Source organism: Meles meles, chromosome 1, assembly GCF_922984935.1.
Source record: "Meles meles chromosome 1, mMelMel3.1 paternal haplotype, whole genome shotgun sequence".
Taxonomy (NCBI): Eukaryota; Metazoa; Chordata; class Mammalia; order Carnivora; family Mustelidae; genus Meles; species Meles meles.
The window spans coordinates 6903128-7191485 of NC_060066.1; the positions used below are offsets into that span (position 1 = coordinate 6903128).

General features: G+C 44.2%; 1 protein-coding gene and 1 long non-coding RNA gene across 5 annotated transcripts; one reads left to right on the top strand and one right to left on the bottom strand.

Moving 5' to 3' along the window:
- Nucleotides 1–15987: 15987 nt before the first annotated feature.
- KHDRBS3 (KH RNA binding domain containing, signal transduction associated 3) lies at nt 15988–210342 on the bottom strand. 4 transcript variants are annotated; one of them, XR_006820274.1, is made up of 11 exons: nt 209800–210342; nt 145826–145944; nt 124745–124861; nt 118277–118423; nt 105225–105364; nt 91151–91346; nt 65520–65602; nt 27149–27207; nt 25132–25281; nt 23650–23708; nt 16512–16584 (listed from the first exon to the last, which is right to left on the bottom strand). XR_006820274.1 is itself a non-coding variant. In XM_046018882.1 (10 exons), the coding sequence occupies exons 1-10, from the start codon at nt 209885–209887 to the stop codon at nt 16521–16523; spliced, it is 1026 nt and encodes a 341-aa protein (XP_045874838.1). In that variant the 5' UTR covers nt 209888–210342; the 3' UTR covers nt 15988–16520. The 4 variants fall into 4 exon arrangements, 3 of the variants coding, with proteins under 3 accessions (XP_045874838.1, XP_045874826.1, XP_045874848.1); XM_046018882.1 differs by lacking the exon at nt 91151–91346 and having other exon boundaries at nt 15988–16584; XM_046018870.1 differs by lacking the exons at nt 16512–16584; nt 23650–23708 and having other exon boundaries at nt 24979–25281.
- Nucleotides 210343–214671: 4329 nt separating this feature from the next.
- LOC123953118 lies at nt 214672–223308 on the top strand. Its single transcript, XR_006820807.1, has 3 exons — nt 214672–214808; nt 219330–219513; nt 222538–223308. It is a non-coding gene; the product is annotated as an uncharacterized LOC123953118 (long non-coding RNA).
- Nucleotides 223309–288358: the final 65050 nt, after the last annotated feature.

The following is a 288358-nucleotide window of genomic DNA, read 5'->3' on the forward strand; positions in this document are numbered from 1 at the left end:
GACACTACCTCTGGCTCACTGCCGCCCCCGGGGTCAGCCTTCCTCGTGGTAGCCTGGTGGTCCTGCCCTCGGAAGCCTGACCTGGAAGCTTCTGAAAGGAGCTGGACTCAGGGTTTCTGGATTGATCCCAAGGCCCTGGCTGTTCTTTCTCATCAGAAAAAAGCCTGCATGACACCAAGCCCGCCTTTCTTAAGATGCAAGATGTGTGGATGATGACGAATCAGGGCTTGAGCCCAGGCTTACCTGGTCTGTGCCCCTTCGTAGCCTGGAATGGGGCCATGGCCCCGGTCCATGCATCCCGCCCTGACCTCCTGGCTGGGCCCTGGGCGAGGGGCACATGGGACAAGGCAGGTGTCCCCCATCTCCATCCAGTACGTGACAGGCCAGGGAGGGCAGGACCGTGGGTCATCGGGTTGGGGACAGGGACTTGGGGATGGGTCCACTTCCTCCCTTGCCAGCTCTGGGCCCTCAGCGTCTCACAGATCAAAGAAGATGATGGTTATCGGAACTCATAGAATCATCGGGATTAACTGAGGTAACTCAAGGAAAGCTCTTGGCCCAGTGCTAGGCTCATAGCCAGGACCAAACAAGTTTATCTAAAAAAGAAAACCAGATTCGGTGCCCACGTAGGTGAGAGGCCTGTGGTGAATATGGCCACCAACCTGTCTCCCTTTTGCCTCTTTTCTGGAAGCAGGTGATGCACACCCTTTCCAAGACTGGACGGACTCACCAAAGTTACCTCCTGGGGGTTCTCAGCACTGGCTGCAGTGATTCTCAGCCTGACACTGTGTCAGAGTCACCGAGGGAGCGTTGGGGAAATTCCCCGGACCTACGAATCAGAGCCTTCAAGGCAGAGCCCAGGTGTGTGCATTGGAAACCTCTACACTGTCAGTCCTGCTGGGGTGCCCGGACTGAGGACCCCAGGCTGGAGGCTCAGATGGGAGTTCTATGGCTTAACCCTGACCATGATCTGGGCCAGAAGGGCAGGCGTCCCTGATCTGTCATCCAGTTGCTGTCTCGGAAGCCTGGGAAGTTCTTTGGCCCTAGACCTTCCAGTCCTCTCCTTCCAAATATGGGTTTCCAGCTGCCCCACAGGTGTGAGGAGGCTCCAGACACTGTTGAAGCGCAAGCCAAGTGGCTGACCCAGGGGGATGGCTCCTGCCCTGCCCCTCCCCTTGCCCAGAATGGACAGCGTGGAGTCCAGCAAGGAGAGTGGATTGAAGGCCTAGGGTAGTTCCCCTGGAACATAATTGTCATCCTCACATTCTAGAAGCATTGTCAGTCAGAGAAGAGGTTGATGGGTTTTTTTATGCCTAAAAGTCAATGAGTAGAAGCAATAAAAAAGCAAGTTTTAGATCAATATGAGAAAGTACTACTTTCCCCCCTTCCCTACCTCTTTGCTCTCCTTACATAATGGAAGGAGAGCCTTACTTCCGTCTACATATGTGGGATGACTGGGTACTGCATGCCCAGCATGGTGCTGATGGCTGGACGTACTGGTGAGATACACTCCCTACACTCCAGAAGCCCCCTGTCCAGCCGAGGATGACAGAGCTCCCCCCCACCCCACTCCGGTCCCTCTAGCTCTTGTCCCAGCTTCTGTCTTGACACTTCCCACACTGTCTTGCCAACACTGTGCAACAAGGAACAAACTGCCTTGGTAGATAGTGAGTTCCCCGTCGGTGGGGGTGTGCAAGCCAAGCAGAACAGATTGTCAGTGCTGTTTTTGGAGGAGGGGTGAGAGAGGGGTGACAGTCTTACGGTGAAGGGTGGGCAGGATGATCACTCCTAAACGTGGAGGGCTTTGGTCAAAGGAAGGCGACATTCCCTGTACCTTCACACATCCCCGCTGTGGCCCGGGCTGCTGACCAGCAAGGAGTCCTGGCCTCCCATGACTGGGAGAGCTCCTCCACTGCTCCTCATTCCATGACCCTTTATCCCCTCTTCATGGATTCCTAAGGGTCCCCACACTTTCCCTTCAGCTGTGTGGCTCAGTCCCACCGGCAGGAGTCACTCCTGTAGCGCTTGGAGACCATTACTCGCCATCCCTCTCTCCTCTCCCCTCCCTGGCTCCTCTCCGGCCCCTCCCCATCCCAGATGCTCTGGAGGCCCAAAGCTGTGCATTTGGGAATGGGCTATTGCGACAGCTCCCCAGTGACCAGCACCCAGGGACACAGAGGAATGGCTTTGCCAGGCCTCAGAAGACCCTTTCCACCCTTTCTGCGGGCCGCCCGTGCCCATCAAAGGGGCCATCCACCGGGCTCTTGTCCAAACTACAGACCCGCTCAGACAAATGCCGCCACCTGCTCCAATGAACAGCCCTCCACCTGCCTCTGGTGACCAGCTACGGCCGTGTTCCCAATGCCATTCGCAATTATTTTAACAAAGAAAAAAAAAAATAAAAGCACATGTGGGTGATGTCACGATCCTCCCGCGTCCCCTGTGCAGAGCTGGCTGCAGATGTGAGCGGCGACGGGCAGGGTGGCGGCGGGGAGGGGACCGGACTGCGTGCGCCATCTCCAGCAGGCTCCGGGAGCCAAGCAGCCGGAGCAGTAAATGCACGGCCCCTCCCTCTTCTTTTTCTTTTTTAGGTTGTACAGTGTGATGATTTTTTTTAATTGAGACATAGTTTACATATATTAGTTTCAGGTGTACAACCTAAGTGATTAGACAATTCTGTATGTAACAACATGTTCCCTGTGATAAGTGTGGCGGCCATCTGTCACCACACGGAATTATTACCATAGTATTGACTCTATTCCCTGTGCTGTACTTTTCATCCCTGTGACAGATTCATTTTGTAACTGGAGGTTTGCACCTCTTCATCCCCCGCACCTAGTTTACCCAGTTTACCCATCCCCCCGCGGCGCCCCAGCCTGTGGCAACGCCCAGTTTGTTCTCTGTATTTATGAGTGTCTCTACTGTCTATTTTATTGTTGTTGGTTCATTTGTTTTGTTTCTAGATTCCCCATATGAGTGAAATCGTATGGTGTTTGTCTTTCTCTGTCTGTCTCCTCTCCCTGAGCAGAAGAGCCTCAGGATCCATCCCTGTTGTCGGGGACAGCGATGTCCCCTCCCTCCCTGCCCCCCCAGGCACCTGGGAGCTCAAGGAAGGGCTCAGAGGCAGGAACGACTTTTCAGCCCAAGTACCTGTTACATATATTTTTCTCTGCTGATTTTAAATTGCCTTTATTTTGTGTAGGGTGTTTTATTTTTTTTTTTTTTTTTGCTTCTTTTATATGTGTTTTAATATTGTAAGACTCCTCAAATCCTTTCCAGGGGTAGACAGAATATAAACGATAAATGAATAAACACATAAATAAGTAACAAGGATACAAATGTCTTTTCCAAACCAGTTTTTCACTCCTCCTTGGGTGTTTGCCATTCAAGGTAAGTGCCCTGCTCATGACTGTGCCCGGACAGTTTACCCCTTGCTGGCCTTTGCCCACCCAGCATGTATGAAGCACCTACTATGTGCGGACACGTGCTGGGCCCTGGGGGGACACGGAGGAGAGGAGAGGGTTCCTGCAGAGCATGCTCTCCGGGCCCTGGGAAGGAAGCAGCTCCCATTCATCATCAGCTACCCCCTGGAGCGTGGGCACGTGTGGTGTATGGGGCAAGTTGTTCCTAACTGAGCCTCTCGTGGAAAGATTAGGGATGTCTGGGAACCTGAGATGGCCAAGCCTGTGTTCCACTAACCTCCTCCACCATCAAGATGCCCAAGGCCCAGGGACACCAGATGAAGACAGAGGCAACTGGGCTCCCACCTCTCACCCCAGAGCTGGACACTAAGCCTGCGAGCCGGACTCAATTAACTAGTTAGAGGCTGAAGAGCAGACTAGAGGGCCATATTAAGGCTTTGCCTTTCTTCCTAATTGGTTTTTGCGTGAATGGGGCAGGATGAGGAGACTGTGTCCCTCAAGCTGAAGGGGCTATACAATGGGGCTGAGAACCCCAGTACCAACAGGGGCTGGCAGGGCATGGTGGAGGCTGTGGCCTAAAACCCTTACCTTCTTGTGGGAAGGAGACATAACACCTCTGAGACCACCCAACCCCAATGCTGTGCTCACTGTGTCCTTGGCCTTGAACTAGCCTCTAGGTACCAGGAGGAGTCCTGAGCTTCCCCTGGAGTCTTATCCCTAAGAACATTCCATGTGGCAATAGGGAATTCCCAGATGCAAAGTTGAGCCCGGAGACATCCTCTAAGTGTAATCAGGGCACCTCATGATAGAACCTTCCAGAAAGCTAGGAGGCCTCTACCTGAAGTTGAGGAAAAACAAAACAAAACAAAACACTCTATGGTGACCCACCCTTAGAGTCACTGGGCCTCATGGAGGAAGGCGCCTCCAAGGTTGTCTGATGCCCTGGTTTTCCAGCACTGTTCACGCAGCCTGGGCTTCCCAAGTGTGAGCACAGGAGAGTAGCCCGATGGGCTCCAGCGCATGGTCTTAGCCAGTGCGGTTCCTACTTCGGGGCTTGTTCACGTGGATAAGATTCTGCTTGGAGAAATGTAGGAATCCCTTCCCCGAACAGAGGAAGCGTCCAGCAGCTGTCTGAACCGCTGTGTAGTCCAGGCCCAGAGTCAGAACCAACCAAGAACTTGTAGGTCAGGTGAGTGGAGATTAAAATGGCACCTTCTATTACTTGTTGCAGAGGCTGGAGGTTGTCACACACTGTTCTTTCTCTCCTTCTTCCTTCATAGCATTATTTCATGCACGCTGTTAAAAGACTCCATTCCGGCCAGGATTGCTAAGTACTGGACAAGAAGATAGGAAGCAAAATGCTGTGTCAGGTTTCCAAAACAGTCGTGTAAGAGGAGCTGCCCTCACTGGGACAGATACCCCTTTAGTCCTTTCTCCTTCTGTTGCCAGCATGGAATGTAAAGGTAATGGCTAGAACTCTAGCAGCCACGTGGGCCTGTGAGGTGACCCTTAAGATGGAAAGTCTGTACCTCAGTGGAGACTGAGTGGAGGAGAGAAAGGTCAGAAGCCTGATGGCCCTGTAGTCATTGTACCAACCCTACGTTACCTTGCTTATTTGAGGACATCTTTTATGAGAAAGAAACCAACTTCTCTTGTGTTTGAATCAGTTATTTGGGGTTTTCTAGTATATACAATGAAATAACGGTTCCTCGTGAGTAAGCTTGATGTGGCTAAACGGACTTGTCAATACTTTTGCCTCCCGGATGATCTAAGTCTGGAACTCAGGATGGTCCCCTCTCTCCCGAGGGGAGTCTGGTTCTACATTGATGGCATATTCTCTCAGATCACGACTCCCACTGGTCCTGCCCATGGAATGTAGAGAAGAGAGAGTATCCCAGTGTGCACAGGAGTCTAAAAATGAGCCCCCAGCTGAGAAGGTGTAGGGGAGCTCCTTCTCATAGGGTTATAAAGGGGGGAACACAAGTTCCACTAGCAGACACCCCTCCCTTCCTCTTGGGAAACCAAATCTTTCTGCCACTGGCAAATTGACTGCTGGAAGGTTCCTTATCATACTGAGCTGGGAAATCATTCCGGAGAGGGTGATGCCTGCTGGGGATAAGCTCTGCCCGCATCCACACAGACAAGCGTAATCTCTCTTGGAAGGCCTGGGGATGCTTTAGAATGAATGGAGAACCTAACTGTAGCGTTGTCCGATGAACCAAAGGGCATCCAGTGAAATCTGAGTTTCAGATAAAGAAGGAAATTTTTTTTTTCCGGTAAATTATGTCCCAAATATTGCCAAGGTCATGCTTGTGTTTGAAGACTTTTTTGTTGCCTATTAGAAATTCAAATTGTACATGGCATCCTTTATTTTCATTTGCTAAATCAGACAGCCCTGGCCTAGAGGCACCCAATTTCCAGACACTCAGATGGGCACGCTCCAGTGCTGGAGAAAGGATATCATGTGAAGAAGAATGGAAAGGCAGCTTCTCTGTGACTCCCACCTGCCCTGCTCTCCTCTCCCCTGCCCATGGTCCTTCAGGCTGAGGCAAAGCCTGCCTTGCCCAGAAATCTGAGCCTTCCCTGTCCACCGTAGCCCACAGCAAACCCACCTTGGACGGTCACCCCCAGATACCCACCCGTTTATGGCAATCGTATCCCAATTTTGCCTTCCCTCTTACCTCCCATGCCCAAGAGCAGACAGACTCAGAGCCAATCAGATTCCTCATTCCGGGGGTTGGCAACATGGGACCCAAGTCTGTCCAGCAAGTGATGGCGGAGTTTTGGCTGGGTAAGGGTGGCCCGCATCTTGCCTGGAAGGATACTGAGCGCCCTGAGCCCTGAGGACCGGCCAGTCCAGAACCAGCCCCAAGAGACCATCTCGTTCTCCCCTCTGGACTTTTCTGCTTCCTGGAATCAGGAATTCCCTTTTGACGGAAAGCCAGGTTGTTCTGGATTTTCCGGACTCGTCCCAACAAAGGGGCCCTGATACAGATCTCAAAAATCTGCTTGAGATTCCAGAGCTCTGTCCTATCCATAGGTAAAACGCTGGTACATTGCTGCCTCTCAAAGGTTTGGGATCCCTCACCCCTTCTGCGGTTCCCAGCGTGCTCCCACGTCACCCTAGCAAAGCTCTGCGAGAGATCCCCACTGCAATAATCAGAGAGATATCCATAAGAGTAGCCGCTGGCATCGGATCTGCACCCCAATTCTGAATTGGGTACTGTGTAGTCTACAGAGGAGGAGACGCGACCTCACCTGCCCCTGGCAACATGCATAGACCGGAGGTGAAGGTGGGGTTTTCCTGGACGGTTCCAGAGCCTGTGCTCCTTGTCACAAGGGGCCCCTGTTCTCATTATAGGCATTTCGAGCAGTAACAGAAGCCACCAGCTAGGACTGTGGGCAAAGCGCTGCTCTGGAAGTCCTAGGGGAGGGTCATGTCCTGGCCCTGGCCCTCTCAGGCCCAGAAAGGTCCGCCTGCCCCCCTCTCCTCACCTCTGTGCGCTCATCTCCCCTTTAGGGACCTGAAAGCCCCTCTTCCCTGGATTGGCAGGGTTTGGTGTATGGGGAAGAGGAGGAGGGGCAGGTAGGTTAGGGATGGTGATTACTCCTTGCTGCCCTGTGCTCAGGGGCAGGAGAAGGAGCCCCATGAGTGGAGCCAGTTTGGGAGCACACAAGTGGGTTGGCCTGTCTTAGTGAAGCACCTCTGGCCCCCTGTAGACAGCAAGGAGGTGGGGGAAGATGCTCCTTTAGCCACGGGGAGACCCGCTCCTATGGACAGAGCCTCCTGGGTGCCAGGTGGCAGCAGTGGCTGGGGCTGAGGTGGGAGGGTCTCTGGGCAGCCCAGGCTTTCTGAACTGGCCACTGCTGGCCAAAGTGTCCTTCCACATTGCCAGAACACCCTGGGCTCCCTCTGCTGCCTGGGTCTCCAAGAAGCAGGCTGAGTCAGGAGGGCTGAAGACTGGGGATGGGGCGAACCTTGGCTTCAGGGGGTCCTTGCATCTCTCTCCTTTCTGATTCGCTGTGTAGCCTGGAGTGGGAGACGGGGCGGAGACCAAGCTTTGGATTCAAACAGGTGTTCTCTCTCCCAGGATTCTTGCTGGAGCCCTGGGCGGTCTCCAGGCGGCCTGCCATTCCCTTCCACAAGGCAGTTGGCTGCTACGAAAATATGCATCTCAGGTGCCACTCCCCAAACTAAACCCCCAGGGGCCCTTCACTGCTTCAGAGTCAAATTCTAGCTCCCCAGCAAGGCAGCACAGTGTTCCTGGACTTCTCAACAGTGACCCCCGTACCCCTCCCACCTCCTACCTGCCGCCTCCCAGTCTCACGGCCCCCCTCCAGCAACTCCGACGGGCTTGCACCAGCTGCGCACACTCTCCGGTTCTGCCCACCGTGTTCTGCTCACGCTGCTCTTGGCCTTCCTCCCCCAGCCACACTATCCCAACCCGTAAGATGAAGTTCAAGCATTTCCTCTTCCAGGAAGGCTTCCTGGTCCCACCTTGTTGCCTTCTGCACCTGAACCTCCCCGCTGCCCCTGTCCCCCGGCTGATGGAGGCTGCTGTGTGTTCTCCCTGAGGGTCGTACCAAGGTCGTACCTTGGTCCCTTGAGCCTTTGCAGTTAGCCTCATTCAATGCTTTTTGCTTTGGCTGCTGGGATGCTCAGGAGCCCATCTCAGGCTTTACAGGGTGCACGTTCCTCTCCAATCACACCCTCCTCTGGCTGTAGCTCATTATCTCAAGTCCACTGGTCTCCCACCCCCCCCACCACCACCATTTTCTCAACTTCTCCTTTTCTGGTCTGGTACAGCACACGCAGGAAACCATCCCCAACCCCTTCTACGTGGAAAGACACCGGCGCCCAAACAAGGCCACAGAAATTACAAAACTCCCCCCGACTTCTATGAATCCAATTACGTAACTAATGAGAGCAATACGTTTCTCGGGAGAGGCAATGAGATAGCATGTCTTCTCACAGAATAGAAAGTGCTGGTGGTATTTAAGGGAAAGGAAAAAGAAATCGCTCCTGTTCCTTCCCGATGCCCACCTCCTGCTGAGTCTTTTCCTAAGCAACCTTCGAAACCCGTCCGAAAGTCGGAATTGAGAGGTCGCCTGAGTCACCCCACACCTCCTGGCTCGTTAGAGGAGCAGGTTGCCCCCCCGCAAAACCTTGAGCATGTTCGAGCACAGTCCGGGGGCACGGGAAGGGCCTCCGAGCTGCGCGTCTGTGTCCTGAGCCTCCGGAACAAGTCACTGAAACACGGGGACACACACAGCAGACTTACGGTCTGAAAGCTCCGGGTTAGGCTCTCGCCGGGTCTCGCTGGGCTAAAGTCGGGGTCTTGGTAGAGCCCCCAATCAAGTTCTCCAGTGGAGAAGCCGTTTCCTCGCCCGTTCTTGCTTCTGCGGGGACCAGCTGACTCCCGGCCTTTCTGGCCGCACTCACTGCCATTCTGATAAAACTCGGCAAGCGATGACTTTTGTCCGGTGAATGCCCTCGAAGTGGCCCCAGAGAAGGGGGCACAGCTTGGGTAGCGCTCGGGACCCCCACCTCTGACGTGTTCCCAGCTCTTCTCTGCAGGGGTGTTCCTGGAGGCAGAGGGAGCGGGGCCCCAGGCCCTGCAGGGGCTGCCCCCCACCCACACCCACCAGCTGTTCTGTCCAGCGTCAGTCTACAAAGCAGGTCAAAGAGAGCACAGCTGTCTCGAAACAGAAAGCCACTATGAGCAGACAAGTGTCTGTGCTTGTCCTGGGAGAGCTGGGACAGCTTCTGTCTTCCTTCTCTGCTTCCCTGCCCTGCCCCCCTCCTTCGGGTCCCACCCCCCCACGGGCTGGGGACCTGGGCCAGCTGTACCCAGGTTTCGCTTTGATTCTCGCAACCAGCCCCGTGAGGCTGGGCCATCACTCCGGTTTGACAGCCGAGGAACCCGCATCTCAGAGGGTATGGGACTGTCCCCAAATCTGGAAGCCAGGAGGTGGCAGAACTGAGAGGGGAAGTGGGTGGGTCTCAGGGGGGTGTCCTCACACCGCACACACCACGTCATGCCCACCGGGGCACCATGTGGAGACAAGTGCTACGGGCCCTGGCTTCTTGAAGAGATGCGAGGACGGCTGGGGTCCCTTTCCCAGGGAGCCAGTCCCAGGGCAGCGTGGCCCTAGGTTGCTCCCAAGCTGAGCTCAGAGCTCTGAGCAACCCCTCCCTCAAAGTCGGCTTGACACAGCTGGGTTTCACAGGCACCGGCCCTCCTCCCCCTGCAGTGGCCGTGGCCTTGGCCCTTACAGGGAGGACAGCCATGCACTTGTGTACCAGGGGCCCAGCACAGGCCCTGTGGGATCTGAAGTATGCGGAGTCCTCCCTTCACAGCTCTCCCTCCTCCCAGCCTCTTCCGTTCCTTCTCAGGCCCTGAGGACCTACTCCTGGAAACCGACAAGGACACTGGCTGGTCTCTGACTCTACATTCCGGCTGCTTCCCTTTCAGGGGTCCAGGCCATGTGGGGATCTGTGGTGCGACCTCACCGTGATGAGCCTCTCCGTTCTGGATTCCAGCCTCCTCCCAGCCAAGCGTGCTATGAGCTCCTGCCAGGGGCTGGGGTGGAGCCCTTCAGCAGTGAATCGGGAAGTGAGCTCTCCGGGATGGGGGATTGTCTCTGGTGCCTTCTGGGAACAAAGCCATATAGGAAGCCGTAGGCACTGATTGGCAAAGGGGTCCCCGCCTTGGTCCAGGAGGTCCTGCCTCCACGGAAGCACTGGCCAGGACAGCTATAAAGCAAGGATAGGAATGAGAACCTGCTCACTTGACAGAAGGCCCCTGGGTGCCAGAGAGGCTGGATGTGGGGGAGGCAGGGTGCTCAGCGGCGCTGGCAGGGGTGGGGAGGGGAGGGGAGGTCCGATTTGGCTCTTTGGCGGCAGTATCTCTCCTGCCACTGATCTGGAGCCCTGTGGCAGGGCCCCTCCTTTCTCCGCTGCAGGGGCTGCTGTTGCTATGTGTCCCTGACAGGCTTCCAGGCTTGGGGGCTGTCAGGCAGTCAGCGAGGGGAGGGCAGGCGTTCCCCCGGGGAATGGGGATGGGCACCACTCCCTTCCCACATCCTGTGCTGCCAGGAACCCAGAACACGGGCACAAGGAAGGCATGTGTGTGGTTGAGTGGTTCAAGTCACCATCGGACTGTGGTACAGGCAGGGGACAGAGTTGCCACTCTTTCTGGCTAACTTGACTTCCTCCCGCCACGGGACAGTGAGTCCTGAAGATGTTTCGCTGCCGGGCCCCGATGCCAAATGCAAAGGAGGCGGAGTGGTTACCAGCCCCCGCTGCAGCGGGCTGGGTCCACAGGGAAGGGGGACTGGGCCACACCGCGGTTTGTGCGGACCGGGGGCCGTGTGGAAAGCGGTCTGAGGCTCTGGATCATCCGCTTTCTCTTACAAAGCCAGACGTTTAGGGATTTGTGGGGAGATGGCTGGGAACCGGTGAAGTCAGCCAGAGGACTGTGTGAGCAGAGGAAGCTTGCTGGTGGGCAGGAGCGGAGACACGGGCATCTCATTTAATATTATTTAATGAAAAGAAAAATTTCTCTGGAGCATCTACAGTTTGACCTCAATTATTCAGTATTATAGATTTGCAGGAAAAAAGGTCTGAGGGAAATAAATATTCTGTAATACGATTGCACCGTTTGGTTTAAGATGGAGACATTGAGTCGTAGAGGAAACATCACCTCAGTCAAGCCTGTGTAGTCTTTGGGTTGATTAATGTAACATGTGTTTTTTCACTATGAAAATAGGTTCTGGAGGCCCGTTAGGAGTGTTGGAGCCCTCCCAATCTGGAGAGTTCAGGCCAAGAGCCCTACACCACTTCTCCCTCCTAGAACTTTCTGGATTTAAACCTCGTGTACAGATGCGGACACAAACAGCGCTGCGGCCACAGGACCCAGACGTGTGGTCTTGGACTCCGCTGCCCCAGCTTTGCTGGCCTTGGGCTTCCCCCTTGTGAGGAGTTTGGATCTTGCGTCTGTGATCATCTTCTGACGTTTCGGAAATCATGAATCTCCTGCCAGAAAAGGGAAGCAGATCCAGTTCCCTTTGTCTGCACGGTTGTGTCACTGGGATGCTGGCTCTTTGGGTGTTGACACTGATTTTCCCTCAGCAGCCGCAGGCTGCTGCCCTGGGGCTTGGCGTTGGGAGAATGAATGAGCACATCACAGCCTGCTGGTGCGGACAGCCTCCTGCCTTTTGTTCACCAGAAACATCGAGTGAGGCCAGAGATTTGAACTGTTCTCTGGATTCTGGTTTTTGCAGAATGTGTGTGTGACCCTCCAGCCACCTTCTCATCTCTCCTCAGTCCGTGAGTTACCCAAGGGCAAGCATATCCTCTCTTCCTAGAGTGGGGGGACCCAGCCCGGCAGCCAGACAGCAGGTGCTCAGCCCTCGCTGAGTGAATAAACCCCAGTGACACTTTCCTTCGTCCTGCCTGGGGCCCATCTGTCTTCACCAGCACCAAGCTTCTGAGGGTCTCTCAAAAACATTCCAGGGCCATCCTCAAGAATGTCCATTTTACAGATGAAAGCACTAAGACTTGGGAACAGTTCTCCCCGCATCACTCAGCTGATGGGGAAGGAGGGAAGGCGGAAACACACACCTGGCTCTTGAGGGCCAATCTGGTGAGAGGACATCAGGGGCTACGAGATGTGGCACCCTGCCCGAAACCCAGGTGGTCTGATCTGGAAGAAATGGGCAGAAGAGCTGCTCGCTCAGCCTCTTGCTTCCAGTGGGCCCAATGGTTGGAGGCAGGGCCCAGCAAGTGTCTCCAAGATGGGGGTCCCCTGACAGAAGAGAGCCAAGAGGAGAGCTAGGGTTTGGGGGTGGGCGGTCGACGGCTCTGGAACCATTGCAGTGGGAGATGGAGGATGAGCAGGGAAACGAAGGCCAAGTCCCCTGGGGGGCCGCAGGGGTTAAGGGGGAGGCTGTGAGCCTGGGCGGGCAGAGCGAAAGGCTGAACCCTGCACACCAAGTACGGAGCATGTGGTGGCCGGCAGCATCAAGGCTCCACCGGCCGGTGGGAGGGAAGGGGCTGCCAAGGCTCCCCAAGGTGGAGGACCCGGCCTTCACCTGGCAGGCCTTTCCCTGGGCGCCTGCTTGTATGCAGAGCCTGGGTCATGTGGGGAGGGCGGACCCTCAGGAGGTCACTGTTCTAGGAGGGGACGTGGCGTGATGGCTGAGGGTTTTCACACCCGCAGAATCAGGGGACGGCTTCTATGTTGGAAGTGCACGTGTATGAGGGCGTGTGTGCGTGTGCATGTGCGTGTTTGCACGCGCAGGGGGGTGTCTCCACAATAGCTAACAACTAATTTGTATCACGTGCTTACAAGGTGCTGGGCCTCACTCTGACAACCCCCTGGAGGGAGGCGCGGCGCTACCCTCCCCATTTTGTAGGTAAGGACATAAGGCACAGAGATGGAAAGTGACCTGCCAGGCATGGTGGAGGGGTGGTTTCCAGCACCCCCCCCCAGATCCTTGCCTCCTGGCGTTTGCCCCCAGCTGTGTGCAGTCACCCCATACTGGAGCGGGGGTGCCTTTGCCCAGGAGCCTGCTGGGGAGGAGATGCTATGTTACATCTGGGATTCGGGTATGAAAGCCTGTGGCTCTGTCTCGTGTGTTCTCTCTCATGGACTCTCCCTCTTGGACCACTTGCTCTGGGGAAGCCAGCTGCCATGCTGTGGGGACACGGAGGCGGCCGGTGGAGAGGCCCGTGGGGACCCCTGGCCAACAGCCCGGGAACGGCTCCATGAGTGGCCCCCGCAGCCCCAGCGGACACTCGGCCATCCCGTGAGAAACTCCAAGCCAGAATGTGACCCAGACTCCTGACCCGCAAAAAACACGGGACATTGTAAATGTTTGCCCTTGCAAACCTCTGAAAGTCTGGGCTAGTTCGTTCGGCAGGAATTGATAACCGAGACACTGGGTGTCCACTCTGGTCAGCACCGGACTCCAAAGGCCACGCTCTGACTCGCCGTGCTGGGCTCTTGCCAGGAGCCCCAACGAGGGCCGCTTTGGAGGAAGGGCGTCTTGGGTCAAGGGCAGAGCAGTGGAAAAGCGCCATGTGGGGCAGGCTGCGTGGGAAGGGCCCACGCATACGTTCCAGTGTGTGGACAGGCCACCGAGGTGGACCCGGGCCATCGGAACAGAGGTCAGAGCCGGACATTCAGCAAAGGGTCTGCAGGGAATGAAACCCCGGAGGTCACTGCTGAGCAGGGCCACGGAGGAGGGGCTGTCCGCTTCCCACAGAAGCACCTTTTTCTTAGAGATTCCAATGGGTCAGTGCTACAGCCCCTGGCCCAGGTCGCCCTGCAGAAGACGCTCAGACCACGTCGCAGCCAGGGTTACGGGGACAGCTCCGTGGAGGAACCTCTTTAAAAGGCTGGCTTCAGGATCGAATACGAATGTGTTGAAAAACCCATCGGCTGTTATTTTTAAGACCATGAGAAGTCACTGGGATCCTTTACAGTCAGATGCTGGAGTGGTTCTTTCAGGCTGCCCTGCCGGGAAGGCTGCTAGGGGCCGCGGAGGAGACGTGGAGGAGGGAGCTCAGCTGTCTGACACGGACCAAAGGGAACTCAGCTGGAGAAACGTCAAGTCATCAAGTCCTGTTTCGCATCCACAGGCTTCCTCTGCTCAGCAGCGCTCCTGTGCTCAGTGGGTCACTGGCTGACTCTCAGGCTTTCCCCCAGCTCCGAGGCGTATCTGTGGGGACACCCAAGGAGCCTTGGCCAGGTCGGGCCCTGGGCCGAGTAGGGAAAACAGTGCCCTGAGAGGAAGTCTGTCCTGTGGGCCAGAGCCCCCAGAGCAAGGGGGCCTGCACCCTTGGAGCCCTTGCTGGCCCCCGACTTCCCACCCTGCTCCCAGGGCGTCCCGTGCTGCTGGGGCCCAGCCTCCCCTGTGGGCCACTCCCCTGCATCCCTCCCGGCGCCTCCCACCCCCCTCACCTCAACTGCCCCCTCTCCAGCAACTTTTCTCGAATCTGCTCCCTGCTCTCACTCTGCGAAGACACCCAGGGTCACAAAGGCCTCTGTGTGTCCCCACCGCCAATCCCTAACATATCCCTACTCCTCCTGCGTTTTCCCATCACAGGGAGGGATTTATTTCCTCAGCGGCCCTGCACCAGGTCCGCTGTGCCGTCCACTGCCGCTGCCCTGCGCTCCACATCAGCCCATGGACAGGCTTAAGGGCTTTACTTCCCAGGCACGTCTGGAGCTTGGCAGGTCCCCAAACTTTGCACGGCTGCCCGCGGGGCCAGGCTAGCATTTCCTCTTCCCTTCACTGCCATGGCCTCTGGGGGGGCATCTCCAACTGGCTGCAGGACAGCCCATTCTCAAGGAGGCTGCCAAAGTGACTTAGAACACACGTTGGGTTACACCACTCCTCTGCTCAAAGCCTCCCGCACACGTTCCCTTTTAAATAAAGCTCTCAGGCACCTTCCATGCTCCAGATAGCCCCCGCCCCCGCCAGTTTCACTGTCCTCTTCCTTGCCCCTTGCTCGTGCCACCGCTTCGACACCAACACCCTCCCTGCTCCTCAAGCTTCCAAGCCTGTCCCCGCCTCAGCCCCTCTGCACTTGCTCGGGTCTTGGTGTGGCTCACGCGCTTCCTTTTCTGGGTGCTGCTAACCTGCTGCCTTATCAGTCTAACCCCCGCCTCCCCGATGATGCGCTCCTGTTCCTCCAGGGCACCAGCACCACTGGGCCCTCTCAGGGCTTGTGGCCAATGGCCTGCCCCCTCCGGGTGGAAAGTGAGCTCCCCGAGGACAGGCTCTCTGATCTGTTCTCCGCCGGCTCTAACTTGTAGGGCAGAGCCCAGCATGGAAGAAATTCTTGACAAGTATGGGTTTCGTGAGTTAAGTAAGGGAGGAGTGGGAGTGAGGAGAAGGGAACAGACGGGAGAGGACTTGGAGAGTTCGAGTCCCTGGGACTGTTGGTGAGTCTATGACTAGTGTCCCTGACTCCGTGGTGGAAAGACTGCAATGAGTAAGCTCAATTTTTTTTTTTTTTTTCCATTTGTAACAATCTGGCTTATGTTTTGAAGTTCCTGGTTGTTCAGTTAATTTCAAAGAAAGGGTCCCTGGAGCTGTCACTGTGCACAGCCCTCCTGACCGAGCACTGAGGGGCGGGTGCCCACTTGCTGCCCCTGCGGCCTGTGCTGCACCCTCTCCGACCCGGGTCTGTCCATCCTTGTGCTTCTGAGATGCACATCTGTGTGTGACAAGTGCAAAGGCATGATGGCCGAGTGGAGACTGTTTTTCGGATGCATCATGAGAGGATAAGGAAAAGCGAGCTTCTTACAAGTTACTTGGGGGTTAACACAATGCTCCCAATGTGGCACGCTGTCGAAGTGAATGTCTGAGAGGAAATGTGTCTTTGAGGTAGGAGAGTGACAATTTAACAATGCACAAGACTGTTCCTGAAATTCCAAGACTAGGAAACATGTTGTGTGAGCTTCCAGCAGAAGGAATAAAACATCCTCCTGGGGCATACCGAATTAAAGTCACAATGTACCAGTAAATGAAGAAAGGAGAACGAACAGAATAATACTGTCCACAGGGATTATGACCTTTATGTTCCATAACAAATTACAGAGAGGCATGAAAATCGGCTTTCTTTTCTGGCTGTACCACTCTGCTTCCTGCAAAAACCTTTATATTAAACTTTTACGTGACAGGATGCTTTTGTAAGAACACGTCCATATTTACTGGTCCATAACTGAGACACACAAATCATTTTCACATCTGGACTATGTATATAATCTGGACTTCTCTCAGTGAGTTTGCAGGCATAGATGGTTCTCGAGTGTGCAAAATTTAGAGCTTGTTGAAATAACAAGACTTTGTTTTTCTAGGTTTATAGTAAAGTGCAGGAGATTGAAATGGGCAGCTTTTATTAAGTAACACACAAATCATTTGTTTGTTTTTGTTAGGAGACCACAAAACAAGATCGATTTTCTTTCCTTTTTTAAAACAGGCTTTCCAAATTAAAAAAGCATATCATTTTATAAAACATTTCACAGGACATAAAATTGTGAAAAAAATTCAGATGATTTTTAAGCTCCCAAGTGAATTCATTTACTGACTAGGCACATTGGTGAGTCGACGAATTCTAAGCAGTCCGTAATTCGAAGGAAAGCCCCTGAAAGAGAAGAAAATGAAATACATTTGTATACATCAAGAAGCTAATAATTATTTATGCTCTGTTGGGGACTGCAGGATTTAGGCAGAGGAAGGAGGCAAGTAGAAACTTAACAGAAATAAGGATATTTATGGAAAACGAGGCAAAATAAGAATTATAGAAATTTAAGAACATAAAATATTTGTGTTCAGTAAGGCAGATGCCTGGTAAATTAGCGTGAGGAGGATCAAAATACTCTCCATTACAAGGCTTTTGGGTCTGATTTCAGAACGGCCCTTGTTTGACATGGAACCTCTAATACCAAAATGTGAAACGGGTCCCTGGGGGTACACACTGGACAGTCCTTGACATCCTGTCCTCTGAGATGAGACCCAACGTTTAGATGTATTTACAAGTTTTTATTAACTAACACCAAGGAATATATTTTAATGTGCTACAAAGAACATAACTGTTGTTTCAAAAACCCAATGGGCATCAAGAAGGAAGAAGAATGAACCCAATCAACGTGGAGAAGTGGCCGTCACGACACTTATTCCTCACGGCTCTGGTCACACACACCTGGTCCTGCGGGGACCTGTCAGCACCATACTGCTCGTGGTGCCCCATGACCTGGCCCCTCCCAGCTCCCTGGCACTGCCCCGTTCCTCTCCCGGCTCAGGTACCTGCTCAGGTCCCCCCACATGGCGCAGCTTCCTGTCCTGGTCAGCGCCCGCCTCGCTCACCTACACCAGCCTGGCCATGCCTGCCCTTCTCTGCGAAACCTTTTCCTGCCCCTCCTCCCGGGGTTCGCCCCCTTGCCCCATGGCTGCACCACCTCCGCCTTCACTTAGCCTCTGATCGCTGCACATGGCCCGAGACAGGGAGCCACGTCTCAGGAGCCATGTGGTGCCACCTGCGCGTGCTTCGGCGGCGGCGGGGGGGGGTGGCGGGGGGGTGTGCTGGGACCCATCGATGCCACTGCAACAGAAACGCTGATGCTGTAAAAGGTAAACATTGAATGAAGTAAATCTATTAATTGGGGTTTTGTTTAGTTCATCGATGGGTCCTTCCAGAACAGCCTGATGACTGTATCAGGGCACACAATGTGACGGACGCATTCCTGACCCGGAGGGGCTCTGGCTGGAAGCTCCAAATTAGGTGTTTGCCAATCGAGTGCAGCAGCCGGGACTCTCAGAGTGAACAGAAAAAAGGGTTCTTTGGCCAAAGAAGAGAGGGAAGATCTCAAAGCGTGGGCAGGATCTGGGGAACAAGAGCACAGGAAAAGCTGGGCGGGGACACTGTAAAGGAGCACCCCGGGCCCCCACCAAGCAAATCTGTTCAGGCTCGGGAGTGGGGGGAGCCTCACAGCAGGAAGGGCTCCAGGGTCGGCGTCTGTCAGCTGACCCTGTCTCCTAAGACACGGCCCGGGGGCTGCTCTGATGGGGTCCGATGCCCCCGCATGCCTCACTCGTCCACGCCAGGACCTGACCCACACCGTGCCAGCCCATGCCGGGCGCCCACTTGGAGGGGGGCACAGGTGCTAACAGCTGATAGTGAGGAATGCGTGCAGCATGTAGGGTTCGAATTTCCTCGGGAAAGCAATACAGTAATATTCACAAAAGATGGAAAGGTTCAACGACCCTACGTCAGAAATTGGTTCTTAAGTTGTATACAGACGTGTGCAATCGGAGACGGAGGGCTAGGCTTCCCAGCACTCGCACTGACGAGCGCAAATGCTGGGGGTGGACTTCATGTCCATCAATACTCGTTTGAAGTACAAGCCACATAACTCTTATTCAGTCAATAAATAGAAAAAGGTAGGCTTACAGTATAGAATGGTAGAAAATGAACTTTAAGATGCCCTCTAAAGTGAAACAAAGGGGGTAGAAAACAGTGTACTGTTTCGTATGCGAAATGGTAATAGTTTGAAAAGAAACATGTGCTTTGCTTATGCACAGACTATTGCTGGAAAAATATACAAAAACCAATGCCAACAGCTTCTTGGGGGCGTGGGGGTTCCATCATATACCCCTGGAGTTTTTGGATTTTGTACCAAGCACATGTATTACCTATTAAATAAAGGACATCTTTTGGCTTCCCAGCTTCCCATTTCCTCCCACTAAAAAAGTCAGTCGTCACAGAAGTAACTATCTTATTTCCACTAAGAAACCAAACTAATATTGCAAAGTGCTCAGGGCTGGCATTTTAAGAATTACAAGGTTGTTGGCTCATTCATTCCCTTCCTCTTGTGTTCCACACTGAACACCTCATCAGCCCCCATTGTGTGCCAGGCATGATGCTGGCATCTGGGTGGACCAGTCAAGAAAGACACGATTCCACGTTCAAAAAGCCTCGTCTTGTAGTTGGTGAGAAAGACACGTCAATGAGCGGAGCAGAGATCCAGCCCGGAGACAACGCCTCCGGCTCCAGCCCGGCTCACTTCACACGGCGTCTGCCCGTTTCTTCTCTCTCCCCATTTCTGGGCCTGTCAGAGATGAGGCCGCAGATATGGACACATGAGTAAGGCCGGGGTCTTGCCAGCAGTGGTGGTCAAATGAGACTTTTCGGTATCTCTGTCTACACCTGAATGGCCACATTTAAGAACCTGCCAAATTCTCTGCAAGTTCAAGGATGACTCTAACTCCACCTGGTAAGGCCAAGGACGTCCCAGTCCACTCTCCTCTGCTGTGGAGACACTGAGCCACCTCATTCATTTCACTCACTCGCATATTCAACTGTGCGTACATGGGTCCTTTCCGGGCATAAGCACGGCATAAGCATGGGGCACACACTAGAGGTTTCTACGCTGGTGGGGGTGGGTGGAGAGGTGCATGAACGATCCGTTGAGGGACAGTTGTTGCAGAATTCAGGCAACTCCAAGGAAAGCTTCCGGGACAAGGGGAAGCTTCCAGGCTCACTCTGAAGCTGGACAGACCTCAATGACTCACTGGGCCGAGAGCTGGCTGAGAGGGGTAAGGAAACGTGATTTCAGGCAGAGGACAACCCAGACAAGAAAGCACCGAGAGGGACGTCCAGTGGTAAAGGTGGTGCAGCTGCGAGGCTGGAACACAATCATGCTGGGCTTTGGGTTCAAAGCCAAGAGCCTGAGCTCTACGCTGCACGCCAGAGTGTGAGTGGGGGGTGGGGGACGGGGCGGGCAGTGAGGGGCTCATCACACTACGGTCTGAAACAATTTTGGCGCTAGGTGCCAATCAATGAAATCGAATTCCGCTGAGAATCAACCTCAGTTGGATGGGATTTTCCATTAGATAAGAGGAGGATGCAATTCAGATCTGAAAACGTTCTACAGCCTTTCTGAAAGATGGACACAGAATCAAGACAAAGTAGATTTCATGATTTTCAATATAATCATAGGGTTTTTTTCCCCTTTCTATCTGTACAAGACACTGAATATCATTGCAAATAGATCTTATTTGCATAGAAAATAACAAACTTTATTATTTATATTCATTACCTAAACCCTATAAAGTGGCTTCTATTTTGGCTAATTGGACTCTTGATGACATTTTTATTTTTTTCTCCAAATTATTGGTTTTAGACTCTGGGATTCATTTCTCTGTACACAATGACCAGAAGCACTAATTTTGAGTTAAACCAATGGAGCTAGACCTTCTGAATTATAATCCTGTGGACATGAGTAGGGTTTTTGTTTTTGTTGGGGTATTTTTTGGTCTCTGCTAACTATTCCCAAGTGCCCCTAACACTGTCTGCAGGGAATCCTATTGATCCACTGACAAAGTCACTCTCTCATAGTCATTGACTTGCTGAACACTTACGCTGCTGAGAGGAGACTGAGAGGATGAAAGGTTAGAGCCCTATTTTTTAAGACACTCTGTGTCTGGATATCAGATCAATAGCCAGTGCAAACAGAGATTGGTACAAAGTTCTTGTTGAAGCGGAGACTTACAAGGCCCTCCTCTGCCCAGGGGGAGGGAGCGGGCAAGCCGAGAGGTGAGGAGGATGTTACAAGGGAAAAATGGGGTCACTGTGTCTAAGCTTCTTAGAGGGACGTGTGCGACCCTTCATTCTGTGCTCCCTGCCGCCCAGACAGCACATCTGTTGCCTTCTCTGATTACTTCATAGAGCCGCCGTCTCCCGGATAGTCGTGCTTTCTTACCATTCCACGCATTCACGTTAAGCAACAAACGAGCAAATCCCTACATCAGTGTCGCACGTGTTTCTAATCCTTCCACAGTAACACCGAGGCAGCCAGCATTCCTGGGCCATTTTCTGGGTGGGACACTGCCATCTCGACTGCAGTCCCGAGAGGTCAGGTAATTAAGCAAGGTCATCAAGCTGGTAAACGACAGAGCGGGGATACGCATGCTTCCCAGAACACCTTCCCCTCTGTGCTGGGGTGATCTCCTACTGGCGCTCACGCCCCTGCTGGCACCCGCCTGGCAGACAGGTCTCTCCTCCACGCGCCTGCACGTGTCCTACGGACTCCTTCCTTGCCCATCTCCCCAACAGGCTGTCGCGTCTTCAAGGACAGGACTATGTCATGGGCACTGAACTTCCAGGATCTGTAGCACAACGTATCTGCGTGGACACGGATACTGATTCAAGCTGGACGTCCTGATCAGAAGACGATTCAGAACCTAAATACTGTCCAAGAACTTCTCCCGAAGGAATCTGGTGCGGGGGCAGAAGAGACAGGGAAGGGACTACAGGACAACAGCTGTGTGCTGATGGCGCTCGGGGCCCTGGGGGTTACAGGCAACATGTAGACGAGCCCCTGCACTCAAAGAGATGATGGGGGAGTCCGTGCTAGTCCAGAGCTTGGCCAACAACAGAGACTCTGGATTAAAGTTTAAAATTGGCTCTACCAGTTGCTGGGTGTGAGTTTTTTACCTAAATGATTTCACGTTTTGAAGCTGAAGTGTCTTCCTCTGTAAAATGGAGGCCACACTTACCTTTTTATAGTTGTGAGGATTCAGTGAAATCATTTACTGAGAATGACAAGCTTATGCTTGGTCCTAATGGCAACATGTGACCAACCTACATTACTAACATGAGTATAAACTCAGCGTGCTACTTCAGGAGGGCACTGGGCCAAGTCCTGAGGAGCGGGCACGATTTCTGTAGGTGAAGGAACAGGGGCGAGCACGCTTCCTTTCCATCCTGAATTACCGCTGTCTGAGGAAGGCCCACGTCTTAAAGATCTTTACGTTCCCGGTGCCTCTTCTGTGTCTAGTACAGAACTCAAGCTTAGTACATACTGTAAAATGAGGAGAGAAACTAATCCCAGGAGGGTAGATGAAGGTTAGAGGAAGGATCTGGGAACAGTGCAACGTGCTCTGAGGGGTGGGGAAGACCGAGTGTCTACAGCAGAGTCTTCATGTGGAAACTGGAAGCAAAAAGGCTCGGCAGACTATGTGCTAAAAATGGGAAGCCCTTGGAAGCCAAGCAGGAGGATTCTTGTCCAAAAGTATTCCTGCTGGTTCCTGACCTTTCTGGTTCACGATCCCTTTTTATAGTCAGTGGGGCTATGGGTTCTCTATAAAATGAAAATAAACATAACACTGAACAATAATTCCTATGAATTAGCTCTGAAGACCATCTGGGGGTTTACCTTCTAGGGACCTATCTATAATCGCTCACTTAAGAAACCTACATTATTATTCAATATGCTAATCCCCCCTCCAAAATTACTTACTAAGGAGGAAAGAGTGAAAAATTCCAATATTAAAACCACACATTGAAAAAACGCATGATGAGTCACATTCCCTTTCTATGCAAGAAAAGTCCCCCTACCCCACCCCCCCAAAACCCCCTCAAAACCAAAAATCTTATTTTGGTCCATGAGAATAAAGAGACCTATTCTCTTCCCAACAGTTAAGGTAATTATTTCAGGTGAATTTTGGCTATTGGAGGGGAAAAAGGCTCAGCTATTTCCCATACACATTAAATACGGGCATTCAACTTGACAATTAAACTTCACATTTACTGTAATACTTTTTAGGTTACAAAACACTCACAATATCAGCTCAAACACTCACAGTATTAGCTCACTCAATTCTTAGCAACAACTACATGCATTAAGCATCATTCTCCTTGTGCTGATGTCCAAAGGCACATAGTCAGGGGCAGAGCTAAAATACAACTACTTTTAAAAAGCAAGACACTCGGGGCACCTGGGTGGCTGAGTGGGTTAAAGCCTCTGCCTTTGGCTCGGGTCATGATCTCAGGGTCCTGGGATCAAGCCCCACATCGGGTTCTCTGCTTAGCAGGGAGACTGCTTCTTCCTCTTTCTCTGCCTGCCTCTCTGCCTACTTGTGATCTCTGTCTGTCAAATAAATAAATAAATAAAATCTTAAACAAAAAAAAAATTTAAAAAAATTAAAAAAAAAAAAAAGGCAAGACACTCGGTGATGTCAGGGCCTAAGTAGTGTTTTTGATGGTTTAGAAAAACAAAACAAAACAGACAAAAAACAAGAATACCCTGAAACCAAACTAATGATGCATTTTCCTTACAGATCCCTAACTTAAAAAAAAAAAATACAAAATAATTTTATAAAACAACTGTTATGTTACTTGTCTTATACAAATAATAACTTGTTTTGCAAAATTCAAAAAGGACAGAAACATGCACACACAAAATCATACCTTCACAAGCCTAAGATAATTATTGTCAAAAATCTGGAGCATACCAGCATAATTTTTTACCTACAAATATATAGCAGGTACACATAGTCAGTTTTTAAAAAAAATAAAATTGGGGTCGTATTATACGTTAGGCTTGATGAACTGCTTTTTTGCCTTAATAGTTTGGACATTTTTTCATGTTACTGCCTGGGCTTCGATTTCTTATTGAAGAAAGCAACCCAAGTATTAACTGCTGTGACGACTTACGCCTCTGCCTTCCGTGGCACCAGCAAGGCTGGCTGGGTCTGACTTGTTTATATTCAGGGAGCTTCTGTTCTGACTGGAGGAGTTAATTTGCCGTAATCACCAGTGCTGGTAATAGGAACGAACGTGGGATATTTTCCATGGGACTTTACATAAGCATGAAATTGTCTTCATCTTCCATAACACATCACAATAATTGGAACAAAAGGCACTCACCTTTGTTTGCTCCTTGGGCACAACCAGTTCCTCTGACTTCCCAAGATGGCTGACATTTCCTAACAAAAGAAAAGACTTTTTTACTCAAAGAGAAGGAAATCTCTTAAGAAACAAAAATTAAACATTTTACATCATCTACAATTAAAAAAACAAACAAAAAAAAACCAAAAGAACAAAACTTAAGCCAAATGATTAAAGAATAACTTTATTAAATATTTGTCAGTTTTAAGAAGTGCCCTCAATTACTAACCAAAGAATGTATTACAAACAACTAGTTATGAGGTTTTACATTTGTTTAATAGGGAATAATTGGCCCCAATTAAACTGACTGAACTAAGGCTTTTTAGATTACTAAAACAAATTAAACTTTTTAAAATGAGAATTTAGGTGATCTTAAAACCTCTCTAAAATGGATAATGAAACTTGCTAAGTTGTAATCTCCCTGGTTTTATTAGTTATATTAAGATAAATTAAGTGAGATTAAAATCTTATTTGATTTATTTACCTTTGACAATGAAGACCGTTTAAGGGTTACACATCCTCAGCCTTGGCGAGTGCGACCTCAATTAGTCAAGTCAGATTGTCTTTAAAAGCTTTGTGCTTATTGCTTCCAGCATGGAGCGAGGTGTTCATTAAGGTACCAAAATTCTCATAAAAAATCCAAAGTTGCACTAGTGAAAAAACGCTCAACAAGATGAAAACTGATCACATCTTTTTCAGAAAATCAGTAGTTATTTTAAAACCAGTTTTTAAACAAGATTTGGTTTTGCGTCGTTTTAACGTGCTACTCACGCAGCTTAACACCATGTGGACTCTTTAAACAGCATTTAAATCTACGGTGAGTATAGAATGGTACATTTAATTTTATACCATTTTTTAAGTCAGTTGTACAATGTTTAGTGTGACCCTTTTATGACAAGCGTTGTTAAATGAACTCTTTCCCTGTTTACAACTATTTATGAAGGCCTTTTTAAATAAGAGAAACATGAAATTGTTAGCTCACACACACGGAATTTCTTTCAAAAGTTTATTTAGTATCAAGCAAGAGGAGACTTTGCTCAACACTACAGAACATTTCAAGACTTGAGTTACAAAAGAATACCACATTATTTGCACTTGTAATTGGCTTCCCTTTTTACGCATGTTGGCAAGAGAAAAAAACTAGCATATGGCTGAAAGATAAAATAACTAATTGCTATGGAAACCTTTAAAATGAAAGGTGAGGCTTATGTTAAAAGGATGGATTAACATATTTAGTAAACCTAGTTTTTTGTTTAACACTAGTTAATCAAAGTTATTTTTTTCCTTTTGATGACCTATTTTTTTCATATACAGACTGGAAATAACAAAATTTTACATGTCTTTTTTTTTTTTTTTTCTGCCCAGGTTGATGTTTCCACAAAGTAGTTTTAAACTTCCATCCATTCAGATTTTAAGCATTTTGATTTATTTAAAAAGGGATTGTTCATAGAAAAACATTACTTTGAACAGTACACAGGACTGGTGGAGACTGGCTATTTCACAACACCAGACAGTACAATCAGTATCTCCCGTAGGGCTGGTCTCTGTAGACGCCCTTTGCGGTCCTCGCTGCAGGTGCCTTGTGTCTCGAGTTAGTCCAGTCCTCTTGCCCTAAAATCAGTAAGATATCGAATCACAATTAGATCATTGCCACGGATCCCGCTGGCTTCATTTTTCAGAATCTACCTTAACCCTGAACCAGTGGTAGATGTCATATTGAAGACAGATAGCCCTGAGGTACTAGGGGTAAAAAACAGAAACAAAAACAAGGGTAATTACTTAGAGAAAAATTACAAACACAATAGAAAATGGTTGCTCCACTAACAATACCTATCAGTATGGGGGAAAAAAAAATGATTTTTGTGTCTTAAATGGAAACCGACTTTGTAAGAACTTTCCTTTTGGTCAGTCACTTTTAACAAAAGCTCACACACTCAAACAGCAAACTGAACTAACTGCCTTTTGCTAAACATTAAGACATTTATGAATGGGAAAGAGAATGGGAAGAGGATCACTCAGACTTCTTTTGACGGCAAAAACAAAGACAACACATAAAGATTTGTGCAGGCAAAAGTAGAGGAACACAATGAGCAGTGTGGGGGCGGGCAGGGTGGGAGGGAGTCCTGGGTCCTGACACCGACAGAGTGAACTGAAGTCCTGTTCAGGGGAAATGTAGCCTCAATAGTACTTTCCGAATATGAAATAAACTCGAAGACAGAATGTCAAATCTCTCTCATCATAATACTAAATCCATACCAGACAAGTGTACAAATAACAAAAGGCATTCCATCATCTCGATCTCCTGAAATTAAACACCTGTTCCATCCCAGCGCTCTCAACGAGTCATCTACAAGTCTCCGACAACAAACAGTTAACATCTCTGTGGCAACATACAGCAATTTAAAAGCCATGTGTCCACTGAGACCAATCTGAAAAGGCTGTGAAGGAAAAATACTTAAAATGACCTCTTCTTTTGATACAAACATGCAATCAACGTCATTCCCTCAAGCTAACTTGCATCCATTTAAGTAGACAGCATTCAGCAAACCAAGGTATTTCTCTTAAGTGTTTGTTACAAAAAAAAAAAAAAAAAATCCAAGGTGAGGTCATCACGGCTTGGGGCAGGTGATATAACAAAATGCACTTCAAAAGGAGCACCGGAAAATGGTTTTTTAGTTATGTTCAGAGAAATGTCAGAACATCCATTAATCAGAATCCTGATTCACTTGCACTGGGTACCGGAGGCATTTATCAGAGCTTTGCAACTGATTGAAGCTTCCTGTTCTCTGATCTCTTTGCCCTCCGGCAAAGGAGCTTCTTACAATCATTAGGTTGCTGCCGCCAATTCTTTTAATTAAACCTGTCCTCCTTCTGCATAGAGACTTTGGACCTGGATTCCCCAGCATCTCTACCAGCGCTCACTGAATTAAGTGGGGTTTAGCTGTCTCCTCATAAGACAGAGAGCACCTTATGGCCCCCCACCCCCTGCTCAGTGCTTTTGTAACCTTTATGGAATAACTCCCACTGTAATGTTTTTCGAGGGTTTGGGATCAGAGATGCATTAGAATACGAGGATGGGGGTGGGACAATCCTTTGGGAGCTACAGTCTCCAGGGCTTCGTTTTCCTTCACTGTCAAGAAGCAAAGATACTTCAAAAAGTCCCGAGCTATCAAGTGTCTGCAGTCTGGCAAACGACTCTATAAATGAGAAAATCAGCACATGGCAATCAACCCAAACAGAAAATCTAAGTTGAGAATGTGAATGTAGGCAATTTTCTTTGAGTTTTTAGTCCTCTTTAAATATTAAATTTAAATCTTAAAGGAGCTGAAAATAGCTAGATATGCACAGATGAACTGAAAGGGAAGCTGCTGTTTCAGTGAAAATGTCCTTACGGATTTCTCCTCAGTTCCGGTCTGGAAGGTGTTTCTGGGACCACTCTACCCGCTCTATTTCTGGTTCGTGTCAGCCAGTTACTCACCGTAGGAATCATAGGTCTCTTCACTGAGTCCATGTCCATAATCATAGTAATCAGCACCACTGTATTGAACGAAAGACGCCAAAAAAAAAAAAAAAGGTGAAAACAGGATAAAATAACTTGACCGAGCTTAAATCATATTTAGTGAAGTATTCTAAAACTTAAAGATAAGCAATCGAGGGCAGGGCTACACACTGAAAAAAAGAATTCCCACTGAGATGGCAGAGATCCAGCAGGGAAACTTTAGACCTCAAGATCAAAGATTTCCAGCTGTAATACCTGATAAAGGTGCCTGGAACTTTAGCCACAGACATCGGCCAATGAGCACCATGTGAGAGTCTCCGTGCACGACGGATACACAGCCTGTGTGTCCTGGAAGGGCAGGGTCCACACACAGGACGGGTGTGCCGCGGACAGAGCACTACTCCTGGCCGGGCCCCATTGCCCTGGAGAGGACGGAGAACCACAGGTCCAACAGAAGGAAGGCAAGGATGTTCCCTCCTCTCTAACTCCTGCCTACCAGAAAACCCGACGCTGCGCGATCTGTGGGCTTCACAGCACTTTATAACCGGGCCTGAGGTCCAATGTTCTGTTTCACCCGCACTGTGGCATCACTGTCAGGAAGTCGGTGTGACGACTGTGTTTTGAAGGACAGCAGGGTGACTCCACGCCCTCTGGTCATGGTCCCCTTGCAATGTCCGTGAGGATGGAGGCGGAGCATCTTTGCACAGCACCGGCACATCTATGTTCTAACGTAGGGCATCCTTGAGATACTGGGGGAGGGGCGGAGGGAGCCTGTTATCAGGGCCATTGTGCAGATAATGCGAAACGGGCTACAGATACACAATGTATTTGAACCAGGCATAATTTTTTATAGGAACAAACCTATGGAAAACCTAGATTACTAAGCCATGGCAGATATAAGTAGTTTATGATGCTATTCTGAGGATCCAGGGAGGAGCTTCCACTCACCCTCTCAGGCCTTGTGCTTTCCCACTCTACTTAATTTTGTAGGGAAACAATCGTCCTGAATTTGTTATCCTGGACTGTCATGGAAATAAACACTCTCATTATTCCAACCTCATGCAATCAAGTAAGAAGTTCTAATCAAAATAGAAAATGATCCAGCTCAGCTGCTTAACACCTTAGGAAGTTGCAAGATGAATAAAAAAATCTGTGGAGTGAGTGTTGCTGAGTGCCAGCTGCCGAGGTCCCACGGAGTCCCCACAGCAGCCCCGGAGGTGCGTGGGGCTGTCATACCCATTTTAGAGATAAGGAAGGATGCTGCTGCAGATCGGAAAGCCAGGATGCCAGCCAGAATCTCAGAGAACAGACAAGTGATCAAACCCACACCTGGCGCTCTTTCCACGCATCCTGTCAGGTGAGCGGCTCCAGAGACTCAGCCACTCTGATGGCTGCGGCACAGCAGGGCGATCCTAGGATGAAGCGGTGAGCAAGGGAAACAAGCCTCAAGCATGTGCGGATGGCTCTTCACCTCTGCTCCTCTGCCAGAAACGTTCTTCTCTGCTCTCCTAATCTACCTGCTGCTCAGTCTGTAGCCCAAATGCTACCTCCTTGGAAAACCTTCCCAGTTTCCCAGGGGCTGGCTCCCCGAGACGGCACACTTTCCTTGTCCCGCCTGCCCGCCCCCCCCCCCCCCACCCCAGCCCCAGGACCTCCCTCTAGATGGACTGAGGCGGCGCCTCACCAGCGGCTGCATCACAGGGCTTCCCAGAGAACGTAATGCTAGAGCAGTTCTGAGCCACTCTCCCGGCTGAGGAAGGGATGCAGAGAAGGCACCGACAGGGGGACGGCGGCAGGGGCCTTCCAGGCAGCGCCAGCTGCACACGTAAGGCACAGATGCACGAAAAAGCCTGAATAATCCGAGTGTCTACAAGTACCTCCATCACACAGAGCTAATAAGCACTGATAAAACGCCGGGGCTAGACTATTCCTCAGTATAAAATGCTTCCTCCACGTGCAAAATATAGGTCAGATCTTGATATCCTGGTTTAATCACATCCTCTAGTTAATTACACACAGTGTAACATACTGGTTATGATGGGAGCTCTCCGGAACAGGACATAAGCGCTCTGCAATGTGCCGTGTTAAGAAGCTCCACGGCTTTTTAAATGTTGCCCAGGAAGAGAACAGTCGCTCCTACAACTGACCTATTACACCACGTGGCAACGTGCAGCTTTTCTGAGGAAGGGCACATGGTGACAGAGTTTTATAAAAAGGTCTTCAGGCTGAGAGCCGAAACTCCTAGAGGACGTGGGAGAATGGCAGGGTGAGGGAGGACGGGCGCGCTGCTTAGTGAGACCCCTTCACTGACCACGTCTCCATGTGCATAATTGCACTTAATCTCCCTAAAATCACTGTCCTTGAAGACAGAGCGGCCGAGGCTCAGGGAGGCTGGGCCACCTGCCCAGAGTCACACAGCTCAGAAGGGACAGCGCCCACATCACGTGCTGAAGACCCACACCAGTTGCGGACTGTGCTCGCCGTGGGGCCACCTTACACTAGTGGGGGGTGGGGAGTTCCCTGTCCACTCTGACCTGCTCTGTCACTCTTCCAGGGTGTCTGACTTGCCCCCTCTGGGGCATCCAGGATCCCTCCTCATGCTCGGAAATAGAAGGAATAACACAGAACTCATTGCCGTAGGATCGTGGTGAATTATCACTGCCTTCTCTGTCTGGTCTCAAATTCCCTCTCTCCCTTTCAGTAGCCCTCACTTCCTCTCGAGGCAACAAATTTATCTATGGTGAGAAGCAAACGGGAGGAACTAGCAAACATTTATATTAAAAAACAAAAATTCAGCAACAACAAGCAATATAAGAAGTAATATTGTTTTCCTACCTCTTAAGGTTTTATAGTTTTAAATATGAGAATTGCCTTTAGAGTATTTTCTTTTTTTTTCCATCTTGAGTTCAGAAATTCAGAAACTAACCCCTGGACACTGGAGTCTGAACTGGGGCCCCCACCTGCCGTGCTCCCTGGGAGATCTGTCCTACTCGCTGCCTTTGTGCTCCATCCGTCAAACCATGGGCCTGTTCTAGAAGCTACGCAGACCCCGGGCTGCTCTGACATTCTCGATGGCTCACGCACAGCATTTGGCCACAAAGCAGTCAAAATAACTTCTCGTTTTGTTGCAAATAAATTGGCTAATGTTTCATAGAAACTCAGCACTAAATTAAATGAACTTCAATCCTCTTTCCAAAGGTCAGAAGTTACACCATAATGGCTCCTTAGACAAATAAAACCCTGATGTTCTTGAGAATTCTATCTGTTGCACAAAGTGAGTTACGTCTTCACAGGCCTAAGAGAATATGCTTTACAGAGGTCCCCTCAGCGCACCTCGAAGTTATAAATAGCAGGCACTGAAGCTCACCAACAGAGAGGTCGAGCAGTTGCTTTTTGACCCAACCAAGTCTTGATTAAACGGACTGAACAGTAATGCACATCAGTTTAGACTGGACATCAGTCTGTGACGTGCCCTAAAATTGTTCAGCATAGAAAAGTCTGGGGCGAAGAACGTTTCCAATGAACAGTAGGATGAGAGGGAGCACAATTTGCTGCTCCGCAATGGTTTGGTGATAAGACCATCGCGGTTTTGACAAGTGAAAACTTTAAACTGACATTTGCTATCATTCCACCCACTTTCTGATTATTTATTGCAAAACTGTCACTGAGCCAGGAAGCTGAGAGCAGCTGAGCCCCATTCTCAGACCTGTCAGTTCCACTGAATTGCTTTGCCAGTCCTTCGGCACGTGCCCCTCAAATGTCTACTGACCAAAGATGTGTCCTATTTCCCAAGGATAAACTCAACACCCAACATATGACAAAAGGAAAAAGACACGAAGAATCTCTTCACTTATGCACACGACATTATAACATAACATTAATAATAGATTAGAAAACACATTAGGCCACGTAAGCCTCAACTCCATCACAAGGGATCCATGGAGCTGGTCCTTGAACGGATCAAGAGCTGTTCCTGCTGGTACTAAGGCCATGTCTGCCCAGGGCCTTTTATTCCCCCCACATTCTACTCCATCCCCGTGGCCGAAGGAAGTATGAGGATGCGGCCTAACTCCTGGCTTTCCTGGAGGTTCTTGGTTCCATCAACCAGAGTCAAGAAACAGACAACAGAGGGGTCAGGGAGCAAACTGCAGCCCTGGGACCAAGCCCACCACTCTCTAGACCTTCTATTCTCCATTGACAGGGGACAAGAGGACGACAGAAACTGAGACCCCATATCACCTTGGCCCTGTGGGATCAAGAAGACAATCCCGACATTTATATTTATGTCTCCTGCCCTTTCAACCTCTTCAAGACTCTCCACCAATTTCTACTTTAAAGTCACTGAAACCAATCTCACGAAGCCCCTTCCTTGTATTTACGTCAGCTCAGCAAGTCCTAGACCACGAGATGCTCTTACCCATAGGCCTCAAAGTCCTGCCCACCTGTTGCTGTCTGTCCTCAGCTCCTACCCAGCTCTGCAATCCTTTCTCTGTGCCCCCTGGAATTCATGGCCCACTGCTGGCAAAACTCCCTATATAGTCAGTTTCCAGTGTCCTCAGGGCAAAAAAAAAAGTTGTGTAGTCATTCTTTTCACCAGCCATTCCCTTTGCCTGGAATGCTCTGACCTCTAGGTATCTGTGTGGTTAACTTCATCTTTCTCAAGACTTTGCTCAAATGAGGCTGTCTCAACAAGGTCCACTCATTACGACTGCAACCCCCCTGCTCCGGCAACCCTCACCCCCAGGACTCTGCTCTATTTTCTCCTACAGCATGTGTCGCTTTCTCTCGTGCTTGGTACTCATTTATTATACGTACTGTTTCCTCTCAGCAGAATGAGAATATATGCTCTTCAGGGAGGGACTTGGGCTGTTTTATTCGATGACATACCTCAAGCTCCTTCAGAATAATACCTAGTACAAGGCAGATACGCTGTAAAATTTATTAACATCACCAAGGCAGTGCAAGAAAGACAAAGCGTTATCAGTGAACAAAGGTGAATAAGACACTACTCCTCTCGCCTCACTTCTAAAGGTACAAAATAAAAGGACTTAAAGGATTTAATATTTTTGGATGTGGAATAAACTTGGAAAATACGGTGCGATCATTACTCTCCAGAAGCTAACGAAGATGAACAAGTACATTTCCACAGAAGAGGGTACAGGAGTGTCTGAGCACAGAAGGGTGGCCAAAACACCCTGGGATCAGAGTCTCATTACAGTGGGAGGTGAGAGGAAGGTAGGAAGGTGACATGGACTGGCTGAGGGACTGAATGAGGAGGGAAGAGGCAACAGGTGAGTCAGGGTCAGGCTACAAAGAAATTCACGAACTCTCAAAAAAAGGGGAATCACTCCACTAGGTCAGCTGGTATACACAGGGGCACAGAAAGTGTGCACCCATGTGTATTTTTTCTCATTTAACTTCATGACAAATTGATGGAAGTAGATATTATTCTATCACTTTAATAAAATTTGAAGCTCTGAAAGTTACCTAAACTATCCAAGGACGATCATGAACGCGTAAGGCCCAAAGCTGTTAAGTCAGGTCTGTCTTGCACCACAGCTGATGTTTATCCGTGAGGAGCTGCCCTCTCCTCTTCTGTAATGCTAGAAAGTCTGAAGTTAATCCTTTCAACAGGAAAGTTAGGGCAGTCTGTTCATCCCTGGCATTAATTCTTTCCTCATCTCACGTGAGAGTCACAGCTCTCTGCACACTTGGTACGCCCTTCGATGTATGTAATAACTTGCGTCTTCAACTTCTCAATTTTTTGAAATTCTCTCTTTCCCTTAATCTTATTTTTTTCCGTCCTGGTAATGCCAGTGAGGTTCCTTTTGAAGTTTTGGGTTCTATCTTCCATCCAGCTTTTCTATCCTACTTGGTGACTCTTTATCCTTTGGTGATACTCAAAGGCCTTTCTGTTGACTTTAAATCCCAGGCCCCCTAACTGGTTTGGCCTTTGTGGCTTCCGTGTCCTCTGACCCATATGAAGATTTAACTACTTACTTCAGAATTCCTTCTACTCTTTGAACTCTATTCTGTCCCAGTGTTAGTTTTTCAGTTTGCTGAGTGTGTGTGTGTGTGTGTGTGTGTGTGTGTGTGTGTGTGTTTAACGCTGGATGTTTTTGATTTGAGATTTTCAGTTTGTTTGTCTAGGGATGTTACCTCTTATTTACTTATTATTATTTTTTTTAAATACTGAACAGGGCTTTTTTTATTAACATATAATGTATTTTTAGCCCCAGGGGTAGAGGTCTGTGAATCGCCAGGTTTACACACTTCACAGCACTCACCATAGCACACACCGTCCCCAATGTCCATAACCCCACCCCCCTCTCTCTGCCCCCCTCCCCCCACTAACCCTCAGTTTGTTTTGTGAGATTAAGAGTCTCTTATGGTTTGTCTCCTTCCCAATCCCATTTTGTTTCATTTATTCTTTTCCTATCTCCAAACCCCCCACATTGCATCTCCACTTCCTCATATCAGGGAGATCATGTGATAGTTGTCTTTCTCCGATTGACTTATTTCGCTGAGCATAATACCCTCTAGTTCCATCCATGTCGTCACAAATGGCAAGATTTCATTTCTTTTGATGGCTGCATATGTTACCTCTTATTTAAAATAGCTTTCTTCTGGCGGTTGTGGAAAGGGGAAAGTATACTATCGGGTGGGATACATAAGTAATTTGTCTCCTGTGCCTGGGGCTCTGGGTTGCCCTACCGGGTGGCACAGTCAACTTTCGCTTTGCATGGCCACAACAGTCATCTGGGAAGAAACACTACCACTCAGCACTGCTGAGCGCCTCCCAGTGGCCAGACTAGCCTGGCTACTCCAAATGCAGCTCTCCAGTCAATTCTCTTGGTGCCCCGTGTTGACAGCCACTGGTGTGGGGTTGCGTCTGCCCTAAACCCCCCACCACAGCAGCACACTTCTCTGCCAGGGCTGGGCTTTGTTTCATTTTGCTTTCTCACAGATTGCCTTCCATTTGCTTTCCCTCCCTCAGGAATCTTTCAAAACTTGATTCTGTCACTTTCTGGATTCTGAAAGGGGAGGATGGGTGGATCAGGTATGTGTTCTCAGCCCATCCTCCTGACTCAATCTTCCTGTCTCTTTTTAAATCCTTTTTTAGCTTTATAATGCATTACAGATTATCCCTTAATCCTCAAAGCCCCTGTCTGAAGCAGACATTTTTAATTTTACAGGTGAAAAATATGAGGTCAGAAGATGGGAACCTGTCTAATTCGTAACTGTCTTCCGTAGAGATCAGAGGAAGACTGATATCAACACTAGGACTGAACCCTGTCCATGTCTCAATCAAGAGTCTAAGATAAGGATATCTTGTTGTGATGGTTTTGGAAATTTTGGGGGGTGGGGAGGTGAATCTGGAATTCATCCCAGAATTGATCTTTAGTAGATCTCTTCCAAAGTTAAATTAGTAAATTCTGCGCTGTTGAAATTTAACATAAAAGAGTTGGTGTTTTTCTGGATTGTCTTGGCTCATTCCTTTGAGAAAAAAATTTAACTATAATCCTTTGATAAAAATTAATATTTGAGCAGGCATTTAGTGAAAATTCATTATCTGACGGGAAAAACTACAGGATGGGGCACATGTGGCCCAGGCAACAGCTCTAGTCTGGCGGCCCCCAGGCCAGTGCTTCCATTCTGCTCGGAGCCTGGGATCCTCACGCAACCATTAAGAATTTTTATAGATACAGCAGAACAGATTAAAAGTCATATTTAAAATGAAATTCTGGGACTACTCTCATTTTTCCATTATGGCAGATAACTGAAAGATCTGGAATTTCTTTAGGGTAAGTGACTAAAAAAAGTCCAATATGCTCTCAGTAAGAGCCCTACTTCTCGAATAGTTCTTTCATAATATTTAATAATATTTTCCAGGAAAGATGCTGAATAAATACGCTTCAAACTGGGTTGCACAGGTCAGATGGGAGAAGTCTAGTCATTTGCTCACTGCTCTGCTACCTTTGGACCTTCCAAATCTGCTTGGTCACTCCAGCTCCTACTGGGGCTGCTCTCTGAACTGAACCACTGCCCTATGAGATGGGAGAGGGCAAAGCATGACTTATTCCTATCTTCTGTGTTCTGCTAAATGTGCTGCAGATCTAAATGCAAGGCTGTTCATCTTCTGCCCCTCTTCCCCTGAGGACTGCAAATTTGGACAATGTAGCTTTGATGTGGGAGGGAGGCAAGGGCCAGCTGCTCTTCCTAGACATACTTGGGGTTCACAGCATCCCACTGTGGGACAGGCACCCAATAGAAATATGTCTGCCCTCAGGGAGCTTATGGTGTGAGGACAATGCACTGAATGGGAAGGCTGCACAAGGCTTACCCTGATTTAGAGAACTTGCTTCATCCCTCTCTTGGTGGTGGATCCATCTCTGAGAGCTCTCCTAGAGCATTAATAGTCTGCATCTCCAAAATTGGAGGGGGAGATGAACCAGGAGAGACTGTGGACTCTGAGAAACAAAACTGAGGGTTTTGGAGGGGCGGGGAGTCGGGGGATGGGTGAGCCTGGTGGTTGGTATTAGGGAGGGCACGTACCGCATGGAGCACTGGGTGTGGTGCATAAACAATGAATCTTAGAACACTGAAAAAATAAAACAAATAAAGTATGGGCTGTGGACTCCTAGGAGCCCCTGCCATTCTATAGGGGGCCCACCAAGTCAAACTATTCTTGTGAAAACAAGCTAATGCTGTTCATCTTTTTCACTGTGCTCACATTTCAAGCAATGTGGTGGGTAAAATTTTCAGTGTTTTGGGAAGAACCAAGGCAGTGGCATCAAACTATGCTAACAGTTAAATTAAGAAAAGTACTATCATTTAAAAATATCTTGTAAAGCAGTAAGAACTGCTAATCTTAATAAATCTCAATTGTTAAGTCCAAGCCTTTTCATGATTCTGCGTGAGGATGTGAAGTGTGCTTACGGGAGCTCTGCTGCTGAGTGCAGGATAGGCTGAGTTCAGGCTCTGCTCACAGCACCCCTTTCTACTCGCAGGAATGAAGCACACCAGACCATGGCTATGCAGACTTACATATGTGGCTGGTGTGTTCTCAAAAATGAATGAAGTGGGGGAGGAGTCAAGATGGCGGAGAAGTAGCAGCCTGAGACTACATCAGGTAGCAGGAGATCAGCTCGATAGCTTATCTAAACATTGCAAACACCTACAAATCCAACGGTAGAGCGAAGAGAAGAAGAACAGCAACTCTAGAAACAGAAAATCAACCACTTTCTGAAAGGTAGGACTGGCGGAGAAGTGAATCTAAAACGACGGGAAGATAGACCGCGGGGGGAGGGGCCGGCTCCCGGCAAGCGGCGGAGGAACGGAGCACAAAATCAGGACTTTTAAAAGTCTGTTCCACTGAGGGACATTGCTCCAGAGGCTAAACCGGGGTGAAGCCCACGCGGGGCCAGCGTGGCCCCAGGCCCCGCAGGGTCACAGAAGGATCGGGGGTGTCGGAGTGTCGGAGAGCTCGCAGGTATTAGAACGGAGAAGCCGGCTGCAGAGACAGAGCCGAAGACTGAACTCTCAGCTCGGGGTTACCTTGAACTGGTCGCGGGCTGGGTGAGCTCGGAGCGTGGCTAGAGGCTGGGGATACGGGAGTGATTGGGTGCTGTCCTCTGGGGGCGCACTGAGGAGTGGGGCCCCAGGCTCTCGGCTCCTCCGGGCCGGAGACTGGGAGGCCGCCATTTTCATTCCCGTCCTCCGGAACTCTACGGAAAGCGTTCAGGGAACAGAAGCTCCCAAAAGCGAACCCGAGCCAATTACTTAGTCCGGCCGCTGGTAAGGGCGGTGCAATCCCGCCTGGGGCAAAGACACTTGAGAGTCACTACAACAGGCCCCTCCCCCAGAAGATCAGCAAAATATCCAGCCAGGACGAAGTTCATCTATCAAGGAGAAAGCAGATTCAATTCCTAAGACAACAGAGCAATTCCAGAGGAGGAGAAAGCAAAGCACGGAACTCATGGCTTTCTCCCCATGATTCTTTAGTCATGCGGCTACTTCAAAATTTTTTTTTTCTTTTTTCAATTTTTTTTTCTTTTTTCAATTTTTTTTTCTTTTTTCTTTTTTCTTCTTCTGCTAAATTTTTTAAAACTTTTACCCTTTTCTTTTTTAACGTTTTTTGACTAGTTCATCTAAATATATATATTTTTTCTTTCTTTTTTATATTTTTTTGTTTTATTTTTTAAATTTTTTTCTTTTTTTTTTTTCTTTTTTTTTCAGAACCTGTTTTTATCCCCTTTCTCCCCCCCACAATTTGGGGTCTCTTCTGATTTGGTTACAGCGCATTTTTCCGGGGTCTTTGCCACCCTTTTAGTAGTTTATTTGCTCCTTCATATCCTCTTATCTGGACAAAATGACAAGGCGGAAAAAATCACCACAAACAAAAGAACAAGAGACAGTACCGAAGGCTAGGGACCTAATCAACACAGACATGGGTAATATGTCAGATCAAGAGTTCAGAATGACGATTCTGAACGTTCTAGCCGGGCTCGAAAAAGGCATGGAAGATATTAGAGAAACCCTCTCTGGAGATATTAAAGCCCTTTCTGGAGAAATTAAAGAACTAAAATCTAACCAAGTTGAAATCAAAAAAGCTATTAATGAGGTGCAATCAAAAATGGAGGCTCTCACTGCTAGGATAAATGAGGCAGAAGAAAGAATTAGTGATATAGAAGACCAAATGACAGAGAATAAGGAAGCCGAGCAAAAGAGGGACAAACAGCTACTGGACCATGAGGGGAGAATTCGAGAGATAAGTGACACCATAAGACGAAACAACATTAGAATAATTGGGATTCCAGAAGAAGAAGAAACAGAGAGGGGAGCAGAAGGTCTATTGGAGAGAATCATTGGAGAGAATTTCCCTAATATGGCAAAGGGAACAAGCATCAAAATCCAGGAGATGCAGAGAACCCCCCTCAAAGTCAACAAGAATAGGTCCACACCCCGTCACCTAATAGTAAAATTTACAAGTCTTAGTGACAAAGAGAAAATCCTGAAAGCAGCCCGAGAAAAGAAGTCTGTAACATACAATGGTAAAAATATTAGATTGGCGGCAGACTTATCCACAGAGACCTGGCAGGCCAGAAAGAGCTGGCATGATATATTCAGAGCACTCAACGAGAAAAACATGCAGCCAAGAATACTCTATCCAGCTAGGCTATCATTGAAAATAGAAGGAGAGATCAAAAGCTTCCAGGACAAACAAAAACTGAAAGAATTTGCAAACACCAAACCAGCTCTACAGGAAATATTGAAAGGGGTCCTCTAAGCCAAGAGAGAGCCTAAAAGTAGTAGATCAGAAAGGTACAGAGACAATATACAGTAACAGTCACCTTACAGGCTAATAATCGCACTAAATTCATATCTCTCAATAGTTACCCTGAATGTTAATGGGCTAAATGCCCCAATCAAAAGACACAGGGTATCAGAATGGATAAAAAAACAAAACCCATCAGTATGTTGCCTACAAGAAACTCATTTTAGACGCGAAGACACCTCCAGATTTAAAGTGAGGGGGTGGAAAACAATTTACCATGCTAATGGGCATGAGAAGAAAGCTGGGGTGGCAATCCTTATATCAGATCAATTAGATTTTAAGCCAAAGACTATAATAAGAGATGAGGAAGGACACTATATCCTACTCAAAGGGTCTGTCCAACAAGAAGATCTAACCATTTTAAATATCTATGCCCCTAACGTGGGAGCAGCCAACTATATCAACCAATTAATAACAAAATCAAAGAAACACATCAATAATAATACAATAATAGTAGGGGACTTTAACACTCCCCTCACTGAAATGGACAGATCATCCAAGCAAAAGATCAACAAGGAAATAAAGGCCTTAAATGACACACTGGACCAGATGGACATCACAGATATATTCAGAACATTTCATCCCAAAGCAACAGAATACACATTCTTCTCTAGTGCACATGGAACCTTCTGCAGAATAGATCACATCCTGGGTCACAAATCAGGTCTCAACGGGTATCAAAAGATTAGGATCATTCCCTGCATATTTTCAGACCACAATGCTCTGAAGCTAGAACTCAATCACAAGAGGAAAGCTGGAAAGAACCCAAATACATGGAGACTAAACAGCATCCTTCTAAAGAATGAATGGGTTAACCAGGAAATTAAAGAAGAATTGAAAAAATTCATGGAAACAAATGATAATGAAAACACAACAGTTCAAAATCTGTGGGACACAGCAAAGGCAGTCCTGAGAGGAAAATATATAGCGGTACAAGCCTTTCTCAAGAAACAAGAAAGGTCTCAAGTACACAACCTAACCCTACGCGTAAAGGAGCTGGAGAAAGAACAAGAAAGAAACCCTAAACCCAGCAGGAGAAGAGAAATCATAAAGATCAGAGCAGAAATCAATGAAATAGAAACCAAAAAAACAATAGAAAAAATCAATGAAACTAGGAGCTGGTTCTTTGAAAGAATCAATAGGATTGATAAACCCCTGGCCAGACTCATCAAAAAGAAAAGAGAAAGGACCCAAATCAATAAAATCATGAATGAAAGAGGAGAGATCACAACTAACACCAAAGAAATACAGACAATTATAAGAACATACTATGAGCAACTCTACGCCAACAAATTGGACAATCTGGAAGAAATGGATGCATTCCTAGAGACATATAAACTACCACAACTGAACCAGGAAGAAATAGAAAACCTGAACAGGCCCATAACCAGTAAGGAGATTGAAACAGTCATCAAAAATCTCCAAACAAACAAAAGCCCAGGGCCAGACGGCTTCCCAGGGGAATTCTACCAAACATTTAAAGAAGAACTCATTCCTAGTCTCCTGAAACTGTTCCAAAAAATAGAAATGGAAGGAAAACTTCCAAACTCATTTTATGAGGCCAGCATCACCTTGATCCCAAAACCAGACAAGGATCCCACCAAAAAAGAGAACTACAGACCAATATCCTTGATGAACACAGACGCAAAAATTCTCGCCAAAATACTAGCCAATAGGATTCAACAGTACATTAAAAGGATTATTCACCACGATCAAGTGGGATTTATTCCAGGGCTGCAGGGTTGGTTCAGCATCCGCAAATCAATCAATGTGATAGAACACATTAATAAAAGAAAGAACAAGAACCATATGATACTCTCAATAGATGCTGAAAAAGCATTTGACAAAGTACAGCATCCCTTCCTGATCAAAACTCTTCAAAGTGTGGGGATAGAGGGCACATACCTCAATATTATCAAAGCCATCTATGAAAAACCCACCGCAAATATCATTCTCAATGGAGAAAAACTGAAAGCTTTTCCGTTAAGGTCAGGAACACGGCAGGGATGTCCATTATCACCACTGCTATTCAACATAGTATTAGAAGTCCTAGCCTCAGCAATCAGACAACAAAAGGAAATTAAAGGCATCCAAATTGGCAAAGAAGAAGTCAAACTATCACTCTTCACAGATGATATGATACTATATGTGGAAAACCCAAAAGACTCCACTCCAAAACTGCTAGAACTTGTACAGGAATTCAGTAAAGTGTCAGGATATAAAATCAATGCACAGAAATCAGTTGCATTTCTGTACACCAACAACAAGACTGAAGAAAGAGAAATTAAGGAGTCAATCCCATTTACAATTGTACCCAAAACTATAAGATACCTAGGAATAAACCTAACCAAAGAGACTAAGAATCTATACACAGAAAATTATAAAGTACTCATGAAAGAAATTGAGGAAGACACAAAAAAATGGAAAAATGTTCCATGCTCCTGGATTGGAAGAATAAATATTGTGAAAATGTCTATGCTACCTAAAGCAATCTACACATTTAATGCAATCCCTATCAAAATACCATCCATTTTTTCCAAAGAAATGGAACAAATAATCCTAAAATTTATATGGAACCAGAAAAGACCTCGAATAGCCAAAGGAATATTGAAGAACAAAGCCAAAGTTGGTGGCATCACAATTCCGGACTTCAAGCTCTATTACAAAGCTGTCATCATCAAGACAGCATGGTACTGGCACAAAAACAGACACATAGATCAGTGGAACAGAATAGAGAGCCCCGAAATCGACCCTCAACTCTATGGTCAACTAATCTTCGACAAAGCAGGAAAGAATGTCCAATGGAAAAAAGACAGCCTCTTCAATAAATGGTGCTGGGAAAATTGGACAGCCACATGCAGAAAAATGAAATTGGACCACTTCCTTACACCACACACGAAAATAGACTCCAAATGGATGAAGGACCTCAATGTGAGAAAGGAATCCATCCAAATCCTTGAGGAGAATGCAGGCAGCAACCTCTTCGACCTCAGCCGTAGCAACATCTTCCTAGGAACAACGGCAAAGGCAAGGGAAGCAAGGGCAAAAATGAACTATTGGGATTTCATCAAGATCAAACACAGCAAAGGAAACAGTTCACAAAACCAAAAGACAACTGACAGAATGGGAGAAGATATTTGCAAACGACATATCAGATAAAGGGCTAGTATCCAAAATCTATAAGGAACTTAGCAAACTCAACACCCAAAGAACAAACAATCCAGTCAAGAAATGGGCAGACACACATGAACAGACATTTCTGCAAATAAGACATCCGGATGGCCAACAGACACATGAAAAAGTGCTCCACGTCACTCGGCATCAGGGAAATACAAATCAAAACCACAATGAGATATCACCTCACACCAGTCAGAATGGCTAAAATGAACAAGTCAGGAAATGACAGATGCTGGAGAGGATGTGGAGAAAGGGGAACCCTCCTCCACTGTTGGTGGGAATGCAAGCTGGTGCAACCACTCTGGAAAACAGCATGGAGGTTCCTCAAAAGGTTGAAAATAGAACTACCCTATGACCCAGCAATTGCACTACTGGGTATTTACCCTAAAGATACAAACATAGTGATCCGAAGGGACACGTGCACCCGAATGTTTATAGCAGTAATGTCTACAATAGCCAGACTATGGAAAGAACCTAGATGTCCATCAACAGATGAATGGATAAAGAAGAGGTGGTATATATACACAATGGAATACTATGCAGCCATCAAAAGAAATGAAATCTTGCCATTTGCGACGACGTGGATGGAACTAGAGCGTATCATGCTTAGTGAAATAAGTCAATCGGAGAAAGACAACTATCATATGATCTCCCTGATATGAGGACATGGAGAAGCGACATGGGGGGGTAGGGGGATAGGAGAAGAATAAATGAAACAAGATGGGATTGGGAGGGAGACAAACCATAAATGACTCTTAATCTCACAAAACAAACTGGGGGTTGCTGGGGGGAGGTGGGATTGGGAGAGGGGGAGCGGGCTATGGACATTGGGGAGGGGAGGCGAACCATAAGAGACTATGGACTCTGAAAAACAACCTGAGGGTTTTGAAGGGTCAGGGGTGGGAGGTTGGGGCAACCTGAGGGTTTTGAAGGGTCAGGGGTGGGAGGTTGGGCGAACAGGTGGTGGGTAATGGGGAGGGCACGTTTTGCATGGAGCACTGGGTGTTGTGCAAAAATAATGAATACTGTTACGCTGAAAAAATAAAATGGAAAAAAAAATGAAGTGAGTTTGTCGCTTCAAGAAAAAATGACAGTATTTGTTAACAATGATAAAATTCAAGATTGCAGGTATGAACTACAAATCTGAAAAATTATTTACCCCTGTAAACTGAGAGCAAGCCAGTACTTAAAGACTTCTCTATTGAGACAGGTGGTGGTAACAACGAATATAATTTTTTTGATATTGCACAAGGAAATGTGTCACAGCATTGTGAAAATATGCACCACTCAGTGAACCAGGACTTTTTAAATGTTTCCAAATCCACCAAGGATAAATGGACCAAGATATTTTAACATAACTGAGTATGAAAAGTTTATGGACATGGTTTCAGAATCCATATTAAAACTAACCTTTAAGAAACTAGCACCTGCCAAGTTTTGGTGGACTATCAAAGACTAGCCACAGTTATACGAAATGCTGTCAAAATGCTTTTCTCTTTTCCAGCTACGTATTTGTTATCCCAACTACTTTAACCAAAACAACATATAACATCAAACTGAATGCAGAGGCAGATACAAGAATCTAGCTAGCTTCTGTTAAGCCAGACATTAAAGAGACATGCAAAATATAAATCAACGTCAAAATTCTTACTGATCTTTTTTTGTCTTAGAAAATAGTGATTTTCCATAAAAATAGACTTAATTTTAACATGCAATGTCTTGACTCCTGTTATATATTTCATGATTAATAACTATTTTTAAATGTTTCTGTTTTAATTTCAAATATGGTAGATGTTAACAGATATAAGCCACACATGCCAAAACACAGTGTGACTCTAATTTTTGAGAGTATAACATAGAACGGAGTCTTGAGGTACAGGATGCTTGTTGGAAGGAAGTGTGAGGAAGGTAGAGTGACTATTACATATTTGCCTGAAGAATGATTCTTTTATCTGGAAAAATGTCTCACTGCCCATGTAATGATGGGGAGGAAAGGCTCACTCACAGAGCTATTCTGGTGGACAGAGCTCAATGTCACAACTGCCTGACCCCAGATCTCACACACACCAGGATTAAAAATCTAGATATTATGGGGCAGATAGGCAAAAAGAGTCAAAGGAAACTTAGACTTCTTATAAGCGACTTCCGGCCCTCGGGTCCCGCCTCCTGCTGCTGTGCCGCCCTTTACTGAAGCCAATGCTGCGAGCCAAGCGCTTGAGGCTGCATTCATCCGTTCACTCATGGCCTCAGTTAAAGCTTCTGTTATAAAGTGAGGGACAGACAAGAGCAGTTTGTATGTTAACACTGTGAGAATCAGAACAGGCAGAACGGCCCGCCGAGAGCTGTTCCTTCACAGCCACCCCGAGAACCGGCTTTCACGGTGTTCTGCGAGCAGCAAGGACGGAGGAGCAGCCAGCGCCTGCGGGGGCAGGGTCCCAGCAGCGGGCTGTCGGGTGGAGAGGGTGGGCACGTTCTTGGTCCACGCGGGGCCAGAAGGGCAGTGCGGCCAGCACAGAGCGCCGGGGCGGGGAGGGGGTCCGACAGTCGGAAGAAGACAGAGCTCCCAGTCCTACAAACCTCGGATGAGGTGGAAGTTACTGGAAGATTCCCACTAACCAGATCGGGCCAGGGGTGATCCGGGGGCGGGCCTGGGACCCGCCAGGTTGGAGAGGCCTCTCTGACTTGTGGGACGGGGAAGCCACAGTCGGGAGACAGGGATGCAGGCACCGCAGACACAAATCTGGAGTCCTCGCCAAGCAAACGGCCCTTAAAACCCGGAGAGGAAGAGAGCACTGGGGGACCGCACGCAAAGGCAGGGAGCGCAGATTTGGGATTGAGAAGGTTCCCTGGGTTTTGAGGCCTGTCCTTGCATTCGGAAGTAGTGTCATATTGGGCAGAAAGCTTGAGTTTCAGGGCTAGAAGAGTCTGAAAACAACAGGTGCTCCATTAGAACACTGCAGGAAGGAATGAGGAAGTGTCTGGCTCACAGCCACTGTCCAGGAAGGGACAGAGCAGCTGGGGCTCTGGGCAGAGGGTGGTAACGGATGAGTAATAATTAAGTGCGCTCATGTCCACAAAACACTTGTCACGGGCTTGCCACGTTGTACAAAATAAACGGTGACTATTATTCTTAACCCTATTGTTGTAATTACATCTGCAAAGCCTCATTTCAGATGTAACAATTGCTTTGTCAAATAAAAAGATTTCAAAGGTTAACACAGGTTCGCCACAGAATCAGAGACTGAGTTCGCCATTTATGGCTGATGTTCCACTTCTCCACTGTGAAATACTTGAGAATTTGCCCTCACTACAAAGTGCAGGAACTTATAGGTACTTTGCTGAATCAAAGGGAAGAAATCGACCTTGAGAGACCACGTGGCCCACCCCCCGCCTTCAGGCTAAATTGTCTTAATCCTCTGAGAGAAATAATTCTCTCTCCACTTTCCAAGACTTCCAGAAATGAAGCCTGAGTAACCTGCCACAGTAACACACTTGAGAAGCCCTGACAGAAAGTACTTGTTTTATGTTTAACCTTAATCTCTCATGAGACACTCAGAATCCTTTTGCTTTCCTTCTGTTCTCCACAGAGGTGGAAAGTACCACCTTCTGTGTAAGACGGCTCAGGAAGACAGATTTGCACAGAAGAAGCGGCCAAGAAGCCTGTGCCCTCCAAGTGCCTGGCAAGCCTGATTTACAGAGGACCTACTTCAACAACCAGGAGCAGCCGATGCTCACCTTTGGGGGCCAGACCTGCGAAGATTCAACGTAGCAGTAAGAGCAGACAACACTTACCAAATGCCTACTATGAGCCATGATCATGCTAGGTACGCCCCACAAAGGATCTTTCATCTTTAGAACAAATTTACAATTGGGTATTATCTCTGTTTTAAAAGTTTAGATTAAAAATAGTAACACTTTTCCACTCTTTAAGAAGAGACTCTTACTTGTTACACTATTTCTTGAGAAAGATGGTCTTAGTAGAAGTTAATGAGATTCAGGTATCTTCACTGAACATTGTTCAGCAGATATTATGGAACAGAAGCTATGTCCCAGACACTGGAGATGCATCAGTGAAAAATATTTGGTCTTTGGGTATTTTCTGTTTGTTTTTTAAGATCTTATTTATTCATTTATTTATGTTTATTTTTATTTGAGATAGAGAGTGTGAGTGAACGAGAGAGAGAAGGAGCAGGGAGAAGGACAGAAGGAGAAGGAGAAGCAGGCTCCCCACTGAAAAGGAAGCCCAATGCAGGGCTCAATCCCATGACCCCAGGATCATGACCTGAGCCAAAGGCAGAGGCTTAACCAACTGAGCCACCCCAAGATTTGTTTTTTGTGATAAAACTCGCTTGGTCTGGTGTGCAAATCAGACAGCGTTAAGTGGGCAAAGGGAATAATGTGACAAATGAGACACCCAGAGCTCTAAAGGAACTCAGAGGTAGGGTGTCTGAATCAGTCTTGGGGGATACGAGCGAGCTTCCTGGAGGAGGAAAGGTCTAAGCTAACTCCAGAGGGAAGAGCTAGACAAGAAGAAAGGAGTTCCAAGCAGAACCACAACATTCTATCTGGCTTGAGAGAAAGTAGCCAGTCAGAGACAGAAAGGGACTTCTCTAAAGTCAGGTGTCTACGGCGCCATGGAGTCAGGGGTAAGTCTAATTACCATCATCTCCCAGACAGATTCTTTCCATACCACTAACCTTGCACCACTATCTAAGAACTGTCTCATCGTATACTCGGAAAAATAGGAAATATGTTTGGGTACTTTTTTTTTTTTTTTTTTTTTTTTAAGCCACGTAATTCTGGGAGACCAAGAGACAATGGGGATTAGCTATCCCAGAGCCAAAAGCAAAAGAGAGCTCTGGGGTGCCAGACATGTCTTCCTGGTTGCAGGGGTGCACACACAGGTAAGCAGCCACAGAATCACACACTTTGGGCAGGTGTGAATTTATGTGCTTTGCTGTATATACATTATGTCTTGTTCAAAAGAAGAAAGTCTTAGAGAACAAAAAAACCCTAATTTATGTGCTAAAAGGTAAGGTCATTTGTTGTCTGTTTAGCACACTTTTCCTTTCTTTCTTACCAGAAGACTCCTTATAAGACGGGGGTGTGGTGCTAGTGATAAGGCATCAGTCCCCAAAACTTCCTTTCTTAGATACTTCTGCAGGCGACACAGAAGCCAACTCACGTAGTGAAACTTCTGGGAAGTTTCCTAACAGAAGGCTGACCCAGCCAGGAGGTATGGCATTCTCCTCTTCCTCCTCCTCCTTTCTGCCCAAGCCCCATTGTGATGGTTGACATGTCAACAGCCATATCGAGACTGGGAGGAGCCTCAGGACACAGGGTGGAGAAACAGGAAAGAAGGGCCTGGCACTTAGGAACTATAAAGATGTGTCCCAGAAATCTACAGTTGCTTACACTCTTGCATGAGAGAAAAGAAAACTCTCATTTGTTTCAGTTTATGGGTAATTCAGAGCTCATCTTAGTCCTAAAAGATAGAGCACTACATTCTGAAATAAGGGATGTTGAGTATCTTTTTCTGATGCAGAAACATCCAACTATGCTTTCTTATTTGAACATCAAACCCCTCTGTTGTGCTACTTCTTCCTATCAAAACCCTGCTTAAAAGGTTGTAGATGGTTCTCCATCACTTAAAAAAAACAAACAATGAATTTTGATTAGATTCTAGGGAAAAGGGAAGAGTAAAAAGGAAAGAATTTGTTTATAAGAGTATCTTTAGTTCACATTGTGCCTTTTTTCTTCCTCCAGCAGCCCTGAGCCATGCCTGTAAGCAAGTCTCAGTGATGCCGTGTGCCTGTTTCCCAGCCCCACACACTGATCCTTGTGGTACGATGTCCATGCACAGCTAACATGACTTTATTTGACAGGGATCACAAGTAGGCAGAAAGGCAGACAGAGAGAGAAGAGGAAGCACGTTCCCCGCAGAGCAGAGAGCCCGACGCGGGGCTCCTCCTGGGATCAGGATGAGCCAAAGGCAGAGGCTTTAAGCCACTAAGCCACCCAGGTGCCCCGTCATACTTTCATTTTTTAAGCAGGTTTCTTTTCTTACTGTCATCGTTTTGGAAGACAGCCTAGAATTAACAGTTATGAACCAGGCTTTGGAGTTGAATAAAGGTATTATCAGAAGCCATGCTCCAGCATTTACTGTGTATATAAACTGAGGCAAAGTTAATCCAATTTTCTCACCTGGAGGCAAGTTTTAAAACTAAATCTTTCAGGGGCATCTGGGTGGCTCAGTTGGTTAAGGGTCTGCCTTTGGCTCAAGTCATGATCTCAGAGTCCTAGGATCGAGCCCCACATCTGACTCCCTGCTCAGCAGTGAGTCTGCTTCTTCCTCTTCCTCCCCCCGTTTGTGCTCTCTCTTTCAAATAAATAAAATCTTAAAAAACAAAACAAAACAAAAAGCTAAATCTTTCATAAGATTGCTGTAAAGTTCATATAAAATAATGTGGTGCATATATACCTCAAGGACAGTCATTATTAGTATTATTAAAGTAGACGTTCTTCCTAAACAAGTATTATTTTTCTCAGAGTTCCTATTTTGATGTTATATCATTTATTTCTGCTTAGAAAGAGAGGAGGGACCTCACCTTCCGTGATACAAATCTAACGACAACAAAAATAACCCAACAGCTAATGGTTTGCTTCTGTTTGCACAGTTCTCCACAATTTCATAACCTTATTTAAGTTTCCAGAGGTAAGTACTGTTTTGTCCGCTCACTTTATCAATTAAATATAAGGTTTCATGAGGCTTACTGCCGGCTGGCTCCATTCGCACAACAGAAGACAAAGCGGGGTTCAGTCAGACCTGCCTTTTAATCACACTTCAGTATTTGTACCACAGCTGTCAACTGCAACAATGAATTCATTTCCCAGAAACACAAACATTTAGAATGAAGATTTCTTATGAAAAAACACAAGGAAACAGATCTGTTTTTTATAACTTTTCTCTGTATGAAGCAGCAAGACTGTGGATTAGAATGTGATGGAATATAACTCTCAAGACAGATGGGAGTTTGGGGGGGGGGGGCGTGAAGGCAAAGGGTCAGAGATGGGCCCCCAAGTGACGAGGTTGGGAAGGCTGCTGAGAAGTTATTTCAGAAGAATCAAATATGTACCTACAAGTTTAAAAAATATAAGAAGATATTTTGGACAGAGAACAAAATGAGGGTTGGGTTGATGAGCCTATTTACTTGTATCTGTGAAGACCCATGTCCAACTACATTGCGTGCCAAGGCACATAATCTCTCCATACTGGTTCCTTTGGCTCTTTCCATCGCATTCAAAATGGTCTATCAACATTTTATGAGCAATTTGCAGTATTTCATGGAATTGTTTGTTAATGGGAGTGTTCATGGGATCTTGAATTTGTTTTTGTAGCCAGTGCTTCCACCTGCTCTATGGAGGTATCTTCTGGAAGAGATTTTGGACCCATCTGATAGTGGGATATCAAAGCCATTTATGTCTTACTTTTAAAGAAATTTGATTGTGATCAGCCGTATCTATGCATGTGAAATATTACGTGAGTATGGAAGGAACCTCCTTTGACTTTTTGCGGATTGTCAGCATCCTTGTGAGACAATGCAGGACTAGCAAATGGTTTTCAGTGTTTCTGGAGAAGCTGGTAGACACTAACTTGCGTCAATGCGTCAATGTGCATATCAAATCATTTAGTCTCACTCTTCAAATATGTAGAATTAAGATAATTTCAGCTGTACCACCCATAGCAATTGTTTTTAAATTCAAATCCGACATTAAGAAGTTCAAATCATATACCTACTCTGTTCTAAAATTACTGATGTGAAGTTAAATTCTCTACCTTCCCATTTTAGTCAATAAACATTTATTGAACATTTTCTGTTTTAGGTGCTATGTTAGGCACTGGTGGAGGGGATGGTATGAAGGTGAAAAAAACTTCAAGCAGACAGACACTGATCAGAGAAATTAGTTCAGTATAAAATTGCAGTTATGAAGGAAAGTTGCTTAATATCACGAGAAAATATAATCACAGCACACTTGAAAAAAATCATTCAGCTGCAGTACAGAGAAATGACAGGAAAGTGGTGAAAGTGGTCACAAGAGGAGGTGGGGCAAACAGCACAGAGGCTACTAGTATTCTAGAAGCAAGCAGGATGACGCAGGCTTGGACCAGCATGGTGGTGGTGGGTGTGGAGCACACCTTGGTTGAAAAGAATCAAAAAACCATGTCAAATCCTTGAGCCTGGTATTCAGGTCCACCACAAACCAGCCTCTACCGATCTTTCTCTGGACACTTTCTGCGCCCTCCTGAGGCACTCGAGGCCTAAGCCTCGCTGAGGACAACTTATTACCAGCACACACCAAGTCAGTGCCTTCACTGCACTGTTCCACTGGTTTGCTCCCTTCTCCCCATTCTGGATTGCCAGATGCCCGGTAACATGACCATCTATGATCAGCGGCAGTTAAGTAGATGACGACTCAACACCAACTCAGACTGGGAGCTTTGTAGCGAGTACTTTTTACAAGTTTTCTTAGTTTCATCCATGTTACTGCAACCGCCATGATTCTGTTCCTTTTCACTACTAAGCAGTGTTCCATGGTCTGAAGACATTACGGCTTATCCCTTTGTGGAAGGGCATCTGGGCTGTTTACAGATTCTGGCTCTCAGAAATAAAATCACTTTGAACACTGTTAAATAAAGCTTTTTCTCAATACATATTCTTATTTCTCTGGGATAAAATTATTAGGAGTAGAATTACTGCTATATAGGGTACATATATGTTCAACATTTTTAAAGAAACTGCCAAACTTCTCATCGTTGTGCTGCTCTTTCATGTATGAGTTTTTTAGTTGCCCAATCACCTTGTCAACATTTGATGTTGTTAATTTTTATTTTAGCCATTCGACTGCAAGTATAGTGATATCTCACCGAGGTTTTAATCTGTATTTGCACTTCCTCCATGACCTGTGACTCTGAGCATTTTTGCATATTCTTCATGGCTATTTGAATATCTACTTCTGTAAAATTTCTGCTCTAGGTTTTCTTATAAAAACTGGGTTATGTTTTTCTTCATGAGTTGTATAGTTTCTTTATATCGTATAGACAGAAGTCCTTTGTCAGATGTATGTGTTGCAAAGATATTTTCCCTGACTGTGGCTTATTTATGTTTTAATGATGTCCTCTGATTAGAAGATGTTTTAAATTTTGATGAAGTCAAATTTCTAAGTCTTTTCTTGATTTCTATTGTTTCAATATTTTCTTCTACAAGCTTTATGAATTTAACCTGAAATCTCGAACCATCTTAAATCAACATTTGTAAACGTATGAGGGGTGTGTGTGTGTGTGTGTGTGTGTGTGTGTGTGAAATCAAAGCTTTCCCCATCTACACAAATACCTGTCACAGCATTACTTACAGAAAACATAATTCTTTATCCACTGAATTGCTCTGGTGCCCTCGAAAGCAATTATGTGCGAGTGCACTCCTGGATATCCACTGGCCTGTTACTACCCCTTCCACAGCACCGCCCTGGCTTCACTACTGGGGTTTCATGCACCGGAAAAGTCAGTATTCCAGACTTGTTCTTCATTATTGACTACTTTGGCTATTCTAGGTCCTCTGAATTTCATGTATTTTAGAACCATCTTATCATTTTGCACCAAAAAGAAACAAACAAAACCCCAAAACAAACGAAAAAACAAACCAAATCAAACAAAAACAACAAAAAAAAAACCTGTAGGGGTTTAGATTGGAATTGTACATAATTTACAGAAAATTTTAGGGAGAATCAGTGTCTTTATCAATACTGAGTCTTCCAATGCAAAAACATGTGGTATGTATCGCCATTTAGTTTGGCCTTTGTTACTTTCGATAAGCAACATTTTAGTAACGGTTGTCAGTATAGAGATCTTGCACATTTTTGTTTAATTATCCTTAAGAATCCTCACACATCACTGGTAGAAATTTAAAATGATAGAATCACTTTGAAGAACCAGTTGGGCAGTTTCTTAAAAGGTCAAACATAAAATTACCACTTGAGTCAGCAATTCCACTCTTAAGTATCTACTCAAGGGAAATGAAAACATGAGCTCACAGGCTTGCACGTAAATGTTCATAGTAGCATCACTCATAAGAGCTAAGAAGCGAAAACAACGGTATCAGTCACCTAGTAAAAGTATAAACAAAATGCAGTGTATCTGTAAATGGAATACCATTTGGTAATAAAACAGGAATAAAATACCAATAAATGCTGTGATGGGGATGGACCTCAGAAACATAACGCTAAGTGAAAAATACCAATATAAAAGATCATATATTTTTTTTAAATATTTTATTTATTTATTTGACAAAGAGGTCACAAGTAGGCAGAGAGGCAGGCAGAGAGAGAGGGAGAAACAGGCTCCCCGTTGAGCAGAGAGCCCGATGTGGGGCTCGATCCCAGGACCCTGAGATCATGACCTGAGCCGAAGGCAGAGGCTTAAACCACTGAGCCACCCAGGCGCCCCTAAAAGATCATATATTTTGATTACATCTAAATGAAATGCTCAGAGAAGGCAAATCTATAAAAACAAAAATGAGATTAATGGTGGGCTGGGGCTAGGAAAGGGATTAACTGCAACAGGGATGAGGGAATTTATTGCAGTGATGAAAAAGAAAAAAGAAAAAAAAAGTTCCCAAATGGGATTATGGTGACAATCACACAACTTTATAAATTTACTAAAAGTAGTAAGTTTTTAACTTAAATGGTGAATTTTATAGCATGTAAAAATATGTCAATAAGGCTGTTTAAAAATGATCCCTAAGTATTTTATGTTTTTGACGCTATTGCACGTGGTGTCTCTCGGGGTTGTCTTCCACTTGCTAACTGCTGTGGATGTCGAGTCTGTGGAAATACAGGACTTGTATACTGGCTGCATTACAACTGACAAACGGACTGAATAGACTGAGTAGTTTTTTAGTGGGTCCCTTAGGATTTTCAACTACCTGATCATGTTATCAGTGAATAAGAACAGTTTACTTCTTCCTTTTCAATCTCTATGCCTACTGTTCCTTTTCACTCGCCTTCCTGCCCAGATCAGGCCTCTCAGCACAACAGAGTTCAACTGGAGTGTGGGCAAACCTGCTTTGTCCCTATCTTAGCAGGAAAGCATGGAATATTTCAGTAAAGAATGATGTTAGCTTGATGTGTGTGTGTGTGTGTGTGTGTGTGTGTGTGTGTGTGTGTGTGTGTGTGTGTTCTCTTGTAGATGTCTTCTATCAAGCTGGGGAAAACATTCTCATTATTTTCAGTTTGCTCAGACCTCTATTTGTTATTAATCATCAATATATGTTAAATTTTGTCAAACATTTTTCCTGCATTTATGGAAACAATCACACAATTCTCCATTAGTTAATGTGGAGAATTATGATTTACTTTCATGTATTATGTAAATACTGCATTGCTGAGAGAAACTCTGTTTGATCATGTTAAAGTAACCGATTTTTTTTTATTAATTTATTTATTTGACAGAAATCTCAAGTAGGCAGAGAGGCAGGCAGAGAGAGAGGAGGAAGCAGGCCCTGCGCGGGACTCGATCCCAGGACCCTGAGATCATGACCCGGGCCAAAGGCAGAGGCTTTAACCCACTAAGCCACCCAGGCGCCCCCCGATTTTTGATCTGCTAACATATTTTGGTGAATGAATGTGTGGTTATGATCATGAGGGATAATCTCCCCATCTTAAGATCCTCAATCACATCAGCAAAGTCCCCTCTGCCATCCAAGGGAACATAACTCTAGGTCCTGCAGTGAGATTGTGGGTGTTTTGGGGAGCCATTATCCACAAGCCAAGGCCATCACAGCCAAGACAACAGTCTCATCTTTAAGTTTGCAAGCTCCGTCAATCATGCTGAGACTCATAGACAGGAAGAATTATTACAACATATTCTTGGACATTAAAACATTTTGTTCCAAATTATTCAAAAATATCTTATTCCAAAGGGAAAGCTGAAGCTTCCTATTAAAAACTTAGAATTACAGGGGAACAAAAAGACAAATAAAAGGGTCCTTGCTACTGAGAGCCTCTCTGTATAAAAAGGAGACGGAGTCTCAGTAGTCTAGTAGGCACTACTGGAAAATGGAGGCGAGGAGAGTATTTTGAAAACAGAGAAGATCGGCTCAGTGCTTAACAGCACATGGAAGGAAGGGGACATGCCGTGAAGAGCGGGTTGGGGGTAGCTCGCTGGATGGCAAAACCCCTGATTCAAGGAGCTGCTGCTCCACTGCAAGCAATTTGGCAAGGAAGAAAAGGCAAATCAAAACAAATCATCTTGTTTGTGCTTTCTTAGAAAAGTCTAAAAAAAAAAATAACCTCTTCGATATCAGCCACTGCAACTTCTTTCAAGATATGTCTCCAAAGACAAAGGAAACAAGAGCGAAAATGAACTTTGGGACTTCATCAAGATCAAAAGCTTCTGCACAGCAAAGGAAACAGTCAACAAAACAAAAAGGCAACCCACGGAATGGGAGAAGATATTTGCAAATGACAGTACAGACAAAAGGTTGATATCCAGGATCTATAAAGAACTCCTCAAACTCAACACACACAAAACAGATAATCATATCAAAAAATGGGCAGAAGATATAAACAGACACTTCTCCAATGAAGACATACAAATGGCTATCAGACACATGAAAACATGCTCATCATCACTAGCCATCAGGGAGATTCAAATTAAAACCACATTGAGATATCACCAGTTAGAATGGCCAAAATTAGCAAGAAGGAAACAATGTGTGTTAGAGACTATGTGGAGAAAGGGGAACCCTCTTACACTGTTGATGGGAATGCAAGTTAGTGCAGCCACTTTGGAGAACAGTGTGGAGATTCCTCAAGAAATTAAGAATAGAGCTTCCCTATGACCCTGCAATTGCACTGCTGGGTATTTACCTCAAAGATACAGATGTAGTGAAAAGAAGAGCCATCTGTACCCCAATGTTTATTGCAGCAATGGCCACAGTCGCCAAACTGTGGAAAGAACCAAGATGCCCTTCAACAGACGAATGGATAAGGAAGATGTGGTCCATATACACCATGGAGTATTATGCCTCCATCAGAAAGGATGAATACCCAACTTTTGTAGCAACATGGATGGGACTGGAAGAGATTATGCTGAGCGAAATAAGTCAAGCAGAGAGAGCCAAGTATCATATGGTTTCACTTATTTGTGGAGCATAACAAATAACATGGAGGGCATGGGGAGATGGAGAGGAGAGGGAGTTGAGGGAAACTGGAAGGGGAGATGAACCATGAGAGACTATGGACTCTGAAAAACAACCTGAGGGTTTTGAAGGGGTGGGGGTGGGAGGTTGGGGAACCAGGTGGTAGGTAATAGGGAGGGCACGTATTGCATGGAGCACTGGGTGTGGTGCAAAAACAATGAATACTGTTACGCTGAAAATAAATAAATTAAAAAAAAATACACGTAATGTTTATAGAAAAACATAGCCACAATGTCTTTAAAGGGTATGTGTGAAGAAATAATTGAAGGAGCCACAAAGGAATTACATTTACTGTCCTACTTCATGCTCTGACATCTACTGCATGAGGAATCGAGCAAATTGCCCACAATTCAATGTAAGGTTAGAGCATCTGGGGCTGACCTGACATGAGGCTACAGACAAAAATCGGGGCCAAATCAAGAGAGGCCTGGACCCCATAATGGCTCCTACTGGACAGGAGGGTCCCTTCCCTATCCTTTAGTCCATCCTCTTTAAAAATTAATTGCTAGCGTTGACAAAATTACTATATTGGTAATATTACAAACTGCCAAGACTGAACACCACGCCCTCTTCAGAAATCTCCTTGTTTTTCAATTTGCCATACATGCCTTTCCCCTCTCTGTAGTTACATTTTCTTTGATCATAAACTTCAAATAACCCAAGGGGTAATCGCTCTCCTGGAGAAGCACAAGCAGACTCTACCATATGGTATGTAACCGTACTGTCTCCCTGAATTCAGAAATTCTGAATCTCAGACTCTTAGCCCCAAGGATTTTAGATAATTACAGTAATGATGGCTAATGATAGCATGTACAGTGTGCCAGAGCTGTTCAAAGAGCTTTCTGTCTATTAACTCATTTAACTCTGTAACAATCCTACGAGGTGCTTACTGTTACCATCACCCACGGTTTCCAGATGCGGAACCTGAAGGGCATATTCTGTACTGGGACCTCAGCCACAGTGCGGGTCAGTGCCGAGCCAGGGTTCAAATCCAGGAGACTGGCCCTCTGCCCTCACTGACCAAGCCCTGACTCAGCCTTCCTTAAGGCACTGTTTGACCTGTTATTTGGCCGAGGTGACATGGATAGGTTTCCTTCCCGTATCTAAAATGTCATATCTCTTTCCCTAAACTTTGCCCAAACTGTTGATTCATTTTAAAGAGCTTTTAAACATACTTACTTACACTGTTGGCTACTCACTGTACAGTAAGCTCAGGCATGTACCATGCAAATGCTGAGTCAAGGGTTACAAACACTTCTGAGGTTCCTGATGAACACTTGTAAATTACTTTCCAAAACGAACATATCCCTTCATGATGACAAACAGAAGGGGGAAATACAATTTATACCACGTCTGAATTATTTCAGCCGCTAAAATCGTGAATCCAATAAATGAGGTTTGACTAGATTTTGAGAAATTCAAGCACCCTGACGTTCGCTATTATAAATCATTCTTCACAAGTAACCTTAAGCTTTGACCTCAAGTCTGTGCTTCCAAACATGTTATGATTCTAAACAATCTAAATTAAATGAAGCCTTCAATAACTCTCTACTTCACAAATGAGGAATCAAAATGGCATGGATAATTTGATTCAGATTATTTATTTGTTGGGATTTTACTGACAGGAGTCTTCCTCAGAAAAAGACTGTACAAGTTTCTAGACGCAGAGACTACACTCTTAACAGGCGCATGGAGAGGAGTAGAGCAGAGTGCTCAGACCATCTGGGCTACATAGGAGCTCCAGCACTCACCTTCCACGTCCTATAAGGTCTGTGCCTCAATTTCCGCATCTATAAAGTAGGCTAACAGCAGCAGCCTACCGTATAAGGCTGTACGGTGCTCAGTCTGCGATGTGGGCGAGCTGACTGAGCTGCTCTTTACATCACATCGGCCATTCCATACAATCTGTCTTCTAAGTCAGATATTGTCATTTCACAGATGAGCAAAGACTGGAGCAAGTTACATCATGTGGCCCAAATCATCCAGCTAAGGAAGTGATGGGGCTGGGGTTCAAACCCAGATATGTCTGGTTTTATAGCCCACAGTCTTTTAAACTAAATCACATCACAATGTAACTAAATCATATAGGATTTGTCGGGAAAATTCTTCTAAACATCAATAAAAGCACATTTTAACGATGTGTGAGACATGAGGAAAGGAAACATGGGGAGAGTCAGAGCAGATCGCTTTCTCTAACAGACCTTAATACTTGGTAGTGAAGGTTTAAGATCAGGGTTTGAAAAGCAACACCCCGACTTTTGGGCACCCTGTCGCACAGTCCACGTTTCGGCAGTGCCCGTCCTCCCCTGCGCGCTCCGTGGCATCTGTCGCTGCTCTGAACGGCTGATCATAAGCACCGCTTTAGTCTTCTCAACGCCATTAAGCAGATGGCAGCGCTAAATCGGAATGATGTAGTACATCTCCCCGGTGCACTGTGTTTTCACATGCTGCCATTATTCTGCAATTCCTCAGTGATAAATCTCATGAGTTCTCAAGAACACGAAAGACTGAACTGACAGTGGCAACTGATTTACTACCACTAGCCTGCGTCTGCCCCGTCCCGTGTTCCCATGGACTCGTCTGCTTCACGCATGAAGATTCCACATGGCTGGCACGGGAGGTGGGTACTTTCCACGTGGAGAGGGACAGGTTTGTCCACTTGTTGCCTCCAAGGGGAGCAGAAGAACAGGGGCTTGGGCTCTCAGAGAGCTGCATGCCTTCGGTCAGGCTCACGTTCTCTGAGCATCCGCTTCCTTCCTGATGAACTTACAGGTTTGTTCTACCCCCAAAATATCCCTATTTTGGGGACAAAACAAAATGGCAGGCATCAGAGCCTCTGATAGGGTAATGAACGCTTTCCAAGTCCTCAAGTGATACTTGACTTCTTCAAACTGTGCTCGTGTAATAAATCTGGAAACTTTTCCTTGATTTTTCACTTATTTAATTCTAAGGAATTTCCTGCTGAAGCTGTAAAACTTCTTGGCTTGCTCTCAGTATAGTCAGGGTATTGAGTTTAGTAACTCCAAGGGAGGCCTGATCATGGCCCTGGCTCACTGACCACCCCTCCCACCTCAGCAGTGGCACACCGCAGGGGACCAGGCCCCAGAAAATGAACCCAGCGCAGTGTTGGTCACACTGCAGTCCCTCCTGGATGGCTGTCAGGACCACTCATCCTCCCAGTGACTGAACAGTACTCTCTGTATGGACTCTGATTTCGCCTCCATGTGTCAGAACTGAATTATAGCGATATTCACAAAATCGTGTGCTTGACATGCTAAGTACATTTTCCCAATAATCTATCATGAGAACTGTAAAAAGAGGTCTGCCTGTGTGCCATCTGAAATCGTGTTGTGAAATATCAGTGGTATGTGAACTACTCTCGGAAAAACACTCTTATAATAAAAAGAAAATGGGCTGAAATCAAGAGTCACCAAGTGAGTAACTTATTAAATCTTTCTCTGGGTCTGTGTGCCCAAGAACAAGCTGGGGGTGATCATTTGCACCTGTTTAACAGGTTAAACTTCACACCAGAGGAGACAGACACCACATGCACGTATCTCTCGGAGTGTAACCCGCACTCTGCAGGGCCGGTCAGCGTGCTGTGATGGTCCTCAGAGCAATTCTCAATTCTGCCAACACTTCAGCCTGGTCTGTCCTTCCCTCCTCCCTTCTAGGTGCTGGCTTCCCCTTCTCACAATAGCCCCCCTCCTTTCTTACTACAGAGTCCTTGGCTGAGAATTAAGGAATTTATGGGTTTATGGTATAATCTGGGCTGGTATCTCTGCTTTTCGCCAACGTCTACACAACACAGGAGGGACGTACTTGTTCGTCGACAGCTCCCACTGCCTAGTCTGTGCTCAGAGGCATCGTCGGTAGCCGTGCAGCAAGCAGAGCACGACCCGGGGAGCCGGCCACGTGAGAGCACACTTGACAGAAATCTGGCCAGGCAGAGTGAACAAACTCTAACCCACACTAAACCATTCATTACTGCCTTTAAAAAAAGTCCTCCACAGGCAAACACGACACCACACACACGACGATTATCTTGATTATCTTCTGAAAAACAGTTTCACTGACGTTGACGTGGTTACAACTTAAGCTAAACAACAGGTCCTTGTTTCCAAGTGAAAATCGCAAATCCTTCTCCGACCTCCACGGTAGGCTCTTGAGAAGGCATTGCTGGACATGCCGTCCCTCCGGCCACCAAGAGCAGCAGCAGCAACTGGGCGCCGGGCATATGGCGACATGAATTTTTGTCTCACTGCTTTCCTTGGAATTGGTATTTGAAAACAAACTCAGAGTGTGCACAGCTTCTAGCAGCTTCCGTCAGCCTGCCTGTCCGGATAGAGGGCATAGCTGCTGTTTTACAGACAAGTCAATACGATTCTACATTTTCAAAAATTTTTCTTAGCTGGATAATGGTTCTTGGCATTAGACAAAAACCCAGGCTCCTCCAGCAGGTCTCAGCTGTGTGTTCTTGGGAAAGTTGCTAAACACTGCTCTCCCCAACTTCTGCGTGCGGGACACTCACCACGTGGGGCCACTGAAAATCGGAGATACTGCGTGTGAAGAACATAAATGCTGAGTGCTAGAATCAAGAGAGCCTCCAAAACGGGCAGCTATTACTCCTAATTCCTTCTTTCAGAAATTTTAAGTGCTTTCACAGAGATTTTGGAGGATGGAATGAAATATGTACTTGAAAGTACGGTCAAACCACAAAGCTCTTGGGAAACTGGAATGTCCTATTAAACTCATCCAGAAACTCACTATTCTTACCACACAGCCATCCACTAACACTTTTCTGAAACTTTTTGTTCTACTTTCTTTATGATCACAATAGGAATCAAATATTCTTTTGAGAATTTACAATTACTAGATACACAATCGAAGATACCTTGATATTTTTAATAAACGTGATGACTTGATTTACAAATTTATAGCAAGATAATTATTACAGTAAAGCTCTTAACATATTCTCTCCTCACACTGTTGTTGCCTTCTTGTGTGTAAGAAGCCTGCAATCTACTCTCCCAGCAAACTTCCTGAGTCCGATAGTGTTATTAACTGTGGTCATCGTGTTTTACACCGCAATTATTTTAGGATAAGTAAAATATTCAATAAAGAATGAATTATTTAGTTTAGAATTTTAGTTTAGAATGAGATGGATATATTTTCAAGTGATTTCTCAGAGTCAGAATCAGGACTTTTGTGAAGTCTCGAGTCATGTGAGGGGAGGGGCGTGTCTGAGGGCCGAGGCCATCCATCACCAGCTCTTTCTCTGCACCACTGGGGCTCAGGAGGGTGTCTAAAGAAGTCCATCAGTAACTATTTTTGAGCCAATGTATATTAGAACAATTCCAGTACTATAAAGAATAGTTCATATTTCTCTTCACAGTAATTGTGTGGACAGCTTGTCACTCATTAAATGTGGGACATTAGAGAAACAATGCCTTGTTTTATACTACAGTATGAGCACTATCAAGGTCATTACAAAAATCAGTAGGGAAATGTAGCTGGACTATACTGAATTTTCTATCACCCTGCAGGGGTTCTCGCTCGTACTCTAATTTTAGTACAAGGTATTTGAAAATCGGGAGAAAATGATTCCTAGTTTGTAAAACCTCCTGAGAGAAACTGTTGTTTCTACAGCAAAATGGTGTCATGAAATGATTACAGCTTATGAAGTTTAAATGTCATTAGTGAAAGGGACCCTTCTGCTCAGCAGGTAAAAACACCCAGCGGCCACCCAGATGAGCCTGCTGTCTTGCTCTATTTTCTTTTCGAGTGGGTTCTAGTTGCTCAGTTCTAGCTAATCCCAGTTTATGTTAAATACCGATAGTGACCATCCCAGGGGGAGTAGCCCTCCAAAAGGCCCCCACTCTCTTCTCATTTTCCCTGTAAATCATTGACTCTCACAATCCTTCCAGATTTTCTAGTACCTTCCCTATGTGAAATGAGATGCAGAAAAATCTAGAACTGGGAAAGGAGGGCAGCACCCAAGAATTTCTCAGCGCAATGTGCTAACTGCCTTACACCGTGCCTAACTGCCGTACACAGATTACCTCATTAATTCTCTCACAGAAAAGACACTGTGGATGACATGATTTCTCCCTACCCCCCAACAATTCCCACAGACTGTAGGCTTTCCTGTCTCATTCAGCTTGCAGGCTGACCATCTACAGAAGAAACAGAGCTATACCTTCCACAAGCTGACGCTTAGAGAGGTCAAGTAACTTGCCCAAAGTCACAGAGCCAGCAAATACTGAAGTAGGGTCTAAATACAGGTCGGCCAGACTCTAACCACTATGGCTCAGATCTCCAGAAGCTTTTGATAACACATCTGTTATCAGAAAGAAAACCACTTTCGATCTTATAACTGTAACTGTTTTTGTGTAACACGTGAACTAGAGTATTAAACGGTTATATTTACACATAACACGAAACATTAAAATGGAAATTTTGAAAGTATGAATACGAGTTGACCCTCCCTAATTCTCTTTCTGCACTTGGTGAGCTGACTTGCTTCCCAGAAGGGTGTGGGCCCTAATCTGGAGATGCTACACTGCGTGCCAGAGAGACAGAGTGAGCCAGTCTTTAACTCTGCATTATCCAAGAGAAATCTGTAATTTAAAGTTCTTTAGTAGCCACATTAGAAAGAAGAGGAAGAGCAAGAGGAGAGGAAGAGGAAGAAGAAGGAGGAGGAGGAGGAGGAGGAGCAGGAAGAGGAGGAGGAGGAGGAGGAGCAGGAGGAGGAGGAGAGAAACAGGTAAAATAAATTTTAGTAATACATTTATTTTATATACTTTATTTCATGCTAAGTTTAGGACTCTGGTGTACGTCCTACATTTCCAGCACAGCCCCATCTGCACCAGCCCCTTTTCAAGGTACACCGGCCACATGAGCTAGTGGCCAGCGTGGTGGACAGTGCAGGCGAACCTCTGCTCATGCTTTCTTCCACACCATGATGTGCCAAGGAACATTTCAGAACAGCTCTGTCATCTCAAAGCAGATCAGGTGAAGGATTCCGAGTCATACTGAACCTTACAACTACAGCACAGAAGGGGCTTTCAAATTCTGATTGAGAGGATTACTGAAGTACGAAATTAATTTTACAGACCCTGAAGTGTCAAATCCAAGGAACTGCAGACTACAGGTTGTCGGTGTTACCCGGTGTCGCCTATTAGTGAACATTAAGGCCGTGTGCTCCCGAGAGCGGTGGCACTGAATGCTATTTGCTGAAAGGATCGAATGTAAAACTGGAAAAATAAGACCCTTCATTTCATGAGCCCTGGTGTGCGACACTAATATACAGCATAAATGGAATTTTAGGTGCGATTAAGGTAGTCCAAGTCTGATAAGGAAACACCTCCCGTTCTGATGGAGGCCTGATTCCTGCGGGATTCGAAAGCCCCACTAAGTATTAGATTACTGAATAGTGCATATGGGAAATACTAACAGGAATTCATTCCAGCCGCTGAAATCAAAGCCATGACAAGGGGAGAATGGAGGCAAGAGGACACAGGACCAAGAGGACGCTGTGCGGCCAAGCTGGGTCTGGACCACAGCTTAGGCTTCTGAGTGTGGAGGGGTCACTTCACCTCTCGGAACCGGTATGGAGGGGATGACGTGAGTTGTATGAGCAATACTTTAGGGCGTGCTGAGAGCGGAGAGAGGACGGAGAGGACAGGTACAGAGGAAAGGCCCAACAGCTGGAGACAGCGGTGGTGGCGATTTCCTTGTGAGTACTCACTGTCTGATCCTGGGAGGGTTTGAAAGCTGTTCTGAGTCTGACCCACAGGCTGCTGTGCTTAAAGCGCTGTCACCACATGTCCTGTATGGGCCGGACCATGTCCCCCGCCCGAAGCGTATGCTGAAGCCCCCAGCCCAGTACCTCCGAATGGCACTGGAGTCAGAGACAGGCCCTCGAAGAGGCGATTCAGTTCAAATGAGGCCCTCTGTGGGTCCTAAGCCAATGTGACCAGTACCATCAGAAGAGAAGAAACGCAGACGCACACGGACACACCAGGGATGCACGTGCACAGGGAAGGACCATGCAAGGCCACAGCGAGGAGGTGGCCACCTGCGAGCTGAAGGAAGAAGCCTCAGGAAACACCAAATCCCCCCACACCCAGACCTTGGACTTCCAGCCTCTCTAACCACGAGGAAATGAAATTCTGTTGCTTAAGCCGCCTGGAGTGTGGAAATTTGTTAGAGTGACTCTAGCAAACTCCTACAGTGCATGAAACCATCTTTCCATCCCACCCCACAGTACAGCTGCTTCCCCTGGGTTTATAGGACGGAGCTGTCCTGTCGGGCCTGCGATGCTGCAGGGACGACGCGTGTGGCACGGGCCCCGGTGCAAAGCCTGCTCCACTGCTTGTAAGCTGCGTGATCCCAGGCAAGTCCCCTCGTTCCTGGAAATCACAGTCTCCTTCTTCTATAAAAGGGCTCACGTCTATGTCACAGGTCATGAGGATTAAACGAATACTCAGATTACCTAACAGAGAGTGGCTTCTACATTTGTCAGTGTGGGCGATTCGCATACAATTCTCTGTCCTCCTTCAGGTGTGATGAGTTGCAACACTGAAAAGATCACTTCAAAGAAGGCAGACTGGCTGTCAAGCCAGATGTCTCTATAAGTGAGTCTTCCATGACATTTAAAGGCCTTATAATGCATCAGCCTCTTAATTGGTCTCTGCCTCTAGGCTCACCACCTGTCAGTCCAGCCCCTCCGCTGCCACGGAATGACACTGAATCCAAGTGGAAAAGCACCGTCCCAGCGTGTAACTCTACGGGCTACGGGCTCCCCACTGCCTGCCGCCTGCAGCGCGGAGCCCCAGCACCCTGCAGGGAGTCGCGGCCTCCCACCTCATCACCCTCCCCGCAGACAAGTGCAGCTCCAGATACCACTTACCCCGCCAAGTCCCGGGCCCTGCTATTCCAGCTCTGTGAAATGCCCTTCCCTGCTGGTACCCCAGTGACTCTCCCTCCCACTTCCCCTTTCGCAGGGAAATGTCCTCAGCATTCTCACGCAGACTCTAGCGCTGCCTGCTTCCGGAAATACTGAATTTCCCCTCAGACCTCTCATAATGACGGTCACATCACACTGCTCTTGAGTATTTTGTTTTTGTTGTTTCCTTCTAGACTGTGAGCTTTTCAAAAAAACGGTCTCTGTCTCAATAATCTTTGTATTCCAAGCATCGGGCACAGAGCCCAAGACACATGGACATTCGATACATGTGGAGTGAATAAACGACTGAAGGAGTGAATGCTTGTGACCCACCATACTAATAATGTTACCATCCTCACTATGATCACTGTCCCAGCTTAAAGTGGAAAGGCAATATGCTTTCTAAATCTGGGCTCACATTCTGGATTGGTCAGTGACTCCTCTGAGCCCTCATCTCATCATCTGTAAAGCAGATCCAGTAACTCCTGCTGTCACCATGCAGATTAAATGAGACATAGCACATGACTCAGTCGTCCCTCTCTATAGTGGGAACAGGGCCACACGCTTGATACAGTTGCTGGGACACTAACAGGAGGTACCGTATGTAAAGTCCTGGTTAGCACCTACCAGGGCCAGTCCCCCAGGCTGTGCCAAACCTCTCAAGGACACGAGCACAGTGCACCAGGCTCCTACTCAAAAAGACCCGTTGAAACTGCAAGTCTGAAGGCTCTTAACTATTATAAGTTATATGAGAAAAAAAATCTGACATGAGCCAAAAAGAGGAAAGAACTTTCTATCCATGTCAACCTCAGTGCCAGAGCTCAGGAATAACAGGACCAACCTGTTCAAAGTTGCCCGGCACTACATGAGTTCATCGAAACAACCACATAGTCCTTATTTTTTCATGCTTCACAAAGCCAATACTTTGGATATATGTCTATCGTTGTACTCCACTAAGAATTTTAAACAAAAACCAAAAGGTTCCTAGGCATTTAAGAAAATATTCTGAATAGGAATAAACGGATTTCGTATATCAATGAACATAAAGGTATATTATATCACAAGAGGTAACTATAAAGCTCTGTTTTGCCTCAGATAACATTTACTTATTTCTGGGTAAATACCTCTTTAGAAAATGAATTGGAGCTACCTCATTATTCACAAATAGGAATCTGAAGTTGTTAGAAAATAGGATCACTGCTGCTAAGAAACAGAAACGTCATGTGAATGGCAAACAAAACTTCTGGGTCTTTCTACCACAGGCACTGACAATGTAGGGTATTTACACACTGCTGATGTGGTTTTAAGCCTTAGGACTTGCACAGCCACAGACTTTGTAGACACTCTTCCTCCTCAGAATATACCGAACACCTAAGTTAAATTTTTAGAGTAAAAAAAATTCCCATTTTTATTTTCAAGCCTATTGCTTTAGCACTATGATAAATTTGGGAGGAGTAAACATGCTAGTCAGTAGGATAGAGAGTTCTTCTCCAATGAAAACAAACAAAAAACAAAGGATGCCAAGTCACGGTACCCTTGCTGTCCGATCATCCCCGTTTCCCAGAATGTACATATGCAGACAGAGAAAAGTGTCTGTTAATGGGGGTCTAATCAGAGATGGACTCTTACCTCTGGGCAGGGGTGCTATAGCTGTTATCATAGGAATCATAACTCTGTTCGTCATAAGCGGTGCCGTACCCATCATCATAGTCCTGAAATAAAACAGGAGAAGTATTAAAAAAGGTCAGAAAAGTTTCTGGAAAAAAAAAAAACCACTCTGCTTTTAGTAACTTTTTATTAATTTAGCTAACATTTAAATATGTATGTAGGTATGGTACAAAGAAAAATGTAAGAGTGACATCAGTGAAAATGATGAGTAAAAACCTCCAAAAATTTTCTCTACAAAAGCCAAAAGAAACGGGACAAATTCTCAGAATCAACATTTTCAAAAGTCTGAAAATTAACAAAAGGTTTGCAGAGATCTAAGGAGCATTTATTTCTAAAAACTTGGCTGAATCTTGGTACAAGCAGTGAGCTCTGTGATGTTTTAATGAGTCCCTTTCCAACCCACCATTCCCAGCTCTGCAGGAGCCTTGAAAACCAAAAGCTATAACCACAGTGGACACCAGCAGTCGGGGGACCACTGGAGGAAGCAGAAAAGGGTGAGGTTCTTCAAAACCTCATTTCCAGAGTATTGTATTTGACCTGACTTGGAGCTCATCCAGTGCAAAATGCCTTTTCCCTGGGGGTATTCAAAGAAAATAATTAGAGGCAATTATATAAGATTTTAGCTGCTTGAGGTAGTGGAACAAACAGCAGTCTAATCAAAAGCCAGCAAGAGAAGTGGGAGGACAAGATATTTGTCCTCTGAATAGCTCTGACACACTCCTGGCAATCTAGAACATTACATGTCTGCAGAGTACCATGTAGAAGCCCAGGAAAGACCTGGGAAGGTCCTGAGCTCTTCTCTCCAGATGATCTGCAGGTTTAGCACAAGAAAGAAAGGCAAAGCCAAGGAAGGAGTTAGTTGTAAATCAACTGGCTAAGTCTTAATGACTTATTCCAATATGTTAGGGACTTAGTTTCCAGGCATTCATTAAAATCTCTGCCCAATCATTAGCTGACCACTAAGGTAACAGGAGATACTTCAGTAACAACACATAATAAATCTCACAATATTAGTTTGTAAAAGTCATTAAATAAAAAAGGAAAACAAAAAATACCGGAAGAAGGAGCATTTAATTTCCACAGTTGGCACATTAAGTTACATCTCTAGTTTTATTTTTTATTTTAGATCTTATTTATTTATTTGAGAGAGAGAGAGAGAAGCAGACTCCCCACTGAGCAGGGAGCCTGATGTGGAACTCGATCCCAGCACCCTGGAATCATGACCTGAGCTGAAGGTTGGTTAAGTGTCTACTTAACCAACTGAGCCAACCAGGAGCCCCTAAATCTCTAGTTTTAAAAAGGAATTAGGTGATATGCAAAGAAACATGAAGGTATGGTTCACATAGAAGAAATAAATAATCAACAGAAACTGTCCCTGAAGAAGCTGAGACACTGGACTTACCAGACAAAGACAAATAAGTTATTTGAAATATATTCAAGAAAATAAAGGATACTCTGTGTCTGAAGAACTGAAGTATGAGAACAATGCCTCACCAAATATAGAGTATTAATATAAATATAGAAAATAATATGGAATCCAAAGAAATTTTTGGGTTGTAAAGTATAAAAAGTGAAATGGAAAAATCACCAGAGAGGTCCAACAGCAGATATAACTAGGCAGAAGAGAGAATAAGTGAACCTGAAGGTAGATCAATTGAGATTATCCAGTATGAGGAAGACGATATAAAAAGATAAGGAAACAAGGTCTCAGAGACATGTGGGATACCATCAAACATGAATGTATGCATAATGTGGTACCCCAAAGGAGAGGAAAGCAAGGAGAAAAACATTATATAGAAAAATAATGGCTAAAAACTTCCCAAATTTGATGAAAAACGTTAATCTACCAATCTACCAAGAAGCTCAAAAGATTCCAAGTAGGGTAAGCTCAAAGAGACCCATATGCCTACGTACAACATCATCAAAATGTTAAAAGACAAAGAGAGGATCTTAAAACAGCAAGGGAGAAGCCACTCATCATGTGAAAGAGATTCACAATAAGATCAAAAGCTGATTTCTCAAGAAAGACCAAGGAGGCCAGAAGATGACGGGATTCCACATTCCAAGTACTACAAGGAAAAGACTGTCAACTAAGAATTCTATACCCAGCAAAACTATCCATCAAAAATAGAAAAATTAATGTATTCTCAGGAAATAAAAACAGAGAATTCATCAACAGCAGATATGTTCTACACAAAATAATAAAAGGAGTCCTTAAGGTAAAGTGAAAAGTCATTAAAAAGTAACTTGAATCCACATGAAAAAAATACAAGTAACACTGATACAGGTATCTACTTAAAGAAATACTTAACTATAAATGTGTTTTTGTTGTAATTCCTTTTTTCTCTTGTTTGATTTAAAAAACAACTGAATGAAGAACTAACTACAGTTCTGTGTTGATGGGCACACAATGTACGAAGCTACAACTTGTATGACAGTAACAACACAAAAGTGGGCAGGTAAGGACATAGCTAAAGAGGAGCAAAGCTTTTGTGTACTATTAAAATTAAGTTGATGTAATTTTGAAAAAGACTGACATAAGTTAAAAAGTAAATTGTACTCTCCAGGGCAGACTAATAAAATAAGAAACAAGAAAAGAGAGGAGCCTGGGTGGCTCAGTTGACTCAGCATCTGACTCTTGGTTTCATTCTGGGTCATGATCTCGGGGTTATGACACTGAGTCTGCATGAGGCTCTGCTTGAGATTCTCTCTCCCTCTCCCACTCCCTCCCCCTTTGCCCCTAATCAGTCTACACATGCATGTGCACTCTCTCTAAAAATAAATCAATAAAATCTTAAAAAAAAAAAACCAAAAACAAAAACAAGAAGGGGCGCCTGGGTGGCTCAGTGGGTTAAAGCCCCTGCCTTCGGCTTGGATCCTGATTCCAGGGTCCTGGGATCGAGCCCCACATCTGGTCCTCTGCTCAGTGGGGAGCCGCTTCCTCCTGTCTCTCTGCCTGCCTCTCTGCCTGCCTCTCTGCCTGCTTGTGATCTCTGTCAAATAAATAAATAAATAAAAATCTTAAAAAAATAAAAAACAAAAAAATGACAATGCAGTTAAAGTGATCCAATTAAAAAATCTACAACAGAAAGAGATAGTAAGGTACAAAAAAAGACATAAGACACAGGGAAAAAATAGCAAAATGGCAGATCTAAAACAAACTTTATCAGTAATTACACTAAATATAAATGGATTAAATAGAATAAAAAACAGAAATTGGCATCAATGTTTATGAGATCCAACCACTTGCTGTCTACAAGTGATACACTTTAGATTCAAAGATAAAAAATACATTGAAAAAAAAAGGACGGAAGAAGATATACCATGGAAATACAAATCAAAAGAGGACTACCATAGCTGCACTAATATCAGACAAAATAGACTTGTTAAGATAAGAATTGTTACCAGAATAAAAGCGCATTTACTTATACTGATAGAAGAGTCAGTCTATCAAGTTGGTAATTATAAAAATGCATGCGCATATATATACGTGTGTATATAACAATAGAGCTCAAAATATATGAGGCAAAAACTGACAAAATTTTAGGAAGAAAAAGATAATCCAACAGTAATAGCTGGGAACTTCAACATTGCACTTCAATAATAAAAAGAACACTTAAATAAAAGATAAAAAAAGAAATAGAAGATTTGAACAATACAATCTAATTATACCTAACAGACAGCTATTTAACAGTCAGTCCAATGAGGGTGAAATACACATTCTTCTCAATACACATGGGACATTCCCCAGGATAGATCATACATTCTCCCAATTCAAAATTCACTACAAAGCTAAGTAATCAAAACAGTGAGGTACTGGTAGAGATGCAGATCAACAGAACAGAACTGAGCGTATAGAAATAATCCCTTACAGCTATGGTCAACTCACTAGCAACAGAGTGCCAAGACAACTCAATGGTGAACAGAACAATCTTCTCAGTATATGGTGTAGGAACAACTGGATACCCACACGCAAAAGAATAAAGCTGTCCTGTTACCTCACACCGTATACAAAAACAAATACAAAATGCATCATACATCTAAGTATATAAGCTAAAATTATACAACTTTTAGAAGACATCATAGGTGTAAATCATCATAATTTTGGAACAGTTATGAGTTTCTTAGATATGCCAGCAAAAGCATAAACAGCCAATGAAATATAGACAAAAATAGACTTCATCAAAATTAAAAACGTTTGCATCAAAGGACATTAGAAAGACAGTGAAAAGCCTGTCCACAGGATGGGAGAAAATATTTCCAAACCACATATCTGATAATGGTCTCATATTCAGAACATAAGAAGAGCTCTTACAACTCAACAATAAAACAACAGTAACAACAACAATGAGAGCAAAAGCCATCCTCCTAGTGCTACTGGAGACAGGCTTCAAACTGAGGACATTCTGCAGATATAAAAACAAGCACATTGTGGTTATTTGAAAAGCACTGTGGAAGTAAAAAAGGTCCAGAGAAATTACCATTTTATAAAATCAAATTAGAGATATTATAATGACATTTATGTTCATGAACATATGAATCCTACCCTGAAACTGATCACCAAGTTTCTGGCATTAGTCAATTATACAGTGACCTGGATTAATTGCTATATACTTAATATTTAAATGAGCCTGAAAAAAACACCTCTTTTGGAACATCGGTCTTACCAGTGTTAATCAGTTTAGTGATTGCCACCAGATCTCTTGAAGTAGAGAAATGTGGTCAAGGGGTGAGAGAAAGGATCTGGAATTAGATGAGCTTCCATAAGTTACCATCAATGATTTTAGGCAGGCTCATTCCCATATCGAAATCTGTTTCTTTACCTGTAAATTGTGAATCCCTTAAATATTCTGAAGGGAGGAGAAATTATATATACACACATATGTACAGATTATAGCAAAGCGCGCACCATGTATTAAGAACTTTATGAAGGGCAGCTTATATAATTAATTATTACATTAAAGCGTTACTCAAAAAGACCTCTCTCCTGTATTTCCCAAACAATATAGCTAACAGATACAGATACAGAACATCAGAAGCTACTACGTGCAAGGGTATGAGCCAAATAACTCAGTTTATTCTCTCTTAAAAAGCATCTATTAAGATGTGGTATATATACACAATGGAATACTATGCAGCCATCAAAAGACATGAAATCTTGCCATTTGCGACGACGTGGATGGAACTAGAGGGTATCATGCTTAGTGAAATAAGTCAATCAGAGAAAGACAACTATCATATGATCTCACTGATATGAGGACATGGAGAAGCAACATGGGGGGTTAGGGGGATCGGGAGGGAGACAAACCATAAATGACTCTTAATCTCACAAAACAAACTGGGGGTTGCTGGGGGGAGGTGCGGTTGGGAGAGGGGGAGGGGGTTATGGACATTGGGGAGGGTATGTGCTATCGTGAGTGCTGTGGAGTGCGTAAACCTGGTGATTCACAGACCTGTACCCCTGGGAATAAAAATACATTATATGTTTATTAAAAAAAAAAAAAAAGAAAGAAAAAAAATTGCATTTATGAGTAAAAAGAAGCCTGCCCTAGATGGCTTCAATAGTAAATTCTGTGAAACATTTCATAAGGAATAATCCATTCCTATACAAGCCTTTCAGACAACAGAGGAAAGGAGAATTGTGCCTACTCACTTCGTGAAAAAGCATTGCCCTGACAGCGAAACCAGCAAACTATATGAGAGAAAGAAAGAAAGAGATAGAGAGAGAGAGGAAGGGAGGGAGGGAGGAAGGGAGGAAGGGAGAAAAAAAAGGAAGTTACAGGCCAATTGCTTTGAGTGATATTAAAAGGACACTTTGCGGGGCGCCTGGGTGGCTCAGTGGGTTAAAGCATCTGCCTTCAGCTCAGGTCATGATCCCAGGGTCCTGGGATCGAGTCCCACATCAGGCTCCCTGCTGAGCAGGGAGCCTGCTTCCCCCCTCTCTCTCTGCCTACATGTGATCTTTCTCTGTCAAATAAATAAATAATATCTTTAAAAAAAAAAAAAAAAAGGACACTTTGCCCAAACAATGTTTTATCTTATCCTTCTGTTAAATATTCAGATTTAACGTTCTCAGGGCAGTGCACCAAAGTAAGATTCTGGATGGATGAAGAGCAGGTGAGAAAAAATCAATACAATTTTAGGAAACGGTCTGTGTAGAAGTTCATGATTAGGAAACTGATGGATTTAAAATTCATGGTACCTCTGATGTACTAATTTTGTAATCAAACTGAACTGCTAGTAATACTGTACAATCTGCCCTGTTGCTTCAACATGGTTTAAAGATTCTTCAGAAAGGGGATTCAGGCTCCTAGGACTCTCTTCTGCTCTGCCTTTTACTTGGTTTACAACTGTGTTTTATTTACATTTCATTTCAACTAGACTTTTGCTCCCCAATATAATAAGTGCAGAGATCATTTTATTTAAAAATCTCTATTCTAATGTATCTTGAAATATTTATGATAGTTGTTATTGTTAGTTCATGTAGGCATGAGAATACTGTACCCAGATGACTAGATGATTATCTGATCATGCTGTAGAACACTGTGGCATCTGCCTCCAATAAAAGTTTCATGCAAAGTAAAAAAAAAAAGCATCTATTAAATATTAGACCTTAATTTACTTGGCTTAGGTAATCACAAGTATCTAAAAAGTTATAATGATTTCCATTTTGTAAAACAACCATCCACACGAAGAGGCAGTACTCTCTCTGTCGGAGGCTCAAACATTTTGCACAAGATCACTTATTTTTCTTTTAGATTTTTTTTTCACAAAGGAGGAACTTAGTATTTGTTGAAGAGCTGCATGTCTAGTACTTTGGGCACAAGACAGAATAAAATATAAAATGAAAACTCAGTAAGTAGGGGCAGAGGAAAAATAAAAGTGAAGAATACACTTATCACACAATATATAAACCACAGTGTTCCTCACAGTCGCAAAAGGCAGATTACTCATTTGGTGATCTTCCAAAGACCAATGCAAGAAGGAGAGAGCTATCAGACAAGATCTAAGCAGAGAACACAACAACAAAACTGATGGGATTTTAATAACGCAGTAAGTCACATAAATGCAGATATTACTGATAATCCTGGTGAGTTCATAAATTAAAAGAAGCTGGTGTTCCTAATGGGAAGAGTAATATTAAGTTAAATTAAAAAACAGCAACAACAAACCAAAGCCCTTCCACTTGCCTCCTACCCTGTTCCTGGCACTCAGTTAGACGTGACGACTGAAACAGGAGCGTCATCGTTTACTCCGGTGTGGTGCGAGGGAGACGACGGACCACTAAAGAGACAATGATAACACCGCGGGTCAGGTGCTGTGGCAAAGGTGAGCACTGAGGTGGCACAAAGTTGCCCAAAGGGGAAGGGGAATGGAGAAGACAACCCCGAAGAGCCAATGCTAGCACTTCGTTTCAAAAGCCGAGAAAAGCAAAAGCAGCTGTTGAAATGATTAAAAATAAAAACCAGGCAGAATGAACAGTGGGTGCCACACAGTAGAGGTACAGAAATCTGAGAACCCTCACATCCGGAAACCCAGCAGTCTGTTGGGCACACCCTGTGAAGAGCAGAGAGCAATGAAACTGAGAAACCCATAAGCCACAGCACGGATTTGAGTTCTGAGTGACATGATCCACCTTGCGGCTTAGGCACGCAGGGAACAGGGTGTGGACACAGAAATCAGGGTGAATCCGGAGGGCTGGACTGGTCATTAGGTCTTGGCACTGCACAGTGTGGCAATGTGAAGCTCAGGGTTCTCCAGGAACACGTTAGGAGCCTAAAGAGTATGGCTTCACCAGGAGAATTCCACTGCTCTGTTTATTTAAAGGATCAAGATTGTAAATGAGTGGAACTTTCTTAAATAACTACAATGTTTAGTGCTATACTATTTTAGCCCTATAGTTACGTCATTCATTCCTTGTTCAATTATTCTGTCAGATATTCCAAGGCTAGAAATGTACTTGCATTTTCAAATTGTTTAGGTCACTGAATTACTGACTTCCATGTTTTTACACTGAAGATTTTAAAGGATTAAAATTGCAATTCTCACATTTCTTTCATGATGATTTCACAGATGGATTTGGCCATGGGGGGCAGAGCTCCTCCCATGACAAAAATTGTCGGTTCGTTGGACGACACTTGAAAAATGCAGGGAAGTGTGAAGAACAACGTGACTGGAGAGAAGGAAGAAAAGCTGAGTGTAGGTGCAAATACGTGTGTAAGTTTCTAGGAAGGAGTAGAGGGGTTCTTGTTGATCACTGGCCATCTTACTGCAAGGCAGGAGAGGAGGTCACTGGCAGACAATCCGGGATTTATTCAGAAAGGATTCAAGGTCGTTACCATGAGGAAGGGCGGCAGGCAGAGTGAGTGAGAGCCCTTAGCATTAGGTTTCTTTGAGAACCAATCTGGGCATCAGCAGCGCACTCTCTCTTTTTTTGAATGCTCTTAGTGTTTCCAACTACTGCTTGCTGGTTTTCTTATTTATTTAATTTGATATTAAGAAATTCCTCTTTGGATTTTTCTGAGGCCAGAGCAGGGATTTTAACAAATAGGGAATATGTTATTTGTTACAGGTTAACATGTAATTGGGTAGAAATCATACATCTAGTAGAGACGGGGCATCACAGACTTGGTTCAATCACACAGCTAAGCTGAGAATCTACTCTAAAAAGCCTTCCAGAACCTGGGGTGGGGGACATCTATGTCCCTGTTGGCAGTGCTCAGACGTGTTGAACAATTTTCTTTACACTTGAAATCTTCAGGTAACTTCCCACATTTCTATATTTTCTCCGAGAGAACATTCTCCTTTGTGACATGGCCTAGTCAATATGTCAGCCTCATTTTCTGCCCTATGTCCTGAGCTGCTCCCAACAAGCCTCTGCATCCCCACCTTCTGCCAGGGGAATTTTTCACTGTGAGGCTTGAAGGACTCTCCTCTCCTGCTGTATCTGCTCAGTCCCAAGGCACCGTGTGATGCAGCGACCGAGCAGATACGCACGTCTCCATTCCTGGGTGGGAAGGAGTGGGCCTTGGCCTCCCCCACTGTTACCAACACGGTAGTGTCTTGTTTACTCTTCTACACAGAGGAGGAGAGTGCCTGGAGCCTAGGAAGGGCTGCTCGATACATCAATGCTCATTCGATTGCCGGACGAGTGCCTGCACAGGAAAAAGCATGCAGATGCCCCCCCCCCCCCCCCGCCAGGTCCTGTCTCCTGCCCCTGAGCATGGGCCTTACAAACTTGCTTATTCCAAGAACCTACTGAATTCCCTCAGAATTCCTTTCAGAAGGAAGCTGAAGAGAGCTCCCTGACTTTATTCAAATGCAGTGCAGAGATGTTTTATCCCCTCTGCCGCCCTTATAAAACAGGGTCCTGTACCCGTGAGTGGGATGGCACAGGAGATACACATGCCTGAAAAAATGCTGAGAATCCACTGGTCTCCACAAAGCTCTCTGAAGGCACCTTCATCTGGGCAGAGTCAGTGCCTGGGACTTCCCCCTCCCCCCAGGATCCCCCCGGCAGGAAGTCTTCAGCTACCTCCATGCCATTTCTGCATCCCCATGATGACTGCGGTACAATCGCCCAGAAGTTCTCAGCTGGACTCGTACGATATTCTAACTCATCTCCCTGGAAATGCTCCCTTCTCTAAACCTGCCTCCAGAAGTAGCCACTAAAATGTGGGTCTGAGCTTGCTGCCTCCCTGCTTACAAATCTCCACTCCCCACCTGTCCTGTTCCTACAAAAGAAAGCACATCTTGCCAAGCCTCGCGCGGGCTCACCACAGCATCCTGCCCAGAGACAGCGCAGGGCGTGCCATAGCACCTCTAGAAGCTTCACCGTTTCATGCTGTAAATGCTCCGCACCTGCCGCTCCCTCTGCTACCCCCTTTTTAGGTGTTCCACCAGAAGACCTCAGGCTTAAATTTCACACCCTCCTTTGTGCTTCCACGATAACCGATAACTCGCTAATACAAGGGACCTGGAATTATCCCTCTGCCTCCCTTCTTCCCCCCGAGTCTGCAAGGTCCTCATGGGTAAGACCCAAGCCTTGCTTGTTCTCATACACTCAACGTCTGCCATGTTAGAGGCTCACGGTGACCCTGTTGAATGAATGATGACGAAAACTAAGTAAGGACCAAGTGGCAGGAAGCAGACAAAAACTTCTTGTAATGAGACCTCGCCCGAATTCTTCTGTCAAACATTACGTACCGGTCTTACATTGCCTGTCCTCAGCAAAAGTTCCCTTTTAAAACTCTGTATGCTATTTCTGAAAGTCAGAACAATATGAAAAACAGCAAACAAACGTGGACAAGAAATAAATGTATATTGATATAAAGTCTTGCCTTATTAACAAAGAGTTACTGATTCAACAGGTTATACCTCTGAGTTTTCGTCTTTGACAGTGAAGACGTCTATGTGGAATTTAACCGAGAGGGTGACCTGAACACTTGCTAGACGCCAGGGCTATATGAGGAGAAACATGTTCTCACATAGGTAGAGATTCTCCGTTTGCCATTCCCGACCTAGAAAACTCCAACCGACACATGGCCAAATACCAAAGAAATCTTGCTTTGAAAAGAGATTTTTCCGAGATAAAGGAAACAGCATGACCTATTTTTAATTCTATTTCTGTCACAAGTAAAATCAAGCATAACATTGAAGCTGGGAAAAGCCATTTTAAACAGAAGAATTTATAAAAGACTTGGATTTTAAAAATAATGTTTCAGTTTTATGTCCTTTTAAAAGGAAACAATTACCCTATATAACACCTCACTTTAATTAGGGTGATATCTGGTCATTTTGAAATGCAAGAAGTTTTAATTTATAATACAGCACTAAAACATATTAAAATCTATAGTCTTGGGGTGACTGGGTAGCTCAGTCAGTTAAGTGTCTGCCTTTGGCTCAGGTCACGATCCTGGGGATCGATCGAGCCCCACGTCAGGCTCCCTGCTCAGCGGAGACTCACTTCTCCCTCTCCCTCTGTCTCCCCCAACATGAGTTTTCTCTCAAATGAATAAAATCTTATAAAACATCTATAATCTTATAATGATAATTTTGACTTTATAAGATAAACATTAAGCTAACAACAGTCTTTTCAAAAACGCATTTTCCCGAGGTTCTGAGTAATAATATCCCTGTCAAGTATTTCCAATGACCATGAACACATCACATAACTAAGTTGATTTATAATTAAGGACAAAAATCACAATATTAATAATTCTAAATAAGAATCTTTTCCATAATCATTTAAATATCATTAATTCAACAATCAAATCCCATCCCTAGGTATTGTTTACGGCTAGGAGGAATATACTATACACAGCTTCTAGACTATACAAATTCTTCCTAGCAGCCTTTGGAGTCTGATGCTGTGTTCAAATTCTAGCTCTAACTGTGAAGCTTTGGGAATGTAACCTAACCTCCTCAAACCTCAATTTTATAATTTGCCAAATGGGAATCGTGATCCGTTTTATGGTTATTTCCAACGGTTGTAGATAGATGAACCAGAAAGTATATATGCAACCTGCTTGACACAGTACTTGCCCAATAAAGGTAGATTTATTTAAGGATCTATCCCTTTTAACATTCTCAAACTCTTAAGCCAGAGAAACAGCAGAGCTATCCATGGATTTGTCTTTTATAGAATGTGATAAATTCTTAGAACTTTGTCTAAAACTGCAATGTCTGCGTGTCCATTCAGCAAATACTGGTGCCGCCATGGTTCTGGATGAAGCAGCAGCTGCCCACAACCAGCTGTGATCCTCTCCACAAGTGAACCCAGCTTGGGAAAGCAGAGCTACGCCAGTCATTCACAGAACTATTTCTCTCCTCTCAGCTCATACCTAACAGGCACAATTAGATCTGTTTGGATTTGACAAGGTGTTCAAAAATACAATAAAGGAAAATTAGATAACAAAGAGGTTAACCCAGCGATTCCACAAACAAGGGAAGGGAAAACTGTACACAGAATATTAAAGAAAACCAAATTAAACCAGGAATCCCATGAGGACGGAAGAAAGGGGAATTACTAAATTGCATTAAGGCCACATTATGCACATCATGCCGAAGGTTTTTACATCTTTTTCTGCTTTCAATTTGTTGAATGCCTACTACTTGCCGGGCATCTCTCCAAGCACGGGGGACACTGTACCAAACAAACAAAACCAGAATGCGTCCTTGTCCCTGGGGGGCTGACATTCTGGTGGGGTGGCAGACAGAGAAAACCGAGCATCCCAAAGATGGCACTGGGGAGGTGGGGGAGGCAGCCAGAGAAGCCTTAAGGACTCCAGTACAGGTGTGAAGGGAGTGAGGAGCTGCTTATGCAGATTTGTTTAAGTGGGTGGGGGGGTAGATTTCAGGCAGGATGAACAACTAGCACAGAGGTCCTGAAGTAGAGTCAGCCAGTTGAGTGAGCCAGAGCAAGGACAGGAGCCAGGTCATCTGGGGCCTGCAGGACTTGATGTGAGGGAGGTGGCCACCAGAGGTGGCCTCATGAGAGTTCCTGCGTTGTCTGGGAATTGTCTTTCTGCTTCATTTGACTTGACTTCCTCAACATTATTTCTTCCTTCATCTGCATCTAATCTGCTAAAAACCATTTACTTAGTTCTTTTTTTTTTTTTTTTTTGGTATTTTACAGTTCTAGAATATCTGCTTTCTGTATTTCTATATTTTCCAGTTCTCTGCTTAAACCATCAATCTCATCTTTTAATTCCTAGATGACACAGAACACAGAGTTATTTTAAAGTTTATATATCTGGTATCTGAATTTGCTATCTCTTTTTTTTCCTTTGTTTTTTATTATGGTGACTTCACCTTGTATTTATATATGAAAAATTACAGAAAAAATTTAAAGTCTACGCTACATATTTCTCCAGAGAGAATTTATATTTGCTTTGGGTGGGAGGATGGGAGAATTAGCAATTCCAGCTTAGCCTTAGCCCAGAGGCACTGGGACCTCCAAAGACCCTTCCCGCATAAGTGCTTCTTTGAACTCCAATGCAAAGCCTATGGGGTTATCAACCCTCTGCACCCAAACCTGGGGGGCCTTAAATTCCAATTTTTTTTTAAACCTTTCCAAACTCCAGGTTTTCTAAAGCTCAATTACTCCTCAGCTACCTCTTCAGGAACTGGCAGAAGACCCCCCAGGGGTTCTCAAGCAGGGTTCTACCAGAGAATAAAGCCTGATATCCCATGCCCACTGTGTACAAAGTGAATTCACTTCTTTCTCATGCATCTAGAAAGGCAGTACTTTCTTAGCTCCATTTGCTACAGCCCATGATTGAGATGAGGAAGCCCAGTTGAGAAAGGCTGCCCCAAGGGAAAACCCGCTCAGAAAGGCTGAGCTCACCTCGCTGGCATTCATCAAGAGGCTGGCCGGTAGTTGTTTTGTTTGTATTTTGCTAGCTCTTATACCTCCAAAGATGTTTTCTTTGTTGCTTCTGTTTCACCCCTCCCAGCAGCTCTCGGCAAGGTCTGGGACAGACTCTCATGAATGGGGTCTCCCTGTCTTTTGGGCCACCATGTTCTCTAAGTCCCGACAGGAGGCAGCATTCGTTAAGTCCTTTCTGAATCAGTGGGTCAATAATGAATGACCAACAGCTGTGGATTCATTCACTCACTCTTCCCAGTGAGAAGACAGCTCCTGTGCGAACGACAGCTGGCCAGGAGGGAGGCACCAAGTGACTCCAGCGTCACCAGGAAGAAGGGCCTCCTGGAACACAGAAATGCACACCTACTGCACAGTGCAGAGCTTCCTCCACAAAGAAACCGAAGCCGCAGACTATCAGAGTTTACACCATTAGCCCTAAGACTGCTCCGTGCTTAGCTTCCAGGCAGAGAAACCTTTGGGTTACCACCTGGTCTAAGGGCAGATAGGCCTGCAGGAAGTCGTGCTGTTGTGTGATGGACCAGAGTATTGGGTCTGTCTGGTATAGCATTCTTCAGACACAAATTGGTCATATTTTAAAACCATTTATCCAAGTATACAACAAGGCGTAAAAAGGTACAAACTCCAAGTGAGCTGCTCAGTGAGTGTGCAGGGGGTACGCACAGCAGGTAACCAGCACTGGGATCAAGAACCGGAACCCCCCAGCCCCCGCTGCGAGGCCGTCCCCGTCCCCGTCCTCAGTTACTACCCCCCCCCCCCCCCCCCCCCCCCCCCCCCCCCCCCCCCGGCAGTAACCATCAAGCGAGCTTGAGCTTTCTATCCGTGGAATCCGGGTAACTACCACTCTGCAGCACAGTGCCGTGAGATCTGTCCTTGTCGTCAGAGGGAGCTTCAGCGGCTGGTTCCTTTCTCGCTGCCTGAAAACACGGATCTGTATCGTCACACTGCGGCTGGTTTATCCACTGTTGTTCTGATCGGTATTTGGCTTCTTTCTAGTTTTTGCCTACGTGGCTTTTGCACAAGCGTTGTGTGCGTCCTCGTACGTTCCCAGGAGCAGCACCGCGGGGTCTCAGGGAAGCACGTGTGCAGCTTTCGCGGGGGCGTCAAATAGGTTTCCGAAGTAGCGCTATCCGCCTACGTTTCCACAGCAGCAGAGGAGAACTCCTATTGTGCCCCGTTCCATTTAAAACTGGAAATTATCTTTTTAACTCTTTTCGTAGGTGTGAACAGCACTGGGTATTATGCTTATCAAAAACAGTAATCCCCACTTATCCAAGATTTCGCATTCTGAGGTTGTGGTTTCCTATGGTCCACCACAGGCCAGGAGCAGATGGTCCTCCTTGTGACGCCCCGTCAGAAGGCCAACAGCAGCCTCCCGCTACGTCACGGGCCTGTGTCACTCCCCTCGCTCCAGCTGGCCACGGGGGCCTTTTATCGCCTCACATCCTCCCAAGAAGAAGGGTGCACAGCACAGTAAGATGCTTTGAGAGAGAGACCGCATTCACATAGCCTTCATTACAGTATATGGCGGTAACTACTCTCTTATTGTTGTTGTTAATCTCCTACTGGGCCTCATTCATACATTAAGCTTTATCATGGGTGTGTGAGCAGGAAAAAACAGTAACTGTATCATTGAATAGTACCTGGGGCTTCAGGCATGCCCGGGGGGCCTGGGACAACACCCCCCCCCCACCCCACCCCCCACCCCCCCCACCCCCCCCCCCCCCGCAGTTAAGGAGGGACTGCTGTATCATTGTCTTGGGCACAGTTAGCAAGGGTCTGGCAGGAAAGACAGAGCTACTAGGTAAACTGAAGAACTGAGATTTCTGAGCCCAAATCAAAATGACTTATATACTACTTTTTGCGTGCCCGGCACTATTTTAAGTACATTTTTTCAAAGCTTTATGTATGTGAGATAGAGTGAGAAAGAGCAAGAGCAGGGGAGAAGGGCAGAGGGAGAAAGACTCCCCTAGCAGCTCCCTGCTGAGCACGGCAGGCCCACTGGGAGAGCGGGGGGGGGGGGGGGGGGTCTCCCCAGGCTCCAGCCCACAATCAGGAGGTCATGACCTGAGCGGAAGCTAAGAGCCAGCTGTTTAACCCATCCAGCCACCGGGTGCCCCTAGATACTTTCTATATGTTTATGTGTCTAATCTTCATAACACTATGTGTTAAATAAGTACTAATATTTCCACTTAAGAATCAGGGACTGAGGGATAGAGCAGATAAGAAATTAAACCAAATTACACAGCAATTAAAGACACGGCAAAGATGTGAATCTAGTCAGTCTGACTCCAGCCTTTGCTTGTAACTATGGCGATAAACACAGGGCTCATCCCCATAAAACAGAGGATCAGACCCTGTACTACAATCAGCTCCCCGGGATGGGGCCGCACTCCGACGACACATCTGGATGGCCAGCCGGACTTCGCGCGCTACCCAACCTGAGAGTGTACTTTAGCCCTGAAATACACCTTTCAGAGTTCCATGTCCCATTATGACCTCACACTCTGCGAACTGGATGAAAGCAAAAGGATAAAGATAAAGATGATAATAAACCTCATCAGTCAGATGGCACCACCACGCGTCTGCTGGCCGCGCCTCTGCTGGCCGCCCCAACATCCACCGGCGCCTCCCGTGGGTCTCTGCCTGCCTGAATGCTGCTAGCGCCCTTCTCTGTTTGGTCCGCTGTCTCCAGAAGTCTTTCCAAGTTCCATCAAGCAGCAGTCTTCCCTGACTGGTCCTCCTGAAATACTCTGTATGTGTGTGTGTTTTCTTTTCTGTGTTAAGAAATCAAACATTGATCACTACGTGCTGGGCACTATGGATAAAAGCCATGGCGTCTATCATCAGTAACTTGAAATGTAAGGAAAATAATGATATAAGTGAAGGGAATGATCACATTGTTCTAAGAAAGTATCTTAAGTAGGGTGTTCACACATGGACATGACAGAGAACCAGCACCTGAGACAGACAGGGTCATGGGGGGGTTCAAAGCGTGAATACTAACAGTGTGTCTTCCTAGACCCTGATCTGCTTGACCACAGGGATGGAGTTTGATGAATGCTGGTTAATGCGCGAAGAAAATGACAAAACTAAGATGGCAGGTTCTTCTAGGGGATCCATTATAACAGAGGGTTCTCAAGCCCCTCCCTGCCGCAGCCCTAATTCACTTGAGGGGCATGACACCTCCATCCTGGTAGCTCAGATACAACCATCATTGCTCGCTCACTTCAATGGGGAAGCCCTCATTGCAGAGGCAAAAAGTGTTCTCCATGCCCTAGAGACACTGTCATTCCAGAGTTCTCCATGCCCTTAAAATGCTTTTCTGGTTGGTTTGTTTAAAATACAGAGAAGAAAAAACAACCGACATGGAGAAGCAACATGGGGGGGTAGGGGGATAGGAGAAGAATAAATGAAACAAGATGGGATTGGGAGGGAGACAAACCATAAATGACTCTTAATCTCACAAAACAAACTGGGGGTTGCTGGGGGGAGGTGGGATTGGGAGAGGGGGAGCGGGCTATGGACATTGGGGAGGGGAGGCGAACCATAAGAGACTATGGACTCTGAAAAACAACCTGAGGGTTTTGAAGGGTCAGGGGTGGGAGGTTGGGGGAACAGGTGGTGGGTGATGGGGAGGGCACGTTTTGCATGGAGCACTGGGTGTTGTGCAAAAAGAATGAATACTGTTACGCTGAAAAAATTAATAAAAAGGGAAAAAAAATACAAAAAAAAAAAAAAAAGAAAAAACAACCTCTAAATACATAAAATTTAAAATCTGAAATCATTTCTCAAAGTTCTGAGTTTCTAAAATAGGTCAACCTTTCCAACAATTTAGGAAAGAGATCAACTTATGAAGGTCCTGATAGACATTTCAAGTAAATTGCACGTGGCTCTTGCTTCCGGTAAAATGAATGTAGAAAATTACAGAACCTTCATCTTTTTATCTAAAATAAAAAGGTGTCCCTAGGCTTTTCAATTCACATTTAAAATGCATTTTCATAAATAACCTTTTCACAATCTGTACTGTTTTAATTAAATTTCTCACTATGGAAAACAAGATAATTGAAACAATTTAGAGATTAGTTAACTGTTAAAAAATTATGCCAGTAGTCACTGCACAGGGAAAATTTGCCAACGGTACAACGTTCTTCTGTAACTAAAGTCCCCAAACTAGTCATGTAATCAAAACATCAGGTGAGTTCACAAACCAAAGAGGACAATGGCTTCACTGAGTCTTCAGAACAAAATCTACATCACAGACTTACACGTACGTTCAAACACTGTATTTGGTTTTACACGGATGTTTCCAGTCACCAAAAATTTGGAAGAGTTTATCCCCCTGGCAAAAGAGCCCGTGGCAGTCCCTGCGTGGCCTGGTGTTGGAGGGGACACCGACTATGGCAGGAGCAGGCAGCCTGCTTCAAGCCAGCTTCATCTGCCGCGGCGTCACTGCACCGTGATGTGGGAAAACAGGAGGAAGAGGCGTGTCTGCTTGTGCAACCCACGGTTCAGATTTCTGCTCTCATTCAAAACTGCCTCTGACTTTTTAAACCTGGATTAAGTGAACAAACGGCAGATGTCCTGTGAGGAAATGCCCCCAAAGAGCTGCACAAGACAGTCCTGAGAAGCCCCATCCCCATGGGGCAGAGCACAGGCTCCGGGAGGGCCCTCTGTGTGCCGGCTGTCCTTCGCCTCTTGCAAGTAGGCACGACTGCACCCCATGGGGGAGGCATCGCAGAGGGATAATCAGAGCATATCAAGTACCCGCAGAGCTTCCATATTCTGAAGAAGTTGTAGGACTTCTAGAATGCCCTACCATGTTTATGTTTAAAGGGGATCAACCCATCAGCTCAGCCTCCAAAGCCTACAGCGATTCACATGAAGATATCGGGGACATCACTGACTGGCATGTACTTCCTATGAAGAAATAGATGGGTGACATGGGCATAATTAAGTGGTTAGAAAGGAACATGATTAAAGTTTCTAAGATGATTCGAGTTTGTACATCTTGAATGGTGAGTATGCATTTGAAAAGAAGTCTCATTTTTAAAACATTTTTCAAAACTTCTGTTCTAGAATTCAAGAGACTCAGAGCCACTCACTCACTTTCCACTTTCAGCTTGTTACTCCCATTAAAATTTAGTTTGCTGTGTTTGTTCTCTGACTTTCTTTTCAGTACCAAGATTTCTAGCTGATGAAAATGTAGTTCCTTATTAGAAGCAGCATCTCTGGGTGACAGAACGAAGAAAGCTTCAGAAAACAACCAATTACAAATTTTCAAGTTGGAAAATAAGTTAGGACAGTGTCTGGCCTAACCTGCTGGTTCCTTGGGTGAAGTACCATGACCTGCACTTTGTAGTCACAGAAACCAGAGTCCAAAAGGGTTACACAATTTGCATACGAAACAATGGTGACACTGATCAGAAGGGAGCTAAGAAACCAAGTATTTCCCTCACCGAGTAACGTTCTCTTTATTAAATTGTATTGTCTTCCACGTGTATTAGTTCACTAAATGAGCCATGTTATGTTGCTAAAATTGGTCCCAGATACTTAATTTTACTTCACCACTAAGTATATTTAAGAGTGCACATGAGACATGGAATGACACCACTCGTTGGCAGTAACAAAGACCACCCTCCACGTTCCACGTTAACGTGTGATCTCTAAACTGTCAGGCCTGTGGCCGGCTTTGGGCAAACTCAGAGGAGAGGAGAGAGAAGAGAGGAGAAGAGAGGAGAGGGGAGGGTGGGGAGGGAAGAGGAAAGGGGGGAAGAGGATGGGGAGAGGAGGCCGGGGGAGGGGAGAGGAGAGGACTGACGGAGAGCTGGTGGCAGGTGAGACACGGGGACAAGCATTACAGACAGGCACAGACTGGGAGAAGCGCAGGTGCTCCTGGAGGACATGGTCACAGCACGTGAGCGGGATGCTGCGAGGGAGGGGTGTCTCCTGAGGAGAGCAAGCGCCTTAACTAAAGCTGAGGTGACATGAGGAGCTGGGGACCAAACAGCGATGCAGATGTGAAAAGACTCGGTTTGCTGTCTGCTTACAGGGAACGAGAGGAGGCACGGGTGAGCCCCTGCCACCTGGATACGGCGGCGCCGTCCATCCTCACCAGCCTCTGATATGGCGGTGCCGTCCACCCTCACCAGCCTTTGTGAGCCCAGGGGGCTGGCCCAGGCCTCAGCTTTGACAGCGCCGTGTGGCACTCGGGGACAGAAGGACAGAGGAGGTGGGCACTGGCGGGCACGTGAGGGAGAGGCGAGAGTTGGAGGTTTAGATCTAGTAGTTATAAACAAGCGGTGCTTTTTGTTGTTGTTGTTTTTTAAAAGATCTATTTATTTGACAGAGAGAGAGCACAAGTAGGCAGAGAGGCAGGCAGAGAAGGGAAAGCAGGCTCCCGCCGAGCAGAGAGTCCGATGCGTGGCTCAATCCCAGGACCTGGAGACCATGATCCAAGCCGAAGGCAGAGGCTTAACCCACTGAACCCCCCAGGTGCCCCACAAACATGCAGTGTTAGGTGAAATCATGGAAACGGACATTTTTCATCAACAATAAAAGATAGTGAGTGTTTAAAGAACATGGATCTATTTTGATTGTGTGTTTTCTCTGCATGTGGAGCCTAAAGTGATTTATCAAAACTGGTTTCATTTTAGAAATTCATATGTAAATTGGGCTCTGCCAGGAAGCATCAAACATGTCTTTCTATGCAATTACACCAACATTTTGAATTGTCAAAGTGCTCTCATTGAATGTATTCTGGGTTATGTTAATTACTTTGTCAGTTATTTAATTATTTGGACACAAGTAATGAATCAATGTCATTTTGGGGAAGAGGTACTTCTTGTTCTCAAAAAGAGATGAGAAGTTACAGTAATTATGTCTAATTTTACTAAGTTAAAAGTGGAGCAGAAGGTCCCAAATTTATTCGCAAATGGTTGAAAACATATTCATTATCTGTTTTCTTCTCTCCTGGAAAAAAAAAAAAAGCTAATTATGTTGAATTGTCTTGTTTCCTTAGAGTTATTCTTAAAAGACAAGCGTTCACTGACGGGAGGGTCTGTTCTCCCCGATGGCGAGTCTGTTCCTCACGTGCGGCCATTGCCTGTCACCTGCCCTCTCCTCACACTCATCTCCTCACAGAGCAGCAGACTGATTTGCTAACAGATGTTCTTCTCAAGGACACATGCTCAGGGAGCATTTTGTGACAGTGTGATGAAGAACAGTTGGCCCCGGTGACATTATAAATGATCAAGTATCTTCGCACACACACCTTGAGAAAAATCAGTCCAATTTTAATAGGCACATCTTGACAAGGAAATACCTTCAAATTATCAAGCTTTCTCACTGGGGCTAATCAAGCATATTCTTAAAACGGGCCACTGTAACGCTCACCACTGGCTGAGTGTTGGAGCCTAGTGCTACGCGGGGATCCCTTCAGGCTAGCGCACGTACTCTGAAGAATACAGAGTATTTTAAGGACTGAAACGTACGCTTTCTCAAAAAAGCAGCAGCTGTGGCAGGATAGGAAGGAATAGGATGTTACACCCTTTTTGGTTTAAATAAGCAACTGATATAATTTTTTGTCTTTTAATGATTTTTTTTGTCTTTTATTCTGGAAATAATATCCTCAGATAATAAATGTTAAGTGGAAGTTAAAATGAAAAGCAAATTGAATTGGTTGGGTAGAACCAAACAAGTTCATAGAAATAAAACATTTATCACTATGGATGTACTTCAAGGCAGATCTTTAAAAATCACATTTCTGAGTTCCAAAGGAATGGCACGTCTTTTTGAGAGTTACAGATGCTCTGAAACTCTTAAAGAAAAAGCTGGGGTTTTTTGCTAGTAAATACAACATTATTGTCTTTTGTTATTTTTAAAATTCCTAAACCCATCTTGTTTTTCCTAATTATTCTATTTCCATTTATCTAGTTAAGGTAGCTTAACACAAGTGGCTGATTACACGGCCAGGCCACAGGGGCCATCTGACACAATCTCTTGTCACCTGGCCCACAGTCCTGGGGAAGCAAGACGAGATAGTCGCTGCATTTTCTCCAAAGAGGAGAGGAGCCTATAGTCTCATCTACTAGAGCACGGTTCTTCATAAAGCACTGACTGTTCGAGACAGAAAGCCCCTGAGTCCTGAATCCCGCACCTGCTCCTTCGTTATCTGCCACGCAGCTTTAGGGAGACACTTAACTTCTCACTTGCACAACAGGATCATAACATCTCACTGAGTGGCTATGAGAAGAACATGACAGAACATACATGAAAATGCCCTGTGGAGAGTAGCTTCTCATTAAATATTACATCGTCTGGAAAGTTTATTCTTATACTGAAATAAGAATTATGTGACTCTGCGACTTTCAGGAGCTACACAGAATTAGTCTTATCTCTTTGTAACCTGTAACTGCCCTTTGAACACCAGGGATAGGGATAACTAAGGCAAGATGTTTTTTTCAAATGCCAACTCTCACACTGCTTCCCATTGGATGGTTACAGTAATGACTTGGAAAAGATCAATGGTAACCTTCATTAGGAAAACTTATCAGGTCTCTAATCCAGTAAAGATTTACTAAGTGCATACAATGTGCCGGAAACTATGCTACAGGCGAGAGAGTGTTTTTCCCTAGAAGTTTATAATCTGCTGAGAAACAGATGTATACTAATGACTGCACTATACAGCTCTATGCCAACAGTGAAGAGAGAGAGAGAGACAGCATGAGCAGGGGGAGCAGAACAGGGAGAGGGAGAAGCAGGCTTCCTGCTGAGTGGGGAGCCCGACCCGGGACTCGATGCCAAGCCTCTGGGATCCTGACCTGAGCCAACAGACTCAACAGACTGAGCCACCCAGGTATCCCTTAAAACTCAGTCTTGAGAACAGTCACTCATTCAGCAAACACTTAGTAAAGACCGTCCATGTGCCAGACAGCATCCTAGGTGATGGGAGTATAAACGAAGGTGAATGGCAAGCGAGGGATCCATATTCTCAAGGAGTTTAGAAATGACTTTATATTCATTCCAGTTCAATGGGATGATTATTTTAAAGATCAACTCCAACTTTCCCACTTGCCGCATGAATGAAGAACTATTTGGGGGGTTATAGGATCTCAAGCTTTCTAAGTTGGATAATGTTTAGGATACCCACCTCTTCTAACATCTTACAAACAAACAAACACATTTCTAAATTTTCTTTAATTCTGGGCATTTCCTCCTTCCCATGTTCCAAAGCTAAGCATGTTGTGTGAATAATCTTCAGGATTTCAAATAGTTAGGACCAATGGCCAATGTCTGGGAATATACCAGACACCGCAAAGCTGTATTTAGAAGGGCTAGAAGTAAAAAGTTAAATTCAAGTTGGGTCAGGAAACGGTATGAGGTCAAAAGAACACACCTGAGAGGCAGGGCTACTAGGGCGCGCTGCGGCGGTGAGGGGACTGTGTCTCCTCCCCACACCAGCTCCCAACATTGTTGGCTGTGTACAGTGTTCCGCTACTGAAGCTTTCAGTATATAACAGCGTAAAAGACTTGCAAAATGTGAGGTAAAATGGGGAAAATCCTTGTTCTTGGCTATTAACTTCCGTAAGTGTCTCCAGGAGTAACAGATACAAATCAAGAGGGAAAGGTATGGCACATAATCCAAACTCTTCAGGATAGTAATTCAGCTTGGGGAAGCAACTGTACTCACGACAGTACAGCTGACCCTTGAACAATGCGGGGTTAGGAGCCTGACTCCCATGCAGTTGAAAATCTGTGTATAACATTTGCTGCCAAAAACCCAAGTACTAAGATAGCCTACTGCTGACCTGAAGCCTTCCCAATAACATAAATAGTTGATTAACACATGTCCTGTACGTTGCATGTATGAAATACTGTACTCTTATAATAAACTAACTCCGAGAAAATATTAAGGAAATCATAAGGAAGACAAAATACATCTATAGTACTGTACCGTTATTTTCAGGAAAATCCACATACGAGTGGACCCAGGCAGTTGGAACCCGTGTTGTTCAAGAGTCAGCCATCTTCCTTTTGTGTGTGTGTCCTACTCCAGCACCTAGAGCACATTCGGAAAGCAGTCGCGTGCAAGAGCTGTTGTGTGAACGTGACAGAATTGCCGATGCCGCACTCCAGGTAAGTTCAGATGAGGGCGGGAAACACGGCCGTCGGTTAACTGGGAGAGGAAGAGGCCGCCACCCTGCAACTGTGGCCGCAGCCACAGTTAGTGCCTGGAGGAGCGCCAGGTGAGTGGGGGACCCGAACAGTGAAAGCTCCCTTTCTCCCCGAAGCTCTTGAACCCCGCCTGCTCCTGGAAGGACACACGGATTCTTCCGCTTGGCCACTGTCGCATTATCCACGGTAGACAGTGGGAAGGGCAGTAAATTAACTCAACCGAATACTTCTCAAATCAATTGTTTTAACGCCTTTTCTCCCCTGGACTTGAACTTTTCCAGAAAAGTTTATTTGTATTCATCTAATTTCATTCTGGATTCACTAGAGTGTGCACGTGTGTCCTGTTCAGACAGTGGGAACTCAATCCATCTGAGTGGAAAGGTGAATTAATGTATGGGGAGGAGGCAACAGCTCTTTCTGAAATGTGACTGTAAAGCCCGACAAGCAGCTTGTCTGACTCAGACAATACTGACAGCACCAGGGGCCGAGGATCCAGGCTTTCCACACCTTCTGTCTGAGGGTCTGGCGACACCATCTAGCCACACCTATATTAATCCAAACCTAAGAGAAAGCTCAGGTGGAAAACAACAAGCAGCGAACAGCACTTTCCCCCTCTGCAGACTTTGCTATTCTCAGGAGACGCCGCATCTGGGGAAGAGCTCGAGGCATGATTATTATTGTCAGTTTGGTCAGAATATTAGGACACAGGAGCATGTCAAACTGTGAGAAAAATAAGGAGACGAGATAGAGGTCATAACCTTTCCCAACTGAATAGCAAAATGGTGAAAGTGTTATGGGGTTTATTTGTTAAATTCACTGAGTTCCCAGGATCCATTCTCTGCCGCTCATAGATACAAGCCAAACATCCTTGCCCCTCCAGAAGTCCCAGTGTAGGTGGGAGAGAGACGTGTGACTCCAGCAGTAATGCTTAATACGGCAGCTCCTCCCTCCTCTGACTTTCCCTAAGGACAGCTGACCTGGGTTTACAAGGACAAACAGGAAGCATGAGATTCCAAGCAGAGAGAGCAGCACCAACAAAGGTCTGGAAGCCCAAGAGGACGCAGCACACCGAGGGAAAGACACAAAATTCAGTACATCCCGGACGAAGACTTTGATCTTTCCAGTGGCTGCTGATGCAGCCAAAGATGTCCCAGAGAATGAACGCAGCCTTCCAGACACCACGCAGAGAGCCACCGAGCGCCCAGCAAGAGCTCTCCCTGACATGAAACATGAAAACCCATCGGTTCTTGTACTTCAGCCCCATCACCCGCCATTGCTTCTCTTTGACAACAGCTCATGTACTGTTTCTTTAAGACTTTCAATCACTAACATGAAGCATCCATCCACCACTTATTTTCTTTATTTATATTAAACTCGGAAGTCACAGAAGAATCCCAGGGGGCTTGTATTCTTGTTGAAGAACTCTGTCCTGCCCCTCTACTCAGTTTCCATGGATATATTTTCTTTCTCTTATGTTCAGTAAGTCTATGAACCGTATCAAAGAATTATTGAGTGGTAATGGAAACACACACTGATTTGCATTAATATAAAAAATTGGGAACTTTTGTTTTCTTCACTGAAAAAAATTTCAACTAAGAATCCATATTCAACAGCAGCACTTAAGAGGAAACACTTCAGGGTAAAAAGAACTCGGTATATGTAGGTGATTCTTTTTTAAATGACTGAATTACTCAGAGGCAACCTGTAGTGGAACATGAATGAATGTTACATTAAAATCCGTAAGAGCTTGATGGCATGTCTCCTTGATCCTGGGCTTGAACCTCCCCACCACCCAAATTCATCTTCCCTATCACAGATGTAAGCTACTTGACAAAAGAGGCTATTTCCTTCTCATTTCTTACACTGCTAGTATCACATCTCATTTGGCACTCAGTAAACGTTTGCTGAACTAAGGTAGGGTTTTCGAGGACTACAGCAAGCGAGGGTGGGCACTTGGTTACAACAGCCAATGCTGCGTGTGGCTGGCTCGGTCAGATCAGCACAGCTGCTGCATGACCCCTTCACTTACATAATCTCCATACGTCTCTTGTGTTGGGGGTGGTGGCGGAGGTCGGTACCCAGTTGGGGGAACTCCTCTTGCTCTGGGAGTGAGAAGTCCTCTTCCCCGACTCACTGGCCCTCGGGTGGAAAGAACTCCCCTGGAAGCTGGCGTCCCTCGTGGTACACCAACTCCAACTGGCCGGGCTGTGACTCCTCCCCTTCCCCTGCAAGCAAGAGGGGCAAGTTAGCAATAGTCATCATTTCTCTACCAGTCCATGGTTCACATGCATTTACATCTCAGGAAAATCAACATTCCATACTACTGTAAAAAGAAACAAGGAAATCAAATGCAAAGTGAAGACTAGAGCAAACGAGAAACAACTACATACCGAAAGGAAGTTAAGTCATTTGAGGCTTATCCAGCAGTCATGAATATTATAGCATCAAAGAAACCCCAAGACTCAATTTCTGGCTAAGACACAGAGGAGGAAGCGAGGACATGTGGGAAGGCTGCATCTACTGAGGACGTCCCTGTGACGCCAGGCCAGGGTCACATCCCACCTGCATGCCTACATCATGACGTGGGCCATATTCTACTTGTCTACCAACAAGGAAACTGAGGCTAGAAAGATCGTCAAACTGAGAACACAAGTATACATCAGAATTCGATGAAAGAGAAAATGAAATGTAACTTCCCAAATAATGTATTCAACACACGGTAATTTAAAATACCATTCTTAAGTTAAATAAACACAGGTATTTTCTGAAGTAGAATTCAACTTATTTATGTATGTCTAACATAAAATATGAGATTCCAAGTCAGAGAGGACAGAAAAAACAAGCTATATCAAGAATAGCTCAACATAAGCAAAACTTGAGAAAACATTCAAACTCTGATGAAATAAATCAAAGAAGAAATATCCCATGTTAATGAGTGTTACACTCAATACTATTCAGTTGCCAATCCTTCCCATCTTGACCTATATCATATACTCAATATAATCCAGTAAAATTCCTGAGAACTACTTTGTAGACTGACAAACACATTCTGGAGAATATATAGAAAGGCAAAAGACCCGAACAGATATCACAATACCGAAGAAGAAAATTTTGGATGATCACAGTATCTGATTTCAAGACTTATTATAAAGTTATAATAATCAAGGAGTAAGTATTGATGGAAAAATAGATACACAGAACAGTGGGACAAAAGAGACAGACCTGAAATTGATCCACAGAAATAGAGTCAAGTGACTAATGACAAAGTTGCAAAGACAATTCAATGAAAAACTTTTAAACAAATAGTACTCAAGCAAATGGACACCTACATGCTACAAAAAAAAAAAAAAAGAAAAAGAAAGAAAGAGAAAAGAACATAGAGACATCTTTCATAAAAATTAATTCAAAATGGACTTTAGACCTCACATAAAATATAAAACTTATAGAAGAAAATTCAGAAGAAATCAAGAAATCAGTGTGATTTCTTGGGTTTGATGATGAGTTTTTAGAAACAGTATGAAAAACATAATCTGTGAAATAAAAATTAGTAAGATGAACTTTCATAAAATTAAAAACTTCTCCTCTGAGAAGGACACTGTTAAGAAATGAAGAGACAAGTCACATAAAAGGAGAGAATATCTACAAAACATGTATCTGATAAAAAAACACAGTGTCCAAAATATACAAAGAACTTCTGAAACTCAACAAGAAATAAAATCCAATTAAAAAATGGGCAAAAGAAGAAACAGCTCACTGAAGAAGTTATACAGATGGCAAATAACCAAAGGGGGAAAAAAATGTTCTATATCATTTGACATCAGGGAATTGCACATTAAAACAAACCTATTAGAACTAAAATCAAAAGAAACTGAATATACCAACTGATGTTGAGGATGTGAAGAACGAGTGCTCTCATTCATTGCCAGTGGCCATGCAAGAGTAGGGTCACTCAGGAGGACAGTTTGGCACGTCCTTATGAAGTCAACACGGTATTATCATATAACCCGGCACCTGTATTCCTAGGTATTTACCCACCTGATTTGAAAACTTGCTTCCACACAAAAACCTGCACATTAATGTTTACTGAAGCTTTACTCATAGTGCTAAAACAACCAAGATGCCCTTTAATGGGGGGATAGATAAGCAAGCTGGGGTGCACACACAAAAGGAATATTATTTGGTCATGAAGAAAAATGAGCTCACAAACCAGGAAAAGCTATGGATGAACCTAAAATGTATGTTTCTAACTAAATGAAGCCAAGGCTACGTATGGTATGACTCCAATGATAGGAAACACTGGAAAAGAAAAAAAATAGTGATGAGTTAAAAAAACAAACAAACAAGAACCAGTGGTTGCCGCAGGTTAAGGGGAGGAGGGAAGGCTGAACAGGTGAAGCCATAGGAACACTATAGGGGGCTGAAACTATTCTGCAGGATGCTGACATGCTGGATACGTGACACAGAGCATTTGTCAACACCCACAGAACCTTATAGCATGAAGAGTGAACTGTAACGCACTGAGCCACCCAGGCGTCCCCAAGAGTGAACTTTAACATATGCAAACTATATATCATATATATCTGCGCGTATATATATATATATATATATATATATATATATATATAAAATTTAGGAAATTGAGGGCTTCTAAGATGGAATGCTAAATGTGACAGAATATTTTAACTACACTAAAAACATACAAAACACCTTTATGAAGTTGAGAAGCAAAATAAATTTAGAAATGAGTGAAGCTTGTAAGACTAAAGGCAAAAGAAAATGCTCGTAAGCACTGCTCTAGGTGACAGGCTTATTTCCCATGAGGAGGGATGCAGGTACAGATAATGATTCTGATATACTCTGTACGTACACTGGACTCAAGCAATTAAATGGACGGTGGATAATGGAAGCTACACTTCTTGTGCGGGAGTGAAGGTTATAGGTGAGCAAGCGGAAGAGGCTAGAGTGAACGCTATGGTAATGGGCTGGAATCGGAGACATCAGTATCAACTCTTGATTCATTTACTATGGGTACAAGCAGTCATACACAGAAACACACACAGATGTGTATACATACATGGGCTAGTAGCATACATATGTTTCCTCGCTCTGTCAGCCGACAGGGCCTGGAAGCAAGGACCTACCAGCAGCAAGAAACAGAACCAGCACCCAGATCTTGGTCTCTCACACCATTCCCCAATAAAAGGAACCGGGGCTCCTTGGAGAAATGGCCGATTCCAGGGCTAGAGCAGGAAGTATGCAAGATGAGGCTGGAGCAACTTGTGGACAGAAGGCAAGGACGTACTCAAAAATAAACAAAGGTATGCACGTACGTACATATTATAACCAATAAAAAAACTATGAGGGTATATGAGAAGAGTAGAGAAGCCAACTGAAAGAACACCCACAGGCCAAAGCTAAGACAATGTGAGTAAAACAAATAAAGCAGTATTGGATTTTAACACAATGTATAAAACATAAATATCCATAAGTCCACACTAATATAAACAACTGACTGAAATAACAAACTGGAGAGAAGAAGAAAATCTTGCAATAATTTATGTAGGTCTTCTACCCTTCATGGGGGAAAAAAGTAACTTTAAGTGGGGAAACCCAACAACTATGACCTTTGCCCAGTTACCAAGGCAACATCAGCAGCACAAAGTCATGTGGACAGTAGACACCACTGTTAGGATATGATGAAAATGATACTTCACCTTCGTTGTTTTTGTTCCCTAAACCCGTAACCCCAGGCTTATCTTGAGAATAACACTAGACCCATTCAAGATGAGGGACATCTTCAAAGAACCTGACCAGTACTTCTCAAAACGTTAAAGCCATTGAAAAGATGCAAAACGTTAAGACTTTCACCCTTAGGTTACTTGTATTATTCCTTTTGTAAGTATTATATAAATTAGGTCTGTTTTGGTTCATCCTAGGCCACACAAATTGGCACAGTTAGAGTGGTGGTCAAGAGAAAGGACACGGGAGTCAGACCTGAATTCAATTATAGATTATGTTTACTGTCTTAAGTTCTGCTTTCCAGTTAATATTCAAACAAATCAACTCTGAATTTTCCATGCCAGTTACTCCACTGTGAACTGGATTACACAACCCATTTCTTAGTGTGTGCAGGAAAACGACACAGGACACAGAAAGTACCTACCACATCTCCTACTCAATCAAGATCAACAATTTATGTACATTTCAATCACTCTGAATTACAATGACAGACACTGTAAATGCTTGTCTTACTTGTATTTTTATCTCCAGGATATATTTAGAAACATCTTCAATATGATTAGAGAAAAGAGTAGTTTCTAATTACAGCAGATCGAATTCCTGTGTGGTATTTCAGTTAATCTGTGTTTATCCAAACTAAGGCTCCTGCTTCCTTATCTATCCCCATCCCTGCCATCCAAGGTACCGTATGGACCACAAAATATTCAACATCGTTTCTCAGCCTATAAATGTAAGTGTTCCATTAAATTGACAGACATAAATTTATATACTCAAAAGGCTCACAATTCTTCCCCAGCATCATCAACACTGTTTGGTTATGTGCCCTCTGGGTATATGGATTCACACTAAACTACCTGTTACAGAATTTCAGACAAGTCATTTGATATATGTAGCTCTGGATACTTATCTAGGAAAGACCCTTTGAAGATTCATTTTTATGTGTTTGCAATTCCATGAGAACTGCGTGAAGCAGCACAGCTGCTTCAAAGGAAACTCTGGTGAGACGAAGACATGCAGGAAGCAGCGGCTAACATAAAGATCCTATGCAGCATGTCCCCCGAATGCGACAAACGAAATTCAGGTTTAACAGCTGGGCTGATAACATAGGGATAAGAAGAGGAAAAAAGTGTCTGTTAAATGAGATAATAATCATCAGTGGGAATTTATCATTTTTTTTACTTGAAAAATTGATTCAAATTGATAAAATTAGGTTGCCACACTGTTCAGAATGAGGCTAATAAGAAAGAAGATCACACCTCTGAACAGAAAGCTTTGTAAGCTGAGGAATCGGTGTGATGGTCACAGTTCTTTCTGTTTGTGTTCTTCAGCAGTGAGACCCTGGTTCCTGGTTTGAAACTCAGATGTGGAAATAATCTAGAAAAGTCTGTGAACAGGTACTTTCACGGGAACAATGCTTTGAATGACTAATCAGGAACTAATTATTTATAGACTGGCAGGCGTTTTAGCATGTGATGAAAGAGTACATGCTTTCAGTTCCAGCATTCCCATCCTCAAATCTGCTCTGTCCCTTAGTTGCTGAGCCTCCGTTTTGTACCTGTAAAATGGCCTCAATAATACCTAGCTCTCACAGACAGTCGTGGGAGCTAAACACAGGAGGTATAAAGTGCCTAACCTGAGACAGTCACTTAGTAAGTCGTAATTATTACGCAGTCTTCCACCTGGAATCTGCCCTGACACCTTCCTTGGGCCACTACCAGAGGACAAGGGGAGAACAAAAGAGAAGGTATCGATCACATCAGTTAGCAACAGCACCTTTACGTACACTCTACCCTTTTCACAGCAGTATGGTGTGCAGTGTGGGAGAGAAAGAGTATAAACATATACGATTACACTGTTTGGCCTTTGTCTATAAATTTTATGAGGAGGAAAAAGCACTGGGTAAAACAACGACTTTGGCGGCGGAAGCCCTGACTGCTCAAGTCAGCCCCGGCATTACTGACTGGGCAGGACCCACAGCTGATCCCAAGCTGGGTGCCTGAGGGAGCCGAGGGCAGGTCTTAGCTTGGTACCACCAGTATCACTGCGGGAAGCTAACCTTCCCAGGGCACTGCCTGAGGCCCATGCCCTGGTGCACTAACCACCTAAGGGGCAATTTATTTCTCCCACAGAACCCCTAACAAACTCACGGACTTGTCTTTATCTCTGCAGTTTTCTGAGAGGGAAACTTAATTATTCTGAGACTTTCCCTTCTTGCCAGAGGTTGACAAGTGAATGCGAGGCTAGATAAGAGCAAACAGGGAACACAACCCAAGGTTATAATCCCTCAGAACATGCAAAAGAAATTGTCAAGGCTAGTGACTACTGAAGCTTCCAGACCCTCTGGCACCCTTCCTCTTAGCATCTTTACAGATGATCTGAAATGTGGTTCTACAGCAGCATGTCCACACTTCTTGTGCATCCTCATCACCCACTGAGGACCTGAGTCGGGAGCCAGGAGGTCTGGAGTTTCATTTCCAACAAACTCTTGCTGCTCCTGGGTTGGACCCAGAACACACAGACCTGTTCTTCATTCTGGGATCCATCCCATTTCCAACACAATTAAAAAATAAAAAATTCATGAGCAACTGTTTCATCCTATATTGTACAGAGTACAAAATAAATCTAAGGCAATTTGCTTCTTCCTCAAGAAGTTACCAACTAGCTATTAGTAAAATTACCGACCATATAAGACACTGTGAGAAACACAACCTCTTATAAAGTGCAAGAAATGCATTTATCTTCTCTTTCCCACCAGTGATGTATCCCCCTGAAGACAGACAGCTCATCACTTACTTCGAAGCCTGTCACTGTCTTCCAATTCTGTAAGCATGCCTGTACCTTTCTTTATCTAAAAATAAAAATTGCAAAAGTCTTTATCATTTCTAATTAACAGCCCTATTTCTGCCTTTGCAACTTTGAGGACAAGTCTTCGTCCTCTCTGGTAACAGTGAATTAATAGTAAAGGAGATTAAGAGAGATGCATACTTTGCCCAAGGTCTTCTATAAGAATTCAAGTTGTGATGTGGGATCATTTTGTGTAATCGGAAAAGGAATCATGGAACAGTTGGGCTTGAACAAATTAAGCCCACAGACATGATAAAAATTAAGCAGCGTTTGGATTAGCATGTGCTCAGTGTTCTAGCTCCATTTTACAGCTGAGGAAACCAGGGCTTAGCTTCGGGAGAGACCTGAGGAGGCCCTACAGCTCCAAAGAGCCAGGGGACTGATTTTCCCAGAGTCACACCCAAATTCCAAGCACAGTCCCCATCTTTTCTGCTTTCTAGTCTCTGCTCCTCTGCTTGGGATGACTTCCCTCTGGCACTCTCCTGCCTTATACCCATATTCCCCATTCAAAGTTATTTGTACCCAATGGGGCACCTGGGTGGCTCAGTCAATTAAGCATCTGCCTTTGGCTCAAGTCATGATCTGGGGATCTTGGGATTGAGCCCCACACTCCCTCCCCTCCCCACTCCTGTGCTCCCTTTTCAAATGAATACAATATTTTGAATAATTATTTGCCCCCTCATTTCTATTTCCATTCCACTTGTTTTTATATCTCCCATCCCCTTTTTACACTATTTTGCCATAATTACTTGTTTCTCTGACTTCCACTTCTGAAACTCCCTGAAGTCAAAATGACGACTTAGCCATCTCTGTAACTTCAATACTGTCACAGAAAGAGCTCGAAGAAACGCTGTGACATTAGACGACCTAACAGCAGGAACAGACTGACTGATTTTCAAAGAGGAAGAAATATGTTAAAGCTTCTGAACAACCAGGGTGTGGTGAGAGGAGAGTCCCACTGCACACCAACACTCTGCGGTTCCATCTGCCTCCATCTGTCTCAGCTTATCAGCAGAACTTGGTTAACGTTATTGTAGGGAAAAATCAGGCGGCAAATTGGGTGTCAAAAACCTTCCTCCAGTTGGCACTGACGCTTACCGGGGGCCTGAGAACATTCACCTGACTGTATGCTGCACTTGACACGTGTGTGGTCGACCTCACCGTGGCCAGGAGAACCGTGCTTTGCTGCCGTTCTAACCTGCCTGCCCCTGGCTGGCTTCGGAATTACAAGCTCTTGCACCAAGTTCTCACGGTCCTTATAACACTATTTGTCATGGATTTTGTCTTCCCAAAGCCTATTAAAATGATTTTAAAAGAAACCACACATTTTTCATTTTCTCCTTTTATTTCCCCTTAATCCACTCCAGTATGGCCACTCAATAATACGCCCCCAGGGACCGCCGGAACGGAAAGCAAGTGGATACTGAGGAAGGAGGAAGCAGCTCAGGAGGAGAAATCCATGAACCTTATGGCAAGAAAAGAAGAGAAACTCACTTCCCAGGGAAGTCCTCTACTACGCTCTGCCTGGGAAGTGCGGCATACATGTCATGTACGAATACCTAGGTTTTTATGAAATCAGAAGGAAGGACAAGAGGGTGAGTTCTGACAGTTTGGTGGCAGAATGTCCTGAGAAGGTCAGTCCAACAGAAAATCAAATAATTTAAGTTATATCCCAAGGAAGTGTTGTTATTTTTTAATAGAAAATGTCTATCAATAATGTGGACTAGTAGAAAAAGAAGTATATTCTCATTTTCCTCTATCTACCCTTTCCTTATTAAAAAAAAAAAAAAAGACCTTTTAATATAGATTGGTAGATTAACACAAATCTTATCATATACTGGCGAAATATTTATGACTCTTACATTAACTATTCAGCGCTCCTGATAACATTTCTCATAACTTCATACACTATGGGAGAAAGTATATCATTTTCAATCACTAAAACAATCATCAGCATCTATGATATCATTCATGATGGATTTAAAAAACAGTGAAATCACATGGAAATGAACGTGAAAGAGGACATGTGAGTGCCTGTGTCCCATCCAACCCCATATTTAAGAGGTTATGTAGTGTTCTACAGAACTGTGGCTACTTGTTTGCTCAACACAGCGACTGCCGAACACTGGTTTTCCAGAGATAAGACATCAGTGGGGCACAATCTAATGTTGAAACTATAAATAACTCCCTTACACTGAGAGCTCAAGCGCTGCCCACGAGATGCTGAGGACTGCAGAATCCCGGGGAATGCCGCAGCACCCCAGCACCTTGGCAGAGAGTTTGGGAAATGCCATCCAAAGATTTACTGTGGAACTTCAGTCCATGAAAGGAAAGAGGAAGGGGCAGGTAAAAAATGATAGAAACCAGAGTTGAAAATTTCCCCAATTTAATGAAAGCTTATAAAAAGCCTTGAGTCAGCTTTGTGTCCTGGGTCCAAACCACCACATTCAGCCCCCAGTGCTGATGAACATGATTCAGTACTCAGAAAGACAGGCTTCATCTGCTTGGTCCACCCTTCTTCCTCCTGTTTCTGGTCTCAAATGCAGGGAGCTAAGACTGCCTACTACCTGGGAGGAAGGGCCAGCTGGCCAGAGTAAAGGTCAGCGGGAAAGCAGCACAGAACAAGCCAGCTGTTTCGAAGAAGGGGTGAAAGGAGCATCCCCACAGGTCCAGGACAGACTGGCCCAGACCACTGGGCAGCAGGTCAGGGTGAAGGAAAGGACCTGCCCAAAGTGTGCTGCCTGCAGTGGCCCCCTCTCCAGCTTCCCTCTCTTCGGGGTCTGCGGAAGGGCCAGGCAGGCCACACTTCACAGCAGCGGCCCTGGAGGCATGCACAGGACAGACCGGAAGTGAGGAAACTTAAGTTTCCTCACATTTGAAACTGAAATAAAAGGTTTATTTAGAGTTTATTAAAACTTCCCACTGCAGGATTTAATTTTAGGTCATTTACATCTTTCAGCAGAAAAGTATCCTGAAGTGATAAGAATGGGGAACATTCATGAAGCCTCCAGTCATGACTTGTTCCACTCTGAAATTCCAACACGGTGACAGCCACATGACCATTCCCACAAAGCTAATCCCCTAGTGCATTCAGTCATGGGACAGCGAACTACATCAACACAAAACACTGTAAATGACTGACACTTGATCAGCAAGAGCCTAAAGGATTTGCTATTGTCCCGCACTTACTTAACAATTATTTACTAAGTGATTCCTTTATGCCAGGTCCTAGGGACACAAGAGCCTTTATGGGTTTACATTATAATGAAGAGAAGCAAATGAAAATGTGAACAAAAAAGGTAGAATTCAGTGTGATAAATGCTACTAAGGGACCCCCGCTTTGGGACTGGGGAACGATGACTCTCAAGAAGGTGCTCGGTAAGGCTTCCTAGGCATGGACCTTTGTCTGCCTCCCATATGATGCCTGGACAAAGCATCCCAAGGTGAGGTCAGTGGGGGCAGTGAGTGCAAAGGGCCTGGGAAGGAAATAAGCTTGGCCAGTTTGCCAGAAAGTTAGGAGACCAGTCTGACCACAGTGCAGAAAACCACAAGGTCAGAAAGGGCAAGGAGATCGCCAGGTGATGAGTATGTCCTCGAGCACAGCAGGAAGTTTGGACGTTCTCCTAGAGGCAAAGGGAGCCACCCAAGAAACTGAGGCAGGGAGAAGACAAAATCTACTTTAACAGGTCATTGAAGACTGCAAATGAAAAGGGGAAGAGCAGTGTGGCTAGACTGAGGTGGGGAGGAGGAGGTGATTAATGAAAACCAGACTTAAGGTTTATTTTAGAGGTAAAAATCAAAATGGCGTACTGAGGGATTGGATACAGCAAAGGCCTACTAAGACTGTGCACTGGGAATAATTCTCACAGGTCTCATGACCTGAAGGCCCTGGGCTTCGAGGAGTATGTTTGTCTTCTGTTTTATTACTCTTTTAGACCCTGAAACAGTGCAATTCCATGACCACGTCTTCCTCAGCTTTGGCTCCAAGGAAACTCAAAGCATAAATCGAAGACCAACTCTGCGACACACTCCTGTGTGCTAACCTCACCCTTGGGGTGTGGTAACCTTCTGTCCTAATTCCCACATCCATTTCCTTTTTATTCTGTGAGAGGCGCATACTAGTTTGGCAAGTTACTAGATGTGATTTAATGAGAAAGTAGTAAAAAACATAAAACTATTTCCACCATAGCTGTATTAAAGGTGCCATCATGAGCTACGATAAAAGTGCAGTGAAGGGGACAGAAACAAAGCTCTATGGAGGAAATGCAGCGGCAGAATGGATGGAGGAAAGCCTGGCTCCAGGTGAAACGCAAGGGAGGGCCAAAGAGAGGAGAGAGGCGTGGAGGGTGGAACCAGGGTCTACAAATCTTGGGCATGTCATCACCTCCCTCCCTTGAGGAATGGTGAGTTAACACACCAGTGGCCCCTCATAGGGCTGTTATGAGGCGTAACCTGGTTAATACCTGTAAATGCTTAGAAAAGTACTCGATCGGTAGTAGATGAAATAGAAGCATTAAAATAAGCTTTGGTGTGAGACACAAAGAAAAGCAGGATGTAAAGAGGTGAGGGGCTGGGAAGGGATGCGGAACTGTGGGCAGAGGAATAATGTTCACGAAGGTATGGGAAGGACATGAGAACCAACTTCATGAAATAAGCAGTTTCCAGCGGGGGGGGGGGGGGGGTGGAACACAGGAAATATGGCAAAGTAATCGGTAAAGACTAAACAGAGTGAGGCCTCAAGAAAGAATACAGGAGGACTCTGAGCACCTCTTCGGGGAATAGAAAAGCAGAGTATTTGAAAGATCTGGTACCGAGGAAGCCCACAGTCAAACGGAGGAAAGAAGGTAGGGGGCGTGTGAGGCGCTCTGCCCAGTGCGGAGTGCGAACCAGCCACACCTGCCACGGGAACGGTGTTCACTGCCAACACGATGGAAAGGCTGTCAGTGGCAAGCCATGGACATGTGTCATCAAAAGGAATAATTTTTCATCTGGGTAGATGGAGGGGTTTCTGCAGATACTATACTCAAAACACCAAAAACTTTCTGCCTTCCTCGTCTTTTTAATCTTAATTTAAAACCTGACAGTGAGCAATGCCTACGGCTCAATTGGTGAAGCATCTGCCTCGGTTCGGGTCCTGGGATGGAGTCCTATATCAGGCTCCCTGCTCGGAGGGGAAAAAAATCTTAAAAAACAAAACTAAAAAACCTGGCAGTGAAATTAGAACTTATCTTCAATCAAAATTACAGATCTGGTTTAAGGAACGCAGCATCCCCTAAAAAGTGCCCTCAACAGTGACACTGAGTGTGCTCTCTTCCCTTCGCCTCCATCCGGGAGGTTCATTCCGTGAATGTTGCCTCCTTTAGATAAAGGGCGTTTGCAGAGTGATTATCAGGGGAGCATCTCGGGAAGGAAGGAGTACTCTGAATCGCCCAGGGGGCCCTAAATGCTAACACGGGGAAGAGGGAAGCAAATGGAGATGACAGACAGACATGACAGAAATCAACATGCAGAGACCAGAGTGATAAGGCCACAAGGGAAGGGATGTTGGCAGGCACCCGCAGCCCCAACGGGCAAGGGCAAGGAAAGGATTTCCCGCTAGAGGGGAGCCACCACCAACACCTTGACTGTGGTCTGCCCAACACTGATTTTGGACATCTAGTCCCCAGAACTGCTAAGTCTCCATTGTTTAAAGCCACCAAATTTGTGGTCATTCCTCACAGCAGCCACAGGAAACTGATGCAGCGAGTACAGCTGACCCTGGAACACCACGGGTTTGAACTGCACACGGATCTTTTTACAATGAATACAGTAGTGTAGATGCATTTTCTCCTCATGAATTCCTTGTTAATATTTTCTCTCATCTAGCTTATCTTATTGCAGTAATACAGTATTTAACACTTACACAAAATATGTGTTCATCGACTACGTTATGGGCAAGGCTTCTAGTCAACAGTAGCTCATTAGTAGTAAGTTTTCAGGGAGTGAAAAGTTATACACAGATTTTCGACTATGCAAGAGGTCAGTACCACTATTCTCCCACAATGATCAAGGGTCAGCTGGAATTTCTTATGATTTAAAGTAAATTTAATGGTAGAAGAAATGAAAATGAGAGGGATTTACCATTTACTGAACACCTACATAAATTATTTCATGAAACCATCAACAGCGATCCATTATTAGCCTTTTTTTATAGAGCAAACCCACTTGGTACCATGAGCAGATGTGTTTATTTTACACTGCAAGAACACCTGTTTGTAATTGCTCTCTTTGACCATACCCTGATCAGCAACACTCAATAAGAAAACTGACGTTTTATTCTCCTAAATAAGCTGGAGATATACGAATGCTGTTTGAAATTATTTCATGCAAAATTGATCTGAAAAAATATATATCTAGTCACCAGTGAAAAATCTGTTACTTCTTTCTACTGAGTTCTTTTGTATGCAAAGATTAAAAAATTAAAAATACTTTTAAATAAATCTGAGATACATCTCAATATATGGTTTTGCTTAAACTGTCTTATGAATTCATTAAAACATTTTATTTTTTATTTTTCATTATGTTCGGTTAGCTAACATAAAGCACATCATAAGCTTTTGTTGTAGTGTTCAACAATTCCTTAGTTGCGTATAACACCCAGTGCTCATGCCAACACATGCTTTCCTTAATACCCACCACCCAGTCACCCCACACCCGCACACCCCTCCCCTCCATAACCCTCAGTTTGTTTTCTGGAGTCCAGTCTCTCTCACGGTTTGTCTCTCTGATTTCATTTTACATATTAAAAGTAGTCATCAGTCCAAAGACATAAAAAAAATTCTGTGCACCTGGACCAGCTGAGGAGTTTCCAGATACTACAATGCATTCACAGTGAATAAAATGACAACAGGCTTCTGGATACTCACTTGGTGCCTGACATGGTGCTCAACACCAAAGATGTGGCAAAGAACTGGCCTAATCTGCACTCAACAGGGAAGGCACATGCTTCCAAGACTTCAATTTGCATATCAATATTATTATTTTAAAACAAGCCTCGTTTTAAAATATTTTAAAAAATTAATATTAGGGGCACTGAGTGGCTCAGTAGTTAGTTATCTGCTTACTCAATGGGTCATGATCCTGGGGTCCTGGGATGGAGCCCCGCATTGGGTTCCCTGCTCAGCAGGAAGCCTGCTTCTCCCTCTCCCACTCCCCCTGCTTGTGTTCCCTCTCTCACTGTGTCTCTGTCAAATAAATAAATAAAATCTTTAAAAAAAAAATTAATGTTAGAGTGATAAATAAACTTGCGTATAGTCATCAGCCAGTAAGTGGTACAGGTTCTATTTAAACCTAGGAATATCTCACTCCAAGCAAAGTGAATCCCCTTCATTACAACATCATAATGTCTGAATATATTCTTGCAGGCTTTGTAAGGATATACTCTTAGAGCTGTTTGACTATTAATAAAGGAGACATTAAAACGGTTGCCATGGTACCCTATTCTAATGACAAAAAAAAGTAAGTCAATTAATTACACCTACCTGGTTATTGATGGGGTGGGAACACCTCTTGTACGCAAGGTAGGTTTCCCTCGAACAACTGGTACATCCGCATTTTCTGAACCACCGTTCAAATATGTTAATTCTTGGAGCTGTGCTTGCCTGATTTCATCATTATAGTCCTACACAGAAGACAGAAGACAGCATAACTCAGCTCATGTGAAAAATACAAAAGTATTTAGGACAAGAATAAAACAATTTTAATAGAAGGGCAAGGAAATAGCTGAATTCATAAAGTTCAACCTTTATTCATAGATGGCATAACCCTGTATACAGAAATCAATATTTTTCCCAAACTAAAATTTTCTACAATCAGCCATTATTCCTTCTGCTGGGCCTACTTTCCAAGTAAGATATTTATAAGCAAATTAAAATACCATATACAGACACATGGCACTGTTATTTACAACTCAGTTCAACTAGCAGTTACTGCGATCTGTGAAGGATCACTAACAGAGCTAGAGAAGGAAGCCTGGCTCCCTACAGCCAAGAAGCTCACAATCTAACAAAGGAGGAGGACATACATACACCAGGATAGCTTTACTGAAATTAAGAACCACGTGTACACATTCTTCTTGTACACTTCCATTTGGATATTACACTAGAAAAACACACCATTTTCAAAGCTGAGTACATCTTATTCTTGGAGACTTGCCCTTCTTTATCTTACAACTGTTTAAATATTCAACTGAGAAACCCTGGGAGTCATCCTTGATTACTCCTTTCCTGAATATCTTCAACCCCATTCAAGGATCATCAAGAAGTGTGATCTGTTTCACAATAAAATGAAAGTTCAGGTCTAAACTGTCAAAAAGGAAAGTCCTGTAACTCAGCTGTGGGCAATAAGAGCAGGTTCACAAAAGAAGTATCATCTAAGGATGAGTGTGAACTAACTTCCAGAAGAGGGGCACTGCAGTACTGTAGTTGGAGGTAAAAGCACATTTTAAGACCTAAAGAAATGGTGTCCAGGGAACATGAAGAAGTGCCATACGGCTGAATTACAAGATCAACTTGGGGTGTGTTTTTTTGGGGAGGGGGCCTGGTCTCAAAGTGGAGAGGAAAGCAGAAACCAAATTAAACAAAGTCTTCAGTCATTTTAAATATAACTTTAAAGGTTTAAAATTAAGGATACTAGAAAGCACTTTAGAGATTTAAGGAAGAAAGTTGCATATTTAGGTTTGTTTTTTAGAAATATTATGAACAATTGGAGGCCATCAAATTAGGTAACTAAGATGACAGAAAGACATGGATTTCTATAAAGACACAAATTAACAAAACTGACTCAAGAAGAAATGGGAAATATGACAGATAAGCCAAGAGACTAAAGTAGTACTCATTTAGTGTCCTGCAAAGAAAAGCCTAGGCCCACAGTCTTTAATGGTGAATTCTACAAATAATTAATAAAGAATTAATGCTAATCCTTCACAAACTTCAAATGAAAGTAGAGGGAATATTTCCTCACTGTTTCTATAAAGCCAGTGCTGTCGGGGTGCCACAATAGACAAAGACATTGCAAGAAAAGAAACCTATAAATGAATATCCTTATGAATACACGAACAAAGGCTCTCGAAAAAATTAGGAAGGCAAATCCAACAGCATAAACAAAATAAAAGGGGGAAATATACACAGGAATCAAGTAAAACTTATTCCAGAATTGCTAGTTGCTTTAATATTAAAAAAAAATCAATTAATGTAACACCATAATAATAGAATAAAGAACAAAAAATGATCATTTGAATACAAAGAAACCAAACCACTTGTGAGAAGAATCCAATACTTTAATGATAAAAACACTCAACAACTAGGAAATCCCAGAGTTAACACCGTATTTAATAGTAAAAACGTACAAGAATCATCCTAAGATGAGGAAGAAGATAAGGATGTCTACTCTTACCCCTTCTATCCAACATCCTCCTTGAGGTTCTAGTCAGGACAATAATGTAAGGAACAAATAAACAGTGTTCAAATCGGAAGGGAAGAACTAAACAGCCTTTATTCATAGATGGCATAACCCTGTATACAGAAATCAAAAGAATCCACAAAAACATTATTAAGTAATCACATTACAAAAGGTTTCAGGATATAATGAGATCAATATACCAAAATCAATTTTATTTCTTCTTTATGAACTATACAAAAATAAAATTAAGACAATAATTCCACTTAAAGTATCATCATAAAGAACAGCATAGGATTAAATTAACAAAATAAGAGCAAGATTTGTATACTGTACAACAAAATACTACTGGAAGAAATTTTCTTAAATCTAAGTAAATGGAAACATACCCAACGTTCATGGACAGGAGGACCTAATATTTTTATGATGAGAATATCTCTGCCTTACTCTCCCACCTCCCAGACTGATCTAGAGAGATGAGGAAATCCCTATCAAAATGCCAACTGGTTTCTTTGTTAAAATTTCTATGAAAATCCAAGGGACCTAGTATATCCAGAACAATTTTAAGAAAAAAAAAAATTGGAGGACTAATATAATCCCATTTCAAAACTTACTACAAAGCCATAGTAACAAAGTATAGTACTGGCTTAAAGGGTAGACATAAAGATCAGTGAAATAGAATTGGGAGCCCAGAAATAAGTTACTATAGATTGATGTTCAAACACTCTCTTTAACAAGTGGTACTATAATAACAAGGAGAACACTGAAGATAATGGAAGCCTTACACCTTGCTGGCAGCAATGAAAACTGGTCCAGCCACTTGGAACAACCAGTTAGCACTACCTCAAAAATGCTTTTTTTTTTTTTTTCCCTTAAAGATTTTATTTATTTATTTGACAGAGAGAGAGATCACAAGTAGGCAGAGAGGCAGGCAGAGAGAGGGGGGAAGCAGGATCCCCGCTGAGCAGGGAGCCAGATATGGGGCTCCATCCCAGGACCCTGAGATCATGACCTGAGCTGAAGGCAGATGCTTAACCCACTGAGCGATTCAAGTGCCCCTCAAAAATGTTAAACACAGAGCTACCATGAGACCTAATATTCCACTTCTGGGGCATACCCAAGAAAGTGAGAATATATATCCCTCCAAAAATCTGTACATGAATGTTCACAGCAACATTCATTCTTGATAATAGCCAGAAAGTACAAATAACCCCAATCGAAGTCCTTGACTAATAAAGAATGGACAAATAAAACATGGCATATCCGTACAATGGAATTTCATCCAGCAATGAAAAGCAGCTTCAATGAACCTTGAAAAGAGTACGCTAAATGAAAGAACGCAGGACTAAAGACTACACATACTGTTCTGTTTTACACAAAATGTCAAAAACAGGCAAGTCCATAGAGACAGATTACTGGTACTATGAGACAGAGAGGTGAGGGACAGCAGGGGACGGGAATGGGGATGCTTGCTCAAAGGTATGGGGTTGCTCTGAGGAATGATGAAAATCTAAATCAGATTGTGGTGATGGCTCCATAACTGTGAACGCACAACAATCCAGTGAACTGTGCCTTTAATGGGTGAATTGTAGGCATGTGAATTATATCTCCATAAAGGCTGCGTAAAATGCAAAAAAGTGAGTGAGTGGTTGACTAGGGAGGAAGAAGAATGGGAAGTCACTGTTCATTACGAGGTTTACTTGGGGGTAATAAAAATGGTCTTGGGTTACGGCGACAGCCACAGAACTCTATGAACACACGAAAAGCCACTGAATTGTATACGTTACAGGAGTGAATTTTATGTGATGTGATTTAGACCTCCATAAAGATATTAAGTGGAAAAAAGCACACCAGAGGCAGAAATTCCAGATGGAAGCTCATAATTCCAGTATGTGGTAAGGACAACCTGGAGTACGGCAGTGTCAGGCAGGATGAGGAAAGGTAGTTTTGGTGTTATTTATAATGTTTCATTTTTCTAAGAAATGGTAATATCCTAGATGGCAGAGGTATATCAGCAAAGTCAAGAATGTCAGTGGACATCTGGAAAATAAGAGGGATCAGTAACAAAGAAATGGTAATATCCTAGATGGCAGAGGTATATCAGCAAAGTCAAGAATGTCAGTGGACATCTGGAAAATAAGAGGGATCAGTAACAATGGTATCATGTTGTAATCGGTTTGGTCCAGCTTGACTCTGCACTGGCTTATGTATGACACATTAGTTCTGAGAAGTCCCATAACAATCAGACATAAAAACTAGAAATTTAGAAGTTACAGATACGGATACAGAAGTGGACAAGGAAGGGTTATTCAGGTGCTACACAGCACCGAGCAGGGCCTGTCGTCAAGGCGGGCCTGTGGCTGGCCCCAGAAGATAACCTCTAAGCCCACGGAGGGGAGGGGACTGCTTGCTAAGAGAGTTTCTGTACGCGTGGGTTTGAGGCCAAGCAGTACAGTGTGGCCAAAGGAGTCTGCCCTAGCAATGCGATCAGCGGGGAACCTTTGCTTTGGCTCAGGAAGTATCGTGGTGGTGCTGGACTGGGAGCAGCTGAGTTCAGACCAGGGGCGCCGTAGGCATACGTGATGGATCCCCAATAAAAACTGTGCACACGGGGTGCCTGGGTGGCTGAGTGGGTTAAGCCTCTGCCTTTGGCTCAGGTCATGATCGCAGAGTCCTGAGATATTGAGCACCGCATCGGGCTCTCTGCTCAGTGCGGAGCCTGCTTCCCCCCTTCTCTGCCTGCCTCTTAGCCTACTTGTGATCTCTGTCTCTGTCAAATAAATAAATAAGATCTTTAAAAAAATAAAAAATAAGAACCATGCACGCCATGGTGCAGGTGAGCCTCACTAGTTAGCAGCCCCTCAGGTGTGTTGTCACACATCACTGCTGGAAGCATCGAATGTGTCCTTGCGGAATTCCCCGCGAAGGGACACTTGGAAGCCTAGGCCAGACTTTTCCTCATTTTTTCCCTGTCTCCTTTCCTTACTGATATTGATCTGTATCCTTTTGAGGAAATAATCCATAATCACAGTGTATAACTGATTTTCTGAGTTCTATGGGTCCTTCTAGAGAATGAGCTTGTTGCGGGGATCTCTAGCAAGAAATCATCTGTATACAAATGTCAGCAATAAGCAGGATTGCTTAGGGCATGTTACTGGAGCAGGAGAAGGGCTCTGAACAGCTATGCACAGTAACAGAAGAAAAGCCACACAGGGGAGATGGATAAGGGGAGGCAAGCACCTGAGAGGGACACGGAGGTCGGCCTAGCATGAAAGCCACAGGAAGTGAGTGCTGCGTCCCATGGGATCCCACGGGATCCAAGAGTAAAGCCAACACTGATTTCAGCGAGGGTAGTGTTGGGAAGAGCGGAGCTGGAATCCATCTCAGGGGACGGGAGAGGGAGTGGAAGAAAGTCACAGACACAGAGCAGGCGGGCAGGTTTTCCAGCTGTGCGGCTCCATGAAGAGGAAGAAGAGGTACCGCCCCTGGAGCGAGGAATGGAGGCTCTTACCATAGAAGAAACAGGCTTTCCGAGTGTGAATAAAAGATTCAGGGGCAACAGTTTCCTGAATTATTTAGAGTTTAAAATATGAAATAGACTTCATACACTTATTTTGAAAAAATAATCTGCTATCTCTTCCTTACTTTTCAAAAGCAGGGTGTAAAAAATGACTTGAATCCTGTAGTGGAAGGCACTGTGGATTAGGAAAAGTAGTGTGAACACAAGTCGAAAGGAAGTCCAGAGAAAGCTGAAACCATAACAAGCAAACACTTGCAGAGGAGGGGGAAGGGAAGGGAAACGAAGGCAAATTCAACCTTCCATGATTAGTGGGACTGGCACACAACCAGGCGTCTAGGTTTTCTTGCAGACAGAGGTTCTTTCTCTAACTTATTTAGGGCACTATGATCTCAAAAGACTCATTTCAATCTATCATTATTTCACCCTCTCTAAAATAAGCCTTTTAATATGCTCCTTAACCATTTTACTAAAAATGTGTGAAGATTCATAAATTCTTTGTAAAGCACATGCTAAATAAAATGTGCTACATTAAATGCTAAATATTTGCCCTGTTGGAAAGTGCAAGGAGGTGTGACACAAAATTGTATGTGGTTCCAAAATAGGTTCATGGGAAAAGAACACGACATCCAAAAATACCAATACAAATTTTAAACGGAAAAAGAAATTGCCCTAAGTAAAGTGATTACAATGGTGTCACAAAAATTAGAATGAAAGCCCATTTTAGACATAATCTTTGTAAAAATACATTCTCAAGAAGACAAACTGTGTAGTCAGAAACAAATTATGGAATCTGAGTCAACACATCTGGGTTAAGCCTGAATTTAATGAAATGCACTCACCAGATTTGTGACGTTAGACAACTTTTTAAAATTTTAGGGAACTGTTTCTGTCAGATAGAACTATTGATAAAAATCATTGTAGTTATAATTTTCTTGGTCTGTAATGTCATGATTTGAAATCAGGTGGGAAACCAAGTGACGTATGTTAGCACACAGACTAAATGATAATCCTACATTTTAAACTAGTCATTAGTAAGTTATCATTTTAGCTTCCTATCAGAAAAATAAAATATTATCATATTAATTCAAACATGTCATCAATTGTGAAGAGTGGAAAAGTGATCAGAATTCTAATTACACAGGTACACATGGGATTTTACTGTCCAGTAAATTTAGAACACATTTAGATGTGTTAGCCTAGAGAATGGAAAAAACTTTTTAAATGAAATCATTAAAAATAATTCATTGAAATTTAGTGGATACTCAGCAACGAATGTTCTCTTCAGATATATTTGCCCAAACACACCAATGATTATGTCAAAGATTAATCCTGGGATCAATGTCTGTATTACAATCTATAGAAATAACATAAATGTTCATTATTTGAAGACTGAATACATACTTCTAGAACATGTATATGATGAAATATGCAGACACCAAAAAGAATGAAGGGAAATTTTACACATCCTCAAATGGATAGAGGTCCAAAATACTTTTAAGATTTAAAAAAATAAATGTAATGAAAGAATACAGGACTTGTAATTTAGCTAAATAAGCTTAGTAAATGCTTTCCATAAAAAGCAGCAATAAAAGCTGACCACACAGTTAAAATCAACCATTTCAGGGGCACCTGGGTGGCTCAGTTGTTAAGAATCTGCCTTCAGCTCAGGTCATGGTTCCAGGGTCCTGGGATCAAGCCCTGCATCAGGCTCCCTGCTCAATGGGAAGACTGCTTCTCCCTCTCCCACTCACCTGCTTATGTTCCCTCTCTTGCTGTCTCTCTCTCTCTCTCTTGCTCTATCAAATAAATAAATAAATAAAATCTTTTAAAAATTTTTCTATCTTAAAAAAAAAACAAAAACAAAAAACACCATTTCAGAACTCTGGGAACTGACCGAAGTTACATAAGAAAGTGAAAACACAGTAACATTATTAGTGTCAGGCATGAAACGTGGGAGTCTGGCATTTTGTCTGGGGATGCCGCCATCCCTTTTCCCCAGCCCAGATGACGTGTCAGTTCCACCACTGGGGAAGGACATGAAAACCAAGAGTTGGATGCAGGAGGAAGTTCACCTAATTTGGAAGAAAGTGTGTGTGTGTGTATGTGGGGAAACATGCCCAACAGCACTGTAAATACCAGTAACATACATAAAAGTCCAGTGAATCGGCAAGCCTAATATTCAGGTTTGGGGTGGGGCAAACAACAGACAGGCAGACTAGCCAGAAACTTAACAGCCATGGAGAGTCCTGATGTGTTCTCTGCACATCTCTGCTGAATATAAGGCCTGAAGAGAGCGTAAAGCTCCCCACACGTCCCTCCCCGACAGTGACTCTAGGCATGTGCAAAGGACATGCAAGGATCAAGACCTCTGTCACAAGTAAAGACCAGGGCTGTGACAACTGACCAGCCTATGGGTGCTCCCCCACAGCTCCATCAGCAGAGGCTGGAATCCTTATCAACACGGGAGTGTGAGCACGACCTCTGACTAACCGTCGTGACGTCTGAGTGATGCTGACGCCGAGGGCGCACCCAGTGGCCCAGGTTAGAATACAAGTGAGGAGAAAAATGAACCAAGCCATAAACCATGAAGTAGACAGACTGCACATTTAATCCAACTCAATCACTAGAAATGAAGGAAAAAAACCCACAACAACAATCCTGGAGACTAAAATGAATCAGAACGCAAATGTGCTATAATATGTTATCTGAAGTGTGGAGTTTTCAAAAAAGAAAAGAGACGTGCAAAGAAACAAGAAAATGTGACCCATATACAGAGAAAGGAAGAAAGAAAGAAAGAAATCAATCAAGCAAGCAAGCAAGCAAGCAGGCGAGCAGAAGAAAGAAGCTGTCTTGGAGAGGGTCCAGACGTTGGGGGAAAAAAAAGAGATAGAGAGAGAAAGATTTAAAGAAAAAAAAAAAAAAAAGAGAGAGAGAGAGAGAGAGAGAGAGAGAGAGAAAGTACAGCAACTACAATGAAATTTAACCAAAGGAGTTTAACAACAGATTTGAGATGGAAAAAGAATGAGTCTGCAAACTTGAAGATAAGCCAATTAAAATTACCCGGTCAGGGCACACAGAGAAGGAAGGATGAAGAGAAAGGAGCCTCAGAGATGTGTCAAACACCGTCAAGCGCACCAGAATATGAGTCAGGGGACTCCAGGACTGATGGGAGAAGAGGAGAAAGAAAAAGGCAAAAAAATCTTAAAGAAACAATGGCTGAAAACGTTCCACATTTCAAGAAAAATGTACACTTATGGATCCACAAAGCTTAATGAGTAAGAAGGATAAGCATACACAATTACAGTCAAATTAATGAAAATGAAAGACAAAATGTTGGCATCAGCAAGAGAAAAACAACAGATCATGTACCAAACAACAAAATCATTAAGGACTCTTCTCATCAAAAATAACGAAGGCCAGAAAGTACAGACTGGCATTCTACCACCTGAAAGATAGAACTGTCAGCAAGGAATTATATTAACTATCTTTTAGAGTACAGGCGAAATAAAGACGTTCTGAGAAAAACAAAACAATTTGGGGGTGTAGCAGATCAAAGACAAGAAAGACTAAAGGAAGTTCTTTGGGCTGAAAAGAGGTAGTACCAAATGGCGACTCTATCCACAGAAAGTAACAAAGGGCACCAGAAATGGTAAATGTGCGGGTTAATAAAAAGGTTATAGAAATACTGCACCACTAGCCAATATCCATCATGATGACAGAGGTAAAGATCCTCAGTAAACTACTAGTAAATCAATCCTAGCAACATGTAAAATGGCCAAGTGGGATTTCACCTAGGAATGCAAAGTTGGCTTAACAACTGAAAACCAACTAATGCAATACACTGTTATTTTTTTTTTTAAGACTTTATTTATTTATTTGACAGACAGAGATCACAAGTAGGCAGAAAGGCAGGCAGAGAGAGAGAGAGAAGCAGACTCCCCACTGAGCAGAGAGCCTGATGCGGGGCTCGATCCCAGGACCCTGAGACCATGACCCGAGCTGAAGGCAGAGGCTTAACCCACTGAGCCACCCAGGTGCCCCTACACTATTATTTAAAAAAAAAAAAAAAAAAAAGGAGATAAATCACATGACCATTTCAATGGGCAGAAAAAACAACTGGTAAAATTCAACACTCATCCATGATAAAATTCTCAACACCCAGGAACAGAAGAGAACTTCAACTTCCTCTGCAAGGTAAAAGGCAGCAAGGGAAACCTTACTGCTGATGTCATACTTAACAGTGAAAGACTAGGAGCAACAAGCGAAAATGTTCCACCTTCACCACTCCTGCTCAACAATGCATCCAAAGTTATAGTCAGTGTGATGAGGTAAAAATAAAATAAAAAATTAAAGACATTAATATTTCAAACGAAGAAATAAAACTTTTTCCATAGATAACATGATTCTGTATGTAGAAAATCCTAATGATTCCATAAAAGCCAAAAACAACAGACCAACATGGTCACAAGATACATAATCGGTGTATAAAAATCAACTGCATTTCCATATCCTGGTAACCATCTGAAAATGAAATGCTTTTTAAACATTTATTTACTTCTTTGAGAGACGGTTAAAGGGAACATGTGCGGGAGGGGCAGAGGGAGAGGAAGAGACAATCTCCAGCAGATTCCCTCACAAGCCTGGAGCCTGATGTGGGGCTCAATCCCAGGACCCTGATATCCTGACCTGAGCTGAAACCAAGAGTCAGACGCTCTAATACTGCACCACCCCAGTGCCCCTGAACATGACATTATTTTTAAGCTTTTATTTATTTATTTGACAGAGAGAGAGAGAGATCATAAGTAGACAGAGAGGCAGGCAGAGAGAGAGGAGGAAGCAGGCTCCCTGCTGAGCAGAGTGTCCGACACGGAGCTTGATCCCCAGACCCTGAGATCACGACCTGAGTTGAAGGCAGAGACGCAACCCACTGAGCCACCCAGAAGCCCCTGAACATGAAATTTTGAAAGCCCCATTCACAATAGCATCAACAAGTATAGAATACTTAGAAATAAATGTAATGAAAAGAAGTCTAAGACTGGCACCTCGAAGACTATAAAACACTGTGGAAGGAAACAAAAAATACCTGTTAAGTAGACACTTCACAGTCATGGTCTAGAAAACTAAGTATTATTAAGATGGAAATTATCCCCAAACTGAGCTACAGATTCAATACTCTATCAAAACCTTTGGAGGTGTTTGTTTGTTTGTTTGTCTGTTTGTTTTGCAGAAACTGACAAGCTAATCCGAAATATATGTAGAAATGCATAGGAACCGGAATAGCCAAACAATTTTGAGATAGAACTTTTTCTTTAAAAAAGAATCACCAAGCTGGGTTTCAAACACTCTGCTAGAAGGCTAAAGTAATTAAGAGCATGACGCCGGCATAGGACAGGTGTATAAATCAGTGGAACAAACTGAGAATGCAGACACAAATCCAGACATTTTTGTTCCGTGCATTTCAACAACGGTGTTGCACTTCAACAGGAAAAGGACTGTCTTTTCAACATATGGTGCTGGGATAACCAGCCAGGTATCAACACAGAAAAAGACAGACCCAGATCCTAGCTTCATACCATACATAAAAATTAACCTAAAATGGATCATAGGCTTAAATGAAAGAACTAATACTAAAAATATTAAGAAAACACAGCAGAAAAATTTTGTGACTCTGGGTTAAGCAAAGTTCTCCTGGTCAGCCCAGATTCAAGGGGAGAGAAGTCAGATCCATGTCCTGGTGGAGAAGTGTAAAGGGGATGGGGTGGGACATCCTGTGGCAGCCTACGTGGCTAGGTCAGCACTTCCTAGCCCACACTGAATGACCACTAAGACATTAAACTTCTTAGTCTTGTCAGAGTAGCAGTCTTATAACTGTTTATATGAATATCTGATTCTTCCCTGTCCTCCCATTATATAGACTCTATAGGGGCAGAAAAAAGAATGTCTTTTATTATTTCCCATGTATCTCTCCCATAGAAAGTACTAGAAACTCTGTTTCTACACTGAATGAACAGGGGAACCTGGGTGGCAGAGTCGGTTAAGCTTCTGACTCTTGATTTTGGCGCAGGTCACGATCTCAGGGTTGTGAGACTGAGCCCTGTGAGACTGGAGCCTGCTTAATATTGTCTTTCTCAAGGCACCTGGGTGGCTCAGTCAGTAAGTGTGTGCCTTCAGCTCAGGTCCTGATCCCAGAGTCCTGGGATTGAGCCCCACGTCAGACTCCCTGCTCCATGGGGAGCCTGCTTCTCCCTCTCCCACTCCCTCTGCTAGTGTTTCCCTTCTCATTGTCTTTCTCTGTCAAATAAATAAAAAAATCTTTAAAAAAAAAAATTCTCTCTCCCTCACCCTCTCTCTCCCTCCTCTCTAAAAAAATAAAACAAAATAAAAAACTAAATGAATACATGGATCTTCGTATTGGCTTGAGGGAATTAGGAAGTTGAACCATTTTCAGAGCCCAAGTAAAATAACTTATAGAATCCATGTCTCACCTTTTCCAAGGCAATCATGACTTAAAATTTCCTTTGCCTATAAATTCAACAGTTTTCCTCACAGATAATATAGTCCTGATACATGTGCTGTGTCTGTACATACAGTGTACGTAAGTCCACCCACTAGACCAGCCTGGGATTGCTGAAGTCAGTCCTACCTCAGGCAGCTGTGTGGCGATGGGACAGCTTCTCTAAATAAATTGTCTAAGGAACCAAAGTGTTCAATGTTCTAGTTTTTTTTTTTTTAATCTAGTACATGTAAATTATATAAAAAACCTAAATCAACTTTCCTAATAGAGGTATGGGTACGTTCTCTTTAAGTTATCACATTCTTAGCAATGCCGAAGTGTCTGGGAAGGGTTAAAACAGAAGAGCAATTGTTAAATTAACAAAGCACAAGGGGCGCCTGGGTGGCTCAGTCAGTTAGGCTTCTGCCTTCGGCTCAGGTCATGATCTCAGGGTCCTGGGATCGAGCCCTGCCATCCGTTCTCTGCTCAGCAGGGAGCCTACTTCTCCCTACCCCTCTGCGATCTCTCACTCTCTCGAATAAATAAAAATCCTAAAAACAAAAACAAAAAATGAAAAAGAAAACAAAGCATAAAACACTCGGCAGAAGCCAGCTAACTATCAGCACGGTGCCTTTCTTCTCCGCGCTCCTTATGTGTATGTCTGTGGTTATGCTGACCATGCTATACTGAGATCACTGGCTTAGGCTTTTCTCTTCCCCTATACTGCATCGCCCTGGAGGGGATGCCTCGGTCTTTTATGTATGTCTGCTGGTCCAACACCACACACAGCGCTTGCTCCATGGAAGGCACTAGTATGTTTATTTTGGAGAACAATGGATTTGTAGGTGATTTTAGTGTCACAAAAAGGCTTAGGAGGTGTGAGTTCCAAAACTTGAACTAGTGTTTATGCTCTTCAACCTTCTTGGCTATGTAGCCTTACCAGTATTATCTCATCTCTTTAAAAATGCCTTGCCTCATTTATGAATAAAGAAAAATGCCAATTCCCAGGGACACTTTTAACAAAGTGCTGTGCAAATAATACTTACTGATAGGAATTACCAGGGATTAAAATAAAGGAAGGACTTTCAAAGTACAAATTAACTATCAAGAAAAACTGTACTAACAGGAATGAGGAACTTTTTGATTTCTTCCAGTGCGTGTCCCATCCGGGCATATGCTTCCGCTGGTGGAGCGAAGACTTCAATGAGAACATGGAGGTCATCATTGAGGTGAAAGTACTTTGCCTCTCCACTTTTCCTCAACTCTTCTTCCTGAAGAAAGAAAAACCATGCTTAAAAGGGTGTCTGTGTAAGAAGAGACAAGGAACGCTACACAGCGCTGATTGAGCATGCAGCCATCACAGAAGGTTCACTCAAGGGCAAGCACCCGAAGGAGGAAGGATTAAAACATAAATCTGATCCTGTCATGCCTACCTTCCATGAAAACACCCAAGGCTTCAAGATTCTATTGGAATAAGTCTCAGCTCCTGCCTCTGGCCTAGAGGGAGACCCTCTGCCATGTGCTCCGGCTGCTTTGTCTCCTCCCGTCTCCCCCAGCCTGACACCTCTCCAGGGGCTGCTCAGACCCCCGGTCCAGCCAGCTCATCTCCTAAGCTCCCTCTACACTGGTTACGGTGAGTATCCATGATGCTGCCACAAACCATTTCCACCGTCAAATTACTGAAAATACCTATTGTTTACTTGATTATTATCTAATTTTCCTCACTGGAGGTGATCGCAAAAGAACAAAAACCTGATTGTCTTCTTTGACGCTCATTTTCCTTGTCTAGAAAAGTGCTTGCTATACAGCTGACACTCCACAACTATTTCTGAATAGGTAAACATTATTCATTGTTTCTATGTTCATATTCAAAAAAAAATTTCTATATGCCAGGCCCTGTATCTGAGGATAAACCGTGAAAAAAATAAATGAAAGATTTTATCACAGGATTTTACAAAATTATGATACACATTAAAAATAAAGGTTTTATGCCTTGAGAGAAACTTCCAGTCACAAGCTTTATAAAGTATCCCATCTTTGAGAAGGGGCCTTCAATCAATAACTCTTAATAATAGTCACATTTTGGGGGACATATCATGTGATAAGTGTTTTAAATGCATTTTTCACTGATTCCTTACACGAACTTTTAAAACAGATGGCGCAAATCCACAGCCCCTCCCCATACACAGTTCTAAAACTTAATAGATTTTGAAAATTGGTTTTTTGTTTTTATAATTTTGGACAATAAAGCCTGATTTCCACTAAATGTGAAACAAAAAAAAATAAATAAAGGTTTTTTTTGTTTGTTTGTTTACATAATGAAATTCAGGGGGAAAAAAGAGGAGGAATAAAACCTACACCAGTCAGCAAGAGACAAATGATTTTGGTCCATTATTTTCTCCTAACTAGCATTCATTATAGTGGCAAATGACAAAACCTGGGTCTTTTAAAAGTCTTTGTTTCCAACATTCAAATCATACAGACAGATTAAGATGAGTAGGTATCTACATCTAGAGTGATTTCCAAAACAGGGCAACCTCCCTAGCCTCTCTAAAATACCAAACCATGAGAAGGAGAACCTTAGAACTCCTGGCAACAACACCTTTTAATTCCACCACGGGCCAAGAGGTCAAAGAGGCACAAGCTCCCTTGACTTCTCCACTAAAGCCTTCAACTGGTGTTACTTCACTAATCTGATTGCTTTTAAAGAAAGAGAGATCTCCGTCTAGAGCATGACTAGGACATGGGGTTTTGAGTCAGATATGCCCAAAGCGTAGCCGTGCCAGACACCAGGTGTATCTGTTTAGACTGTCAAAATGCAATCCAACCCTTAATTTGAAAAATCAGGTTGGTGTTAACATAAGTGTATTAATACAGGACCACTGAGAAGAGTGAAAGGACCAACTTCCCATAAATGCCTAGTGAAGGAGATCACGTACGTACACCCAGCACCCTGCTTTACACACGCCACGGCTGAGTCTATGCCAGCTTCCTTCGCATTTACAGAAAGTAGGTCAGAAACTGAAGGAAAAATATTTGAAGCAAGGAGAGCGAATATAAGCTACCATAATATCCTCTGCATTTCCTTCACACTTGGTCACGCATAAGAAGAATGGTTCTTTTAGGCCAACTATAGACTATTTATTCTAATCAGAACACTTTCCATCCCTTGATCTGATACTCTGCCTTTCAGAGCTGTTTTTTGTTGTTGTTGTTGTTGTTTGTTTGTTTTTAAAAATTTTATTCATTTATTTGACAGACGGAGATCACAAGCAGGCAGAGAGGCAGGCAGAGAGAGAGGAGGAAGAAGGCTTCCTGCCGAGCAGAGAGCCCGATGCGGGGCTCGATCCCAGCACCCCGGGACCATGACCTGAGCCGAAGGCAGAGGCTTTAACCCACTGAGCCACCCAGGCGCCCCTCAGAGCTTAAGTTTTAAACTTCACAGAACCGAATTTTACGTTCAACAGTTCACTTCTGAAAAGCCTAAGCTGCTGACGTAAACACTGTTAACCTACTGGAATACGGCATCGCACTGGGACACTCACGAGAGTCTGTGACTGACTCACAGGGCAGCGCTCTGCCACTGCTGCCGCAGATGGAAACAGGAAGGCAGGCCTCCTTAGCCCAGCCTGCTGCCCTCATCTCCACACAGCGAGGGGCGTTACCGCTCCTTTCCTGGGTTAGCGGGGACAGGCACTATGGAGTTTGGGGAAGAACGCAGACTTTGTTTGGAGTTCTGCTTTCAAATCGCAGATTCAACATGGACTGTATAATTTTGGACAGGTTACTCTATCATCTTTGAAGAGGTGATTTTCAGTCAAGAGTAACAGTATAGTATCTGCTGCTCAGAGGGTTTTTGTAGTAATAAAGTTATCAGAATAGTAATTAGGAGTTATTAGTAATATACAGGCATTGTAGTAAAAAAGGAGTTTCATGTTTAAAGACATAAAAGTCTTTAGAACTATGCTTAGTACATAATAAACACTCAATAAATGATGACAGCAGTATTAATTATCCTATCATTCTAGAACACAGACAATAAGGGCAAAACAGCTAGCATGCTCTGCAAACTGAAGGCTCGACAGACCACAGCATTACAGTGATTATTATGCCACATAACCAACTGACACAAGTCAGTAGTGACTCCCAAAATTTCATCAATGTAGAAAATACAAGAATAAAATGAATTATGGTCTCATTAGAATTTAGATAGTGAACACTTTGAAAAGCTAAAAGATGAGATTTTAATAGTAATGGAAATCTCTTTAGCAATAAACATTAGTAACTGAGAACTTCTGCAGACTAAAAGGAACAACAGAAATCAGCATTCAAGAGTTCTGGCAGTGAGGATCCCCGTGGTCTCCGCTTCTGCAGCAAGCCTGTGACTTGAGTTATGACCTATGGTGACATCATTGAAATGCTTTGGAAGGTGTGACCGTTGGCCACGTGGGGCAGAGGACGGCCACAGTATGACGCGCAAAAGGAAAACAGGCAGGGGGAGTAGGTAAAAATGTACTGAAGAGTTCTAAAAAGAAAACGACTGACTCAAGACTTGACATGATGAGTTCAAGTCTGAAAGAGCCAGAAGTCTAGAGAGTTTACTGCTTATGGCCACAGGCTGACAGGAGCCAACAAGCAGAAGCAGAGTTGAAACCTGCTCCTGAAGGACAAGACAGACTGCCCGGCCCCTCTTCTGTGAGGTTTAGGAAAATGTCCGGAGAACACTGAAGATCTGAGAACTGGACTGGCAACATTTGGGAGGATTCGAACAATGCTTAGTGTTCAAATGAAAAGCCCAACTGAGCCTTCCGCAGGGGCAGAAGCCTGTCTGCTGAAATTTTTCCTACCTTGTTCTGAATAGCCAAGGTAGTTCCTTGAAAGGAAATGACAATTCTCAGGCTTTTTTTTTTTTTTTTAAGATTTTATTTATTTATTTGAAAGAGAGAGCAAGAGGAGAGAGCATGTACATAAATTGGGGGGAGGGCAGAAGAAGACAGAGAAGCAGGCTCCCCATAGAACAGGGGGCCAGACAAGTTCAGGACCCTAGGACTATGGCCTGAGCAGAAGGCAGCCACTTAACCAACTGAGCCACCCAGGTGCCCCCCTTTATTACTGTTTCTTGGTATGACCTCCTGGTCTAGGATCAGATCCTTGCTTGCCCCGGGGATGCAGAGAATAAGAAAGCTAATAATAACTGTGAACACCTCCTGTGTACATGTGACACTTCCTCCTTGTCTTCCCAACATGGACCAGGGGTCTTTTCCTAGAGTGACTATGCACTGAAAAGAAGAAATATCCAGAAAGCCTGAGGATTAACAAGCTTGACTCTGAGCACTCGCTGTTCCACTGAAGGCCACTGGTGATGGGGGGGGGGGGGGGTCTATGTGGTCGAGATATAAAGGACTTCTCATCCTGTCCCTTGACAGCAGCTCTGTTGGACTGTAAGCCCCAATGTATGCTACTTCCCAGTTCCTGGTTGTCCTGATGGAATGGAAATGATCAGCCACTTACGTTACAGAATCTCTATAAAGATTCTCAGACCAATGTGGTCAAGGACACAGAAATGAGAGGATTAGTAAAGTGCTGGTAAGTGGTCTAGGAAAGCAGCCTAGACCCGCTGAGTGTGTGAGAGAACAGGGTGCCCCACGCAATGAAGAGCGGGCGCTCAGTGACCAGGGAGACAAAGGGACTCATTTTAGTAGATGGCAAAGCACCTCATTCCCCAGCCACCTCAGTGCTACTCAAGGGACTCGAACAAAGTGTCTTTGGTGACACAGAGAGAGATTATATATCACTTCACAACACAGACTCCCCTTCAGAAAGGACTTGCCTACTGCACTCCTGAATGCCCGAACACCAACAGCACAGACAGCCCTTAAAACGACAACATAATATGGAACCACCACCAAGCCCTGAGAGCAAGGTGATGATATTTAGAATCCTTTTTATTACATGGCTAGCCACGCACTTGCTATTACTTGGACATACAATCTAGCTAGAGACGTGCCTTCCCGGCTTCCTTTGTACAGTAAAACTATCCGTGGATCCCTGACCGCTGCCACCGTCTGCCACAAAATGTTGCTTCTGACCAAAAAAACTCCCTTAACAGCAAACAAAATAAGCAGTATGTTCACGAATTTCCTTGGTCATATCATGTACTTGATGACCAGATGGCCTTACTGAAGACCTAATTAAGGTAGCAGCAAGGATGGGCTAGATTCCTACAAGTTGTACAAAACTTCTGACCAACTGACCAATATGGTTCCTTTCACTCCAGCTTCCAGAACAGATGAGTCAGGGAATCGAAGTAACATCATCTGTGACAGCAAGGCTTAGTAGGTAGTGAGCCTAACCTGGCCATGCATTAGAATCAGCTCAAACACCCACAGAAAATTCCTTTTGAGGTTCTATCCTTAAAAGTCTGTATGGGAATCTATATTTTAAAACCACACTCCATGTGAGTATGATATGTAGCCCTATTTTAATCAAATAATTCAATCAATTTTTAATTTAATATTTAATTTTTAATCAAATTAATATTTAATCAAATAATCAAATCAAACTTCGCTGATTAACCCAGATAATATACTCAGGTTCTCTAAATCTGTTTTTTTACATGTCATCTAAGGAAAATGTTATACATCTTCCATCATTTTTCTAGGGATAACACAGAGTAACACAATCACAGCAGCTGTCCGACAAACAAATGGCAGCCACTTTTTATTATAAAAGCCTTTGTCTAAATGGACTTTTTTGTGCATGCCAGGAGGCTGGATTTTGTCTAAATAACTTTCTTGCCTGACACAATCATTGTTCAACATTTCATGGAAAGTGACCACTGAATGTGGATTTGGTTTTCAGTAACATCAATCTTTCACAGCGACAGAGCAACAAAATTATAACAGAGAGCAATGTAAGTGATAACACATTATGAAATGTGAAAATTTCTTTCAGAAGTGGTATATTTAAGAAAGTGATCAATAAAAATAACTCAGTAATTTTAGGTTCCTACAAAAAAAAAAAAGCAGCAGTTAGCAGGAATAGAACCAACTAGAGCTACTGTGTGTGAGACTACAAAGCCACTTTTAAAACATTTAAAATCAATTTTAACTTGATAAAATGTATAGGGTATCAAACGGAGGGCAAAAAGAGCAAATCCAAGCATATTCTTTATAAATGCAACTATGTGAAATACAGGCATAGAAAAAAAGCCAGCAGGAACTCATCCAAGATGCAAACAGTGGCACGTAGACTGCAGTTAACTTTGATTTCTCTTTGTGGAAATTTCCGTATCGCTGTACTTTCTACGAGGTATTGCTTGTATGGTCAAAACCTCAGGCATTGCTACTGCATTTTACAAACGAATATAAGTTACAGACGTACATGTAGGACATCATATATTCTGAGACTGGCCCGAGTGACTCAGTTTTCTACACAGTATCAGAAACTCATCACTGTATACAACATTTTCATATAATTTCATTTGCAATCTTAGCTAGCTCTAATATAATTTGTATTAATCCAATGGATAACCTAATAGCGCATTATGTGACTTGTCTCCAAAGTAGCCATTTGTCTATGATGAATGTTACCTTTGCCTTGTCTCGCATGGAACCTTTCCCAAGGATGGACATTTTTGTCAAGGTTTCTTCTTGTAAACGCTTCAGAGAATTGCCACGGGGACCCAAAAGTTTCCCCACAAAGTTGAACTAGGGAAAAAACAAACAAACCAAAATTGTAACATTCAAATCTGAAAGTAATTTATTAATCTTAAATGTCAGTAAACACTACAATATGCTATACATCACTAATCAATGCCAAATAAATAAGTTCTTGCGATATGCCTTGCACTGTACAGTTTTCCATAAAGCACATATAATGGGGCTAAAAGTTGCAAAGTAAAAACCAATCATTTCAATGATGGCTAGATTTAACAAATTATAAATTAAGCTAATTCCCAGAAATCCTAGGTTGCTAACCCGACAATTTTAACACACATTTGACTTCAGCCGTGGGTGGGGAAGAGGTAAGGTGCTCTAGGCTGGTCACTGTGGAGGGTCTGGGTCCTTCCACCTAGTCAGCACCTGAGCTTGGTTAGTCAACCAGGGAGCGTGCTGGCCTAGGCAAGTTCTCAAGCATTCAGTGGCTCACAAAGCCTCAGGACAGAATCCATCTATCTCTTCTAAAATAACTAGCTATGAAAATGATGACAAATTATTTAGTCTTGATTCTTGGGTTCTTTATTTAATAAGCAGAGCAGAAGTGAATTCATTAACAGTATTGCCTCTGAGGCTACACTGCCATAGTTTTAAAACCTGGCCTTTCCATTTACCAGCTGAGTAACCCAGCTACTTAACTGGGTAACTTGACCTCTCTGTACGTTGGGTTCCTCGTATATAAAAGGAGAACGGTGAAAGACAACAGAACGTAGCCCCATAAGGCTGTTAGGAATATTAAAGGTGTCCATGTAAATGAATCAGAACAATGCTTAACAGAACCGATAATAAATATATCTTGAATGAAAGGATTATAATCAGGAATTTCATACAACTTTTATGCCTTACCATGATTAAGGTAAGTCAAGAATACTTCTTGTTCCCAGAAAGAAAGTTAGCCCTACTGACGGAGAGGGCAACTGTTCTTTGGCAAGATTCCCGATTACAAACAAACTCAAGCAGCTGCTGCTTTGGGATCAGCTCTCCGCCATGACCTGTGCCATTGCTGCGTTATGGCTGTTTTTAAGAGAGAATTGTTCCTCAATTTCCCTATAGTGATTGAAGTAATTTTCTTAAAGTATGTACTTTTAAAAAGTCAAAATGGTATTTTTTTTCTTGGCCTACTTTTAATTTTACTGGTCTTCAAAGAAAACTCAAACATCTACAGTATTTTTAACCTTCACACGTAAGTATTTTTTTGCTTTTTAAATTTAAGTCAATCACTTTTTAAAAATATAGAAATGTTACATATTAAGTTAAAAATATCAAATAATAAAACATGGGGGGAAAAATCAGTGTCTCCACCTACCCATCTCTACCTTATTCTTGGTCCCCCATTTACTCTGCTTCATCTTTCTGGAAATTCTACTATTTGGCTATTAGGATCTCCCGAGCTGGAACTCTAAATTTCTCTCTTATTTTTCTTCTTTTCCTCTCACCTTCTCTCTCTGTTTTACTTTCTGGGGGATTTAAGTACATTTCCTACATATCTATTGATTTTTCCATTTCTGCTATCAAATGTTTAACTACTAATAGTATTTTCTTTTATTTGTTCTTTTTTTTACAACATTTTAAAAACATTTTATGGAGGTGATATAAAGTCTCATATTTCTGAAGATATTAATGGCAGAGCCGCCCCCCCCACCCCCCCGCCCCGAGCTTATAGCATCTGCTTCCTCCAACAGATTCATATTTCCTGAATTGGTCTCTTTCTACAGTATGAGCTTTCCTCAAGTGACCAGTAATCCTCCGCTGCCTGTTCTTTTAGGCTCCAAAACAGTAGCTGAAGTCCTGCTTCCATCCACAGGATCTGACAATTGGACTTGACAATTCACTTTAAGACAGGAGGCCAGTATTTTCATCAAGAGTTACGCAAATATTAGTATCTGTGTTTCTCTGCTCTTGGCCTAGATAAGCATTACCCTGAATAGGAATTCCCCAATCTCCCAGAAGGAGGTATCAGCTTGGCTGCTGATTCCCACTGGGGAATGCTGGGATTCCCACTAGTAGGTATACACACCTTTATTTAAGGAAAATAATTTCCTCATTTTCAGTGTGGCATCTCTTGGCCTCAGTCATATCTCTCTGGGTCTTAGAGCCCAAGCCCTCTTTATTCAACCCCTTCAGGCAGTCTCTAGCCTGCTGCAGTTAAGACGGCAGATGCCTGGTTTTATCAGTGAGGAAGAGCATCAGTGGTCTAAACACTTCTCACCCAAACTTAGAACCTAGTCACTCCCTTCTTCAGTCCTGCCCATCAGTCCACTTTTTCAATAACTGGTGTCCAGGATTCCTCAGTCTTCTCAAGCTATTTCTGTACTAACACGCCTGTTTCCGGGACACTTTCTCTTGGCCTGTAAGCCCAAATTCTGCGTTCTCTTTTTGCCTAAGTGATTACCATGTGTCCATTTATTTTGAAGCCACAACTTCACTCCTATCGTTGGCCTGTTATTGCCTCAGCCTTCCATCCTTGTCTTTGAGGATTTATGCCTCTTTTCTTCATTTATATTCATTTTGGCAGGTTTCAAAGATGGCTTAAGACGAAATTTGTGGTTGAGAAGCCATACTTACATCACACCTTTAATAGCTAAATATTTCCCCACTAAAAAAAACTAAGACACCTTAGAAATCATCCAGTGCAAACATCTAATTTTATACTGATGAGGAAACTGACGTCCACAGAATGATATGACTTATTCAAGGTCACTTGCAGAACTCTATATAAGAAGGAAAAACATTTTTATAATTTTATATGCCTTTCGGAGTTTTCTTTCTGCATTTAATTTCTATTAACCTTTCGTTCAAAAAAGGACATAAATGAGCGTTTTGACAGTCAGAAACATGTTCACTCCCTTCTCTGTTCAAGCACGTATTATGCAGGAGTTACATGTCCCAGGTCAAGTCACAGTCATGAGTCCCAGACTTCATCTACAACACAAGGACTGTACAGCCTACTGACTAATAGATCAGTAAATATGAATTAAAGAGAGAAAGGTATAAAAAATCACCTAACAGAGCAACCAACAGACTGTGCATATTCCATGCCAAATTAGTAATAAATTGATGAATTCAACTATTATGGACATACATAAATTTATATGAACAATACCCACTGATTACCGGAAACTGACTCCCCCTCCATCCGCAAAGCTACCAAGGAAGCCAGCACACTGAAATGGCAGGACTGTGCCCAGGCCACCCAGGTGAGTCACGGAGTTGGCCTCTGACTGGAGGTCACGAGAGTCTGAGGTTTAGAACCGAGAGTGCGGACACTCATGTCCTTACTGCTGAGTCACAACGATGGCAATGCGCCCGGCTGCTCGGTGGTCGGGTTCTCAAGCCCTGAGTGCATCACCTCCCCAGGGAATCTGCAAATACTTAGCACTTCTGTTTTGTGGTCACGATGAAGTAGGCCAGTACTGGCATTTAGTGGGCAAAGGCCAAGGATATCACACACCGGAGACGGATGGAACTGCCCTTCGCAAGGAAGATGTGTCCTGTGTACAATGTCAGTTTTGTCCCTACTGAGAAACACCACTAGGGACAACAGTCACTGACTGGCTCCTCTCTCTTTCTTCAGCTTTAAGTCCCTGTTGCTGTCCTGCTTGCAGATTACGAGTTCCATTTCTCCATAGATTCCACTAGGCACCCTACATACTTGGAAAAACAAACCAAAACTTAAGCTAGCCCAGGTTCATACTTGCAGCAAGAAAAGGTCTGAGTGACACTGACTGAATATATGTTTTGGATTCCTCAGACAACATGAACAATACACAGATCAGGCGGATGGCTATCTCATTTGCTCTGAGTACTAGGACCATCCTCCTGGAGCTCCCGGGCCAGAGCCTTCTGAAGCACTGGGGTGTCCTCTTACCAGCAGTGTGACCAAGGCAGTTCCTCAGCCTTCCTGGTCCTCAGGAAGTCAAGTCATGGCTTATGAGAGACCTCACACTGAAGGGTTATCAGGAAAATTAAGGTGCATCAGGTCAGTGCTGAGCGCTGGGAGGATGCTGAATTTAACCCAACCCTGTGCTCCTGAATAAGAGTGACGACAAAGACAAGCTCAGGCCCTTTTCCATTTCTAGGAATGGCTCATTGCAATGAACTACTCCTCCCCAGGTGATTTAGGTAGGACTTGTCACTGTCCACCTACGACAAAGCCAGACAGAGACCCTTTAAATCCACATTCTCTGCCCCACCAAAGATTAGCTGACCTGTTTGTCCCCACTAATCAATCAGAAAATGTCCACTAACCTGACCTGATCAAACTTCAGGGAAGTTCTCCCTTTCCTCAGGCCCCTCAATATGACCCACCAGCAATCTAGGCCAGCATACAACCCCTGAAAGACACCCACCCCCCTTCAGGCGCCAGCCTCAAGGGGAACGTACTCCGATCTCCCTTCGTGCTGCCTCCACCCACTCCTCCCACTCCCCCCACCTTTGCCATCTGAGTGATCTCATGAGGCACAGATCTTCTCTTTATTACAAGGCCCCCGTCCTGCTCTTGTAATAATACTTTCAAATAAAGTCTTTCCTTAACTGAAGTCAGGATCTGATTTTTGACAACCATATTCTAAAAATGAGAATGTAACATATTTTAACTTTCAATTTTATTAACAATTTTATTTGTGATACAGATGTAGTGAAAAGAAGGGTCATATGCATCCCAATGCTCATAGCAGCAATACCCACAATTGCCAAACTGTGAAAAGAGCCAAGATGACCTTCAACAGATGAATGGATAAGATGTGGTCCATATATTCAATGGAGTATTACACAGCCATCAGAAAGGATGAATACCCAACTTCTGCATCAACATGAACAGAACTGGAGGAGATTACACTAAGTTAAGTAAGTCAAGTGGAGAAAGTCAATTATCATATGGTCTCACTTATTTGTGAGCATAAGGAATAGCATGGAGGACACTAGGAGAAGGGAAAAATGAAGGGATAGAAATTGGCATGGGAGACGAACCATGAGAGGCTATGGACTCTGAGAAAAATTCTGAGGGTTTTAGAGGGGAGGCAGGAGGGGTGATGGGTGAGCCTGGGGACGGGTATTAAGGAGGGCACCGACTGCATGGAGCACTGGGTGTTATCCGCAAACAATCAATTATAGAACATGACATCAAAAAACTAATGATGTACTGTATGGTGACTAACATAACATAATAAAAAATAAATAAATAAATAAATAATTTTATTTGTGTCTAGATTTGAATAAAAGGTGAAAGTGATATTTCCAAAGCAAATTATATTTTTCCAGATGTCAATTATTACATTATAAATATATTACCGTATTACAAGTGTTACAGTTGTAAATAGGAAACTTTTCAAAGATGGTAAACTAACTTAGAGTTTTCACTGCATAATGTATAAGGTCCCACCATTATGTTCTTTGTTGGAAAAGACTAAATGCTTTTCTGAACTGGCTTTAATTGGTTTAAACAACATTTGTGATGTGACACTGTTCCTCAGGGAGCAATTACACTTAAGCTGTCATTTCATAAACAACTAGGCCTCAAGAACATGTCACTATCTTCATCAAAAGGTCCCCTTAATTGGGTGCTCACCAAAAAGTCGGTTAGTCCAACAAAGGGCTGCTTTATTGACCTCCAACTCAACCCTACTGCTGAACTTGTAACCTGGGCCCACGCAGCATCAAACGTTGTGTTCCAGAGCTCCCGGGCCCAGGCAGCCGCCCTGCCGTAGGACCCTGACTCTAGCCAGGAACCTGACATTCACTCCGTGATGGCAGTGATGGGGCCTTTGGTGCCTACAGCTCCAACACCTGTGCAGAGGGAGCATTTCATAAATGCTCACTGGACCCATGAGAGCTCACCGGTTTCACCTCCTCGATGTCTCTCACAATCTACTTCACTGCAGTCACACCACAAGCTCCCAGCCCCGGCCACCATGCTCGCTCACCTCGGCTGCCGCAGAATCCTTTCACCGAATCCACCTCTGTCTCCTCAGTCAGCACAGAGCTCTTCACACGAAGCTCACCTGGATACATCTCTGATTCAAATACAACCCCCAGCCATCTTCAGGGTCATTTCCCAGTGTCCTGCCTCTGCTGAGCACGGCTCCTGCCCTCCTCTCTGGCTCCACTACTCTCCTGCTTTTGACTTCAGCCATTTCTGGTTCTCAAAACTACCAAGAACTACCCATTTCAGCTCAGATGCAGAGCTGAATAGAAGGTCCCTCTTGCCCTGTGAGTCAGGAAGAGAGCTGGACAGAATGCAGGTTAACTCCCAAGCCCCGGGGCAAACACCAAGTGGGTGTGGGGGCACCAAGGCAGAGTTCAGGTGCCTGCAGGGAGAAGAGAGCCTCCAGCATTTGCTTCTTTGCTTACCTGGGGTGGGTTCGCCTGAGAGCGCAGAAGCCCGAAAAGCTACAGAATTAGAGGAGTGGACACTTCCTTAAAGGTCTTTTGCACAGAAATTCCACACTCCTGCCCCAGCCTCCAAGTGTTCACAGGAAGATCAGAGGGCAGGAAGACTCCCGAGGCCACTCCCCTACATGCCATGTGGGCGAAGGAAGCAGCCACTGCTGAGATCTGCTCAGACCCATGCCCTCATAACCACCCCCCCCCCCAGAACAAAAGCTTTATCTGCAGGAGCAAGGACAAGACCACTTTACTCTGTTTTTTAAAAATATTGCCAAAGTCAACAAAGCATGTAGTTAGATCAGGTTCCAGCCCTCAGGAGGTGTTAGGACTACTACATGCTGGTGAAGAGGCAAGCACTTTCCAGGGGCCAAGTGGAAAAGAGAAAGAGCTGATGGACCTGCTCACACGGAGTTGCACGTCCAGCAATAAGAGCCCTGTGACAAGTACAGCTTACACAAAGACAACCACGCTGACGAGCTGGCAGGGAGCACCCAGGGCGGTGGATGAAAGCACCTGAGAATGTCCCGGTGCTCATGGAGGGCTGGCCCATGACAGCTGCACGGGAGCTGTGTGCTGAGCAAGGGTGTGGGTCACTGTTCCCTGCAATGTGACCAGCTAGTGCAAAAGCCCTGGGGCACAGCAGGGCTTCTGAGAACCAAGAAGCTGGCAGCCTGAGGGGAGCAGAGCGAGTCGGGGCTGGAAGGAAGAGGGTCAGAGACAGCCAGCAGGCCTCACAGGCCACTGTCAAGAATCCGGACTTAATTCTGAGTTTAAAATATAGATGGCAATCCGGATGGTTTCATTTTCTTTTTGCATTTTGGTCACTGCTTAACTGTTCTCTGTTGATAGGAACTCACTCCTAAGGATGCCAAACTCCACACTTGAGGGAAAGTGAGCGCCAGGGGACAAAGTACATGCCCGGCCACCTGCTAACGGCCAGTCCCTGCTAACGGCCAGTCCCTGCTCACAGCCCATCCCTGCTCACAGCATACTCCATCTCCCAGGCCCAGAGGGCTCCTGCTGTGGGGGCCTCCCAGCATCCTCCTTCTGCTCCTGCTTTCCCCTGTGACTTATCAAGCCAGATTTTAGGATACTGTCTTTTTATGTAGATTCCCGAGTGGAGGGAATGTATTTTACTCAACTCTGAAACAAACATCTTAATTCGCATCTCCACTCTCAAGACACTGCTACACAGAAGGGAGCCGTGCTTAAAAAAAAAAAAAAAAAAAAAAAAAGACAGGATCAACAAAAAGAAAAGAATAAGCTTGTGAGCCCTGGGACCAGAGCTCTAGTGTCCTGGTAACACTGTTTTATTCTGGGAAACCCACAGCTGTTACCAGCTGTATCACAAAACAGAAAGCACTCTTCGGCACAAGAGGAAGAGGTTCCAAGGGTCAGGTGCTGTCTGGGTGGAGTCCCTCCTGGTCACAGTGACGGAAATGCTCACAAGTGGTACGGGGCCTTCCCTGACTATAACTGAACTTTCTAATGCTCCCTGCACCTCTCCCGTTTTACTTAAACGCATTTTACTATTTCATCGCCAAAATGAAACCTGAGCTAACCCTGACACTTGCTAAAAGCAACCCCTTCGGTCCATGACGGCCCTTCTCCCCCTCATAGCCCTGCCACTCCACCCCTACAGCCCTGGCCTGCAGCCGACACATGCACACACAGGTCATCTCACACACCCGGCCTGACCTGGAAGCGAGAAAAGCACGCTTTAAAGCTATTTTGGTTATCTACAGCTACACTACAGCTACAAACTAACCCAAAACTTAATGGCTGTCAACAATAACCATTGATTTACTTGCTCACAATTCAGCAACCTGAGCCCCAGGCGGGGTTCTATGTGGCAACAGCCAGATCAGCCGGGGCAGGGAAGACCCACTCTCAAGATGGCTTTTTCCCATGTCCGTCACCACTGATGGTGGCTGTCAGCTGGGGTCCTCAGTTCTCCCTGTTTTCACTGATTCTACTCCACCTAGGTATCCCGGGTTCCCACTTACCCTCAAGTGGTCTCAAGCTGGCAGAGCTTCCTCCTGGCCTATGGCTCCCAAGATCAGAAAAGGAGAAGCTGCCCATTCCCCTTAAAGCACAGGCCAGAAGTCGGCATCACATTACTCTGCTGCAAGTTCTCACAGGAAGGCTGCTGCAAGGTCAGGGCAGACTCAAAGGAAGGGCAGGGAGTGATCGCTGGGAGCAGAGCACAGCACAGAGAACAAGGACAAAGCAGTCATTTATCAAAAAGTTAAGCTTTCATAGCCTCAAACATCAGTCTTTTCTAGGCCTAGTAATGTACCTGCCTACTTATTTTTCCCTAATGGGGGCAGAGGTTGTGACCCTCTGAGGGCAGAGAGCCTGTCTCATTCATCTGTGCAGCAACTCAACAACTGTGTACGACAGCACCTAGCTTCTAACAGGCAAGCAGTGTCTTGTCCATTCAAAGAGAATGATGAATGTCCATCAAAATTAATGCCCAGAGTGTAACAGTCACTACCCAGAGGTTTAACACAGTTTAGTTCGCTTAAAGAAAACCTAGAGTATGCCACACAAGCACAGATGGAAGGCAGATTTCTGGTATATGCGTCCTAAATGGCCAACAGCATCTTGTAATTGAGTGTCTTATAAAATCTAAAGTTCATTAAAATGCTTAAAAAGACAACTGAGAAAGACTACAAAATAATAGGGTAGCGCATCAGATAGACAGTATAGTCTAGTAATTCAGAGATGGGTCTGAAGTAGGACTGTGAAACAAAGGAGAGGATATAAAGAACTTTTTTAGATGCTTGGATACAGGAAGAAGTATATATCCCATTAATTTAAGTGCTAAGAAGATGTAACAGAGGAAGGAGGACAAAGGGAGCAGGTCACCAGTGATGGCGAATGCAAACGCACCCTTGGGCCTCTGCCTCAAGTATGGCAAGATCTTCCAGGACACAGCAAAGAACTATCCCCACAACTGGCTCCCACACCTCAAGGAGATACATAAATGTACACACACACACAACATGTATGTATGTGTGTACATGTGTGTATGTGTGTACATATGTGTATGTGTGTAGGCACTCATTTATTTTAAGATTCTGTATCTCTTCTATAATTGGTTAATGTTGCAAATACTTAGGGCGAAAGATTCATCATTAACCATACTGGTCACAGAGAAATAGTTCCAGTTTGAGAAGATTCTTCTTGTCATATCCAACTGGGTCACAGTTCTTTTTACTTTGTTGTAAGGCGGCGTGGACTAGGCATAGGGGAATGATCAGTGTTGCCATTTTTCTTGCTCATTTCAAATGTATTTGTAGACCTTTAATTCACAGTTTCTTTTGTAGTAATCTGTGCCCATTTAAAGGTAAATTTAACTAAAACTAGCTAATGTAGCCCACGAATCCATACCGAGGCACATAGTACAGCCTTATACCCTGATATGCTGAAAGAAAAGTAAGACCTAGAGAGACCTTCTACACCGTGGAACCCCCCACCTTACTGGAAGATGCGGCCTCCGTGTGCACAGAACTGCAGGCACTAACATGAACCCTGTAGTGGAATCCGCATTCACCTGGGTACTAAATACTAATATTAAGTTGAATTTTTTTAATAAAAGCATGGGCTCTGGAGCCAGATTTTTGGGATTCAAATGCTTGTTACTTAGTAACTGTGTAACCCTTAGCAAATTACTTCTCTATTCTTTTTTTTTTTTCCATATGTGAACAGATCATTCCTTCCTAAAGTTGTGAAGATTATTTACATGTAGTTAATATGTGTAAGATGCTGGAAAAGTGTTTGACACATAGAAAACCATAAGCTGGGCGCCTGGGTGACTCAGTGGGTTAAAGCCTCTGCCTTCGCTCAGATCATGATCCCAGGGTCCTGGGATCGAGCCCCACATCGGGCTCTCTGCTCGGCAGGGAGCCTGCTTCCCTTCCTCTCTCTCTGCCTGCCTCTCTGCCTGCTTGTGATCTCTCTGTCAAATAAATAAATAAAATCTTTAAAAAAAAAAAAAGAAAAAAAACCATAAGCTATATACATATACATTAAAATAGATGTTCTAGCAAGTGTTTCTAGCACCAAATATATTGTTGTGCATACATCCCACTTTGGAAAAATCACCCAAGCATCTGCTTTTACCTTACCCAGGAAAGAGAATTAAACCCTCAAGAAACACATTTTGTTCCTAATCTCCACACTCCTCTGATTCCCACCCAAGGGCAAGAATGGAAAGCAAAGAGTATATGAGATCTATCTTACATAACTGCCTTCGCTTGAAAGGAAAGACCAGATCACCACTTTTATTAGCTCTATGGGCCATTTTAGAGTCCAATAATGTAACCACTAACCCAACGGTTAGCAAAATAAATCCGTATTTTAGTTGATATTCAGAATACTCATCTTATTTGAATTAAACCAATGTCATAAATGCCAAACTCCAAACAACTTTAAACCTATTAACAGACTCGGAACCACGGTATCCACATGAAATGGAGTGGGTGCTACAGAAACAACATGCCTGTTTCTTAGCAGAGCTAGTGACTAAGTCGAGTTTTGGATTACTGACAGTAACTTCCATGATATCTCTACATAGATGAATTTCCCAAGAATAAAAGTCATGCCAAACTTGTTTAAACTTGTTTAAACATTCCAACCTTGTGTTTAAATCAATCATTCCTAAATTTTAAGAGGACTTTAAAGAGTAAGTTCTTTTAGAATACAGAACACCTTCCCCTATACATTCTAGTTTTGTGTCTCCGTTGGCATCAGTCTTCCAGGACTCCCTCCTGGCTACGTAAAATTCTGATGCCCAAGTACAGCACTGAAGGCTTTCCAGACTAGTTGTCATCACTCCAGTGATGGCTACAACCTACTATTTCCCATAATTAAATCATTCTGGCTCAATAGTTACTCTGCCTTCCCCTTTGATCTCTACTTATTTAACATCCTGAACTTACACTTAGCAACTAAATTTAATTCCATGTGCAATTCTTTCTCCAAAAATAGCTCTCTCTTACATGCTTAAATTCTTATAGTGTCTGTCTGCCTCTTATGTTAATTTAGTATTTACCCTATATTATTTAGTGAAATGTACTCTGTTTTTCCTATTAGAGTATCAATCCTTTGGGAGTAACTGGAACCCATAGTTGAGTCACCATTTTTCTTACATAAGAGTTTCTCAAGAAATACTTGTAGAATTAAAATTTACTTTATCCTGGGACAAATGGCACTAGTCAACACAGCTTTTATTGATTTTCTTTGCTGCAGAAATTATTGTGATCTAGTAAACCTACAGATAAAAATAATTATTTAAGTTTATTAATTTGCCAACCGCAAATCACTAAGTATTACTGGTAGTGAAGATTATTTGGTGCTGTTACAGTGATTGTAACTTTAACATAGTATTGACTTCTAAACGGCAAAGAGCTCAACTTATTTAGACATCAGCAACTCTAAAAATCAATGAAATATACAAAGAACTGCAGGAGATGATATGGGCAAAATCCATACATACAGGCATACAAAAATAATGTACAATATGAAATAATCTACATACTTTCCATCTCTATTCGCTCAAGGCTGGATTCTACTCCTTGGGTGGGCAGATGACAAAACAAATTAGAAAAAGCAAACTATCCAAAAATGAGTTTGAAATTTTAACCAGAAACTCCCAGACTTCAACATTCTGGCTGTGAGATTATGAATCTAAAGGCAAGAAACTGATCTGGACAAGAGTCTATTACATAAGATGGGTGAGGGACGACAGCATAAATTAAGGAGTAGTAATAGAATAAAAACATAGAGATGAATTGTAATTAATTGAGGAAGTAAAAATAATGGGTAAAAGTCATGGCATTTCAAGAGTGGACGGGGAGGAGGTAAATCAAGTAGAAGCTAGTAGACAAAAATCACACACCGATTTCAGGCCTGGGAACTTAGGTATGTATGTGTGTTGTCATTTAGTGAAATAAGAACACAGGAGAAGGTGTAGGTTTGCCAAAAAGAGGAGGAATTAAAGTCATAAAATTTGGTTATGCCTATGTTTCAGGAACATAAATAATGTTCTCCAAGAACACAGATTCTTTCAGGAGCCCTGTAATTTATGCCTGGCTGGTTTTGGAGTCCACTTACCAAATCTAAATCTAGGTTTAAGTGCTACTTTCCTGGCCAATAATCAAGAACTATAAAGAAAAATCAATCTATAAAGAATTAGAAAATTATTTAAAGCGAACAAAGGAAAAGTCACAGCATAAGATTTGAAATTTCTTAATATTTTTGAGTTGCTATCATATTTACAAATACCAATTTAAATAACTTTCTAATTATCATGATACCAAAATGTGTCACAAGATCACAATAGTGGGGAAAACAGGCTCTGCAGATGCACCCCTCCATCTCTACCTGTGACCGCACAGCTCTCGGCTCCCTGGGAGGTGTGGGCTGTTGAGATGGAGGGAGGTTGACCTGGATGGTTCATGGTCAAACAACAGCCTTACAGGTCAGCACATTCCCTGAGGTACTGGAGTCCAGAGTGGCCTTCCTACTTCATCATGGGGCCCCAAAGTTAATGCACAGCAGGAGGGAGACTAATAGCAACTTATCACAAATACATGTGTCCTGAAGTGATTATTTTTTAGTATCAGCCTTCCTTGATGCCAACAAGTTTCAAAATCCCCAATGGACACCAACATCAACTTTTGTAATGGTACCTAACATACATACATACAAGTACCACAATACAAGTATGCTATCACCTTATTTCTACAGCTAACCTACCAAATGGACACAAAAAATAAACATTATTTTCACATAAAGCCTCTGGAAAAATAGTATATGTCTCTGAAACTCAATTAGGAGTCACATAAAAGGCAAGTGTTAACCTACCAACATAACTGTCAAAATACTACTGTGGGAAATTTTTAAACCCATCAAGATTTCTATGAAATAGGTTTTTACCCTGTAGTAAATCCATGGACTTTTACTTGTCTGCAACGTGCTACATGCGAAAAATGCAAACCAACTTTTAAAAGAAAGTCTCTTTGAGCTTTAATTCAAAGTTCCAGGATGGAACATGTTTCTATAAGTACTTCTCTGTTCTCTCTCTCAAGACCCTTAGCCTAAGAGCTTCTGTGAAACAGGAAATAAATCAAATTCAAAATATGCTCATAATAGGAAGACACTCAATGTAATAAACCACGTTGATTAATATAATGTTACTTAAAAATAGTATACATATATTAGAATTAGTATTCATATATTAGAATAGATTAAACAACTAGCAAATTAAGGCCATTAATAAATCTAACTTAAACTTATAACTAAAAGTGACAGAATTTAACTCAGAACCCTAAATCTTAACAATCACCGTACAAAGGTCTCTCCCAAATTAACAATCGCAGGTCCATTTTTTCCCCAAAATGGAAATCTTTTTTATCCCAGTTACAAAAGTTGCACCAATTTGTTGAACATTAAAGTACAGATACGTAAAGCAGACCGCGGTTCACAGTCCTACCCTCTGCGTAGCATCTGCTCTAGAGTCAAGTGTCTTTTTTTTTCCCTAAATAACTGTCCACCTGGGATTGTTACCTGCTCTACACGTTGCCTCACCGTAGCAGACATCGGACCGCAGCAGCGCAGCATCGGGCTGTGCGATGCTGCACGGAGATGTAACCCACTTCCTCCGAGAGCCTGCTTTCCCGAACGCGCCCTGGAGTCCGCCGCCCCAGCACGACTCCGCGGGTTCCCAGCACGAGGCGCCTGGAGGAGCCCCGCATCCGCCCGCGCGGCTCACACGTCACTTCCTGTTGGGCCCCGCCCCCCTCGCTGGCCGGCCGGACCCCGCACTCCGCTCTCTGAACACTTTATCTATTACTACTCCATAAAAATCCGCACTTCTTACTGAAATTGCCCTGTTTAGCCAAATAAAATGGCTTATAACTTCACAACTGCTCTCTGCCCTGGGCCTCCCTGTCACGGCCGCCCCGCGACCTCGCCCCGTCTGACTTCCGACCCAGGCCCAGCTTCCTCAGAGACGGCGCGTCCCGGACGGCCTCTCCCAGTCAACAGGACCCTCCTCTGTCTGCCCGGAGCACGCGGCCCGTGAACCCCTCATGCTGCCTCACGGACACCAGGTTGTTCACATTAGGTGAATGGATGGATGGACGGATTCAGCGATGTGAAACGACAACCGCAACAACAGAACGGAAAATGGAATCCACAGAGGCCCTCTCGCTTCCGACGCTGACTTGGCACCCACGGTGCATCTAGCCGCTGCTCGGGACCCAGCGTAAGGGTTTCTCCACAGGAAGACGCTGGATAACAATTACTACAGCTTTAAGTCTTAAAAAACACCCCGTGAGACAGTGTTTGCTTTGAGTGTCCCACTTTACAAGCTCTGCCATACAACTCGAGGGTGAGTGTGTCTGAGCTCTGCATCCTAAACACTCACGTCCAGGGCTGCCCCCCGAAGAGCTGAAGTGGTTCACTGAGAGAAAAGAGTCAGCTAATGGAAATCCTTTCCCTGGATGGAGTCTCGCAAACAGCACTGCCCTCTTGCCCCAGCAGCTGAGGGTGCGTAGTCTCAGGTGACTGGGTGCCACACCACTCCGCCCACCATCTCCCCCTTCCTTCAGCTCGTCTACACACTGACACCAGCAGGAAAGCTTTTTCTTGGAACTGCTGCAAGTGCCAGATTAGCCTTCACAAAAGTCTGGCTTGAAACTCCCAGGCTCAATTTGGCGAAGCAGAAATATCTCTTCTCAGCGTTCTGGAAGCGGTGGAGTTCTAAGCAGCCTACTTCAGATATTGTATGTACTTGAAATAGACTCTGCTCTCTGTTAGACACAGAAATTATCATTTGTCTGCCCCCACTCTCATCAAGGCTGACAGTGAAAAACAATATTTGAGATTTTATTTCAGGTGCATTTACACCCATATTTTATTTCATACACTCGCTCATAATCACAAAGTATTAATTCCAGATTAATCAACTACCAGACTATGAACTATTTAAGGACACGAAGAGTGTCTGTTCATCTTTCTATCTACTGCATATTGTGCATATGGTGTGTCAAGCATAGTGGTCAATTTATAAGGTTTCCGTAAGCCAAGCTGTGTTTAGTAATGAATCTGCCTATGAAATGTTCACAACATAGTTTTCTCTTTTCTAAGAATATGTATCTTCAGTTCTGCAAGATGGCTCTGTAGGCGCCTAACAGGATGACCATTTATAGATAACAACTATAAATTCTTAAACTCCAGACAAAATACAAAAACCAATTGTCTGAAGCCTTTGGACAATGATCAAAAACAAGGGGATTCTGGAAGGGAGTCAAGACTTGGAAGACTGGGCCTGGACAAACTTACTGGTTTAGAGTTTTTAGCCTGGGTGGCAGAGTCTGAGGCAACCACAGTGCCGAAATGGGAGTGAGGGATACTAGGTAAGACAGAGTCAGAGACGGGGGGGGGGCGGGGGGGGGGCTCCAAATTTGTGTAAAAATCTGCCCAGATCTTGACCCCTAGGGCCCTGTTGCCAAAAGCAAAAGCAGAAGTCAAACTAAGAAAAGAACTGAACTGAGATGTGCACTTGACTCAACAAGTCTGCTGTCTGAATCCAAAGTCACCAACATTCCTCAAACAGCAGAACAGAATCCAGAGTCTTGACAACACAACACTCACTACCCCCAGGGTAAAATCCAAAATTACGTGACACACAAAAAACTGGAACACTATGCCTGACTATCAAGATAAGTTTATCAATTCAGGCCAAATCCAAGATGACTAGGATTTTAGAATTAGAGACTTTAAAGCACCTATTTTATCTGGACTCAATAACACAAAATAATGTAATGCCTATAATGAATAAAAAGCAGAAAATCACAGTAGAGAAAGAACATTTTTTACATACACATACTTGTATAGGAATCAAATAATAAATTCTGAAACAGATCGTTACAATACCTGATATAAAAATGTATCTGATGGGTTTAACAGGAAAATGAAGATAATGTAAGAGATAATCCACAAATTAAAGATACAGAAGTATAAGTTGATCTGAAGAATGGGGCAGGGAGAGGGGAACAGAGAAAAGAGATAGAGGAACCATTCTGAGAATATCAAAATGGTGACCATACGTGTAACTGGCTTCCAAAGGTGGAGAAAGAAAGGGGCATAAAAATATTTGAAAAAGTAATAGCTAAAATATTATGATGAAATAGATAAATCCCTTGTCAGGGGGTCGGAGGGGAGACCACAAAAGATGAAATGGAAATCTGATTAGCACCTGTGGAGGCCAAGAAAAACAAGGCCGTACCCACCTCGAGTCTAGCCCTGACATAAGTATAGCCATCTTGGCAAAGCAGAGGCTGGCACTTTGCACCCCCTCTCTACCCACTCCCCTCCCCTCCGTAGTATGTGTGACATTCCTCAGCCACCCCTGGCTGTCCTGGGGGAAAAGCAAATAGATAACTTGCAGAGATCACAATCCTGCAAGACAGGAGTCTCCCTCGGTTTACCAATGTCCTAGAGATTTACAAGAAAGAAGCTATCTTAACAACAGCACAATTTCCAGAGGCAAATAACTCAGTTCCTCAAGCCCTAAATAAAGTTAAATTTCTCCTAACCTAAATCTCACTAAGAAGGACACTTGATAGGAGAAATGTGAAACTTTATCTCTAAACCTCCAAGATAGTGTCAGCAATCATTCCCAAGCATATGACCCACTGATATACGTCCAAAGGGTCTCACAAGAAGATTTTTATTATTGGTAATGAATAACCCTTTCCCCAGACAACAGCTAGCCCCTCAAGGTCCTGGAGACCTCACTTCCAAAATTCCTTCGAGACTTATATCATCCATAACCCCCTTTGTCCTCACCCACCGCCGAATCCACACCTACTCTGCCTTTAAAAACTCTGACTGTAATCTGGTTCAGGGTCCAAGTCCCTGCTCCGCTGTGTTGGGTATACTTGGGCCCAAGCTTAAGCTTGTCAAATAAACCCTCGTGTGACTGCATCGGTGCTTGGCTCCTTGGGGGTCTCTCAGATGCGAAAACTCGGGCATAACACACCATGTCAATTAAAGACTTTGAATTCACTATCAAACTGAAGGCTCAAAGGTTTCAGTGGTGAATTCTATCAAATACTGAGGAAGAAACAGCATCAGACTGACATAAATTCTTTGGGGTTAAAAAAAAAAAGGAAAGGAACACTCCTCACTATATGAAACCAGCATAACACTAATATCAAAATCTGACAAATATGTTATATATGAAAAAAATATATATAGGCCAGTATTGCCCATGAACATACAGGCATTTGAACCCAACAATATATAAGAGATAATAATAAGTAGGGTTCAACCCACAAATCCAAAGTTGGTTTAATTTAGACAAATCAATCAATAAAATTCACTATACTAATAGTGTAAAGAAGTAACCTTCTATGTTCATTTCAATAGATACAGAAAAGGCCATTCAATGGAATTCACTACCCAGTCAGGATCAAATCTCTCAGCAAAACTGAGACAGAAGGGGAATTCCTCCACCTAACAAAGGGCATCTACAAAACCTCCTGGCTGTTACCACTCTCAATGCTTTCCATTCTGGGAACAAGGAAAGAAGACCTAATCTCACTGCTTGTACTCAAGCATTAGACAGAGATCCTAGCCAATACAATAATGTAAGGTAAATAAATAAAAAGCATAAAAATTGGAGGGAAAGAAGTAAAATGTTTTGTAGGTATAACAAGTATACACAGCATATCCTAAGTAATCTATAAAACAACTCATGAAAACAATTGAATTTGGCAAGGTAGCAGAATGTAAGATCCATACACAAAATTTTCTATTAGAAGGAAAAAAATAGAAAATAAAATTTTTTTTTAAAGATTTTATTTATTTATTTGACAGAGAGAGATCACAAGTAGACAGAGAGGCAGGCAGAGAGAGAGAGGGAAGCAGGCTCGCTGCTGAGCAGAGAGCCCGATGCGGGACTCGATCCCAGGACCCTGGGATCATGACCTGAGCCGAAGGCAGTGGCTTAACCCACTGAGCCACACAGGCGCCCAGAAAATAAAATTTTAAAATAGCCATTGTACAATAATATCAAAAAAACAAAAATATATAAGAATGAATTTAACAAGATGCAAGTAAGAGTTTTACCCTGAAAAGTATAAAATGCTAATAGCAATTTAAAAACCTATTAATGGAAAAAAATAAAAAATAAAAAAATAAAAATCTATTAATGGAAAGATACACCATGTCAAGGAAGAGAAGACTCGATGTTATTAAGATGTAGTATTTCCATAAATTAATCAATACAGTGCAACTGTAATCATTATCCCAGCAGAATATTTTGTGAAAGTTAATAAAATAATTCTTAAATTTGCATGGAATTGAAAAGGACCTCTATAAGTAGTCTTTTTTTTTTAATTAATTTATTTATTTTTATTTGCTTATTTACAGCATAACAGTGTTCATTGTTTTGGCATCACACCCAGTGCTCCATGCAGTACGTGCCCTCCCTATTACCCACCACCTGGTTCCTCAACCTCCCACCCCACCCCACCCCCTCCCGCCGCCCCTTCATAACCCTCTGGTTGTTTTTCAGAGTCCATAGTCTCTCATGGTTCATTTCCCCTTCCAGTTTCCCTCAACTCCCTCTCCTCTCCATCTCCCCATGTCCTCCATGTTATTTGTTATGCTCCACAAATAAGTGAGACCATATGATACTTGACTCTCTCTGCTTGACTTATTTCGCTCAGCATAATTTCTTCCAGTCCTGTCCATGTTGCTACAAAAGTTGGGTATTCGTCCTTTCTGATGGAGGCATAATACTCCATTGTGTATAAGTAGTCTTAAAAAAGAAAGGACAAAGTTGAAGGGACTGCATCACTCAACTTCATGCCTTATTATAAAAAGCTGCAGTAATGAAGATAGTATGGTAATGGCATACGGATCCACAAATAGATGAATGAAACAAAAAAGAATGTGCAAAAAATAGATCCCCGCTTACACAGTTATGTAATTTTCATCAAAGGTGCTAACACCATCAATGGGAAGAAAATATTTTTCAACAAAAGGTACTGGAAAAACTGGATATCCACATGGAGAGAAAATAAATTTTGAACCCTCTGCACCACAACATAAACAAAAAGCAATTTGCAATGTATCACAGACCTAAAAGTAAAAACTATAATGGTAAAGCTTTTAGAGAAACACAGGAGACTAGCTTTATAACTTATAAACAACTCTAGCATCTCTTTGAAGCTGGCAAAGATTTGTTAGTTGACAGAAGGTAATAATCATAAGAGGAAAGAAAACTTGGTATAGTAGACAGACATCAGGAAATTAAAAACTTCTACAGATCACAAGACACTATGAAGAAAATAAGAGGAAAGCCAGAGACTGAGCCAAATATTCACAAAATACATCTAACAAAGGACTTATTTTGGGACATTTAGAAAAGCTCCTACAACTCAATGACGAGGAGACATACAGACCATTTACAAATAGGCAAAGGACCTAAAAAGACACTTTGAAAACAGAAGATACAGGAGGGGCCAGTAAGTACATGAAATGAACACATTATTACTAATCAGGGAAATGCTAATAAACACCACAGGAAAATACCAACATACGATCCGAACGGTCAAAATTTCAACAGATTGAGAACATCAGACATTGATGCGGATATAGGGCCACTACAACTGGCTCGCACTGTTCCTGGAAAAGCTACAAGGTATGATCACTTTGGGAAAAAGTATGGTAATTTCTTGGAAAATGAAATACATAGCAAGTTAAATCTTACGTGTTTATTTACTCAAAAGAAATAAAAACATATCACAAAATGTACGAAAATTTGTATGAAAATATTCACGGTAATTTAATCTATAATAACCTGAAACTGAAAACTGCCCTGGTGAGTGAATGAATAAATTTATTGTTGCCTATTCAGATAATGGACTACTACTGAGCAGTCAAAAATAATGGACTATCAATGTACACAACAGTATGCATAAATCATGCCCACGAACACTCAGCAGAAAGAAAAACAAGACAGAGTATCAATGTATCAAGTCATGCCAAATCTAAAATGACCAAGATTTAGAATCAGATAGAAACTTTAAAGCACCTATTGTAATCATGTTCAATGACATAACACTTGCAATAAATGAGAAATAAATTTTTCTGGAACAGAGAAGTACAGTAGATAATATTTTGAACATTCACGTGCTTACACTCAACGCTAAGCATTTAATATGGATAATCTTATTTAATTCTTAACAATCCAACCTCATCTTACAAATTAAGAAATTAAAGTAGAAGTTACGTAGGTTATCCAAAGTCACATCGCTAGGATGATTCAGAAGCATAATTCTTTAGGGCTCCCTAACTCACATTAAAGTCAAACAGAAAAAGATAAGATCACTAAGTAAGTTTTAAATTTTTAATTAACTTTAAAACTGTGCCTGTGTTGGTGTGAGGTAGGGGAAACACCTCAAGAAAATATCAAACAGAACAGAAACTCAACATCTGCTCCCTTGTGATTAGGTTTGCCACAACCTGCAAACCTCGCTGTCTTACCTTAGGGAACTGCTTTACAGGGATTAACACTTTCTGTCCCAGCTTCATGTTCTTATTAATCACCACATCGATGTACTTTTCTTCATCCTTGCCTTCTCCTTTTTGAAACTTTTCTATTTCTGTGGAGGAAAAAAGATAACCATGAAGTGTCTGATTTAGAACCCCAGAGGTTGGAAGTTCTTGTTAGCATTACTGTGGCATGAAATCAAGTATAGAAATACAGACTATCCAATCAATAGGAGTTTTTCAAGTAATGGCGTATTTCCCATTTTATCAAACCTCCTTCACCAGCAGAAAAAAGCCACGTACCATGGTTCTGCAAAGTCAAATCTCAACAGCCCACACTAATGGAGGGAACAATGAACTCACTAAAAAACAGACACAAAAACAAGTTTCTTGGGGCCTTCTGGAATCCTAGTGAGAGGCTGCTCAAACCACTGAGAAGAGTCAGAAAACATTCTCCATTCAGTGTTACCAAGTACTGACAGCCCTATCCATTAGCTTCTGGTTCTCCGAGGCTTACACCACAGGAACTGATTCTTTACGATGGCATGAAAAGTCCTACACAACTTTGTGCGTTGACCTCCCCAACCAAATCTACCCTTCTCACAAGTGACCCGTATCAACTACACGTTCATGTCTTCACTAACGTTCTTTTCGCTGCCTGCAATGTTATTATTTCAATGTCATACACCTCCTTCAAGATTCGGCCACAATGAATACTATTTTTTAATGTGTGACAATCCCTGTCACCAATGAGGCAGGAAGGAAGGAATCAATCACTGCCACCTTGATGCTCAGAAAACACTTTATGTACAACTCTACTATGACTCCTCTTGAAAAGAAAATGTGGTGCCTCCAAGTTTATCTCTGTCACAGACAATGTTTGGAATCTCCCATTCACGGATTGAAATCCTAATCCCCAATGTGATGGTCTTAGGTGGGTGATTAGATCATGAGGTGATTAGGTCATGAGGTGATTAGGTCATGAGGGTGGAGCCCTCAGGAGAAGGTCTGGTGCCTTACGAAAGAAACCCTACGCGTGGAGCTCTTTCACCGCTTCTGCCACACGAGGACACAGGAAGAGACCTGCTGTCCACGAACCAGGAGATGGGCCCTCCCGTGACACCAAATCTGTAGGCATGTGAGTCTTAGACTTCCAGCCTCCAGAACTGTGAGAAATAAATTTCTGTTGTTCATCAGCTACTCCATCTCTGGTGTTCTGCGAGACCAGGCCGAGTAGACCAAAATACTCTCCCACCAGAACATAAATCTATCTCAGGTAAAAATCTGTCTCTTCATCCAGTAAACATCTGCCACTAAGCACACACCACGTGCACCCCCCAGCCCTTGGAACAGTTCAGATGCTGTTTCCTCACGCTGCTGGGTCCAGCATCTGGTCGTCCAAGACGTACACAAGCAGGTGTCTGAATGAGAGCTGAATGCATGTGTACACGCAGGGCTCCTTCCAGAAGGACCACAAGATACGCAGGTTCAAGGAAGGGAACCACAGCATGGAGAAGGCCCAAAGATGGCATCTGGTGTATAAAGGGGCAAACGTATTCACATGTTCTGCTTGTTGGGCTAGGAATACTTAAGAATTTAATATGTGCCACATTCATGACATAATCCAATCCTCACAAGAGATGGCAAACAGGAAGTTCTGAAAGGTTTCTTCACTGATAGCAGAGGCAGGATTCACCTCCAGTTTTGCCTGACGATAAAGACAGTGTGCCACTGCAGTCTCTCCCACCATTTTTTAGGTCTTGTAAGACAGAAAATAAGATTTTCATGGCACCGTAGGATACACGGAGGCTCTGCTGACAGCTGGAGACTTCAGTCACCACCAAGGAGCCCAATGGCATTGATGCCTCCCCTCCTCCGCCCCCTACCCCTCCCCATCTGCTCCTCAGAGCTAAACCCCCAACTGTCTTGCTTGTATTCAGAGCTGAACCTGATCTGTCTTCTCCACAGTGACCATCTTGACACCCATCATGATAGTCCCGAATAAAGTCTTCCTTACTATTTTAGCAAGTGTCAGAATATTTTTTTCATTAACAATGCATGGTAAAAAGTCAGGATATATGTGGGACATAATGGAAAATATATATTCAGTCTTTGTCCCAGGTTCCTGGCACAGATTTCCCAGAATCCTACGAGTTTCCTGAGAGACAGGAGTGCACTTTATCATTCCTAACAAGCCCCTTTCAACCATACAGGCCTTTATGCTAATGAGATGACTCTTGGAGGAAGAGGGAGTTGGCTGCCAGAAAAACCAACCATGTGAAAAACCAAGCAAGCGCCAAGCTGGCACGATCCGCACTCCCACCCGTGGAAAGAGAAGAGGAGCTAGGAGTTCAATCATCAATGACTTAGTCAATTGCGCCCACATAATGAAAACACCCTAAAACCCCAGCCCCGCATCCTTTCCCCAACACCTTGCCTCCACACCCCTCTTCTGTTTGGCTGTTTCTGACTTGTATTCTTTAGAGCAAAGCATAATGGGAAGGAGAGTGCTTTCCTGAGTCCGAGAGTCACTCTAGCGCATTCCTGAACCCGACGCTGAGTCGTGGAAGCCCCACGCTTGCAGCTCATCAGGTGGCAGTGTGGGCAGCCCGGGCACCCCATCCGCAGCTATGTCTGAAGTGAGGGCACTCTTGGGGGATGCAGCCCTCCTCCTTGGTGGGGGCGGGGGGGTCCTCCCCTAACTCCAGGAGCCACTGTCAGAACTGAACTGGATGGAGCTGCTGGACAGCCAGTTGGTGCTGGAGACCGGGCTGGTGTCAGGAGACACTACACAAAAGGGATTCCAAGTGTGGGGGAGAAAGATGGAGGCAAGCAGGAAAAGCCCGGAAGAGAACACTAAACTTCCAAATAAACTGATTCTTTTGTCTTTCTTGTATTATCCCAGATTTTCATCCAGAAAACGGATTCTAAAGAGAATCTCATTGGGAACAATGTACATGGAGATAGAAGAATGTGAAATGCAAAGATTTACTTAGATGATTCTTGTTACTGTTGTTGAAAACACTGTTAAGAGTACTTTGAATTTTGACTTTTTCCTATAAAAATGAAATATATACATGGTAAAAATTTAAAACAGTATAACAGGATACAAAATCAAAAGAAGAGGTTCCTCCCACACCCATACTCCAGAGGTAAGGACTGTAACCGTATCATACACTCTTCCAGAAGTTTTCCAGGAATACGTAAGCACACACTCGCATGTGCATGCACACACACACGGGGTTTAAACCAGGAGAACTAATGGTGTACGTGAGCTAAACTAGTTTCATTTTCCTCAGTAAAGAACAATAAGTCTCATGCCATCTGCTCCATCAGATGTAATAATTCATGACTTCAGCTTTAATTAGAAGAAAATTAATTCCACATTTTTATTTATGCATTTATGCTACAATTGGAAATGCCTTTAGCATATAAGATTCAACAAAATTAGATATAATTTGTAGAAAGAAAAAAAGAACTTTTTTTTTTTTTTTTAAGATTTATTTGACAGAGATCACGAGTAAGCAGAGAGGCAGGCAGAGACAGAGGAGGAAGCAGGCTCCCCGCTGAGCAGAGAGCCTGATGTGGGGCTCGATCCCAGGACCCTGAGATCATGACCTGAGCTGAAGGCAGAGGCTTAACCCACTGAGCCACCCAGGTGCCCCAGAACTTTTAACATACATAAATATTTGTTAAAATAGGTGTAATTAGCTATTTTCAGATAGCACTGCATTTTTATGATTTTGAGCACTTAATACGGACAACACACAACTTCAGAATTAGCATTCAAATGTTATTCCTAGTATCAGTGACAGTAAACATTTTAAGCAACACATAAAATCATAAAGATTAAAATATTAGAAAAATATGTATTTTATAATATATTACATTAAAGTTTGAGATACACCTATGATTTTGGAAGGGAAAATAAAAATTTTTTTAAAATATATAAAATATCTAATTTCCTCTCTACACCATCAACTTTGAAAATGTTCTGTTGCTAAAATATCTTTTTACTTTAAGTAAGCTTTGAATTATGTTAAAATAAAGTATTTCACTGTGTAAGATTTATTTGAAAATTGTGAAGGCCTGAGGCCATTCCACGAGCTTGCTGGCCTGCAAGGACTGGACCCAGCAGACCGCACAGCGGCAGTGGGAACCCCAGTCCCCGGGGGGGTCCAACACACCTGACTTAAATCATGGCTACTGTACTTTCCCCAGACCTTCCAGCTACCAAATTCAAAACTGGTCAAAACTTCAGTGGTCTTTTTAGGGACTATCATTCAATCAATAATTTTGTAATTTCCACCTGACTCAGGATTATAAGTAGTCTCATGTTTTCATTAAGTCCCATAAAATACAATGCAAAAAAAAAAAAAAAAACAGGGGGAGGGGCTTGTACAAAATGATGTATGAAATCATGGAACAGCTTTCTGGTATTTACGCCTCTCCCTTCCTGGGAGTTTCATTTTCCAAAGCCCATGTGACCACCTCTCTCATCTTGTATAGGGAAGGAAAGGTACTTGACCCCCTCCCCCCAAGGTGGATATGACCTCTTAGTTAACTGTAGCTAGTAAAGGCCAACCATAGAGAAAATCCAATCCAGTGTCTGAGGTCGAATGCATGAGGGATTTGACTTTTACTAATCCCCAGATTATATTTGTTACCACACAGTGCAGTGTACCAGTGACATCTCCCAGCTCAGAAATAATAAGCAAATGTGTGATTAGGTTTTAGATAATGTAGGGGATTATAATGTTATGCTGGCAAACCATGGACATCTTTTTTTTTTTAAGATTTTATTTATTTATTTGACAGAGACACGGCGAGAGAGGGAACACAACCAGGGGGAGTGGGAGAGGGAGAAGCAGGCTTTCCGGTGCTTTCCGGTGAGCAAAGAGGCCGATGCAGGGCTTGATTCCAGGATGCTGGGATCAGGACCTGAGCTAAAGGCAGATGCTTAACCACTCAAGCACCCCTGCAAACCATGGACATCATATTTCTGTCATCCCAGAAGTCTAGGGTCAGTTACAATGTCTTTTTTTTTTTTTTTTTACAATGTCTTTTTTATTTGTTCATTTCTGTTTTTGTTTTTGCCCTGGGTGACTACAGAGCTTCCTAAGCAATGGCCATTTACCTTTTTATTTTAGCCCATCAAATACAGTAAAGTCCACTAATCCTCTAAAAAAAAGCCAAATTACCTTTGGATTTACATGTGTTAAATTTTCAGTTATTCATTTAAAATATTAAATAATTTGAGAACTATAAATTTTCATTAAAAATGCTTACATTGAGGGCACCTAGGTGACTGTCAGTTAAGCATCTGACTCCTGATTTCAGCTCAGGTCATGATCTCAGGTCCTGGAATTAAGCCCTACAACAGGCTCCATGCTCCCTGGAGAGTCTGCTTGAGAGTTTCTCTCCTTCTCCCTACCCCTTGCTCTCTCTCCCCCTCAAGCACATTTAAATTGATATCTTCCTTTTTCCAAGCAACTCCATTTCTAAGATTTCACCCACAGACATGCTTAAATGTAAAATATTATGTACAAAGCTTCCAGCATTGTTTTTTAAAAGCAAAACACTGAAAATCATCTAAACGTCTATTAACAGGAACCTGGTTACAGAAGCTAGGACACACACGCACTATGAAATAGCAGACAGCTACTTCACAAGATCAAGAACTCTCTGTTCTGATAGCAAAAGGCCCCCACCAGATACATGGCTGAGGACACACAGACATACAGACACAAACACAGTGTAAAACGATACAACAACATATGTTCGTATTCGCCTGTATATGCACAGAAAACACCTCTCTACTTACAGATAAGAAACTAACAACACTGATAACTAGCAGACATGAGGGAATCAGGTGACAATAAACAGGATTTTATCTTTTATGTTGTTTCACTTTTTTTTTTAAAGATTTTATTTTTTTATTTGACAGACAGAGATCACAAGTAGGCAGAGAGGCAAGGCAGAGAGAGAGGAGGAAGCAGGCTCCCCACAGAGCAGAGAGCCCGATGTGGGGCTTGATCCCAGGACTCTGGGATCATGACCTGAGCCGAAGGCAGAGGCTTTAACCCACTGAGCCACCCAGGCGCCCCTGTTTCACATTTTTTTTTTTTTTAATTTATTTATTTGACAGAGAGGAGGCAACGAGAGGGAACACAAGCAGGGTGAGTGGCAGAGGGAGAAGCAGGCTTCCCTCGGAGCAGAAAGATGCAGGGCTCCATCCCAGGACCCTGAGCCAAAGGCAGACAGTTAACAACGGAGTCACCCAGGTGCCCGTTTTAAATTTTTGAAACATGAGTATTTCACCCATTTAAATTACATAAAAGTAAAATTCTAAACATTTTATAAAATTTTTTAAAAATAAACAGAATAGAATAAAAATTTATACAGAAAGGGCCATGCTTATATTTTGCATCTTGGCTAGTAACCCAGAGCCTTACTCTCTCTTGATCATTCATTTTAAGTTACTCACTCCTGTGTTATTTTACTGAAACTGTAGGGGAATTTACCTGGGCTGCTTATTTCACTTGAAGCAAGAGGCAGATGTCCGAAAATTACAGGTAAAACATTTTATTTGAGAATCTGGTTATTTTAAATGCAATAAGGTTCACTTAGGTGAGCAGTTCCCTTAGGTGAGTCACCTACCCAAAAGCAAGGACTGACTGGGTTCTGATATGTCGAGGACAGGGACTAGGAGCTGGGAACAGAATAGAGAGAATGTGTGGCACGGAAACAGAGTAATACAATGCACACGGTGCTGCAGGAAAGGGAATGGCAGCTTTGGAATTTGGACAATTATTTGAAAAGCTAGCTACAAGGTAAGGAATGGAGTTTGTCAGGCAGGGAAATGAATTCTTCATTGAAGGTAAGTAGCCCTGTGTAACACGAGTTCACATTCGCTCATTCGATGAGTCAGACTGTACAGTTGATAGACAGAGTTTTACTAAGATAGAAAAACCTATTTTTCCCTTTTCTCTTCAAACAGTACAAAATGGAATAGATCAGACAAGTAAGGACGACAAGATACTGCCATCACAGAGCCCGTCAGGGAACAAGCTTAGGCATGAACTCCATTTCCTGACTCCAAGTCCCGGCTTCCTGCAGAAGGATGGAACAGGTACAGGGTGAGACGAGGGGTCAGCACAGAGAAGTGAGGACAAGAGCATAAAAGGGCAGGCCAGGTTCCTGAGGTCAAAACTGAGATCCTAACAGATCAGTAACAGGGAGCTACTACAGGTTGTCAGGTGGGGAGTGTTGTGCTGGAAGACACCCTTAAGGACATCCTGGCCACTCAGGAGCAAGTGACCTGGATGGGACAGACTGAGAGAGAGAGAGAGAGAGAAAGGCAGGTTAAAACACAACCAGATAATAAAACAGTCTGTTGGGATGAACAACCACTGTGGGATGGCACCAGACAGTTTATTTATAGTTGACGTGGACAGATGACAAATGTGAATGCTGTCAGAGGCAAAGCCTTCATATTTAGAGAAACCATCAAGTTTACTGAACATGCAATCACAGAAAACACACAGGGACACACCTGTGCTCCTGCCCCCATGCTGTATCCCCTATCCCACAACACCCACTGTTGTCCACAGCTTCCAAAGCACCTCATCCACCATGCCATATGTAGGCTTTTGAACTTGGTCTCGAAGACTGGAACATTCTGTAGGTTTTTTACCTTGAGGTATCTTCTCCTTGGTATCTCCAACTAAATTCTACTTCCTAGAAGAGCTGTCCTTAAATCCCCAGACCAGTTAGCAAAAAAAAAAAAAAAAAAAAAAAAAAAACACAGCTCGCTAGCATGATGCTTACCAGAGGTATAACCTGCTACTTCCTGTCTGGCTTCTCCAACAGACTGTCAGCCACCCCCTTTCAATCCCTTTCATGATGCCTAGAATGTGGCAAGGGCTCCCACATACACGCTGTGAGATTAGACGGTGAAAATAACTCATCATTAAAATACAGGTGCTTATAGCCTTACCATTTATTTAGTCTTTTTGCTGCTCTGTCTACCATCACCCTGACAATATTCCAGGACCGGTGAGCATTATTCACATTTTACACATGACAGGAGTTTGAAAACGCGCTTCTAAAAGTCACACAAATGCAAGCAATATTATGGAGACTCAAACTGAGGACTCTGAATGAGGACACTTTCCCAACATATTCCATCCACGGATCATTAAAACATTTTATCTAGCTAACAACCCACTGGACTCGTAGCACACAGTGTTTCTATAAAGGAAAAAATGCATTCTTTATTCGAGGCCAATGAAAGAATGCATTAACAAACCCACACATCCCTATGCTGAGCCCATACGGAATTGATCTTTCAGGTCAGAAACTGTTACTAGAAACCCTGAGACTCTGCAACTCTGCCTGTTCCTAGAGTTTCTGTTCTGTTTTTTTTTTTTTTTTTTTTTAAAGATTTTATTTATTTGACAGAGAGAGATCACAAGTAGAGAGGCAGGCAGAGAGAGAGAGAGGGAAGCAGGCCCCTGCTGAGCAGAGAGCCCGATACGGGACTCGATCCCAGGACCCCGAGATCATGACCTGAGCCGAAGGCAGCGGCTTAACCCACTGAGCCACCCAGGCGCCTGTTTCTGTTCTTTCCCTCGGTGAATGATTCAAAAAAGAGGATTCCAGAAGGAAACGCATGGCATTCAAATGGGGTAATCTGAAGCGGCTTTAATTAAGGGCCTATATATTACAGCTGCAGAGAATCTACAATAAGAGCAACAAAGAATGGTCCAGCACTCTGGGGTTACCGAGCAAAGGAGGGGTGACTGCCCCAAGACATGAAGAATGAGGGGGCAAGGGAAGGCAGAGAAGGAGGCTGTATGGCGAGGGCAGCCTGACAGGGGTCACAGACTCCCACAGAGGGACAGAGACAGCTCACAGTAACCTGACAGGGAAGAAGCCAAGAGAACAAGCACCCTGACCTCACCTCTCCCTCCCGACAGTCATCCGTGGGGCCTTCCACTGGGCAGGTACTGACCCAGCTACAAGCCAGAGGGCAGGAGTGTCTGCTAAGACACCCTCATGCCATCCACATCGGCCTCCTGGGCACAGAGCAGAGTGGAGAGGCTGGAAAGAGGACGTGGCAAGGCAAAGGGCAGCTCTCCGGCCGTACATCTTCGGTAAAAACCAAAGGAGTCGTTAAAATAATTTCTGATGTCTCCTTTCCACGTGAGCTTACCACATGGAATATCACACAGACAACGGCTGACAAGGAATGACGGCTGTTTCAGGGGCCACTTCTACCAGTACTAACGAGGTAATTATTGTTATTATTCGATTGACAATCGTTCACCAGGTACAGGGCTCTGTCTGACTTACAGCCTCTCTTTATTCTACCAAATCTATGATCTCTCATGTCCATTTTACAGAATAAGACCAGAGGGTTCAAATGGTTAACAAGTTGGAAGAAGTTAGGTAATAAGGATTTGAGTCAGGATTGACATCAAGGTCTATCTAGTGTCAAAGCTCATCTTACTGGTTGTTCAAAAGCTTCTTAGCGGGTAAAAGGGTGGCTCAGTCAGTTAGGTATCTGACTCTTGATTTTGGCTCAGGGTAATGACCTCAGTAGTGGATCTGAGCCCCACCTTGGGCTAGGCACTGAGTGGAGCCTGCTTGAGATTCTCCCTCTCCTTCTCTCTCTGCCCCTCCCCCACTGATGCATGTGCACTCTCTCTCTCCCCCTCTCTAAAAATAAATAAATAAATAAATAAAAGTCACTTAGTAAAAAAATCATTTAAAAGGGTCATAAAAGTATTGGTAAATAGCACTGATAAGCCTGCACAATAAAGTCCGGGTGGGGACAGAAATGCAGCCAGGGGAGCCCCTTTCCAAGCACCGCACCCTCCATGAACCAATCAGGGAAGACGGGACTTGGCCCACACAAGGAGGCGAATAACTACATGCTCGACATGCAGAAACTCAGTGCAAAATAATACAAGAGCCCAGCTGGAGGAGTTAAGCTGATCTTAAAAGATGTTATAAATAGTGTTCAAGGCCACTGCAAATTCTATTTGACAGATTACTAAAACGTTACTGTGGCTGCTGGTCTGAAAAGAAATTTTTTAACTTCCAACATGACAAATGTTTTCACTAAAGAATTATTTAAGTAATCCAAACCTAACTGAATACCTATTAGACTCAAACCAGAGTTGAATACACTAAAACCTGCCCAGACTAGATTGATTCATCCAGCTCATGATCTTGCAAATCATCTTCCATAAACAGAAATAAATGGCACCGCAGCGTTGAGATGCGTTATCATTGTCTAACAAGGATGGGCACTCGTCATAAACACACACAAATACCATCCAGGAAGCAAAAGACAATAGTCAATACTCCAAATATTATGAATGTCTGAAAGTAAACTATTTTTATAAAGACAGAACAGATGTTTAGGCACAAATATCCTTAAATATATATACAACACATAAGCTTAAAACGTATATAGAAAGAAAGGAAAGTCAAACTCCTCCAAGAAGGAAGAAAGGCTGATAAAGAGGAAGGGGAAATTGCTTGTACCCATCATAGATAATTAACAAACATATAGCAGTAATATAGGCACCAGAATTTATCTGCTCTCTTCCAGGTAGTTAATCCATGTAACGCTGCGGCAGCGCAGCTGTGATCTTCCCTGTACAGAAAGGGAAGAGCTGCTTAGAGACCTCAGGGGGCAGAGCTGAGGTCCCAAACACAGTCCTGACTCAGGATCCCAACCACCGTTCCTCTCTTCCTAAAGCTATGCTCGCTCCAGTTTCTGGTACTACTGTAGCACAGGGATCTTGACTTTGAATGAGAAAAAAAAAAAAAAAATGCTTTGGATTATTTCATTTTTGCAGAAAGTCACCAAGTTATTGAAAGTATCAAAAGAAATAACGTTTATCACAGTGCTTTAAAAACTATTACATATAGAATAAATACAGTCTAGCATCTCTCACTTAACACAGTGTTTAATTTGCAATGATTGATTTATAAGTACCTCATTACAGAATGGATTTCGAGAAGAATCTGTGAAAGCTATATGATTCTAAACAAGAGCTATAAGATTCCAAAGAATCAAATCCAGGTAACTTCTGAGCACTACTCAGAATTATTACGAAACTTTTGTCAAATCCTTTTGACATCTCCAAAGCACTGGCATCTCAATTTCTCCTGAAATATATGCAGTCACTCACCAAACAAAGAAAAAACCGCCATACGAAGATACAGCATGATCAATTCAGTGCCTCAAGGGGAAAGACTCAAAGACCTTCAGAAATAAGTAGGTTACTGGATTTTGGTTCTAAATTCTAACACTTTTCAAAATAAACTTCTAATTACAAAAGGTTTTCCCCCCTCACAATTTTAAAACAACAAAGACCAAAGCATGTAAATCAGAGCTGAGACGCCCCTAAAACTGGTAGAGGGGCCTAACAAGTTCAAAGAGTTCCTACACATGAGACCGCACACTGGAGGCTCTACCTACATTTACTGCCCCCTGACTTCTCAGAGCGGTGGGGCAGCGATCATCACCCCCTTTTCTCTTACACCTGATCAGCAGCAGAGCCGACAACAGACTGCAGGATTATGGACTCTCAAAGGTTTTGCTTCTTCTGCAAATTACCATACAACTTCAGCTTCAAAACCAAACAAAACCTTCCAAGCCAACAGGGAAGCACAAGAGATTAAATTCCACCACCAATAAATCAACAGAATGTTACAGGAACAGTCCGTCAGTTGCATTTACGGAACGCCCACTGTTTACTGAGAAACACGACAGAAGCAACAGAGGGAGTTAAAAACATAGTAAGTGCACAATAGGGCGAACTCTTTTCCAGTCTGCTGCTCTGCGGAGGGGTGAAGACAACAAATGAGCAGGACTCAGGCTCACCCATGGTTTAACCAGTTCTAAGGGTGAATGTTGGCAAATTTCTATTGACCCATTTTCATCTGGTAGCAAAGAAATTTCGGAAGTATTTATTGGCACTGGCTACAAAGAATGTTCAGCTTCCACTTAAATCACCCAAACAAGGGAGGCAGGAAGAGGCTAGGAGTTCTTGCCTCCCCAAACAGACCAGTACCGTGGCTGCTCCATATGCTTCAGGACTATTCTTGATAGAACCTAAGACATTTGTCCAATGAAGATTTGGTAAACCCACCGATTAAATGCAGAAAACACTACATGAGGTTAATTCAAGTTAATAATGATTTAAGTTCGTAACTACTGAACGGAGGCATGGGAATAAGTACTAAAGACTGAAATAAGGAAACTCTACTTTTTAGTTATACCTGCCTGAGGGTTATACCACATTTCTCGCTTTTAATTGCAAACATCATTAAGTATACTGCAAAAGACCAGCTATCTTAAACAATTATCAGGCTCCAGAGGTCACCAATTAGAACCCTGCAAGGATTTGAATTAAAAAAGGTTTTATGATTAGGTGAAGTAATGATCCAAGAAAGAGATTAGTTCTGTTCCGACTGTACTCATTATAAAACCCATTTCCTTTGTGTGAAGATTCAGTGTCTTTCTCATTTATCCTGCTGGCATTACCACACTTGGAGATAGAAATATGACTGTACTAATGATATCCTATAACAACCATATAATGCAAGCATTTTGCTATTACTTTCATATCTAATAAGATTACCAATGAATATTTTCTATTGGTTAGAAATACCAAATACAGGCTTTGTGGCTATGATGTACTATTCAAAATAAATTCAAAGCAGGATATAATTATGCAATGTCTAGATAGACATTTTTAAGCCAGTTTTATAATCATAATCAGTCTCTATTTATACAGCAAAAAGTCAGAGTAATTGAGAGAAAACGATCCTTAAGATATTAAATCATATTTTTCTTAAGCTGATAAGGGTCACTTTTATAAAAAGAATACAAAAAAATTAATAGCACATCAAGGATTGCAACAAGATCCCAAAGACCACATCTACTCTGACACTATTTAAAAGTGTATCAACAAAACCATGGGATATGCTAGAATAATGAATACAGCTAAAAACAACAACAACAACAACAACAACAAAAAACCACAGCTTAATATTAATGCAAAACATACAAGATACCTAAAAATACTGTATTTCCCTCATAATTCAGTGTTCTTCTAAGATACCTGAAAAGTGTCAAACAGGCATAAAATACTTTAAAAACAAAATACAGTAATAACAGAGACAAACATTTTGTCACTCAAACTTCATCATCACAGAAGCTAAGACACTGATTAAAAAATGAATCCGGAAGCACTTTAACGGTCCCAGCTTTTCAGGACAGGAACATGCCAACACAGATACATATAGTCCACTGGAAATGAGGACAAGCTTCCCAGGCCAGCAGAAAGCTGGGAAGAGTTACCCACACGAGGTCATTCTCCAGCTACATTTTGTCCATGGCTTCTCCTTAGGAGTCAGATGCGGTCTCTTCACAGTGGACATTCCCACTGGGAATTTTCTTAAAGGTATTTGTCAAGCAGGGTACAGATCTTCACTTTCTAAAGCAAGATTTGCATTAAAATCCTCTAGGGATCTTAACAAAAAATCAGCCAGGGTAAAGCCAGTCAATTGCATTCGTTTGTTTTCATTTTGTCTTTCAACCATAAAGAATTTAGTTAAGCAATTATGCAGGCTAGTGGGTTCCACTTGTCAAATCTCCTGACAACTGACTGATTCATTTTAAGGCTGAACGTACAGATTACTTGTTACTTTCCAGAACTGGCCTACATGGCCTGTCCAGGAAAATGAGACAGGATCAAAGGACGGATACAGGGCTTTACTTTGACTAAAACCAGCAATTACTACCTTGGGTTGATGTCTGACAGTCTTCTAGTTTCTTGTCTTCGGCACTGGAGGTGGGATAATTTGTTGTTCTAGTCTACAAATGAGTTAACAAACTGAGATGAGAACACTAAGGGGAGCAGCGGCCAGGAATCCAGAGAAGCATTCCTCTAGACCAGCTTCAAGAATCCCCCGTGTAGCAGCTGCCGGTCACAGCAGATACATGGATACACAGTGGACACTAAATATCACTGACTCATGACAGAGGGAGAAGGAAGACTATGGGGAAAAGTCTAAAAAGACTCTGTAAGGCAGGAAATAATGGGTAAAAGCTGAAAAGTGCTGCCTGGGAAAACCAGCTGAAATAACTGAAAATTCTTATCCTAAAGGATAACTTCATGAGAACTCATGAGAAAATAGAATGTTTATACAAATATTTCTATATGTCACACAATAGGGGCTAGAGCTGGTCAGGAAGAAGAAGTCCGGTGGTACAGTTAGGACTGAAAGGTAGAAACTAGAGAGATGAAGAGTCTAATGACAACACGCTTCCAACATGAAACGAGCGATCTTCAGGAGAGTGTAAGTTCACCTGCAGAGCTCTGCCCAACACAGATGGGCCCGACCAGACAGGAACGTCACAAAGAGGGTTTAATCATCAGACGGACGGCAAGTTGAACTTGGAGGATCTTTTCAACCCTGAGATTTACACACGTCCTCATCATCTGTCCACCTGATCAGCTCTTACACACACAAAACTGTGTTCTTCATCACCATACCCCAGTACGTCGTTCTCCGCACCAAAAATACACTGCGCACTGAAAACATATTTACTGAGTGAATGACAGAGAACGCGGTATTCTCCATATTGACGGAGAGCACAGCAAGACCTGATGAACTTTTAAGAGTCTCCACAGGTTGACTTAACCCAAACGAAAGGCACCTGTCTATCTCTCGCCTCCATAAACAAACTGTCTCTGCCGCTTGCTAAGCTGCGGTCTCTCCATCTGCATGCGGACTTGCCAGAGGAGAGACTGGGGGGCGCTGACTCTCCCCCCTTTGGCTTCCAGTTCTGCGCAGCATGCCCACATGCGGTTTCCGATTCGAGCCGTGACAGGGGTTCCCGCACCGTCCCAGAGCCACACTCACTGTATTTCCTCAGCAAGCCAGGACCCTCCACTCAGAGGCCCAAGTCCCGGCTCTTGAGCTCCTTGTCAAGTTCCCTGAGTAACACACAGACTGGGCCTGGGTCCCAGCTCCGTGGAGCACTTCCTCCAAGTTTCCTCAGCTCCCCACGCCCTAAGGATGATGGTCTGACTACTGTGACTAGTCAATGTCACTTCTGTGTCCTCACTTGCTTTTCCAGCCCCCTGGCATGTGTCTAACCAATTCTTCATGGTAAATCTTCTCTATGGAAACACCTGGTGTGATCTCAGTTCACCTGACATACAGTCCTGGCAAATTTCTGGAAGTACAGTGGAAAGTACGTACGAATCCGTAGGCTCAGGGTTTCAGTACTACGTGCCAGGCCCCCTGCTGGGCCTTCACTGGGGCCCTCAAGGGTCCCAACAGTGAACAAAATGGGCAGGGAAATGGCAGGGAGCACAGGGGCTGGAAGGGTAGCCTGAGCTTGACCACCAGAGCATCTCTGGCAAGTCCCTTACCCCTCTCGGAGCCCTCATTTCCTCACATATAAAAACGGGGAGAAACCCAGGCTTCTGGGATCTGCCCCTGACACCTGGGGTTGGGAGTTGCTAATCGAATGGCACTGAGCCGCTTCTAATTTGATCCTTCTAGTTCCGTATTGCTCGGAAACTCAATTAAATTCTAGACTGGTTATTTGTTAACGGTAATGAGGCCCCAAAGAAAAGGCCGGACAGCTTTCCCGGGCACACAGCATACTTGTGGGGCGTCTTTGTCACCTGCTGAGAGTGCAGTCCTACTGCCTTGGCCCCAGAGAGGTCTGAGAGGGCGAAGAGCAGAGGTGAGGGAAGCAGGACGGAGGCGGCGAGCTGCTCCTTCCCCACTCCACCCCGACTGTACCTTAAAGATCACGGCAGAGCTGGGAAAACCGGCATCTCTGTAATGACATTAGCATAGATGTTCTCCATACAATGCAGCCATAATGAGTATCCTGGAGGCTGAATTATCTGAGCTAAATTTCTGATTTCCCCTGTGAAAAGCACAAACACAATATAATCTGGGAATGCGCGATGCAGGGGACGTCTACCTTGAGCAGCACACCTACCCGCGGTCTAATTTGAGGAACGCAGAGTAAATGCCTATGAATATATAACCATTCAGCGCATTATTCAGAGGGAAAGTGTTTATCATCTTCAAAACATTTGCTATTCCAGGAACTAATTAAGTGTACAAACTGTGTTGTGAATACCAGAAGGCAGTAGATGTACAAATCATATTGTTAATTCTGCCTCTGACGAAGAAACCTCATCACAGGTATTACATGCAAATGCTACAAGCAGCCACGTCCTTTCAATTCCATCATCTCAGGTTGGCGAACAAATGAAGCCAAAACATGAGCGTAAAATAAAACGAACGTAAAATTAAGTTGCTTAGAGGAAAATCCAAAATAGCCCTAAGCGAATGCTTACTCGGGTTTTTTGTCACCTGTTTTTGCTTATGGTGCTCCCAGAACAGCATAGTAACCTACAACCTCCAGACAAACACAACTGTCTAGCTTTCTGACACCTGTAATAAGAGTATAAATTAATGATGATATGGAAAGAAGAGCTTAATTTAGTGAGACCTGAAGTGATAAAATCAAATAAAAACATGGGTTCAAACCACGGATCAGCACTTGCTTACACTAGGACATTGGAAAAAAAGGAAAAAAAAAAAAAAAAGTCAGAGGGTTCTCAGTCCCCTTGACTATCAGTCAGGGAGGCTGACACCTACTTCTGCAGCTACGTCACATGCCAGGCCTCGATACCGTGCACAGCATATCCTAACGTCCCCCACAGCCCATATTTCTGCATATTCGTGTGAGCAGAGGCATATATGAAGAGAAGGCTAATTAAACTTCAACGGAAAGTTTAAATAGTAATTTAATTAGCAAAGACTTGCAGAGAGACTAGAGTCACAGTAACTCCTGATTCTCCTGTGGTCAGCCACCCGAGCAGGGGAAGTGGTGCCTCCACGGGGAAGGACCCGGGCAGGGTCACACCAGGGTAGCCCGAACATGAAGCTGAAAATGCTTGAACACATCTGTCCTGACTCACCTGGGGCAAATGGTCTCCTCGGGTGAGTGCCTTACCCTCCCTGAGACTCCCATTTCCTTACCGGTAGAATGGGGCGCACCTATCATCTCACTTGGTCGAGGCAGAAATCAAACCAGAGACAATGTACAAGATGCCTGTCCACAACCACCTGCGAGAGCGACTCGAGCGTCAGGGACCAGCGGCAAGGGCCCAGGCGAGCCCGGGCTGGGTGGCTCCTACCTCCAAGCGGCACAAGGAAGCCGCAGACCACAGGTCACGACGGGGACCCTTTCCAGCTGCAGTTACGGGAGACCTGCCAGGTGACTCTACATTTGCCGTTTACAGCTCGGCCGGCTCTCTAAGCTCAGACCTGAGGAAAAACACATCTGCTTCCCTCCAGAAGGCAGTGAAGAGCGTGTGCTGGGGAAGGAATGGTTCCCGAGAACAGGGAAGAGAGTGGGGCACAGGCAGTGTTCTATAGAGAACTGTGTCTCTGGGATGATCACACAAGGCAGTAATATCAAATTGGAAAGAATTCCGTAACAGTATATGCAGGTGTATTTCCACATGACAGTCTGTGTACTACATCATTCCCGTCCTGGAAGTACGTCACACGCTCATACCACAGATACGCAGGGATCCTCTGGAAGGCAATCAAAACCACACACACCAGCTCGAGAACTTTCTCTGAGGATGGAAACGTAGATCCAGGCGGTCCAACAGGTGGTCACAGGCCACGTGTGGCTACTGAGCACCTGAAATCTGGCTCATATGACTGAATTTTTCGTTTTATTTCATGTTAATCAATGAACTGAATAGCTTCGGGATGGCTGGATGGGTCAGTTGGTTAAGAGTCTGCATTCAGCTCAGGTCATGACCTCAAGATCCCAGGATCAAGTCTCATGTTGGGCTCCCTGCTCAGTGGGGAGCCTGCTTCCCACTCTCCCTCTTCCTGCTGCTCCCCTGGCTTGTGTGTGCCCTTTCTCTCTCACTCTCTCTCTGTCAAATAAATAAATAAATCTTAAAAAAAATTTAAAAAGCAAAAAAGAAAGCTTGAATAGCTTCAAGTGGCTAGACGCTACCACAGCACAGATCTAGAATACAGCTGAAAATAAAAAGTGAAAAGGTATGTGATCGGCAGAAAGAGATGTCATGACGTTCAACACCAAGTCACTGAGCCCTTACAACATGCCACCCACGCCCCCTAGCAAACCCTGAATGGGATGGACAAGTCCAATGTGGACTCTGGTGGGAGGCAGCCCTGGGCTCGATAAATAGAGGTTGTTACTGAATCGTGTCATGATACTGACCCCATTCTCAAGAAGTACATACATGTGGCTACTCACAACACAACCTATACATGTAATCACTTTAAGAAAAGCAAAAATGAAATACTACAAAATTTAAAGGAGGCAGTAAACATTTCCAGGTCCAAGATCAAAGGGAACTTGGGCATAAGCATTAAGTTAGCAGAGCCTAAATGAGCGGGCCTGGATATGTGCGGGGGTGTCCCATGCATGGATATGTGCGGGGGCGCCCCATGCATGGGGAGCAGCACGAGCAGGGCTTTGTAGATGGATCTGTGGCAATGTCTGCAAGGACTATGAAGCAACAGAGGGACAGAAGCATAAGGTAAAAACGGGGAGTGCGGGGGAGTGTCTGGTGACAGAGCTGAAGGGGCAGGCAGACCGCAGGCAGGTCAGGAAGGGCTTGCAATGCTGTGAGAAGCAGCAGCTCCTTCCGGACGGGCTGGGAAGCCTGGAGCACTTAGACGGGGCAGGAGCAGCAAGAGGTCTGGCCTTCCGAAGGAGAGAACTGCCTCCGCAGCGGTGCAAGACGGCTGTTCTAGTCTAACTGATGATTCTGTGTCCACAGCTGTTTGAGGCTAAACTACTTCAATAAACAAAGATGCCACCAAAAAGCTGTACAGGAGTGAAAACATATGATAAAGAAAAGTGGGTACTGAGACCTCTACAAGCCTCACACATCAGAAGTAGGAAGCAAGGGGCGCCTGGGTGGCTCAGTGAGTTAAAGCCTCTGCCTTTGCTCAGGTCATGAATGATCTCAGGGTCTTGGGATCAAGCCCCACATCTGGCTCTCTGCTCAGCAGGAAGCCTGCTTCCTCCTTTCTCTCTGCCTGTCTCTCTGCCTACTTGTGATCTCTCTCTGTCAAATAAATAAAAAAAAAATAAAAATAAAAAAGAAGTAGGAAGCAAATTAAAAGCTTCAACAACTCATGCAAAACGTACAAGATGCAATGATATGAACGTTAGTGGAAAACTCACGTATTATATGTTAAACCTAGGGCCAGAGGAGAGGCTGAAGACTGCAGAAAGTGAGAATCCCCAGACAGCAGCACGCCAAAATGTCTTCTAGTGACTACAAGGCCATTTTATTTTGAGACTAAAATGTGAAAGAGAATTCTGTTATATAATACCTATGAAAGAAGGAAAAAAAAAGAAATCCTTACATGACCACATTTCTACAAGACAGGATGAAAAAGACAGATACGCTACATTCTGGGATATCCCAGAAACAGATATAAATTTTAATGGAGGATGGGTAGAAATGTAGGATTTCAAACTTCTTTTCCTCTAATCTATGTGTAGCTCAGATCTCTTGAATTCATTCCTCCTTCCCTCAAATGCATTCAGATCTCTTAAACATTCTGGTACTGTTTCAGTTTCTTGCTCAACAGGTATATGTGATTCTTCTCAAAATGACCTTTACAAGGGGCGCCTGGGTGGCTCAGTGGGTTAAAGCCTCTGCCTTCGGCTCAGGTCATGATCCCAGGGTCCTGGGATGGAGCCCCGCATCGGGCTCTCTGCTCGGCAGGGAGCCTGCTTCCTCCTCTCTCTCTGCCTGCCTCTCTGCTTGCTTGTGATCTCTGTCTGTCAAATAAATAAATAAAATCTTTAAAAAAAATGACCTTTGCAATTCATAGAGATAATATGCTAACAGGGGCCATTTTTTGCCTGAAACAAGAACCATGCCATGACTGTGACTTTATGTGGACTCTTGCTGTCTTAATGCCAGGACGTCACACCGTTATGTGTGTCACCAGCCGGATAGATTCAAAGGCCCTAATTCTAAGACAGAAAATATTACAAAATAAAGGGAACAGGGCTCCAAAATTCAACCAATGCTGTTTATGTCTATTTTCTAAATTAAATGTTTGTTCAGCCATGCACTATATTGCATATGGTGTAAGCAGAGACAGAGATGGAGGTCAGCATTGCTGAGAACCTCCTGACTACCAGAGAAGTATATTTCAGGCACTTTTAAATATCTTGTCTTAATTAATCTTTGAGGGAGGTAACAAACAAAGGGAGCTCTTGCCTACCAAAGCAACAAATGGAAGTAACAGGTACCGAATCCACATCTGATTAAAGGCCCATGTTTTCGGCTATAGCAATAGCATTACACTCCTCAGTGAGAATACTTAAGTTCACTATACTTCATATAAGCTTCCACGAATTCCTGCTTAATCATTTTACTCATCTTCCCAAACACTCATTCCAGGCTGCTTTGTAGCATTTACCATGACTGTGTAGCTCCGTAACCATGGCTAATGTCCACCACTCAGGACAGTGCTATGGATGTATCAAGCACTGGACGAATGAATGAACACACGGTCTTCAATGGTCATAAGACACGAATTCCCTGTTGGTTTTTACCATGAAGTAGTTAAGTAACCGTTAGCAAACTACAAGTTTTCTGAGTTTTATTTTCCATTTCTTCCAGGAAGTATTTTCTGAGCTCTCTATCTCTTCCCACACCAGTGCAGCCAGCCACCAGGGAAAATTGGAACTAACAACCTCTGAGACGATGGCATGGTGACATCTGCTTCCTTTCTAGACAATTCCTCTTTGAGGGCCCCTTGTTCCTGTCCATTTCAAAACCTACTACTATCATCCTCCACTGGCCCCACGAGCTCTGATGTTCACGCTCTGTTGGTGAGTCAGGGTCAGTTTCCATTCTTTGGAAACAGAGGACTGTGAGTGATACCATGTGTCTCCTCCACCCAGAATAGTCTCCAATAACAGCACTTCATCTAATCACTTTGTTTAAAAAAAAAAAAGTTAAGACCCAACTTCGACAGGATCCTGGCTTATCATACTTCACAATGAACTGCATTTCTCTCACTGGCCACTGAACTACTTTCAACTGAACTTTTGTCTCTTCTTGAAATCCTTTTGTCCATGTTTTTAGAGCTAAGTCTGACCTACCTCAGCAGTTGCAGTGATTTTCTGAGATGAGTGAAAAACTCTTTTCAATTAAGAGATGCAACATCATTAAGTATAACAACCTGATTTTCTGTGGAAAAATCCTGAAGGTAATTGCAGCCAATACATAACAGCTTTAATTCCATTGCAGAACTAACAAAGGGAAACTGTACTGTAAATGTAACAAATATTTTCTATTTCATTTTAACTTTGTGGAACTGTAAGTGGGGCAAGAGCTCTAGCAAGGAAGGAGGTTGGATAAAAGAAAACTGCTTTTTTTTTTTAATTGTCACCTAATACAAAAAGTATCTTTGATCAAATAAAAATCCGAGTAAATCTCCCCTCCTGAGGAAGCTAAAAACTCAGGAAGCAAAAGTTAAGGTAAATGAGCTTAAGACACTCTGATGTTTCTAGAGTAAAAATTAATAGTTTTGAGAAGTGCAGTGAAAGTAAAAACTAAGATGTGTAGATACTGTGCTGGAACAAAACATGAGGTGCTGGCTAGATTCTGTATCTCGGATTTTAGAGCCTGAAAAAGGAAATTTATAAAGAAAGAGTTGCAATTTTCATTTTGTGTAACGCGACACACACACATATAGCTAAGTGTGTTAGGAGTTTTAAAGGCAGATTTATAGGAAGACGGGAATTAAAAATGGGTGGAAGCAGATTTAAATGACATCCCCAACCCCTCAAAGCTCCGCAACTTTAGTCGAATCACTTAATCTTTGAGACTCTCTTTCTTTATTGGTCAAATGTGGACACTGACGCCCGCTATGCAATCCTGTCAGAAGCAACTAAAACAGAAAACAAATACAAATAATGCCTAGCAGGCAATAGACACTTTTATTACCTATTGTTATATTTATGTACTTTTAAGTCATATCCCCCATACCAAAAACAAACAAAAATCAAACACCACACACACTGAAAATACCTACTTTTCCCAACTGAAATCTGCAACACTGTTTGCTTTTCTGCACATCATTCACCTAAAAGAGGCCCCAAAACTGACTATGGCCGTGGGAGGGTGAGAGAAAGATGAGCAGCAAGTCAGTTCTGGGGTAAATGCAATGACCAGAACCAGTGTGACCTGGATCTAACCCACATTTACAATAATGAGGATTCTTTCAAAGGACAATACCCAGTACTGAACAGGACAGAGGGAGACAGACAGGTAAGAGTGTGTGGTACAGACCGCGCCCACCACAGGAACCAATGCACATTCCCTCCCCACTCCAGAGAGTAAGCCCCTGGCGGCGGAGCGCGGACAATGCCTTTCTTTCTTCGGCAGCCTTTATATTTCAGAGTAAATGCTCAACATACTTTAGATTACTAAATTAATAAGTGATTAATACATGTATACTTAGTTATTTAAAAAGAATAAGAAAACTAATCTTCACTCATTGGTTCAAAAACATTTCATTCATCTATTGATTGAAAGCCTTTCCCATGCCAGGGGTCATGCTGGCTGCAGCGCTCTTTGAGAAACAAGACAGACAGAGTTTCAGTGATCAAAAAACTTAAAGAGCAAGGAAGGCAGACATTAGGGAGATAATTATAGCAAAGGGTGCTGGGTGTCCTAACAGGTGTGTGAACAGGCTACGAAAGACATTAGCAGAAGAGCTCAATCCAGCCTACCTCAGGTCACAGAAGGCAAGTGGAGGTTAAGACTTATTGAAAGATTTTCAACACAAGAATTATGTGCTCTGCTCTGTTACACGATCAGTCTGGCTCTCACCTGCCGGGTACGGAACAACCCAGCAAGCAGAAGATCTGCTTAGGACACTGCTGTAGAGATATTTCTTAATTACGACCAAAAGCGCTGGTACTCATCAACCCCCAAATCCCCAAAGACAGTGTATTTATGTACTGTGGTTTCAATCCCTCCAAGCAGTACAATATGGATGGACCACAATCAATGTTTTTTTCATCTTTGGGTCTGCGCTCATCTTGAAGACCACTTGTTCTGTCCACAGAGAGCCATGCAATATCCTTAAATGAACACATTAGCCTAAGAATTGGTGCACAAACCACCGGGCGGCACAAAGGTTACTAAAAAACATTAAGTCTAGTGCATAAAGGAAACCTACCCACCACAGTACTTGATGATCATAAATGCTGCTTTTAGGTACATTTACATTAAAGCACACTGACAATTTCTTCGCTTGTACAGAGGCAGCCTGATCCCCTTACAAATCACCCACCTTCCGCTCCCCATCCCAGCCTAAGAAGGAGCTTTCAGGTACACTGCTTGCGTTCCTAACAGACCACAAGAGATGCCGATGTTAAAGCTAATAAGGTTGAATTCATGCAGAAAGGAAACATTTACAAACGAAGAAAGCCTTCAAAACAGCCATTCGAATGAAGCATAAAGAAGAAAGGGCACGTGGGAGAGGCTGCTCCGGTCCGGGGAGCACACCTTCTTCTCAGAAATACCCTAATAAACCTACCATTAGGTCACACGGAGCACTTCTGGTGCGTCCACTAGTGAGCGCGGTGGGTTTCCTGCAGCCCCGAAAAGGCACCCAGAGCCCTGCCAGGTTGCGGAGGAGGGATAACCGCGCTGCCGTGCTCCGAAGACAGGCAGGAAACTGTGCTTCTGCTCATCAGGCATCAAAGCTTACAGGCGCTGGCAATTTCTGTGCCACTCCCTCACGGAGTCAGGGGAATCCAATTTCCCCTTACATCTGAGCTCATTTTCGGGACTTAAGCAAAGCAGGGGGCAGAAGTGGCTGGGACTTCCAGGGCGTGGTCATAAGAGGCATTCTGGGTGGTGCCTGAGCCTCAGGAAATGCACTCTTGGGACACTCCCCATGGGAACCCTGCCCCCACTCCCCTGGCACTAAAGGCACCAAGAAGCCCATGAGGAGGCAATGGGCAGGCGGGGTGGTCACCCACTGAGGCCGCGCTCCCAGCCACCAGGAGCAGGCAGCACCTGCCAGCTGCTGGAGGGGGCAGCCTGGACATTGGCCCTGCCAGGCCTTCAGATGCTGTAACTCCGGCCCAGTCCCACTTCCACCACCGGGAGCTCCCATGTGGGAGCCGCTCAGCCGAATCCAGAACTGTGTGCGCTCACACCAGACCGACTTGCGCCACTTTAAGTCTGGGTAGTTTATGACCCAGCAGGAAAGAGAATGAATACATCGGGCCGTGTGGATTTCATGTTAAGGAATATTACCAAGGCAGCCACTTGCCTGCACTTTAACTAGCCTCCCTCATGTTCAACTGGCAGATTAAAAACAAAACAAAACAAACAACAACAACAACAACAACAAAACCCTGGTATTTGTTGGGGAAAAAAAACCAAAACTGCTTCTCAAGAGTTTTCTTCCGTTCACTGACCTGTCTTCTGGACAAGTTTCTCTCTGTTTGCATGACCTCCCTGTCCCCTGAAGTTTTCCTCCCATTTCACCATCCATGCTCCTCCGTCTGTGTCTACAGCCCTGCAGCTCCATCCCCGGCCTGGCCCTGAGCTCATCTGCAGGGTCCACCCTGAGTTCCCTGGAAAGGAACACTTTCTCTGTAGCTCATATTTACATTTCAAAAGGAATATTTACTCGCTTAAACTATGCTTCCTAAAATATTTAAAATGTCACACATTTATGCTTAAAATGCAACGTCTATATGGTTCAGTGATTCCATTCCAAAGTTCTCTAATCATCTCCCTGAGGCAAAAACAAGACTGTTCACACTGCTCTTGTCCAGCACTCACTGCTCTGTTCGCCCCACCCAGGAGCCAGGGAGTCTGCCTCCACCAGAGACACCACACCAAGGAACCAGCCTCCAACCTGAAGGCACTCAGCCTTCGTCAGAACAAACAGACCCATAAAGACAAAACCCTGATACAACCCAATAAGGGAAATACGAAATCACAACGGACGCACAAGCACTCGGGTGGTGTAACCGCTTTCAGTAAGGAGCCCAGACCACCTTCCTGACTGATGCAGCGCCCTGATCCGAACCAAACTCAGACTTCCTTCCTCCAGCTGTGGCTCAGCTATTTCCTGGGGTTCTCAAGGTAATTCACTGCTTACATTTCAGAGCCTCGCAGGCTGAGGCACCACTTACACCCACGCAGGCGGCAGCAGGACGGCGTGGCTTGCTACTTAGCCCGGACAGAAGCTGGAAGACCCACAGAATAATTTGTGAGTCCGTCAGAAAGCTGAGATACGAACCTGGTGAACTGAATCCTAAAGCCTGGCAAGCTCCTCCAGGGAGAGATGGGACCCAAGAAATCCTTTACCCTTGGCAAAGCACGAAAGTGGCAGCCATAAATAGAAGTATGATGAAAATATCTGAAATTTAAACAAATTCTTAGAGGCTACCTGTTAGCCAGTAGGAGAGTTTAAAATGCCTGGGAAAATACACCCACTCACCACGTACCCCACAGGCCTCCAGGTGCTTAAGACCAGGGAGGAACAGGAGACTTCAAGCACGGTTTCTGGGTGGGACAAGCAGTGACAAGAAGGCACTGGGAGGCAGAAAAAATAAAAGCCCTTCTGCACCCCAGATCCTTCTCTCAAGAAGAGCAGACGCATCTGCCACTGAGGCAGGGTACATAACCCGCGTGGTGCCCTCCCCCACCTGCAGTCCAAGGGCTGGAATCTCACTGGAGAGGGTGGAGGTGAGCGAACCCACTGGGGAAGATTTTAAAAATCTGTTTAAAAGCAAACAAAACAAGGCAAGCGAACAAACAAAAATCGGCCCCAACACACATACTAAATTGACAGCAGGCAAAAATGCCTCTGCTAACAGAGGAAGGGCAGGAAACCAGACTGCTCAGCATCCCGCACTGAAACAAGGCTATTAGTGCTTACATTTCAAAGAAGAGAATCTCAATCTAATGACATAAGCTTCCGATTGAAGAAACCAGAAAATGAGGAGCAAAGGAAGCCCGAGCAACAAGGAAGGAAACAGCAAAGAGCAGGTATCAATGAAATTACTAAACTCAATCAATGAAACCAAAAGCTAATTCTTTAAAAAACTCAGTAGTGATACAATAAAGCATAACTTACTTATCATAATAAAAATAATAAGCCTCTAACCAGACTGATCAAGGGGGGAAAAAGTGAAGACATAATTACCAGTATCAGGAATGAGAGTGACATCACCAAAGATGTCACATTCATTGAAAGGATAAGAAAATATTATCAATAGCTTTCTATCAATAAATTTGATAATTTCAGTGAAATGAATAATTCCCATAAGACACAAACTAGTAGGGCGCTTGGGTGGCTCAGTGGGTTAAAGCCTCTGCCTTCAGCTCAGGTCATGATCCCAGGGTCCTGGGATCAAGCCCTGCATCAGGTTCTCTGCTCAGCGGGGAGCCTGCTTCTCCCCCTCTCTCTCTGCCTGCGTCTCTGCCTACCTGTAATCAGTCATATAAATAAATAAAATCTTTAAAAAAAAAAGCAAACCCACTCTTTGCATTAAAAAAAAAAAGACACAAACTACCAAAGATCACTCAAGAATCAAAAGATAACATGAATAAGCCTCCATCTATTAAAGAAACTGAATTCATTGTTTAAAAACTTCTCTTAGAGAAAACCCTAGGCCCAAAGAGTTTTACTGGTAAATTCTACTAAACCACATAAGGCAAAAATAATACCAACTGTACACAAACTCTCCCAAAATAGAGAGGAAGAGTGAACATCTCCAAACTCATTTCACTAGCCTAATACAAAAATCAAACAAGATTTTAGAAGAAAGCTACATATCAATATCCCTCATGAATAAGAATGAAAAAGTCCTTAACAGAATATTAACAAATTGAATTTAGAATATCTAAATAGGAGAATACATGACCACCAAATCTGGATCACCCCAAGAAGGTAAAGGTTGAACACTGGAAAATTCAAGGTTTTTCACTATATCAACAAACTGAAAAAAGAAAAGCCATATGGATATCCGAATAGATTTAAAAGTATTTTTTTTAATTTATTTTTTTCTAAATAGGCTTCATATCCAAAGCATGGAGCCCAACCTGGGGCTTGAACTCACAACCCTAAGATCAAGACCTGAGCTGAGATTCACAGTCAGAGCTTAACCAACTGAGCCACCCAAGTGTCCCTAGGAAAAGTATTGTATTTTTATTTTTTTTAGGATTAATTTATTTGACATAGAGAGAGATCACAAGTAGGCAGAGAGGCAGGCGGGGGGTGGGAAGGGGAAGCAGACACCCCACCAAGCAGAGAGCCCAGTGCGGGTTGATCCCAGGACCCTGAGACCATTATCTGAGGTGAAGGCAGAGGTTTATAAATTTAATGCAATTCCCTATCAAAAGCCCAGTAATTATTCTGTAGAATTGATAAGCTAACTTAAAATGTGTATGTATGATTTTTTGACAAAGATTCGAAGGCAATGCAGTAGAGAAAGACAGTCATTTCAACAAATCGTGCCACAACAATTAGATATACATAAGCAAACGAATTAATCTCAAGCTTGCCATATGCAAAAACAAACAAAGAAACAAACTGGAAATAGAAGACAAATCTATATATTCCACATCTGCTTCCCACTTCCTTTGATTCATCTTAACTCCTCCTCCATCCACAGAGCTTTCTCCAAGTGGATTAGTTCAATAGATAAGCAAGTACTTTTAATTACTGTGAGGCAGTAAATGAAAAATGCATTTTTAATTTAATATGCACAAAGTTCAGCTAAAAAAAAAAACTAAGGCAATGTACTGCAACTCACAGATCTTATGCTAATAATCCTGTATATTTGTTCAGTAGAACCCACCACTCAAAATGTTTCTATATCCACTATGTTATATTAACACATCATAGCATCTGTGATTTTCAACAAATAGTTATTAGCATTCCATTTGCTACTTCCAGTCTTGAGATTTATCAGGTCACCAATCTATATGTTTGTCAAATAATCGTAGAAGGGTGATTGCAGGTACAGAACATAAACAGTAGATATTAAAACCTATCCTTATTAAAATAGTGGCTTTCCTATTACCAAAATATCCTTAAATGTACAAAAGAGTTAATTATAAAATAGTCTACTTTATTACATTATGATAGTAGTTTATATAGAGTAAGCAATTACCAAATAGATAAGCAGAACAACATCTAGCAATGTGTGAGCAGCTATTGGCCAAGAAATTTAATTTATTCATCAAACAAAACTTTCTAGAGTCCCTGCAAATGTACTAAGCATTATCCTAGATGTGGAACATGGTCTCACAGATCTAAGAGTTTCCCATCTTTTTGATCATAGGACCCCTTTAGACTTAGATTCATACATATATTTAAGAACCTCAGAGAGCTTTTTGTTTGCATGTCATAAAGTATTAATATTTACCATATTCTAAATTAAACCTGAGAAACTTTAAAACATTAACTTAAAAATAACAAAAATAGGGTGCCTGGGTGGTTCAGTGGGTTAAAGCCTCTGCCTTCCGCTCAGGTCATGATCCCGGGGTTCTGGGATCGAGTCCCCCGCATCGAGCTCTTTGCGAAGCAGGGAGCCTGCTTCTCTTCCTCTCTCTCTGCCTACTTGTGTCTCTGTCTGTCAAATAAATAATTAAAATCTTAAATAAATAAATAAATGATTAATTGTAACATAAAAACGTATTTTCATGGAAATAACTGCAGTTTCCAGAAAAAGAAGAAAAAGAAAAAATTAGCAAGAGGAGTGGCACTATTTTACTTCTGCATACTTCTTTAATGTCTTTAAAAAAAAAGCTGTATTCTCTTGTGTTTCAACTACTGCAACATCTTATGAGAACATGCAAAAAACAAATAAACAACCCTCCCCCCCCCCGAAAAAAAAACAAAAAAACCCCACACCGGCATTCATCTGGAGAAAGGAGGCATCTCTTCAAACAACTGTGGATATTCTTTGTACACCACTACTGAATAAGCACTAATTTCTTGAAGGTCAGATGCAATAAGGAATCTGAAACTGTATCAATGAACTTTTCATACTCTGTTAAACTATAATCTATTTGGTCTACCTTGCACCAGAAGGAATCTTCACTCATGCGTAATTTTGTAGCATCACACACGTTATGTAGGTCTTCCAGATGCAAACACATTTCACTTACAACATTTAAAAAGCACAAGTGTTTCTACCACTCCTGTCCTCAGAACCCTTAAGGATTAGGATACTGGACAGCAGTTAAGCATGTGCTTAGAATTTCCAAAAACCTAATTTTCATCTGAAAGCTCAAATTTATCACTGGCAACAAATACTATGAGCTCCTTAACCTAAAGGAAAGGCTCATTTCATTCATTTCTTGAGAAAAAAGTCTGTAAAATACTCAAATCTGAATAACCCTTACTTATCTCTCAATGTCAGTCTTTCTTTTAGTAAAATTGGATTTTTATGAAAAAGTGGCTAGTTCAGCTAACAACTCAAACAACCACATGTGTTTTTCTTTGAGACAACTATCTACTACTACGGTGTCCATAAGAAGTACCATACACGGGCTTCCCTTTTTGTCACAAGGAATATTAAAAAGAAATGTATCCAAAGGGTGACATTCAATAGCATTAACAATTTCTGCTGCTCCAACAAGAACATTCTTAAGTGAAACCGGTTTTGTCTTGTTTTCCTGCCAGCACCATGTAGTGGTGAACAATAAAATTACTATCAAGTACAGTCCGCTGCCACTGACTTGATATTTGTGCTAAGGGGCCAGGGATTTTCTCTGCATTATACCTGCATTACCAGTAAAAATGTTAACACAGTGAAAAAGGCAAAAACGTCCCTTCTTGGAAAAAATTGTTCTGGCCTCACAGACCCCCTTCAGGGATTCACGGACCACACTTCTGAGAACTACTGCATTAAACTACTGACGAAACTATGTCAACTCTCCCCTGGGTCTCCAACCAATAGGACCACTGACTCTCATCTCTCAGGGCCCTCTGGTCCTCAGCTTTATAACCAAACCAATTTTCTTATATCGTAAGTTAAAAATGAAACATACATACACATATACAACGTGTGCCTTTGCCCAGACTAAATACTTACCTGCGTGAAAATAAAGCTTAGCTAACCGAATGCATGGATCCCAGTTCATTTTCTTCATCTTGTGCCTTTTTTTTTTTTTTGAAAAGGGAAACATTCTCATTTTTTCTAAAACCCAAAGAATTCTTTCTAGGTAAGTAACAGTGGTCAGAGGCAACATAATGAGCCTGTCCTTGCCGGGGGGAAGGCAGGGAGGTTCTCAAACTTACCAAGAGCTGTGTTGAGAAAGCCCTTCTCACCCCTACGGCAGTGTGGAAAGGCAGGGACTCTATTCCCAAGAGGGAGGGGATGTGAGGTAAGTCAATGTGGGTGACATTAGTTCACTCGCATTCTTGGGTTAACTAGAAATCCACGGGTCAGCTTGGAAACCAAGGGAAAGTAAGAAAGAAAATCAACATCTATTAATACACCACCATGTACTGGACACTTACTAGGACTCATTCATTGTGGTTTCATGAGGACGTTTAAGGCTCACAACCCCTCCTATTTCACACAGCTAGTGAGTCACAGGTTGGTCAAACACAACCACATATGCTAAGTCCAAAGCCCACAGTGACTCATACCTTTAATGACCTGATTTTTGCATTGAAAGATGTGTCAAATTCCTAGTAACAATTTCAATTAGAACAGGGTTAGAAAACTTTCTGTGAAAGGTCAGGTGGTAGATATTTTGGCTTTGCAAGTCATAAATAAGTCTGTCAGAGCTCTTAAATTCTGTCATAGCACAAAACCTACAGTGAAATTACAGGTATCAGGTAAACACGTGAATGTGTCTGTATTCCACTAAGACTTTATTTACGGACACTGAAATTCGAATTTCAAGTAACTTTCACATGTTAAGAATTTTTCTTTTTTTTTTTTTTTTTTAACCATTCTTAGCTTGCAAGTCAAAAAAAGCCAGATTTGGCTGACAGGCCGAAGATTGTGAATCCTGATTTAGAATGTACAGGCTGGAGACTACTGCTGTTAAATATTTTACATTCTTCGTATCTTCAAAACACTTTTTTAACTTTACTCGTATTTTTAGCTAATGACAGATATAAAAGAATCAGAAGCCAGAATAAAGGGACTTTATTTCTAGTTGTGATAATGACTTAACTCAACAAGAAGATACTTTTGCATTAACTCTACTCACTATTGTGATCAGCTTCTGCTCAGGAGAATACTTAAATATTTATATTTTTAAAAAAGCTGAGCAAATTTTCTGAGATATTTCGAAAAACACACAATCTATTCTTTAGTTTTGAGATGCCAAATTTTTAACCACTTGATTAGAGAATCTCCTGATCAGAAACTCTAACAACCAAGGGGAGTATTTACTTCATTGAGTTATTAGAAGAATCCCATGAGCTAATGGACTAAGCATGTGCTACCATACAGCATATATTTAGTGAATATTATCTAATACTGTGCTTATAAAATAGCAAAAATGAAATAAATATTCTAAAGGAATAACCTGAACTAGGTTCAATTTTTTTTTTTAATGCACAAAGAAGTTCACTGCACTGTTATTTATAAAAACAGGGGACACTGAAAATCATTTCTGTAAAATTAAAATCATTCAGTAAACTACTGTATCTATAAAATGAATTATTGCACTTTTTTTAATTCAAAAAAAATCAAAATTTTGCATTTTAATTTTTTTAAAGGTTTTATTTATTTGAGAGAGAGAGAGAATGAGGGAGAGGGAGCATGAGAGGGGAGAGGTCAGAGGGAGAAGCAGACTCCCCACTGAGCAGGGAGCCCAATGTGGGACTCAATCCCAGGACCCCAGGATCATGACCTGAGCTGAAGGCAGTTGCTTCACCAACAGAGCCACCCAGGCACCCCAAATTTTACATTTTAAAGAAGGTTCTGATTCTAGCTTTAGTGAAAGTGGAATTAAGTACATTCCACCAGTTATCTCCCAGGAATGTGACCCAAACCTGGACAGAATGTAGACAGCAGTTATCTAAAGGGCTTTAAAAGCAAATGGCAGCAGGAGACCTGGGGAAGGAAACCAGAAACTGAAGTAAAATCCACCCAGTGATGATGCCTCCTTTGTTTTCCTCCCGTTTCTCCCATCCTAGACTTAAAGGCAGCCCAAAATCTAGAACTCCGTACTGTGATCGACAGAAAGAACTCCGAGAACAGCCCTCTCTTTCTGGTCTGAGGAGCTGGAAAGACAGCACTAAAGATGAGAGGAAGCTGGGAAAGTCCTACAGGTAAGCCTTGTCTTTCAGGTTGTTTACCCCTACCCCTGCCCCTGCTACCAGGCAGTCCCCCGGCAGTGAAGGCGAGAGCAGCTGATGCCTTCCCCACCTCCGGCCCCACCCTGCGGACACCTAGCTTATTCTCAACCCAGAAGACTGGACCCAGGCATTGCCATCTCCTGGAAAGCCATTTCCTACACTCTGGTCTGGGTTACGTGTCTGTCTCTGTGCTCACAGGAAGCCTTCTGCTCTAGTTCCATCTAGAAGGGGACAGTCCCTTCTACCCCACTCACTGAAATGCCCTAGTCTGGACCTCAGAGAACTGACTGTTCACTGGATATCCACTTTGTGTTTCCTTTTCTGTGCCCATCCTTCCACTATAACTCAAGTTCTGCCAGAGGAGGGTCCTGGCCACACCGCTCATGACTGTGGACCTTGTGCCAAGAATGAGGCCAATATACAGAAAACAAGAAATGCAGGTTATGTGAATAAATAGGCATTCTCAAATTGTCTTCCTTTTTGTAAATCAAAAAGTATTGACAATACTTTTTAACTACAAAGTACAGTCATATAATGACATTGTAAAACACTGAACACTTCACAAGCACACACAAGGTTCTAAAATATGGTATTTAAGGGCCTTTCCAAACTGGTCAGCAGCATGTTACCTTCTGTACAAGCCACCTGCCAGGATTCTAGGAAAAATTCTTTTTAAACAATTCTTTTTCTTATTTGAATGAAGCTTGAGAAAATAACAAGACATGGTAGCCCATGCAAATTATCATCATACTATGTTTAGTTTTCTCAGTAATTACTTCAATCACATTTATACGGTTTTATTACAAGTTTATATGTGGCCATCCTGATTATGGGGTCATACATTTGCTTTCTCACAAGGGCCTCTATGGTTGGCTTTTGGATTTCATCGACTCTCATACCTTCATCCGCCAAGTTCAGTGCTGATGAGGTCGAACCTCCTTCATGGGCACCCGACATAAGTGTGGTCTCACCAGCCAACATGGACTGAGTACTTCCTATGCCTAGCGCACCTGACAATAATTCTTTAATCTCTGCAACAACCCAAAGAGAGAAGTTTTAACATTGCCACCAGAAGACAGGTCCACAGCTGAGCTGACTGGAGCTTCGATTCCGTCTATGTCCGCTGCCCTGACCAGCCACCGGACACCCCCCACTTAATTCACCTCTGCTGTCCCACCTACATTTCTCAACTTTGAAAGGGGCACTACTGGGACGCCTGGGTGGCTCAGTGGGTTAAGTCTCTGCCTTCAGCTCGAGTCATGGTCTCAGGGTCCTGGGATCCCGCGTCAGGCTCTCTGCTCGACAGGAAGCCTTCTTCCCCCTCTCTCTCTGCCTGCTGCTCTGCCCACTTGTGATCTCTGTCTGTCAAATAAATAAATAAAATCTTTAAAAAAAAAAGTGTCACTACTGTACATTCTGGGTTCTCTTTGGGAACTGATGAAGATAAAATGCTAAAAATTATTTTGTTCTGAAATGTCATTCACAATAAGTATACCTACCAAGTGGCACATAGCATATATTACATAAATGTTAGACACGCAAATACAATCAAATGCTAAGTGCCATTTGTTTCTAATACATTACCGTCATCGCCTATTTTTACGATTTGTAAATCGTCATTTGTAAATCATACGATTTTTAAATCTAAAGGTATTACCCAAAGAAGGAGTTTAAAAATTCCAACACAAAACAAACAAAAAAACAGAGAACATTTATTCATTATTCACTATTAATGTTGGCAGACACTGAAGTTCAGAATTTCTACCCCCAGTGACACTTGCTTTTCTCAATAATATGCCCTCAGTCTGCCTTTCCTCTTAACACCTGGTTACATAATACCTTGTATTAGTCACTCACTTTTGTATCATTCAACTGTTCGAAGCTAATTATAAAATATGTTGAATCCCACACCTGTGTATCAACAGCCCTGAAGATACCAGTGGTGTTACTGAAGCACTTTGGCTTTGTGTTAACACTTTACAAACTGAGAGTCGTTCTCACTCTTCCACGTATCAACCAGTACCTCCATGTTAGAGGTGAGGAAGAAGAAGGGACAAGCGGAGAAGTAAATCATCTGAGACACAAGAGTCAGAGATGGGCTCTAGACTACCAGACATGTGCAGGCATAGGGCGAGGGAGGGCAGGCACTTTATTTCATGTGACAGTTCAGGAACCAGACCTCCGCACTTAATAAAGACCAGCCAATTTACTCCAGCTAAAAGCTATAAACCAAAATTATAGTCAACATGTCAAAAGTAAGGAACACTGGGTAGATGTGTTCTTTTTCAGAGCTGGAGAAGTCATCAAAACCAACAGTCACTGGTCTTGGACTGTAAGGCGCTTGTCCAGATGTAGAAACAAGCCGTTAGCTGCTCTCTCCCAAGTTAAGAACCCCAGTCTTCCCCAGATACAAATACAAGTCCTGATGCATGGGGAAGGGTTGGAACCATGCTAAGTGCTCCATCACTGTGAAAAGTTAACCTACTTCTGCATCTCCATCACATCACAGCTGAGGGCGCACATACAGGTGGCCTGGAACGAGAGAGGCCAGGCACACACGCCAGTCCTGCACCCCAAAGCAACAGGGCCCCGGGACAGACACGCAGCGTGTCCATCGGTCACCAGGTGGACCAGAGTCCTGCTCTCTGCTCAGCGTGACAGACAGAGGGGAATGAAACAGCAACAGGCCCTGATCTCATGGGGGACCATGGCATCGTAAGGGAGGCAGACTGTGTAAAGGAGAAGGAAGAAAGGGGCTGGACAGAACTGCCGAAGAAAAGAAGCCCGGTGAACATATTACCAGCGATCATATGCCGGTAAGTTAAAATAGCTGCTTCTGTATTCTGGCTGGCTATCCACCACCTGCATGTACTTTACTGGGCCTTGACACATTGTATCTCTCATTTTCAGAATACAGAACACTCAAAAAAGGTAACTTATCTAATGCACAGATAATAACCAGCATTGCTGGGATCTGAACTCCGGATTAGCTGAGCACACTCAACAACCTCCACTCAGGAACATTCAATAAGCATCAAGCATAAGCAGGAACTAACCCTACCCTGAGTCCTCAGTGATGACTAAGACCTGCCCTCCTTCCGTGCAAGTTACACGGCTGTACAGTTCACTTCAGGATGCTGTTCAGGAGCCTCTCACTGAACATGGGCTCCAAGCACAGCCAGATTCCCGATCAGAGATGAAATTCACGCCATGGACACCAGTAGCCCTGCATCCTCATCTTGCTCTAGTTCTCAACCTTCTCTATCTTTTTAGGATTTTTATTTATTTGAGAGAGAGCATGAAAGAGAAAAGCAGACTCCCCAACATGGGGCTCAATCCCAGGACCCCAGGATCATGACCTGAGCTGAAGGCAGATGCTTAACCAACTGAGCTACCCAGGTGCCCCTCAACCCTCTCTATTGCTGAGGATGGCACAGATTTTTGAAAAGATGTTGAGCACTAGGCTGACACTTGCTATCCTTAACTTTCTCTAATCTCGAATGCTGAATCTTAGTAGCAGTAAAAACGAAAAGGGAGGGGCATAACTTCATCTTTGTTTATAGTGTTTTTCTTAATAAGCTGAACTTGGAGGAGGTCTCTGGACCTCTTATCCCTGCCGGACTGCAGGATCAAGTCACAATAAGAGGGATATTTTCACAGCTTAATAATTGAAAGAAACATGATCTCTCCTGAAACCCATCATGTATACCTAATAAAGCTGACTATTCAATAGTTTGGCAATAACAATTAAAAGATCTATAAATGCACTTCTCTCTTTCTTTTCTGAGATCAATATGGTAATAATCTCCCCTTCACAAAGCATGGCCAGTATGTGCAAGTGTACAAGTTAAAATTAAATACATAAAACACACAACTTTATGTAGAACTATATACATTATTTTCTATAAATGTATTTATATACTGTATGTGTGTATGTATTTCTTCAAGATTAGTATCCAACACACACACATGTATGTAAATACCCATATACACAGGCACAGCTACTCATGTGCACACATAGCAACCATTTCTGAAAATAAGGCACATTCAAACTGAATTTTTGAGCACTGATTTTTAAAAAGATACCATTTTTGAAGCACTTCTATGGATCAAAGTACAACAGTGTGTTTTTTGTTGTTGTTTTTTTTTTTTAATATTTTTATTGATTCATTTAACAGAGAGATCACAGGTAGGCAGAGAGGCAGGCAGAGACGGGGGCGGGGAGGAAGCAGGCTCCCTGTTGAGCAGAGAGCCTGATGTGGGGCTCGATCCCAGGACCCTGAGATCATGACCTGAGCTGAAGGCAGAGGTGTAACCCACTGAGCCATCCAGGTGCCCCGTACAACAGTGTTTAAGCAATCCTTACATCCCAAGAATTATAAAGACTCCCCCAGTTACTCAAGCCAATATCCATGTTCTCCCTGTTAGCACAGAAACTGAAATGGAATTCAGGCAAGCTGGTCCTTCCCTCCCTTCCTTACTGAACCATCCACTCAGAATTACTCACCAACCAGAACCCACCGTGCTCTCTCCGGGTTCCATGAGTTCATGCCGTTATCCATTCCCCCCTTCTCTTTCAATCCTGTGTAAGCTTTAACTTCAGTCTGTGAAGTCTCCTTCCAAACATACCCCTGCATTCCACCCCCAAGCGCTCCCCCAGCAGCGGGGCCACACTTCCTTCAGGACAACCCCTCCTCCATCCAGCTCGTGCAGTGCCTAATACAACAGGTATTTAATAAACTCACTGACTCCACAAACGTCTGCAGCCTACTATGTGCTAGGAAATTCACACTGAGCGGAGACACCATACTTGTCCCACCAGACCTTAAACAGTAAGTATATTAACAACCATTGACAAAAGATGTCAAATGAGAACTAGCCTTAGACATCAGGTGTAAAATATTTAAATGACTTAAAGTGTTGAAAAAAAAATAAAGACAAACATAGAGGAAAGAATGCAGGAAGAAAATCTGTTTCATATAGATCTATAGGTTCGAGATCAAAATACCAGATAGAAGAGAAAAATCTTTTTATACAAATTAGCTCAACCATCTTCTTCTAGAAAAAGAGACAGAATAAAAAAGAACGTGCTTTTCCTTCATCAGAGATGCTTCTGAAAATAAGTATTTGTGTTTGATCAGATCTGATAACAGTATTTCTGCGAATCTATTTCTGTCACAATTAATTATGTCAACTTATAATAAATATACACCATATAAGAATGGGTTTTGTTACACAGGTAAACACCACTGTTATTATTCAAACTGTGTGCATATACTGAAAACACCTGGGAGATGAAACATGAGACATTCCTCCCTAAACATGCACAAAATACATATAAATGACGACTAATGTGCCTTTCTGAGGGAGCTTGTGTGCAGATCATTAACTCTTCTCACTTAGGAAATAGAACACGCCCCCTGCCTAGGAGCAAACCTCTTTCTGGGAGGAGTCCAGTCCTTTGACCTCCGCATCACCACATGAGCTCAGAGAAGAACCTAGGGCAAGTAGGCTTCTTATAGACAATACTGCTCCTGTAATAGTCCTTCATCCAAAATGTTCACTGAGCATCTTCTATATGCCAAGCCCTGTTTTGACTATGTGGCACCAGCAGCAAATAATATAAAGACCTGCCTTCATGGAGTTTATGACCTGCAAAGCAGTGATGCCTTTAGAAAAAAATAAAAGCATTATACATGGTATGGGAAAGGGACTTGAGTCTCACTGACCTCTTCATTTGCTTCTCAAACCATGAGGTCTGCATGCTGACCCTGAGCCAGGATAGCCTGTGGACAGTCAGAAAGCTATGTGGGAACCAAAATGGAATGTGTGAACTGCATTGCTTAGGCATGTTGCTCTTTACTCTCTGGGCCCAGAGTCCAGGGTGGTCTTACTGCTTGGCACAGGTCAGTAACAAAGACACCAGGTAGAACCCAGGAGCTCAGGCCTCTGGTAGTGATACAATAATCCTGGCCTATCTTTGTAAGCCATGCATTTTGAGTGCCTAGGCTAGAAACTAGGGATGCCCATCAATTCTGTACATCTTACGGTGTTATTAAGAGTCTCAAGTGAAATAGCAGGTGAAAATCTTTGGTAAAAGTCCTATAAAATGCTTTCAAATGCCATCACTGCTGTCATCATCGTCATCTTTACCATCATCATTTGGACACCATCGTCATCGTCATCTTTACTGTCATCATTTGGTCACCGTCATCGTCATCTTTACCGTCATCATTTGGTCACCGTCATCATCTGGACACCGTATGTGACATCATCATCATCTTTACCGTCATCATCGTCATCTTTACCGTCATCATTTGGTCACCGTCATCACCTTTACCATCATCATTTGGCCCTATTGGTGTTTGATTATAACATGGAGGAATGGCTAATATTCTAGAAATTAACTTCCACCAAAAAGATCAAGCTACCATATGGAACCTTACAGGAAAGCCCTTCCTGCAAGGAGCAGAGCTAGAGTTTGCGTGGAAATGATACTGACAACTAAGCAAGTGACCAAACAGAGAACAAACCCCTAAAATCTGCAGACAAACTGGCCATTGGGTGATGCGACACCGAGGGTGACCCACTCCCCTCGTTCACACCACCCCTGCATACCTCCAAACCTCTGGTCTTCTGGCTGCCATGCTCTCCTCCATCCCTGCACAGTTGGCAAGCTCTTGTTCATCCTTCAAGGTCCAACATAAAAAGTACCACCGCTGTGGCTTTTCTCGTCTCATCCAGACTAATTCCGGGTTTCCTCGTCAGCACTGGTTCATTCATTGTTTCTTACTGAATGCCTACTATGTGCCCGTCAGTACTGGGGCCACAGCACTGAACAGACATGCTATTCGCATGCAGTTTCTATTCCAGCAGGGAAGGGCGGACGACAAATGGGCCATGTCAGATGGTAAAGGGGTGGTCCGAAGATGGAGCGAGGAGGGTAACTGAGGCAGAGAGAGGACACTGTCAGGGCAGCACACAGTTCCACAGTCCAGTCGGCATGCCCACAGACCATGGAGGCCTGCACCAGCACAGCTCTCTGTGATGCCAACAGGGGAACGGCAGCTACCATGGACAGCTCCCACCGCCCAGGCCAGGGGTGCCTTCCCTGTCAACTGGTTTCATCTCCACCCCCACCGGACCTGCAGAGCTATCTGCCACATCGGACCGCACCTGAGGACATCTGGGCAGGAAGGGCTTACATTACTTGCCCAGGACACATAGCAAGCGGGAGCGACAAGGCAGATTTGAATCTAAGCCAGCCAACCCCAGAGGCCTCATTCTTCATCACAATCCAGTACTGTCTTCCCATACTGGACATTCAAAGTCATATTACATCAAAACAAATTGGAATTGTGCATTTTGCTCTACTACACATCCAGAAATGTCTTGGACTGGCCCCCAAAACAGAGTCTAAGAGCCCCGGGCAGAGAGCGAGAATGAGCAGGTCATGACTGGATCCGCACATGCCAAGGTCTCGGGGCTGCGGAAGAGCAAGCTCAGCTCTGCAGAGGAAGTGGGAATCCCCACACGGCAGAATCAGGCACCTGAACAGGATACCTTTAAGGCACAGCACACTTATTGGAATTCAGAGTATGAATCTGATTCATATACTGTATCCTATTTAATTCCAAAAACTAATTAGCTTCAAAGATTCTCAAGTACAGACATGGCCCTCTTCCCCCTCCCCCAGCCACCGTGCCACAGCTTCAGCAGCCTGAGGTCGACAGGCGCGTGCGGGCAGCTGTAAGCCACAGCCAATGTGCCCCGGGCAGCTGAGTGTGATTATCTGCCACAATCCATCATGCTTCGAGTTTGGTGCCAGACAACGATGCAACTATAATAATGACCGGTTTGAGAAGACGTTTTCCGACAGGTCTGACCATGGTGCCACGTGTTTAAAAGAAAGAAAAGGGTCCACAAAATATGGTCAGTGACTTTCAAATGTAAGCCAGGTTCAAAGAGGACTGAATTAGTAAATACAACATTTCAGTAGAGAAAACCATCAGTCTGACCTTTCTTTTCAATGGGAAAGGGGTACAGAGAGAGGAAGAGAGACACAGGGAGGAGGGAGATGATGTCTAGAAATGCTAGGAGAACAAAAAAAAAAGGATCTGTCCCAGGAACAAGCACAAGAATGGTAACAAAACCCCATGATTTAATGGACTTTCTTTTCTAAATGATCTGACAGAAAGAGCTGTATGAAAAAGAAAATATAAACACCGCTGGGCAATTGCTACATGCCAGGCACTAGTCAGACTCTTGACAAATGTTTCACTTCCCGCCCCAACCTTCTCACCTCCCAACAGCACCACTAGTGAGACAGTGCTCTCCACTCTGCAGAGGGGGTTTACCTTGCATGAGTCCTCACGGCTGCAAACTAGACCAAAGCACCGCTGATATCTTCTCTCCCAGACTAACACTTGCCCAAACAAGGAAATCGGAAACTCAAACAGCAAGCTTTCCCCAGATTTTAATGCTACTCCTCACCTATCCCCAAACACAGAACACACACACACACACACACACGGGGAGAAAGGAGGGCACACCATGGCGGTATAAGGACAACTGAGCATATAGAGGATAGAGAACTATCTCGGAGGAACACAAGGTTTCTCCCAGAAACCGGTCTTGGGAAGCAAGAGCTCAGTCCTGCCTTCCCTTCTCATTAGTATTAAGCCTTATAAATAGAACCATTTCCTATTTCCCAGGGAAGCACTGTAAATTGCTTTATAATTCCACTGCAGGTTTTATCAGATGCAAATCCAAACACTAGATACATCATTGCTAATTATGTTTCTATCTGTTCTGTGGACAACTTCAGCTACTATAAGTTCATCTGCCCAGCAAGTTACTCTGACCTTAGATATTAATGTAATACCCAATAACATGTAATACCATGTAAATACTCAAGTTTTTTAGCTCAGTAAAGTATGTTCTCATGACCAAGTAAACATAAAAGGTGACAGGCTGACAGCCTCCACATACGCTCTCTACTTAGCATCTCCCTAAGGAACCACGGCCGAGGCAGACAATATAAATTATCCTAGCAGTTGAATCACTATATTGTACACCTGAAACTCATACAGTACTATATGTGAATTATACTAGAATTGAAAATTTCATTATTTTGTAAAAAAAGAAATATATTAAGAATGAATTTTTTTTAAATATGATTCAGAAGACCTCATTTAAATATATGTACATACACTACTGACTGGCACAAAGTTTAACTGGTACAACTCATTTATAAATCAATTTGGCAAATGTGGGTCAAGAACCTTTAGAATGCTGATAAACTCCGACCTACTTAAGCCAACTTCTGGGAACTGTCCTCCAGAAATTACCTGAATGCCCGCTGCAGACTTATGTGCAAAGAGGTGCACTGAGGCACTCACTGAAGACATACTATGTTCTAGGCATGGTGGATACACAGTCCTTGCCTTCAAGGAGCTCACCCAGTCCAGAGAAGACACATATTGGATGTAAATACCAATCCAGTGTGAAAGACTATGACAGGGAGGCAGAAAAGGGAATCAAGGAAAACCAAGCCAGAGGTGAGAGTGGGTGGCAAGTAAGTTTCTCTAGGTGGGGATACCCCAGCTGAATCCCTAAAAATATAAATGAGTTAATTAATAAGCACATAGGAAGGGAAAAGGCATTTCTGTTAAAAAACAAAACACAGCACACAAACGGTCTTCAAAAGAGCATATGGCTTTCACAAATCAGACAAGAAATCCAGTGTGCTAATAACCTCAGGACCCAATGACAGAAATGAGGCTGGAGACCAAAGAAAGGATGATACTTTCCTGAGAAATTAAGATTTTACTGTTAAGAAGAAAGAGTAAAAACTTTTAAACACAGGAATGACTGCTTAAAAAGATTTCCTTTTATTTTGATGTTATTTTTTTTTATTATGTTGTGAACCAACATGCTACAGTGCATCATTAGTTCTTGATGTAGCATTCAACCACTCGTTGGTTGCATATAACACCCAGCGCTCATCACATCACACACCCTCCTCAATACCCCTCAGTGGGCTACCCCAACCCCTCACTCCCTCCTGCTGAAACCCTCAGCTTGTCTCCCAGAGTCCAGAGTCTCTCATGGTTTGTCTCTGTCTTTGTCTCTGATTTCTACCTTTTCAGTTTTGCCTCCCTTCCCCTCTGGTTCTCCACGCTATTCCTTATGTTCCACATATGAGTGAAACCATATGATGATTGTCTTTTTCTGCTTGACTTATTTCACTTAGCATAATACCCAATGGAATATCACTCAGTCATCAGAAAGGATGAATAACCACCATTTGCACTGCTTCCTTTTAAAATGCAAACCTTAAGAGAGAGGAGAGCAGCACCAGCGGTAAGGAAGCAGATTCAGGCTGTCACAGCTCTCTAAGCTAGGGCAGAAATGGACATGCTGCAAAGCAATGGGACAGACAATTCCAAATTATAATTCCAAAAACTGGAAATGCTCATTTGTGAAGAATCAGCTGAGTATATGATGTCATACATAACACGGAGTACTACATAGCCGTGAAAAACACTTTGCAATGACCTAAAAAAAAATTATGCTAGAACACTAAACTAAACACTAAAATCTAAAATTCTATATGGAGAAGGAAACTAAAATGCTGACAATGACTATTCACAAATGATTGCTTTCCAGGGAATGCAACTTTTTAAAAAAAAATTATACTTTCTATTTTTTTTTCTAAAATAAGCAACCATTTATCAAATGCATAAAGGGGGCTTTCAATGCACCAGGCACATGTGCCGGAACTAGTTATGTGGTGGTCCACAAAACAGACATGAACCCTGGATTCATTTGCTCCATAAATAAGATTGTATTTATCAGAAAAATACTCAATTTTAAATTTAAATCCAAAAGCAAAGGAAGGAAGGAAATGTCTTGATCTCATTAATTAGTTTTAACAGACTTTTAGTGGATTCCTTATGGTCCTCTATAAAAGATCATTTCATCTATAAAATACAGTTAATCATACTTCTTCCATGCCAGTGCCTTTTACTTCGTTTTCTTGCCTCACTACCCTGGCTTGAACCTCCAGAACAATGCTAAACAGCATGGGTAAAGGGTAACATCTTTGCTTCTTCCTCATCTTGGGGGGAAAGTCTTTCACAATTATGATGTTACCTGTGGGTTTTTCATAGATATTCTTTATTACCAGGTGTGGAAGTTCCCTTCTATTCCTAGTTTGTTGAATGTTTTATCATGAAATGTTTAGAACGGACCAAATGCTTTTCCTGTGTTTATTGAGATGACTAAGTGTTGCTGGGTTTTTTGTTTTTGTTTTTGTTTTTGTTTTTGGTCCTGTATTCCATTGATGGTATATTAACTAATTTTTTTTCAATGCTAAACCAACCTTACATTCCTAGGATAAATCCTATCTGATTATGGTACGTAATTCTTTTTATATGTTGCTTGATTTGGTTTGCTAGTATTTTAAGGATTTTTGTTTCTATATTCATAACAGATTGGTCAGAGTTTTTTGTGTACGTGATGTCTTTGTCTGATTTTGAAATAAGGGTAATACTGGTCTCATAGAAAGATTTGGGAACTATCTATTTTTTGGGAAGAGTTTGTCAAGAATTTGTATTAATTATTTTTAAATGTTTGGTAGGATTTACCAGGATTTATCATTTGGACCTGGGCTCTTTTCAGTGAGTATTTTTTATTTTAATTTTTTTAAAAGATATTATTTGACAGAGAGGGAACACAAGCAGGAGAGGGAGAAGCAGGCTTCTTGTTCAGCAGGGAGGCTGATGCAGGGCTCAATCTCAGGACCCCAGGATCATGAACAGAGCTGAAGGCAGATGCTTAATTACTAAGCCACTCCACAGTGAGTATTTTTTATTTATCAATTCATCTCTTCACCATTCTATTCAAATGTTCTATTTCTTCTTGAGTCAATGTTGGTGGTTAATGTTCTAAGAATCTACCCATTTCAATCAAATCATTCATGCACACACAACTGTTCATAGTGTTTCCTTACAAGCCCTTTGATTTCTGTAAAGTCAATAGAAGGTCCCCCTTTTCATTACTGATTTTAGTCATTTGACTCTTCTCCCTATTCTTTTAGTCAATGCAGCTGAAGTTAAATTTTGGTGATCTTTTTAAAAAAAAAAAACAACTACTTCTGGTTTGTTGATTTTCTCTATTGTTTTTCTATTCTCTTTTTGATAATTTCCATTCTAATATGTATTATTAGCAGACATCTACAGAAGACGTTCCCTTGACAGCAGCAGAAACTAATTTTTCTTAAGCCACATGGAACATTCTCAAGAACAGATCAATCTGTATTATTTCCTTCATTCTGCTTATTTTACATATAATTTGTTTCTTTTCATAGATTGTTAAGAAGGAAGATTAGATAACTGATTTGAAATTTATCTTCATTTTAATATAGGTATTTATAGCTAAAAGTTTGCCTCTAAGTGCTATTTTAGCTGCATCCCAGAAATTCTGCTATGCTGTATTTTCATTTTCATTCATCTCAAAGTATTTCTTTTTTAAAAGATTTTATTTATTTATTTGACAGAGAGAGAGAGAAATTACAAGTAGGCAGAGAGGCCGGCAGAGAGGGGGGGAAACAGGTTTCCCGCTGAGCAGAGAGCCTGATTCGGGGCTCGATCCCAGGACCCCAAGACCATGACCTGAGCCAAAGACAAAGGCTTAACCCTCTGAGACATGCAGGTGCCTGAGCCACCCAGGTGCCCCATCTCAAAGTATTTTCTAATTCTCCTTCTGAGTTCTTGTTTGGCTCATCAGTTATTAAAGTGTCTACTAATTTCCACATATTTGTGAATTCCCCAAGTTTCTTTCTGCTATTGATTTCTAATCTCATTTCACTGTGGCCAGAGAACATCCTTTGCATAATCCTTTAGAATTTACTGAGGCTTGTTTTATGGACTAGCATATGATCTGTCCTGGAGAATGTTCCATGTGACTTAAGAAAACTGTTGTTTCTGCTACTGTCAAGGGAACATGTTCTACAGTTGTCTACTAAGTCTAGTCAACTTATAATACTATTTAAGTCTTCTATTTCCTTACTGATCTCCCACTTAGTTGTTGCATCCATTACTGTAAAAGTGTATTAAAGTCTCAAACTATGATTGTTAAGGAAGCCATAATTATTTAAGAATATTGTATTAGTTTCCTATTGCCACCATAACAAATTACAACAAATTTAGATGATTGAAACAACAACATGAACACAATACCTTATAGTCCTGGAACTTAAAAGTCTAGGATAAGTATATAAAGAAGCAGATCTTAGAGAGGTTCCCAAGGAGACTTCTATCCCATGTCCTTCCCATCTTCTAGAGGCTGCCAGCATTCCATGGCTTGTGGCCACACCACTATAATCACTGCTCCCACTGTCATATGCCTTCAGTCTGACTCTGACTGCTCCTTCACATCCCCCTTATAAGAACCAGTGAGATTAGACTGGGCCCACCCAGAGGATCCACAATAATCTCTCTACCTCAAGAACCTTAATAATATTTGCAAAGTCCTTTTTGCCATGTAAGGTACTATTCATAAATCTAGGGCTTAGAATAGAGACATATTTGGGGAACACTGTTCAGCTCACCATAAACATTAATTGAAACAAATTACTGAATCAAATAAGACACAAATTGTTGAATCGAGTCCTCCTAGCTTGTTCCAGGTCACTGAGCTCACCAGGGTCAGTAAAAACCAAGTACCTTTTAGCCCTACTTTTTTTGAATATATAAACTTGCATTCTTTGGGCATTATTTATCGGTTTAATAACTACGTCAGTTTCTTTTCTCTATATTTTCTTTTCTCTATATTTTCCTCATATTTTATGGGATTATTTCACGTGATCATGCCGAGTATGCAGGACTGAAGCAAGAATCTGTGAACAGTTACACCTTCTATAGCACAGCAGAAAAGAGCACCAGTTTTCGGTCAACACAGAGTTTGGTTTTAATCTCGCCCTTCACCTTTGCCAGGCCTGATTTTTGTTATAAAATGGGGGTGTTAACATCTATCTGTATAAGCTGCTGTCGAGAGTAAAGAAAGCGATGCATGAAACAATATGGAAAATCGTGGGAAGCAGGGACTAAGGAGGAGCTCAGTAAGCACTTGCTCAGACTGGAAGGGTCTATAGACAGGTAAGAAACAGAAGGGCAGAGGGAAGGAAAAGGGAGCTGTCAGGTCAGTCAATTAACTACCTGGTCATTCTGACACATGAACCAAACAATCTTTGACAAACACTTTGAAGGGTACTCTGAATATTATCCAGATAACAACTTCCGTATGATGATGAGGTTCCATAAGGCCCTTCATCTTAATCCACTGGAGTAGGGAAGCAGACTGAAAAAATCCAAAGCACTCAGTTACAGGCTGGCCATGTGACATGAGGCCAGGCACAACTTCCACAAAAGCCTGTTTTCTCCCCTGTCAAATGGAATCTGTGTCTTTTATCTCAGAGACCTGCACTAAGAATTGAGAAGAATATTGTCTGTACATCTTCCGGCACTTAGAGAGACTCAGTAACAGCTCATTATTATTAGCAATTATGTGACACCGACAAGTTAGTTAATATCTCCGGAACCCCTGAGGTATCACTTGAGATAATATCGTAACACATGAAAATCCCTAAAACCAGGTTGAAGATGTCCTTGGTAACTGGCAAACATCAGCATTCTGCAGCCTGCCCTAACCCCTCTGTGGTAGGAAAAAACCCACGTCTCCCTCAAAGACAGCTACACACCCTCATCTCCAGAACATGCAAATGTTAAGTTTCATGGTGAAGGAAAATTTCGAGCTGCAGACAGAACTGAAGTTGTTAATCAGTTAATCTTAAAATGGGGAGATTACCTGGATTATCCAGGTGAACCCAAGGTAATTACACAGAATCTTACAAACAGATGAGAAAAGCAGGAGAGAGGCCTACAAGGACAGCCGTGTGGAAGGAACCCAGCCTGACATTGCTGGCTTTGAAGATGGGGCAAGGGGCCAGGTGCCCAGGGCTGTGGGCAGCCTCCAGCAGCTGGAAGTTAGGGAACGATTCCTGCCCTTGAGTCCCAGAAAGGGATGCAGCTCTGCTAACGGTCTGACTTTGGTTCACTGAGAACCATTCCAGACTCCTGCCCCCCAGAACTGGAAGATAGTAAAGCCACAAAATCCCTGGCAATTTGTTATAGAAGCAGTAGGATACTGATACACTCTCCCGTCCTGGTTTTCGGTTTTATTGTAAATAAGTCACAAATAACATCTGAACCTGGAAACTGAAAACCAAATTGTTTTTGTTTTCTCTACACAGATGACCCTCACCTTTAATGAAATCTCTTAAGAAAATCACTTCTCACTGAATATACTGATGAGGGATCTGAGCAGTGCTTTGATTCTTGGCCCTTGTCATAAAAAACAGAAGATATTAAACAATATAAATGGACTCATTATCATTTTGGAACAATGGTGTTAATAATATAATTAAGGTATAGCCCACTGCATAGATTACCTGCTGTTAAAAGCAGCAGCCAACTCAAGGGAACACTTTTTTATTCAAAACTAAGCAAGACATGGAACCTACTTCCCTTGGGCATCCTAGCGTCAAATATACTGTATATTAGGTTTCAAGGCAAAGTTATGGCTTGAAAACTATTCTGCATGTTGGGGTTTTTGTTTAATAGAGGAAATACTGCTTCTTTGACGTAGATGTATTAACAGCAGAGGCCAATATTCACTCCAAACAAGGACCCCAAATCAAGGTACTCAGAAAAGTTTATTATTAGTATTTTTCAAACCAATGGCAAAACTATTCTGGAAAAGGGTTTTGAAATGTCACTCAAGGAGAAAGTAACAACTTGAGACTAGGACCTAGTGATTCATTAATTCCTAGTATGGTCTGCGGCCAAAGGAGCTAAAATACAGAGAGTCACTGACACACTCCCATCTCTGGAGAATACCAAGGGTCCTTGCTGTCCCCCCAAAACTGTGACATCACCACCCGTGAGAAAGAACTGTGGTTCCATGGACTCGTCGGGGCCACCACAGTGGGTCCAAGCACTAGAAGGTGACAATTCCAGGGCAAGCAGACAAGAAAATAAAAAATATTGTCGTATGAGGGGACCTTTCCAGACTTTTCTCCTGGAACTCGCCATTTGGGGCCATTTTTGCACCCGGCTGTTCCAGAAAGAAAGCCGCACAGTTCTACCCATTTGCGATGAGGTTTCTACCACCCATGCCAGAGACCAAACAGGAAAACTAGGGGAGGCAGCACGAGGCCGACAACGAGCGTCTCCTTCCCAAAGCCCTCAAGGAAAGGAGGTGGGACAGATCAAGCCGTCTCAGCTCCTGTGCCCAAGTCCTGCGGCGCCTGTTCTCTGACAGCAAGGGCATTATGCTGCCCCACAGTGGTGTCCCGGGGAGCCTCTGAGGCTGGGCAGCAGGTTTCAGCTTCGTGATGGACAGTGGACCCATCCTTACTGCTGACCGTAGCAACACGACCCCAAGCATTCCCGAAGAAAGCAGTGATTTCAACAGGCATCTGCTGGTGAGAATTAAAAGCCACAGAGCATTTCGCTCAAATTCAAGCTCTACCGGGAAAGTGTGAACCAGCTCAACAGTCAGTCCAGAAGACGTGTGCTCATGACCCCGAGTGGTGACGCGGAGCCAGGAAGCTCTGCGTACAGACAAGCCCATGACAACCTGACTGCTCCACCAGCCACTTGAGGCTGGAACCAGCTTGGGGCTCGAGAAGCTTGCAGAGATCCCGCTTTGCTTAAGCATCACTGGCCGCGACAAACTTTAAGATTCCTACGTGAGAAGAAATGCATCACACGTGCACACAAAAAAAGCTTTTAAAATACACAGTTTCAAGTGTAATTTATGCGGATGGACGCACACACCCTTCATGAAGTAAGAGAAGGAAACAACTGAGGGTTTCCTCACCTTTGCCCACAACTCCAGTGTTGATGCGGCCACAAGGGTCTCTCTGTCCTGTCCCCTTTGCGGTCCGCACCCTCTCCCCGGGGAACCTCCTCCACCAGGGCTTCAGATACACACAATGCGTTCTCAGTGCAATCAGACGTCTGGGAATTCCACATGGAACTCTGAGCTCACACACTGTTCCACCTGTATTGTTCAATGTCCCAAATGCTCCAAAACATGCAGCCGGCGGAATGCATTCGTGCTCCTTAGCTGTCTGTTTACAGGCCCTGCACATGCTGGTCCCTGCCTGTCCCGCTGCCCCACTTCTTAGCACATTCCTGCTTTTACTTTGTACTCCAGACAAAGAAACAGAAGGTGCTTTCACTGTATTATCCATTCAACAGACACCGAGTCACTAGAGACCCGAGCAGCCTGGAGTCTCTCTTCTACACAGTGTTGAGGTGCATCACTAAATCCTAGCAAGAAGTCAGGGTGCGGGGGCAGGTAGGCAGTGCCATGCCTACTTGAACAAACCAAGGAACTGAGTTTGGAGAAGTGAAAGTATGTGCTCACCTCAAATGAGATGAAAACACTCCCCATGTTTCTTCAACAAAGCACCCTGAGATAATGAATTCCTTGCCCTAATGCACAGAACAAGAATGTGAGACCAAGGGGCTCTTCATCCTACAAACATTAGTGAGACCCCCCTATCTCCCAGGCACTGTGCTGGGCACCGGGCAGGAATCAAAGAGTCATGTTTCCTGTCTGAACGACCTGGGACTCCGGTGGGAGAAATAATTCCCAACAAGTCATTATCATCCGGAGTGTGATAAATCCAAGGATGGCAGCAAAGAGGAGGAAGGGTCCCCCTGCAGGGGACACACGGGGAAGAGAGTAGGAGCCCCCCTGAGCACACTGCCTACCTGACCGGGCGTCCTGTGGTCAATGCTGAGGCGTTAACTGACCAGTGTCACAGGTGTGTCACCCTCTGCAGCTGCCCCCGGAGTCATACGTGGGTCGGGATAACGTACCACTCCCAGGCAGTGCCAGAGGACCCAGCGCTGGTCTTTCCTGCGGCGCTTACCACCCCGCACTGTGTGTATCTTCTAACTTAGCTGCTTCCCTACTGAGCTGAAAATTCCTTCAGCCCGAACAAAGTACGACCCAGCTCTGGGTCCCCGCACTTAGCCCCACTGAGGAGCACGATCCTTTCTGAAGAACACCCTCCAGTCCAGGGCAAAAGGCAGGAGAAACACACAGCCTGTCAGGACGCTCCCAAAGTGTCGCTGCAAGGTGGACAGTCATTTCTGGAAACAGTAAAAGTCTGAAGTCTTGCTGGCAGATCTGGCTGTTCCTGTGCCGACAGCATCTTGCTGACTATCCAAGCCCCAGCGCTATTTCCTGCTGTGACTCCTTTACTGGAAGGGACACGGCGCTCTCACAGACACTGGGGAGCCAAGAACTCATGGGCAGGCTTCTAAAGGAAGGCTTCGACAAGTACACAATGGCTGTCAAGTCTGTCCCTGTGCCTGCGCAGGGCTCCTTGAAGAGGGGACAGGTGTGCTGCTGGAGAAAGGGGGCCCATAAGATGCCAGGCACTTTCTAGATTCTTTCATCATCATTTTCTAGATGGAGAAACTGAGGCTCACAGAGCTTATTATTACCCAAAGTAACACCCCAGTTTACCACTTATGAGCATAACCCTGACAGAGTCAAAAAAGGAACTAAAAGAAAGTACAGAATACAGTCAGCTACTGTTAGGACACATGACTTGTGTGTGAGCGTGTGTGCGTGTGTGCGTCCCAAGTGCTTGTAGGCACGACAAATACAGGGCGAGGAGTTTGTTCTGAACCGATGGTACCCTACATGATGGGCCGCGTGTCCAAGGGAAAACAGTGCTTTCTTCATGGGTGTCCCTGAGTAGGTGCGAGACACGTAGACACTAAGGCAGAACTTCCTTCCGACTCCCTGTACTTAAAACAACGAACCAGTAAAAAGCAGTAAAACTCATTAACCAAATCAAAATCTTATAAGGCATCTCAGGACATGGGAGACAAGAGCCAGGTGGGGGCAGGAGACTTGCACAGCTCCCCTCTCCCTCCAGACCAGACTCTCCACAGAGCCAAGAGCTGCTCGGTGACACACAGACTTGAGAAAGGACCAACAGCGACCTCATGCTCTCTGATCAACAGACAGCCTGCCGACAAACAGAACTGCTCACTGACACGCTGACAACTGACTTTTGAATTTGGGGAGTTAGAAAAAAAAATGTAAGCAATAACTAAAAGTCCGATTTATTTTGGAGTCATCAGAGACACTTTAGACTGATTTAATCTGCATCTTCACGCTTCTGCTATTGTTATCTACGGTACTCTGGCGTGTGGGTGTTTTCAGTGTCCCCTGTTGCCTCAGTCCTTGTCACTGTACGTCAACAACAGCTGGTCCTGCCCAACAACATACCTGTCTCTGAGAATGGGTTCACTCCCTGATAAAACCCATTTGTTACTGCTGTAATGAAGGTCCTTTTTTGAATAAATTACATGATGAAAATTGTGAAGAAAGAAACCTATTCTGAAACAATAAAAGCAGCATGATTTTGAGATTTCTCACCCAGTCAGTTGGTGCTGGAGCTGTGCCTTTCAGCTGAGGACCACCTGGACCAGGAGCTAAGCTAGACCAGAGCAGAGGCACGTGTAACGCCCACACCTTCTGGCTCTGTCTTGAGAGACGGCTTCAGGAAGAAAAAGGTAATCATTTTATCATGGCGAGATAAAACACTCCCGGGAATTTTATGAAATTATTTTTATTACTTTGCATATTGTGCATACTATTTTTTAATATTTTATTTATTTATTTGACAGAGATCACAAGTAGGCAGAGAGGCAGGCGGGGGGGGGAGCAGGCTCCCCGCTGAGCAGAAAAAGAGCCCGATGAGGGGCTCAATCCCAGGGTCCTGGGATCATGACCTGAGCTGAAGACAGAGGCTCTAACCCACTGAGCTACCCAGGCGCCCCCATACCATGTTTTTAAAAGACTCACATCTTGCAAATTAAATCCCCAACAAATCAACATGTCGTAAGAAATAGACATCCAAAATATCCATCTAAGAGGGATGAGTGGTCTCCAACAGAAACAATGAATGAATGATTAATCCCCTCACCCCCAAGGGCACAACTGTGTGTGTGGATGGCATTGGAAAAGAGAAGCGAGGCCTGGTCCCTGCTCTCCAGTAGCTGAGAGCGGGGAAGGTCAGGCCGACTATGGCTCACGGCCTGTTTCTCTAAGGTGTCATCAGGACACAATCATACACATTCGTTTCCATACCATGTCTAGCTGCTTTTCTGCTACAGCAGTGAGTTGAGCAGAATGCACAGCCTACAGACTGTCCCCTCCCGCCCTCTTACAGGAAGTCTGCAGGCCTCCACGCAGCTTCCTGCGAAGATGGTGGCCAACCCCCACAGACACACACCCACCTCCCGCCGTCCAGTCAAAGGGCCCAGAAGCAATGACACCCCGGCAGCCCTGATCCTCACAGTGAATGACCATCCCACATGAGAAACAGGGTATCTTGGGAGAAATGGCTGATTTTAGAGCCACAGAAATGACAAGATGCGCCTGGAACAAAATGCTATTAGGAAGTAAAAAAAAAAATACTCAGAAGACGCACAGGGCGCTCCTGTCAGTAGGACCAGGAGCCAGGACATGGGGCTCCGCAACGGACAAATCTGGGGCCACTTAACAGTTTACACTGTGACGGTAAAGGATTATAACCAGTTCAGTCAAGAACTGATACGGATGGATGACGCCTGAAGGGAGTGCGGGGGGGAGGAGGAAGGAGAGAAATCTTGAACATGTCCCCTCCAGTAGAAGGTCGAGCAGTCATTGCAGACTCAGTGAGTGAACAAGAAAGCCACCACCTCGCAGCCGGCACGGTAAGAATTCGGCCGGGAAACACTCGCGGATGCTGATAAACGAAGAGTTTATCACGAGGAACAGGGTACCGACACCGTCTCAAAGCAGCTCTCCGCCGAAGCACAAATGCCCACGCAAGGAAAACGGCATCCATGCAGTGGAGACAACGGCAGCACCTGAACCACGTAGCAACGGAACCTCACGGGGAACGGGGCGGGGACAGCGACGCATCTGAGCACGGAGGACACAGCACACCTCTGCGGCGTGCCAGCTCCGAGTGCACACACGTGAACCCAGTGTTAAGGAAACAGACAACCCGAACCCAAAAACCTGGTGTGTGTAGCCGCCAAAAGCGCACCCCACAAACGGTAAAGGAAGACAGGAACTCTTCCAGACGAAGACACTGAAGGGCCCTGACAGCCAAGGGCTCGGCGGGATCCTCACCCGCGCCCCGGAAGGACGAATGGAAGCGAAGGGCAAGACAGGCCCGTGCGCTGGAGATGAGACAGTCGTAGGAAGCGGCATTAACTTCCTCAATCTGACCCTGCGCGCTAGGCTGCAGCTACATAAGAGAAGGTCCTTATTCTTAGAAAACACACACCAAGGTGCTTGTGTTTGTCGGAGCCCGGGGAGGTGACACGGGCGCCTTACCTACCTCCCGAGTGTCAGGAACAGACGCCACTACACGGAGAGGCCGGCAGGCCAGCGTGGGAAAATGTGAACGACTGAACTCAAATAAGTGGGCATACGGAGTGTCAGCACTGAAAGCTGTTTCCAAACGAAAGCTTTTAATGTCAGGAATAAGCACTAAAGGTCTTAACAACGGGACGGGGAAGGGATGAGGACAGAGCAGCAGAGACCTGCAGCGCACCGGGATGCGGAGGAACACGGAGGAGGGCGTGACGGGACACAGCAATTATCCGGGGGGATCGGGAAAGGTCTGTGTCCCTGCCCAAGACCTCCTCTCACCTGTGGGGAGAGCTGCGTCCAGCTGAGGCCTCCCTGAAGAGCCCTCCTCCCGGCCCTGGGTCAGCGGCTCGTGCTCTGAGCCCCAGAATGCCCCCCACCTCCTGCCACCGCAGCGCTCACTCACTCTCAGAATTGTTCCCTCTGCATGCCCAGCTCCCTCTCTGGATCACAGATTCTGGATAGAAACTGTGAAATGAAGATGCGGATGACCATGACAACGACGATGACGAAGGCGGCAGCCCCCACTGACCCCGCGCCACTACACATCGCACACGACTGCACGCCCCCCAGCGGCGTGTGTAAACTGCTCAAAGACTCCAACTGGCTTCACTTTTTTCTTCTTTAAGAAAGAAAGACTTCTTTACAGTCATGGAAAACTGAACTGAGCAGGGTTCATGTACCCAAGGTCACTGCACGAAGTGGCAGAGTTGAGATGGGAACCCCACGCTGGGTGACTGAAAACCACCCCTCACGCCTCCGTCCTACCAAACCGGCTGCACCTCATCCCATATTTGTAGTTCGCAGTGGTCTGCACTTGTGGGGCAAACAAAAGGTAAGAGGGATTTCTCCAAGTACTTGGCTCTGTTCCTGTTTGCTGAGCACACCCAAACTCAATGCAAGGAGCAGAGGAAGCACAAGGTGGGAGGAAAAAGCCAGCACTAAAAAAACTGCCAGCTTGGGGCTCCTGGGTGGCTCAGTGGGTTAAGCTGCTGCCTTTGGCTCAGGTCATGATCCCAGGGTCCTGTGATCGAGTCCCGCATCGGGCTCGTTGCTCAGTGGAGAGCCTGCCACTTTGCCTGCTTGTGCTCTCTCTCTCTCTGACAAACAAATAAATAAAATCTAAAAACAAAACAAACAAACAAACAAAAACACCAGCAGATAACCTACTCACTGGTTGATACCCAGGAGCTGAGGTAGGAAATCCAGATATAAAAGATACACGAGGAAGAGAAACATATACATGTGTAGTGAACTCATATTAGATGTAACAAATATGTCCTGTATGTTAAAATCTTAGAGTAAAACAAAGCAGGCATCACATCATCGTCACTCGTCCTAGTGATGCACGAAGCCGGCACCACTGCCTGCGCAGATGAGGAAACGCAGGCGCAGAGAAATGACTGGCCCGGAACACACAGCTACACGGAGCGCCGCGGGCACTCCACAAACACTAGTTGAATAAACTGAAAGAAACCTCAGCAAACACCCTGGAAGGCTTATGGACTCTACCCAGTATTCAGCTCTGCTAAAATTACTAAAAATCGTGGTTTTGTCCCAAATTTCTCCCAGGTTTTGGACCTGGTATTGATCAAGCCCCGACCCCAGGAGGAAGCAGGAATTCCTACAGCAGCTGACAAAGCTTTGGTGACAATTGTTTGCTTCCTCACACAAATCAAAGACTTTGACTCCTATGCTCCAATGCAAGCAACAGGACTGTACTTTTCCGCACAAAATGAACGAATTTGTGGCCAGCCGCCATCCACCCGACGACCCCAGGTGCCACTTACCCTGGATACGGTTTCAGCTCAAACACTTTGGGGACGTTTTTCCTCTAGGGATGGCAAGCCCCCCACCGTGGCCTCCTAACCCCGTAACCTCCGTGGACTCATCTGCAGGGTGAGAAGGGACCAACCTCGCGGGTGGCCCAGGATGAAGGAACCCAGCAATGTGCGAGCAGCGCCTGGGACACCCGAAGCCCTCGAGAGGGTGCCTTCTCTGCCAATACTGAGGGGAGCTACTGAGTCTGCTCTTCAAACCAGAAACGTGACTGACACAGGAAAAATCCAAAGCCACACAGGCCTGTGGACCAGCCAGCGCAGTCTCAGAAGCTCCAGGGCGCGCAGAGGGCAACCAGCTGTGCGCAGCGCCATCTAGTGGAGCGGGAGCAGAGCACCAGCGTCGACCAAGGGAGAAGACGGAGCCGGCAAACCACCCAGGCTCCCCTCTGCTCTCATCCCCCGCGGAGTTCACACCGACAGTGACGCCCCCGTAAGACGTCTGTCAAACAGGGCGCTCTCACATCCTCATGCTCTTTACCACACCGACGAAGAACATCAGCGATACGCCAGGAGCACCTTTTCAAGTCCTTAAAATAGCAGCAGGGGCTGATTGGCGAAAAATTATGGAAATGCAGAAAATGATGGAAATGTACAGCTTACCCATTCAGAGCAAGAGAGCTCGTGCTTGTGGAGAGGCGCTGCTGAGTGTCCAGCTATGTTTTAAGAGGGGCGGTCACAAAGCTGTTTATGGACGCTCCAGGGGCGACTTGAAACTCCAGGGGCTACTGTACCTGCATGGGGACAGTCAACCAGCGTGGCAAACTGTCCGGGCACCACTAAGGAAGCTTCCCAAGAATGAGTCCGTCCTTCAGTATTTCCTGCGCTGGAAAACTAAACTCATTCTAACAACAAAAAGTCACCCTGAAAACGGAAACTAGAGGATTAAGTTATTATAGGTTTTACGTCTGGAAAGTGATGCCAGGACACACATCGGTCTCAGGTCATCGTGTAAAAAGAGCAGGTTGACGTTTACCATGCACCTGTCATGTGTTAGACACGTACTCGTGTCATGCCTGATGCAACAGCCCGACAAAGGAGTGTACGTGCTCCCATTTTAAAGATGGGAAACCAAGGCTCCCAGAAGTAAGTAACGTGCATAGGCTCCGACTACAAAGTCTCATAATCCCGGGGCCACTTCTGGAGCAGCTCTTCCCTTATGCAATAACCCTAGTTCCCATGTAAATGCCATCCGCCACCCCTTCCATGCTGCCACTATCACAAAGCTCCTGCCCCCTTTGGTCAGGCCACCCTGTGCCCCTCTGCACAGCATGCAGTCGCCCTCCCCACACACCGCCGGGCTGATAATGAACAATGACTCTGCCGAGCTGCGCCACAGAGAACTTCCCGTGGAAGTCCAAGGTGAACTCCAGCCACAGGGGAAGCTTCCAGCTCCGCTGGTGCTCACAGGTGAGCAGTCTATTGTCTGGGAGGCGGAAGATAAGGACTTGAAGCCTGGTTTACCACTTAGCTGTCTGACGGTAGGCAAATAATTTGTCCTTCATGCCCTCACTTTTCTCACATGTAAAATAAGGTAAAATGATTTACTCTTTTAACATTGTAAGAAAAATTAAGCACAATAATTCACATAAAGCATCTAACCCAGGAAAAGTTCTTGATAAATGGTGACTATTACTATTAGCAATTACGAGGCAAGGATAGTCAAACATCCTCCCCACCAGCCCACTGGCATCAGAGAGCCAAAACCATTGTCTGTGAGAGTGTGTTCTTTTATGTTCTTGGCACTCCTTTCCCTCCACTTTTTGAGCCTATTTTTAGAAAATGGAGAATTTCTAAACATACAATAAACTGACTAAAAATCCCAAATATCCTTTCAACCAAATGTTTCTGTGATAAATATTAAAATATAAAGAGCTTTGTGCCTCTGAGAGGTTCCTTCAAGACAAAGAGCCATTGTCTTAGTGACTTTCCACGGTGACAGTGTTCCTATTTTCTCCCTGACCGGGGAAATACTCCTAATCAAGAATCCTTACCTTGAATGCCTACTGAAGACTGAGAAGTGCTGCTGGAGAACGTAGGGGAAAAGTGAACTTGTCTTTGATAAAACACATTTTAGGGGGACCTCTTTTAAGAACTCATCATCAGCAATGGAAATTCCTAACTGGCGTCTACTATAATAAAAGTTGTATTTAAAAACAACATCAGGGGCGCCTGGGTGGCTCAGTGGGTTAAGCCGCTGCCTTCGGCTCAGGTCATGATCTCAGGGTCCTGGGATCGAGTCCCGCATCGGGCTCTCTGCTCAGCAGGGAGCCTGCTTCCCTCTCTCTCTCTGTCTCTGCCTGCCTCTCTATCTACTTGTGATCTCTCTCTGTCAAATAAATAAATAAAATTTAAAAAAATAAAAAATAAAAAAAATAAAAACAACATCAACTTCCATCCTTTCACCTGCTTTTCTTCAAGCATCCTATCAAAACACTGCAGACTCAAAATTTCAGCCTGATTTTTGAAAGTTGTGCACCTTGACTGGGCAGGCTGCTTTACATTTGTGAGACTCAGATGAGTCATTTGGAAAAAAAACAAAAGAGGCGGGGATGAAACCACCTACCTTGCAAGATCTTTGTGAGGGTTAGAGATAATGCATAGGAAGCACCTGGCACAAAGAGGCCCTCAATTTGGCAGCTTTCATCATAATCATTATCCCCAGTGCTAAGGAACACTTCTATTTTTTGGTAAAAAATACAGACCAGGCTATCTTCACTCAGTGGGAATGATGACAGCAAGCAAAAGGGTCTTGTGCTATCAGATCTGCTGTGGGCATTCAGTCTGCAATCCCGGTTGCTCCCCTGGTTTGGGGTGTCTGTCCGACCTCTGAGTTTGAGGATTAACTCCTTCGGGCAAGAAGGCCTCACTGCCGTATAACGAGGGCTGCAAATTTCCGGGTTTAGTCTGTCATTAGGAATTTAGGGAAGGAGAGCTAATTGTATTAGAGCATATCGGCTTAATAAATTCCTTAAGAAGAAGAAAAGTAAATAAACTTCTGATGGCAAGCAGACCTGCTAATATCTCCTCACAGTCTCCTAGAGAAGAGCGCCGCGGTCCCACCACATGCAAAGAGCACGGGGGCCTCCTGTGCTGGTCCCACGCTGCATCCCACTCTGAGCTTCTTTCACTGGGTCTGTGCCCGGGTCAGCTGCCCTACCGTGACAACACTCTGAATCTTCTGCCTCTGTGAAAACTGCAATGCAACACTGAAAGAAGGCAGGAGTGGAGAGATGTAAGGGCTCCATGAGGTGCTCAAGACCAAGCCATGAAAGCTCAGGCCAGGCACCCAGAAGCTGACACTGTCCCACAGAAGACAGGTCCTGATAACACGGCACAAGGACGGCCACATCATAGAGGTAAGCATCAGCTGCTCTGGGAAGAAATGGGCCACCTAAATCCATGCAGGGTGAAGGGTATGATCCCAGGAGATCCCTTAGAGCAGAAATTCCAAGGGCAAGCAATAAAAAGGGATGCCATGTAACCTGGCTTTCAATCCCAGCCCAGCCCCGAAGGGACCCTCTCCCTCTGCGGGCCAGTGTGGTTCAGGAAAGAAGAACAAAGCTTGTACCTTCACTGGGACATTTTGCAATGTCCTGAGTAACTCACTTTAGTTGCTGGAGTCTCGGTTTCTACAACTGAAAAACTGGGCTAGTAACCTCTACATTTCTGGGCTGTTACAGTATTCACATTACGGACATGACCCGGCACAGAGGAAAACCTCAAATATGTCCCCAGGCTGACTGAGTTAAACCATCTAGTCACTCGGTACTTCAAAAGGACAGCTGAAGGATAGTCGAAGACTTTCCTTAAGAAAGAAAAGGGCATCTCCACACTTGACACTCACTCTCAGATTAACACACGTGAGCACACTCCTTTCTCAGGAGCAGAGTCTCCCTTGTTCTTCCCTGGCCTCCTCCACGATTCGGCCCAGGACCTGGCCTAGCAGCTTCTGCAGCAACATGTCACTAACGACCGGACACCAAAACACGACCATGTGCAACCAGCGGGTCACCTCAAATCACAGCACGCCCCACAAAACTCAGAAACAGCATCCCCTCCATTTTCTTACCAAAAAATGATTAAAAACTCTGAAATCCCTAAGAAAAACAATTGAAAACTAAAAAAACCACAGTCTCTTTTGGATGAAACAGAGAATCACACACTACATCTAAATATAATTCTGCAATTTCCATTCTCCTTCCCCTCTTACTCCACACATCTGACAATAGTCAAGCAAATCACAAACATTTTCCAAAAGGGGTCACCAAAAAGGAAACGTTAAGCCATCAGGTTTTGTTGAACAAAGAGACAGGGCACATCAGGCTAGTAATGATCCTCCCCTTGGACATTTTTGCCCCTCACACATTTCCTGAATAATGCTAAGAGTACTGACTTTAGAGAAACAGATGTAAGATGAAAAATTGTTATTTTGAAATACCAACAGACAACTTTATCAATCTGGACACAAATAGACCACCTTAATCCTGAATCCCCCTGCTGCACTTCCCCTGTAACCAACCACTGAATATAACTTGGCAGTGAATCAGCCACCAATCCATATATTATATCAGATAATTAAAAATACAGGGTTATGTAATCTTATTTAATGGTTACTTGGCTTGGATTGAAAACCATCCAAAGCAGAACCAGAGAGCTGGATTAAATTATAATGCATAAGACATTTCTAAAGATTGTTTTTTTCTAAGAGTCAGCACGTCCCCTCCTAGCAAATACAATACAAAACATGGGACGCTACTTTCATCTCCAATTAACCTCCTTGGCAAGAACCGGCAATGTCAGTTCACTACGGGCATGGAAGCGGGGGAGGGGTGATACCAAAGCCTATCTTCTTTGATTCAGTTTTAACATCAAGTAAACATTAACCACTCCATTTGGTAGAAAAATAAAAGTACTCTGTATTTAGGGGGGAGGGGCAAGGGAGCCAGTTAGCCTGAGAAAATAAAAAGAAGTCAGCAACTCACGCCCATCATGAAACACAAGCGTGGAAGAAGTATAAAAGCTAGACTGTATTAGCTTGGAGCACACATCCTGATGTCATCCCAGCTCAAGTTCTTACTTAGAGATTACTAGGAAAAAAAATAATAATTCAGCTAGGAGGTTGATCAATGTTTACAACTACTGAATTTTTTTAAAAAATGGCAACACCTCATTTATAAACTGTTCCATTATCATAATGTGTTGATTACAAAAGTAATAAACTGGTCACAGGAGGGCTTTAATTCAAAAGTGCCTCTTGGCCGGAGCATTAAAATCCTGTAGGATAAATCTGCTACCAACGTTTGTTTCTTTAAAAAGACCACTAGAGAAGTATAGAATGAAATTTTTTAGAAAATACAAGTCAACCAGAAACAAGCATATTAATGATACTGATTTCTGCAGGGTTTTAAATAAGCATGTGTGAGGTAGTTTATTCTGTCTTTGCAGGAAGACATAAGTAGCAAGAACAATGGCTTTAGGAGACAGAAGACCTGAGTTCAAATTATGTCTCTGTTGCCCACAAGCTTGCATAGCGGGGTTCCTCAGCTGCCTCCCCAGAAAAATGGAGACACGAGTGTCCACCTCACCAGTGTGCAAGCGTGAGACAGGAACTAGACATCACGTACCCTGAAGAGACTTGGGAACTTGAACACAGTCCATGCAAACATGAGATATCGCGTTCACTGCTGACCATCGTCACTGAACAAGTCACTGCCGGAACACTAACACCAGTATAGGGATTCAGAATAAACTCTGAAAAAAACAGTTTCTTTTTGAGGCAAAGAGTCAAAAATATTGTTAAATGAGAATAAAAATACTTCTCTGTAGCCAATAACAAGATGCTTATCAGGTTCAAAATCAAAGTTTTCTAATAACAATTCAAATTCAGATTTAAGATACTATTTAGAAATGCACTTGGAATTACATAATTAAGCATGATTAATATTTTAAATGATAGGGCTTTGCTTTCTGGATATCAGCTTATGATTTAAGGGGAAAACATGCTTGTCTGAAGTAATCGAAATTAACAGTAATAGAAGCATCTCAGTATCACCTTTTTCTTCTTTCACATAACTGTTCAATGTGAAAAAAACTTCTTACCCAAATTACATTTTTTACAGAGAAAGTAAGGTAATCGGATTCAGCATCTAAAAAAATGCTAAATGGCAACATTGTCCAGTATCCGTTTCAAGTAACTAGAGGCCATTAACACTAGTAGAAACAGAAACCGAAATCATTTTTAATGCATTAGCAACACAGTACTATAACAACATGGCACAGAGGAAAAAAAAAATTCTAACTTTCAAAATAACTCATTACACTTTTGTTAAGCTATTTCCTTAACTGAGTGTAACATAACTTCGTCAACTTCTTTATTTAAAAAAAAAAATGCACTAGATTCCACAATCTAGAATATTTCTAATGCCATTGATCTCACACAACATACAAAGAAATTTCTTTCACAGAAATGACAGCCCAGCAGGCAACAAAAGATATATGTAAATCATAAACAGCAAGGAGTAGAAACCTAAGTGCAGAACAATTCAGAAGAGCATGGGAATAAAGCTGAAAATTCTTTCTAATTTCAGAATGTAAGCCTATTACTTTTTCACAAGCCCACTTTATTAAAGAAATAAAAATAAGTCTACAATTAAAATAAAATGGGAAAGCTCTGAAAACCAATTTCTATTCAACAATTCAAACAAGATGTATGCCGAAATTCTTGGAGACACTGAGTCTCTCCACTACCCATCAGTCGACAACACACCCTACTCCCAAGAACTGGTTGAAATAGGCAAATGCTGGAGGTTGCTGTTTTAAAATATAGACATCTATATACAAATAGAATATGTCTGCCTCATCCTTCACTTCCAACAATAAAAGAACCAGGGCCAGCATTAAGATCAGCAGACCCGATTTAACTCGGGGATCACAAACTGCCACTTCATGGAGTGATTCATGCAAAGGGTAACAGATCTGACCAGATACTATTTCTGCCATCACCCAGAGAAAAAAGAAGACCAGTGGCCCCCAAACCCATCTTTATCTGAAACATGGATAACAGATACAGAAGGAATTGAGGACTGTGCCTGGGAAGGCAGGCTGGATTTACCTTCCATCCCAGATTACTCAAGAAGCTGGAGGAAGAACAAGCCAGGAAATACTGTCCTGGGTAGGCACGTCTCCATATGTCCCTGTATCCCGGTGCCCTGTACTTCCCAGAGCTGTTCACACCTTGAACTGGCTGAGCAGTGCTGAAAGCAAAAGACTCCTTGCCCAGTCTTCCCAACCCCCAGCCAGCCCCCAGTGAGGGTGACCCACCCAGAGATTCCCAAAGAGAAGACAGGAAAACCAAGAAGGGCGCAACTGCGTGGGCCTCTTCTCCCCTACCAACCCCTCCAAGGCCAGCTTGCAATCCTTGGCTGAAGCTGCCCCCGCCCCCTCCCAGGGAGGCGGACCACGCTGCCAGGGTGGCTATAGCCTTGGCATGGGAGAAAAAGACGGATAGGAGAGAAACTGGGCTCTGCCACTAGGACCGCCAGGTCCCTCTCCTTTTAAATGCACAGGGTCTGACCCCAATCCTCCCCCAAGGTCCTCAAACTTCACTAACAATCCAAGCACCTGTTCCCTTCACCTCGTGTGCTTTTCATCCCCTCAAATCCTTCCATTTTGCTCCAGCTCTTTCTTAAGTTCCCGGGACAAACCAAACACAGGAGGATCCCCGAGTCCCTCACAAACTACCCTCCAATGAGATCATTCAACCCCCACCCCGCCACAGCCCCCAGATGTTCAACGTCCCCTACCCATAAGTTTCCCTCTGGTATCTTCGAGTCCCCAAAGATCTTCAAGTCTCATCCGAACGCCCCAACCTTCTGCCCCCGCCGAGCCTCCCAAAGGCATACCCCCCCCCCCGGTATCGCACGTTCTCCCAGGTCCCCACCCAAGTGCCCCCCGATCACTACCTGGGTCCCCGCCCGCCTCTCCTGGTCTATTTCTAGCCAACCCCACAGGTTCGCCTACCCGGAGCCCGGCATCTCTACCCGCTCCCGACCCTCCCCAGTCTCCAAGCCCCCGGCCACCACTCCCCCGGCCCCAACGGCCGAGGGCGACAGTTAACGGCCGGCCAGCGTGCGCCCTCACCTTGGTTCACCAGCCGCAGAGCGTGCGTGAAGGAGGGGTCCAGGGAGTCCTTCTCCGCCATCAGTTCCGGCAGGTACTTCTCCTCCATGCTCGCTGGCCGCCGGGCCCGGGACGCCGACGCGCGGCAGGCGAGCAGCTGCGGCCCCGCAACCCCCGACCCCGCCCGCGCCCCAGCGGCGCGCAACCCAGGCCAGGCGCCGCGGCCGGGGCGCGGAGGAGCCAAGCCCGGCGGTCGGCCCGGCGGAGGCGGCACGGGGCGAGTGTCGGCCACGCGGCTCCGGTCCCCGGGGGTGGCCGCCGACTGCCCCGGGCTGGCGGCCGCTGTTCCGGGACGCGGCCCCCGCAGCCCCGCAGCGGGTCGAGCAGGAGCGGGCGCGGACCGGCGGGCTCAGGCGGACCCTCGGGCCGGGCCGGCGGCGAGCTCGGCGAGCCTGAGGCAGTCCCGGGCGAGCCCCGCCAGCCGGCGCCGGCGCCCAGCTCAGCCGCGACCCGCACGCCGCGCGCCGCCCCGCGCTCTCCGAGCCGCCGCGCGGAGCGCCCGGCCCGCCGCCCCGCCCGCCGCGCCTGCGCCTGCGCGCCGCTCCCGCGCCCCCCCCCCGCCGCTCCCGCGCCCCCCCCGCCCCGCCCCCGCCGCCCGCCCCGCCCCACCCCGCCCCGCCCGCCGCCTCGGGGGGCCGCCCCCAGCCGCGCCGCTGTCCTCCGGGAAGGGCGCCCCGGCGCCTCCGGCCTGCGGGGCGCTCTGCTCCAGCTCCGGGGCGCGGGGGAGTCCCGCTGTAGGGTCACGGCGCTGGCGGACGCAGAGGCCGGGAAACTGAGGCCCGGAGAGGTCGGGCGGCTCGCCCAAGGTCACCGGGCAAGCGTTCCCGGGAGGAGAGACAGAGGCCTGGCGGGGAGAGCTGTCTGGGCGGGGAGTCCGGGCTCGCCCCGGCGGGCTCTGGGGAGAGGCAACCGGGCGAGCCGCCCTGCTCTTTATAAGGCTCTCAGGACTTCCCTAACTTATTTCGCTTTGCTGTCCCCTCTTTGCAAGGAGATAACGCGGGCGCGCTGTCCTTCGTTGGCGCCTGGGCTCTGGGTGCCTAAGGAGGGACCCCAGGTACCGAGGTCGGTTACACAAAAGCGCGTGCCCTTCAGGGCATCTTTGTCATCCCGACTTGCCACCGGCGTGTCTTTCTCTTCTCCCATAAAGAGCTGTGACTGGAGGAGGAAGAGGGAGACTTGCAGGAGCTTGTCCCCTCATGGGGAGAGTGCCCTGGACACACGTGGATGCTGGTGTCCTAGGCCCCCTTCCGCCCCCTTCCCCAACAAGCCCTTCCTCGGGACATTTTCAGGTTTCCTCAGCATGTGGAGTAAAATGTCCCTGAGCAAGCCAAAGACTCCAGAGTCTGTCGTGCCTTTCCCCTGCCAAACACCATCCCCAAGTCCTGGCCTCAATGTCACCTTCTGGGGACAGCTTTCCAAGACTTCCTCTGCAAAGCAGTCAAGGCACCATCCTCAAACCTGCGCTGGTCAGCCCTGGCTCACAGCTGTAATTCTGTTTCCAGGAGACCCTGAGCATCTCAGGGGCAGAGCTAGAATTTTGTTTTGCAGGGAGGGTCCCCAGCATCTGGTGCCTTTGGGACAGGTGTGGAGGCACCAGAAATGTTTGTTGAAGGAACAGACCAGTGGAATGCCAATCCTGTGGTCAGCTGCCTGGGGCAGATCTTCCCCCCAGGCTCATGAAGGCCTCCACAGCCAGAGATGCTGAGAGTGGAAATCAAGGATCGCTAAGCTGCTCTGAGTCTCAGCCCAAGCACCCACTGCCCTCATGCACAAACACCCCAGCCCCTTTTCCACCCCTAGACTGCAGCGGCTCCCGGTAAAAGTGTCCTTTCAGAGTTCCCAGAAGGAATGTTCATGTCTCTCTTCGGTCTGAACTCTCAAGAAGCAGTCAAAGGGTAGGTTAAAGTGACCCCCACAGCCTGGATTTGCCATTATGACTCTCCTGCTCCTGTGACCTACATGTGCCTCAGTCTCCTCGTCTGTAAAGGAGAGATGAGCACACAGACAAGATACAGATACAAATGTGTACCATATCTCCAAAGCCAAGGTTAAACCAGCAGCCCTAGGGGGCACTGGGAAGGATTCGTGGGGCTATGTTTTCTCTTAGAGCACTGGAAAGGAATGCACGTACCTCCGGCTTCTGTTCCTGCATCACAGGACCTACATGCTAGGGTGTGTGTCCCTGATGGCCACACTTAAAGGGTGGAAGGGAGAAGGGGTGTTCTGGGATGTCGGTGAACCCCAGGGGAGGAGAATGCTGATGCTGGACGCTCAGCAGCCCCCTCATCACTTGAGCTTACAGCCTCCTTTCCATTCAGGCTCTCTGCCCAGGTCACTGCCCACACTTTGAGTAATTGCTGTTTTCATTAAGCATTTACTAAGGGCCAGGCTCTTTCATTCACTATTTTCGGTTTTCCCAACGACCTGTAGGGAAGATGTTATGTATCACCACTTACAAATAAGGGAACTGAGGTTCAGAGCAGTTCCATATTTTTACTTAAGTCCCATGGCTGTCAGTCAGGGATCCTAGACTCATGGACCCTAAGGCCTCCTCTCCCCCCTTCCCTGTTCTTCCCTCCCAGGTGTCAGTTCCTGACAGCTGTGACCCGCTCCAGCCCCCCTCCACTGGAAGGCTGGCAGACGTTTCCCCTGGCAGCTGGGAAGGAGGGCTGTGCACCAGGAAGCAGACACCAAAGGCACTGAATCTTCCGCTCTGGACCCTCCTTCCCTCCGAACCTTCCAAGAGGGCAGGCGCCTAGCACCGTGAGTACACACATGGGGTCCTCCAGGGAGGAAGGAGATGAATGTCTCTGTGAGATGCTCAGGAAATCGTCCCCACCCACCAAGCTGGCTGACTGCTGGCTGTGGGGCCCCCACGCACCTCTCCACAGACTCTGTCGGTCCTCGTGAGATGGCCACTAGTCAGGGCACTTGCTGCCAGATCCCTGAGATGATGGGAAAATCTGGTGTTAGGAACAGTCCCGATTACTCTGCAAGCTGTTGCCGATGGTACTCAAACTCAGGTCTTCTGACCTTCAGGCCAGAGATCTCTGCAGGCACCGACCAGTATTTCCTGAGCACATGCCAAGGGCAGGGTCTGCTATGGGTACAAGGGACCAGCTGTGAACCAAACGCACTTCCACAGAGCCTCTTCAGGCGGGGCCACGGGGGCCACTTGTCCCATCAGCATACTTTGCATCTGGCCTGGAGAGGAGGCTCTGGGCTCCAGTAAGAAGCTTTTCTCCCACCGCTGGTAGGTCAGGGGTTCACCTCCCAGCCCCAGAGACAGAGGGGCTTTTCTGCAGCCAGCCTCATCAAGTGTCGCTGTCCCCACGCCATCTCGGGAGCAGCCCCGCCACTTGAGCCAACCGGCACCACGGCTGTCTGTCAGAATGCCCCTGAGCCCCCACCCGCCGCCCCCACGTGTTGGTGTGGAAAGTACTGGCCAGCCTCTCAGACATCGCCACGGCAACCGCTTGCCTGAGACAATACACAAAAGCAGGCGGCGTGTTTCAGAGCGAGTTGTCATGTTTGTTACCAGATTGCTGTTCACACCATACGCGTCCCGTTCCTTCGGTTTAGGAAGGGTGAGCTCTATCCCAGATCTCCCAAGACCCTGCAGTGCCGTGGGTGGGTGAAGCTGAGAACTGGACCAGGAGCTCGAGGCCTCGGTTTGAGCCCTGGCTCTCCCGGTCTCTAACTGTGTGATCTTGAGTCAGATGCTCGATGTCTCTGGGCACTGGGAGAGGAATCCGTATCCTCCAGGATGGTGGCAACGCAGATTCCTAAGGCTCATCATGGGCACTAAGTGACGGTGCTAAAGGCTTTTGACTTTCCCTCCTCCCCACTCCCCACAAGCATTGTCCCCGTTCCTGTGCACACGGGACACATCGCACTGGCGTCTGGTTATCTGCGGACCCCGGTGCCTCCACAGCCCGAGCACCTGGCTGGGCGGTCAGTGTACAGCAAGTCCTTGACACCCGTTCAAGTCCATTCTTCTGAAACACGGCCTCTGACAGCACCACTTCCCAGCTACCTGAGACAAATGAGTTTGTCATGTAAGACAAGCACCAAAAGATGGCACAGCCTTACCTAGAAATCACTCATTTATGTGTCAGGAAGAAAGGCGGCAGGCCTGTTCGCTCTGATCCCGGGCTCCAGACAGCGACAGGAAATGCATGTTCAAACCTCGAGTAGATTAAAAAGGCTCAACTCGTGAGGGGGAGGACACGGAGGAACTCCTCAAAGTCCGGAACCTTCCAAAGTTCAAAGCCCAGCCATCAGCCCCGAATGGCCTCACTGAGGACCAGGTGATCTCTCAGGGGCTTGTTCCTATTTACTCAATCAACCTCCCCAGCCTCCCGGGTTCAGTGCGCAGAGACACGGCGGGAAGGAGCCGCAGTGGGCATCTTGCTCATGACTGACTCGCTTTTAGAGGTGAAGAAACTGTTGCCCGGAACATTTAAGTGATTGAAGGCAGGAAGTGGAGAACTGGACACGCACACGCGCGCACACACACACACACACACACACACACACACATGCACACACGCGCGCGCACACCCTCCACCCGCGTCTAACGACAGGTGCAATGGGACCTTTCAGCTCAGGCACTCACACACTGTTTGTCTCTATATTCATCTATATTCATGTTCCCCGAAAGTCACCCCCCCACCCCTCGCCCCGCTGTTCCATAGACTGAGCCCCGGGCCCTCTAGCAGACTCATCGGTCAACAGGAAGGGAGCTCTCCCGATTCGCAGAGCCACAGATGAAAACCACAGTATTGCGCACACGCCCCCCCGTGGCCAAATGTGGAAGTACACACCCTCACAAGTTCTGCGGAGTCAAGTTGGTCTCCGCTTGGGTTGGACTTGGAAGCCGCCAAAAGGGAACCACAAGTAGGATTTAACTCCTTCCCAGGAAGAGGAGAGTGGAGCATCTTCTTCTGTGAAAGACTGAAACGTGGAAGGTAAAGAAAAAGAGGAAAAGGAAGGGGAAAATAGGAGGGAGGGAGAACTCAGGAGTAGAAGGAAGAGAAAGGAAGAACACAAAGTAGGAGGTGAGCACAAGGCAAAGGAAGGTTGGGGGGGGATGTTTCTCTAGGCTGAGCCTCTGTCTGTTTCAAGGATAAACGCGCTAGGTAACGGAAAATAACAAGAATTGTGGTGTCCAGGGTCAGCGTGTCACGACCAGTCAGGTGGGTGTGGATGAGCAGGTCACCCCTTGATTGACACCATCACTGTTCCGGCTCAGGGATCTTTCCAAAACCCAACTCTTTCCCTGTCTCTATCTCTGAGATTGTAAAGGGGTAGCTAGCTGTTGTTCTCATCCTCTTTTATTGAGGTCTGATGAGAACAATAAAGATTTGCAGAGAAAACCCTGAAAAGTGCTCTGAGTTCCCAGGTATAGCCATCGTAGAAGTGTGTTTTATTATTTCCCTCCGTGCAGCAGCAGCCTGCTATCCCCCGCTTCCTGGACTGAAAGGGGATGTGTGATGCTGGACTGCCAGCGCACTCGCTATATTTCAACAACGCATCAAATTATCACAACCTCTGGTGCTTTGTAAGGTGCTGTGATTTGAAAATCGCTGATGAAATACAGCATGTTATTGCCACAGTAGTAAAAAGACTCACGTCCATCTCCTAACCCACTCTTTCTCGTCAGCGTGCAGAGCTGTCCACAAAACAATTCCAGCCACGTTAGCCAGACACTTTACAACAAGCCTGCACGTGTCTGAGTTCGGCGCAATGCTCATACAAAGCATTTTGGGAAGTGTCAAGTTCGTGTCCAATCAGCCCTCAAGGGGGTGATGACATTTGGAGAGTCTACTGCAAAGCAAACACATCCAGGTCACATAAAAAAAAAAAAATGCCAGTGTTTGCTTGTGCTTTTCTGTTGTTAAAAAATGAGGAGCTAATCTTAACAAAAAGGGCTGTGGAGGAAGGAGGGACATGAAGTCAAGGTTCTGTGCTCACACCCACTGAATTGCATGAGAAAACATCTCAGAACAGGATTGGACTGTGTCAGTAACCATGGGCTTCCCGGGTGTCCCTATGGACTTCATTCTTTGAGTTCTGTATCACCAGGCACTAGCTTCCCCATGCACAGCCTTCATCACTACCCTGTATGGATTTATAACGGCAGGAAACACATCTCGAAATCCTTTGCTTGCTCTTAATGGGCGGGGGCGGGGGGTAGGATACCAAATACACTCACGCAATCTTGATTCACTTGATCCAGCCTGGAATGGCAGCTGGTACGTGGGGTATGTGTGGGAAGTTCCAGCTTCCTCTGGTGCATCGTAGCCGGAGAATCAATTCTCTCGAGGTTTCCGAGCCACACTCACTGGTAGCAGCCTTGCAAAGCTACGGCAGCTTGACGGTACCAACCACGGTAATCTGGGCACAGTTCTACACAGTAGGTTACCCTTGAACACAGAATGGCTGCAGCCACCAGCTGAGGATCCAAACCCAGCCATCGGTCTACCCATAACCAAAAGAGTGTTTTGTGTGAAGCAGCCTCTTCTGGCCTCAGTCTGCCCACTTGTGGAATGAAGACAGGATCATTCCCACAAGCAGTTCCTTTAAGATCTCCATGAGGTAAATGGATATAAAGTGCTCCGTACAGAGTCTGACACCCAGCAAGACCTGATGGAGAGCATATATGTAAAATACCCAGAAATATAATGGGAGCCACAAGTGCAATTTTAAGGTTTCTAGCAGCCACAGTAACAAGGTGAAAAAAGGATTCCTCAGTGATTCAGTTTGTTAAGTGTCTGCCTCCCGCTCAGGTCATGATCCCGGGGTCTGGGGATCGAGCCACGAATCAAGCTCCCTGCTCAGTGGGGAGTCTGCTTCTCCCTCTCCCTCATACTCTCTTGTTATCTCTCTCTCGATCCCAAATTAATAAATAAAATCTTTTTAAAAAAAGGTGAAAAGGGACAGGTAAAGCTCATTTTAATGAGATCGTTTATTTAACCCCCTATATCCAGAATAATTTTTCAGCATGTAATCAATACTTTTATAACGTTGAGATATTTTATGATCTTTTTTCATGTTAAATTTTTGAAATCTGGTGTGTACTTTGCACCTATAGCCCTTCTCAGTCCAGGTGCAAATGGTTACAATAGTGTGGTCCTATCAATACCATAAAGATAAATTTTCTTTAAGATTTATTTGACAGAGAGAGAAGCCTGACGTAGGACTCAATCCCACGACCCTGGGATCATGACCTGAGCTGAAGGCAGAAACTTAACCGACTGAGACCCTATCAAGATGCATTTAATGGAAGAATATCTTATACCGCTCCCATTTTAAAATTCAAATTCCTTTAACATTTAATACCCTTAGCTCCAGTTCTTCACAAATACTAGCCCCAAATCAAGCGCTCATTAGCCACATGTGGCTAGTGGCTGTGGTATTAGGCAGGACAGATCAGAAGAAGAGGTTCGAGGGCACGAAATAGAAACCCCAGCTGTCAGTGCTCAACCAAATAAGACATGTCCTGGTCTCACCCCACGTGGAGTCCAAAATCGGCTACAAAATGTGCAGCGAGATGTCAGCAGTGTGCCAGGCTCCTTCAGTCTTTCGGCTTCACCCACGTTAGGGTGCCACGGTGGGATGTCTCCACCCCTCCCTGGGCATCCGACCTCGTTCCAGGAAGGAAAATGTGGGGAGGGGGACGGCTGACAGGAAAATGATCTTTACCTGTTGAGTCTGCTCTGCCGTTAAGTTTTATGAGAAGCCCCGCGTAATGGTTCTTGCTTAAGTATCCGTAGCCAGAACCGTAACACACACAGCCACCCTTACTTGCCCAGGACAGAGCTGATAAATACAGAGTTTTACCTGGACATGTTGATACCCCCACAGAAGTGGAGTTCCTCTGGAAGAAATAGGAACCAACGGACATGTGGTAGCCCCTGTCAAAGGTGACTCCGCAGTTCTCATTACTAATACTGCCAACCTTCACCCAGAATCCTTAAAGGAATAAAATAAGAGAGGGAGGAATGTCTCTTCCTTTACCCTGTTTGGGTAGATCAGTAGAAGCAAATGTTCTGAGCATCTGAGCGTGAATGAAGGATGTGACAGGACTCATGAGGGGTGGGTCCCTGTCCTCAGGAAAAGGAAGGGTAGCACAGAGCCTCTGCCCCATGCTTCTGCCAAAAAATACCCAGTTCAAGAAGAGGGCTGTTTGGTATAGCAGTGAAGACCATCGTCTACAGAGCCAGCTTCTCTCTAGCTGTGTGACCTTGAGCTCCTTGACGTCTCTGTGTTTTCTCACTCACTCTGAGGAGGGGGATTACAGGGGCACCGCTGACCTTATCAGATTATTATGAGAATGAAGTCAGCTAACACTTGAATGTGCTTAAAACAGGGCCAGGCGCCATAGTACGTGCTTTATAAACGTTGCTTAAATAGAAAAATCGCAGCTCTGTAAACAAATTTTGGCTCATTGATTTCCTCAGTGTTCGGTACTGGTCTGAGACCCTGTTCTCCCTCCAGGGCTGAATGCAAAGCAAAACCGTGTCTGCCTGTCCAGGAATAAAAGATAGAAAATGATGAAGTCAGCAAAGTCGAGAGATCTGTTCACTGACACAACTCACCGAGATGCGCTGTTTGACATTCTATAGCCTGAAAAGGCTTTGATTCGTTTTGTCTTATGGACAAAACAAAACTCTCCCAAAACGTCGCGACCACGAACGAAGGATTTAGCCTACTGGAAGTGAAGTCCTACCTCTTCCCTGCCCCACTTGAATGTGTGACTCGGTCAAGATACGCTGCCTTTCTCTGAGCCTTCATTGTCTCATCTGCGAAATGGGGCTCCTAATTCCAGCGTCAAACATTCCTCCAGGCAACACAACACTTTCTCAGTGAATGCAAGTTGTTTCCTCCCATCTTTTGTCTTTGAAAATCCGTAAGGCAGGAGGAAGTTTGGAAGAGAACGCTTTTGAGAGACTGAATTTCACAGAAAGGCTCAGTGACTTAAACGTTAACAAATTTGGAACCACGTGTACAACAGAATTTGTTTGTTTAACTAAGTCACGTTCAAGGGATGCATCTTGCTTGCGCAGATCAGAAGGTTCCGTGCTTTTGCTCTGTGTGTTTTGCTTTGGGCTCATACCTCAGAGGCATAGTGGGCAGAGCCCAGACTTTGGAGCTCAACCTGTCAAGTCCTTTAACAAGTAGCTTTTCTTTTCTTTCCTTTTTAACATTAAAGGGTCTTTTCACTTCTGAAAAATCAAGACCACTTAACTTCTCTAAGCCTCAGTTTCCTTAACTCTAAGTATCTACCTCACAAAATATTGAGGTTGATTAACTAATATTGTGTTCATAAATTGCCCAGCACATAAATGGGGGGCTTGGTCAGCGATAATTGTTACAGAAAGTGAATGATAGAAACTTAGGCTTCTTGTCAAATCACACAGACTCCGTAGTGGGTAGAGAAAACAATCTACAGAAACCACCTCTTTCGCTGATGATTTATTTTCTAGATTTCCTGGAATACAGAGTGGAAGAGAATATTACCCTCCAAAGCTTTGCTGAAGGAGCCGTCAGGTTTTAATGGCACGAGGACAGTTGACTTCAAGTGAGGTCCAAGGAGAGGCGCGATGCTGGAGAATGGCCTCCAAGCAGATCTTTAGAATTGGCTGAGGATAGGGGCTGTGTGCAGAGCAGGTAAGTCACTGCATAGTTGCATCAAGACGTCAAGTTGGCTCTTAAAACAGGCCCCTCAAATTAGTCTAAGAGCCCTTATAACAAACGAGCCTCTGATTAAGAGATTAATTTGGTCTTATTTTGCATTTGCTTCTTTGCCTTTCATAAAATAGTTATCAGCCCTTAAAAATAGCTTTTATTTTACTCTTCTTCCCAGCCCCCCAAATCCTACTCTCTTTCAATGTTCTCTCTCATCGAGTGTCCTCTCTGTCATTCCAGAAACCTGGAGGCCACTGCCTCGCCTTCAGCCCCACAGTGATTCTCTTAGCAGTACCTGTTGACTTCCTCTCCCAAATATCCCCAGATTCCCCCATTTCTCTGTCCCTGCTCTGCCTTTTCCTCAGAAGCCTCCCGCCCTCTGGCCTTGAGCCTGGCCCTCATCTGTGTTGCACCCAAACTCATCTTTGCCAATGCAAGTCTGCTCATTTCCTTTTGGCTGAAACCTTCTCCACTGCTGGTAGTTCCGATGAAGACCCAACCCCTTCATTCAGCCAAGAAAGGCCTGTGGATTTGTCCCTGCCTACTTTTCAAGTCTCTTCTTGCTCCCCCAGCAATGATCTATGGACTTGGGGGAATGTACCAAGAATTCATTGAGTGGAAGCTTCATAATCTACAATGGCTTCCTTTTGCTCCAAACATCCCCCTGACTCTGGCTCTGTTAATCCATGTCCCACCCTCCCCTCTGACAATGACTGTTGACCCACACCCCTTCATTTCCTCCCCACCGCTTTGCACACAAAGCCCAAAAGAGCTCTTCTATGACTGGCCTCTCCCAGTGGGGGCTGCAAAGGAAGTATGGTTCACTGGTCCACCAGAACATACTGGTGGAGAGCTAGGACAGATTCAACCTATCTCCCATAGCCTCAACCCATCAGAGCATCGCACACACACATAGACAGGCACCCACGATGCTCCCCAGACTATCACAGTCAAGCCAATGCCCAGACACTAGACAAGCCCTAGGTAGATGAGTGCGGCCAGAGATAGAGCAGCTGTTTCGGAGAACAAAGGGCACATCTCCTCACCAGTTCATAATCCTTTTGTGTTTTTCTCCTTAGTGTTCATCTGTCTATTGATCAGTGTTTACTGAGTATATATAATCACGTGTCAGGTACTGCTCCAGGCTTTGGAACAGGGACACTGCCCTCAGAAAGTATAGAGCCTAGTGCAGGAGATAGACCACGCTACTTCCTGGCTCTATGACCTTAAGGAAGTCACTTAACCTCCCTATGTCCCAGTTCCAGTTTACCTATAAACTGAAAATATGGATGGTACCCTCACAGCACTGTTACGGAATGAAATAAAGTAGCACATGTCAATTACTGACTTCATATGAGCTATAATGAGATAGTACAAGAAAAGGGCTTAGAATAGTATCAGGATAACGTCTTCAATAAACAACAGTTTTGTGTATTATTACGTGAATGGAGACATGTCAGCTGCAGATTGTACCAGCTCTCTGAAGGAAAGGATTTGAGGCCCTGAGGGAGAATGAAGGGAGGAACTTCTGTAGGTGGAATGACCAGAGAAGGCTCCTCTACAGAGGTAACCTTTAGGATGTGAAGGAGTCTGCTGTGTGACTCCGCGGAGCCAGAGGGCTCGGGTCTGGGATGTAGCAGAACCAAAACGGTTGTCCTAGGCACACAGACAAATCTGGTTCAAACATTTTCTCTTTAGCTCCTCAGGGAGTATCCTCAGGTGAGACTCATCACCTTTTGGAGACTCAGTTTTAATGACAATGTCATAAAGGTAATAGTAATGAAGACAATAATGTTGGTGTGGTAGATTTTAAATAACAGAACTCATGTAAGTCACCGAGCAGAGAACCTTACACATGGTAGGCATTTAATAAATGCTGGGTTGCATCTGCTTCCCATGCCAGACATCCTCCGAAATTAATGCTTGCCTTCTTGGGACCATTTGCATAACCAGTAAGTCAGACTTAGAAGCCACGCCAATCTAACTCTGGATGCTGGGTCTTTCCCCCTTCACCAATCCGTCAAAGCCCAGACCGTTGCAATAACTGACACATGTCTGGAACACTGATTCTAACTCGCCTTTTCCACGAATTCTCTCTTTACTCCTCACGGTGTCTCAGTGAAGAGGATTCTATGCTTCCCCCTGTCTTGCCCAGATTTACCCAGCAGTGGGCTGCCCCGAGTGCCCTCAGCCTGTTAGCCAGGCTCCTGCCCATGTGCAGACTTCCTTCCGGGGCCGGTATGGAGGAAGGTTTGTTCTTGTGTTCTCCGACCCCCTCCATTCATGAGGCTGGGTCCTACTCTTGACTACTGCTCCCCTCTTTCAGGAAGGTTCTGTTTTGCTCGGGGCCACGGTGATCTGAGCTGAGCTGGAAACATCCGCCATGTTTAGTCGTAAGTGTGTTCCTTGTGCGTCATGCAACTACCATCCAACGGGCTGAAACTGCGCCCGCCTCCCTCTCTTCCTCGTCTACGTCTCCTGTTGGCCACGGCAGAGGTCTGGGGAGCTGCTAAATGGTCAAGTCCTGACAACAGTGGACGAGAAGGGAGGGAAAGCAAGGAAGAATATTGATCCCTGTGATTGTAGAGGACTGAATGGCACTATTTCTTCATAGCTAGAAATAGTGCTGAGTAATCTCTCAGTTAACCAGCACCTTTCCTGAGGAAGCCACATTTTCTGAAGTAAGAGGTAGGACACATTTCTGAGAAGAGACGTGTGAAGAGTCCACAAGGTTTGACTGTAAGGATCGGGTTGGGGGGAGTTGTTGGAATTAGTGTCTCGGTAGTATCCACCGAAGGCGACTGTGGTTGCCATAAATTGAAGCCCAAGCTCATTCAGCTTCTGAACCACTGGGGGCACTGGACGAAATGGTGAAACCCTTTCTCCTTGAGAAAGGTGTTTCATTGCGGTGTGTCCATGCCTGGTCTTGCCAGGTTCAGCGTAAGCTGAATCTGGATCATTGGAGCTTCAGTCCGCGTAAGACCATGACTTCTCACCACATTTCAGGACCCACTCTGACCTCCCCCGTCAAAGCGCCCATCTGATGACGAAATTGTCAAGTTGTCTGAAGCACCCTGGAGAGCGAGCTATGGGACGCTTGTCTGTTCCGCGTTTGGGCTGCAGCACCTAGGACAGCTGTTCTTTCCTGCTCTTGTTCTACATCCCAGAGGATCACTTTTCTGGCTCCCAGACTGTACCACAAGCTCCTCCTGCCTCCCTGGATCCTCCCATTCTAACTGGAGAACTCACCTTGACAGCCTGCCTTTCCTAGATGAGGTGCCCATCCTTTGGGCTCCCAGAGCTCGGGCTTCCTCGTGGTATCACGGCCTCCTCCAAACGCTCATCCCTCGTCCCCACCGGGCTGTGTTTTCCCGGAGCCCAGGGACCACAGGTGTTCAATAAATGTTAGTCGGGTAGATGAACAAATGACTCATCGTTGTTGTCGCCATCAGTTTGTGGCATCTTTCCACGTAACCAGTTAAGCAAAATTGAGTTTAACATGCATCATGTAAGCCATCTGCACACATTATATCCGACATGCTATACTGGATGGATGGCTCTCAACAGTGGTAGTTTCAGGGAAACTGCATACGGATAGCTAGTTTTAGCATTTAAGTAAAAAAAAAAAAGCTATAGCTATTATCTAGATAATTTTAAGGAAGTGGAGGTGGGGAGAGCTTCAAATACAGGGCATTCATTTCCTGTACTCATGAGAAGCATCAAATTTCTGGGTTTTATCAGCTAAAAGTTTGAATGTGTGTTAAATTACTTAACAGTTTGTTAGACGTCAGGTGTAGAAAGCCAATAATTTTCAAAAAACGAACTCTACATCCATTTTAATAAAACTGAAACCCGTATGCCCAAATCTTATTTCTGTTTTTGTTTTTTTCTCCTATAACTGATATCCAGGAAATTCAGGTGATAGTGCCTGCCTCCATGACGATCAGACTATGTTTCGGTCCTTCATTCATTCATCCATTCAGCAAATCACTGGGTCTCTCTGCCAGGCTCCGCGGAGCTGCAGGGGGATGGCCTCGGCCTCAGGGAGCTCCGGTCTCTGCTCCTCGTCTGGGAAGACACATCTTACACCAATAAGCTCACATACCAGCATGGAAATTACACGTGTGATAAGTGCTCTGAATGCAGAACAGCAGTGACCCGCTGAAGTCAGGTGGTCAAGGCAGCGCCAGCTAGAGGGGGAGTACTTTGTCCTGGGTCCTCATTCTACAGATGGGGAGAAGGAGGCCTGAGCATTTTGACTCTTAGAGAAGGCCAGGGATGCAGATGAGCTAGACAAAAATCTTCTCTTCCCAGAGCCCAAGATTTCCCCACTCTTCACAGCCTTGCTTAATTGGTTCATCTGCACAAGCACAGAATAAGGCTGGGTTATTTCTGAGATCTTTCTACCTCCAGCAGTCAGTGATCTTACTTGATTAAATCCACTCAAATCCATGCCTTTGAATATTTCCCTTTTTTCTGATCTCATTATGAATCATTGATGAAAACCAATCATGGTGATTCCATTGGGGGAATTATTTTCATACCTATGTTCCTTTTTTTTTTAACATTTTCTCATAATATCTAAAAATTGGTTTCTTTTTCATCACACAGCATAATTTTTCTCTGAAATAAAATTTTGTGCTAATAGATACAGACACAAACCAATTGATTGAAGATCCACGAGGGTGAAATTGGGGGGAAGGAACGATAGAGCCAAATCATCCATGTTTATTTTAATATCTATATGCAAGGCATTTTCTGAAATAGCCTAAAATAATCTATATTTCATCAGATGGGAGTGTCAATAGAACAAAGTCTCGTCACAGAATAAATTCTCTTCAATCTGCAATTAATTAAGCAAAGGGACAAATCATACTTAAAGATCTGTTGAAAGGATAGCAACACCATTATTTTTCGAATACAAAGTGCTTTTCCCATAATGCACCTGACCCCTCTTTTTTCCCCTCTATAATGCTTGATTGCAAAGAAATTCTTAAAATAGGCAGAGCAGAGTCCTCGTTAGAGAAGTTTAGTTGTCTCTGGAATATGTCTCAAATCCCCAAATACTGTCTTCTCCACCTCCTCACTGTTCTCTGAGATTTCACCATACTGGTTCCATTCTCTCCAACACTTTGTTTTAAATTGAGCAGAAATTCCGTGGTAGAGGCAACTCACATTTTCCTCCATTCCTTTGATCTTCTCATCTTTCCACCCAGTCTCCATGTCCCTCAAATATGCAAACACCTCAACATTCTGGTGATGTGGAGCTTGGCACTGGTACCCTTGCATGGAGCGGACAAAGCCCCACAGACCCAGGACGACTCTAGGGCCCCCACTCGTCTGCACAACAGCACAGCTAAGATAGGGCAGGGAGGTCTCCCTCACCTCGGCAGGGTGCATAGAGCAGCACCCGAGCCCCCTGGCTCTTCAAACAGTGACGCTGATTGAACTGAGATAAATCTAGACGTGCTGGATGAGAGTCATGGAATTTGAACCTGGTTCTACTCTGCTCAAGTAGCTGATGGAGAAATATTTATTCAAGTGGGAATAAGGCTTTTCTTTTCATGGTCTGATGAAAAGTCATAGGTTCATATGGGTTCAAACTCGAACTTTTCTTCATAGCAGTGGTGGGACCTTGGACAAATCCTCTCACTCCCAACGGCCTCAGCATCTTCCTCTTAAAATAGGGATAATACACTCCATTGGGTTGCTGGGCAGATCAGAGGTAAGCTCATCTGATCTCCTGCAGGGTCTGACTCACAGTAGGTGTCTGCTTCACATTCCCAGTCAGGACAGCACATCACCTCCACCACAAGGAGGGTGGCCTTGTGAGCCGTGACTTGAAGCTTGCCACTGTTCTCTAACACATGTTTGCTGAATAATCAAAATTCCACCAGCTTATGTGTTAAGCACCTGCTCTACCTACACAGGTTTTCTGCTGTGTAAGATACAAGAAAAAACTAAGACGGGGTTCTAGCCATCAAGGAAGTAACTATTATGTTTGAATAGATCATTTAATCCATCTCATTACTCGGTAACAAACTGGGACAGCTGCAAACTCCCCTGGATGCAAATGGAAAGAGGAGTTTAAATAGTTTATTCCAACTACCAGCCTTGTCTGTCTGGAGCACTGGAGAAGAAATAAGAACAATTATTGCCTTGTCTTCATGGCCTGTTGCCAAATGAGACAGGGCAAGAAACTCACCAACCAGCTTCCCATTTCCTTTATAAGCTTAAAATCTACCATGGAGAGATGCAGCTTTCAGTGGAATATTGGAAATATTGGAAATCAAAGCTTCCTAAAAATCCCCTATGTTTTTGAATGCATACTAAAAAAAAATGAATGAATGAACATGTAGTATACATAATTCTGGGCTTTGCTACTAACCGTGTCCACCAGTATCACGCATTCAAGCCCACGTTCAGCTAACATCAGTCGAGCACCTGCTGTGCGTCAGGTACCATGCAAAGTACTTAACCCCATTATGGCAGATCCATATACCAAACCTGTAAGGTGGTTACTATGATACACATTATACAGATGAGGAAACTGAGGGTCAAGGGGCAAAGTGATTTAACTGTGCTTCTTCTGTTAGTAGGGAGCAGAACCCAGTTCCAATTCCAAACAATACTCGTGTAAATAACAATTACCATATTTATAAAGAGGCTCCAGGGAATTGCCTTCCAAAACCACACCTCCTGCGGCTTTCTGTATTTCACTTCATGTCAGCCTGTTGCAAGGCTGAAAGCCTTTTTCTCTCCTATGCTACACTCAAGCCAACAAAAACTCAGGTTCCTTTTACCTTCAAAATAAATCCAGAATGGACCACTTCTTGTGACCCATCTCTACACTATAGGTGGGTTGCTATGGGTTTTCAGAGGGCTCTGGCTGCTCTCACCCAGTTGGCAGCAGGCTGCCATGATCTCTGGAGATCATGCACTCTCCCGGGCCATGGCATTTGCATGGGAAGAAGTCATTTACATCTGCCAGTAGTTTTCGCCATATGATATACGGTTTACATTTTGGTTTTGCCCTTGAGTGCCTTTCTCCTCCCTCCAGAATGAGGTCAGCAATCTTCTTGGTTCTCTGATGTATTATTTCCAGAGCCAGCCACATAGTAGGTGCTCAATAAACATGTGATGAATAAAGGAATAAAGGTTGGATTTGGGTGTTATTCAGTGGCATCAAGATGACATAATGGCCAAGGAATGCAGGGACATCTGAATCTAGGTCAGCTGTAGACTTCTTTCCCAGTGAGGACCATAGGAAGATCCATACGGAAGAAACAGTGTAAGGCAGAAATTACTGTAATATTTTATTGCCAGCTGACATGGACACCAAACTCCAAAGGAGTGCTCTGGAAAGCTGGGCTAGACCAGTGGGGGCCCAAGAGGTCTTCTACCACCTCATCCCCACCATATGTCCAGTCTTCTCCCCCCTTTGACCATCACCTGGAAGTCAAAGAAAGAGAGCCTCGTAGTACTTCTGCTGTCAGTGCAAGAGAGGAGAAGGCAACAGAACCCCAGTCAGTAAGGAAGAGAGTGAGGGAGAAGGTCACATCCATGTCCCGAACTTTAGGTGTAATAAATCAGCAACCTGGAATCTGACCCATCCAAGGAGTGTGGTCTCCTTGTCGGAAGAAGTTGTGGTGTATCAGAGAACCCTGCCCTTCACCAAGTCTTGAACATCAGGCTGTATGCATACAATCTTTGTTGCTTTTGTTGCTCAGTGGACCTACACACATTTTCCTGAGTTACTACACTACTGCAGTGTGCAGCCTGGCCCCCCAGATGCCCCAGATGCCCCCCAGCCCTGCGGAAGGTCTGCATGCAAAACCATTGTGCTAACACAAAACCTAGTTCCCTTCCAGCCCCTCCACCTGGGATTGTGTCGGTAGCTTCAGACAACATGTGAACCATAGTCCAGCTGCCTCAGACAAGGTGGCTGGCGGCAATGATGTTCCAGGAGCTTCACTATGTAGAAAAAGACCCAAAACTTATCATTGTATTTCATGACTTTACAGATGGCCCAGGCTCTGTTGTACAGGTCCAGCTGGGGGGCCGCCTAGGGCGGCAGTTCCCCGAAGGCTAGATGTCCAGGATGCCTCCCTCACGTGGCTATCAGTTGATGGCGGCTGTTGGCCAGCATCTCCTCTAGGTCTGATGAGTCGGGCTTCAACACATGCCTTCTCCTCTTGGCTTCAGCTTCTGCATCAGAGCGGCTCATTCCAAAAGTGAGTGCGCCAAGAATGAGCCTCCTACGGAGGTCCAAGTGGAGCTTAAAGCCTTCTTAGAATCCAGCCACAGAAGTTCCAGAATATCACTTGTGCTGCATCCTATTACTCATACAAGTCCCTCAGGCCAAGCAGATTCAGGGAGATGGGCAGTGAACTGCACCTCTTGATGTGGAAAGCTACGTGCGTACATGGGGAGGGGAGGGATGGACAGGGGCCATCTTCGAAACCATCTACCCCAGACACTCTTCCTGGAAGAATCAAAGAAAGCAAGCAGAGTGTCCTTGCATAAGAACCAAGGAGACAGCATGGATGCTAAGACACAGGATCCTGAGATCATGACTTGAGCCAAAGACAGACACTTAATGGACTGAGCCACCCAGGCACCCTGGGAGAGTCAAGCTTTTAAGTGAAAACAGCTCAGCCTTCAGGTGAAGGCAGCAGAACAAAATAGGTCACACGGGAAGGTGGCCTGGGGTTGAAGGTACTGGGCGCATCAGGAGACAGGAGTGGACTCAGTCCAGTCCAGCTGCCATAAGCTTTGTTCCCATCAGTTGGTCAAGTGATGAGGGGTAGAGCCCTACAAATGCAAGGAGCTCCAACAAAGCCGGATTCTGAAATGTTTATCCACCCAGATCTTTAGGATAGCTCCTAGAGGGCTGAAGCATGAAGGAGTTTCTGTTAGTGGAATCCAGTGAGCATACACCCCTCCAAGTGAAGGAAGTGTGCTAATTTGATCAGTGCAGATAATCCAAGAGGAAAAGAAAAATGTTAAGTATAAGGGAAGTCTGATCAAGCAGCCCATGTCCTCAATGGGCCTTGCCGTCCAGACTGGTGCTCTCAACTGGAGTACTCAACCCCAGCTGAGTGCTGAGCAGGACCATTAAAACACAGATGTCCTGCCTGGGTCAGAGTGCTTCATAGTAACAAATCAAACATTGTTATTAACTTCAAACAAACAACAAACACCGAGATACCTCGGTCTGGTGTGCCAGCTTCAAACTGTTTAGATAAATGTTGACATTTCAAGACATTCCCCACTTTGGTGAGTGGCCTGGTCCTGAGCCAGAAGACCACCCTTAAGAGGGGTTTCAGGCAGCACGTTTGGGGAGGCACCTCCCTTAGCGAGTGGGGCCCTGGTTGCCTCTTCTTCTTTAGTCAACTAACCCAGTTCAACAAATATTTCACAACTCATCAGCGGCAGCACTGGGAAGTAGTTGCAAACAGAGCTGCTACCCATCGCTGCCTGGGTGACCTGGGGTGACTCTACTACTAGCTGGCCTGACATCTTTGAACCTCAGCTCTGGTTTCATCTTTCCTTAGTCTGGGGTTAGCAGCAGCACCTGCCTGACAGGCTGTAGTGAAGACTGACAAGTACTTAGCTCCATAAGTATAAATAATGGTTTTTATTATATTCTAGGAAAATAGCATTATGCTCTTATGCATCTGAGCCTTTGCGTGTGTTAGTCTGCATGACCCAGAGCTCGGTCTCCATGTCGTGTCCCCAGGAAAGCATTCTCTGACCTCCTCCTGCCTTGCGTGCCTCCCCCACGGGCAGTCAGGTTAGGGAGTATTTCCTCTGGGCAACCCCAGTCCTTGGGCTTTCGTCTCTCTTAGCGTATAGCACCCGTAGAACTCTGAAGAGGAATTACTTAACACACACAAACACACACACACACACAGACACACACACACACACACACACACACACGATTATCTTGAGCCCTGAGCCGCTGAGGCAGGGGACTCTGTCTTTTGCAGTCAGTGCAGCACAATGGCTAAAACTCTTAGGAACGATGCTGCCTGAGTTCCAATCCTGCCTCTGCCCTTTTTTAACCCTTTGACCTTGGGCAAGTTATTTAACCTGTGCTTTGATTTCCTCACCCATAAGGATGGAGTCAAGACAATGAGAGCAACAGTACTGTCCTAGACCAGGGAAGTCTGGGTCACATCCCACTGGGATCCTCTGCACCCCCTTCAAGACTGGGTTTGGGGTGCATGGGACTCCGGAATTGCCCTCCCAAGCAGCCACTAACCCATCCACCTGCTGGGCCTCTGGAGCTTTCTTCCCTGGTCTGTTCTCCTGAGGGCACACAGCACTATGGGCACTCTGAGGCCTCAGGTGTGGCTACTGTTTGGGAGATGTTTCTAAACTGAGCTTGAACTTGAGCCTGAGGATAGTAAGAGAAGGGGACAGGGATCTCCCTCTGTTTGTTGACCTCAGTCTGCAGGAAGCCATGTGATGCGCGATTCTATCCCTTCCCGCAGCTGCCAAATCTTCATTAAAGTTTATCGAACTCATAAACGCCTATTATGAGTGGAGCGTGCATGTGTGTGGGTGGGTGTGCTTCACAGAAATGGGGAATGAGCCTGCAGTCATGTTGGGCTCAGCATGCTGTAGGACAGAAAGAGCGCAGACAGCAAGAGACCTGAGAGGCTGAAGAAGCCCTGCGGACTTAGCAGAAATCACACAGGCAAGTGCGGGATCTCCAGGGGCTGGGGAAGGATGGCAATGTGGCTGACATTATTGTATCAGTGTCTGTCAGGGGCAGGAGATGGTGGTCGACACACGAGTTACACAAGAGTAAGCCGGGCTAATGCACAGTCATTCTGGACCCTTGCAGCGGGGAAGAGAACACAACACCTTCTCAGGACAGTGCAGACTGATGGGATAATGGCAGAGACCGGGAGAGAGCTGCAGGTGACTCAGAGACGGAAACCCCGGGAGGAGAGTGGGTCTAGGTAGAGGGGGAGCCTCATCGTAACTGATTTCCTCTGTCGGTCACTCTTCGCTGGGGTCTCTGCTTCTTGCAACAGATGCTGGGTCCCGTTCCTCTCTATGTTTCTAGGGTCTGTTATAGTGTCTGCCAGCATCAAGGCACGAGTAAATGTTTGTTGAATGAACAAATTAATGGAGATGTTTCTGCATATAAAACACAATATGTTGCTTAAAAATTCAATTTGTGCTCAGCTTTGCAGATGCACATCTGTTTGGATAGTTCGTTATTTTAATTACATTCAGCTTTTTCTACGCAGCATTTATGAAGTGGACTGTGGCAGTAATATAATTAAACTAATCAGTATAGAAAATGAAATAAGATTATCCAAGGTAGATTTTGACCCTCAATTATATGATATAGCTACCACTGCTCCAGACAGAGTAAGGGGCAGCGTGGTCCAGTGGGATGATCACAGCCCTTGGACAAACCACCTAGGTTTCAATCCTCGCTGTCTTTCACTGTCTGTGTGACGTTGGGCAGGAATCAAAGTCTTCCACTGTTATATGAGGGAAGTAATACCCACTCCCTGAGATGTGAGGCTTATGAGGGGTGGCATGGGTATATAGGAGGAATATTCAGTAGGATTACTCTGATTTCAAGCACCACTCTTCTTGAATTCAAATCTGTCATCACTGTGGACTCAGGTGAGGGCAGTTGCATTAGGGATCAGCTCCCACTTAGAATCCAAGTACCATGAATGATGGGAAGCTTGACTCTGCCAGGCTTTTATCCAAATCCCGTGACCCAGTGTTCATCTGGATTCAATATGAAGTCTGATCCTAAGTACTGAAACAATATTTAATATCAGCCCATTGTGCCCCTGAGTTCTGCCATAATCTGTTTTCAGATTTGCTGAAGTTTTCTTTTCGATTTTATCAGCAATTATTTCAAATGAAATTGGCACCCGACAATTGGATTACTGAATCGTTGACTCTCATATCCTGGTAGACAGTAAAAAGCAAATGCAATTTTCACCAGTTACCTGTCAACTACTCCATGTTGTTATAGGGAAAAGAAGCTTTGGCCCCGAGAGACAGAGTGGAAAGGGATCTGAATGGATGAGAAAGCTGGATGTGAGCTCCTGCTACAAACACGGCTTCGTGTTTGTTAGACAGGACATGAAAGCTTTTATAAATCAGATCCTTATTGTTTTCACAGTATGTATTCATATTAATCAAACTTCCTACTATTAATGATAATTTATGCTTTTACACTAAATGTCAATCCTTTAAGATGACATTTTAGCATGCCCTGTTCTCCAAATAATTATTCAAGGGAAATAGGTCAGATGAGGGGCAGGGCGATAGGGCCAGAGAGAACCAGATTTAATTCTTACTCCAGCACAAAGGTGCTGTTGGGGGAGATCACTAAGAGCACACGGTCACCCGTTGACCCGTAAGTTGGACCCCAACAATGGGAGGCTCCTCACTGCTTCCCTTGTCCTTGGAATGTGCATTCCACTTGCCCCCCCCCACCCCCGCACTCCCAGAAACTGCCCCAAGGACACAGCCTTGAGAGAGTGATGTGGTGTTGAGACATTCTAGATGGTCTAGGCAACAACCCAAAACTCCATATAAACTTTTCAGATTTGGCTAACAGGTGCAGAGATCTACTCGTCTTACCGTGCCCAAGACAGGCCTTATAAGTAAGTTCTCTTGCTTATCCTGCCTGTCGCCTCCCAGCTAGAACGGCCGCCTCTTTCTTCTGTCTCTTCCTGTCCTCTACAAATGGGGGCCCATTTCAGATCACACTCACAAAGGTTCCCAAGGAAGTTCCCAACCTGTAGACACTTCATCGGAATATAAACATTGTAAGACTTTCTGACAAACTTGTTATAAAGATTAAAAGAGCTGGTAATATACAGGAACATCCTAGTCATTCTCAGTTCTTGCCTATTTTTTTTTTTTTAACAAATGTAGCTCATCTCGTCATCTATTTGGTAATATTTTTGATAGATCCCAGGTACAGTAGAATGTACTGTTATTCTCTATTATTTGCTTTTTCCCTGTAAGAGAATTACATCCTTGCCATTGCCTGGGTCTTTGAATTTTCAAACACATGGAACAGACCTGAATTCAGTCTGTGGCATTGACTAAGGCATTGTAACTCCCTGAGGTTTGGTGGTGGGGAGGTGTGTGTTGACAGTAAATGCTGACTAATTCACTGTTTTGGAAGGCGGAGGATTGAAGAAGACAGACACTGTTTCCTGCCTCAAAGAAGTTACAATGTAAGAAAGAGAGCAGCTATACAACAAGTAGTTAAAATAAACTCTTCAGGGCTCCATGATGGGCAAGGGGGGAGATATGGAGCTAAAAGCAGGATACTCCATCTCACTGACAGGGTGGGTGGCCACAGAGGAGGCTGCAGGACTGGGCGTTTTCTCGTCTTGTCTAAGAACCATAGTATAGATCTCATGATGAGTAAAATGATGGCCTCTTAAGGCACCTGAGTGGCTCAGTTGTTAAGCATCCAACTCTTGAATATTGGCTCATGTCATGGTCTCAGGGTCCTGGGATGGAGCCCTGCGGGCTCTGTGCTCATTAGGGAGTCTGCTTGAGATTCTCTTTCCCTTTCCCTCTGCCCCTCCCCCCCACTGCTCACTCTTTCTCTCTCTCTCTTTGGCTCCCTCTCTCAAATAAATAAATAAATAGTTGCCTCTCAAAACTGTCGATGTCCAAATCCCCCAGAATCTGTGCATGAACATGTTACACAGCAAGGGGAATTAACATTGCAGGTAGTTAAGATAACTATCCAGAATATCTTCAAAGAAGGCAAGTATCCTGGATTATCTGGGTGGGCCCCATGCAATCCCAAGGGTCCTTGAGGGTGGGAGAGAGAAGCCCAGGAGTGATGGTCAGAGTCAGAGGGAGACTAGATGAGGCTACTTTGCTGGCTTTGAATGTGAAGAAGCAGCTGTGGGTCAAGGAAAGTAGCAGCAGCAGGAGAGGCAAGGACCCTGAACCTCAGGAAGGAAGGTGGCCTGCCAATGCCTTGATCTCAGCCCAGTGAGACCTGCGTCAGACTTCTGACCCTCCAGGACTGGAAGATGATAAGTGTTATTTTAAGCCCCTAAGTTCGTGGTAAATTGTTCTAGCAGCAAGGAGAAACTCATACAGATCCAGCTCTCTCTCACTGTCTGGAGCCTTTGTTTTCTGAGGAATGACTTCCCATCTCCTCTGCAATTTGCCTTCATTTGCTCTGAGCCCTTCTAGAAGAATCAGATTAATTTGCCTTCAACACCAACCCTATTGGTGTCAGAGGAGCCACATAGGTGGGAGCCATCAGCCCGATATCCACTTTCTGACGGTGGCACCCAGGTAGTGTGTCCCTGGGAATAGGAGCTGCAAGGGAACAGAGGGTGTCAGGAGCAAGAATTTCTGTCCCCTTAAGAGCCCTTCTACCTAAGAACCAAATTGACACAAGACAGACATTAACAGGAGAAAATAAAATTTAATAGTTTAGGTACTGGCCATTCACACAGACACAGAAATTAGGCAACATGAGTTAGGTGTATCATCCTGAACGAAGGAAAAGGGGGCAGTGGTTTAGGACTTCAGAGGAAAGGAATGCACTTCATGGGTGACAGGAAGAAGAGCAGATGTTTGGTGAGGAGACGAGAAGAGTCACACAGATAACATTTATCTCTCCTAATAGCCCTTATTCTGGGAAAGATACCCCCCACCTCCGTTTAGATTCTTCTACATAGTTAAGGGAGGACAAAAGTTTCTCTTGTGTCCACAGGCTCATAATTGCCTTCAGCTCAGAATAATTTGCATGCTGAATGGGAACATGGGGGGATGCTATCCTGAACCCCTTTGAGGATCACCCAGTCCATCCCTCATTTGAGAGATAAGTGGCTAAGTTTTGAAGAGGCAGAGCAACTTGTCCAAAGTGCGAAGCCCTAGAGGAACTGGGCTAGCCCAATCTCCTGACCTGCCATGAGGGCATCTGCACATGAACGCAGTGCAAACAAGGTCAGCCAACCTTGGTGCTACAGGATAGTAATTATCTAAAGAGAATGTGGGGAGGGGGAGTGAGGAGGTTGCAGGCCCTTGACCTGTCTGAAGGGCAGCAGGGGGAGAATAAAATTCCTCTGAGCCTTGGAAATGTGGAGCAGGGTACCTGTCTGGGGGGCAACGTTGTCTTTCATAAAATTGATCAATCAATCCACCAGTCCATCTCCAGCGAAGACAGGCCAAGATGGGATTCCAGCATCCCCAGCCCCGAGAAGACCTGCACTCGTCCTGCAGACTCCTTGCCCCTCCTGCCTCCCAGGTGGCTTCTAACCCTGAGCTCCTGACCTTGGTGAACAGTGGTGTAGGAAGGTCAAGCTCCCTGACAACATCTTTAAAGCTCGGGGTCTTTTCTCCCCCTGGACCTCCCAACCCTCTCTTTTGCCAAATCAGCAGGAACAGCTTTCAAGTTTGTGCTTTGTCACTCTAGTCTTTGTACCATGAGCTCCTCTATTCCAAGCTGCTGGGAGATATATTTGTCTTACTTCAAAACAGCCCAAACAGTCAGTGGCTGTTGGGTGAAAGGCACCACGCTAAGGATGAGCTCATTTGTGAGCGGCCCTCTCTGAGGTTCGGATCTGGCTTGCCCAGAACCAGTCAGAGCCTCCTGCGGCTTCCCGTCAGCCTACTGGGCCATCCTTTTCCTGCTGTCTGCTGACCCCGCCTCTTGCTTCTGTAGAAGAAAAGCTCCGAGTGGCTCCATTACCTTGGGGCCAGGACAAAAGTCAGTGATCATCGTACCCAGGCTCCGAAGGGTTCTGTCCAAGCCTCTGAAAGGCTCAAAGAAGCCTCTGTAGACCTCTGTGATGTTTCTGCCAGGGAGCAGGCTGTGTTTAGGATCTGGAGAACTGAATTAAAAACATGCAATTAGCATACACCTCCACTCTTTGGGGCCCCAGCCAAATCTCCCTTTCCCCCCTAGTACCAATAATAGATTTAGATGTTTTCCTTAGCTCTGGAAAAATAACCATGATGGTCTTATTATCTCATGTTGGGGTAAGAAAAACTCTTGTGGGGTGGGAAGGAGGGTCTGGTGGTGAGGGCAGATGATGGCAGTGGCAGGTTACTCCCCAGAGGCCAAATTGCAATAAAGCAGTGCCCTCCCCGTTCACTCACCATTGAGGACTCAGCTTGGAAAGGTCACTGACCCTGGTTGTGATTTCAGTGTGTCTATGTGCTGTTTTGCATCTGTGGTCTTTCCAGGTGCGTAACTTGCCTCCCTCTCTTTCTGGGTTGGCTGCATGGGAGACAAGAGGACAGACAGAAGGACCTAGCAGGGCCCCCATTCCTTCTCATATGGAAACAAGTTCTCTGGTGCAGGGGGAATCTTTTCAGATTTGTCAATAGCAACTGAAAAAAAAAAAGTTCTGACGGTTAGTAGGGAGGGATGTGGATATCATTTAGGAGTCAAAGAGAAGAAAAGGATTTTTTTTTTCTTGGATGTTTTGAATTAAAAAAAAAAAAAATGAACAAACAAACCCGGGCTTCCTGAATGTTTATGTAAGGGACGTGGTGGGGGCTGGGGAAGTCACCTGAGTCCTAGAGTTTTTAAAGATCATTTAGAAATTACATGTTATTTTGAACATTGTTCTTTTCAAGATATTATTATTATTCTACAATACCTTGACTATAATACTATAATACTCCCAATGTAGGGGTGCCTGGGTGGCTCAGTGGGTTAAGCCTCTGCCTTCGGCTCAGGTCATGATCTCAGGGACCCGGGATCCAGCCCAACATTGGGATCCCTGCTCAGTAGGGAGCCTGCTTCCCCCACCCCCTCTGCCTGCCTCTCTGCCTACTTGTGATCTCTCTCTCTCTATCAAATAAATAAATAAAATCTTAAAAAAAACACTCACAATGTAAATAGCCATCTTTTCTACTTCATTAAGATCATATTGAGATGGGGGTTCCATCCTCATACTGGGCCTCATTTAGCCTCAGAGGAAAGGTGGAGGGAGAGAAGCTCTGTTGAATGCCCTTGTGCTGGCAAAATTGTTTCACATGGGCCCAGGACCCATTGGTTCACATGGTCCCAGTCCTCTGCTCAGAGCGGTTGAGTACATCCTTGCATGCGCAGCGAAAGAAGGGCGAGATGGACCGGATCCAAGCATGTTCTGTTGGGGGTGTTAGGTCAGTGCCTCCAATGGCAGGTGTCCTGACACAGTCCACTGGCTGTCTGGCTGACTTCTTCAACCACCTTGTTGAGGTTTCTTAGGAAACTCTTGATTCTCCCTCCCCCACCATCCTTGGAGTCCAAAAATAGATTCTCCTCCCCAGTGCTATAGTTATCAATTGCTGTGTCCCAAACTATATACAAACTTAACAGTGAAAACACCTGTCCTTTGACCAGACCTTATAATTCTGTGGGTCAGGAATTCCTGCGGGGCTCAGCTGCGTGATTCTTCTCTTCCATGTGACTTCGATGGTGGTCACTAGGTGACAGTCTAGGTGAGAGTCCAGTTGGCAGATGGGCTCTTCTGGGGGATCCACTTGCATGCTCTGTGCTCTGTGGGGAGAGCGGGAAGGCTGGGTTCCACTGGGCTATTGTCGATGGAGTGTCCCTGTATGGTCTCTCTAGCATTATGGTCTTAAGGGAAGCAAACTTCACCTACCCCCATAGCTATGTATCTCCTGCACACTGTACAAAAGGTCAAGTCTAATTCCCTCCCCTTGAATATGGGCGACTAGCCTTAGTGCTTTGCTTCCAGTGAATGGTAGGGATGCGTTGTGACATCCAGGGCTAAGTTAGAAAAGGGTGGTCCCATGTCCACCTGGCTCACTCTCTCAGCCTTGGAATATTGGGCTGAAACATGCAAGCCTGGTGCCCCCAAAGCTGCCAAACTGGAGAGACTTGGCAGAGAAACCACAGTTAGAGATGCCCGAAGGCCCCCAGCCTCTCCAGTCCCCAGCTCTTTAAGTCTTTCCAGCCCGGACGCCAGTGAGAGAACCTTCGGATCAGTCCAGCCTCCAGCCTTTGTGTATCCAGTGTGGCCAAGTCGAGATGAGAATTCTAAACATTCTTGACTATGTTCCGTATGAATTTCTGGTCTTCCAAATCCATGAGCATAATAAATGTTTGCTAGACATCAGGAAAATTCTGTATAACTTGTTTTGCAGTGATAGTAACCAGAACAGTGACAGCCCAGGGACCCAAGATTATATGCTGCAGTTAAGAAGAGGGAGACTTCCTAGTCTTTTTATGCTGGCCTGGGACCACAGTCACTTCTTCTGTACTTTATTGGCCCATGCAGTCACAACATTCAGGGAGAGACAATACCCACCTCTTGGGGACAAGAAGGTAAGAATTTGCAGGCGTGTTTTTAATATCTCTAAAACCAGTGTTCTTCATCTTAGTGACCACAGCTTCTATGCAGCTGCTCAAGCCAAAAACCTGGGACTCATTCTTCAACCCTTTCTCTTCTTCGCCTCCAAATCCAATCAACCAGCAATCAGCAAATCTGGGTAAATCTCCCTCTAAAGTATTTGCAAATCCATCCATGTCTCTCCCTCTCTCTCTTGCCCTAGTCAGAGTCCCCAAGCATGGGGTACGCCCAGAGTTCCCTGCAGACCCTCTCCTCTACTCTTATTCCTCCACAGTATTATCCATACATCACTAGAGTGACCTTTTCAAACAGTATGAATTGTGTATATATACCACATCTTCTTGATCCATTCATCTGTTGATGGACATCTAGGTTCTTTCCATAGTTTGGCTATTGTAGACATTGCTGCTATAAACATTCGGGTACACGTGCCCCTTCGGATCACTATGTTTGTATCTTTAGGGTAAATACCCAGTAGTGCAATTGCTGGGTCATAGGGTAGTTCTATTTTCAACATTTTGAGGAACCTCCATGCTGTTGCAGCCATCAAAAGAAATGAAATCTTGCCATTTGCGACGACATGGATGGAACTAGAGCGTATCATGCTTAGTGAAATAAGTCAATCGGAGAAAGACAACTATCATATGATCTCCCTGATATGAGGACATGGAGAAGCAACATGGGGGGTTAGGGGGATAGGAGAAGAATAAATGAAACAAGATGGGATTGGGAGGGAGACAAACCATAAATGACTCTTAATCTCACAAAACAAACTGGGGGTTGCTGGGGGGAGGTGGGATTGGGAGAGGGGGAGCGGGCTATGGACATTGGGGAGGGGAGGCGAACCATAAGAGACTATGGACTCTGAAAAACAACCTGAGGGTTTTGAAGGGTCAGGGGTGGGAGGTTGGGGGAACAGGTGGTGGGTGATGGGGAGGGCACGTTTTGCATGGAGCACTGGGTGTTGTGCAAAAAGAATGAATACTGTTACGCTGAAAAAATAAATTAAAAAAAAAAAAGAGAGAAACAAACAAACAAAAAAAAAAAAACAGTATGAATTGGATCCTGGCATTGCCTTACGAAAAGAGATGCCTCAATGACTTTCCACCATAGTTATGGGGACTGAAATGATCTACTCCTTTTTTCCACCTCTAATCCCATCCATGTCTTTCTCCTCCATCTCCTACTGCTCATGCCAAGCACCTGCCCACTGCAGGGCCGTTCTACATGTTGTTCTCTTTTCTGGGAACCTTTTTTTCTAGGTTCTTTGTGTGTCTGACCCCTTCTTGCCCTTTAGGTCATCGCTTAAATGGTACCATATCGGTAAGAACCCCTCTAACCGTGCCAGCTAAGAATGTCCACTATCCATCTCCCTTTTCTATAATTCTCTCTCTATACCTTGTTCCTTCTGTTGTTTATGTAGCGGAAGTTACACACTACAACTCAGAAGCCCAAAAATGGTAACTTGATTTCTTCTCTGTATGTGATCTCATTTTTCCCCAGAGCCTCATTCAGGCTGTTGGAGACAGTAATAGGTAGTGGGTGGTTGGGAGAATATGAACTCAGTTTCTTCCCATTTAAAACAGCCCCTTCACATACAGGTCTCTTGGGAAAGTACTCCATCCATTCTAGGTCTACTCTCTCTCAGAACTCTTCCTCCCCTCTTTTACTGTTCCCTTTCCATTCATCTTCCTGGATACCGTCCAGGTACTCAGGGACACTCTGCTTCCCCAGTACGGGGTCCCCCGCCATCTGAAAGCAGAACATTCCTACGAAAATATCTGTAAGCCAAAATGAAGTAAAGCAAAAAAGCTATTACCATTCATTCATATGGAACATGTTTTGAGCATTCCCAGACCAAAAAATAACCTCCCTGCTCTTTTCTTATACCTAAGGACACATCTTGCCAAGATGCACAAAATAAGTGGAGATAAAGCGCAGATGCTCACACAGTTCAAAGCTGGGGGTGGATGCTGAGATGCTGTGTGTAGTTCCTGGAGAAGGAGCTGGGTGGCGCCATTCTCCCCGCTCCGCAGCAGCTTCTGTAGGGGCACCTCACTGAGCTCCAAGGTCTTTCTTTGAGTGATATCCGGGAATCCTCTAATAGGTGAAGGGGGATAGCCTCACCTTCTCTCATCCTTTACCATATTCTTAAACTGAGGGAAGGCTTTAAAATGACTCATATAGGGGTGCCTGGGTGGCTCAGTTGGTTAAGCGGCTGACTCTTGATTTTGGCTCAAGTCTTGATCTCAGGGTCTTGGGATGGAGACCTCCACTGGGCTCTTGCTCAATGAAGAGTCAGTTTGTCTCTCTCCCTCCCCCTAGCCCCACAAGCTCTCTTTCTCTTAAACAAACAAACAAATAAAATCTTTAAAAATTAAAAAAAAAATAAAATTACTTATGCAAACTATGAGTACTATGAAAACGCAGGGTTCCTATCGGTACCTTCTCTGTTTTTCCAAAGGCGAAAAAAGAGAGGTGGATCTTCAGGAACAGAGGGTGATTCCAAATTGTTAAAGCACTTCCTTCTAGTCCCTTCAAAGAAAGAATCCCAGCTTTAGGTTTGAGAAAAGCCAGAGACAAAACTGAGTGTTGGAAAGCAGGAGCCCAGTGAACAGGCAGCTCAGGGCTCTGCTGGGGGAGGGGAAACCGTGCATGAATGAAAGGAAGGAAGTCACAGAATTTCAGAGTTCAAAAGGACCTGCAAGATGATCCAAGCCTGAAGTTTTCAAACCAGAGCCTGCAGAGCAAGGGATGCTGAGGAGCTGCACAGTGAGGCGGCTGTGGAGGGTCTCTCAGCCCCTGTTCCTTTCTCAACTGAAACATTTCTAATGTTTCCTGCTTTCTGTTGCCTTTCTGCTTAAGATTGTGCTTGGAATGTGGGTTCTGCGGTTGCTGCATGAAATGGGCAGAGCCCTGCTCTGTTCCCATCTGCCTGTGTGCAGGGGAGGGAAGGATGTCCTAGAGAGAACACAACCCTCCCAAGCACACCGCTGGTTGGAGGCAGAAAACAGAGCCAAAGCCGGCACCTGCTTTAGTGTCCAGAAAGGAACAAAGAGGGTAAGTCCATTCCAGTCCGAACCTGTTGGCGTTACTGGAGGTATTTCCGGAGTCAGAGCAAGTGACCCCGTAGGACCCCACTGGCTCCTCTGGCCACGGCCAGTGGCCAGGGCCAGGGCTGACCTGCCGCCTCATCTCCATCAGGTGCCATCTCTGACTAACAATCCTGGGACAGGACCAGGATGCTTCTATTGTTTATTATCTCAGCCAAGGAAGATTTGACCAGGAGAGAAAAATACCTCTTCATTCATTTGCATCAGAATGCTCTCCAACCTTTTACTCCAGAGCGGTCTTTGTTTGCCCAAGAGCTCTGTTATCAACTTTCTATAAATCTGGCAGTCACACACCTCATTTGCATATGCCCACGTGGGCTTTATAACATTTTCTAGGTTGTCATGACATTCAGAGAGGTGAGACAGGAACAACCTGCTTCTTGAGCCTTCCTCTCCTCCTAGGTGCGGATGACCCAGTTCAGGTAGGGGTGCAGGCTGGGTGCCGGAGGGGCTACCATCACTGCGCATGTGCGAGAGTCAGCGGCGCCTGCCCCAGGTGCTCTGCAAACACCTCTCCTGCCATCCTTGCCACAGCCCTGAGAGGCAAATATCTTTTAGTTAGAATAGGCTAGCCTCTGCTGCGGTAATGAATGCACTTTGACAGCTCAGCAGCTTCACACAGAGAAAGTGTGTGTGTTGTGCAGATCCAGTCCCAGAGTTGCAAAATGGTTGCCCGGCGGTGGGGGCCGGGGCGGGGGTGGTGTTCTTCTTCTGGGCTGTAGCTAGGTCTCTCTCACCCAGTCTAAAATCGAACCCATCTTGCTGCCTCTGGATTGATTCATTCCTCCTTATTTATGGGCTAGAATGCACAACACATTCATAGGTTTCCTATTAGTGAAACTCGTGTCCTATTTCTTGGGAAATAATGCAGTGGCCTTATGATGGTAGGGGGAAGCAGCCTCTTCCTGCCCAGATTGAAATTATAATGCTTTGTACACTGTGAATGAAGTTAAAGCGTATCACACTGCAATTCCTCCTTTTTCTTACCTGGGAGAGGAGATTAGAACTCTCATTGCACCCCACCACAAGTACAGCTGTTCCATGAAAAATGGCAGTACTGATTTCATATGCATGACATATCTTAGGGGATGAGAAGCAGGCACTTGCTGCACAAATATGGGGTTTAGTAGGTTTGGTAAAACTTTTATTACTAGTTATAAACAATCAGGTTTAATGAAGCAGTACATCTGCTCATAAAAAGTATGATTATTAGGATTGTAGACAAAACATTCCCACTCACAGAAGGCCTAATGGAATGAAAACAGTAATTGCCATGCCAAAAATATTGTTAAGTGTTAGAATTGACACCAGGAAAATGAAACACTTTATTTAATTTTTGATAACGTTACATGTTGAGACATGACATGCCTGGCATTTCGATTGACACAAAACCTTGCTTTTTAGCTCAAACACATTTCCTGTGTTCACACTCTGCTTTGCAATGTGATTTCCTGAAGCTTGGCCTGGCTCCAGCAGATGGTAGGGTACCATGGGTCCAAGTTTTATTTCCTTTCTTCCTGTACATCAACTAAACTCAGGAGTTTTGCTCTGTTGTTGTTTGTCCTTTGAAATGTACACCTAATATTGTGATCAGGATTCCCACTGCTAAAAAATGTCAACTCTCTTCCCAAGAGAATCAACACGCTATGGACGGAGAGTGTGACTCAGGACCCACAGAGATCTGATAAACCGTGTTTCACACAGTGCTCCTAGGATATCTGACACTGTATAAGCAAAATGTAAAATGGTCTGGTGTTTTTGGACAATCAAAACATTGCCTAGTCAAATGGCCTACCATTTCTATTTTAATACACCCCCCTCTAATATATTCAGCTTTCTACAAACAAAAGGAACCCCACAAATTTCAGTAGGTCGACACTCTGAAAGGGCCCTCTCCTCAGACCGCTGAAATCAGCACCATTTGAACAAAGCAACCTGTCCTTTTAAGAAAAATCCCCCTATAGAAATGCTGTAATTTCCCTGTTACAAAGGAGCCTTTTTCTGAGCACGTAAAGTGCCAGTTTGTTCAGTGTGACCTCTGCTTTCATTCTATCAAGGTTGTATCTGATTACAATATAAGACAGATGAAGGGGATGCCGTTCTAGGAAAGAAGGAAAAAAAAAAAGTTTTAGTCTTGGGTCACTTGCAGAAGTGGTTCATCACTTTTATTGGCAATGTTTTCAATAACATTCCAGGGTGGGGTGGTGGTTTCTGTGTCAATCCAAAAGATCTGTCTGGGATGTATTTTCAGGTGCTTTGGTGTGTGTAGTGGAATCTGACCTACATGGGTAAATGCTGGGTTGGGCTACTGCTCTCCTTCTGGAACAACGTGGCACAACAGGGGAGTCTCGGCAGACATTGTGTCCACACAGCTTCCTTGTGTCTCTTTGTCATCCTTTTGCCTAAGCCTGTGCTGGCCAACAGTCCAAACTCTACAGGAGGTGATGTGGCTCCTGGGGGTAGGGGGTGCTCCGTAAACGGTAAAGGACAGTACCAATCTTTTTTGTGTATCACTGGAGAGAGAAAACCATTTTGGTAAAGAGTCCTTCAGAGGCAGGTTTTGAAACCAGGTTCCACTACCTACTAATTCTTGCTAGCATTCTATATTAATTATATTAATGTGGGCTAATTAGTTCCCTCTGCCTGTTCTATCATCTACCTCCCAGGGGTGTTAAGATTTAAATGAGACATTGTACATCGTTCTCTAGGTACGGTGCCCAGGACATAGTAAGTGCCCAAGAAATGGGAGGTGTGATTATTATTTGTAGTTACAGTACTTTTAAGAAGGAGATAAAGCCATGGAAGTTCTTGCCTCTCTGAGAGCAGTACGAGGAAATATAGTTTTGCTGTAATGACAGGGACGTTGAAGTGAGTCTTATATTCTGTTCCCAGTTCTGAGACCTTGGTTAGAGCCCTTTATCTTTCTGTCATCGAGCTTCCCAAGTATTGAAATGGGGATGATACTTTCTACTTCTTAGTGCCTGGCCTATAGGATGAGGCCTAAATGTACGATGAATGCAGGGATGAGGTAACAAGTGTAAAACACTTGGAATGGAAGAGATGCTTTAAAAATGTCATAATGTGTTTGGAGGCTGACTTATGCCCTTCTCAATGGGGAATTGTGATCCCCTCAGCTCTACCTCGAAAGCACTGCCCAGGCTCACTGCCGTCCCTCTGCCTAAACCCTCAGCCCCTGCTGGGAGCACCAAACACCTCCTTCCCATCCCTGGGGCCATCCAACTTTGCCAGCGGTTCCCAGCCCCATAGTCCAAAAGGACCTTTCTAAAAACATGCAGTGCAGCATGTTGCTCCCCTGCTTGAATCTTCCAGTAGCTTCTCACTGTCCTCAGAGTGAAGCCATGGTCCCTGGCTGCACCAGCCTGGTCCTCGGCTGCCCATCCAACCTCAGACCTTCTGCTGGTCCCCATCTGGCTACATTTCTGTCCTTGCTGCTGTGCTACCACATCGAAGACTGAAATGTTCCCTCTCCCTGGACTTGTCTTCACCCAGATCTCTTCCTCTCCCTTCTTTTGGGTTTCCATTCTGGGGTCTTCCTCAACGAGACTCCCTAACCATGTCATTTCCCCTCTGTCTCTGGTCCACTTTGGACCACCAACGCCTTATTGTCTCTGTGACAATAGTGACTCCCAACACTCTCTTCCTTGTGACCTTGGTTCTTGTCTACCTCCCATGAAATCACCTGAGGTCACGTGATTTGTGTGTATTGGTTACCCTTGTGCTGGAGAGCCTAGTACCGGTCCTGGTGTTAGTATGTGCTTAATCCGTGTTGGCTTGATGAATATTGATTACTCACTATGTACCACGCACTGGTTAAGCTGTCTGCGATTCAGAGATGAATGGCTGTTTTATTCTCAAAACAGATAAATATTGCAAGAGAGATAAATGTAGGATATTATGGAAGAACAAAGGAAAGACAAAGTCATCTAACTAAAATAGGGTGATGGTGGTTGGAGTAGCACAGTCTTCCCAGGGTGGCCAACACCTCAAAGACTATGTAACAAAAGACATCATCCCACTCCCCACCACAGACTGTTGTATGGTGCAAACAGGTTACACATGAAAGGACTTTGTGTTCCTTTCTTTTCTCTTCCTGCAAAGAAAGCCCTTAAGCTTCAGCCTTTGACCTCGGTCCTTTGAATTCATGAGGAAACCAGGGAGACCCTGGGTGGTGGGTTTGAGGAACAGAGAGGCCAGCTGGGGTCTGAGAAGTAGCTGCTGTCACTGGGAGGGGATGATCTCACTGTCAGAGCCGTCCAGCCTCACAGCACTGTCAGGGAGGATGCTGGCGTGAGGCTCTCACAGCAAACTTGAGAAGAATTCCTGTGAAAAATACTGTGACAAGTTATACGAAACACTGAGGAATAATCCATAATTTCTCAAGAGCAAGACAACTGTTCTCCTAATCATAAAAGCACCTGGGCAAGCAAGAACAGTAAATGTAATAAAACGGGGGGAAGATTGTCACAGCTCATAAAGGACGAGGATGATTACCTAGTTACAGACCTTCATAAAAACCCTCGACAAGTAAAGGGAAGGAAACTGGGACAGCAGATGATACCTCCATCATGCTTGCTAACCTAGACTAGATCCATAGACTGAGAAACAACAGAACCATATCATCATTCTAGTGAATAAAGGTGGGCCTTCAGGGAGTGACCTGTCATTTTAGGGTCAGCCCAAGACATATTCTACCAGTGGAAAACTTACTGGACTGGGGTCAAGAGACCAGGGTACTGGGTGTATCTTTTTCTGAGTTACTATGTGGCTTGAAATTATCTCTCAACGTATTAGGATACTTAACTCTAGAAGTTATAAAAAAAAAAAAATTCCTTAATCTTGGTTTCCTAACCCATTAAGTGTTTATTTCTCTGACATCACCATGCAACATGGGTCAGCAAAAGACTTTCTCTTGACCATCATTCAGGGACCCAGCCTAGTGGGCATACTATTTTTAGTACATCATTCTCAAGGTCATCTTAAGTGTTAATCTCCAAATGCTGTTGGTCAGGAAAGGACATGGAGGACCACACAGGATATCAGGGATCTGGGAACTTATGAACTAAAATTAAAAATTGTCTCTTTCCCCTGATGTACAATGGTGGAATAGGAAGAAAAATTCCACAGTAAAATCTCCCGTTCACAAAAGGAGAGGAAAGAAGGCACATACTAGTCACTGATCCATACCAAAGTGGAAATCCTATAGTGTAGAGATTATAGAAGCTTTCTTGCCCTAACAGAGAGAGGTTCCCAAGACTTTTGTTCTGGTCTTTGGACAGAACATGTCCATTTTCCTCAATGGCACCAGCGTTAACCCTTTGGGGGAATCCTTCCTTGCTCACGTTCTTCTGTGAGTGCATGCGAGGTAGATGCTGAGTAGAAGATCTCCTTGGGGGCTGTGCAGTTTTTGGAGACTGTTGTTTTCTTATAGAAGGCTGAAGGATTGAGAGTTGTTTCAAGTCTCAAATCGCCAGGGATCTTTTTAGTCTGAAATTATGGTTTCCTTGGTAATACAATCCTCCCAAAACCTTAGTAGACGTCTGATCTTTTTGCTTCCTGACAGTTGCATGAGCCAATAACAATACCAAAAAATCTCTCCTGAACATGTTTCTCAAATCTACTGCTTCTTCTTCTTTTTTTTTCCCCCTGCTTCTTCACTCCCATGCCTTTCTCTTTCGACTTCATGGTATATGAGGCTGTTGGGATTAAATGGGAAAGTCATACATTCTTAATCTCATCTTTGTTGCAAGGTTTGTTTGTTTGCTTGCTTTCTAAATCTTATTTTCTACCATCTGGAATCTAGAGTCAGTCAGGTTTTTCTGATCCTGCAAGGTCCCACATTTCTGAACTCTCTCTATTCTCTTTTATTTTTGCTTATAAACCAGCTAATGATCCCCTAAGTACATCTTGTTTTTGTAATGCCTTGTCAAACAGCCAATACTTGCCAAGCACTCCCAACGTTCGATTTTCCACTGGAGGTGAGGCCATTACTACCTTCAGATATAATCACGTTGGATGTCCTATTCCTTGGATCCACCCCTGTGACATGTACTGAAGCAGTTGGGGTGTGTTTCAGAAAAAGATAAAGACTTTCAGGTGTTCTGAGCAGGAAGGGACTTATTATAGGCAGTTAGAATCATGCTCAGTCATTGGTAGTGCTCGGAAGAAAAGGTCACGGAATCCACTGCACCCTCATCCAAACTCTGGGAGCGGAAGATGGACAGTAAATTGAAATTGAATTTATTTGCTACATAAGGAATATGTTCTGATGTACTCTGACAGTATACTGCTGGGCAACCTACTGTAATTTGGGAAATGAAGAATAGACTCCTCTTATTTCCTTTGCTCAGGATTCAGTGGCAGGAGAGGGACTAGCATTCCACATTTTCCTGACATGAGGGAACTGTGGAGATTGGCTCTTCTAAGCCATACTGATTAGATAGATACCAGGTAGCAAAAATTCTAGATAAAAACAAGCATTTAGATTAAAGTATAGTATCTGGACTCAACACTAATAAGTGGGGTGTTTTCTCCTCCATTACTTCTAAGATAAAATCTGAACTCTTTAGCATGACACGTGAGGGTATTCATGATCTAACTTCTTACCTCTTATCTTTTCTGTTGTTGGGTACTACTCCTATATTCTGTAACTGTCATACAAAATTAATCTTCATTCTACAAGCTTGGCATGTTCTCTCACTCCTCCTTGCTGTGTCCTTGACCCAGAATGCCTTCACCTTGAGTTCTTCTCTAATCTGAAGGGAAATTTAAAAATATTTTGAAGTAAATCAAATTGAGAATCAAACATAAAAAATTGTTTGATGTAATGAAAATAGTGCTATGAGATAATTTATTTCCCTGGTTTCACTTGTGAATCCTACAAACATTTAAGGAACAAATAATAGCAGTTGTCCATAATCTCCTTCAGAAAATAAAATCAGAGAGAACATTCATAATTCATTCTGTGAGGCCAAAATTATCCCAACACCGAAAGTAGTTTAAGAAATTACAACAAAAGGAAGTTATGGCTCAATATCTCCCATGAACATAGATGTAAAAAATCTTCAACAACCTATTAGCAAATTAAATCCAATCATGTGTAAACGGAATTATACACATGACCAAGTGGGATTTCTTTCAGGGATACAAGGCTGGTTTTACATTTCAAAAACAATCAGTGTAAACCACCATATCAACAGGTTACAGATGAAAGCCCATATGACCATGTTAATTTATGCAGAAAAAGCTTTTGACAATACCTATTCATGATAAAAACTCCCAGCAATCTAGGAATAAAAGGGAACTTCCTCAACTTGATAGTGAGCAGCTGTAAAATACCCTACAGCCAGCATCCTACTTCATAGCGTAAAACTAGGTGCTTTTCCTCCAGATCAGGAACAAGTCAAGATGGCCTCTCTTACCATTCCTATTTGGCGTCACACTGGAAGTTCTGGCTAGTGCAATAAGAAAAAACAGACAGGAAGAAAAGAAATAAAAGGTATACAGATTGAGAAGGAAGAAATAAAACTGACTTTGTTCACAGATGACATGTTTGTTGATATAGAAAATTCTTTAAAAAATACTTTATTTGAGAAAGAGGGAGAGCACAAGTCGGGGGAGCAGGGTGGGACAGAGGGAGAGGGAGAAGCTGAGCAGGGAGCCAGGCACAGGTCTCAATCCCAGGACTCTGAGATCATGGCCTGAGTCGTAAGCAGATGCTTACCTGATTGAGCCACTTGGAGAATCCTGATGTTGAAAATCTTAAAAATAGCCCCAAAATTCCTTATTCTGGAAATAATAAGTGATTATAGCAAGGCTGCAGGATACAGATGAATATAAAGAGTGAATTGCTTTCCTATAAACTGACATTGAACAATGGGGATTTATAATTAAAAAATAAGTGTTTATAGTAGCAACCAGAAAGTAAATTACTTATGTACAAGATCTGTATGTGGAGAACTACAGAACAGTGATGAAAGAAAGATCTAAATAAATGGAGAGCTAGTCCATGTTTGCAGGTTGGAAGGCTCAATATTAACATGTTAACCCAATGTTAGATGTCAGTTACTTACAACTTGTTCTGTAGATCAATGCAACCTAATACAAATGTCAGTTAGATATTTTGTAGATAACAAAATGATTCTAAAGTTTACATGGAAAGGCAAAAGACCAAAACTAGCTAACAAAATACTGAAGAAAAAGAACAGAGATGGAGGACTAACAATATCCAATTTCAAGACAAACTCCAAACCTATAGTAATCAAACAGCATGGTATTGGTGAAAGGATAGACATGTTAGTCAACAGAACAGAATAGAGTCCAGAAAAGGACCCACATAAATATAGTTAACTGATCTTTGACAAAGGTGCAAGAGAAATTCAATGCAATGGGGATAATTTTCTCAATGAATGGTGCTGGAAAAAAAATGGTACTGGAAAAACTGAATGTTTATATGCAAAATAATAATAATAACAACAACAAAAAACAGAAATAGAGGCCTTATATTTTTCATAAAAATGAACTCAAATGGATTATAGAACTAAATGTAAATAAAAAACTAGAAAACTTCTAGAATAAACTATGGGAGAGAATCTACTTTTACTTCACCCTGTGAAAGATACAGTTAAGAGTTTGAAAAGTCAAGCCACAGACTAGAAGAAAATATTTATAAAACGATATCCAAAAGGGACTTACAATCAAAACATACAAAAAATCCTAACTCAACAACACAAACAACTTAATAAATGAGCAAATAACTCAAAATCTAAAGAACAAACAACCCAATTAAAAAATGGGCAAAGAACTCAGTAGACATTCCTCCAAAGAAGGTATACAAATGACGAACAAGCACATAAAGAGATGATCCACATTATTAATCACTAGAGAAATGTAAATCAAACTGTAATGATATGGTTTTTCACACCTGTTGGGGGGTACCATTAACAAATGAAAAACACCAAGTGTCAGAGGATATGGAGTCTTTGGAACCCCAGTGTACTGTGGTGGACATGTAAAGTGTTATAGCCACTATGAAAAACAGTATGGCAGCTCCTCAAAATATTAAACATAGAATTACCATACGATTCAGCAATTCCACTTCTGGGTGTATACCCCAAAATAGTGAAAGAGACTTAGAAGATATTTATACACCCGTGTTTATAGCAGCATTATCTGCGATAGCCAAAAGGTAGAAACAATCCAATGTCCATTAATAAATGAGTAGACTAAAAAAAAACCCTAGTATGTACACACAATGAAATATTATTCACCCTTTAAAAGGAAGGAAATTCTGGCACACATTACAATACGTATTACCCTTTAAAACATTACACTAAGTGTAAAACAAACAAACAAACAAAAAAACATTACACTAAGTGAAAAAAGCTAGACATAAAACAACAGATATTTTATGGTTCCACTTACATGAGGTTTCTAAAACTGTCAAATTCATAGAGATAGAAAATAAACTGATGGCTACCAGAGGCTGTGGGAAGGGAGGATTTGGGGAATTATTGTTAAATGGGAATAAAGTTTTAGTTTTGGAAGATGGAAAAGGTTTTGGAGATGGCTATTGATAACAGTTACACAAGAATGTGAATATACACTTAAAAATGGGTAAATGGTAAATTTTGTGTTATGTATATTTCACCACAACTTTTTAAAAGGGCAAAAAACCTAAACACACTTCACTAAAGAAGATATGCAGAGGCAAATAACCATGTGGAATGATAGTTGACATAATTTGCCATTAGATAATTATAAATTCAATCAACGATCAGATATTACTACACACCTATTAGAGAGGTTAAAATCTTAAAGAATGGACAATACCAACAAGCATACCTACCACCCCAATGCTGGTTGGTAATATCATTGTCCAATAAAAGGAACGAAGATTTCTTCTAGAAATGATTGATTCTAAGACTGGAGCATGAAACATACCAGACAAGCCTTATAATACTATAAAATATTTCTTTTTTAATGTCACAATGATAGAGGGGAATCTATCAGAAGGACACAGGAGCCAACTGAAAGAATTCCCAACGGCCAAAGCTGGGACAATTCAAGCAAAAAATTAAAGTTCCCTTGGATTATAACCCAAATTGTAAAATAAATATTCATGGGTCATACTGATACAAATAAATGGTTGAATAAATAAATAAGTGGGGAAGAATAGACAGTCCTCTGGTGCAGAAGAATTCCAAATAGTTTATGTAGATACTCTCCCCTCCAGGAAGTAGAGCACAGTGCCTGACCCCTTAAGTGACTTTCTTCTTAAAAGCATGGTGAGGAAAAGAGTAACTTCACCGTGGAGAAACCTGACAAGCACTATCTCAGCCAGGAGATCAAGATTAACATTAAAAGTGATGTCATGTTGATAGTATGTACCCTCGATATACTACGATAAAAATGGCAGTTTTCCTCTGTAGTGTTTCTTAAAAAAAAAAAAAAAAAAAAAAAAAAAAAACTATACCCAAAATCTAACCATGGGGAAAATATCAAGCAAATTCTAGCTAAAGGACATCCTACAAAATACCTGATCAGTATTCATCAAAACTGTCATGGTCATTAAAAACAAGGAACATCCAAGAAGCTGTCACAGCCGAGAGGAGCCTAAGGAGATACGATGACTCACTGTAATGTGGTATCCTGGGTGGGATCCTGAAAGAGAAAAATTTCATTAGGTCAAAACCACAATTATATGGTCAATTAATCTTTGACAAAGCAGGAAGGAATATCCAATGGGATAAAGACAGTCTCTTCAACAAATAATATGGGGGAAACTGGACAGCAATATGCAAAAGAATGAAACTGGACCACTTCCTTATACTATACACAAAAATAACTTTTGTGTATAGTATAAGTGATGTATAAAGTTGTTGAATCATTATATCATAACCTGAAACTAATATAACACTGTATGTTAACTAACCGGAATTAAAGTAGAAACTTAAAAAACACACACACACATACAAATAAAGTTATTATTGGTACAGTTGCCAAAAAAAGAAAAAAAATGAAGGAAATCTAAATAAACCACAGACTCCAGTTAATGATAATGTATGTAACAACATTGGCTTAATTACAACAAATGTACTATTACTAATGCAATGCACTGGTATTTGGGAAGTTGAATGTAGTGTATATGGGAACTTTCTGTATAATCTTCACAATTTTTCTGTAAATCTAAAACTATTCTAAATTTAAAATTGTTTTTAAAAAGTAAAGAAAAAAACTTCTATTTGTCAAATTCCATAATGAATAAAGTTGAAGACAATTAAATTGCTGGAATAGATTATTGTAATATTTTCATGAACATCCAGAATATAGAAAATCTTTTCTTTAATCATTTAGAAAACCAAGAAGTACAACAGAAAAATAGGCAGAGGCATAAAAGAAACACATACAGCCAAGAAACACATGGAAAAATATTCAACTTGTTTAATTACTAAAGACACTCAAATGGAAATAAATTAACATTTTCCACCTCTCGCTTTGGCAAAGATTAAAGATTGATTATCCTGGGCTGGAAAGATGTATGGAGACACGTACTTTCAGGCATCATTGATGGGGGATGAATTGGTTAATACTTTTTAGAAGGAAATTTGACAATAGCCATCAAACTCTAAAATGTACCCTTGGCTCAAGTTCTGCTGCTCTGAAAACATTCTAAATAGAGAATCATTCTTGGGCACAAGTGCATGAATTCAAGGATATTAACTAGAAATTTATTTTTAACATTGAAAAGTGGAAACAACCTAACTGCCCGTTAAAAGGGAAGTGCTCTGCAATCCATGGCCTATGTGGGGAGAAAACTCTGCCTCTGTGAGAACAGTCAGGCACTGCATGGAACGAGGGCTGAGACTTATTTTAAGAGAAAACAGCAATTTGCAGAACCACGATTATGTTGTTATCTCCTGTGTGTTTGAGGGCTAGAAGAAGGACAATGTGCACATGCAATGCTAGGTTAAATCTGTCCCATCGGGGAGCGGACAGGGTATGAGGGACTTTCTTGCCCTTTACTATGTATTTTAGTATTACTGGGAATTTTCCCAATGGAAATATACGCATGGTTCTTGCGATACTAAGAAAAAAGGCAAACAGGAAGAAAGACAAAAGGCAGACAGGCCAGATCATGGTGACTTCATTCTGTCTGAAGTTACCTGGGAGCCTCTTTTATTGAATGAGCCCTTCCTGCCCCAGGTCTACTGCACATCTCTACATTTTCTACCATGGCGTCCAGCTCTCAAAAGTGCATCTCAGAGACCAACACTGACCACTCACGTGAACAGCCAGCTTCTCTCAAGATCTGGAGGTGTGTATATATGGGAGCTTACACAAATTCATATGAACCCACAAGACATGTGCCCTATTAACGCACTGCCTGTTGATCACACACCTCAGTGTGCTACCAACGGTAACACAAACCACAGTAGACCATAACACAAATAGACCACAAGATTTTCAGAAATCCACCATTATCAGGAGGCTGTTTATGGGGCAAGCTTTGTTTCTGCCCACACAGGATTTTTTGATGGCTTTCTTCTGTTAGAGCTGATTGTATCAGTGGACGGCTTTTTCTAAGGTGCTGTGTGGATATCCATCCTAGGGATGCAAAATAATCCCACCCCACCCCACAACTCTGTGGCTTAAAACAACAGACATTATGTTTCTTATGAGCCTGTGGATCAGCTGGGCAGTTCTGCTTATCCAGCCAGGTTTGGCTCATCTTGGCTGGGCTCACTCACGTGCCTGCAGCCTGCTGATACATCCTCGGAAAGCTGTTGAGTTAGGGTAGAGTGGCCCGCGTTAGCAAATGAAACTACAGGCCACCCACTTATATTTGAGTTTCAGGTAAACATCAATCATCTTTTAGTATGCTATGTTCCAAGCAATTACTTGTCCCATGCAACCCCGGTCTAGAAGGTCCTCAGATAAAATGATCCAACTCTCCTCATTTTTCTAACATCTCTCCAGAAAGCCAGCTGGCAGCAGGAGGAGCCTTTGCTTGCACAAAGTTTTCCAACACCCTAAGGGTTGGAAAGGGGCAGAGAAAGTCACTTGGATGTGCCCATCTTGAGAATAGGAGGAAGCCACAAGTTACAGGGCAAAGGTCATATATACAGGGAGGTCATTACAAAGGCCTTCAATGGTATGGTAACATAGGCCTCCAGGGAAATTCTCCTAAGAATTCAAGAGATCATCCTGAGGAAAAAGTCCATCTCTGATTACCTGAAAACTCTAAGTGAATGAGCTTCTACTTTCCAGCATAGGGTCTGCTACAGAATAAGGAACAGATAAATGTTTGTGACTTGAACTTAAGGCTGAATATAAATAGGGTCTGTTTTGGGGAGTCAAAATGATTTTTTTTTAACTTGAAAAGATGCGTAAAGAGGCATCCAGGAGTCCATGTTGAGTCTATGTGCCAAAAGTCTATGGAGTTGAGATGCGTGTAGGGAGCTGTCAGCTCCCAGGGCCCAAAGGTGGTCCCATCTTTCCAGCCACTTGCCAAACAGGTTTTACCATTAACAGACCACATGTTCTTTGCAAAGTCACAGGACCTCTCAGGGATATTGTGTGACTTTTTATTTATTTATTTTTTACTCTGTAAAATTAGGTGCATGGGAAAGACTAGAGTCTTCCCAACTTTTGTTCCATGCAAAACACTTTCTTTGAGAAATGTTTGCATGAAAGGCTACTACATAAAAGCGAATTAAAACATTGTCCTGTGTAATTTAAGTGGTCCTTGAGAACACTTGGTAGATGCCATTTGATTATCAAAACACACCTTGAAGTATCTGGACCGAATACTGTTTATATGTACTTTTGGAACATTGAGAATTACACAAATGACATGCTAGAAGGGACTCTTACCTGGCATTTTACCTCCTACAAAATGTATGCTGGTTTCTAGGGAAATGAGAAATAAGGGCAACATTAGGATAGTTCTTGTGAATTGTAATCCCAACCCTGAAGTTGTGCAGTATACAACCTGTACAGTCATTCACAGCTTGTCCTGAATGGGTTATGCATTTTTTCTAAGGCCCTCTCCTTGTGGGTTTCTCTGGGAATGCCCTTCATCTGATGTTAAATTCCTTCTACTTTGGGGGGCTTTTGAGGAATGCTGAAATATCCTCTCTAATACTATATGGAGGAGTCTTTTTAAACTTTTTTTTTTTATGTTCTCAGTTTACAAAACACAAAATTGGCCACCCGATATCTGTCTTCAAAATATTCAGCAAAATTTCACTGATACATCAAATCCGAAATTCTGGAAACTGACGGATGGGATGTGGGACTTCTTCTTTTTTTTCTTTTTCATTTTTCATATCACAGCGTATTTTTTTAATTTTTTATTTATTTTTTAAATTTCTTTTCACTGTTCTAAAATTCCTTGTTTATGCACCACACCTAGTGCTCCATGCAATACATGCCCTCCACAATACCCACCACCAGGCTCACCCAACCTCCCACACCCTCCCCTCCAAAACCCTCAGTTAGTTCCTCAGAGTCCACAATTTCTCCTGGTTCATCTCCCCCTCCGATTTCCTCCAACTCCCTTCTCCTCTCCATCTCCTCACGTCGGACTTCCTCCCCTACAGCATTTGGGGAGGGCATTTGGGCTATAGAAGTCTGGACTGTGAAAGTCTCCTCCTTAAGTGGAACAGGAACAAATCTGGTTCTTATCTCTACTTCAAGAACAATCACAGGGCAGGGATTTATTTATAGTAAAAAGATCTCTACCCGACAGTTGGGGTCTAGATTATGATTCTAGCCCTGTCTCTCTTAGGTCATATAACTGGTCCTCAGCTTAAAAATCAGGATAGGAGAAATAAGCCCAGCTTCTACTCACTCACGAGGGTATGGTGAGCTTTAAAGAAACTAATGTAGTAAAGCATCCTAGAAATGTAAGTTAGGGCCCTATTGTTAAAAATAGCAATGTTGATAATGTTGACATCATTACTCTTTGGGTCCTTCCTGCAGGCTCCAGGGTCACCTGCTGTGGGAGTCCCCTGGGGAGCCACTCTCCACTGAGCCGTATCTGCCTCCAAGACCCACTCCGCGCCCTTGTCTCTCCTTCCACAAAGTCAAACATTAATATGCCCAGCTCCTTTGTGCTCCTTGTTAATAGAAGTCCTTGTCTTTCAGCAGTGGCCTTGTTTGCTGTCATCAGAAAGGGACATGTGGGGCCGTTTTGCATTACTCCAAGTGACAGGCTGAAAGTACGTCCCTCTCCTCACTAGCCTTGGATTTACTTTTGAGAAGGAAGAGCTGGAAACATGAGCTTCAGGACTTGCCCCCACAACTCTGTCCTGCATCACATGACCCTGGGACATGACAAGTATGCCAAACAAATGAATGAGCCAAATGATGGTGGTGATGAGGATGACAAAAACTGCCTCATCATAAGAGCTCTATGTTAACTCACTTAATTCTTACCCCAACTCTGAGACAAGAGCTTCATTATCCCCAGGTTATTGGTGAGGAAATGAGATGCCATGAGATCCAAAGCTAAGAAGCTTTGGAGCTGAGATTTAAGCACAAACATTCCTTGGGTCTAAAACGTGGTCACTTAGAGCGATGAAACTATATTGTGTTACCTCATTAAAAAAAAAAAAATTAGAGCAAGGATTTTGAAATGGATGGATTGCATCTTCCCTCTTTCAGTCCTGACTGTGCCTCATCAAATATCTCATAGTACCCTGAACATATTTACTCCCTCAAATACCCTAGGTCCGTGCATGTGCTTTCCCCTTTGTCTGGACAACATCTGTCCAATTTCATCTGATGTGTTCTGGCCCTTTTCATGACTGAGCTCAAAGGTCGTTTTCTCACGGCAGCCTTCCAAGAGTATTTCTTCCTCTGGGTTCTCAGACCCTGCAGAGAGTTGGGTCCTACAACTCAGCACAGCACCCAGTCTTTTTCTGCTTACATATCTGGGGAATGTTTTATCCTTATTTGACTTTGGAGCCAGACTCCTTAAAATCAAATCCTGGCTCTGCCACTTGCTAGCAGTATGACCTTGGGGAGTTGAACTAAACCTCTTACCTCAGTATTTTTATCTGTGAAATGGTTATGTTGTGAGGATTATGATATATCTGATAATGTTGTGAGGATTAAATATATCCATTTCAGTAAAACCCTTAGAACAGTGTCCAGCACATAGTGAGGGCTTTAAGTCTACTCACGACTGAACTCCAAACTCTTTAGAACTGAAACAACAACTTTTTTTTTTTTAAATTCCCCCATGCTGGTATAATATCTGGCATATAGGCACTCAGCAAACATTTGTAGACTAGCTAAAGACATGTGTTAGCACCTTCTGGCAGAAGGCACAGGGACACACAGGCACACCAAACAGACCAAGAAAAATTCCTTTTCAAAGGTAGGAGAAGGTGCGGAGTAGAAATGTCCCAGTTGAATCCCAGGCAAGTAGGGTGGGGAAGGAAAGAATAGTGGGCAGCATTATGGAAGAAAGTAATGATAATTTACATTCTTATAAGTAACATGAGGGTGGCAGGAAGTAATGGGTATGGCTGGCGAAGACCAATATGGTACGGAGAAAACCAACATGGTATAGCTAACCCCACCCCGGGCCTGAGGGTAGAGAGGCTTGCTCTATTATCTATGGTATGGGTGACTATAGGCAAGCTTATGACCCCCCGAAAGGCTGAGTCCTTCCGTCCACCAAGTGGGAGGCAGGAATTAGCAGTTGTTATAGGCTGATTATTTAAGTCTCTCCAAAATTCATGTATAAAACGTTAGCTCCCAGTGTGATGGCATTTGATGGTGGGACCTTTGGGAGGTGATTATGTCCTGAGGGAGGGGCCTTGGTCTGATGGGATTTGAACCCCAGGAAAGGTCATGTGAGGACATAGTGACCACGTTGGTCCCTGATCTCAGACTTCCAACTCCAGAACTCCAGAAATCATTGTTTTGTTTTGTTTTTTTGTCACCCAGTCTATGGTATTTTATTATGGCAGCCTGACCTGGCTGAAGCAGTGATCCAGTCTCCTTTGTCTTTCTGTGACTTGCTTTTTTCTCTCAGCGGTGTGGTTTGAGACGTACCTGCACCCCATTCTGTATCAGTAGATTTGGTTTGTCTTCTGTGTGGTATCGCATTGCACCAAGAGACCGTAAGTCATTGATACAGTCCCTCATGGAAGGACAATTAGGGACTTTCCAATGTGTTTTCTTTTACAAAATCCATGACAATGAACTTCTCTGTGCCTGTCTGCTATGCCCACATCAAAGGGTTCATCTGAAGAGTAGACCTGTGAGTGGATAGCTGGGAATTGCTTATGTAGATGCCTTATTAGCAATTGCCAAATGGTGCTGCAAAGTTGGTTGTACCAATTTATCTCCCAAGCTGGGAGGTTTAGAATGTCTTTGAACACTGATGTTCTGTGAATTTATCATCTCCTCCCTTCCCTGCAAATGTCTTGTGTTCTCCTGGAAAGAAGTAACGCACCTTAGGACTTTGGGGGATGCAGCTCTACAGTAAAAGTGAAGCTCTTTACCAGACCCCAGAGAAGGACCCGACCTTAGAAAGAGAGTCAGGGCTAATGAAAAACCTTTGTTTCTAGCTCTGCCAGTAATCTCCTGATACTTTGGGCGGGTCCTCACCTCTAAGTGCCTGGCCAAGTCAAGCAGTCTTGTTTAGATTAAGTACTGAGGACTGTATGAGGTACAACGAGTTGGTGGCCAGTGGACCGTGTATTCTCTGAATCTCTGCCATGTGCCAGCAGCTCCACAGAGCAGTGGGAGTTACTCAGGTGACACTATCTCTGACCCTTCTCTCTAGGAGTTGTAGAGCAGTTCAACAAAGTCTGGAGGTAAGTGTTTGCTAATGTGGGCAGGGGCTTCGTTGTTCAAGGAGGCCACCAGAAACTCTAGGCTCTCCTACTTTTCCATTCTACGATTAGTCTGTTCATTTTCATGCTTGTCACTTGGTGGTTGCAAAGAGGCTGATGCAGCTCCAAGCATCACACCATTGTTTAAGGCAATAAAAAGGGAGCGGAAGCAATTTCAAATGGTGATGTCCTCGTCATTAGGAAAGCGAAGCGCTCTCAGAAGTGTGCAGCAGTCTTCTGTTTGCATCCTGTTGAACAGCACCACAGCTCATTGTCACTCCTAGCTACAAGAGAGGCTGGGAAGGTATCTGGCTCTCCAGCCTCCACAATGGAAGGTGGTGAGGAAAAGTGGTAGTGGGGCCAGGGTGTAGGTACAGATGGGAACAGCTGTTGGGGTAGCCAGACTACAATGACTGTCATGTACGCTGTAATAGCATCTGAACTTTTTCTCTGCAGCACTTACTACAGTAGAACTTAGAAATGACTTGTATTAAGTTTTAAAAAGGTGGATGCTTCAGATTCCACACCCACAAAGTTCTCCTTAGCTCTCTCTTGAGGCTTCCTCTCAGGTGTACCCATCACTCTCTCCCCTCTTCCACTGACCCTTGCTCCAGGCTCTCCTTAAAGAACAATCAGCTATGTCCCTTTGGTGGAGAGGAAGAGTCAACTAGGGCTGGTCCAGACGCTAACTGAGAAGCTAGATGTGGGTTTGGTTTCTCTAACTTTGGCCAAGTCAGGGGCAAGCTGGCAGCTTGAATGGTGTGGTGGGGAGGTAATGTCTGAAGTTTGGAGGAGCACAGACTCAACTGTCTTTGGGGGATAGGGAGAGGACGTTGTCAGAGTTGAAAATCTAGGCTGTGATCTCAGAGTCATGAATTTAAATCCAGCAAGAGTTTAAGTTTAGAATAATCTGGTCAAAATTATGCTAGAGGTCTGGAAAATTGCAGAGAACACTGTTTGTGGGTACCCTTGGTAGTGAGATCCTTTAGCTTTGGCATTTCTCCTTGGACAGAGATAATAGGAAGGGCAGGGTTTCTGGGAATCTGGGGACCAGCGACTCTGTGACCAGCAGAATTCGAGGTGAGGAACCTCACATTCTCAGGGTGGAGCCCCACCCACTCAGGCTTCTCTGAGTAGTTTTGCTAGAGCAAGAGCTTGTCCTGGAACAAATTGAAGGTTCTGGTCAGGCCCTGTCGTGCTGTCCCTCCAGGTCCTGGCCTGAGTTGTCAACTCTATCCAGAGACTCTGAGAATGTGGCAAAGTAAAATAGTGCATGGCAGAAATTGACGAGCTGATCCTAAAATTCCTAAGGAAGTGCAAAATTCCAAGAATAGCTAAGCCAATAGCCAAAATGAACAAAGATGGAGGATTTACACTTCCTGACTCCAAAACTCAGTAGAAACCTATAGGTAATTAAGGCTATATGTAGTACTACTATAAGGATAGACATATAGATAAATGAAATAGAGCTGAAAGTCCAAAAAGAAGTCCATACATTTATGGTTAACTGATATGTAACAAGAATGTCAAGGAAATTCAGTTGGAGAAAGAATAGCCTTTTCCAAAAAAAAAAAAAAATGGTGCTTAGACAACTAAATACCCATACATAAAAGAATGAACTTGGACCCCTACCTCACACAATATATAAAAATCAACTCAGGATGAATCATAGACTGAAAATAAGTCTTAGATCAAAACACAAAAATGAAACTATAAAGCCTTTAGAAGAAAATATAGATGTAAATCTTTGCAATGTTGGATTAAGCAATGGTTTCTTAGATATACCACCAAACACATAGTGAAAAAAGAAAAAAAATAGAAATATGAGATTTCATTAAAATTAAAAATTTGTACAAAGAACTTGTGCAATATCAAGGAAATTAAAGGACAGCTCACAGAAAGGGAAAAACATTGCAACTTATGTATCTGTTAAGGGCCTAGTATTTAGAATACACCAAGAAGTCTTACAACTCAGTAACATGATAAACACCTATTTCTTAAAATGGACAAAGGATTTAAATGGATATTTCTGCAAAGAAGATAAACAAATAGCCAATGAACATACAAAACGATGCTTCACATCATGAGCCACTAGGGAAATGCAAGTCAAAATCACAATGGAATTTCACTTCATACCCTCAAGCATGGTGTTATGGACTGAATGCTTGTGTCCCCCCTGGATTGATAGATTGAAACCCTATCCCTAGTGATGGTGTTGTGAGGTGGGGCTTTTGGAGGCAATTAGGTTAATCATGAGGGTTGAAGGTAGAGGGATTAGTGTCCTAACCAGAAGAGACATGGGAGAGATGGTCTCTCTCTTCTCCATGCAAGGGAACATCAAGAAAACAGATACCTGCAAACTAGAAGGAGAACCGTCACCAGATCCTGAATCTGTTAGGACCCTGATCTTGGACTTCGCAGCAACTAGACTTAAGAGAAACAAATGTTTGTTGTTTAAGATCCCCGGTCTACCTGTTTTTGTTATAGCAGACTGAACTAAGGCAGATAGCTATAACACACAGACAATAACAAGTATTCATCCTGGAGAGAAACTGGAACACTCTTATGCTGCTCGTGGGGAAGTAAAAGGGTGCATCCCCTTTGTAAAACACTCGGAAATTCTTCCTGTAGTCAAACAGAGACTTGCCATATGACCCAGCCATTCTACTCTTGGGTGTAAACTCAAAAGAATTAAGACAAATGTTCAAACAAAATTTTGGATATGAATGTTCACAGCAGTTTGTTCCTAAATTGCCAAAGAGTGGAAACAACCCAACTGGCCGATAGATAGACAAATGTGGAATATCCACACAGATGAATAATCTTCAGCCATAGGAAGGAATGAAGTAATGATGCAATATAGATGCACCTTGAAAACATTATGCTAACTGAAAGAGGCCAGACACAAAAGACCACATGTTTGGGGATTCCATTTATACAAAATGGTCGGCATAGGTAAATTTGTAGAGCCACAAAGCAAATTAGTGATTATTAGGGGAGGAGGATAGGGGAGCTGGAACTGACTACTCACTGAGGTGTTGAATTTCTTTTAGAGTGGTGACATATTCTAGAATCAGATAGCAGTGATGGGTGCACAATTCCATGAATGGGCTAAAACCTACTGAACTGTAAATTTTAAAGGGATGAGTTTTATGGTATATGAATTATAGCTTAATAACGGCAGCAAAAATAATACAAAAATAGAATAGGGCAGAGATTCCCTGAACCCTGGATTTGTTAAACTTTCAATGTTTCAAAATAATGTGGAGTCTGGTGGGGGGGGGTGGCACCTGGGTCGCTCAGTGGGTTAAGGCTCTGCCTTCGGCTCAGGTCATGATCCCAGCGTCCTGGGATCGAGACCCGCATTGGGCTCTCTGCTCAGCAGGGAACATGCTTCCTCCCCTCTCTCTCTGCCTGCCTCTCTGCCTACTTGTGATCTCTGTCTGTCAAATAAATAAATTAAAAAAAAATAATGTGGAGTCTGGCAAGGTTTGCCAATTGTTTAAAAATTTTACTAAAAACTCATTAAATGAAAACCATACAAACTCTACTATGTACTACCACTCTAATTTCTTTTACAAAGAGTATTCTAATTTCCCACATCAGAAAGTGAGAAGAACATACGCTCAGAATAAAGCTCAGTTCTCTAAATTGACTGAACTTAGCTTTGTGAAAAACACACTACATTCATGTATTCATTCCCAAATGCTGGTGGAGAATTTAGCCAGCATCAGGCACTGTGCTTGGCTTTGGGTGGGGCTGATCGTCCACTGGAACCTGCTAGTACAGCGAACAGACCTTCCTCCACTCTGACTGGCAAGGACTCACTTCGCCATACCAACTGTGCCATATTTTGAAAATCAACCTTCATGCTGGACATCCAGAGGTGAACCAAACACACATGATTCTTTCCTCATGGAAAATATCAGCTTGGCGGGAGCCATCCACTTAAATCTATAATTAATGATTTGGACAAATGCTCTGAAGGACAGGATTTGAAAGAACGGAGGATTCACTTACAATGTAACAAGAGAGGGCTCCCAGATGACTTTTCTCATTTCACCTTGGACAGGTAAAAACCTTATATGTCTGTGTGGATCTGTTCTGGGAAACAGGGAGTAGGGAAAAGGGCTTCCTGAGAAATGTGTGAAGAGACAAAGTGTTACAGGAGGACGTAGGATTACGGTAGAAATGTTTTCACTACACTGCTGAGGTGTCTGTCCTGTGCCGCCTGCTTGGGCAATCTTTCAAAGCGAGAAACCAATCTGGTGGGAACAGTTGGACAGGAAGGTGTGATCTGTGAGCTTGTTACATTTCTTGTCACTCTCCCAGGGAAGTCAAGAGACCTTGCCTGATCATCATCCCTTTTATCCAACCACCATCTTACAGGCAGAGATGTGTTCCTCCAGAGACAACAGGAGGAGGAAGAGGAGGGGGAGGAGGTGGAGAAAGGGATGTGGACATATTGCTTCCCGTGTCACATGTCCTACCAGCTCCTCTCTTGACCACAGTTACATGAGCTCCCTCAGATGGCCAAGAGAGTGGGCTGGTATGAGCTATGGGACCATAAGGAGATGTGGCTTCCCTGTGCCAGGGCCTAGGGCTAGGGTTGCTTCCTGAGCCAAGAGCAAGGCCAAGAGCTGGAAGAGTGAACCAAGGAAGAATCTGCGAGGAAAGCCAAGGTTCCAGTTTTGATAAAGCACAGAGGGACACAACTTTCTTCTAGGTGGGAGTGTCAGAGGTTGAATCAAGGGACCTGAACTCAATGGCTCTTGTTCTCATTTTACAGAGGTTTAAATAAGTCAATCCTCTACCCAGTAATTTTGTAGACTCAATATAATTTGGCAAAAAAAAAAAAAAATACTGGTTGACACTATAAAAAACATGAAACACAAATAACCAAATTCGAATGACTTGAATGTTTGTCCAAATTAAAAAGAGAATTTTTTAGTCCAGGGGGTTGGTGACTATGGCCCTTGGGCCAAATCCAACACAAACTATGTTGCAAATAGTTTGATTGGAGCCAACCACACTCATTCATAGATGGGGTGTCTGAGGCAAAGCTCAGTGGTTGTGGCAAAAATCCTATGGCTCGCAGAGCCTAAAATGGTGACAATCTAGCCTTCCCCGGTGTAAGTTTGTTGACCCTTGCTCTAGGTCTTGGTACACTCAGCTTTATCTACCTAGACATATTGTATTCATTCTTTCATTCAAGCAACAAATACTAATATGCAATGTGCCAGGGCCTGGGAAAGGAGAGCCAGAAGATCCTGTTCTTGCCTTCAGAGAGCTCTTGGTTGTTGCTGGGTGGGTGGTAATTACCATGGAGATGGCAGGCAGAGTGGACCACTCTAGAGGTGCCAGAAGGATGCCTAGCCCAGGTGAGCTGGGGTGGGAGGTCAGGGTGGGCTTCTGGGGGACATAGCCTCTGTCTGCTGAGTTTGCTTGAGAATTAGTGCTGCCTCTCCACTCAAAGTGAGGACTCTGGGCCAGCAGCCCGAGATCATGTGAGTGTGTGCTCACAGTACAGACTCTCCACCACCTGCCCATTCCCTTCATGGGCAGGAAGCTACATTTTAACAAGCTCCTCAGGTAATTTGTTTGCACATTAAATGTAAAAAAGCTTTGACTTATGCAAAGTATGTTCCAATTACATTCACTTGGGCCCTTACCAAAGTAGTTCAGCCTGGCCATGTCCTTTAAGAATGGCCCTGGGGGTGCTCTTGGGTGGCTCAGTGGGTTAAAGCCTTTGCCTTCAGTTCGGGTCATGGTCCCAGGGTCCTGGGATCGAGCCTTGCATCAGGCTTTCTGCTCAGCCCGGAGCCTGCTTCCTCCTCTCTCTCTCCGCCTGCCTCTCTGCCTACTTGTGATCTCTGTCTGTCAAATAAATAAATAAAATGTTTTTAAAAAAAGGCCCTGGGGGTGGTTCCATGGGGGTAATGGTAAGATCCAGAGACCTTCTGGACTCTGAATCCAAGAAAGACCCTGGGAGTGCCTGGGTGGCTCAGGTCATGATCTCAGGGTTGTGAGATAGAGCCCCATGTCAGGCTCCTACTCGGTGAGGCATCAGCTTGAGATTCCCTCTGCCTCTGCCACTCCTCTGCTCATGCTCTCTCTCTCTCTCTTTCTCAAATAAATAAATAAAATATGCAATAAACAAATAAATAAATAAAATCTGAAAGAAAGAGGAAGGAAGGAAGGAAATAGGAAGACCGGCCCTGACTTAGAGGCAAATGGTTCCTTTCCCAGTGGGGCCTCCATCTTTGAGGGCCTGGCAGGTCCATGGGCGCCAGTGAGGTGGGCAGGACTCAGGAGGTGAGCTCCATGGGAATAAGAGAGACTCCAGTGTGGTGTCTGATCCAGAGTCCTTATAGATGCTGCAGTTCAGACAGAGAAAACCCTAGTCAGTTGTCCAGGTGAGAGGTCAGGAATGGGGACAGACATGGGGGATGAAATCAAGATTGGGGAGCCTGGGGAACCCAGACAGGGATGAAGAGGAAACCAAAGCAGAGCGAGACAGGATGAACATCACGAACCAAACCCTGGGAGCCTCAGAGGGCCTGTCTGACACCCAGGGGTGGCATCCAGGATTGGGTGGGATGCTTTAAGGAGAGGGTCATGTCACCCAGAAGCAAAGAGTCCCAGGCAGTGAGCTCGACTGTGCCTGGAAGAACTTAGGAGCCCATCTTCTGCAAACTGACTCGGCTCACACAGGGCCTGTACCTTGGAGAAGGGTTCCAGGAGCCCTCCTCGCTACTGGGCGGTGCCCTGGTCTCCCTCCAAGGTCACGGTGTTTGCAATGATGGCTTGGGGGTGACTGAGGACTCTTCTCTGCTTCTTTTGGTCTCGCCTCCTGCTTAGATCATGGGAGGAGGGGTGTGGGGCCTGACACCCAGGGGTCCCTGGCATTCTCCTCCTCCTCTGCCAGGACTGGCATGCCTCCCAGCTCTGCTCCCCCTCTTCATGTCAATCAGCACTACCATTTCTCACCAGGCATTTTTGTCACCTTCTGGGCCAATTCAACAAGGATTCATTACTCCCTCCCTGTTTTCCAAGCTTCCCTGCAGATAAGCATCACCTGGAACTCCTGTCGTAATGAACAGACTAGTAAAAAGTAACAGACGTTGGGAGCCCAGCTGAGAAGCCACCAGTGATCTGTAGGTTTCCGGAGTGACTTGGAGGATTTTTATCTTCAGGGAGCTTGGGGAGCACTGGGCCCAGTAGTTAGGAATGCAGGTGCTTTAAAGCAGACCCCTGGGGTCAGATCCCGGCTTTACCACTTTCTTGCTCAGCAACACTGAGTGAATTATGGAACCAAAGGAAGCATTAGCTTCCTGCTACCCAACCTCCTGTGGAATGAGGATAAGTACAGTGTCTTTCCCAACAGCTTGTTTTGAAGATAAAATGAGGTGTGTTTATCCAACACCTAGCTGAGTATGAGGCATAGAGTAGCCCTTTGGTAAATGTTAGCAGTTAGTCATTTGTTAATGAATTAGAGACTAGCTCTATATGTTGAGTGCCACAAGCCACCCACTGCACTAAATGCTGGGCACTGAGAAGTCAATAAGATGGATTTTTTTCCTCCACCATCCCCTTCTTCCGGCCATCCTGTGATGAACACAGCGATCTTTCTAAAACGCGCATCTGACAGATCAGCTCACAACCTTCCCATGGCTCTGGTCATGCTCCGTTCTACAGTTTCAGCTCCTGCCTGGCCTGTCTTAAAATGTCTTTAACATTTTCCTGCTTGTCTGCTTTTTTTCTTGCTTCCAGACCTTTTCTCCAGCTGGTGCTTAACCTGGAATGCCCACACCTCCTTCGCTTTGCCTACTCACCAGGTGTCAAGTGCTAAAGCTCCGCTTGGCTCTTCCCTCCCCAGGATGAGGACTCCAGTCCGAACCTGGCTTAGGGCTGCACAGCCTGAGAGATGTGGGCAGAACATGGGACAAAGGACCCTGCCCCCACCCCCAGAGCAGAGCAGGCTGTATGCAAAGGCAGGCAGGGGGGCAATGGTATCCTTTGATGGGAAGATGTTTTGAGGGAAGAAATGGAAGCATCCCAGTGTGGCATTCCCAGAGATGAAATGTACCTACTTCCATGACACTAGGCTCCCTTGTGTCAAGGAGACGCACACTGGACCCTTGTTGAAGGTGGCAAGACAGGCTTTATTCAGACTCCTGCAGGAGGGAAGCAAGACCCCAGGCTAAACTGAGCTTAACTCCACCTAAGACAAGGAGATGAGGTTTCTAAAGGGAGAACAGAGAGGAGAGGAGAGGAGGCCATGAGGAGTGGGAAGTAGGAGGGCAAACAAGGAGGGACTGGCAGGGCTACGGGGAAATGGAAAATCACAGAAGGCAGCTAAGGAAAGATTCACCGAGCTCGGTTTGGCGATGTGGGTTGGGGCAACATACATTTAGTGGCTTAGCAGCATTGACTCAGCTTGGAGACACCTTTAGGGAGACAAATCAGTGTAGGTAGAAGCCAGGCTAAAGCTTGGCCAGGCTCTTGACATGGTGATCTGGCAAGTTCTTTGTGCCTCCAGAGAGTTACTGCTACACTGAGAGTTCTTGCATTCTCTATGGGTCCAGAGCTAAGAACAAAGTCGCTGGGACAAGGTCAGTCTGGCTTCCACCTGGGATCAGAATCTAAGAGGATGTTGGGTGAGCCTGCGTTCGGAGAAGAGGCACCCACAGCGTGAATGTGCCTGCGGGGACCACGACAGCAGGAGCAGGAGCTTGGAGTCAGCCATGACTGCTGTGGTCAAGGGATCCCTGAGCCCTGCTGTTTACTACAGCCTGTGATTTTTCCTATCCCCCAGGTTCCCTATAACCAGTAGGTATTGGGATGACACAGTAATTCTGTAGAGACACCCAACCCCCAGTTTCAGTGGCTCAAGCCACAAGGTTCTCATTCCTGCTGTCCACCTCTCCTGGGGCAGCTGTGACCTTGTTCTGGCCGTGACTCTCCTGCACTCGGACTTTGCTCTGGGACTGGGATGAAGGATGGGCACTGGGGAAAGGAGTGGTACGGGTTCCTTCCCACACTCCACTGGCTACAGCCATCCCGGATCCAGCACTGCTGTCCACGTAGCAGGGGACATCTCTTGCTCTGCCTTCACATGGCATGAAGCTGTTCCCAGCTGTCACAGCTCTAGGTCAGGTGTCATAGTTCTGCTCTTGCAAGGATGTGAGGGGATTTGGGCTTGATGGCCATATTGCCACATAGCTCTTTTGCTGCATGTCCGTGTCTACAAAAACAGATGGGGCCCCTAGACTCTGGGTCAGCCACAATGTCAGACACGGGAAACTAAAGTTCATACATCACCAGAGAACCCAGACTTCTGATGCAGGATGACCCGAGGATTATGTCCAGTCCCTGGGATTTCCCTTATGTCTTCCTCTCCTTCTCCTCTTCTTTCTCCTGCCTCCAATGCCTATTCTTGAGCCTCTTAATTTCCTTTTCTCTTCTTTCTTCTTCCCTTCTCCCCATCCTCCTTTTATTTATTAAAACCAGAGGGCAAAATAAGTTAAATGACTTGCGCAAGGTGAGCGTCGGGAACTAGAGTTCCTACAACAGGTCTATAGTCTTCCATCTTATTTTGTACGGCTGCAGTTTGAAGAATGTTAAGCAAAATTATGAAGTAAAAACCCCCTTTGCAAAAAAAAATTAAAAATCTGTGCAGCTCACGTTGAGGGCTTTTATCCATTTTGAGTTTATCTTTGTGTACGGTGTAAGAGAATGGTCGAGTTTCATTCTTCTACATATAGCTGTCCAGTATTCCCAGCACCATTTATTGAAGAGACTGTCTTTTTTCCATTGTATATTTTTCCTGTTTTGTCAAAGATTATTTGACAATAGAGCTGAGGGTCCATATCTGGGCTCTCCACTCTGTTCCACTGGTCTATGTGTCTTTTTATGCCAGTACCACGCTGTCTTGGTGATAACAGCTTCGTAGTAAAGCTTGAAATCAGGTAACGTGATGCCGCCAGTTTTGTTTTTGTTTTTCAACATTTCCTTAGCAATTCGGGGTCTCTTCTGATTCCATACAAATTTTAGGATTATTTGCTCCAGCTCTTTGAAAAATACTGGTGGAATTTTGATCAGAATGGCATTAAAAGTATAGATTGCTCTAGGCAGTATAGACATTTTAACAATGTTTATTCTTCCAATTCAAAAGCATGGAATGGTCTTCCATCTTTTTGTGTCTTCTTCAATTTCTTCCATGAGTGTTCTGTAGTTCCTTGAGCACAGGTCCTTTACCTCTTTGGTTAGGTTTATGCCCAGGGGTCTTATGGTTCTTGGTGCTATAGTAAATGGAATCGATTCTCTAATTTCCCTTTCTGTATTTTCATTGTTAGTGTATGAGAAAGCCACTGATTTCTGTACATTGACTTTGTATCCTGCCACGTTACTGAATTGCTATATGAGTTCTAGTAGTTTGGGGGTGGAGTCTTTGGGGTTTCCCATATAAAGAATCATGTCATCTGTGAAGAGATAGAGTTTGACTTCTTCCTTGCCAATTTGGATACCTTTTATTTCTCTTTGTTGTCTGATTGCCATTGCTAGGACTTCTAATACTATGTTGAACAAGAGTGGTGAGAGTGGGCATCCTTGTCGTGTTCCTGATCTCAATGGGAAGGCTGCAAGCTTTTTCCCATTGAGGATGATATTTGCTGTGGGTCTTTCATAGATAGATTTTATGAAGTTCAGGAATGTTCCCTCTATCCCTATACTTTGAAGCGTTTTCATCAGGAACAGATGCTGGATTTTGTCAAATGCTTTTTTCTGCATCGAGAGGACCATGTGGTTCTTCTCTCTTCTCTTATTGATTTGTTCTATCACATTGATTGATTTGCAAATGTTGAACCAACCTTGTAACCCAGGGATGAATCCCACCTGGTCATGGTGGATAATCTTTTGAATGTGCTGCTGGATCCTGTTTGCTAGGATCCTGTTGAGAATCTTAGCATCCATATTCATCAGTGATATTGGTCTGAAATTCTCCTTTTTGGTAGGGTCTTTGCCTGGTTTGGGGATCAGGTAATGCTGGCTTCATAAAAAGAGTCTGGAAATTTTCCTTCTGCTTCAATTTTTTGGAACAGCTACAGGAGAATTGGTGTTATTTCTTCTTTGAAAGTTTGGTAGACTTCCCCAGGGAATCCATCAGGTCCTGGGCTCTTGTTTTTTGGGAGGTTTTTGATCACTGCTTCAATCTCATTACTAGATATTGGTCTATTCAGGTTGTCAATTTCTTCCTGGTTCAATTTTGGGAGTTTATAGTTTTCCAGGAATGCATCCATTTCATCCAGGTTGCTTAGCTTATTGGCATATAACTGTTGGTAATAATTTCTGATGATTGTTTCTATTTCCTTGGTGTTAGTTGTGATCTCTCCCTTTTCATTCATAATTTTATTAATTTGGGCTTTCTCCCTTTTCTTTTGGATTAGTGTGGCCAATGGTTTATCAGTCTTATTGATTCTTTCAAAAAACCAGCTTCTAGTTTCATTGATAAGTTCTACTGTATCTCTGGTTTCTACCTCATTGATCTCTGCTCTAATTTTGATTATTTCCCTTCTTGCGTGTGGAGTTGGTTTGATTTGTTGTTGATTCTCCAGTTCTTTAAGGTGTAGAGACAGCTTGTGTATTCTGGATTTTTCAATGTTTTTGAGGGAGGCTTGGATGGCTATGTATTTCCCCCTTAGAACCGCCTCAACGTGAGACAGGAATCCATCAGAATACTAGAGGAGAACATAGGCAGTAACCTCTTCGATACCAGCCACAGCAACTTTTTTCAAGATATGTCTCCAAAGGCGAAGGAAACAAAAGCAAAAATAAACTTTTGGGACTTCATCAAGATCAAAAGCTTCTGCACAGCAAAGGAAACAGTCAACAAAACAAAGAGGCAACCCACGGAATGAGAGAAGATATTTGCAAATGACAGTATAGACAAAAGGTTGATATCCAGGATCTATAAAGAACTCCTCAAACTCAACACACACAAAGCAGATAATCATATCAAAAAATGGGCAGAAGATATGAACAGACACTTCTCCAATGAAGACATACAAATGGCTATCAGACACATGAAAACATGTTCATCATCACTAGCCATCAGGGAGATTCAAATTAAAACTACCTTGATATACCACGTGACACCAGTTAGAATGGCCAAAAATAGCAATTCAGGAAACAACTTGTGTTGGAGAGGATGTGGAGAAGGGGGAACCCTCTTACACTGTTGGTGGGAATGCAAGTTGGTGCAGCCACTTTGGAGAACAGTGTGGAGATTCCTCAAGAAATTAAGAATAGAGCTTCCCTATGACCCTGCAATTGCACTGCTGGGTATTTACCCCAAAGATACAGATGTAGTGAAAAGAAGAGCCATCTGTACCCCAATGTTTATTGCAGCAATGGCTACGGTCGCCAAACTGTGGAAAGAACCAAGATGCCCTTCAAAGGATGAATGGATAAGGAAGATGTGGTACATATACACAATGAAGTATTATGCCTCCATCAGAAAGGATGAATACCCAACTTTTGTAGCAACATGGACAGGACTGGAGGAGATTATGCTGAGTGAAATAAGTCAAGCAGAGAGAGTCAAGTATCATATGATCTCACTTATTTGTGGAGCATAACAAATAACATGGAGGGCATGGGGAGATGGAGAGGAGAGGGAGTTGAGGGAAACTGGAAGGGGAGATGAACCATGAGAGACTATGGACTCTGAAAAACAACCAGAGGGTTTTGAAGGGGCGGGGGGGTGGGAGGTTGAGGAACCAGGTGGTGGGTAATAGGGAGGGCATGTACTGCATGGAGCACTGGGTGTGGTGCAAAAACAATGAACACTGTTACGCTGAAAATAAATAAAAAAATTAAAAAATGACAAAAAAAAATCTGTGCAGCTAATACTAAGCTGCATTTCAATGCATTCATTTGATTCCAAGTGAAGCTCACCTGGGTCAGGTTATAACTGATGTTCCCACCTGGGCTGGGCTGTTATTCCACAACCAGCTGTTCCCCTTGGTGAAGGCATTAGCCATGTTTGATGTTTGCTAAAGGCACTTTGTGTCACAGCAGTAGTTACCATAAAACAATCACAATTTCTGTGGGATTCAGGGAAAATAATTTGAGAAAGATTGCTTACAGTGAGTTCATCAATCCTGTGTATGTTTTAGGGGCCAACAGTCAAAAATGACAACATTTTCTTGCTGCAAAATGCCCTTTCTTTCAATTAAATCACTCCTGTTGTCCTCACTGAAAGTCAGGAGAGGTTGTTTTAAAAAAGATCCTGAGTTGTGATGGGTAAGAATTGATTGGTGCCCTTCAGAGGCGACACGGAGGGAGCAGAAAAGGCTCTAGAATCAGGCAGATGTGGTGCCAACATTGACTGGTGGTGTGATCTTGGGCACGTCTCTCAAACCCAGAGCCCTGGCTCCTAAGGATAGGGCACCTACCTCGAGGGTAAGGGTGAGCACACATCTGGCCTCTTTCCACGGGGTCAGTACAAGGAGCCAGCCTCCAGGCTACATCCTAATTGCTACCACCTGATGGCCCCATTATCCTTGCTTCCTGTGTGCCTGGAACTTTATAAGCATTATTTCTTATCTTTGTAACAGCCTTGCAAGGAAGGGAGGATGGAAGGAAAGTGTGCAGTGCATTAATTTCTACACGAGAGACTGTAATATCTCTTTGACACACACAAGTAACAGTCTAGGGACAAAAGCACCAATTAATTTGTGTTGTTGAATCTTGGGGTCGGCAGGGGTCTTCAGCATCTTATTGTATACCCACCACCGCAGGCACAGAACCCCTCCACAACTCCAGCACAAATGACGTGACTGCTCTTGGTATTCAAGAGACTGTTCAAGCAGCCTGTTTATATGTTGAATAGTTTTGACCGTTAGAAAGCACTCCTATATCATGAGCCAAAGTCTGCTGCTCCACACCTTCCATTTTTGATTGTTGGGTTTATGCAGAGAAAGTCAAAATCATGTTTGGGTTGAGTTTATAGAGCTAGTGCTGGGTAATACATCTCTTTAACCAAATAGCAGGCTTTGTCCTTTTTCTCTTATGTTTTAATATTTTGGCTGCATTTAAAGCCTGGTGTCACTTCATTTCCATGAATAGTGGAGGGCTGTATGTTGGTAAGAAGTGGTGTAGCACTGTGCTTTTTACAGGGTAGCCTCCAGTGAACCTAGCACACACATGGCCTAGGTTCAAATCCCAGCTCTGCTGCTTACTGGCTGAGTAACCATGGGCCAAGACACTGATTTTCACACCTTCAGCTTCTTTGCATACAAAGTGGAGAAGATGGTGATGATGATACCTGTCTGGGCGGGTTCTTGTAAGAATTAAATGTGTCATATGTGTACAGTGCTTAGAATGTGTATGTATAGTAAGTGCTCAAAAAATGCCCATTACTCTCCTTGGACACCTACCATGTGGTAGGGAGAATATTGGGGCCTTTACAGATACCCATTCTAAGATTACAATAGCCTGCACATCCATACACAACCATTTAGTCTGTCCCACATGAAGGTTTTGATTCGGGTTCCGCCAGAGAAGGAAGCCACTAGAGGGTACATTTTTTTTATTTTTATTTATTTATTTTCAGCATAACAGTGTTCATTGTTTTTGCACCACACCCAGTGCTCCATGCGATACATGCCCTCCCTATTACCCACCACCTGGTTCCTCAACCTCCCACCCCCCCCGCCCCTTCAAAACCCTCTGGTTGTTTTTCAGAGTCCATAGTCTCTCATGGTTCATCTCCCCTTCCAGTTTCCCTCAACTACCTCTCCTCTCCATCTCCCCATGTCCTCCATGTTCTTTGTTATGCTCCACAAATAAGTGAGACCATATGATACTTGACTCTCTCTGCTTGACTTACTTCGCTCAGCATAATCTCTTCCAGTCCCATCCATGTTGCTACAAAAGTTGGGTATTCATCCTTTCTGATGGAGGCATAATACTCCATTGTTAGAGGGTACATTTTTAAGCCAACTGCCATAGTAGGTCCTGGAGCTTAGCTCCATGGTGAAACTCTGGGAAATGATGAAGAGCATATGCCTCAGCATTATCCCACCAGAGGTTCAAGTGAATGGGGACATTTATATCCCATTTCTGTCTGTATATCCCAATTCTGTACAACCACAGATATCTCTATGACCAGCACCATCCCTGCTAAGTCACTGGCCTGTCTGTTCCCCTTAGTTTCACATGGGCAACCCTGATCTACCAGTTTCTCAGTCCCCAGCACCTAGCGTGGATCTTGGCAGTAATAGGATGTCAGTTTGTTGTTAAATGAGCAAAGGAATTCACCATCTGGCTTGGAAACTGGCTTTGAAGTTTAAAACTGGCTTTGAGGTGTTTTTCATGGACATTCCCAGATCTAATGAAAATTAAATCTTTAAACAACTTTTTTCTAGGAACAATGCATGTGCCTTTCCCACCAATAGTAGGGACAAAGCTACTCACATAAACTTTCTGTCTAGCTATGCCTGCCATATGGAAACAGGTCCAAATGCCAATTTGAGGGCTGGCCTATGTGCCTCTACCTGTCGAAAATCAGTGCACCTTGCTCAGAGATACATCTGCGGCCCAACTGGAGTCACTGTGCAGAAATTCACAGCATGCTTTTCTGCCTGATGACTTTTCTAAATTCTGTTTTCATCTTAGTATTCCAGCTTATTCTGCCTTCACCCCCATTTTCTTTTCTTTTTTTTTTATTTTTATTTGTTTATTTACAGCATAACAGTGTTCATTGTTTTGGCACCACACCCAGTGCTCCATGCAGTACGTGCCCTCCCTATTACCCACCACCTGGTTCCTCAACCTCCCACCCCCCCCCACCCCCCTGCCGCCCCTTCATAACCCTCTGGTTGTTTTTCAGAGTCCATAGTCTCTCATGGTTCATCTCCCCTTCCAGTTTCCCTCAACTCCCTCTCCTCTCCATCTCCCCATGTCCTCCATGTTATTTGTTATGCTCCACAAATAAGTGAGACCATATGATACTTGACTCTCTCTGCTTGACTTATTTCACTCAGCATAATTTCTTCCAGTCCCGTCCATGTTGCTACAAAAGTTGGGTATTCGTCCTTTCTGATGGAGGCATAATACTCCATTGTGTATATGTACCACATCTTCCTTATCCATTCATCCTTTGAAGGGCATCTTGGTTCTTTCCACAGTTTGGCGACCGTAGCCATTGCTGCAATAAACATTGGGGTACAGATGGCCCTTCTTTTCACTACATCTGTATCTTTGGGGTAAATACCCAGCAGTGCAATTGCAGGGTCATAGGGAAGCTCTATTTTTAATTTCTTCAGGAATCTCCACACTGTTCTCCAAAGTGGCTGCACTAACTTGCATTCCCACCAACAGTGTAAGAGGGTTCCCCTTTCTCGACATCCTCTCCAACACACGTTGTTTCCTGTCTTGCTAATTTTGGCCATTCTAACTGGTGTCACGTGGTATATCAAGGTAGTTTTAATTTGAATCTCCCTGATGGCTAGTGATAATGAACATTTTTTCATGTGTCTGATAGCCATTCGTATGTCTTCATTGGAGAAGTGTCTGTTCATATCTTCTGCCCATTTTTTGATATGATTATCTGTTTTGTGTGTGTTGAGTTTGAGAAGTTCTTTATAGATCCTGGATATCAACCTTTTGTCTGTACTGTCATTTGCAAATATCTTCTCCCATTCCGTGGGTTGCCTCTTTGTTTTGTTGACTGTTTCCTTTGCTGTGCAGAAGCTTTTGATCTTGATGAAGTCCCAAAAGTTCATTTTTGCTTTTGTTTCCTTGGCCTTTGGAGACATATCTTGAAAGAAGTTGCTGTGGCTGATATCGAAGAGGTTACTGCCTATGTTCTCCTCTAGGATTCTGATAGATTCCTGTCTCACGTTGAGGTCTTTTATCCATTTCGAGTTTATCTTTGTGTACGGTGTAAGAGAATGGTCGAGTTTCATTCTTCTACATATCGCTGTCCAGTTTTCCCAGCACCATTTATTGAAGAGACTGTCTTTTTTCCATTGGATATTTTTTCCTGTTTTGTCGAAGATTATTTGACCATAGAGTTGAGGGTCCATATCTGGGCTCTCCACTCTGTTCCACTGGTCTATGTGTCTGTTTTTATGCCAGTACCACGCTGTCTTCGTGATCACAGCTTTGTAGTAAAGCTTGAAATCGGGTAACGTGATGCCGCCGGTTTTGTTTTTGTTTTTCAACATTTCCTTAGCAATTCGGGGTCTCTTCTGGCTCCATACAAATTTTAGGATTATTTGCTCCAGCTCTTTGAAAAATATCGGTGGAATTTTGATCGGAATGGCATTGAAAGTATAGATTGCTCTAGGCAGTATAGACATTTTAACAATGTTTATTCTTCCAATCCAAGAGCATGGAACAGTCTTCCATCTTTTTGTGTCTTCTTCAATTTCTTTCATGAGTGTTCTGTAGTTCCTCGAGTACAGGTCCTTTACTTCTTTGGTTAGGTTTATGCCCAGGTATCTTATGGTTCTTGGTGCTATAGTAAATTCACCCCCATTTTCTAATTTATTTTTATTTTTTGTCTTGCTGTACTCTGCGTAAGGACTTCCTCAGATTCTTTTCAGAGTGGGGTGAGGTTTAAACAAACACACGACAAACAAACATGTGTCCTTGTGAAATCGCAATGACAAGCACTGAGGTGTTTGTTGGCTTTCTTATCATTGTGTCCCTTCCACCCCGCCTTGGAGACATCAGTTAATCTACTCTTGTCATGCCAGATAAATCTTTACACCAGAGATTGCCAGAGAAAACCAGAGGTTTTAAAATCTCCCTGCCTTGACACCAGGCATGCGTTGGCCAGTGAAACACGAAAAAACGTCACCAGGAGGCCTGTGTTCCTGTTTTCTAAACCTTCTTGTTCCAGGACTCTTCAGCTCTGGAAAACAACTAAGGTACTAGGCATCCTCTCTTCATTAAGAACTTCAAGATAATTGGAATTTTCCAAGGAACTGCAAAATATTATCATTTTTTATTTTAAAATTTCATTAGAATCAAAGTTATAATGTCAAACATTTAAGATTTTTTCTTTCTCCTGCGACCACACTCTCCTGCCCCCATCATGGAAGAAAGGGGTTCCATAATCCAATAGTGTCCCTATCAGCTTGTCAGATGCAAAAAAGAATCCAGACGAGACTCCTTATTTCTCAGGAGAGCTTCTTTCCCCAGAATCTCTCTTTTCCCCTATTCAGGTCTTTCTTCCATTCAAGCTCCTTGTTATAGCCTCCCCCCACCCCCGCCACATCTCCCAGGGTATTCAGATATAGTTGTGGACTGTCATTCACTTATTTAGCATCTGAGAGTGGGGTGGTGGTGTTCAAACCCCCAGGTGTAGGTGGGGGTGCCCACCCGTTGGTCTGGTTCTGGACTACTGTGTTAAAAGGCTATTGGACTTTCATATCACCAAAATTAAACTTCTCTGGATTTTCGTTTCTAACACTAAAAGATCTTCTGTCTTCTACTGTTCCAATAAACTTTACACATGCCAAATAACGGGAAATGTAGAGAGGAAAAGAGAAGGAAACAAAATCCGTATTTAATATTTAATTTCCTTATCTCCTGAATTTTGTATATTATTATGAGATTTTTAATTAAAAGCTCATCTCAGATTCAATTTCTCTATTAAAAGGGGTAAAAGCAGATGCGAAGGGCAAAAAATTTAAGTTTATGAAAACCTGGGTTTCATTAACTATTCCCTTTTCAACTAGAAGATGGTAACACTGCACATCAGATAGCATTTTGTATTCCAGGCAACTTCCTAAGGAGAGATTAGCCTGGCAAGAAATTGAGTTGGACAATTGAATATTTTGAAAGAAAGGAAGAAAGTCCAAGCCAGGGCTGCTCCCATGACGCTTGCTGGAGTTGTGGCAGGAATTCAGCCCAGTCCTGGGTCCTTCCCTGTGGTGTATGTGATGGTGCCCAGCGTATGTTCCCTCTGAGGCTCTCCCCCATTCCCACTGAGGAGAAATGTCTCCTTACTCACCGGAGTTTTCACTTAGGGGTCTCGACCTGGCACCACAGCTTTGGAAGCACCAGCCCCCTCTTGGGTTAAATGCCTTTCAGGGAGAAGGAAAGGCCCTCTTCCTTTTTATTCCACAACCTCAAGATGCTTTGTTCTGTGATGTTTAACAGAAGCTGCCTGCAGACTTGAGTAATAAGGGAATTACAGTTCAGAGTACTTATACTGAGTAAAACCACTCTCATATTCTACAGGAAGAGACTCTCCCCAGGCTGGTCTGGTAAGAAGTGTCTTGTGACCACTCCTGGTTCCCTCCTTAAGCAGAGGTCTGCCTTCCCTTCCACACCACATTGGTAAGACACTGAGTACATCTCTGTCCTCCACTGGACAAAGTCCCCTCTCCTTGGTGTAAGGCCTGCCTTCAGATACTTCTCCTCTGTGTCCAGATTTGCTCTTGCAGAGAAAGTCCACTCCCTCCTAGAAGCCCTACCCTCTTCTTGCAAGAGTTGGCCTCATGCTGTATCTTCCAGCAGGACAATCCCATCAGAGAAGGTAGTCATCCAAATGCAGTGCAATGCATCTAGCTGGTGACCTTCATTCCAGAATTGCCTACTTAGTTTTGCTCTGTGTGGGACATCAGCAATCTAATATGGGTCAGTTGCACGTTCTCCTTGAACTGGACATAGTAGTCAGGGCCACATAGTATTTTTGCATCTGTAAAGTCTCAATTCCTGGTGTCCTGTGAGAAATGGGTCACAAAGGCTTCTATACACACATCTAAGAACAAATGAAACATTTTAATTCTAAAGTTTATAGAGAAGTAAGTTTCTGCTAGGAAACACAAGTTGCAACTTTCAGTTCTGACCGTGATACAAGCACCTTTTCATAGGTCGTCAGCTGCTTAAAACTCAGCATCTTAAAGCTCCCCATTTCAGAAGAGGGTCTTTGCTCTACGTATGCGGGTTGTGGGCAGCAAGGAAAGAAGGGGTGAATTTGAAGGACAGCAATCCTCTTTTCCCATCTGAAAGGTGGTATTCCTACAACAAAAGAATGGTCTGCTCCAAAGATGAAACCAATTATCCATCTATTGTAGCACAGAGAATTTCTCAAAGCTTTGAAATGAGAAATTTCAAAGACCTTAGGATGATGTTTTAGTGAAACTCAACGTATAGACAGATGTCTCTTACCTTATACCATAATCTCTGTCGGATGAGACTTCCACCCATGTGCTAGCCTCAGACTGGGAGCTCAGCTCTGAGAAGCGGGGTGGGGCAGGTGGAGGCTGGGCTTCCTCCTGTGTTAGTCAGTGTGGCCTGCTGTAACAGAATACCATAGACAGGGTGGCTAAAGCAACATTTATTTCTGGAGCCTGGAAGTCTGAGATCAGGGTGCCAGCATGGTCAGGTTCTTGGTGGATGTCCTCTTCCTGGTTTATAGATGATCACCTGCTTTCCATGTCTTTGCATGGTGGGGAGAAAGAGAGCATGCTGGATGGTCTCTTCATCCCTTATAGGACCATCAGTTCCATCATGGGAGTTATACCCCATGAATTCATCTAAACCTACTCCCCTCCCAAAGACCCCACTTTAAATGCCATCAGACTGGGAATTAAGGCTTCAATATATGGATTTGGGGGGCACACAAATATTTAGTCCATAGTGCCCCCTCTTTGATATTATTCACAGGTTACTGCTTCCTCTCTCTATATCTCGCTCCCTTCCATCCCCTTCTGTGTGTGTGTGTGTGTGTGTGTGTGTGTGTATTTGTGAATGAGAGAGCAAAAAGAACATAAATTTCATTAAGCATCCAGATGTTTTCAGAAATCTGTCATCACATAATTTTTGAAAGACATTTTCAACCAACACCTGGTTTTTGTTGCTATATCAACTTGGTGTAAGGTGAACCAAATTATTTAGAAATGAAAGGGAATATTTTGAGTCAATTCAAGATTTTTTACTGCATATAATGTATCCATCTTCTTTGTGTCCTGGCTCCCATCCTCTCCACCCTCCCCTCTGGTCATGGCCCTGGCAGGGTGGGTGGTGCCATGCAGGTTCAAGTGCCCTGTATGCTGGTGACTCCCCCCTTAGGCTGAGGTCATGCATCTTTCTCACCCACTTGATGCCCCAGTACTGGTGGGTTATATTTAGCAAGCACCCATGTATGACCTGGAAGGGCAGGGGTGTTACCACCCCCAGGGGCAACTCTCAACAGTAGGATGTCCTACTTCTCCTGGTTGGTCTTTGGGAGGAAATCCCATAAGAGGCATTCTGGGCACTCTTCAGATGTGCCCAGGAAGGATGGAGCCACAGATGCTCATAGCCGTGAATCCAGTAGCAAGCCCTTTGTTGTTTTGTCCTCACATGAGGGAATCAAGGCCTCTAAAATGTTAAATAAATATCGGCCCCCTACTAGTAAGAGTACCAGGATTCAAACTCAGGATCTTCCCTCTAGGGAAGCACTCTTCCTTCCATACCTTTAGCAGAAACCAAAGGGGATTGGTACTAATCATCCCTCAGACCTGGACTGAACATTTTCCAGGTTCTACATCTAACCTGCTCTGGACATCATTGCTCTCCTTCTGACATGAACCCTGTAAAGAGGGTTGATCAAACCCATTTTAAAGATCAAGTATAAAGACGGGAAGAAATTTGCAAAACTAAAATGTAGAGAGTCTGAGACTCAAATCCAGGTCCGATTACCTGCATAATCTTGAATGTTCTACTTTCATCCAGAAAGTCACTTTTTAAATATTTCCCCAATTATAGTTAGATCCTTACCAAACCAAGAACCATGGTACAACACTGTTGATCTTTCTCCTAGTATAAAGAGTTGTTTAATTGTATATTCTACATTTCATTCTTATATGTTATAATAATGATGTGCTTACTACATGTTAGGTATTTTGCTTAGTGTTTACTCTGAATTATTCCTCTCAATTCCCATAGCAATTCTAGAAGATAAATGCATTATTGGCTAAATTTAGCAGATGAGAAAATTGAAGTTCAGAGTGCTTCAATCACTTGCTCAAGGGCATCTCTGATTCCAAACTATATCTCTTTATCTACTCTGCTATGCTACATGCTTCAGAAGCGCTTCATGTTGGAAGGAGCCCCAAAAGTGGAGTCTCTGGGACAAGAGCTAAAGGTCCTTGGTAAACTTGTTGAATGCCTGCGGTGTATGGCTATGATTGATCTCATTTCCATTTGATAAATTGTGCTTTCTGTGTCACTATTTTGTCATTCTGGGTTCCACTGGGAGCTTTGCTTTCATCTCCCTCTTTCCATTTTCCTGAGTCCCATTGTTTGGGTTCAAATCAGATCTGAGCAGGGAGAGTTATAGAGGGCACCTAGCACATTTTTTTATGTAGACAGTTGTAGTTGGAGGTGACATCTATTAGAAGAGAAACATATTGTCTGGATGGAACACTTTTTTTGGTTGTTCAAATAGAATTACAAAATTGTGAAAATAAGACATCTGGCCATTTCACCTTGTTGACACGTTTTCAGGCATGATTGATGACTCTAGCTCTGGCCCCAACATACACATGTGCCAATACTGTAAATCCTTTTATAGTCCATACATCTCGATTAAACCCCCGACACTGCTGATATACTTGGTGAACAAATATCAAGCACAAAGCCTTGGGAAGGGAAGCAAGCACAGGGAAGTAATTTGAGTTCACATACGTGAATTAGGCAGATGTCTCAAGAAGGGGACTCTGTCTGACAGACCTGTAGCCATTGGAAGATGAAATGTGGGGCTGTGACCCCCCCCCAAGACCTCAGAAGACTTACAAGGCAAGTGGGACTCTCTGGTTGAAGGAATATGACGTAAATTACCCAGCTCTGATGTATCTCATATTGACTCTGGCTCTCATTTCTTCATACACCAGACATCCATTGGGCACCTCCCCTACCCTTGATTCTGTGCTTGGCCTGGGGGGAACATATTTGGAGAAGCCACAATCCCTTCTACTAAAGGGGGAAAACCAAAAATGAAGCCAACCCAAATGTTATCATCCCCATGTTGTAACACAATCATGATGACGGAAGGGAAACTAAGTCGACTCTGTCAGGTGATGAGGTTTGTGCCTTGAAGAATAACCAGGAGAGAGGAGAAGTGTGTTCTAGGTAGAGAAACAGCACACAGTGGCTTAGGAGGCCTGAGTGTCTTAGAGGGTCTCCTGCTTTGGGGCTTGTGGAGGAAATAGGACTGATGAGGCTGAGAGCTTGGAAAGCAGGAACCAGGTCAGTGGGGCTCTCAGACATTCTAAGGAATGTGGACTTTATCAGACAGGACTTCTTTTTTTCACTTTCTTCATGCCCACAGTCATCAAAATGACACATTCTCCTTTAACATTATTGAAAATTACAAGATGAATTATGCATTGCTACTAAAATAAAATGGAAGCAATAGTGCAAAGTATGGTTTTGTTTTCCCAAACATTGTTTTGAAAACCACTGTGAAAGGCCACAGAGAAGCACTGAGGGTTTTGAACAGAGATGGATGTGTGTGCTGGGGCTCCCTCGGTGATGCTGGAGGAAGTGCCTGCCTTGCCCATCCAAGAAGTCTATGGTGGATATATACCATGGCCTGAAAGCGTGTGTCCCTGAAAAATTCATATGTTGAAACCTAATGCTCAATGTGATCTTTGAGGTGGGGCCCTTTGGAGGGGACTGAATTATGAGGGTAAACTCTCAGGAATGGAATGAGTGTCCTCACCCTTTCCACCATGTGAGGACACAGAGAGAAGACAGTCATCCACAAACGAGGAAGCTGGCTGCTATTCTACAGCGAATCTGCCCGCACCGTGATCTTGAACTTGCCACCCTCCAGAACTGTGAGAAACGCGTGTTTCCTGTTTTTAAGCCACCCGCCAGTTTATAGCATTTTTATTATAATGCTCTGAAGGAACTGAGGCGTTATGAGAACAGAGGAGATGGAGAAGGGAGAGCTGGTGGTGTGAGCGCTAACAGGGAGAGAAGAGAGGCTGATGGGGTGAGGCCTAATGGGGGAAAGGAGAGAGGCTGGTGTGGTGAGGCTTGCTGGGGAGAGGAGAGGCCACCAGATAGCTAAGTCCAAGCTCAAGTTAATGCCTGAAGTTTAGGAAAACACTAGAAATTCTCTTGTAAAATGGATTTTACACAGAGTGTACCCATTCTTAGGGAGACTAATGGGCACTAAACAAATCATAATAATAGACGAGTAGCTAAGTTATAAGGAGAAAACTTTCCTCCTGTCCAGGAAGCCAGATTACAAGTAGATTTGTGGGTGCTGGCCTTTGCTTTTTCTCTCTCCCCAGAAGGAAGATGACCACTGGAAAATGAACTATTTGTAAGAATTTTTTTGGTGGACGTTCATCCACTCAGCCAATTTGTTGCCTTAGGAACTCCGTACTGTGTGTGTGTGTGCACGTGCGCGCGTGTGTGTGTACATGTGTAGGACATGCACCAGGATGGTGAAGGCAGAGAACTTGCACTAAAGTTGCCCATGGATCTAGTTGGGAAGATGAATGCATCAACAGCAACTGAGTACAATAAAGAAGTGTCCTAATACAAGTAGGATCTGGGCAGGCCAGAGAAGAGCACAATCCCTCCTTCCATTTTCTAGAAACTATATTTCTGTTGGGAAATGGTCATATCTGATTCCTGGTATAGCCCTTGGCAGGAAGTGGTGGTGTTTTCAGATGAAGTCATTAACAGAAATCCAATAGCAAGGGATTTCCAGTGAAGTAGATAATGCAGGAACTACTTATGTGTGATGACTAAGCATGTTCCACAGTGTTGGAGCCTATGTTAGCTTGCTGGGACTGCCACAGAAAATACCACAAACTAGACAGTTTAAACTCAGAAATGCATTTTCTCACAGTTCTGGAGGCTGGAAATCTAAGATCAAGATGTTGGCAGGCTTGGTTTCTTCCGAGGCCTCTCCCCTTGGCTTGCAGATGGCTGTCTTCCTCTTATGTCCTCACATGGTCTTTCCTTTGTGTGTGTCTGGGTCCTGGTCTCTTCTCATAAACACCAGCCATATTGAACCCATGACCTAATTTCAGTGACCTCTTTGAAGATCCTATGTCCAAATACAGTCACATTCTGAGGCACTGGGGTAAGAAATTCAAATATGAATTTTGAAAGGACACAACACAGACCACAAAGAGCCATATTGTGTGCATGCTGAAGTTGAGATGCTAGAAGCCGAATCATTGCTTTGACCGGACCAGAATCAGAACATTTGTGAAAAGACAAGCCAGTGTGGTGCTATAAACCTAAGTGCAAAGGGCCACGGTTTGGGGTGTCTTGATTAGCACCCATTGCTTGGCTATGGGTTTGGTTAGTGCTATGGTTTCCCGCATCAGGGCCCCCACAGAAGAAGTTTTTACTCTTAGTCGATTGTTGGAGTTGTGAGTTGCCTTGGATTTCAGTGTGGTCAGTCATGTCATCCACCTTGACTGTGGAAAGAAGCTCTACTAAGGCAGCTTGAGATCACATGAATGCCTTCACCACCCGAGTTTGCCCTCCTTATTGACTGAATGTGAAATGCACAATAATCCAAAGTTTTTTCCCACACATATTCTAAGTTTCATCTCCCCTAGTCTTTACAATCAAATTTTGGGACTCCTTTTCTGCTTCCATCTTTTCCTTTCTTCCAGAACCTACTAGAACCTAGAACTTACTAGAAGCTTCCAAAAGCTAGTGCAGGCATTGAGCTAAGCAACCTTCTAGCATTCACAGCATTTCTGACAGCTGAATAGAATAGAATAGAATAGAATAGAATAGAATAGAATAGAATAGAATAGAATAGAATAGTCTACATGTGTACAGAAGACTGCAGTGCATGACAGGAATCATATCTAGATCTACCTGGAAGGGCTTTGCGGAGGAGGTGATCCTTGGACCACTTTATGGACAACTCAACGTTTTCCAGAAGGAAAAGTGGGATTTCAGCAAAGAAAGTAGCATATGGGAATACCTGGAGACTCATGACATGAGATAATGAGGAAACCAAGAGCATATCAGCATTTACTGACTCCTTGTATATGCCACGAATGTTCCACGTGCCTTGGGTATCAGAGACTGCAGAGTGACTGTCACCACTCGACTGTTTTGATTCCAAAAACAGGAGAGAATCAAGAAAATCCAAGTTGTATTCCTACCTAGGCTTTGATCTGTTAATGACTTGTTATTCGTTATTCTTCCATTTAAAAGGCACAGTCAACCTTACACAGCTACTGAGTAATGCATCATAAAGTACCAAGCAAAAAAATAATTACATTTTCCAATTGCTTGGTGGTTATCCTTGAGATATCAAATCATTCTGATGAATTACTTGGTAATATAACTTTTCTTTTTTAATTTCATGATAATGTTCCAATTTACTAGTCAGAAAACTCCTGATATCATTGCTGTCCCAGCAGGGTAGATATTTTAAGCAGTTTTGACAATATAATTATGGTTACTATGTGGATATTTGTTTCCCATCAACTAAATAATAACACCTTGTCCTGAGAATCTAGGTTTCTTGGAAGAATCTCAAAGTACACATTATTTTTCACAAGGGGTTTGCTTGAAGGTCCACCAGGTTGAGGGGCTCACATTCCTGGTTGAGCACAAAACCCCATGGGGGTTAAAGCACCAGCCCCCACTCCACGCCTCGGTCCAGGCAGAGCACACAGGTGAAGCAAGTAGTGAGATTACCTCAGCTTTGCCTCACCCAAGGGCCTGGGATCTGGGGGTCTCTGAATCAGGGAGCATGAGATTCTGCCTCCTCAGGAATTCCCCACCCCCTCCTTTTTTGGGAGACCAGTTCTTAGAACCTGACAGCAAGGTAAGAGCTGGTTCCATCCCCCTAAGCTTGCTACATCCCAAGACCTGAGGTTGAGACAGAAGCTTATGCCAAATATATTACGTTGGTAGTAAAAAACAACAAAATAACTCTTATTTAAAATGCATGGCTTCAGGGGCACCTGGGTGGCTCAGTGGGTTAAGCCTCTGCCTTCGGCTCAGGTCATGATCTCAGGGTCCTGGGATCGAGCCCCACATCAGGCTCTCTGCTCAGCGGGGAGCCTGCTTCCTCCTCTCTCTCTGCCTGCCTCTCTGCTTACTCGTGATCTCTCTCTGTCAAATAAATAAATCTTTAAAAATAAAATAAAATAAAATGCATGGCTTCATTAGCAATTGAGGTATCCTTAAGTAACAGCAGCTTCTAATTGACTCCTGAACACCTATTGAGTAAACAGCCATGAACAAATGGTGTCGGCTGGAAAGAAGCATGAGTTTCACATTGCCTGATCATTCTGGAGGAAGCCAAGATGCAGCCAGGTCTATAACGATTTTCTTTTATTTATAAATGCCTTCAAATGAAATTAAATAGGTGAAGGTCTGAGTACCTACCCTGGCACTTAGTAGGCCATCAAGGAAACTGTGTCTTCTTTCCTTTTGTAATGCCTTAGCTCAGTCTTCCTACAAAGACTGAGGGCAGCCTAGATGCTCATGGTTATTCAGGGTTAAAATACCAGCAAAGCAAGAGGCAGTTCCTTTAAAATGCAAGTTTTCTTGCTTTTCAGGCATGGTGAGGTGAACAGATCAGGAGAGGGCTTTCATAGTTTGTGACTCAGGGTCCCCAAGAGTAAGGGAGGTGCCATGTAAACTAGGGCCACACAGAGAAGCCCCAGCATTGATCAGCAAGAGGAGGGAGTTGGGGAAATGAGGCAAGAGTCCTTATTGTGGTTTCCATGGGTAGGAGTAAGCAAGGTGGGATCAGCAGGACTAAGATCAGCTAGCCGGAGTAATTTCAGAGGGCTCTGAGACACTGGGGAGTAGAGGTTGTCTGGTACCTGGGCCTGGAGATCTCAGGGCAGGTAGACAGTGGCCAGAGTAGGAGAATCTAATAGAGATAGAGGGGTGTGGAAGGGAGGCTCTGGATTGGTTGGTGTGCACATGAAAGCTACACTCACCGGGAGTCATTTACTGTTTCTATGAATGGGCTAGCCCTGGGAGGGTCTGTCCCTCGAGGGTCAGCAAGGCCTCAGATGTCAAAGCATCAGAAACATATGGTTAGGAGCACCAGGGTGACTCAGTGGGTTAAGCACCTGCCTTTGGCCCAGGTCATAATCTCAGGGTCCTGGGATTGATCCCCATAATGGAATCATTTGAGGAATCTGCTTCTCCCTGTCTCTCTCCCTCTTCTTCTCCCCCTGCTCTACTCTATCTCTCAAAGAAAATAAAATATTTTAAAAAAGGAACAGGTGTTTAATACAGTAGGAAGAAGGCTAGAGAGACAAGGGAGTGGGCAGGAAGGTACAGAGTGGTCCCTTATTGAGACAGCTATCACATTTCCCCAGGAACATGTCATTGGATTCTTGGTTATATGAGCTGTCCCCAGATACTGTGGATTGGGATGATTTCCTGGGGATGAGAAAGGAAGGATTTCTATGCCAGCATCTTCCCAGCTCCTGTAGAATCCTAATCAAGGATTACCTACTTGATATAAACTGCAGGTCACATCACAAGGTAGCAATGGTCCAAGGACGAGAGGCTGACAGCCAGGAGATGATGACATCCGCTCCAGGTCTGAAAAACCTAAATGAGGAGAGTCCCAATGAAAAAGAAGTTGCTGTGGGCTGAGTTATGATTCTCCCCAAATTCATATGGTGAAGTCCCAACCTCCAGTATCTCAGAATGTGACCATATTTGGAGACAAGAGTCTGTAAAGTAATTATGTTAACATGAGACAATCAGGCTGGCTCATAATCTAGGATGACTGAGGTCTTTACACGAGGAGATTAGGATATAGATGGGTATAATGGGAAGACCACTGAAGAAACAGGGAGGACACAGCCAACTACAAGCCAAGGAAAGAGGGTCCAGAAGAAGCCAGGCCTCTACCAACATCTTCGTCTTGGACTTCTAGCCTCCAGGACTGCAAGAAAAGAAATTACTGTTGCTTAAGCTGCTCAGTGTAGGGTAGTTTGCTATGGCAGCCCTAGCAAACGAGGGCAGCCATTGCACAAAGCTGTCGCAAGGTATGCAATAGAATGGATCTGGTACAGCAAAATAATGAGCTAATATACAGCCATTAAAATAAAGATTCTCTGGAGTGAACACACAATTGCACATACTGATTGATGGTGAGTAAAGAAGGCAGAAGGGAAAATAGAATGTACATGTTGATTACAACTAGGTAAAATAAATGTAAATTTATATGTTTGTACAGATCAGGGAAGAGTTTGGAGTGATGGGAAGTTAATGCTCTTTCCGGCAAAATTGTTTTAATTAGACTAACTGTACACTACAATTAAACCTATATTATGTTCATTTAAAATTTTTTTCTTTGATCCTTTTTTCACATATATAAAAGGAAAACAGGTTTGATTAAGTCATACAACCTAGCTGGGTTTATTTGCTCCCCATGAAACACGAACACTTGGGTGGGCTGAGAAGGGTTCTGAGGCTCTGTCTAGAGTTTCTGTGAGTGGCCTGGGAT

What these genes read in the sequence shown, in the direction of transcription:
- KHDRBS3 (XM_046018870.1), bottom strand. Translation starts at nt 209,887, where the DNA reads ATGGAGGAGAAGTACCTGCCGGAACTGATGGCGGAGAAGGACTCCCTG. An exon ending in TCAAAAAGTTCCTCATTCCT is followed by an intron (nt 105,365 to 118,276) that starts GTTAGTACAGTT and finishes TCTTCTGTGTAG; the next exon opens with GACTATAATGATGAAATCAG. An exon ending in AGAGACCTATGATTCCTACG is followed by an intron (nt 25,282 to 27,148) that starts GTGAGTAACTGG and finishes TACTGATTTTAG; the next exon opens with GGCAAGAGGACTGGACTAAC.